This window comes from Balearica regulorum, chromosome 16 (genome assembly GCF_011004875.1).
Source record: "Balearica regulorum gibbericeps isolate bBalReg1 chromosome 16, bBalReg1.pri, whole genome shotgun sequence".
Taxonomy (NCBI): Eukaryota; Metazoa; Chordata; class Aves; order Gruiformes; family Gruidae; genus Balearica; species Balearica regulorum.
In genome coordinates this window covers 10,968,170-11,189,847 of record NC_046199.1, presented here as the reverse complement: position 1 = coordinate 11,189,847, position 221,678 = coordinate 10,968,170, and the positions used below count along the sequence as shown (strand labels likewise).

Here is a 221,678-nt window from a genome sequence, read left to right as displayed (position 1 = left end):
CGGTGTTTGAACACTCTGCTGAGCTTGTCTTTTTTGTAAAGTGCATGAGACCTTCCTTCGGTGACTGCGTTCATAGAGGGGAAAACTAAATGGAAAAGTCAGTGAGGAGGGTTAGCAGGACACATGCTATAAACATGATGATAGCAGGACCTTTGCATTTATAGCATCAAACATTTAGTGAAGTAAAAAACAAGGTGTGCTGGTGGTGCAGACAGCTCGTGTTGCAGGTTTGAACCCATCATCTGTGCAGCTGCCATCGCCACCTGCCCTCGGGGAGGGACAGACGTCCACACGGCATGAGAGCGCCGGAGCTTTCCTGTGCAACGCCTTGAGTGTTAGTCTGGTATCTTCCTGGTTGTGTTGTTTGGTAGCTGTTTAAACAAAGCTGTATCTGCTAGAGCTCTGTCTGGTTCTTAACATTACAGCTCAACAGGTTCTTCTGTTTTCAGTCTGGATTTGTTTAGTAGGAAAACAGAAATTGCTAATCCAAAATTTCATGGTGCTGTGTCCTGGCTTTGTGATCAAGAGTCCTTCCCCAGCTGTGCCACCTGATAGTCCTGCACATATTGTATTTATGGCAAATATTTTTTTAAAGTGCACCTTTTTTTTTTTTCTGAAATACAAAATGTTGATGTGCTTTATTTTCTGTGGCCTATTGCGCAATGGAAAAAAAATGAATGTTAAAAGTGTGTCAACGTCTCCTTTGTAATATTTTGTGTGACAAAGGGAAGGAAGAGGGTGTGAAATCCTTTTGTGTAGCAATGGAAAACACTCTTTCAATGTAACATGCTGTTATTGATACTGTATTTACTGATCAAACTGTAATGAAATGGTTACTTCCTGATATAGCCTTTGTACCATATGGTATTTTATTTTATTTTGTCATTTATTGATCCTAAGAAATAAATATCCAAATTTAAGGCTTGGGCTGGTTACACTTGAAATGGCAGCTCTGCCTTCACCATACAGCCTGCTTACCAGCACAGGCTGCCTGGCTGTGGTCCACACCCGTGCAATCCCATCGACTGTGAACTGACCTTTGCATCTCCTCTGCAGAAGGTCCCCAAGTGCTCCTCTCCCGAAGTCCACAAGCTCTGGCTATGCAACACAAATGCAGTGTTGAAATGCCTCCTGCTTGTGTCTGCAAGTCAGCAAACGTCCGTGAAGTTTGCCCTGAGAAATCCCTCCTGAGACCTGACAAAACCAGCTGGTTTACAGTCCAACCCGCTGGGCTGTTAGGAGCAGCAATGGAGAGCATCCATCTCCCCTTGGCTGAACCCCTGGGCTTGGAGTGTAACATGCACAAGCCTGAAGTACGGGAGTGGAGATCTTCTGGGCTTCAGGAAAGACTTTGGCTGCACAGAGGGCAGCTGCTGTGTTGAGATCCAGGTGGCAATACCGGAGTCTGGCTGTTTTCTGAACTCCTGTCTTGCTTGTCTTGCCTGCTTGCTTTCCCCTGTTGTAGGGTGAACGTGAAAGACATCGTATCTTGGCCATTATTTCTCCAGCAGCTTTGCCCAGAAAACTGAGCAGATCGGGGCTTTATTGCGCTAGGACCTGTAGGTGCACAGTGAAGGTGACACCCTGCAGAATTTGTTGCTCTAAACCAAAGGGGGTTTACTGTGCCTTAACGGTGAGATTTCCCTTCCTACCTTGCCCTCTTTTACATGACCCACGTCCTCCCTGGCATTGATTTTTCTAACACAGATGTGATTTTGTGGGAACAGAATACTTGGGTATCGCCCACTGTATTAAAGTGTCTTTACATTTAATGAGCAAAAATCAGTCACCTCCATTCTCCCAGTTAAAGTTCTGTTGTGAAATAGCTCAGCTGAGCACCAGGAAAATCCATAACATCTTCATAGTTTTTAGCCATTCAACCCAACTGTTTTGATTTCCGGCAGAGGGACATGTTGCTTGGAAAGCAGCAACAAAATAACATTTAAATATTTGGAATTATTCATGCCTGGAAAATTCATCTTCTAAAACCTAGCTGAAATGCACCGCCTCTCCGAAAGCATTTTGGTGCTGCTTGAAGATGAGAAGAGCAGGAGCCTCTATTGTCCGTACAGCATCAATTATTAAAGAATCAAATCTTTTATTTTATGGATCCTATTATTTGGCATTCAGCCCTGCTCTGTTAAAAGGTGGGGTTTTTTTCAGTTTACTGCCTAAGGAGCTGCAGTTAATGTCTTCAGCAGTGAAAATCCACACTATGTGGCTATGTCCTTGTTCTGGCTGCAGGAGATCTTTGTGCAGGGCAGGATGCTCCCAGTGGAGCCTCCATTGCTTATGCAGAAATCCAGACCATGTTCAAACTGGAATGAAAAATGTAACCCTCTGCTCTTGACTTCTCTAGCTCAGGGCTGACTCTTCAAAAAGCAAAACTCCCAGGAAACAGGGCTGCTCACTCCTCCCATGCAACCCTCCCACCCAGCATCACGCAACCGGGCATCACGTCATGCCCCACCAATGCGAAGGAAAACAACAGGCTCTGGAGAGTCAATGAATTTCTTTTTTCTTTTAGAAAGGCACAAGGGCTGTGCCTCAAGCAATGAGGAATGCTTTCAATTTGGCCCGTTTTTCTCATTGCAGTTATAAAAGTAATTTCCATAGTTCACAAGAGGAAAATTTCAGGCGCCTTTTGAAACAAATGTTACGTTTTAGTAAATGGCTTCATAAAACTTAATAAACGTGCATCCAGAAGTTAATTTATTTAAAATGGCTTTAAAGCCTCCTCTGCCTTATTGAATTTGTTTGAAGTGTAGATCAGGTTGGAGTATATTCATGAGGGTATTTAAGCAATAAGGCAGCGCATCCTGGTTATTATTACAGGTCTCTTGTGGGCTGTGCACTATGAAACAGAGCGTGAAACGACTTTGGGCACTCAAGTGCAAAACCCCTCCAGAAGTACAGGAGCACAGACACGGCCCTGAGCACTGCGGGGTGGCCGAACCAGAGTGCTGGGGTTGTTTCCCGGGGAAAAACCCACACAGGGCAAGCACACAGCGGCCAGCCCAGCCTCTGCCAGCGCCCAGCCCAGCACCGGGCTCACTCAGCCAAATCCCGGGGGAAAGGACGGTGATGGAAAGTTTAGGACAGGTCAGCTGAGCCCACCAGGGACCTTAGCTACTAAAGAGAGACAAAACACAGTTGTTTCATTCTTGAAGATAGACTTACTGAAAGCAAAGTAAGTGGGAGGAGTCCAAAAAACTTAAATGAAACTTCAACATCTCAGAGATGGCCAGAATATCATCAGAGGTGTGAATACAACAGCCACACGCTCACCCGTGCATACACTCACTATAAATTTTTGGTCTTTCCAGTGGACACTTCTTCCTCTTGCTTGAAAGTTACTGGCAGACTCGGCTGGTTTGTGTCACAGTGACATGACATTTAATTACACTTGGCTGTTTCTCTATGAAATCCTGAAGAAATAGGAAGTAATATCCTTCACTCTTTTAATGCAAAAAATGTAAAACCGTCTTATAAAGCAGGAACAGTGCACTCTGCTTTCACACTGCTGCTGCTCCGCTGTGCACTGCTGAGATGTCTTAGCTTTGTTGTAAACTGAAGTTACATAAAGGAACAATTATAAACACATAGCCTGGAAGATCTGCTTCAAGATCTGCAAAGGTACAGAAAGAATAAAGAACTCTTGCAAGTAACATTAGTGTCTTGGATGGATTGTTTCATCCTCCCTCATCCTGACGAAATGCAACATGAAGATGAAAGGACAGACACACCATATATTTGCCATTGCATTAACTTCAGTCGCATTAAGGGCTGAACTAGTTAGCCTGGGATTTCTGTGTTCCTTTCTTCTGCTTCTCCTTTCTCCTGTCTTTGGAACCGACTCAGTGGAAAGAGTATGTCCAACAATTCTGCAATGCAGCTTTCAGCCTCAGGCACCACTAAAACACATCATAATTAATCAGGATATCTGATTGCTCTGTATCTCATCACTAGTCCTTCCTTAACTATGTAATCTCCAACGAAAATATTCACATACGATTTTTTCTTTATAAATATCTCAGGGACGAGCAGGTATCAACATTAGGTCACGCAGGTCTATGGTTCATCTCCTTGCCGAAAACAAACATGCAAGGGGAGAGTCCCAGGGCCAGAGCTACAAGGATGGTTTGTAAAACTCCTGTTTTTCCAGAAATGCGTGAAGGGAAAGCTGCTGCATGGCCAAGCTGGCATTAACATAATAGGTACTCTGAATACCTGGAGTATGGGTTCCCCAATGTGATGCTCGCTCCTCTGAAATCACATTGGTTGTGGAATAGCCCTCCTGGGCTTAGCTAACAGCCATTTCTGCCATCCTGCCACAGTCGCTTGTGGACTCACAAGCACCCCAACATTTCATGAACATAATTGAGATGAAATAGCCATCATTACTGAGATTTAATAGTGTTAGCGCACTACTAACAACCCAGCACACTCCATACCTTTGTCGCTGCAAGGGTGCTCTTGTTCTATGATACGGATTTCAGGCACAGAGAACTTAAAGGACTCACTCAAGAACTGTAAGGAAATCTTCTTGTAGACCAGAGATTCAAACCCCAGTGTTTCCGGCAGAGTCGACTCTGATTCATCCTTCTCTTCATTCAGTATAAGCAGGCAGTCCGTGAGCTATTTTAAGCCTCCATTCCAAGACATCTATTAGCAAAACATGCCAATATTCAACCATTTAAAAGCAACTTCTCGCTTGGTTGTCAGCAACAGCAACAACCTTGGCATAGCACTTGGCATCTTTCAAAGTCTTCTTGACGGTGCTGTTATCCTTGGTGTCCGCTTCACACAGACTGCAGGAGAAGGTGAAGCATTGCGTTCAGAATTTAAAAAATACCCAAACAGGTACAAACTCCATTAAATGGGAATGACCTTAGCGGTGCCATGGAGAACTGTAATGAAATCTGTGACACCTGACATTTTCAATGTTCTATTTCTTCTGTCCACTTGAAAAGCAGCTACGACTGTCAACAGCACTTTTAGTACAGCTCCCACACAGAGTACGCATTCTTACAAAGTTCCACGTTACTGCAATACATCATTTTTGCCTTCCTTCAGACCAGCAACCGGGATAAGATTAATTTCTCTTTACCGTCATCACAAGCATGAAATTAGATTTTTCATTACCTTCCCAGAAAAACACCTCATGTAGCCCATGGTGTTTCCTGACTCAAAGCTTGAGATTTACCTCTCTCCTTCCTCTGCGCCTGATGATCTGGATTAGGACAAGCAAAAGGTACGGGGGATTTCAAACCTGGTCACTGATGGCACCACAGCAAGGCAGCCAGACTGGTTAATTTTCTTGGCTAGAGAGGTGAGCATCCTTCCCGGGGAGGGCTGATCTAGAAAGACATGTAAACACAATCTTATAGGCTTTTGAAATGAAAGAAAATACAAATTTGTGGAGCATTTGTGAGCCTAGATGAAGGTCCACATGCACAGCTGGTGTAAATCAGTTTGCATCTGCAAAGAAACCCAGTTTGTGTTTTTAAGTGACCCAGGCCAGCTTTGTTTGTTTCTCTTTTCTGAGGCTTTTTTTTTTTTTTTTCCAAATATCATTTAGCAGGGAAAAAATGAAGCAGTTCATTATGTTAGCAGCTCCACAGCCAATCTTAAATGCCAGAGGCGCTGATCAGATTAAAACAGAAATCACACTTCTTAGCTTGTGTCTGGAAGGAACAAAGACTCCAGTCCTGATTTTGATTGAATACAGGACAATATCTCTTGCTTATTGTATATACTACAACAGCAAGGAGGGAGAGCGTTTATCACAGCATGCCTCAGTGCTTTTTAATATACCGTTTATCATATGGAGCTCACTGGCATGCACAAAACACCCTTGCAGAGTTCACTTTGTATCTTGATAAGTTTTCATGGACTTTGGGAGACAGAGAAAAAAACACGCTGCCATGCTGCCAGCCTCACTCCACCTATACACCATTAAAACCAGCTCCTCATCAAAGAGCAATGTCCTTGGCTTAGCATAGCTAACTGGTAGAAATCCCTCTCCCCCTGGCCCTAGGGTGATACGATCTCTGTGGGATCAGCCACATTGTTATAATCTCATTCCTGGGGAAGAAGCGCTGTCTTCTGCTGGGAAAACATTTCATCAGTAAGCTTGAGAAAGAATAGGAGTAAGTGCGAGCGGGAAAAGAGGAGTAAGTGTCGTGAGCAGGAAAGCCAAAGCTACCCATAGATGAACACTAACACAGAAATTGTGGAGGGCTATCTCTGCTTCACTCATCAGTCTGGAAGGCAAATGCAAAATTAATGAATCTCTGTACAGGGAGACAGAGGTTGAAAAGGTTTCTGCAGGGAGAGGATCTCGCTCTGTTTGGCTCCCCGTTGAAATGCATGTCGACCCAAAAGCTACTGACTTCTCAATGTTCAGCTTTAAGGAAGATTGTGCCATATCAGCTTAAGATGTAGGACAAAAGGTAGAAAGGACTCCAAATTTCTCCCACGCTTTCTGAAGACATAAGTGCACAATGATAATTCTATTTGCGTTCTGTGTTTCTATATATATCATATCATCAAAAGGATTTGCAGACTTTTTCCAGAGAGAAGACAGTTTTGTTTGCAACATCAGCATGAAACAAAAAACACTGGAAAAAGGAAAAGGGAAAAAAAAAGAGAAAACGTTCTGCTCCTGTCTGATTTTCGCATCTTCACAAATCAGTCAGGAGCTTTTCTCTTCAGCCAAAATCTCACTTCCACTTATTTACAACAATTCATCCCCCTGTGCTATTCATTTTTCTAGCAGATTGCCTCCAGGGATCAGGGTCTGCCTATTTTTGCTATCCATCTCTCCAGGAGGCACCGTAGGGTTTGGAGATTGGTTGTCTTGATCAACATGAAAAGGATGTTTTATGTAAGAAGGGGCTGTGAGTCACAGCAAGACTTTGATGAGCCCAGTAGACTTCCTTAGTGCTTGGCACTAGAGTAATGAAGAATTAGGAGCTATAGGACTGAAATGAAATACTGAATTCGATGGTAGGATGGGAAAGATGTTTTGCTGGGGCGACAACTGATAAAGCTGAAGATATTGCATATTTATTTGAAATTGAGCCTACTTCTTGTGAGGCACAAAATGGAATTTCTCAGGAAGCTGTTTAATTGTGCACAGAGAGAAATACAGAATAGGACAATGAACAGAATGAACTGGAGGGGGAAGAGGGCTGATCAGTCAATGCACCCCATGCAGTGGGATGAAGGAAGGGCATGGGTACCACCCCACTAACCTGCTCAGTAAAGCATCCCCTCACAGAGCATCACAGTAAAGCAAGCAAGCAAAGAGTTAAATTTGCTCACATCTCCTAGCAAATGCCTGTTCCCACAATCGCTGTCTCTTTTTGGCCAGAATTCTGTATTTTTTAACTGTTCTCAACTGTCTGTTAGCGCAATTATTCCAAAGCGCAACTGAGGACATTTTCCCTCTTCTCAGATGAAATTCACTGCTGTTCAGTTTGGTAGTAGCTCCTTGGACTACCTAAAAGCATCTTCTTTCTTTAGTTTCTAATCTGTAGATACCCACCTGCAAGGAGAGCTGCTAAGACACTTCGAAAGTCAGTGGGAGAAGAGAGCAGAAGAGGAGAATGAGGATCTGAGCTGATGCTGCAGAGGCTGAGGAATGGGATGCTCACCTGGCTTACAGGAGAAAGAGAGAAGGGGGACAGCAAGGAAGGAGTTAAACATTCACATTCGGGGAGGTTTGCTGGATTATCTGCTGCCAAATAGAGCTTCAGAGCAGGTCAAGCTGCATCTTTACCAGTACACCCCTTCCCACGTCCATCTTTTCAATCACAGATATTTTCACAGTTATCCCTATTCTCCAAATGTTAAATTTGGGAAAAAAATGGTAAGCCCCAGACCCATAAAACAACTGTGTGTTTGATTTGATTTATTTCATCTCCATTTTAAATATTCACATCTTTCCAACCAGGTCCTTTTATTTAGGACTAGCAAGTAGAAATTTCACTTGAGTAGCTGTGGTTACACACCATGAATTTTTAAATTGAGGATAATTCGTGTTTCTGTTCATATCAAAGTATCTGCTCTATAAAATGGAGTGAATCAATTCTACGTTTTTACTGTTTGTGAGCAGAAATATTTCTGGCTTATTGGCATTGTGGACAAATTTATTCCTAGCTTTGTTTTCTTTAATAAGACTGTAACTTTAATAAGTTTTACATACTGAGACTTACAGTATACAGATTTCAGATAAATTTGTTCAGTGGTCAAGGCACAAAAGGGAAAATATTGCAATCAAATTGAATGGTAGCGTCTATCTACTATTCTACCAGTAATAATGAATTGCAATCTAAAATACAATTCAACTCTAACCATAAATATTCATAGCTAAGTCCTTATTTTCCCTTAAACTGTTCTGTGCTGCTAGAAAATCTAATGTTTCAGAAGTCAAACACTGAGACCTCATCATAAGCAGATGTATCCAGAAAAACTGTGATGCAGGAAAGTGGATTTCATCTCAAATAAATCATGAACTGTGGTGGGTGCAATGCTATGTACTGAGAGTCAACGCACGAAATTTGCACAGATACATAGAAAGCAAATCCGAGACAGGCAAAACCAAAACATGGTTTCCAGTGGTGGAGATCTGATTCAGCCTTGGGTACACTGGCCAAAAACCTGGCTGTTTGCAGCTTAGTCCTCTTTTCTGCAAAGCAGCTGATGGTAAATGCAATGTTTGCAAGGTTGGCCCTTGAGGAGATACAAGTTTATCGACAGTGCTGAAACTCTTTTGACAGAGGCACATTAGGTTATTTGCTCAGAGTGTTCGTGCGCACAACTGCACGGGGAGGGGAGAAAGGAAGAAAGGGTGTCTTATAAACCCCACGACAAATGGCAAGACAAAGGTAATTGGATTACTCTGCACAATGATGTTACCAAAAAGGATGAAGAACTTAAGTAGATAATTGTTTATCCTTTGTTTTCATTGTTGATTCAAAAGTAATACAATTATTTGTGCAGGTGATGTCTCGGTTCTGATTCACATGGGGGAACAGTACTTCTTGTGCCTTATGAACTGTTAATTCAACATGACAGGTTTGACCTGAGAACACTAATACTGCTGTCATCTCAGTTGTCTGTTGGCACAAAGCTGGACTGATATATTCTGTCTCACTAGTTCAGGCAATTTTGTGGAAGCAGAGACCCCTCGGGTGACACCATGCACAAGAGGAACGTTTTTTTTTTATTATTACAAAATCACTTTCCCCATAACTTGAAGTTGAGGTCGTCTTTACTTTGGTTTCACCACCTAAGTCTTTCCTATATGATAGCTCCGTGAAGGGAAGGGAAATGAGTGGGGAAGTCACCTGCAGGATGGACTTTGGTGTATAGCCACAACATGGCTGCGGTTGGACTCTGGCTTCTACCATCAGCAGAATAGAATTGTTTCCTTTCTCTCCTAATTATTTCTGACACTCAGCTGGCAAAATCCCCACTCACATGTGTTTTCCATTTGCCCCTTCCTATGGGAAGAAGCAGAGCTTGTGCCAGGGACTCTCCTCTCTGAGCAATCCCAGTTTAAGTTTCCAAATACTCCCACACAGCCCCTGCCAGGTGGTCCCCACGTACATAAGCTGCAGTCCAACTACAGCCACCTGTGTTCCATGCTTTTGTAGTCCAGATAGTACACGAAGAACTTTCCAGGAACCTGAGCAAGTCTCCAAGCCTGCATAACCTTGAAGGCATGATCCCTCAGGGGAGAGGGAGGCTTGGCTCTTCCTTTCCTGTCTCCTCCTGAGATTTGATTTGCTTTTACCCTGCCATGAAAAGTTTCCCCACTTGTTTGCTTCCTTCAGAGAGAGACCTGCACTGAAAAGAGATGATTGCTAACAGCTGCTGCAGGTTGCAGTGCTGAACTCGCTGAGATTCACATGGTGCCATCTTCAACCTCCTCCAGAAACGCAGCTTTGCTGTGGGGCCACGTTGAAACACTTGGAGCTGCCAAGATGGATCTCAGAGAAGGATGGAGGTAACAAATGCTGGATGTTGTCGGTTGCTGGGTGTCTTCAGAAAACAACTCCTTTGCCTTATTCATCTCTATGGATCCATCTCAGTACCTTCTTTTTCTTCTTCAGCTGAATAGCTCTGTTTAGCACTAGGAGCCTTCATTTAAATGTATATTCCTTTGAACAAAGGAAAACAGACAGGGAAGAGAGAAACCTCTCTACTTTCAGACCTCTGTCTTGAAACCTTTGCTTATTAATCCTACTCACCAGTAGAGATGAACACATGCCTGCCTATGGAGTACCGAGAAGAGGAGAAAAGCTGTGTGCTACAGCTGCTGCCTCATGATCTTCACAGCTGGGAACAGCTTCAGTTATTACATCAGATTTCCCCTTGTTGCCCCTAGCTGAAGTCATTGGATGAAATGGATAAAAAGCAAAAAAATATATACACATGCAGTGGGTATTCATTATTGTGGTAAGCACCTTGGCTGGTTCTCTTGTCTAGCTGATGACTCGCTCTCACAGACCAATATTGTGGTACCTGGGACTTTCTGAAGATGGACAGATCATCCCGATCATCTCACTCTACCTGTGCAGACCTGCAAAGCTGTTGTTTAAGCACTAGCGCATCTCAGAAGGTACTTGAGCCTAAAGGCTAGGGCATGGATCACAACAGATTCTCCACAGCATCCAGAGGAAATGATTTCCAAACACAGATCAGACACAAAATATCCGCTAGGAACCAGAGCTGTGGGATGCCTCTTTTCACAAACTCCTCCACTCCTGCTGCCAGCGGATGCTGAAATAAACTTGCTCAGATGTCACATTGGAGCCTGGAGACAGGCCAGTGGGAAGGGAGGAGGTGTGGGGGCGGATGAGGGGGAAGGATTTTTTTCTCTTTGCAAACATCCAGTTTCACCACTGACAAGTCTGACAGGTGGAAACCAATTAAAAAAAATCCTTCTCTGGAGAACTTCCTCAGTTCTCCCCACTCTTTTGTAGTAACTCCTTTGCTGACACAGGACAGCCTTGCCTCCCCAGTGTCACCGCCTTCTTGCTTAAACAGGGACCGCGCTGAGGTCTTTGTCAGCTAATGGGGTAATGTGGCCACAGTCCCTCTGAGTGCACACTTTGTGGGACCGCACATCAACCACTTTGCTGCCCACACTCTTTGGAACAATGCTGCAGAAAGGTCGGTTGCAGTCTTTTGCTCCCATTTTCCCATGAGATGGTAACAAAGCATCTCAGAAAGACATAAGCTATTTCAGTTTTATGCTTAGCAAAGCAAGGACAAGGACCAGCCTATTAAGATGTGTCATTTGGCTTCAAGATTTCATTTGCTATCACATACTAAAAAAAAATCTAAGTGAAAATATCTATGTCAGAAAGACAGGTCCTGCCAATTCATAATCAGACAGGCTTGACACAAGAGCAGAAGATGGGTTCTTCCCCTTTCAGGGTCAAGTTTGAATTTAAACACACATATTCCAGGAAATCCACATCAAAGATCCTAAACAGCTCATAACAGTAAGAGAATGATGGGCAAACAATGTTAATATTCAGCTACATTTACAAAATTCCCATGCAAAACAAATGTGCATTAAATTACTTCTGCAGCGTCTATGAATCACAGACACCTTAATGATTTAAAATTCCCTGATGAGCTTTGCTCTGCAAGCTACTAAGCAAGTTTCCCCCTGCACCCTGAAGTCAGTAAGGCTGAAGAGCTGCCAATGCTTTGTAGGATAAAGCTTTTTCTGAGACAGGAAAGCTTTTCCAGAAAAGCAACTTGTTTTTTGTCTCTTACACTTCAAAAAAAACCCCCACGAGATCTAAACCCTGCAAACCCATCTGGAAGCAGTCTGGGTTTAATGTTCCACATACAGATCAGACACCAAGAGTATCAGCTCCTCTTCAGCCCTGCAGCTTTGGGAAACGTATCAGCACTGGCTCTCTGGTTATGCTGTATTTCTAAGCCGCTCCCAAGAGAAGCTGCACACTGAAATGCAACAACCATTCACCCCTTCCCCAGGAACTCTTCTCACAAACAGAGTAAAGCTTGATAACGAACAACTGGGTAACTTCAGCAAACGTGGTCAGCTAGCCACACAGGTGTCAAAGCGTTTGGTTTCTCAGTACTCAAAATGATGGACTCAAATCCTTTGATGTCAGGAAAAATCAAGTCACCATTTTAATTTCTCCTAACTTTAGGACATGGAGGACAATACTACTTACAGGTGTGACAGCAGCAACACCACTGCGAGTTGCTCCTTCTTAGGAAAGTATTAATATTAGCTGTGGAAATCCTGCTAGTAGCAACAACAGAAAGAAGCCAGTGGCTTTCCTTGGCCCACAATAGAGATCTCACCTCAGTGAAGTAGTCGCTACTCAAGCCAAGGAGGCCATTCCTCTCCATCCAATGGCCTCCTCAGAAGCTCCTTTTTACTTAGTGTTTGTTCAGGGATGCTCACAACTGAGGATGCTGCCCACTCATCCTTGTTCACATGTGAATCCATGAGAGATCTTATGCCACGAAGACCTTCAGAAGGTTTCCCCCTTAATGAGAGCCACTTCTTCTCTGGAAGGAGCCACCATGGCCTGGTGATCAAAGTCAACATCCACCATCAGCCAGAGCTGCATTGTTGTTATAACCCAACTTGCTGCAGTGCAAAGCTCATTAATACAGCTTGCATTCATCACTGGTCTTTACATGTAGGGTCGACATTTTGAAATGCTTGGCAAATTACACAGCAACGTCCCCTAATCCCGGCTCACTCATTCCTTCCCTAAAAAAAAAAGGATCTGAGGAATAATGACTGACAGAAGGTCTTATTCACCGATGTCTCTTAGTCTGCACTCATGAATTTTCATCCTGATGCCTTCCTCACAGGACTTTCAGAAAGCCAAACTGATTTGATTGAATGTGACAGGAGATAACAGTGCCTTATAATAATTGCGCTTTTTTTCCATCATGAAAACTATATAACGTAGCAACCTCAAGCTCGCTGATGAGCGAAGGGATACCTTCCTAAGTCACAGGCTATAATGTAAGCAGCTAGAGCTCTACTTACCCTCATTACATCCCACGTAAAGAAGATGACCCAGGAGGTTAGCACTGACGTCCAAAGCATCATATGATTCAATTAGTCCCCTTATGGACAACAAAGAAGAAATTAGGATAGGAGCAGAAACACACTGGAGTGCATCTCGTTTCTGAGGGATGTCATCCTGCTAAGATGGGGAACAAACAAAATGGCTCGCTCTACCTTGTTATTCTACTTTATTCCTGGAGATGGGTAGTTAACTACTGGATAATGCCAACAAGGGAATCTTCTCACATGGCTAAGAAAAAGCTTGCCTTCATTTGTGAGACTCAAAGGAATCAGTTGCTGTAAAGTTACCAAAGCCAAAGGGAAGACTTCTGCCTACAATATCTGCCTCTTTGAGATGGGCATCACTCACCGTGTATCAAATGGTCAGGAGATGGAGAAGGTTGGAACATGGAAGGCTTGAGAACAGAGGAATTGGATCCATGTGTGCTTGAGTTGTGTGTCCAGTTGCATGTGTTGGCCAGGCATTTGGCTGCACAGGAGCTCCCAGGAGTGTCTGCAATGCGTGCTACAGCACAGAAAAGAATGGCTGCCTGTTTTATTAGAAGAAAATCAGGCAGTTTGGTGAAGATTAGAACCAGAGCAGGAACCAATATCACTCCCAAGTTCTGCTTTTTGCACAAAACCACTGGTGTGGAGATATCAGTATCCTAAAAGAAAGCTCACTTACTTTGTTTCTTCCTTTCAGGCCCGTCATTCTCCAGTGACTCTCAGTTTGCTCCACTTGTAATATTTTTCCTCCAACAATAATGAAATTTATGCTGTTTTCATTATCCTTCAGTTTGCTGCACATTCTAAATAGCACTCTTGGAAACTGATACAGGGAATGTGCTGCTGTCATTTGAAAGCAAGAAATGATTAAGGGGCCTACAGCCAGCCCTCAGATCTACTCCTTGGCTTAAAATGCAACAACGGAAGGATTACATTTGGAAAAGAACACAGAAATCACTCCTACAACCTATAGTGCTAAGCTCCAAAAAGACCATCAGACACTTCCATATGTGCACACACTGGAACATGCCCCATGTTGCCCATGTAAACGCATGCATCTTGTGAGATCATGGTAAGGGTTACACGCATACTTCAAAAACCATGCATGGATTCTTGCAAATGCACGTGGTAGATTGGCTTTCTGACACACCGCAGCTGTGGTCTCTTTGGGCTGCCCAGTTTACCATTCTTTGCTTGAGTTGATAGAATTTCACCTTGATCTCAGAAAGGTCTGGTGAGCTATGATGCTTTTTCTTCATGACAGGTCTCTGCATCAGCTTGACAACAATAAGCCAGAGCAAAAGAGATGTAAAAAGTTCCTGAAAGCGCAGCTGATTCTAGGTCCACTCATTCAGCAAAACATTTTATGATGCCATATGTGAAGGACGTTGTGTGAAATTAATTGTACTACATTTAATTAGCTCTCTGTCTCTTTTTCAGGTCTGCTACATGCATATTTCCTTTCTTCCTGTTCAATTATTCCACATTACTCGCTTTCAACTCCTTTTTTCATTTAGCACTGTAGCTAATTCTGTAGCTGGTTGTTTACTTAGGAAAGTGGAACTGAGGCAATTTGTACAGGAAAAAAAAAACCATTTCTGTGCTACTAATATGCATTTCTATTGGCAGTCATCAGACACAGACTCTTTCTGCCTCCCCCTGTAGACCCCAAACAACTAAAATTACCCCAACTGCACTATATGAAGCAGAGCTGCAGCCTAGCTTATATCTATGCAAATCCTACCTCCCTGGCAGCATTTTAAAATCAGGAGGAGCTGATGTCAATGGCCTTCTATCAAAGTAAAGGAAGGACATCTATCCACCTTTGGAGAGAGAATATGTCTGATTAATTTTCAGCTAAATACCATATGCAGTGGAGCTGTGTTAATCCGACTGTTTGAGCACCATATGTTTGTTTGGATGAGCAGAAGTTCATATTCCTGTGCTGGAGCAATTACTATTCTCAATACTTATTTTTCAGCTGTACTGTGGTGTCTTTCACCAGACAGAAAGATACACTGGCATAAACAGAAGCACAAGCAGAAGAACCGATAGCATTAACACAAGATATATCACATCCACAAACTGATGGAGAAACTATTGGCAGCAGAAGGACCAGAGGTGGAATAATTCAATGAGCAGGAAATAACAGAAAATGACATAACTTCTAGTATGTTAGAGTAATTACCTGGTGAAGGAAGAGATGCTCCAAAGCAAGCTTAGGTAGGTGGGAACAGATCACCCCAGCATGAAATTAGCCCCTGTTTTATTTACAGAAGTGTCTTGTCAGAGATTTGCTTGTTCAATTGAAACCCAATTTCTGCTCAATCCTTGGAAAAGTGACCAAGCGTGATTGCCATAGATGAGATGTTCACCTTGGTTGTGCAAGAGAAGGTCATCAACTGTGCTGCAATATATGTGGTCTTGGCTGACTTGATAATCAGACTCCTACATGTTGAGAGAATCTTGACAAGACCCTCCTGACACTGTTCTTCCATCATGCTCTGCCAGCTTCAGGGGCTGGTTATTTCAGTTCTTCTACATATTGGACATTCAAACAGTTCCTCAGCTGCTGATGTTTTATTAGGAGCAAAATGGCACAGCTTTGGTACAGGAGAGATCAAGCCCTCTACTGTCAAGAGCCTCTCATCTCAGTTTACGTGTCACTAATCTGCACTTAGCATTTTTCATGCTGGGAAAGAAATGTATGCATAAAACCCCTGGCACTCACTATCTAGAGGATCTGGTTTTGGCCAAGGATATTGTGCGAGGAATTTCATGTGCTAAATTCTCTGGATCCTCGTTAGAAAAGACAGTCACTAATATTTACTCTGTTTCATGTATATCTTTGGCTTTCACAGCCTCTTCATTCTCAATGACCCAAATAGTTTCTGTCATGTCTTGTTGATAATCTGACTGTGATAAAACCTCTCTTAGTGTTATTAATCTCTCATGTGGAATCACATGAGCAGAGCCCTCAGACTTACCAATGCCTGTTTCAAGAGCCTTTGAAAGCAATTCTCCTATTGCATCTGTCCCATAGACCAGGCTTCAAACACAAGAGCAAAATGTCAAGTTCATGTTAATATGCATAGGGATTTACTGCAAATTATATATACTAATGTTAGGTATGTGATTACCAACTATTATTATATCAAAGGCACCTGTAACTACTTCAGCTTTAATTATATTGATTAAACAACACAGGCGCAAAGCAAAAGGAGTTAATTGCTGAGCACAGTAAAAGGCTCTTCCTTCATCTCAGGAAGATCCCTAGATGTAATTATAAAGATGCGGGTTGGCCCATAGTGCCCAGGCTGTGTCAGGGCAACGGGCTGCCCCTTGCAATTTCTATCATCTATCAGGCTTGTCTCCCCGTGTTCTTGCTCTCCCAGATTTGTAGTGACATCCACAGCAGGAGCTGCTGAACCCTCGAGCTTTCTGCCATTCACTTGCTTCTCCTGATGTGAATTGGAAGCACTGGGCAGTCCCGGGGGAGGGTGGAGGGCAGGGAAGCAATTAGCAATCCCACCGCTGCAAGGATGAAACCATTTAATCCTAAGCAGCTGTGTGGAGGCAGCTGGAAGGGTGATTTCTTGAATGAGGCTTCTTCTTACTGCTCCCTTTTAGAAGGGGGACTGCAGGGTGAATGGGGATGTTTTGGGTCGTCGTCCTTGTTGTTGTTGTTGTAGTTCTGTCTCCCCAGCCTCTCTTTTCAACAATGGCAGGATGTATGATATACAGCAAGGGCAGGAATGTGTGCTATGATATAAATGGGAAAAGACGTCAAGCTAAAGCATGCTTTGGCAGAAATGAAATTTTTGAGTTGTATCTTTTCACAGCATCTTTCTTTCTTGAATCTTTTGGCTAAATGATCGGGTTTCCTGGCACTGTTTCTCCTTCCCCACTTCTGGAGAGGTTTTGCTTTTTTTCTAGCAGTGGGCTGTTTTGTGGGTTTTGTATTGGCTCTGTTCAGTGTGAAACTAGTATCTGTCCAGAGGTGGAGGCACTACTGGTGCCTTTGGGAAGCAGAGACATGATATGTGTATGAGCCATGGACATATGATGTCTCTACCCTGGCATGCCTAGTTAATAAGAAAAACTGAAAAAATGTTGATGCTATGGGCATTTACCTGTTGAGAGAAGCTATTCCTCACCAGTATTATTTAGTTTATTCTAGCACCTAGAGACAACAGCAAAGCCAGAGTGCCTCTGGATTTGATGTTAACTTGCACAGTCCCTTGCCTACATTCAGGTTGCACTGTTCCCAAGATCTAGAGGTCCAGGAGCATCAGATCAAAAGTTTCATTTTGGGTTCATCACTGTGACAGGTGGGTGACTTTTCTCTTTCCATGGTCTGAAGTAATTTTTTTGTCTCAAGTGTCAGCATAACTCTTATTGAGTCTTCACAATAAAGATTCTATTGTTTAGTCAGTGTTGTTCTTTCTAGAAAAGGAATGATTGTCAGTGCTGCTGTGGACTGGTATTTTCTCTGGACTTGAATTGAATGAAAAGTCTAAATTAACAGTCTGCTATAAAAATGAAGAGTTGGCAGCAGCTGTCATAAATCTGTCTGTGGAAAGAAAAGTGGAGTTTGCTGCTGATTTGCAGGTGGTAGGTCTGGGTCTCAGACCAGCATACAGTATGTCAAACAGAGTTACACTGAGCTCCAGCAAATTACACAGCTGTAACTGCATTGGTGAGAGGATACAAACCCTCTATTACAACTGAAAAACAACTAGACAAATTATTTCCACCTTGCTGTTTCTTCTGGCTCATGGTATGGCCTTATTCTTAGGAAAAAGACCAGGATGAAAGATAACTGTCTGTATGGCTCTAGGAGAATTCTTGGACCAATTTCCCAGACATAGTGCATCATTTTGCATTGGTTTCTCTGTCAGCAGATCCAAGGCAGATGAGGGAAGTTCCCCCATTGTAGAGGGATGTAATGGTGCTATAGCAGTAATGACTTGCAGTGATCTGCAAGATAGGGAGCAGAAAGTTGCCAAAACCTAAGGATCTTTTACTGTGAGCACCCTGGGGAGACAGGGGAAATGCAGAGCCTGTCCCAGACAGAGATATGCTATAGGGACTGTGCGTTGATGAGCAATCCAGACTCTGTAATTCTAAATTCAGTGGGACGTGCAGTGATGGAAGACAGAGGCAAGGACAAGGCACTCAAATTTTCCAGATACAGTAGTCTTTCCACCTGAATGTTATCCCTAGAGGAAAAGGGAATATGGGATTGAAAGAGCTATTGACAGAGCCTGGGATCTGGAAGAGCCATGTGATGCATCAGTGGTTTTTACCACGACTGCAACATAAAAAGTTCATCTTCCTCTCCTTGCCTGCAATGTGAGTTTGTTGTTTGCTCTGCTTAGGAAAGAAAAAAGAACAAAAAGACAGAAAGATCAAAACGCTGTTCTGCTGTTGTAGCCCATCTCATAAAACATCACATCTGATGTGATAGCTGGGAGTGAAAGTGGGTCACTCTGCTACAGCAAGTGACTTTAATTAAACTTCTTGGCAGGATCCATGAAGGCACTGTGGTCACACCTCTAATTTAATCTTTTTTGGGTGGTTGCATACGGCCACAGGATCTCCCTTGTTCCATATCCTCTGTGCCTTCTACTCCCTCTGACCCAGCCAGCCCATTTTCATATAAAAGCTGCAAAGAACAAAGGTTATTGACCTCACGGGCTGGGGGCTGGATGGGTGGCATCTTGGGGACTCCCCTTCTTCCCTTGCTGCTTTTCTCACAGATGGTCAAGAGAGGACAAGGTGGCACAGAAGCAAGCAGCCACCCAGCTGATACCAGCAGGTGCCTATATCAGACCTGCAGGCAACAGACATGTTCTATACATTGGCTTGGGAGATTTTGGTGGAGAATGAGAGCTTTTAAATAAGCCTTCAGCAAAATTTTACAAGATAACGCATCCTGGTATAAAATACTGAGTTGTGTCATGGTGCCTCCTACATCACATTCTATTAGATTAAACTCAGCAGCAGGACAGTGTATTACACAGCATCATGGTGTATTAACTTGAATTTGTACTCAGTGTATCTGCATCATATGATAATGGTTTGCTGTCAGCAAAGGTTGTTTGAAAAAGGAAGACTATTAATACAGACATAATGAAAACAGAGAGAGTGGGAATAATTACATTTCCTAGTTCTTGTTAGAGGTCTATTGGGGCTCGGGGAGTGGCACGCACAGCCTGAACACGGGAAGAAAGGAGCAATTAAGGGAATTCAGAAGGGGGAAAGAATTTTGCAACAGAAGTTGAGACTGGATGGACAACTTTTCTTCTTTGTAAATTATGAAGCATCTTATTTTTTTTTGTTTTGAAAGTATATGCTACCAAGTAAATAACTAGTCGTGGAGATGGTCTTTGGAAATACCCTTGTTTAGAAGCTCTGTCCCTGATAACAGACAAGCATTTATTTAGTTTATAGGAAGAACAAGGTGTTTCTTGGCTGAAACTTTAGATCTTTCCCCCCTTATTTTTGTCTTCCAGGCTTCTCATCAAAGGAATAAAACTCTATTTAGCACTGTATCACTCCCCGTGAGTGAGTCACACTAATTTAGCCATCACTGATTTGAGAGACATCAAGCATAAATGGACATGGAGTAAAAGCCAATGTACAACTGATATTTTTCTGTCAGAGAGAATAATTTATAATACTGAAAACAGGACACAGCTGATTTTAAAGTGATCTCACTCTTGGAGAAGCAGTGAAAAACTTGTTAAACTATATCTCCTGCAGATATATTTTCATCATGTACATATTCAGAAGACCCTGGAGGAACAAGAAAATAGAACAGGTTTTCAGGATGCCACCTGACAAGTCAGTCTTGTGGTCAAGACTGCGAGTTAGAAGAATATGCTTTAGTTCGTGGCTCTGCAAGAAATGGTCCCTGTGACCTTTAACATCTCATTTATTCTCCTGCTGTCTCCAAGATAAATAAAATAAGAAAAATCTTAATATTGTTGCCCAACCTCCAAAGGGTACTACAGTGACAAATGCATTCATGCCTCTAAGGCACCCAAGTGATGCCATGACTACAGCCTTATTAGAACCAAGACAGATGCTTCATGCTTTGACCCATCACTCACCTATGGGTCACCAAGTCAATCCATACCTTATAAATGGAAGTGACAGTTACCTGCCAAATTGCAGGGCTGTGGGAGAAATGAATCTGTCCTGTGCTTCTGACCCCATCACCTGCCCTCTGCCCACAAATGCATTTATTCCATCCTTCCCTGTCTTTGCCAGCTCCAACCTGCCAGCATTTGGCAACTGAATCTCAGCTTTGATGAGAAATACCTAGAGAACTGCTTTGTGACAGCTGCAAGATGAGCACTATTCTAATGCAACAGCGCTCAGATATCAGTGTAGCAGGGTGGGAAATGTCTCCCATCTTCTCTTTAACTCTAAATTATTGCTTTGCATCTAAAGAATATTCAAATGAAAACCCTGCAGTCACCAACAACCAATTTCATTTCCAGTGTCATGGAATAAGTTACCATATATTATCAATAAATAGAGAGAGAATGTAATAATTCTACAGAGAAATGTTGTTCAAAAGGAACTCAAGTGGACTCAAATGGAATAATACAGCACAAAAAGATCACTGCGTTTACCCTCATCACCAGCTATTTGTAGCAAGCACAGCATCAGCCATATTACCCTAAGGCACTCCTGTCAGGATCAATGACATCGTTAATTAATCTAGCCAAGACAAACAGAAAGGAAAGAAATGTCTGTATTCAGTGTTTTCTTTGCACTTTGTATATCCCACAAAAATGAACTTTGAGGAAGGCAGTGTAATAAGGCATTTTGGTACCCAGTCATCCATCTCCACTCCCCACACTTCCCTTCCAACGGCCTTGCAAGCCGCGCTGAGATGGGAAGCAGTTGTCTGCACCAAAGAGGTTGTGTTCGTGCCCTTTCACGGACCTCACACTTTCAGGTTCTAGTCTTTTAAGAGCCTGATTAGTCACAAAGATTTTATCAGCCCTTTGGTAAGGGCTGACCTCCATCAAATTCGGGGGGTCACACCCTTCTTCTGAGTATATTTGCTGTGTGCATTCAGTACCCAGTCTCTGCTTGAGTTTCTCTGAAGCAATCTAATCAAATATATTAATCTCTCAGTCTCTAGTCCCTAACTTTTGTTTTTAATTATCTCCTTTGCTTTGCACGTGGAAGGCTTGAGAAATGAAGCCGCCAGGGGCCAAAATTTAATTTGGGTGGATCACGCACCTAAGCAGACTTGATAAGCCAGGGTATTGGCAACACTACCAGCCTGGAGACAATGCTGCAGATGGCTGCGTGACCTCAGGTAGACCAGATTGTTATTAAACATGATCTCAGAGCAGCTAATGCTCTAGAAACTAGAAGTTTATTAGGCTCTATATTGACATTCCAATCTCCAGCAGTTGACAGAACAAGCACAAATTCATCTTCTGGCTGACTGGGCAACCCTCTGCTCCTCTCATGTTGACAGATCTCAGCTGAAGCACATTTCCAGTTTTCTTGGCAGACAAGTAAAGGATTTTTGCCATCTGAGCTGTCTCAGGCCAAATTAATTCACTGCCACATACATGCATGCCCAGCTCAGGACACTGGGCACGTTATCTCGGTGCCAGGAAGCACATGCTAACTGGCAGGTAAAAGAGGACATCTCAGAACCCGGGTGACCCTATTACACACCTCCAAAGTGAAAGTGTGCTTCCAGACCTGTCCAGTCATGGGCACTGAAAAATTAAAGAATTTTACTCAATTTTGTTTATGCACACACATATGTATGTAAATTTACACACAAACACACACATGCACAGATGCAGGGGGGTGGGGGGGGTGTTGGAGTACATCCACCCAAACAACCTAAGCAGAAAACAGAGCACTACATTAAAGCTAATTAAAGACTATAAGAAAATACTTTACAGTATGTACATTTGAAAGAAAAAGAGTAATAGAAAGCATTCACCCAACAGATCCCACCGCCTTTCCCTTTACCCAAGAGATTTTTTTATACTGTATTTGGAATTTTGGGTGATTTTTGATGTTTTTCTGCATGACCATGAAAGCCAGGGGTGGACTCTGTGCTCCTGTACCATGGCGCTTCATGAATAGTGCAATCAAGACCTTTCAGATAGTTCAGACGGCTGCAGGTAACAAAACCAATCACCCAGGGTACATGGCATTTCAGAGACTCTGAGGGGCTTAAGGAGTTTCTCTGCTTTTAAACATGATAATGTTTTCCCAGAAGTAGCACCCTGTGCTTGTTATAAAGCACAGTTTAACAAATTGTATCTCCAAAAACCTCTTGCTGCTGCCACTTGACACCTTTTTTTTTTCCATATTGTACAGGGTCACTGTATGAAGCAGGGCTCTCAGACTCCGTGGGTTTCTGTGATTTCTCAGTAGTAGGCAGAAAGGCAGATCTCACCGGAGAGAGCGCACACAGGAGGTCCAGACAAGGATTTTCTCATCAAGGGAACTGCCTGCTGTGTTTCTGTGATGTTCACTGGAAATTTGTGTATATTCTTCATAAATTAGTGTCAAAGAAGATACAAGTCAGACATCAACCACTTCTCATCCTAATGGAAAGAACTCTAAAAAGCTGTGAATATTGGGTAATCACACAAGTGAAAAGGGCAGCAACTCAATCAGCCAGCCCATTAATTATTAATGCAGTATTTGTTTCTTCACTTTTCTGAGGGAATGCAGCAAAACACTAAGATAAAAATCGAAACGCATGATAAAGGCAATCCCTAAGTGTGTATTTGTTGGCACTCACTTTTTAATTTGCATAGAGCTGCCACCTATAAGAAATAAAGTCCTTGTTTGAATCTCACTTCAATAAAACCCACACGACGTGCAGAGGGATACCCATCCTGCTGAATGTGGGTGTCTGGCAGCCATTCGAGCTCGTTCCACTTCTAAACATCTGCTGGTGGTTGCAACAGCTTCATCTGCAGGATTCTTGGCTGGCTGCTTGACTGGGTTTTTGTAACTTGTCATCCCTGTGAGATGAGGATGGTCCCATCCTGCCATCCCCATCTGTCCAAGGCTCCAAGACATGGTTGTCCATTCTTCTGCTTCTCAAAGCACAAATTTGTGCAACTCAGTCAATTTGCATCTTTCCTGCATTCCCCAGACAAGTCCCATAGCAATAGCCACTGCACAAACTTTTGCTGAGAGGCAGGACCTGCTGAAAACACATTGCAAGCTAAAGGAAAAGGGTAGAAAAGAAGAGTCATTATTTTAATTTTGTGATTAGACAACTGAGATATAGGGAAACAGGGTCTACAATCTCACTCAAGTTTAAGAATTAAGCTTAAGGCTAACACATTTCTTGAATCCCAGCCCAGGGTCTTACCTGAAACCCACTTTCTGAGCTGTGGTTGTGAAGGGATAACTGAAAAACTACCTTTTTGCTAACTTCATCATTTTGGATCCCATTCTGTTACCTTTCTCTAGATGGGACAACATTTTGCTCTGCAACTCATCGCACTCAAACCCCGGGAACTATGGAAAAAGCAAGTCACTAATCAACTTGAAAGCAGACAGAATCTGACCTTTAGTAGGGGATGGAATGAAAATGGGAAAGCAGAGGATCTCCAGGGAGTTTAAAGTGTCTGTCAAACACACACCAAAGCTCCAGTTAAGTGGGCTGTGGAAAGTTTAATCGGATGGCATTATCCCAAACTGAATTCATTTGCTAGTGTATAATGTTAATGAACCTCGGCTGCTCTTGCTGAAAATAGAGTATGAATGTGCATTATTTTGAGAGCATGCATTAGCCACTGCTAGTTCCTTAATTAGTTTTTCAAAGACTATGTCTGAATGGAAAGGTTATGGAATAATAAGTGATAATGGACTCTTATTTTATTTGGTGCTCTTTCCTAATTTATGGGACATTAAAAGAACTGTAAAGAGAAATAATTTCTTTTCATCAGAGGTATCCATGTTGTGGGCAAAATGAAGCATGTATGTTTTCCACAAATGATCTGAAACTCTCAGATCCACACAAGTTCAGCTTTGACGGAACTCCCTTTACAAGGGACAATTTGCCTGCCAAAAAGGAGTCTATTTTTCATAAAGCCTTTGGAACCTGCCAGCTTCACTGTAATCCACTTGACTGATGCTCCAGTTCTCTTTAAAGAGCAGATCTGCATCTAAACTGCTTCAGATGTAAGGACAAAGGAGACAGTGAAATTCCAAGAACTGAAAGCCATCAAGGCACTGGCAAATGCATTGACGTCCATGAAAAGAAATGGATCTGGAGCTACAGGGCAGGCTTTCATGGAGAAAGAGGGCTGATTGATGGAAACACAAAAAAGGCCAGGGTCTTAGACAAAGACAGTGTCAGATTTCCTGTAGAAAATTGGAACAGTTCTTGAAAGAGGTTTTTTTTTATTAGCAAGGACCTTGGCTTTTTTTTAAGGCAGATTATGTGGAAGTGCACACAAAAGTGGAGACAATGATCTGCGCATAACAGGAGACCCAAACTCTTACCACAGAGCAACCTCCTGACAAAGGGACTGAAAGATGCCACTCTTCTTTCCTGTCTCCTAATAGGGAACCTCATTACCTCCTTTATATCCACAGGTGAGGGAGAGACCACCCTTACCCTGACATGGGTGAGCAGTCAGTTCCCCCCATCTTTCTCCTGTCCCTTGCTGAAGGCTCTCTGTTGCTTTAGGGTTTGCTGAGGAGGGAGCAAGGAGCACTGAGCAAGCGCTGTTTTCTGTACCAAAGAGCCATCCATGCTCTGCAGCCAACGTTTGAGGGTAGAAGCCAAGACAGAAATCTGAATACAGGCTGTGATGGCATGGCCCGGGGACCGTATGTGCAATGGGACCCGTCCATGCACAGACACAGAGCTGGACTTATCTCAGTCTCTTTCAAAAATAGTTTCACTACAAGAGTTCAGAATGCAGATGCACATGTACTGGCTTTAATCTAGTTTGTACTGGGTTTTGCTCTCCCCAGAACATTAGAGGCACAAACTACACCCACAGAAAAGTTTGTATGGATGTTCATGCATGCCCCCCTTCCACTGAGCCCTTTAAATCACAGTTAGGTAAATAAGCCCAGCTCTGTGCATCAGGCGGGCATTAATCAGATCACAGGGCTCTGCTGAGATCTGGCAGGAGGGCTGTGCTTCAGCCCATCCATGTGGCATGGAAAAATTTGCTTAAAACTCTGCCAAGAAATCATCCATTCCCTGTGCTCCCTCTCTGAGGATCTCACAGAGGTGGGGTGGGGTTGTCTCCATTGGCTATTGATTGCTCTGATGGAAAAGTTCAGATTAAAATTTTTGAAAATATTTTTTGACATTTAAAAAAGACACCAAACAATTCCCAGGCTGTGTCTCAGACTCATGAAAAGTTGGATGGTACCTTATCAAATAACACAATGATCACCAACTTGCACTGACATGGTTTAGGGCTTGATAATAAATTACTTAATAAAATAGTAGTAACCATGTCTGTTTGTATGAACCTCTCTTCTGCATGAGAGATCCTTGAGGACATTCTCATGCTTGAAACATGTGAAATTCAGGCCCATTCCTCTGGTATGTTACAGCTGTTCTGTTCACATCCATTTCCTTCACCCTCATATACAGCCTCTTTCACCTTCACTCCTTTTGCTATCGCTTCCTTATTATGAATTCTTGATGAAGGAAACTGTGTTTTGACTGAACACATACAAAAAAATGTAAATTTCTATGTTTACTCCACATAATTGTGCCTCAACATAATTGGGCAAGGCTTGATTTTGCTTGTAAGGGATCCATTTGCACACCAAGACTCTCTATGCCTTAGCTATTTTTTTTGCTTTATTGCTTAGAATGAAATGCAAACACCACAGTCCCCGCGTGGTTGTGCATTCCATTGTATCTCATTTCCATACTTCGGGTTTGCTAGCAAGTCATACTCTGTGATTTATAGCAAAAGAAAAATATGAGACTGTCAGCCCTGTCATTGAAAAACTGACACATTGTAATATCTAGAGAACTGCCCCTAATCAAACAATTAGTTAAATTGCAGTGTGTTTAATTATTGGTAAACTTACCAGCTACTGTAGCACAGAGCAGTCAAAACCCCTTCAGAAATAATTTTTCCTTGGAGAGCTGTTTTCTTGTGTCAGGATAATATTTGCCATGTTCAAACTTCTCAGCCTGGATTAACAGAGTCTTTAATGTAGGCAAGGATTACTGCATTATTTGCAAACTTATTCAACAAATGCTGATGCCATCCTGAATAGAAGCAGTATTTTCCTGAAAGTCTGGGATATAAATCAAACCCTGAGGGAGACTAATATCATCCCAGGCTGTTCTGAAGATCATGAAGGGACAGTGAGGCTTACTTAGATACTCTTTCATTTCAACCAGAAATTTAATTTTTCGGAACGCCAGAACCAATCTCTGACAAAAGCTTTATACAAACTGGGTTTTTTTTCTGCTCCTGTGAAGGATTCCTTTCCAAAGAACAAGCTTTTTCCACCAAACGTGCTTCTGATCAGCTCCTGCTCGCAATCATGTTCCAAACATATTTAAAGGAAGGGGATGCACAGTATCGGCCACAAAAGAAAAAAAAATCTACAGCTGTATCTGTCAGCCAGATGCAGAGCACCCTGAAATGCCCCGGCTATTCCAGAGTGTAAAGATGAATCATGGCCACCTGGAACTGGCAAAGACGGAGAGTGAAACTACCAGATTTAAGCACGAAGAGCCCTGCCGCAGGCTTGTATCCTTGCTCTGTGGTTAGAAAAGAAGCCTTTTATCAGCTGACACAAGGCATCCTGATTACTCCAGACAGAAGCTCATGAACCTTTCACTCCTAATTCAGGACTTTAATAGAAAAGAGGAAAAGAAAGGTTGGAAACGGGAGATAAAATGAAAATACCTTCTTAAATTCAAGTGATTAATAGATAACATTTTATCAAGGTTTTTCCTGCTTCCACCTGTCAAGTAAAATGCCAATGGGTAGTATCAGATGCTTCTCCCAGAGTCTAAGGACTGAGAACTGGGAGACAGATTTAGTACCTGTTCATACCCAGCTACAGACCCGCCTGTGCTGCACTTTTGTTGCCTTCTTTTGCCACACAACAGGGAATTACTGGCAGAGGAAGAGTGGAATTACCCAAAACCCTCTTTGAGGGTGAGCGTGGTGGGCTGTCCTCTGCCATCTCTGATACCTGACGCATTCTTGATTCTGGGTTGCTGTCCCAGAGGCACAACACCCAGCGCCTACAAGCCAGACATTGCAGTAAATAAGATCTTGTTATCTTCAGATCAATACTGGGTGTCTTTCTAGCCACGTATCAGTCAAACATAAAAAGGCCACAAGCAAGGGAAATGGGTGATTTTCATGACTGTGATGATGTACCTGGAAGTAAAAGTATGTGATTTAATGTCCCTTCTGGCTGTAAGCTCAGTAGGGTTGTACTGCAGTACTATGATTATAAAGTCCTTGGTCAGAGCTTTTGTATTATTTCATGTAATCCCATTGAGATAGGACATGGGGAATTTGTCTTGACAGAGGAATTCAGTCCCTCAGGATCCTGTCTCTTAGTCCCTTCTCAGTAATATTTCTTTTCTAAATTTCATTTTCTAAAAGCTAGCTGCTGTACCTTTGTGGTGTGCAATGCTGAGAAGGAAGAAAACATCTGGAAATTTCATTTAACAAACTTAAGAAGTAAGACTGTTTTTTGGGGCTGCATGTTCTCACTGGAACACCTCCAACTCCTTACTCAAAGTTCTTTTTGTCTCCTCAGGGGAAACATTATAGCAGTACTGATGTCCTGATGGATTAGACAATTTCTTAATAATTAATGACAGTTTCCCTGTGCAGCTTGGTCAGCATCCCACTAAACAGCACAAAACAAATGAGGTAACAACAAAATAGTTAACTGCTAGGTAATGCAGGGCAACAGCTCTGAGTCTTCTTTAATTTTACCATGCACCTTCAAATTCCTAGTCTGGGAAGCCTGTTTAGGGCTGCATTTTTTTAAATAGGTCATTAAAGACCATCAGGAAAATAAGCTCAAAATTTTGCCCTCGATAATATCTCCTGCAGTACTGTAATTTATGTTCCTTGAGTGCAATATACTGTACCAACTCTGTGGAGACTCCATCACTGCAGTGTACCACCCGCCAGCAGACAGGTACATGGAGCAGGGCCGACTGCCTGCGAGGGAAGAGCCAAGTCAGAGGAGAAGCCTGACCTAAGTCACCCTATGGAAAAACTTCTCCATTTCTCTCAGCTGAGTATATGGGCTTTAAGTTTCGCCTTCTCCCCGAAGCCCTGTTTGCCATGGCGTGAAGTGAACGTATCCCCAAGTCTGCCCAGCCCGTAAAAGGCAGAACGCTGTCACCCTGCCCATGCCATGCTCGGGCCACATCTCCACCGTTTCTGATCTCCTTCAGCAGCATCAGGGACCAACATGCAGATGAAGAGACATAATGTTGCCATTAGAGAGGCAACTAAATTATTAATGCACTGCTGTTTTCCTGAATGTTACTGAGAAATTATTATTTGGAGAAATAATATATATACTTTATATATAAGGATGAAGTATTAGGAAAAAAATTCAGAAGCATCCGGTGTTGGTTCCCATAGACGTTGGTTATATGTTTCCACTCTTGCATTTAATTATTTGAAAATATTCCATTATGCACCGCGAACAACACTATCCATATGGGATAACCAAGCACAGAGAAGTGGGGATCTGTTACTCACTGCAAAAGAAGAGCAAATTACAGATGAAATGGGAAAAGGCTGAAATATTTCATAGCTGCTTTGCTATACCTTTGCCAAAAATAAATAAATAAGTGAAAACCAGGTAGATGGTGTCCACTATTTCCACACAGAGTAAGAAGTGCAGGTCACATACAGATTAAATACTATGTAAGTAAGATGGATAATTGAGTTTGACAGGACCTGCAGAAAACTCTCGTATAGTATTTAAGGAAATGCTCCGATTTAAATATGTGACCATAGGTTATATTTTCCTACAGTCCTTCCTGGGTATTTGCTATAATAATGGAAGCAGAAGAAAATTACAACTATTGAAGTCATCATATCCATTTACCTACTGTGCCAGGTAAACACATTTTTAAAAAGTTGGATTTGAAAATATTTTTATTCTGTTGGAGCTTACAGCCTCATTCTTTACTTGTATAAAAAAAAAAAAAATCAGTACTGGGATCTGTTTCAGCAGAAATCCAGAGTCTTCTCAACCTGAGAATAAATTCTGTGCTGAGTGAAAATTTCTGTTAGCCCAGAGAAGCACGTGGCTGGAAACCAGTGCAGATTTGAGGCAGATCTCAAATCAGAGTGCATATAAACTTCTTATGTTGTGATCAAGTCCGGCCCCAGTTTAGGATTAAGGTTATGAAATGCTAAAATTATATAATCAGAAATGATGGCAGCAGATAGTTTATCAAGCTGTTAGAGAAAGAGGGCTGTTCCAGCTAAATCAGATTTATTTATTTATTTTAAATATTCTCCAAGCAGAACTAAAGGATCTCTGAATGGGAGAGGAGAGCAACAACCAGAAATTGAAGCTGCTAATAAAAAAATAATAGGCTGAATCCTCAAGTATGGCTCAGCAAACTGCTGTTCTGAAGAGAGTCAAACACCAGCAAATGTAACTCATCTTCTGTGTGCAAGAATATTCACCCAGAGCCAGGGCAGACTCCGTGACACCCAGCGACACCCAGTGCCAGAACATCTGTAAGGGCATGGGCAAAGCAACCTCTGGAAACACAGTCTAGTTGCATTAGGCTACCTACCCTTCTCCAGCCCTGGATCCTGTGCTGGTGGCACCTCCGCCAGACCAGCAGACGTCCCAAAGAGCCTTCAGTACATTTTATTGTCCATATGGATTGCAATTCTAGCTAGAAACTCACCTCACCCTCTCTCTGTCCATGAGTAACCTACTAATAGGACACGCTGGGTGACGTACAGTCCCAGGCTTAGGCTCTGCAATGGGTGCTGCCAGGCCACCCAAATCTGCAGGCTGTAGGAGGATGTCCATCAGCAACACAGTCAACACAACCAACCAACCTTGTCACTGAAGGGAATGGGGGCCCTTCAGAGCTGTGATCACCCTGTGACTGCAAACCGGGATGGGTGCTCTCAGTTCTCAGAGCCATGTCATATCGGTCTTGTGATTCTCAGCCCCTTGCACCTTTTGCTGTGTGACCACCAGAGCAGGAGGTCCAGCCACCCTTTACTAGTTTCTCAGTGAGTGGGGGATTTCCAATGAAAAGAGCCACCTTGTCTTGCCTCTGAAGATATTTATTAAATTCTTTTGTATCACAGGTGCCTACATTGCCATCTCATGAATAAGTAAATATGGTCACTGATTAGACACTAATAAGAATTTCATGCCGTCATTCTGGCAAAACTTGATGCCACCAACTTTCTGAAACCACTGTGATGTTCTAAGATTGGTAGGAATTTGATTAAACTGTCAGTGAAGCTGAGCACTGCCACCAAAAATCTCCCTAGAGCTGTAGCCCCAAGTAGAACTTAGTCACCTGTGCTTATTCTAATTAATCAAAATCACAGAATTTCTCAATCAGAATTCCTTGTTCCCTAAGCAATACTCTAACTGACAGTCTTCAAACACAAGAGATAGAGAAAAGGTAGATCCATCTGCAGATAGATAGATGGATGGATGGATGGATGGATGTGAGCTGTTGCACTTACCACTGAGGGTAGGTCCTATTCGTCGTTGTGAATAGGCTTGAGCTGGCTTAAAACCACTCAAGTACCACGAGCACTACGGAAATCAATGGGTGCTGGGAAATCCCCAGTGGAAATTAAGTACACATTGCAGCTGTCAAGTAAATTATATATTGGGGCAATGCCTCCAATTACTCCTGATTTAGCTAGTTAAAAGGTAATCTAGGTAGAACTGTATGACCTTACAATTTTCACAGTCTAAATATAATTAGGCATAATTAGGAAAAGATGCCAGCTGTTAGGTATGATTTAAACTCAGGTATCAGTTAAATCCATTCTGAATAAGAAGAGGTCAGTGGGCAGCTCATGTCAGCCAGTTCTTTGATCTCTCCTTCACACTTGCCGTTTGCTCTCTGTTGTACATTCATTCTACAGTGCGCTGAAATGTCATACACCAGTTTATCCAGCATTTACCTTGCCAGTTTTACCATAGCTAACTAAATTAATGAGTTCTTGGGGCTGTTCTTAGCATATTGCTGTTCTGGAGATGAATCCTAGTTGGTAGGTGCTGTCTCAGGATAGAAAAGATGAAGCACTGAACTAAACAGCACTGCCCCAACCTTTGCAAGTTGCTGTAGCCTTCTGGTAATTGCTGTGCACTGCCCTCGGAGAGGTGCCAGCATTGCTCTGCGAGTGGCTTTGCCTTGATTCATGGTTCTTGTGCTCTGCTTTCTGGGGCAGGAGATTTGGGGACAGATGCCCAGCACTAACCAAAGGGGCTAAAGGGGTTAATTCACATCATTTAACGGCCTTCCCCTTGGCTGACTCAGGAGTGATGCTGCAAGGTTCATCATATGGCTGTGTTAGCCGTCCAAGCCTGAAAGATGTCAGTTCCGGGAAAAGGTTTGAAACCAGGGCCACGGATTACAGCTGCAGGGACGTTCCCAGGTTAGCGAGCCCTGCGGCAGATCCTGGAGGAGCAGGGTGGAATGGAAAGTTTCTTTTGCCGTTCATCAGGCAGAATAATCACAGCCAGCAAGATGCCGATGACAAAGATGTGCCGTGTTCCCATGTTCAGGAAGATACCTGCTTCATAATTAAAGACTTTCACCGCAAGAAATATTGCATAGTGGATTTTACAGCAGTCTATATAAAGAAGCAGAAGGGTACAGTTTGCCTTCAAAGGTCAGCTGGGAAGCCTGTACTTTGACAGAAAACTTGTCTAACTGCGCCTGCTTTCTGCTTCCCCCATCTAATGTCTCTGCCCTGAGGAGCTCCCTTGCAAATCAAAGCACTTACGGGACAAGGCATGGGATAACAGCGGGGGAGAAGAAAACGGGATGCTCCCAGGATACTCATAACACGTTTGTTCTGTGAGCAATGAAGCCTGGTAGCTTACAAACTGGTGTTTCATGGCTGGATTCTCTAGCATTTATTAAGGCATACTTTTTTTTGTCTGAAGTCTCTCCCAAAGATTGCAATATTCATAATCACTCCTACTTGTGTGTTTTCTCTGATGTCTACTTAGGGCTGTGATCATATTGCAATATGAACACGAATAAATTCCATCCCCCTTGCCAGGCTACCTTCTGCTAAGAGGTTTGTCAGACATCAATTTTTTCAGGAATTCTTCCTATCATATGAAATGAAATAAAACCAAAACTGACCATTTGAGACACAAACACAGAGTTTGTTTACACAAGAATTCCTATGGAAAATGAGTTAAAAGGTGAAAGATGTGAAATATCTCTGATCCACTGAAAATCAGCCTTTCTTTCTTACTTTTCAGGACACCTAAGGAATTCAAGTCTCGTAGGCAGCCGTGGTTTGCTGTAATACCTGACTTTAACCACCCTTTTTCTTTCAGTAGTTACAGACTACAAACACTTGGGAACAGAGTCTGGTTTTGTAAGACACATCCACAAACGCCTGATGCAAAGGGATTCTTACTGGATTTTCTGGCTCGTATCACAGTCACATGAAGAAGAAAAACACCTGGACAAAAACATTGAACAAAAATCCACGTCCTTTCAGTCACAGGAGAAGGCAAAAGATCATTCTGAGTGTAGTTGGGGCAGAACAAAATTAGTAATTATGACCCTTTTATTTTTAAATTACTAAAAACTTTCTTTGCTTCTCTCCTCCTCCTTTAAAAAATAAAATCACTTAAAGATTTTGGTAACTTTCTCTTTTTCTGCTTGTTTGAGAATTGCCTGGTATTGCCTCAGGCTAACAATAATCAGAATAAAGCATTCCACAAATGAGCTCAGGCAACTTTCCCCAGGACATCTCTCAATCCATCCTTTGCAGACCAGTGTTTTCAGCTTCCCTGTCTGTGGCTCTGCATCAACAAGATTTATGTGGCTTTCACTTGCCTTGGACAGGTGAACCGCCTTGGATCATCCATCACTGCTTTTCACTGAGTAACGTGAGCAGCAGCAGCGTGTGTCCTTGTGCTGTGAGAAAGAATGTAATTTCTAGTCCTTCGTGGTGTTAATTCACCAGATAAACTCAATGAATTCCCATGAGGACTCAAGGGTAGTCAACAGCAGTCTAGAGAAAGGGCAATGGTATGAAGAAGGACATTTCTTGAGTTGAATCCATGGCTGTTCTCCGTAGATAACATAAGTATTGCTTATTTAGCTGTCAACAGTAATGAAGATTTTCTTTTCTGCAGGCCAGTATCAGTAAGTGTTAGCACATCACTGCAGCAACTCTGGTTTGTGTTGGGGTTTTTTTCCCTGGTTTGGGGTTTTTGGGGGGTTTGTTGTCGGTTGGGTTTGTTTGTTGGTTTGGGGTTTTTCCCAGAAAAGCCTAACAGTGGGTACATGGAATTAATACTGGCAGAAGCCAATACGGAATGCAGTTTAGGACAAGTAAAGGAAAGGACAAAGGAACATCCATCCTGAGGACACTCCTGCTCCCATTTTCATTGGTAACGTAACAATTTTGGGCTCAGATGCACATGGAATAGGCTTGCTAACTACCCGTGCTGGTATACAGTTTCCAGAAATTGTATAATAATATGAGTTAGCCTAGCCCCAGAAAAGGCAAGATAAATGTATTCAAATTTGTCCAAAACGTACTACATAATGAGATCGGTATATCATTAATTCAGGAAGAAACTTAAGAACTGTTTTGATTTCAGAAGAGTTGCTCTTGACACACACACCAGTGAAAGCTGCGTGTGGTGTTAAAACAGTTGAAGATCTCTTTTTAAAGCTTCTGGAGGAATCCCTTGTGTTTTGTAACATAAAAATTACACCTTAAGTGAACTTCTGAAATCCCTGACAGAACCAAAAGACCTTATTCTCCTTTCATTTTTACTAGTCCAGTTACTCACAGTCTATACTGATAAAAGAGATGAGAATAAATAAAGCCAGGTTGTGCACTGACACTCTCCAAAGACTCATTAAGCTAATTGCGGCTTGTTCACAGGGGCCTGACCCCAGTCTCACCTCCCTGCCTCTACCCCAGCATAGCCAGGGTCAGCAGAGCTTGTTTGATATGCCCAAAGCCGACATTAAGATAAGCCCTAAGGAAAAGTACAGGCTAACTGACCTGCAGCACAGCAGTAGTTTTAATACTACCACACTTCAGTTTGTTCCCCATGGATATGCAAGAATTGTAATGTATGCAAAGCACTCAGTGGGACCGTATTTCCTCCAAAAATGTTTCTCACAGGAAGCCAAATTATGGTTCTTTATTCAACCCTGACTAGTTAAATTTGCATTTGTTAAATGAGTACCAATTTCTTCATGATTTTTTGCTCCTCACAGAGAGATTTCTTACGATACGTCACATTTCCGTCACATGCACAAATTCCCCACCCAGAATTGTGGCTGTTTAGTTACCACAACCTTGTGCACACAGGCCAGTTAGTTACTCATCTAATGGAGAAACAGTATATGTGTGTATATATATATATTCTAAATATTAACCATGCAAACCTGGCATGCAAATATGAATGTTAGTCTGAAATTCAGGATCTGTCTCTACCAGCAATTTTAATGCAAATAAACAAAGATGACCTACTTTAGTACATCAGCTCTTCCCTGACATAGACGATTCTGCCAAGATTTTCTTTTTGCTCTAGGTTAGAGTTTAATCTTCATTACACAAGTGTGACTATGGATCTACTTAAGCGACTTCAGCGGCTATCGCATTGATCCCAATAAGAAGATTTGGACTGTACTGACTTGCCCAATGTGTCATAGTGGATTTGTGACAGAAAAGAAAAGAAAATCCATGAGTCCTGATGCACTCCCTGCTGTTCTCCTCCTTACACAACATTTTGTTACATAAAACTTTTTCTGGAAAAAAAAAAAGCGGGGAGGGGGGAGAGGGATAGAAAAAAATAACATCTTTTTGGTTGTAAGCCAGTTTTCTGTATCAACATGCAGTAGCGTGTGAAGTGAAGCAAGATTTCCTTATAGCACCATGTGACAAGGCTAATCAAAATAAACATCCAAAAAATAAAGAAATTAAGGATGAGGTAGCAGACTGTGGGGAGAGCAGATGGTTATTTAAAATAACAGCAAATTTTCCATGCTGACTGCAACTATAGCTCTTGTCACAAAACGTAGCTGTTAACGGCAAAAGAGAAGGCAGAAACATCATCAGGGTATTTTGTGGGGTTGGTGAAAGCAGAAGGATGAAAACTATATGGGGAAGAGGGTATTCTCCTCTCTCTGCAAAATCTGCCCCAAATATCATGGCACTAGAGCAGAGGCAGGGGAAACAGAAATGCAGTAGGTGGAAAGAAAATCATATTGAGAAAATTTGTCACACAGTATAAAAGGTCTCTCACAAGGCCAGGGATCAGACACTGAGCTAAAGGAGAATCTTTTGTCTCTCCAGGAAAAGAAAACCACAGAATCTGTAGTTTACAGTAGTTTGAAACTCAGAAAAGAGGGTCCAGATCCTGAGAAAGGAGCTGGGAAACCAGGAGTGCACTGACAGTTTAGCTGAAGTCGTGATTCAGCTCCCGCCACTAGCAGAGTTCCCAGCCCCATGCACAAATCCACGACTTCAGTCCAAAGTCAGGGATTTAGCCATGGGTTCTGCTAATCCTGTCATTTTACAGGCTCTTACTGTGAGAAGGGGTTGTTGCCATGGGTCAGCCCCCATACAGGGCCGTGCAGGTGTGCCAGCTTATTTTATCTTAACCTGAGCTCTCAAGGGATGGGGCAGCAACCATACCTGCCCTCCCACGTACCTCCATCCCCTCGTGACGGCCACTCCAGGCAGGTGAGCATCAGCCACGCAGCTCAGCGGTACTCCGAGTTACTGCTGCGTGGGGACTGCCCCTTGGTTTTGCTAGGAGACGTAGCAAACAGAGGGGTAGATTATTGCCAGGCTGCAAATCACACTAAACAACAAAATAAAAGCCAAAGATGGGTCCGTTTAGAGACACGGGGGCATGAGCCGGTTCAAACACACTTTGTAGCGCCTAAATTTGTATCCAATGTTCAGGTGGCTCGTAGACTCTGATTAGGAGCAAACCACTCACTCAAGGAGGCTCCCACCACCTCAGAAGGGCTCCCAGCCATCTGAACATCCTCCATTCATTTTGCAGATGTCATTCCCTGGGCTGACTCCCTGAAAAGTACCCTTGAAATGTGCCTGGTTTAAGAAAAAGGAAAAAAAAAAATCAAACAATCTCCTCCTTACATGACTGTTGTGACAAATGGAACTGCAGGAACAAAAACTTCTCTCTGTACAAACTAAGCGCTTGACAACTGTGTGGGAAGGTGGGCGGGAGCAGGAGGGGAAGGTGGCTTAAAGCACCCGAAAAAATCTGTCTTTCGGTACTCCAGCCTGCAGCAGCTGCTGTGGGAAGTGCTCGGGAATAGCAACCTCCCTCTGCACATCCCAAATGATGCTACAGCACCAATCCGTCTGCTCTTGGAGACCAGATCTTCAAATGTTCTGCAGTCAAGAGGAACTCCAGGTCTGAATAACAAGGCAAAGAAGAGTTTAGCTACACGGTCATCTCCGACCAGGCCACAGTTCACCCCAGACTAGGGAGGACAAGACCATACCCGGATTACCCCATCCCCCCAGACCCATGCTCCCTATGCCTAAGCCTTCCACACTGATCTCCGAGTCTTTCCTAGTGAACTGTAAAATAATGTGTCTTTCTAGTCTACAGGAGGGACTGTGGGACGGAGGGGTGGCAGGTGCTTCAACCCGCATCACCGTAGCTAAATGGGCAGATACCAATCTGAAAAAAAATCCTCAGATTTAATCTCACACTTGTTTCACGCTCACTGGCCACTGCCACGTGCATTCCCCACGCAGACAGCACCATGCGTGCTGGCCGCTTTCAAGGGCAGTATATCCACCAGCATGTTCGTTTTCACAAATTCAAATGTAAACGTGTTGCTGAAATCCCAGGTAAAACGGAGAGATGCAGCTTCCGCGAAAGAGAGGATGCTGCCAACCAGCTGCCAAGCAGCATCTTGGGTGTCTCAGATTCAACGGGGCAGACCTGGGAGCCTCTGCCTGCAATTTCTGCCCTGGCACGTGCTGTTTGCAATTTGCCCAGTGTTCTCTCTGCTAACTGTGAATTCACTGCTGACCCTCTGGCAAGGAGCGCCAGCAGATTGCTAGCGTACCACCACCCTGTCCCCTGGGACCAGCCATCCAAGCGGGGTCAGCCGAGCAACGGTATCAACTCAACAAAAGGCATCTATGCTTTTAGAAGTTCACAGAAAATACCTGTTTCCTCCTGAGCTGCTAAATCTAAACCACTTTTACTGTGAATTCCCCTTTAAGCCTGAATAATAAAAATAATAATCAGAAATTGCAGACAAATTGCTTCCTCTCTACAGTTCAAACTTTCAGAAGTGAGCTGTCAGCACATTAGAAGAATGGAAAGCAGCCGGCTCTGCTCTGCGCTATTAAGTGTTTTTAGCACACCAGACACTTCAGGATCTTGGCACAGGGAGCAATAAACGCAGAAGAAGCATCTTTTCTGTCTCCTGCGGAGGAGGGGGAAGTAGAGGGACAAAGCCTCAAAAGCTGGAGATGATGGTGACACAGACGATGCAGCTGTACGCTTTTTCCAAGGATGACGGCTTTCCACTGAGTTCACCCCGCACATCATCTGCCGTTTCGTTGGCCATGAGTGGTACCCACGCCAGTCTGGCCTTCTGGATGCGGGGAAACCCCGCCAAGTGTGTGTACATTTTACAGACATAGATACAGCAACACAGCCCTTTCCCTGACACCTGAGCACCGACTTTGTAATAGTATCTATCAGAAAGGTGGAAATCACCAGTTTGGATCACTCCCAAGGTCCATTTACTCCACTCGCCTTCTCTGACAGTGGCAGTACCAGCTGCTTTGGAAGAACCTGCCTTAATATCTGCATTTTCCTATCCTTCCAACTGGTTTTCTGCCCTGTCTAATGTAAATGTTTGTGTTTTCCATGACTGTGAGAAAGGTTTTCTAGGAGCTATTTCACTCCTTCAGCAAAAAAAAATAGAGTTTTACATTGAGTGGCAGCTTCGGATCTGTTGCATCAGGCTTCCCCTCACTCACTACATCTGAGTTCTTGTCTCACAAAACTTCCTACTTAAAAATACATTTAGCAGCTATCTCAGCAACAGAAAGGACAAAGGTGAAGGCTTATTGCCTGCCTAGAAACACAAATATGTTCATCTGTCTATCCTGATAAACTACTCCAGCTGAATAGCAAATGAAATTATTTTTCTAATTCTCTTCCTCCTGAGTGATCATCCTTGCAAAAATTAATGGTGTGGATGCTCACAGTATTTAAGATCACGATCTGCTCAAAGGTGCTTTCTGAAGAGAAAGAAAAGTTTTGCTGAGTCTCAATTCCTGGTGACTGGACTTTATACAAGATCCTTCTGCAGCAGTATCTAGACGAATTATAACTCAAAACTTCCTCAGAATCCATGCATCTTTGTACTGGCTTTGTACACCCTTTTATTTAAACTCTCTGATATCATACAACCATTTTATACCACCCCTCATCAGCACTGAACACTGAAGTATCTGAACACTTCCCACATAAAAACTGAGAATGAATAAAAACTTAATTCTTTGTATTTCTTGTACATTGGAGTAAAACCTTAGCTTTGATGGAGGTGTTATTTTTTTTTTATTTCAGATGTTACTATTTATTCTTCATTTAATATTGCTTGATTAAAAAGGATTTATTGAAAAGCAATGTTGTTTCCTAAAGCTGATCGTATTTGCTGGGACTCAGGGTAGGATAAATCTCACCACTAGCAGAGAGAACAAGGATATTTCCAGGGTTATGATACACAGGTGGGAAAAAGATACTGGTAATCCAGAGCAGAATCCCAGAACCACAGCTTGTAAGGTAATGGAGCATGGTTAGAAGGACAAATAGCAATAAGGAAAGCTTTAGGAGAGCTGACAGGGGAGGAAGCCCTGTCCCCTGTGTGTCACAGGCAGATGTGGTGAGTCACCAGACTGCTGTGGGGGAAGCAGAGCTATAGATATGTATATATGTATCCTAATACCCAATTTTCTAGTTCCTGGCAGAGCATTTGACTAGAGCTTTTTAGTCTGCTTAATTCAGTTTTGCAAATATATCCTACCTCAGTGGTCTAATGAAACAAAAGATTATAGCTTGCTTTATTGCCGAAGGCCTTGAAATTCAGCACGGCAACTTCATTACAGAATCAACTTATCAGATTACATTAAAGTCCTTCAGATTTAAAAAATGGATACCTGGTGAGCTTCTATATTACATTTCCAAAACTTCTTGCATTTAGCAGCATTTTCAATAAGTTTATTTGCAAATTAATTGGCAGTGTGATTAAATTCTTATTCAAGCACTCTATACAATGGTTCAAGCACCCATGTGAATGTGTAATGAAACATAAGATTAGACTCACTATAGAAGCAGAACATGAACAGTGACTGGCAATGTCTGCTTGGATTTTTTTCTTTTGAAATTAAAGTTCTTGCCAAGCTTTACTACCCCCAAAAATTACACACCTATGTCTCTAATACCCTAAGAAACATTTGCTTTGCAAAACATCCAGACTTGAAGGTTGTATTATTAAGTACAACCCCAGAAGATATAATGGAGGCTATTGCCATGTTTACAAGCTCTGATTTTATTTTTAAAAATAGAAAGTCTTTCCATCCAAGGTTTTCTATCTGCAGGCCCCTGGCTTGCTCAGTGAGGTACCAGCCAGGTAACGGGTTTATTTTCAAAGCATCTGGCCTCAAGCGAGCCCCGTACTTAAAATATCTATAAAACAGTGTTTTTCCCCTCCACCTACAGGGTCCGAAAGAAAAGAAGGAATTCACCAAGAAACGATTTCCCCTGCTCACTGTCTGGATTTGTTTGGGTTCCTCCTGCTCAGCGCCACCTCTCCCCCCATCACAGGAACCATTAGGACCAGAACTGGCAGGATTTTCACAAGGGAAGCACCCAAGTCACACATGGGACAGAGCAGAGGTCTATCCTTTTTGCTCAGGTGGGAAGCTCTAAAGCTCAAATCCCCCCTCTCCTTTTGCTTTGCCACTTAACAAGCAATGCCCCTGTTATTTGTGGGTTGATAGCATAGCAGGTATCATTCTGTGCCTGCTTACAGAAAGATATGCAAAAATACCTAATGCCCTCTGGCCGTAAATGAAATCCATCTGCAGACACCTTCCTTGTAAACGGCCTGATCAACAGCCCACAGAGGTCTGTGGAAAGTCTTCACCAATTTCACTAAATCCCACGCTTGGATGTGGCTCCTTCTTCCGGAATTTGGCACGTTTTGCTCATACCCACGGCAGCTAATGCCACAGAGCATCACCAGCACCTCTGTCCCAGCCCTGATGGCAGCGTAAATGCAGATAACAATCAGCAGCCTCAGACTACACAATAAAACAAATGATGCTAACTGCCCATTAAGCCTGATGAGCAGCACTTATCTTCCCGATTAGGAGAATAATAAAGTAGATTTGGATTCGATGACTTCAACTGTTGTTGCTGTCAGAACTCAGGTGCCTCCTCCTTGCTTTTATCCCCAGGCACCTGAACTGGGTGATGCCACCAGTAGCACCCAGTGCAGCCACAGCACAGAACTGCTCCTGCCCCTCCAGGGCTGCAGCTTTGCCTGGGGAGCTGATTCCGCTGCTCTCGTTAAAGCCTGTTGTTTTCCCAGCAGAGCCACATCCAGCACTTTGTCATCTCCCCCTGCATACCAAAGTGCTGTTATCTCAGTGCTGTGTCTGATTAACGTGAATGCTGGTGCGTGTTTGTTACAGGAACAGAGAATGCAAAATCAGTGTCTAGGAGGGCTTTATAGCTGCAACAGAAACACCAGGTTCTCAGCCGGGGAATGGAGGAGGGGTAAGGATGAAAATGGAGCTGTGGGAATACCCGAATCCTGCTCCGCTTGGATATTTAGTGTGGTATTAAAAAAGGCAGTTACGGGCTTTCTCCTGTTGGTTCATTTGTGAAAGACGGTGGGGGTTCTTATCGGTGAAGCCTTTGAAGCATCTCTATGGGTATGTTATTATTAAATTTTAATTATTACCGATTATTTTAAAATCCTGTAAGGCTTTGCTCTCTACATCTTGTTTGTGGTAACAACTGGAGAAGGTGCTTTAGAACGAGCTTCCTACCAGTACCAGTCCAGCAGGACCAGGAACACAACCCATTGCCATGGGACAAGTTGTACCAAATCAGAATTCAGACCCCGCTCTTCCCAGCACATTGGCTCCTAAAACAAGTCTCCTCCAAGCAGGTTTGTCACCTCTTGTGGCCATTCATTTGGAAACCCCTTGCAGCTCTCAGATAAACCAGTTACAAGAAGCTCTGATGCCCCTGTTGATAAGGTATCACACAGCCACGGTGGGAACGCAGCACCTGCTGTCCATCGCACAGCGTGCAGGAGAAGGAGGGGGAAGCAGTCGCCTCCAAATTCCCGAGGCCCAGCTGTACCCATCAGCCAGGGCGAGGCGTGAGGAGCGGTCCGGAGACAGGGAGCGCTGAGAACCGCACAGCCTGCCGCTACAGAAACAAAGGCACTTCCAGGGGCTCTTTCCAAATGACTGCTAATGCAACAAAGGGGACTAAAAATAAGTGTTTTGCATGGAAACCAGCAATCATAGGCAGTTGCACTTAGATGCTGTGAAACCAAGTATTTTCCGCTTATGATTACAGCCCATAATGGCATTCCCTAAAGGATCTTACTGTGCTGCTGACACAGACTAGAAGTGAATAGGATAGTCCCAGTAAAGCTTGATGTCCAGTGGGCTCCTGAAAATTATTCACGCTAAATGGTTCCCTGAATAGCCTGTTCTCCTTCTGTGCAGGAACTAGCCACCTCCTTGCCTGCTTCTCTTCGTCTTGCCCCTCCACATGCAACTCAGAGAAACACAAGAGTATTCTGACAAACTTACTCACAGACTCACATTTAAGGATATGTAGGATTAATTATATAAGAAAAGTTATACATCAGGAGTCAGAGGCCTGGGGTATTATGGTGAGAAGAAAATCACAGAAAATCAGAAAATTTGTTTTCATTAGAGTGGGAAAGCATAGCATGTAATCATCACTCTTACTGCACTTCATCAATGCCAGGAAGGTTGACACTAGCATCTCTCTTGCAGCTTCTGTTTCCAGACGTAACCCTGCACGTATCGTGTAGTTCTTGGACAAACTGATCCCTGCCATCTTAAACTAACGCAGCACCATTACTGCTGCTCCTTCTAAACCTCCAACAAAATTGCTTCTTTTATGCCAAAGCTGCTCTTATGCTTTACGAGAAGTTTAAGAAAACTCCATACAGAGACTAAAATCCCAGTCCAAGCTCCCTTTTCAAACTGTTTATTTCTATAGATCAGACATTTTAAACATGTTTGTTGCTTAAAACAGTTTTACTCCAAACACTTCCAGCTCTATAAGTTTTCTCTCTGTGCCAGTATTTCTTCCTAGAGGTAGATTTAAGCATGAGGACTAACGTCAGATCTTTTCTGATGTCAGAGAAATTTGAGTCCAAACCCAAACTGCCTGACTAAAATCTATTCCAGCAGGAATACCAACCAGGGTGAAACGCGGTATGAGTTGTACTGCCACATAGACCCAGCATCTCTTTCTGTTTGCACTACGGTGACTCGGGAGCAATCCCAGTGACTCAGGAGCAATCCCAGTGACTCACCTTAGCAGATTCAGTCCAGTGTCACGAAACAAGCAATCATCATCATGTTTAATTGTCTGTTGTTAAAGTACTGTCTGTTTGTAACTAAAGAGTACAGGGAGCAGCACATATTGCGTATTCGTTGTTCCAGTAAGTCTGTGATTTTCATTTTCTGGAAATATGTTTGTTGACAAATTTCCTAATATGAACCTCAATATTACCTGTATTAGAATCAGGAGCTTTAAACAGCTGTTGTCAGGATTCGTTTTATAAATTAGTCTGGAAGATAAGTATAAAGACACCTAATCAGCAATCCTATCTAGTAAAACTGATTAGAGTTTTGCATGAGCTCTCCTTGATCATGGTGAGAGCAAATAGAAATTGCTCTGAATTTGAACAAATTAGAAACCATTCCATCAGGGCACAGAGATAAGACAATATACAGATATGAATGGCAGGAATAAAGGCTAAATTGGAAAATGAGATAAGATTATTTTTCTCAACAACTCAACTGAGTTGATCCAAGAAGAATAATTTAAAAAAATCAAAGTAGTGAATGCAGCTTATTATGTTCTTGGGTTCCTCTTCCACAACAGATTGTAGACATAGAGGAAAATTCATCACCTCTCCCTAACATCCCTACCTGTGCTGAACATAAATTATACCTCTGTACGTTGGTATGTAAACCTTATACGTGAAGCTATTTTCTAAGGGTCAAAAGGTTCCCGTTTCATCCCACCTTTGATCATGGAGAATATTCAGACGGAATCAGACTCCCCTTCGATGGAGAGAAATTAAATGACTGTAGTATCAAGACTCTTTAAAACAGCTTGAGAAACTGCTGTACACAAAATGGGGAGAAAGTGCCACTTTCCATGTTGTGCCCATGTTTGAAAGCCACCACAGATCATTGCAGCTGGACGCCGTCAGAAAGGCAGTAGCAGATTAAACGTTGTCCTGTGCAAGTGCAGAGCTTCTGAAATGAGACCACCATCCAAATCACCTCTGAGTGATGAAAGTTTGGAAGCTGTATAAGGACAGCAGTCATGTTAGAGCCAGGGCTAAATCTACATCCCCGTTTCTATCACTTTCACCGATGAAAAATCCTTCCCATAAAAAAAACAATTATGAGAGTAGTTTAAAGGGGATCATTAAACAAAGGCAGTGAATGATCCAGCATTTTACATTTGCCACAAACATTATTTTTTCCAACTCTCATTTTAGATCTCTCGCTTCTTTGGCTATTGAGCATTTGGTCTTCAGGCTAAGAAATAAAAGGGAGAACAGCAGAACCAGATATAGGGAAAAAATGACAGCATGAGAAAGGTCAGCATAAAAGGGAATTTCTGAGAAACTCGGCTGATGAGTAGATTTGGAAGGTCTTTGCACTCAACAGAGCTGGATGATTTGGTCCTCTGACTGAGGTCAGGTGGTTCTTCTAAGGTCACACAACTCTTCCTTTAAAAGCATCAAACAAAACCTTGGTATATGCAGGTTCTCTTCTAAACTTACCACAATTGTAAATATTTTCTAGTGGAGACTTAGTCAAAAGAAAAATTGTGGTGATTATGTTTAACATCACCAAAAGTAGAGAGCACTTCAGGTAATAGCTTCCAGGGAGGGGAAATAAAACACTGGGAATAAAGCCATCCTTTTAATCTTGTATATATTTATTATCATCGCATGAGCAATTCAAGATTCTGGTGTGCAATGTTATTAGGACCCATTATAGTTCACCTGAGCCCCAAATTTCCTACTGTTAAAGCAAAATGGATTATTTTTTATTCTTATTATTTTCTTAAAGTACATTGTACTCTATTATATAGGAAGATGTGTATGGATTCCAAATGAATTTTCATCTGCTTCTAATGGTGCATAAAAAAAGAAAAACTTTTGGAAGCCAGAAATACAATGTGATTGAATAATTCTTATTTCAGGACTGCTAGTGAACCTAGGGCCTAATTTAGTATCTCTGAAGTTGCTGCAAAAAGAATTTTTTATCGGTTTTTTTAGGCTTTGATATCTCATAGCAGTGATGAGAGCTGGGAAAAAAGCTGTGCTCTGAAATACTTGGTATCTGATGTATAGTAATTTTGGCAAATATAAATTAAAGACATCAAATTTTCCTTCATAGGTATACAGTCACTAAAATACAAAGAGCACAGATATCTGATTTGAGGCATGTGAGTTAACAAATCATCCCTCAACCCGGATGACAGTAGTAGTTAAATGCACAGATCCGTGTGAACAAAGGGTCAGCTTTGCCTCTGTTCCAGCCAGCCAGATCAAGACACCCTGGCAAATTTGAAAACCAGCCAGTGAAGGAAGATTAGAAAAAAAGGATGATTTTTGTCATCCCTAATTCTTTTGACCATGCAGTAGCATCTCTAGTGTGCTAAAGGATCTCCAGGGCCTAAGAGTCACAGACAGGTATAAAGTGGTTGGGGAATCGCAGAGCTCTGACATTCCCTAGGATATTCTTAAATTACTTCTCCAAGATAACAAGATGTAGCAAATGCTACTTCTCTACCCCCCACTCCTAATGGCTTCCTAAGGACTGATCTAAAGTCCTCTGAGGCCAGGAGAAAGATCCCCACAGACGTCGGTACATTCTGTATCAGCACTTCCTTTGGACAGTGGAAGTCCTTTTCTAATGGGAGTGTAAGAAAAGTGTGAGTAATTCCGCTCATCAGCAGAGACATTTAAGAATGAGATAAGAGCAAGAGATACTTGGTTACTCTGACATGGACTGGAGGATGAGTCAGTAGCATCAGGATGTGTCGGTGGGATCCAAAGCCAGCCAAAGCATTCTGTGCATCTGAGTATCAGTCTCTCATGCCTCACCTTCCCGTTCCAACCTATAAAGAAATAGTGAGATTTTAAAAGTATGTCCCCCAACACACATGATAAAACCAAATAGATATTTTCTTTATATGTTTCTCACATAGTTAAATAATGAAGTTAACTATTATGAAAGAAAGTGAGGCCTTCCTACCATGTAGAAAATTGCTTAAATTTGATACTTTACCTCTGATAGTGTGTCAAGGAGCATAAAACCAGCATGAATGGCTGAGGCAATTGAGAAATCCTGAATAGGAGGAGAAGCCCTGTCTCTTTCCAAAAAGCTTACAGTCACAGCTTGCTGGGAAAAGCTTGAAATGTGCTAACCGGCTTTGTCGCTAACGTGATTATGCAAAGTAGATGATAGTAATAGCACTGCCCTGCCATCACTTACAATGGCATCTGCTCTCTTTCAATTTTATGTAATTTTCATTGAATTTAGGTCCGTCAGGTTGCCTTGCCATAGGATTCATGTCAAAATGAGATCCTTATTCTAAGCAACTGATGTGGTTGAAGAAACAGGAAGTGTTAAGGCTGCTATCCATTATGTAAAGGGAGGAAGATTATTCAAAAAATGCCAAGAGATAAAATCAATTTAAATGTGCAAGTTTTCAGTTACTTCCATTCCAGAAAAAATTAAGGCCATTCTAAGTAAGAGGTCTGTATATCACAGCTGGCCTCAGAATACTCTAACATATGTGCTCAGATGGGAATTACGATATACATGTAAAATTGCTTACAGACCTGGCCCAGCAAAGAATGCATTCTGATAGGAATCAGAGTTGGAGTTTGGAGTGAACGCTCACTTCTGCTAGCTTGGAATAGCAGCTTGGGGATAGAGGCTACTGAGCGAAATAAAGAAGGGGTAATGCAGGATCAGTAATTTAAAGATGGACAGTGATCTCAGCAAAGTAATTGGCCACGTCAGCCTGTATCAATCCACTATAAATTCCTCCAACACCAGACATGAATTATGTAGTGCTCCTAGTAGGAAACAGTGCAAGAGGCAGTACTTAGAATTTTGGAGTGCTGCAAAGAATTGCTGATCCAGTGGGCAGGTTTATGCAATTAAGTCTCTCATGAAGGTAGCATACATAATTTGCCAAACTTCTTCAACTTCTTCAATAGCTCATTGGCATCATTGATTTTTACATCAATTTATATCAACTCAGTACAGTTTAAAAAATTGCTGAGTTACGGTAGCCAAGCAGCAACGCACTGAAATGAAGTTCTGCCTGCTGAATCAGAAAACAAAAAGTGGCTAAGTGTATCAGCTGGCCAGAACAGAAAGAATTGCACATATTACCTTGGTGATATTGTTAGCTATATCTGTTCCTTTTTACAGGAACAGATTTTTATATACCTATTTTTATTTTATTTTATTTTTAATATAGGGATGTCAGTCACGACAGTGTTGTCTGCAGCCTTTCTTTAAACCTGTTTATTTATTTGAGAGGTTTTTTTCCTCCTGAGAGGCCCTAGGCATGCATATGGTGAAAACTGACATTTCGTTGGCTATGAAGATGGAAACACTTCCATGTTTCAGATCGAATCCAAATGCTTTAAATTACTGATATAGTTACTTTGGCATTTCTGTGCTGTTTTAGAAGGAGTAACTGGCTTTGAAATATGTGCTGTAAATTACAAAACCAACAACAACAAAAAAAGAGTCACAGGCCTGAAATATAGTAACAATTGTCTCCTGTCTCCTCTTACAGGTGTCTCCTAAACTGCCAAATAAATAGAAACAAGAATATGGTCTACATGAACATTCACCTTCACTGGAATCAATGGATTTTTCCCTTGATTAACACTTAAGCATAAGACAACTTTTTTTTTTCTTCTTCAGTTAGTCTGTTTTAGGATTATTAAAGATAGTGGTGGATCCACTGGAAACGGTGAAGGAACTCAGAGACTTTAGGCAACACCAGTTGCAGTTACTCCTGATCCAGGACAGTAGCATCTGTCTGGTTGAAGACAAACTCTGCCCCATGTTAAGAGCATCTCCTACCAATAGAACCACTGCAAATATACTGATGATTTCTGAGAATCCAATTTCTTCTCCATGTGATGGACTTCACCTCATACCCAGTGAGGAATTTGGCTCATCAGATAAAGCTCCATCACCAGGTATGTTGCTTCATCAAGCATTTCCTACTGTGAGTAATTATATTCTTTGCACTTGAGGATAAACCCAGAATTATACAGCTCTGGTTTGGTTCTATAATTCAAATGCAGACTTGAAATTCTGGAATCAAGCCAGAAGTGTTTGTAAAAACAAAACAGGCCTGTTCTCCACGACTAATGAGGAAAAAAAGATCCTGTTACTAGCACTTTGTGGACTCTTGTTTCAGAGACATGCTGAATCCAGAGCCATATTTCTACAAATCAGACAAGTTCAGACCTTTGACAAGTTACTTGGCTTAGGCCTGGATGGTGCTATTGACTTACCAGCACTGCGAGCCAGATTTCAAACTAACCTGCTGTTTTCACAGCTTTCTCTAACAGCAGCATTGCCCGGGCGGCTCCAGCTGCAGTTTGTTCCTAACACCTCATCGTTTGCCAACGCGTAGGCTCCATCCCAGGAAGCAATCTTGAGCGTCACCCAGATGATGTGGCCTAATGGATGATGCTGAAGGGCACTTGTGAATACTCTCAGGTAGTCAAAGAATGTCCCAAACCCCTGACTTGCATACTTCTGTCAAGGTTTGTATGTGCTTAAAGGAGTACACGTGCTTTATGAAAATCTGCTGCCACCCTCCGCCACAGTGAAAGGCTGAGTGTGGTTTCATTTTAATGTCAGCTAGTTGGGTTTAGCGCTTGCCCACTTTCCTTCTGAAGATCCTTTGTGTTTATGCTGGCTTTTTTTTTATTTTAAAGAGTAGTACTTTTGTTTTGAAAAAAGAGAGGAGAAACAATCCCGATCACAACATTGAAGCTGTCAAAGAAGGGGATCCCCTGTAGATTTCTGCTGCCCAGCTGGGACAGCGTGAGTTTAGTTTGGCAGGCAGGTTAGGCACTGTCAGTGAAAATCCCCTTCAGTAAGACACGCTGTGGTCTTCTGATGCTGGCTGGGGGTAGCACATCATTCTTGTGCTCACCTTGAACTGGTTCATTCTAAATCCACTGGTTCTTCTTTACACTTCTCTGTAAGCCTGGGATATGAAGGATTTATTAAACTGAAAAATCAGTAAGATGGGTTTTCCTTTTGCAATCTCCACTCTGCACTGGGATATTTTGAAGTGTAACAGCAGCAGTAATGAACGCCTCTGTGCGTGCTTAGAGATGATTATTTGCACTGTTTTCAATCTATTTTTCTAAGGCTTGCCATCTGATGCCCATCTAATATGTAGCCTCTCTCCGCTGGGAGAACGAGCACAACCGATCACAAGGGAAAGGTTCAGTTCAAGAACATATGTCTGAGCAAACAGAATGTATCCTCTGTCTGACAGCTGCTTCCCTCTTCTTTGCTGCTTCGCACACACCCCCCTTATTTTGAATTAAATTCCGTATTTTTAGCCCTATAAGAAGCCACGCAGGTCTGATCTGACAGTGAACTCCCCATTCAATGTTCTTGTTTAAAATAATCAAACACACCTTTTTGCTAAGAACTAGGGAATTGGGAGAAAGCTGGGAAGAGGTAACGCTGCTCTAAAGGGCTCTGTGATAAGACTCCAACAACAAATAGGTTTATCTCTGTGGTTCTTCCTCCTTGGCAGGTTTAATGGGGAGAAAAGCAGGTCTGTATCAAACCATCTTCATTAATTTAGTAAAAGATGTGCAAAATGATCAAGCTCTAACTTTTGGACAATTCCCTATGCAGCCCTGTTAAGCAAAACTTCCTACAGATTTCATGCTGAAAGAATGGATTTTGGAAGTCCAGGTAAAGCTTACGAATCTGATCAGAGCTCCTCTTTTCAGGAGTTTCCTCATCAGTCAGAAAGGATATTATATTTGGAAATACTGAAATATGCCAAGGCAATGAGATTACGTATCTTGTAGGAAAGTTTATGGACCTGAGAGGAATTTGGTGCAGGACTAGGCCTCAAATATATGTACTTCTGCATGTAAAAACTATGCGTGCAATGAAAATGGCCTAATACAGTAGCTAATAACCCAGTTTGTCAAAAATTAAACCCAGCTATGGCTGGCAACACAGATGTCACTGACCACTGAGCACATCCATCAGTTTTAGCAGGGATCCGTGCTCATGGTCTCCAGCAAACTGCAGCACTTCTCTTTCTCCGTCTCTGTAGAATGAAGCTGGTAACGCGCTCTGGGCATCTCAGGAGGTTCCATTCACCCATGTAGGAACAATTCTGTTAGGTGCTATATCAAAGATGTACTAACCCACCCCCCCAGCAAAGGTTAAGTGACTGGTTTCAAAGCAAAAATATGCAGGTTATATTCTTTTACAAACATCCACGTGGCACATCAAAAATTATCCAGGATTCGGAATGAAGTTTTTACTTTAAGGGCACTAACACATGGTGTTCTGAAATGATGACAGAAATAGTTGTAGCCATATTGCTTATCCCAGAAATCCAGCGCTTCTAGAGAGAATGCCAAATGCTAGGAGTGTTTCTCGGTTGTTGCAACGTCTTAGGAAATATCAGCTCGTCTCTCCGGGGCGACACGACCTGATCCAGCAAAGGGCTGAGCACCCTTAGTTGATATAACAGGCAGTCAGGATTCTGAGGCCGAAAGCAGCCTAAAGGGTGGAAAGAAAAAGAGAGGAACTAAATTGTGCATGTCTTACGTGGCTGATACTTGCTTAAAACCAAAAGTAAGATTTAAACTTGAACAAGAGGAGGGTAAATTTTTCAGAATCTGAAAAATCTGTTTGGTGAGGGGGGAAAAAACCCTCTAAAATTTAAAGAGAGAAAAATCTAACTCTGGTCCAAATCCAGGTAGAGGCTGTATGTGGCATTAGGATAGGCTCCCATATCTGTCCTAGAGGCACAAAAAGAGACAAGGACATTTAGGCACAGGGAAATGTAACTACTTGTGATTGAAACAACATAGCGGACAGTTTATGCTTATAGTCTCCCTTTTGATTTAACATTATTCTACTGAATTAAATTATTTTCATACGCCATTGTACTTTCAGAGGTAGCCATATGTTTTTTCACATTCTGTTTCACATGCTACTTTTTTTAGTCATCAGAACTTAATGACATAAAAATTGCTATCTGAGTTGACACGGTTATTCCCTCTTGATGATAGTCTTTAAGTAGATGCATAATGTGACAGATGAGCGTTGAAGCTCAGTGTTTCACACAGACTTAAAAATAATTAAAAAAAAATTATTCTTGCAAAACTTTGAAAACTATTCTACGGGGGAACAATTTTTCCACTCTGTAATTTATTTGCTTTTCTTTCTTCCTTCATTTTTCTACGCCTAGAAACATGTGTATGAAAACAGGAATTTAAGTCGTTCAGGAACTCATTTACTCCTGCTGTGCAGTCATCACAGGAAATCATAACCCTCTCTTTTGGTAGCAGCTGAAGACTAGGTAGCAGCATAGATCAAATAAACATTGGAAGATTAAACAGGTCTGAGAGCCATACTGGATTTAGGACTGGATTTAACTGGAAAAGCATGCAGACTTGCATTCAAGATCAGCAAAATCTTGTTGATGTTACATTCTGGCTCAAAATGAGGGAAGTAGTGGGAAGGCTGAGCTGTGTAAAGGCAGGTTCAGCGTCAGCAGGACGTAGGTAGAGGGGTGACAGTAGGCAGAAGAAATATTTCAGGAGATTCCTGTAGCCTTGAGGTGGAAAAAAGTCATTCCTGCAAGATCTCTGTCACTGCGAATGGAGCTCTCTCAGAAACTGTTATTCCTGGAAAGTTTCAACAGCATCTAAAACAGACCGGAGACTCTTTTCCATTTCGAGAGGTGAGCCTGAACCCTGCTGCAAAGGAGGATTTGTATTCAGGCGTCCATTCCACAGATCCGCACCACCAAACTTCCCAAGGCTTCACATGTGAAGTTGTGGGTTTAACTCATTTCAAATATTTACTTAATGTTAAATTAATCCAGTTTGGGTATAAGCATTACCTCAAGCCCCAAAGGATGATACGAGTCAAGTTAATTCCTTGGGCGTCAAAGGTACAGAAAGTTTTCCATTTCAGAAAATTGCACCTTTCCCTTCCTACTTTTTATTATTTGGATAATTTGCATAAAAATAATGTCTCTCTGCTTCTGAGTTTTTGCCCCCGCTGCTTTATTATTCACTCAGAACAGTCGTTCTTTGCATATGATGTCATTGTTATTTGCTATTGAAATAATTTAATGTCACAAAAAGGATTAAGATTTCAAGTGAGGAGTGAGCCATAGGAAAACCTGATCACCTAAGCAACAGAAGGCCTGTTTCATGCCTCTGTGTCTAATAATACCTAACAAGGCAAAAAACCTTGTCACTGAGAGAATGACACATTCTCTTTCTTCCCAAACAAAATGGTTTTTTACGCCTTTAATGATGGGCAAAGCTGGTGGGTTCTGCATTTTTCAAGCATGCCAGGCATAGTTATTTGTAATCAATGCCAGGTTGATACAGAACCACCCCGTTGTGACGAGTGGTTTGGGGGGTTTTGCAGCGCTCGGGACCCCTCCCCAGCACAATCTCCCACCTCGGCAGCTCCTTGTGCGAGAGCAGGACGGGCCGGGAGGGCGAGCGCAGGGGCGGCGGAGGCTTCCCTGGCAGCAGGGCCAAGCCTCGGGCCCTGCTCTGACCTAGTGCCACCTTCCCAACCCTCTGATTATCTCAGATGAAACAGAACAGGCCTATGGAGGCCGTTTGGGACGGCGGCGTTGTGCTGCCTCCGTGATCGGCCCAAGAAACTCTGAAGCCTGACAAGGGTCGATGAGAAACTCCTCGGAGGCACCTGGCGGCCTCGTCCCCCCGTCCCTGAGGGGACGAGCTCCGTGCCCAGCTCACGCCTCTGGCGCTACGAGCGCGATGCAGCCCAACCCTGAGGTAAATTCCAACCACACACCCCCCCCCCCCCCGCGAACCTTCCCCCGCTCCGGGACAGAGGCTACAAAGCGCCGTTCCGCCGCCTCGCCCCGCCCGAGCAGCGGCCCGCCACCCCCTCCTCCCGGCCGGCAGGAGCCGCTGCGGGCGGCGGCGCGGGGGAGGGCGGCAGGCGGTGCGGCGATGGGCGAGGCGGAGGGCGGCTCGGCGGGCGCTGTGGAGAAGCCGTCGCTGCCCGCGGCTGGGCCGGGGGCCGCCGCGGCTGTCGCTGCCGCCGCTGCTGCCGTTGCAGCCGCCGCGGCGGCAGCGGCCGCTGCCCCGGAGCCCGGCGTGCCGGCGGAAGAGGCGGTGGTGGTGTGGAGCCCTGAAGTGGAGGTTTGCCTCTTCCACGCCATGCTGGGCCACAAGCCCGTAGGTGAGAGCAGGCCGCGGCCGAGCCGCGTCCTCGAGTAGCGACGCTGGCTGGGGAAGAGAGCGAGGCGCTGGGCCCGGAGCGACAAGGTCCGGGCGGGCGGCGTGTGGGGGTCCCACGCGGCGGAGGTGGCGGCCCGGCCGCGGTGCTGCCCCTAGCGGCCTCCTGGACCGCTGCCGCCGCGGCAGCCGGCCGAGGGCCCCGGGGCCTGCGGGGAAGGAGGCGCCGTGCCCTGCCGGCCTCCTCAGCCGCCCCTCCTGGGGGCACAGAGCCAGCCCTTCTCGCTCGCCCGTGCCATCGCCTTTCTTGACTTGCTGCCTTATACTTTCCTTCGGTTGTTTTTCACGCAGCCTCTGTAAAAGCTCTGGCTGCGGCCACATGTCAACATTGACCCAGTGGGGCACCTTCAGCCCCTCTCCAGAACAGCACCTGTAATGTGGGGTGAAATGCCAGCCAGGCAGGGTTGCCATGGGTCTCTCCCATACTGTATGATTTCCCTGTAACGACAGGATTTTTTTTTTTAATTGTGTGGTGTAAATAAAACTGTTAGTAATGTTAATTGCACTGAGTTCTTCCCCTAGGTGTGAATCGCCATTTCCACATGATTTGTATCCGAGATAAATTCAGTCAGAATATTGGACGGCAGATTTCATCCAAAGTGATTTGGGACCATCTGAGCACCATGTATGATATGCAAGCTCTTGTGAGTATAAAGGGTTGATGCAGACACATTCTTATTTCTTACAGTTCTGGAGTTTTGATAGGCCAAAATCACTGAGTCTGTCATACCTTTCATGTTACTAAGAATTTTGTGTCATTCCAGTGAGTTGATTAGGTTTTCCCTGTATAAAACTACATTAGGTAGGAGACAATAAAACCTGCAGTGGTTTGGGGTTTTTTTCCCATACTGTGTTCTGACTGTTTATTCAAGTTGCCTAAATGCTAATCCAGCAAACGTTTACATAGGTACTTAAGTGTCAGCAAGGAGGTTATAGTGTGCTTGTATAAGAATTTGCCGTGGTTGAGTTCCAGAAATGATCTCAAATGATCATGAGATGATCTCAGGTATCTTGACCTTAGTAATCAGTCTGACATCAGGAGCCTCCTGATTCTCTAATGTCTGAAGCACCTTGTTAAGAATTACGTAGCCACTAATTGCATGTAAAATAAAACTTGAGATTGCACTTCTAAATTCAAATTAAAGCTTTTTACCAAATTCATTCATAGAGATCTTTCTTTTCCTTCTAAGCACGAATCTGAGATTCTTCCGTTCCCTAATATAGAGAAGAATTTTGCTCTTCCTGACGAAATGATTCAAGAAGTGAGAGAAGGTAAGATGTGATAGCAGTCTCTTATTGTTGGGTGCCCTAATCTCATCTCAGAATGGGTAGTTTAGCAAAACTACCCCATAAAAAGAACATAACATGCCAATGTTTCGTTCTGAAAGAACAGGCTGTTCTTTCAGACTGGTGCATTAGGTGTATCAGGAAAAGGAAGCGTTAAACAGATGTAAGTTTATCTCATAGATTTTTAATCAACTGACTGAAGGAAACGGGGGGAGAGGGTCACACTGCTTGTGCTGTTCATATTCTCACTATCAGCCTGTGTAGGGGACAGGCTGGCAGGAGAGATAGACATTTGGTCAGATTCCACACACTGCTTCTCATATCCTTAAATGTATTGTAGATGGGATGCTAATACAGCACAAACAGGTTCTATTTACTCCATTTAGAGTCATCTTCTCCTGGGTATATGCAAAAGATCTGAGTGCTTCACTGATACTAGTTTGCAGAGTGAGTGGCAAAATGTGATTCTTTGCAAGGTGATTAGTAGTTTATTGTGGGTTTCTTGCAATTCATTGAGATGGCTGTAATATTACATCGGACCGTAATTTTTGCTAAAATAGATGATCTGTATACTATAATGTGGTTCATTTTGTAGCAAGATCATTTTTTAAAGAATAAGAGCTGTGGAGTTGATGAAAATAACATTTTCTGCATATAATTTGTATATAATAATATTTCTGTGATAAATTTTTCTGTACGAATGATGATACAAGGCAGTTAAATAGCAATTCAGCTAATGTTTAAAAATGTACACCAGGAATACTGAAATTTACTGAATAGCTGCAGTTTCAGTAGCTGGAGAAACTTGCTTTTTGGCTAGGGACTTATACCAAGTACCTGTTGCACTGGTATAACCATCTCATTTCTAGGATATTACTATTTTTAATATGGTTCATATATCTCATTTTTAAAGGCATTACTGGGTTTTAATGTCTGATAATAGATTTTTTCATGAGGGTTTTTTTCTGTAGTTGCCTTAAAATTGATGAAAAAAAAAAATGAAATGTCTAGAGGTGTTTGTATAGATTCGCAGTGGTTTTGTTGCACTGTGAAATCATCTCTGTTTTCACCTTCTTGGGATTCAACTATCTAGTTCTTCCAAATCTCTCTCACTCATGATAAGCCTATCTGTATTGTATAATGTAATAGAAATATGCAGCAGTTTGACAGAAATCTTAGGTTGAGCAGTGAGAGCTGGATTTTCAAAGTTTAGCTGCATGTCTGTGACTTAGTACTGTTACCCAGGGCAGGAGCTAGGAAGTTCAAGCATCTGCTAAAGGAGTCCTTCAGATAGTTTAAACTACAGTGGAATGCTTCTCAATTACTAGGCATGCTAAACTTTACACTAAAAATTCAGTATAAAATCAATAGCTAAGACAGTGTGATATGTTTTGGCTATTTAGCATTTCCCTTTCTTCCTGTTAATAATTTCAGTGGGACTTTTTGACATGTGACATCACCTTATTCAGTGCTTTACGTCATTCTGGTAGCATGCCTGGACTGTTAGCTATCTTTCTTTGTCACAGTGCTGAGGAGCCTTTCTAAATTACTGCTGAATGTTGCACTGAATATTTGTTAACGTTATGCACATATGCTGATGCTAATAATCCAGAAAAAATACATACGGTTGTTTCAAACCATCTAAGCATTGCCTAACAATCTTTTCTGTAGGAAAAGTAATGATAGAAGAAGAAGTGAAAGAAGAAATAAAAGAAGAAATGGAAACACATGCAGGTCCAGAAGAAGGTAAATTTGTAACTCTCTACTGTGTAATACGAGATTAAAAACCAACTGTAACTCTGCAAAATTAATGTTAAAATGTAAATCCCAAATACGGTGTACGTTGTGATTTGTATTCAGACTTCGCATGTGCTCATGCCAAGAACTAGAAAAATTTAAGACTGCACAGAGTAAGCAGTTGCCAATATCTGATATTTCAAAAGATTTCTTCTTTGCTCCTAATTCATATGTGCAAAGTTGTATAGCTTGGAGTTTTTGGTTTTAATATGTACCTGAGAAAACCCTGAGAGTCTGAAGTAATCTGAGAGTCGCTGAAAGAAAGTTGAGCCCAGTTTTAGTGAACATAAATACTCTGTGTTAGGATCTGCATAGTCATGGGGAATAATAGGGCCTATAAATCAGAAAAGTTTGTAAGATTGTATGCTTAAATGGGAAGGCGGGCAGAGTGGTTTTTTTATTTTATTATATTTGCATTATTTTGCTTCTTTTAAATGTAAGGCTTTACACTTTGCTGTAGAACAAAGTCAAATGTGAACAGTAAGGGTTCTGCAATTTACGTTAACAGACCAAGCCAACTGTTAACTAGATAATTTTAGAATATTTATATCACAGAATAAGTGGTGGTTTAAGATTGAGTGTAACAAAAGATCTAAAATTGTATTTTAAAAATATATTAAATTTCACATGTTCAGTTTTAATCTATCTATAATACCAAATGTAATGACCGTTACTGATTATAAATTTCATAGATTGGTCCTATGTTCTGTAAGTGTTCCTATTAAGTATTTAATTTTAAGTGCTGTTTAATTCCACTTAATGAATTTCACTTCTAGCCTGTCAAAATACATGCCTGTCTTCAAAGCAAATAATAAAAGCAGTATGTGCCTTTCTTACAGAAGATTTTTCCTTTAAAAGTGAAAGTAATATATAATGGTGGTTAAATACGCTGAGAATTGACCGGTTTGAAAAGTTTTATGTAATATAAAAAAAATTTGATATCACTTCTTGTTTGCCTATGTGTATGACTCTGATCTGGAATCATTACTTTGATCCTATTTCAGTTTTTGCACCCTCTGGAAGTTTAGGAAAAACAACTGAAAAGCCAAGCAGCAAAGAGAAAGAGAAAACTTCATCAGATTCTGGGTCCAAAGAAGGATCTGATAAGAGGAAGCGCAACAGAGTCACTGAAAAGGTCTTAAACGCAAACAGTAATCCTTCCAGTCCAAGTGCTGCAAAACGACGCAGAACATAAAGCAAGCTGTGAAAGAGAGAAGTAATAAACTATGGAACGTGAGGAGTAAAAACGAGTAGCAGGATAGTCGCTACATAAACGTTTTGAGAAAGGAAAAGATATCTGAGCCAGGTATTTGAAGAATCTGCACATTGGCTTTATACATGCAAGACTTGTCTGTCTTTCCTAATGTTTTCTAGTCAGCACCAAGTAGCTGCACGACGGCTACCTTCTCAGGGCGGCGGGGGAGAAAGCTGGCAGCGTTAAGAGTTTATGTGTATGCAACAGTTCTGGTGGTTGCGTTTCAAACAAGTAGCACGCTCTGTGTCAGCATAGTTAGGAAACAAGTGCTCAGTGAAACACGGAGCCTCGGTTCATGAAAAGCATAGGTTATGTAAAGTTTGGATCCTTTTTTCTGCCTGTGTTTTGTTGCTGTCTTTGACTATTACAGACCCTCAGCGGGTGATGTTGTTTGGCCGTTTTAGTTACTGCAAACGTAGCGTTTGTATCAAATGTCTGAATTCATTGGTTCACTAAAACTAAAATTCTTTTAAATGCAGATAACTACTGAGTTGAAGTATTCTCTCTGCTGGAGGAGCCTTTACTTCTTTCACCCTTAGTGACATAACATTTTTCAATCTTTGTAAGTTTATATACCATAAGTGAAGTGCAAATTATAATGCCCCTAGACAGAATAATTAATAAGTGTCCTAAATAAAATATCCAGCGATGTCACATGGTTTTGTAAAGGATCAGCTGAGCTGTGCATGAACCTGGAGACGTTCATCCATTTGTAATATAGCAGTATATAACAGTGGGTTTTGTACTTCATTATTTATTTTTTAAAGCAGTTTTAGTAGATGTTAATGGAATTGATACTCCAAAATGTTAATTTTGTTCTACAACTTAAGAATCTTACTGATGTTGTAATGCTTATCTTTTATATGCTAGAACATTAAGAGTTGATGAAGTTACTATTTTGTGTTGTGAAAAGATGGACCGCAGTTAACAAACACGTGTTAAATGGGGAATGAAGTAGGCTGAAATGTTGCTGAATTTGTTTCACCAGAGTTATTTAATCTGTCAGTATTGCCTTTGAGGCAAGGAACTAGGAATTTACTAGGTTTTGCTTTTATTTTAGGTACGTAGCCAAGTTCTTGTCTGCTTTATTTGCTTCACTTGTTTTATAACAAGAATAAATTTGACTTGTTTTTATTTTACTAAATGGTAGTTGTTGTGTAACTTGATTAAAATTTGGCCCAACTTATTTTGAAAGTTATTTAGGTATCTTGTGCCTTTAGTGAAATTGGTCAGAAGTGTCTTACCTGTTTTTTGGGGTTTTTTTTTCCTAACTTTACCTGGATCTTATGAACTACTACCCTCTTATTTCAGTAAAATATTTGATGAGAAATCCCAGCCTGCTGAACTCAATAGACAGGTTGCTGTAAGCTTCCAAACTAGAGGATTTTGTCTGTTCAGTTGTGACGTACTGGGTTGAGAAGATGAAGTTTTTGTGTCAGTCTTTCAGAAGCTCGCCTGTTTACACTGTCGTAAGCTCTAGAAGGCCGGAACTCTGCCGGGATGGCCACTAAAACCACTTCTACAGCGCGGTGCAAGCTCACTGATTTAGGGTTTGAAATAGCAAGGCATAAACCAATTCCAAACCAGAAGGTATGAAATGCCTTGAATTTCGTGCTGTGCTCCAGTAAGCCGTGCAAAACGTCCAGTGAGATACCTAGCAGCTGGATGGAGAGATACGTGGAGCTCTGGTTCGTGGGAGAGATGCTACGGGTGGCTCGGAAGTTTTCCGGGTGGGTAAAAATCAAACTTCTGTAACCTTACATGAGGAAGCTCCTGGTTTTGATGTTTAAGAAAAAACACTCAATTTATTTGGTATGATCAAGTTCCTAGAAGTTGTGATCATCTGTCACTTACAGATCTGCAGGATAAGTGAGTGCTGAAAGATTAATGCCTTTGTTAAGTTTTGCTGTTTCCTTAAGAATTAAAGCGCTAGTTAGTTTGTCGTGATCTCCATAGCTCTTGGCCATAAAGTGCAGATTTTGTAACTTTCAAGTCTCATGGCCTTGTGGGTAAATTCTTTTCATCCAAGGGATTCTAGTCAACATTTTTTTGTGATACTAATGAAATGGGTTTTATACCTTAAAGTAGAAATGTGTCAACATTAACAGGTACTGGTACAATCTCTCAACACCACCCTTGGGGAGCAGGGAAAGTCCCCTTGGGGTTCATGGTCAATCTAGCAACACAGATTTTTTTTAGGAACGCGTTGGTTGCAAAGTTGGATATTTGGAAAACGTAAATGCTGTAAATTACCCGAGTGCTGCAGCTCGCTTTTCCTCCCTTCCCTTTCACCGAGTCCTGGCTTCTTGGGAAAATTGCTGTTTTATTGATTTTCCTGTAAGAGGAATATTGCCTCTTTCTATGGCAGGGGTATGGTTTTGGCGTGAGAAGTTAAAACACACGAGTCCCGCTGAATTCTTCCCTGAAGGGAAGAGGAAAGCTCCCACTGCTCGGCATCTCCTCTCCAGCAGCGATCAATTTGGGCGGCCGAGGGGGATTCATAGCCGGTCCGGGACCCCTTACTGCTGCCCAGCGCCGGGGTGGATGGAAAAGAGCCGAGCTCTGCCTCCTCCTCCTCCTCCCTCGGGCGGACGGGCAGGAGCCCCGCGGGGCCCCGGGCACAGACGGCCCCGCCGCCCGGCTGCGCGAGTGAGGGGCGGAGGGAAGGGAGCGGGCGGGCGCAGGGACCGCGCGGCGAGCCGGGCGGCGGCCAATGGGGGGCGGTGCCGCAGGAAGGGGGCGGGGCGTGCCCGCGCTTCCTTCCCCCCACGTGCTCGGGCTTTGTGCCGGGCGGGCGGCCCCGCCGCCCCTTTCGCTTTCCCTTTCCCTTTCCTTTCCCTTTCCTTTCCCTTTCCCCTCGCGCTCCCATGGCGGCCCCCTTAGTTTTCTGGGGGGAGGAGGACGAGGCGGAGGACGAGGCGAGCTTGTGGAGGTACGACTCCACCTGGGAGGAGGAGGAGGGCGACGAGGAGGAGGAGGATGGCGGCGGCGAGCCGGAGGCAGCGGAGGCGGCAGCCGGGGAGGAGCCGGAGGCAGCAGAAGAGCTGCCGGTGTCGAGCCAGGTGCGGGGCTCCCGGCAGGCCCAGGTGGGTGTGCGGGGGTCCCCCGGGGCACGGAGCAGCCCCTCCGAGGCGGCCCGGGGTGTGTGTGTGTGGGGGGGGAGCCCCTTGCCCTGCCCGCCCCCAGCCCCTCGGGCTCCGCGCCGGGGGTGGCCGGGTGCAGGTTCTCTCGGCTGGCAGAGGCGGCCCTGGAGGTGTGTAACAGCAGACGGGCACCGCGGCACTTTCCGTGGCCCTGGGGGTTGTGCGGCCGGTGTGCACGCGTGGGTGTCCCCAGGCCGCGCACTCCCCGTGCGGTCGGTGTCTTTGGGCACCTTCTCTCTGGTACCCTCGTCTGCTGTCGGGAACTGGAGCAGCTTAAAATACTTCCAGGGATTCAAAGGCTGCTTTGCCCTGGCAGCGATCGCTAGCGTGCAGCGTTGTCCTCCCCCCGCAGCCAGTCACAGTCTTCACAGAGAAGAGACGACGCGGGGCCCGCTCCGAAATGAGCTCTGCAGGTGGCGAAGGCAGAGGTGTGCTCCGACTTTATGACCCCTTAAGTTTTATTACACTGCCATGAGCTGGGTTTTCACGTTATTTTTTTCCCCGCCGTTCCCTGTGAGCAGGCACCTGCCTGTTCGCCACGTTCTGATGGCCATTATGACGTCAATGTTCTTCAGCAACTCCTCGCTTTTAAGTTTTTTGCCAGTAGCCTCATCTCTGTGTGCTGGCCTTTTGTACTCTTTCATGCCATCAATAGAAAGTCATCACATAACGTCCGCTCGCTTTCGAAAATGAGCTGTAACTTTTTATTTCTCTTAGGCATTTATTTTCTAGGGAGCATGTTACAAAGCAACTCTGAAAACAAAGAAATATCCGCTGATGTTCTAAAAACCGCAGGTGTGCGTGCGGTTATTTGAAGGAGGTAGCGCTGCGAAATGTCAACGCTTGTCTCCGGTGCCTTAAAATAATGTCGATTTGAAATAAAAGGAACTTGTTGGTCTTATCTGAGGTTCCTGTCTTTAGCATCTATGGCTTTGAGTTTGACATTGAGCATCAGTAATTTCTTCTACAGCATTGCTTTGGCAAATGCAAAACTGTGTCTCTGTTTTTCAGGATTTCCTGGGTCAGTCAAAACACGCTACAGTCCTTTAGCTCCTCCCCTTTTGGGGAAAAGAAAACTAATCCTTCACTGTAGTTTCATTTGACTCATCTGTATTCTTAGAATATAAATAGGCAGATAAAATGTTCTAATTAATATACCTTTAAAGGAGTTTAATATTAAACTTTAATTTTTTTACAAGCATTAAGTTATTAAAATAACCTCCCTTTAAAAAAAATATATAATTCCATGCAATGTAGTATTCCAAACACTCATGACTTCCTACAAAAATACACACTCCATACTCTGCAAACAAAATCAAGGTTTTAAATACAGCAGATGGACATGCTCGTGCATGTCTCTGCATCTTCATGGAGTTTACTGCAGGAAACAGATGTGTGAAAGGTCTCTGGTATTTTAGGTGGAATAGTTGGAATACTTAGAGGAAGAGGCAGGGAAATTATTATCCAAATTATCCTTTGAAATTATTTGCATTGTTTGAGGGTACACTTGACAATTTTCTTCTGTGCGTGGCTGGAGTTCTGGTTTTGTTCACAAGTTTTAATGCCTCCAGAACATTCAGATTATTCCTTTGAATGTGTTTGTTCTTCAGATTTTTTTTTTTTTTCTTAGAGCAACAACTGGATTGTGACAACTGTAAAAGCAAGGACCATTTCCTCACTCCAGTGAGCGGACTTTTTGAGCTTTGTCTTACAGGGGAGGATGTTCCTGAGACTTACGGCCCCTGGAATATCGTTCTGCATCTTTAAAGAGGAGTTCTTCCTTCAGTGATGAATGTGTAGTCACCTCTGACAGTGCCTGAAAAATTTTTAAGGGCAGTGAGCATGAATACAAAAAGAAACAGTAAATCTTCTGCTATCCGTCTATGCCTTTACAACCTGCCAAAGGCACGAATTGGTTTCCAAAACCAGTTCCTACTTCTGCTTATATTACGCTAATTCTTATTCTTCTCCCCTCAGCCTAGATGGTATACTTTCTGGCTGAAGCGGCTAATGTGTTTATTCATTTCTGAGGTTAGAGGTTTTTTTATTATTATTTTCACTATGCACTTTCAAAACTAACATAAATTTTTACTTTTGTCTTTGCACCTCACTTGTGTCTCTACAAATGCTCCATATGTTCACAGTCTGAAATTCCTGCAGGTGCATCTCTTCAGCTCTTCTCCATTTCAGTGCTTTTAGCTTCTAGGAGCGAGCCTTCAAAATCTTGGGGTTTGTGCTCGTTTTAATAAGGTTACCTCTCGGTCTGCTGTAGCGCATGGAGTTCATGTTGTGCTGCTCAGCGCTGTGTTTTAATAACAAGCCCTGTAGTCCTGCCTTCTCCTAATTCTCCATCATCAAAAGGCTTCGATCGCTCTCCTAGGATTCTGCCATCTTTCCCATTCCTGTGTCTTGCTCGCGATCCGCGCGTTCTTCCATCCCTTTCGGTTGCAGCTGGTTTCCCATTTTCAGCCAAACGTTGTCTGTGTTACCCTCTGCTGGCTTTGTTCTCTGCTTCCCTCACGCTCCTTGCACAGCGCCGCGCGTTCGGGCTGATGCGTTGCAGGTTTGGAGGGAGAAACCTGCTTAGATCGCTTATCGGTGTTGTGAAAAACGGGGAGGTTTGACCTAAGTCTTCAGTTTGTCCTTCTAACCTGGAAGGAAAGTTGTATTTGTGTGGCTTGAACAGAAACTTTTAGAGACCCAGGAACACACCTGTGTGGAGGGAGGGCTGAGTTTTGCCCTCTTTGCTCCCCTGTTTGTTCTCTAACGGCACGCTCCGGAATGCCTTTCTCCTGGATCTAGCTGCTTCCTGGGCAGGCTTCTCAGCGCCTTGCACCGTGGCGTTGCAGCTGGCTACACCTACACCTACCCTGCAGCAAGCCGGTTCTTTTTCAAAACTGGAGCCTGTCTGCTGTTAGCCTGTCCCTCCTGCCTGTGTCAAAGGATGTTATTTTAGAACCTGAAGAATATCTGGAAATTGATTCTTCTGTAACTGAGAGCAGAACTTTCATGAATTCCACATGTATCAGAATTTCATCCTTGGAGTTCAAAAATTACAGTCAAAAGCATCAATGAATTCCAAAGTGCTGAATCCCAGTCTCTGCTTACATCTTGAACAAAAGAATCATATTTATCTGTTCTGGGCGAAACATATTTCTTAGTCTTGTGTTTGCAGCCACTTCCCCCCCCCCCAAATGTTAGCTTTTTAGAGTTGTGTGTAGATTCTGGGGATGGACACCAACACTTGGATTTCTAATCCCGTACGGGCCATGTGGCTGTGGGAAGTTCTGCCGCCTGTTTTGGTCTATGTTGTCATATATAGACTGAAAATGTGTTGCAATGTAGACAGGCATTAGTTTAGGTCATCACAAGGTACTACATTAAAAAAAAAACCACAAATTGAGCTTTATTTAATTCCTGTCACCAAAGTATGGGGGAATCATAATGTGTAAATGTATATTTCAAACAGAATTTTAAAAAGTTCTGTTGTCCTCCCTCAGGTTAAAGCTTTGATCTACCAAACACTGTGCCCAATTGATAAATTTAAGTATTAACAATCAACAGGGCTGCTGAGTGGATGAGTTTTTACAATGAGGTGTTAAAAAATCTAATCCAGTTCCTGCCTTAATAATTAATGAACCAGTGATCTGTGTTCACTGTTCACTAGAAAGTGATTTTGTTTATTTTTTCTCTGGGCAAATGAAGTTAGAAAATAACTTGGGAGAGCACTTGATGCTTCTTTGTTCTAAGTTCCTTAAGATGCTTCTTCTGCAAGAGTCTGCACATCTCATCCCTGTTTCCCAAAGACCTGGCTCTTGCTGTGAGCTGGCGTTGAACGCTCCGAGTGCGCTGTGCTCCACGTTGGGTGGGTCCTTTAATTCATGAGCAGTCTGGTTCCTTTTGGTGGTTCTGCCTTGACAGAAAAATTTTAAGCACTTTCATGGTTTGGGACAAGATGGTTCAGCACTCAGCAAGATTAAACCTGTCTGTATTGCTTGTGAAGTGTAACAAAATCTCTTCTCATTGAAGTAATCCACTGTAAAAAAAAAAAAAAGTATATAATTCAGTTAAAATGCATTTTGAATTAAGTCATGCTTGGAACTTTGCTTCCTCTGAACTTCATGGAAATAAATGAAGCTGTTCTTTGATTTGTGTCTAAGTGCTATGTTTGGAATGAATCTAGCCCATCTGTGTAGCAAGGAGAACCAGACACCTAATTGTCAGGTGGAGGTGGCATGACAGGTTTTTCTCTGTAGCAATTTGATGAATAAAATCAAGTGAATTCAGCTGTAACTAGGTAAATCTGTCTCTTGGCAACTAATCGGGATGATGTGATTCACTGCTGTGGGTATTCTCATTTCATATATATCTCTATTTTATTAGTGAAGTTTGGTTTCAAAATCTTTCCAACTAAATGCCTTTTATTTCTAGGAGCAAAGATCAAATTCGTCACCATTGTCTCAGAGGGGTTTTCAGGTATGCTTCACGTAACGTTTGGTTACTTGGAGAGATGAGCAATAACAATGATGATGATTGGAACAGAAGTCCAGTAAAATAAATATCTAATGTGACCAGGTGGCTCCATTATTGTCCATTGACTAGATCAGCGTGATGCTACATCAGCAAGACTGCTCTCAAGCATAAAACAGAGACAAAGAAAACTTTCCTTCAGTAATGTCTACTGGGCACGAGAATCTTGAATTTATGGGATATTTCTGCATCTTGAATTCTACAATTTTAAAGTCTGATCTCTCTCTTGACTAGGGTATGTAGTGACTCAGAGAGAGAGATGGAGAGATAGGCAGGGCTTAGTTTGTGTTGTTTTAAAACCTTTGAGTTAAAGAAGAAAATGACATTCTACTGTGTGGGATTTCCAGCTAGTTCTGACCATTTGTGTAGGAAAACTCAACTGGAATAAAAGATATGCATAAAACATGAAGACCTTGATTAATAAGACTAGAAAGAAAAAGAAATGTTTTGGATAAAGGAGATGGTGTGAACTTCTCTTAGTCCAAAGTTGTCTTCAGGGATGCAGAGAAACAACTGCAGTAATAAACTGGCTGTTTTTGGGGGTGCTGGGAGTGCAGGGCACAGGGGAGCGATAGGCAGCAGAACGTGTGTGAGAGGTGCTAAATTCAGGCAGTGGATTTTTTTTTTTTTTTTTTTCTTCTTTCAGAAGACAGCTTTATTCTGGATCTCCAACCTGTCTCTTTTCTCTAGTTCTCAGGCCGGCGCAACTGGAATGCAGCAAGAGACTTGCAGAGATACAGACATCAGTACCCGGTATGGACTAAATGATGATGCACGTGGCTCTTCCTCATCGTCTGCTAAGTTTAGGAACACTTTCTAGATTTGAGGGCACCCTTTTGTCTTTGTGTTGACAGGCTCAGAGCCTTTAAGGGATTTGTTTGTGAGGGGGAAGGGATGATGTGCATGTGGGTGCATCAGAAACAAGCTGTTACTTCCCAAACCCCATTTCAAGGGTTTAGCTTGTAATGTTTAGGAAATGTGAGGGAAAGCAAGAAGTGTTGAAGTGAATACTGCCTCTGAAAAGATTGCTGCTTGTTGATTTCTTGTTCTTATCTCCAGGGTTTGAGAGAATCAGAAAATGAGGAGGAAGAGGAGATGTGGAACTTAAGCTTTTATAAAAATGAGATTTGTTTTTTGCCCCAGGGTGAGTCCCTTATGTGATGACTGTTTGATGCGACTCTGCTGCAGCTGGTCGAATTGGTGAAAGAGTAGCTTGAGCCATGTGGGACAATTGTAAAAAAACCACACAAAAAACCCCCAAACAAACAAACAAAAAACCCAAAACAAACAAAACCCCCAAACCCACCAAGAATTTCCATTTTAAAAAGTCCTTGTTCCTGCTGTATGTTCCTTAATTTTCTGTTTGGTGGTAGAAAACTTAACTTTTCTTTTTCTGGCTTACCAGGATGATTGTCTCGTTAGAGAAGCTAATGCCTATATGTGAACAGCTGGCTCTGGATAATGAGCCACCTTGGGTGACTAGCGAACTTTCATCTTCATTTGGTGTTATTTCTTCTTGCCTGACTTTGTCCTTTTCTTTTCAGGTTTGCATATTGAAACTCTGCTTGAATCTTGGTGGGACAACTATGAAGTTCTGGAAGAAAACCATTCTTACATACAGTGGTAAACTGTCTGCATGAATATGGTGCCTGTCTTTAGTTGTGCCTCTTTTTAAGACTCAGTTGTGTCTGTGTTCCTGAATTCAGCTTCCCAAAAGGGCCAGAATTACTCTTGAGTGAAACCTGTGTCCACTTTATTTTTAATGAGTTATATTCTTCTGGAAACAATGCAATGGAAATCCTGAAGGTGCAGGTTTTCAGTGCAGCTGTGGCAGTAGATATCTGTCATGCTTGGTCTTACAGCGTCCTGCAGAACAAAGCATTAGGGCAACGACAGCTCCAGATAAGCAAAGTATGTTATCGCTGGTGTAGACAATGCTTTTATGGGAGGGATTTATTTGTCATATAGTAAACTATTTCTGCGTCCATAAGGATGTGAGCTCTCCAGGAGATGCCTGTGATACCCAAATTGTTGGAGTCTTTTTGGGTTTTTTAATTGTAACAAAATGGATGTCGTCTTTGCTCATCGGGACTGAAAATTTTTTTCCCTTCAGGCTATTCCCTTTACGTGAACATGGGATGAACTGGCGTGCCAGACCACTCACATGTCAAGAAATCCAGGTATTTAGAGCTTTTGTCTTTTTTTTTTGAGATCTGAAGGATGTTAGGATTTTCTCTAAACACCTTATATTTGAAATCTAGGGTTTTTTACATTGTTTCCTTGGGGCCCTAGTGTGAACGGAGCTCACTCAAGACCTGTTAAGCATTTGTCTGTCTTGTGCCTGCCAGTAGCTACACCAGTGAATAAAATGCTTGGTGATATAATCAAACCTTGTTTGTAATGGAGGTGCCCCTTAAACTGGTGCAGGTAATTGGGGAGTTGCACCTTGTACTCATTGTTCTGTCTTGTTTTCAGGCCTTTAAGAAGTCCAAGGAAGTTATGCAAAGGTTTATACGTGCTTATCAGCTCATGCTGAGATTTTATGGAATTGTTCTGATCAACGAGGAAACTGGAGAACTTGAGAGAGCAGAGAACTGGGCTGAACGATTTCAAAACTTGAACCGGTGAGTCTCTGTTTATACTTCTGGCCATTTACTACAGCCAGGCACTTCTTTGAGAAGACAAAAAGTCAGTCAAGAAAATCCTGAGCCCTTGAGGAATGGAGGCTGTTGTTGATAAAAAAAGTTAGCTAGTTGAAGTATTTTTAACTTGGCTCAGCCTCTGACTGTAGCTCATCACACTCTCTGTGACTTTAATAAGTGACAAGTATGATGAGTAAACCAGCTGAGACTGTTTTGTGTCCGGTGCAGCTGGTGACAGCAGGCATTTTTCGTGTTGGTCTCCTGAAGTACAAAATACAGACGTGGAGACATTAATATTTGCTCTAGCAGAGCTTGTGTTTAAAGCCACATTTTAAGCAGGAATCACTGAAACATTTTCACAGGTAGCCAAATTGCCTTTGTAGTATTCTGTTAAACTACGAAACAGGAGTGTCTCCGTATACTTCCCTGATTGTTTATAAAGCTGCCTTAATGGGTGTGAAATGGAATCCTTGGTTGAAAAGTCCTCTGCAAATTGACAGTAATGTTTCTATATTATTGCAGGTCTTATAGAGATAGTAATGACCCTTCATATTCGAGTACCCCTAATGCTATTAATAAGGGCTCTAAAAGGACTAGACATACAAAAGAAAAATCAACTTGAAGACTGTCAAGTATAAAAAACCAAAAGCTGTGTCTAGCTTAAGGACTTAAGTCATGAATTTCTGGCAGCATCCTTACGCGCCTGTATTCTTACACTTCTCTGCAGGCTTCCCCTGCAGGGTCACTGTCGGGGACAGTGCATGGACTGCGTGCCCGACCCAGTGTGGTGGCTGTTACCTACTGGTGGGTGATGCAGAGAGGCAGAACCTTTCCAAGCAGCTGAGATGATTAATCCAAGCAGTCCAAGAAGGGTTAGGAAGGTGCTGCTAAAGGTAGGCAGCAGCAGTAGGTGCTTTAAAAGTAAGCCTGCCTTTACTCCCATCTGCATTGTCAAATAGTCTTGAATAGATCACAGTCAGTAAAGGGCAAAACGTTTTGCAGGTACCCTGGGGGTTCGTTGTGACTTCAAGCTTCACTTACCAACTTTGCTCATCTGTTTGTTTCAGGTTTGGCCACAACAATTTGCGTATTACGCGCATCCTGAAGTGCCTGGGGGAGATGGGGTATGAACACTATCAAGTGCACTTGGTAAAGTTTTTCTTAACAGAAACTCTTGTTAAGGAGATGTTACCAAATGTCAAGAGAAGTGCCTTGGATTACTTTCTGTTCACCATCAGAAGCAAACAGAAGCGAAGAGAGCTAGTCTACTATGCTTGGCAACACTTCAGACCTCGAGACAGCTTTGTATGGGGACCACATGACAAACTCTTGAAGTACAGAGCGCGCTCTACCAAGTCGCAGCTGCACCAAAAGGCTGAAGATAAACAGAAAAGTCCTGGTAAAAAATGTGATGATTCTGTGGAAAAGAATCAGAACCAGTCTCTAGAGGAAGAACAGAAGGCTGGAGATGCTGCAGACTTGCAGCCTAAAGTGAATGATGAAGGTGTAAAAGAGAAGTTAAGTGAATGCGTTTCGAAGGGAGAGAATGGTGAAGAGGAGAAAGAGGCTTCATTCACCCAGCAGGAGGAGAAGGATTTAAAGAGTGAGACTGAGGAAGGGCAGGGTACGGCAGAGAACGATTGCACAAAGGAGAGCAAGAAGAGGAAACTAGATGCAAATATGGCAGGCACTGAAAAGAGTGGACTGTTGAGAAGTCCTACTGATATTGAAAACATTTCCCGTAATCTGGGAGAATGTGCAATTGATGCAGAAATCCCCTCCCTGGTTCCACTCTTACAAGCAGAGGAGAACCAGGAAACACTGAAAGAAGACGATGCAAGCACCAAAGACTCAACGGTGCCAGAGACAGCTGATGCAACGGTAAAACGGAGGAAAGTTGATAAAAGAACGCTGAGAAGCAAAACATTCAACTTGGCCATAAACCTGAACATGGGGACCTCTGCCTCTAGTGCCAAGTTAAATCCATCTGTTGCAAACACTGAGGCTGAAAAAGAAAACGTCAGTGAGGAAAACGCAACTGTGGAAGCAACAAGTGAGAAGGGTGGTGGTGATGCAAATGGTGGGGCTGTGAGACCCCCAGTTGGTTCCAGGCTCCCCAAGACTGGCCGGACTTCTCTAATAAGTGATGGCTTGGAGTTGCGTGGAGATCAAGTCACAGCAAGCAGTGATCAGCACCACTGCAACAGCACACTCCTGGGAGGCAAATGTGAGGTAGATGGGTTGGAACAGCATAACCAGGCAGAAAATACAAGTGAAAAAGGGCAAGCAGAAGTCACAAGCAAGAACCAAGCTCCAGAGAGCCTTGAGCAGAGCATGGCATCCGCCTGTCCTGAAGAAGACAGGGCTGAGATTGCAGCAGAAAAACCTGGAAGCTCTGAGCGTGCAGCAGAACCTGATGAAGAGCAGGTAGCAGCAGAGTGAGACCAGGACGGCAAGTGCTCCAGCAAGCGGAGGTGACACTCCCGAACTCCTAGGAGCCAGCTTTGGATTTGGGTAGCAGAAGTACACAGAAGAATAAACTTCTTTCGGGCTGATCCAGGGGAGCTGACTTTCACTTTTCCACACTTTTTTTAATCATCTGTAGTACCCCCACTGAGATCCCAGCCCTTGGTTACCCTAAAGAGGAAAATTCTAACTTAATCATCTTCACAGACAGGCTGTGTCCTGTTCCTGTGTTTTATCTGATGTTCAGGACTATCTTGCAGCGACAGGGATTTTTGCACTTTGTTTTGATTCTGGTATTTCCCTTCTTAAAGAGAAGAGGAAAACTGATCTGTCGTCTTGTTTGAACTAGTCAAGTATTTATTAAATACATGATTTTTAATGTAAACAGCATGACCTAATATGCCAGGCCTTTCTATTACCACGTAACTTCTATTTGTTATTTTGAAAAGCTGTACCTTCCCAGGTGATTTATTGCTGGCAAAGGTGCTGTTTGAAAGAGATGAGTATATACATTTCACATCATGTAAGAGTATAGTTGCCTCTCCTCCTATAAAGAAAGTAGGTTTGACTTTGGGCTGGGATAAAATGCATAGTCAACATGTATCCCTGACCAGTATTAACCTTTGTGTACAGACACTGTTCTCCAGGGTGCAAAGTGCCGAGTAATTTGTTCCCTTTATCCCCTGCAGAAGTTACTTTGTAGTGTTTGTTAGAGTTGTTAAGAACATGAATTGTGTACTGGTTTTGAAGAGAAAAACCTTCAGACCTTGCATAAAGCTGTCTAGAGCTCTTCTTCCCCAGGTTTTTCCCCCACTTTCAGACCCTTGATAGTCTTCCACAGATATTTACGTCCACCACTGGTTCAAAGCCCTGCCTTCCTCCGTTGCCAAAACAGAACAATGATTTGTCGTCGGATTTTTTCAGACTTTGCTGTTAATTTGCAGCGGCCTGTGGAGCTCTCCTTTCCGCAGCCCCATCGCATGCAGTTCCATGTGTCAGATTTAACTCACCTCCTAGTTAGGGCAGGATTGTTTTACCATTAATGATCAGCGTGTCAGACAGCGAGGGCGCGTTCGAGTGCAGCATGTCTGGAAACCACTGGGATTTGTGGGGCATTTAATTGAAACTTTAATTGGAGGGGGTATGCTTGTCTGGTTCATTTATTTACAGCCCTCAAGAATTTACTTTCAGACCTTGCCAGCTATTTGCCTGCCTTAATGTTCCTGACCTCCCCGTTAGCTCTTCTGCCTGACTTGTGCAGTATTCAGCCGAGTCTGAAGCAGCATTAAACAATTCAGCACTTTCGCTCCTAGAGGTTTACAACAGAGGACCCGTTTCATGAAGCAGAGGAAACCGTTTCCAACAGCCAGAAGGTCTGGACTTGCTGTTTGCTCAGATTGTTTGGTTTAGTTTTGGGGTGGTTTTTGGTTTTTTTTTTAGGTGCTGTTTGTTTGGTCTGGGAGATGGTTAGAGGCTTGCCCGCCTTGCCAGAGAGCGGATGCAGTAGCCTGTGCGATGTTAAATGTGTTTCCTCTCTCTGCTACGGCTCTGAAGAGGCTTCATCTTTCAAGGAATTTGATCAGTGATTTGCCTTCCCAGACTGCCCCATACACGTGCGTGGGAATAAAAGTCTGCAAGCTTAACATCTAGTATTCATGGTCACACACGTGCTGGAAAAAGGCTTTAATGTTTTTAAAATAGTTCTTTTTTCTTTTTCTTTTCCCTTTCTTAAGAACAAATGGAGTTAAATAGCCAATAAGAATACTCTTAAATACAGATATAAATACTTGAAGATGCTGAGTGAAAATTCTTTCGTAAAAGATTCATAAGAAATTGTTAATCGTGGCTTTTGTACAGATTTATAGAAATTTTCTTATTTAATGAAGTTTTCATTGTGAATATGTGCTCAGTTGGGGCATAGATCATACCTTGTCGCAGTGATGTGTGGTTTGGTTTTGTGTTAATGGGATTTCGCTGTGAGCCCCAGTCTGGAGTGCTCAAACCAACCAGTTCCCTGCCATGACCAGGTTTAGAATTTTGGCTGTAGGTGTTTGCAGCGAGTTCACAGGACGTTTTCCAGCACTCAGAGCTATATCATGGAGTCTGTTATATTAATGGCACCTATTAAAGCATGACTTCAACGCATACCAGTTTCCATTTATGTTGGGTTTTTTTTTTTAACGGCAGGATGTGACCAAAATCTGCCCCAACACACACCCTCCCTGTACCACCACCCAACGAGTGGGTGCCTGGGGCCGCCCAGCGTTCCCAAGCAGAGGGCTGGTGGGCTCACTGTGAGATAAATCTCTGCTCGTTCCATGTGGAGATGATGCTCAGCCTTCCTCCACCGCTGTAAAACACGGCCAGTGAATGTTTGTGGGGAAAGGACACGCCACCCATGCTTCTTGTATAACGATGTGCTTTGAAACGTTTCAGTGCGCCCCAGCTTTGTGCTGCCTCCTTCCCACGTGTGCGTCGTGATGCCCTGTAGAGCAAACAAGGACTTTGCTCTTGAGCAGCTCTCGGGGCGAGCAGGCAGGAGAACAGCTGCCCGGCCTGCACAGGAGGGCTTTAGTCTGGTGGGCCTTTTCCTTCAGGACACAGGGTAGTGATTTCTGTAAGTCACTGTGTCCCTTCAGCTGCGCTCCCTCCGTGTGGGCATGGGGAAGGAGAGGAGGACCGGTCCTCCTCTTGTTCTGTGGGGTGGGCTTGAAGGGGGATGCTCCCAGGGCTCTTCCCGTGCTTGCAGCAGCCCTACAATCCCTTGTTGCCATAAGCAGTGTGTGGCCGAGGTGTTTGGATCTGCTTTGCCGTCCCTTGCCATCGGTTGGACTCAGAGCGAAGGAGGAGGTGCAAGCTCTGTGCAAAGCAGTTGTGCAACTGCTCTCCCACTGCGGGGTTTGTGGTGTCTAATAAAGCATTCCATTTAAGTAGAAGCCATCAGATGACATACAGACACACGCTCCCTTTCTGTCCCCAGCTGCCTGTTCCACAAACTCCTGTAGGAACTTGGAAAATCTTTGAGCCCTTTATGCCTCTGTCAAGGTTGGTGGAACACGGGCTGCTGGGGAGCTGGACAGGCACACACTGTGCGTTCATAGAAACCTCCTGGCGTAAGGATGCCAAACTGAAACCTGGTATTTCATTTCTGAAGCTTTGCTTTTCCACTTCTCTCCTCTTGCTACCCAGTTGAACTATGTCATTTCAGTCCTGATGAATCTTGCCGCTGTTCCTGTCCACTTCTAAGTCCTGCTTTCGATGAAATTGTCTTTAATCGACAAAGGGAAGCATGAAGCTACTCGCAGGAGATGTGTCCTTGTGAATATATTGCCATTGGGGATCACCTAGCTGGGAACTGTTGTCCTGTTCCTTCCTTACAAATATTTCAAAGGCGATTCTTCCTTATGGTTTGGTTTGGGGTTTTTTTGCAGCTCTGAGAATGTTTCTCCTTTTTTTCTTTTTCCTTGTATCTGCAATCATCTGTTCTCTGGTCAGGATTCATCACTTTCTCAAGAAATCAGTTGGCATTCTTTAGATCTCCCTGGGAAAAAAAAAAAAACAAAACAAAAAAAAACCAAAAAACTCAACCAAAACCCAGATGTGAGTACACCTCCAGAGCTAATAAACCATCTTGCAAAGCAGTAAGTGCATTTCTCTGTAGTGCCTCTTGTGCTCGTTACAGATAACATTCATTTCTCTAGTGAAGTTAGGTAGCCTCAGGCACTGAGTAACTCTCGCTCTGTGTTGCTTTTTATCTGTCCAGCATGGAGGTGGTGATGGGCTTTGAGACATGCCCTGGGTGAGACCTAAGGAACATCTTTGTATCTCCAGCTGGAGCAGCTGAATTTTGCTCCTGCAGCGCATCTGCAAGTCCGACCCTGCCGTCCGCTCCCTCCCTGTTTGCTCAAGGCTGGGGCTGCCCAGCGGGGCATGAATGAGAGCTTCTCTTCGAGGAGAGCTGCTCTTCCCGACCCCGCTGCTGCTCCCCCTCCTTCTCCCACCTCCTTCCGAAACCTCTCTCCTCCCAGCTCGGCCCCTCTTGCTTGTGCTCCTGAGCTCTGCCCCTCGGCTGGAGCCACAGGTTTATCTGGAGGCCAGGAGTCTCTCCTTTGTAAGCTGAGACCCAGGAGGAGGAGGAGGGATCTGCTGGACCCCGGAGGAGAAACGCTTTAGCTGCCCAGGAGGAACGAAGAGAGGCAGAGCCTGGGCACCATGGCTGGATTCTCCACTCTTGGGCTTCTCTTCCTATGTCAGCTATTAGCCACAACACCAGCTCAGGTAAGAAGCCTCAATTTATGTCTTATGCTCAAAAAAAAAATAAAAATCCATAAAAGAAAAAGACAGTGATCTGTGTATATACCTGCAGGATGGAATGTGGCAATAAGCAGGTTATTGGAGTCTAAAGTTTATGAAAAATGTGTGCGTTGCTTGTGCTGTTGTACAGAGAGCGCCTGGCACTGGCACATCTGGCTTTGTACCCACGTAGGTAGGCTTTTGGATCGTATCCTCGTGCGCAGAAACTGCTGCTTTATTCTTTCTGTAAAAGTATCGTCTTCCCATTCAGGACTGTAGTTACGAGAGATAAAGCCTTGGGAAAGGGGAGACCTGTTGATGTAAGAGAAACAGTTTTCTTTTACAGTGAAGTGATAGGTTGCCAATGAGACTGATCTCTGGATCTGGGTCCGCATCTGAATCAGAATTTCTTATTCCTTCCCTCAATCAATTTTCAAATTTTACACTTATGAAACAGCATATTTAACCCTTGTTCACTTCAGAGGTGAATTTACATTAAACTTCCCCGTATGGTGTTAATATTACTGCCTGGGGAAGTAACTAACTCCTCAGTGAGGTTTTTCATTGTGTTAGTGAGGAATTTTTGCAGTTTGGCTTGGGAGTTCAGAGCTGCCCTCATCTGCTGCGAGCAGAGCTGCTTCTACAATGAAACCTTTGTTCACTGAAGCTAGAGCAAGTTGCTCTCTGGAGCCCTCTCCATATAGAAGTCATTTATTGGACCTTTCTTTCTTTCCCCCCACCTCAGACCTCCTAAAAAAATCCCAGATTTTCAAATTGCATCCTGCTCAGAGAGGAGACTTTCCTTCTCCTTCTGTCTTCAATGGTTCCGCCTGGCTCTTCCATCAGACTGGGACTATGAATTAATTTTTAATGCCAAGCACTTGGCCCCTATTTTCCGTGAGCTTTGTATTTCCTCCTCTGCCCAAAGTGGGACGTGCCTGCAGGCACTGAGAACCCTTTCCTATACCCAAACCCATTTGCTGCCAGTGACCAGCTTTGATTCCCAGCATAAGCCACCAGTGAAACCCGCTGGGAGCCCTGAGGATGTGCTCAGTCAAAAGGGCTTTCCAAAGAGCCTTGCATCGGTCCTGAGCTCCTCTGAGCCCTCCCCGGGGTGGGGGGTGCCCTGAGGGATGGAGGGTTAGTGCAGATTTGGGGTTAAGCTGTAGGACTCGGCCATGGCTTTCTGATTTAGCCCTTATGTTTCTTCCGATGCAAAAATAAACTTTTCTCTCTCTCTTCCCCCCAATCCTTTCAGAGAGTAGGACCACAAGGCCCTCCTGGACCACGAGGACCCCCTGGACCATCTGGCAAGGACGGCATAGATGTGAGTGACGCAGGGCAGAGGGCAGGCTCGGCCGAGGGAGGGCGAGGGGTGGAGCAGAGGCAGAGCCAACTGAGCAGAGAAGCTGCTCTTGTTCTCTGGAGCCCCCCCTTTGGGCCATCCTTCAGAGGTGGCTGGACCCGGAGAACCAGCCTACTCGTAAGAGACCTCCTTCTGCAAGAGTCAGAACGGGCAGTGGAGGTGCTGAGTGGCCTCAGGTCCTTTGCAGGATCAATCCCTTGTCTCAAGAGACAGTTCAGGACAGAGCTGGGGATTCGTGACCCTGCTTGGAAAGCAGAATGTTTCTCTCTTGGTGTCCAGGGAGGAGGGGGGACGTGATACGGTTGAGTGCATGGGTACGATGTGCATCGGAGTCATTGCACGCTCTGTGTTCAGAGAGAGGTTTATGTGACGCTTCAGAGCATCGATGTTTCTAGAGAGGCCCCAAGAAACTCAAAACGCGCAGCACTGGACACTGCTTTTACTTTTACTGGTTTTATTTCAACATTGTTAGTATACGGCTATCCCTAACTTACACTGGCAGGTGAGAGGTCAGTATCTGGCTCGTGTGTTTCCAGACACGAGTTGCATTTAGTGGCACAAAAGGCAAATGAAATGGGGACCCTTTATGTCAGCAGGCGGTTCCTTTTATGTGCACCTCCTGCAGAGGCAGAGGACTGTGTACCGCAGGGCTTCTTGGAGGAGAAAAACTTCTCCTGTTACTTGTAATTGATGGTTCCATAGAAATGAAAAATTTTGCTTCTGTGCATCTGGATAAGGACTGAACTGTGTCCTGTAGCTGGCAGTGAATAAAAAGAGCATCAGATGGACCTTCAACAAGACCACATCAAATGCAAAAGGCCGGATTCCCGCGTCGATATTCAGTTTGAGTAGCGCTTGTCTCTCTAAGCTGCTTATGGAATAGGGCAGGGTTTTTTAAAGCTTGGCTGAAGTAAGTTTATTGGAATTGGGCCTTTAAGCAACCTTGAAAAAATCTATTCATTACATGCAGGTAATTTTCTTTTGGATAAGAAGGTAAAAAAAAAATATATGAGTTCCCTGGTATATGGTGAACAAGGAGCTTTTTTGTCTGCAGTGGTGAGCTTTCCTAGTGGCTCTGTGAGCAAGGCTGGTCTGAAGAGAGAACCTCATTGATTTGCAGCCAGTCCCTTTCCAGTGTCTTTTCGACTAATGCAGGCTGTTTCACTGAAAATCTCACTCTGGTTTTGTAGCCTGAAAAGTTCAGAGCTGGTACCTTGACGGTTTCTCTCCCCTGTTTTTCACGATACAATAAAAGGCTTAAGGGGACACCCTGGAAGAGGGCAAGGGGCATATGTTCACGTCCGCAGCAGTGAGCCCGTGGAGTCACTGCAACAGGACATCCGTGTGGCCAGTGGGCTTCAGAAAAGGGTGGCTGTGTTTCTGTATGGAGTGAGAAAAAGAATTTGGGAGGGATGAAGCCCTTCAGACTTCAAGTCGTAACCAACTTCTGCGTATAAGCAATCAGAAAGAAACAAGTCCCTGTGTGTTGCTCAGTTCCTGCTTTCTACAGGATATTTACACCTCAATTCTGGAGCAGCACCAGCATCACTTCTGATCGTTCTTGGAAACAGGAGCCTGAGGAGATACTGGTCACTTGGACCTACACCCTTCTATCCACTGCTAAAAGCTTCAGAAGGCTCCCTGTGGGACAGGACCAAATAACATCATCTAATTAATATGAAGAATTAGTGCTAAAAATATAAAAAAATCAAACAGCTGAGTAAAGTATTTAAGGTGCTAGGTCTTGCAGTCCCAGCTTGAATCTGGAGCTTTGGCTACACAGGCATAGTCTCTCATTGGAACAGACTTGATCTACATCCCTCCTCTGGATAGAGGTTGTCAGGTGCCCTGTTCATGTGAGATGGTCCAGCTGTCCAGGGACAGGCTCCGGGATGGATTCTGCAATTCAACAGGACATTTAGTCCTTTAAGGAATTGCACAGGAGAAGAGATGTGCAGCTGTGGCTAGTGTTGAATGTGGTCATGAAGCCTCCCAGTTTAAGGGCTACTGTTTTTCTGTCAGCACTCTCCAAAAAATTATGGCATATAAAATCCAGCAGTGCTCTGCATTTTCACAGTGCTGCATGGAGAAAATTGTGTGGAGCCCGAGTGGTAGTGTCAATTCTACCACTGCAAAGAATTAAACCATTATTTTATTTCCTTAGTGATGAGACCTTTTTTTTAAAGCACAATCAGAACTTTTCTGGACCCGTGCAGGTTTCCTGAACTCTATAAGCCACTCCAGCTGGGTTGTCTTCACAGATGGCTTTGGATGAATGCTGTGTGGGAAGAGTCGCTGAACGGTCTTTGAGCTGGATGAGCACTGCCGAGGTGTTCAGCAGTCCCTTACCGTCGGCCGTGAGCAGTGAGCGATGCATAACGTACAGCTGAATTATTCAGGATATCTCTGAACAAACCTTGGATGAACCCCATAAGCACGATTTCTAGAAGCTCCTGCTTTCGTTCCTGCCTTTCAGTGGGAGCTGCAATATTAAGTTCCTCCGAAATATTTTATAATTATAGCCTTTAACATGCTTCACATTTCAGACTCAGTAACAAGCAAAAGCTTTCCCTCCCAAGAACAGAAACAGCATGTTATGATCGAAAGAATTAGCGACAAGTTCCTGTGAATTATTTCTGGGGATGTGATTCCCCAAATTGCTAATAAGCAATTGTCAGTTTTCAAAAATCAAGCCTTTTTTTTTTTTTTTTTTTCCCCCTCCACTTTTCATCTTCTGGCTTGACTTGCTAAGAAAGAGTAAACTTCCTTCCCTCTCGTGTAGCACCAGGAGAGCATTTCCTTTTGCTGACAGCCTTTGCCTCTAATTCCCAGTGATCTGGAATTAGGGGTATAAACACTGATTAAGCTTTTGATTCAGCTGACTGAAGTTCTGGTGCTCCTGCAGGGTCCCGCAGGGGTCCACAACAGCAGGATCAAGGTTTAAGATGGTCCCAAACAGCCTTTGCTGATGCTGTGACCTTGCTGTAATGATTGCCATCGCACAAGCAAGAAAAAAAAAACGCAAGGAGCTGGCAATCTCAGGTGATGGAGGAGGCAGTAAACCACCGCTACTGCCATTTCTAGCTGCCTTTTCAAACCATTCATTGCAAAAGAACTGCTCCTTTCATTTCCTTGGCAGGGGACCTTCTCCACCTATGATAATGATAACTATTTATGGAAAATCTGTGGGCAAAGGAGCTGCTTCAGCAGGCCGGAGCATAAAGATCCCTCTGTGCAATGACCCTCTGGTCTGTGCGTTGATCGATCACCAGCGCAGTACGTAAATCCTCGCCTGAGCGAATCAAGGCAGCCAGTCTTGAGACATTTGCCCACAGACTTCACAGTTGCCGACACGGTAAATATAGAAACATGCTATAAATTCCACGCCTTTGCTTTCTAACTCCTAATTACCCAGACCCACAGTGGGGATGGTGTTATTTCTAGCCTTGCTCTGTTAACAACCACCCTTTTTCCATAGAGATTTTCTTGTTCCAAGGGTATCAACATGCCCCTTCCCCTCTGCTCGCCCACAGTACCCGGGGGTCTCACAATGTTCAGTGCCAGGAGGGCAGGGCACCACTCAGACATCTGGAACTGGGACGCAAAGCGATTTTCCGTGGGATGAGATGAGAAACCGAGCTCCGCCATTCACAGTGATTATTGCCTCTTTTGGGGGCTAACAATAAACCACAAATATGTCTGTCTGGGGTCCACGCAAGCTTCTGTATGATGTTACAGCTGGCTGAGCTAAGAGTGATTCAAAGGGTTTTTTAAATATTGTCTCCCAAGAACCTTTAATGCTGTTTTTAAAAGTTGCTTTCCATTAGGATAGGAAAAAACGAGCGGTTTTGAAATATTTTATGAAAATTGGGTTTAATCCAGATTGTGCAATTGAATTAGGTGGAAATCAGTTGGGGGCTTTGTTCACTTGCTTTTCCTGTGAAAGTTTAGTCATATGAAGAAAATCATTGTAGACAGTTTGCTCGTTCTTCACTTTCTGATAGTCCCCAGCTCCTGGTAGTACCACAGATACATGCTGTGCCCTGGGTTCCTGGAGTTTATCGTCACATCCCTCTGTTTCATCAGGAAGGTGTTGGAAAGCCTTGGTAGCCATCCAGCTTCCTCTCTTGCAGACAAGCCCAAGCGCAAAGAATTTCTAAGCATGTCTGGAAAATGTTGCAAGTGTTGGGCACCATTCAGAAGCACTGTCACTCTCTTGGGAGGCTGAGGATGTGGGTTTCAACCAAATCTGCTACTGTAGATGTGGAAAAGGCTATCCAGGTTCATCCTTGATCCAGAGCATCAGCTTCATTAGAATGAAGGTGGTAAATCTTGGAGTGGGCGTGAAGGAAGACTTGAGCTCTGTGACAGTTGGGAACACCACTGTTGCAAACAGTCAACAGAAAGGAGAGGTTCAGCTCTAACACTGATGTCTTTTCTCTTTTGTTTAGGGAGAACCAGGCCCTCCTGGTTTGCCAGGCCCACCAGTAAGTATTTTCTGGTTGACGTTGACTTGCTTATCCTTTTGAGAAGGACACAGTACACAAGAGCTAAGTCTTAGTGGCTTGGCTCTTCTCTGTATCTGCAGCAGAATTTCTGTAAGAAGGGGTACACAGGAGTGGAGATGCTCAGCACTGGTCCTGGGGACAAGCACGTTCTCCTGCTTCATTGCTAGGGGAGGATATGCCTGAAATAAAGCTTGGCCATCACCAGTATAACAAAAAGTGGCACCAAGCCACGTAAGTGTGGTTATTTCTGTCATTGGTCTGACTCTGCTTCAACTCCGTGGTCTGCCAAAGGGTGCTGAAAATTGTACCAGGTGGCACAGCACTTACCCCATCCCTTTCTACCCCTTTACTAGCAACAGCTTATGAGTAACTGTATGTGGAACTGAGCCAAAGAACTGAAATAAATTTAAGGTTTGGATATGGATTCATGGCAAGTTTCGTCTCTCTGCAGGAATTCTTCCATGTTGCATGGTTAAGATGAACACATCAGGAAATGAACTTCCATCTTGTAGCCCGTAACAACATAAGCCACATTTCTCCTGTTATTATGTTAAAAATAATTGCCTCTTTGTCTGATCTAGGGACCAAAAGGTGCACCAGGGAAACCTGGAGCAGCTGGTGAAGCTGGATTGCCTGGTCTTCCTGGAGTGGATGTGAGTATTTTGTCATTTTCTCTTAGATCTTTTGAATATTTCACATAGGCGTGAGTGTTTTCCCAAAGCATCTCCAACTTTCTCTGTATCTACTGGAGAAGCAAAATGGGTCCTGGATCTACATATATGTCTTGCGTATGAGGAGAAAATTTAAGACTTGAAAGCATGTCTTGATTGAATTAAGGAGTATGAGAACAATTTTGAGATGTGTAACTGACAGGACCGCACTCTTGCAATGAAACATTGCAGTTCTTCAGAGGTGCGCTGGGCAGGTCTGCAGAAATACAGGTATCAGTTGACGTTTCTGGAGCAAATCCATTGAGCCTCAATTCAGAAGTCTAGTCACACTTATTAGCTGAGGCTTGCTGGTCACCGACCTGGGATTTTCCCTACAGCTCTGGGCAGGTGACCGCACACAGTCCATGTCCATCTTACCACCATGGTAAGATTTTAGGTAGCACATTTTCTTCTGCGTCAGACAAGAGGAAGCATTCAGTCAGCTTCCACAGCTAAGCTGGAACTCAATAAACACCAGGAACAAGACTACTTGGTGTTGTTCATCCACACTTACAATGCCCAGGGAACAGTACTGATAATTTGCTTCTGGTCCTTTCCTTTGTGATTAATTACAGAGAGAAATAAAACGGTTAGGCTTTCCTGAGAGCTTGGCATCCAGATGATTTTTGTTGGTGACAGTGACTTCCTATAGCTCTTATTACTGTATTTCTCTATTTTCACACTTTTTTTTTTTTTTTACAGGGTTTAACAGGAACTGATGGCCCACCTGGCCCAAATGGGCCTCCAGGAGACCGTGTGAGTACCACATTAGATCCTACGTCCCTTTAAATGAACACTGATTGTATTGATGATTTCTCATTCCTTTGTAAATTGGTGACATTCGAGTGTTGGTTACGATGACTTCTTTATCCATAAACCCTTACAGAATACTTGGACCCTTGAAATAAAGCCCTAGATGGCTTTTCATTAGGCAGGGCATGAGATCCATCTTCTTTCACATGGCTGTGGATGGGCTTGGAGAGCCTCAGGGGTGGGAGTACCAGCGCAGAACAGCTCTGCTGATATTTCGAGTATCTAAAAAGTTCCCTGAAGCAGTCAATAGACTTAATTACAAAGTTTATCAAAGTGAAGCTGTTTTGGCCTTTATTCGCAGTCTGAGTACGCAGCTCTGTTATAATTACTGCTACTATGTGTTAGCTGTTTAAACTTTTGCCTTTTGTTAATTCTGGGGTTGTCCATATGGTTAACGTTATTAGTTGCTTTGGCATAGACTTCCCCAGCCAGTGTAGCAAGACAGAAGAGTTTTTTCTTGCTTCCTGCATATTACTGCTCTGCTAAGGGGCACCAGAGGGATAGAGAAATGACAGCCTGAGATGTTACGGATGTCCTTCAGATCATCTACAAAGGGTCCGGAAAGGCACTTAGTTCTCCTTATGACATCAAGAACTAAACATAAACAAGCCATTCAGCACAAGTTTTTATCCAGCGTAGCTATTTTCCTGTCTCCCAGCGTGGGGAGATAAGGGTTCTATCCACAGCTGGTGTTTACTGGCCTCTTGAATGCAGGGCTGCAGTGATGAGCTCAGCACACATCGCAGTGTGCAGGGGTTAAGAAAGGTGGACTTTTCCAACATGTTCAGGATATCTCAACAATCCATTTGTTGCCCCAAGGAGGTACCCAAAGCTCAAAACTCTGTGAGTTGTCTCATTTAGCTAAAGGGATGAGTGAGAGAGCCATGTATCTTCGATACGATCTTCTTCCTTTCCCATGTGCAAGGCGAAGTTTGCTTGGCCACTGGGAAAGTTGAGTGGCAGGACCCAAGCGTCTTGGTCACAGCTTCAAGCCTCCGTGTGTTGGCACTGCACTAAAAACCATCTCCTTTGCTTTTCCTCATGCCCATCTTTCTCCCCAGGGCTGCAAAACCCTGACCACTCTCGGACAGTCTGTGGCAAGAGTCCAGCACCTTCTGGGAACTGATCCCTGATTTTTAAAATAGAAAAGTTCAGGACCACACACAAGACCGAGCAGTTTTGTGCCCATTTTATGCTCAGTGGTAGCACTTGCCCATGCCCACCTTAGCGCACAAGCTCCTAGTTTGCAGAGTAATTGAGCAGATCATTGCTGGGTACAAGAACTTCCTCTTCAGCCGTTTAGTAGAAGAACACAAACACAGCTGCCGTAACTACATGCTCTGATTTGACGTGCTTTCCCATGTCTCCTAACTCAATCTGTCAGCATGGGGCAAACTTGGGGCCTGTTGTCACTTATGGGAGCTTTTCAGGGTCAGTGGTCCATCTGGAAAATTGTTTTAATTGGTCTAATAAAAGCCTAGAAAAAGGACAAAACCTCTAAAAGCTTTAGCACTCTAAAAGGACAGCATTGTTATCCCGACTTTCTTTCTTCTCCCCAACTTTAAGAACATATTTCAGTTTCCCCGGAATCGCTGAAATCAGCAGGTGTCCACTTGCTGTTGTGGGACTGGATTCGTGCTTAACACTCTGACTTCTGAACAAACATGTATTGCTGAGCCGCAGCGTCTGAGAGCGAAGGTGTTTAGCATATGGAAGTGGGCTCACGAAAGACAATTTTTAGTAATACGTTATTGCTAAACATTTCTTTTCCTCTGTATGCCACACTTCATCAGTCCAACAGTGACTCATGTCCGACCAGGGACAAATCACCGTGAAGGCAGCATACCAAAATGTTTTTTTGTCTTAAATACCCCTGTTGCTATCAGCATGTGTTAGCTTTGCTCGTGGTTCTGCTTACAAACGGATTAGATCAAGCCTACTTGGTTTTCCAATTTAGAAAATCCTTTGTTTTTAGCGAGGAGCGAGCTGGGTTCTGACCTCAGTGGTAGGTACTGGTGTCCTTCACTGGAAAGTTTTCAAAGGCCATTTTGAAGTTTGATACTTCACACTATGAGCAATGAGGAAAACATAATTATTCATATTTATTTATGAGTGTCATATTAATGAAGTATTTCCTATGCTCCATAAATGTATATTCATAAAGTATATTACTTTGAAGTGAAAAATTATGGTGAGATTGTTTTCTAATCAAAAGAGAAAGAACATTGTTACATGGAGAATGAGTCGAGTCAGACAATGTTATTAAAATCGAGGTTTAAATTAGAGTCTCTCCTTTGAACTTAATGGAGTCACATCAGCTTGCTCAGGGACTCGATGGTCTTTTACCACACCAGGAACGTTCACTGCTGCGTGCTGCACCTTACACCCTCAAAGATATCAAAATTAAGGACAATAAAGTGCCAGCACTGGGCACTTCAGGTGCTCTACCAACCTTTTGGCATGTCGGCCAAAGCAGAGAGGGGCTGTGCACCTGGTTTCCGTGGGGGCAGGATTTAGGTGCCGGGAATTCAATGGTTTCTTTACAGGAGATCCCAGCTTGTCCCTCACAACCATCAGTAGCTGTAAAACTTCAGCCTAAAGATAAAAGTGACTGGAAAAAACCAAAGGAACCTGCAGCAAGAGAAGCGAATGAGCTGATGCTTGCCACTGAGCTGATTTTTATTGGATTACGGTCCTCTCCTCACAAGACAGCTCTTAATGAGGCCTTGGGTTCTCGGTATCTTTCTCTTTAAGCTTAACGAAAGAAAATATTTCTAATCTCATTTGGTATGTAGAACGTTAGGAAAGGGCTGGCAGCATCCCTGGGATCACAATAAGCAGCAGTGTGTTGGGATATTTTCCAGGTCTGCCCATCTGCCTCGTTCTCCTGGTCCTAGGGGTAGATACCATTTAGTTCCAGCTCAGGACATCATTCTTGGGGTGTTTTCTGTGCCGTGTTTTGAGAACATTTGGAAAGCAGGTTTGGGCTGGCAAGAGACGGAGGAAGCCTTGTGCTGTAATCGCTCTTTGTCCCCTGTGCGAGGCGATGAGGATTTTGCTGGCACTGGTTTAATGCAGCGTATAAATAACAACGTGGTTTGTTCTGTGTTCAAGTCTGTCACCTTCTCACTATTTTAAATTCTGCCTTTCTCGGCTGATGTTGCTCTCTGATAACAATGCAAATGCAAAGAGCTGTCTGCAGGGAAACTCACTGGCATTTCTGCACCCCCACCACTTTTTTTTTTTTTTTTTCCCTTTATAAAAGGAATGACAAAATCAGTCTGCTCTCATCAGCTGCTGCCTCTGCTTTTCTTTTCCCTGTCGCAGCAACAGCTGTTTTCTGAGAAGGCTCTTGGACCCGAGAGCATCAGTCAGCAATGCACACCCAGTATCTCTTGGAGATACCTGAACAGCCATTGGCCAAGGTCAACCCACCACACTGGGGTTTTTGTTCTGTTTTATATTTCCATTCATTTTCTGTGTCAGAATTACTAGCTATAATTAATTTCACGGTCTGCTGGCCAGCGTAGGCATCTTTGTAATGCAACAAAGGGATGAAGAAGGTCGGTCTCTCTGTCTTTGGTTAAGCAGGAATGTAACAACTTCAAGAATGACTTAATTCTAGTGTAAGACATAAGATCACCAAACTCTAGTCAAGCTTAAGAGTCAGAGTGCAGATTGGGAAAAGGAGACTGGGGATTTGCCAAGGAAGCTAGTGAAGATGCAGAAGCTGCCAAATATTTGTCTTTGCTTGAAGGGAAATGTATGAATTAATAAAATTCACTAGAATGCGCCCAAATCTTGTAAATAGTTACAGATAATCTAGTCATTGGATCTACAAATATGAATGTATTATGAATGAGAATATTTCAAATGGATGAAATTCAGTTTATGAATATTTAGATGTTCATGGAGACTAATCTGAGGCCAGTGTGACTTTCAGAAGTGTCTATTTAGTCTTTTAGCAGCAGCTCATGTTTTAGTCTCTACTCTCTCTTGACCACCAAATGGTGAAGAAAGTTGCTGGGGCCAGTTCTAAACATCCATCCCTACTATCTTAAAATGTTCTTCAATCAGATAATTAACCAGGAATGACAGAGAATTATCCATGAATTTCTGTCCTTATATTTGTGAATTCAACTGCGCATCTCCAGTTGCGTGCTGTTTCTGTAAGGCGCTGCTGGAGTTTTCAAGCAAAGATTGGTGTTGAGGAGAGCAGGCATTGGTGTTTACCCATGTGGAGGTTTCTGGTTTACCCCTGCTAATTTGCACTCTGTTTTATTCCTGTAGGGTGCGTTAGGACCTGCCGGGCCACCTGGACCAGCCGTAAGTAACTCCTAGAACTGCTTATGTAAAGATGGCGTGTAATATTATGCTAAAGCCATCACTGAGAGGAGGTGGGAAGCCTTGTGTCCCAAAACAAAGGGATCAAAGCCTGAATGAGTGAAAATATTGTTTCAAGTGTTTAAACACGTATGTATGACCTGTTCTGGTAACACAGGGCCTGTTTTTAGTCTCTGAGATGTTATAAAGCAAGGCAGCTTGGGATAAAGACTAGCATGTCACATGCTATCAAAATTATTAGACAAAAAGAAAAAAAAAAAGGAAAAGTAGATAAACTAGAATGTTGTCTTCGTAACTCTGTCCCCCACTATCACATCACCATACGTGGCTTCACTTGGACATGTCTCGTAGGTAACAGTGATGTAAAGGGAATACAAATTATCAGAGGCAACAAAAGGATTCATCAAGACTCCAGCTCTGCTCTGATTGCAATTCACAATAATTGGGGACAGGGGAGTGCTAAGGAAATTTAAAAGAAAAAAAATCAAGCAGCATTTTCTGAGGTTTGCTTTTCTTCTGTATGTTCAATTTCTAAGTGATCTTTTACTGTTTTAAATGTTGTTTCCAGGGCAAAGGACTACCAGGACCTCCAGTAAGTAACAAGGCTTTTTCAAAAAAGAGTTTTAAATTATTATACTAGCTTTATTGGATACCCTGAGCATTACAAACCCACCCCAGGCCTTGGGTCCCTCTCCTGTGCCGGGCAGAGGGATGTGGAGTCCTGCAGGTCGGCAGCCTTGTGGGTTTTTTATTCTTACCCTAACCCCAGGGCTGCTGGCACTGATGTAAATTCGAGGCACAGCAGCTTTGTAATCGCTGGAAGTGACCAACTCTGGGGCAGCTTTTGTTCGATGGGTTCCTGGGGCATCTCAGAGCTGCCCTGCGTCAGAGGGGATGCAGATATTGGCAATACGCGACGAGGACAAGAGCGTGCTCCCTGGGAAGGTGGAGCAAAAAGAAAGATGTGCGTTGGTAAACTGCTTGTCTGGGTGCAGGACTGAGCTTTTCAGTACAAATGTACAAATGTACAAATGAGTACAGCCAGGCTGTTTGTTTGCCCAGGGCTTTGGCAGCTATGTGAGGTCGCCATGGGTGTAAAGGCTCTTCTCTCTGTTCAACAGGGGCCTCCAGGACCCAGTGGGCTCCCAGGTGGAAATGGATTTCGAGGTCCTCCTGTGAGTTTCTCCTACCATTTGATCTTCACTTACTGAACATACCACAGAAGAATGAGGTTCATTTCTGGTCTCTTACCCCATTCTGGAAGCATGATGCACAAGACACTACAAGTTCTGCCCACGAGCAATGCTTACTCCTTGTATCAGCTTATGTAGGGTCACCAGTGCAACCAGTGCAATGCCAAAGATGTGCAACTGCTTGCAGCCATATCTTCCTTTACCAGCCATGAGTAAGGACAGAAGAGCAGCCAATGTCACGAGAACAGAGGTCAGTTACCAACTGGCATGTACTTTCAGCATCCTCAAAAGAAGCTACTGCACAGAATGGGTCTGATCTGAGGGTGCCCGTTCTGAAGAACCATACTGTCATTTTTGGGTGCCCACAGCTCCACTGGAGAGGTACAGAGCCAGTGGAAGCAGGGATGTAGGTGCAGGGATCTGTTCTTCTGTCCTAATCCCTATACTTCCATATGAATCTGCTGTTCTCCTTGCAGTCATAGAAGCTTCTGCAGAAAGAAAGGTTCAGTTTAGTCCCATTAGAGATGTCTTGCACCACATGCACAAATATGCAATGGTATTTGGTAGCTACCCTTCCTCTCCCTTTGCATTTTCATTGAAATGGTTAAGAAGGGGAATTCTTACTATTTTTCACTCTTTTTAGGGACCTTTTGGTCTGCCAGGATTCCCAGGGCCTCCTGGACCACCCGGACCTCCCGTAAGTTGAGACTTGCAAGTAAATTTGAGAAAATTCCCATGGAGGGGTCTAGAATTTTCATCTTGCTGCCAGAACGTGCACTTTTTATTTGCTGTGATTGCCATGAGCACTCCCTTTCCAGGCTAGGTTTCAGCAGACCATAAACACTGTGCCCCAAGAAGAGCAGTGACCTTTCACTGGCTGCTCTTCGGTGTGTTGATGATCTCCTGTGTATTATCTGTGTTCTGTTGGTGGAGGAACTCAATGATGGCCAGGCTTTATGGCACAGACAGGTCACAGGCACAGAGGGCTTTCTGCTCTCTCAAGTAAGGTTTATGTGGTTGCTTGGGTCATGATGTGTTCTTGTAGGGCCAGCAAGGGAGGCTTGAAACCAGTAAGTGTCTGTTTTGGGTTGGCTGTGGTCTCTCTGGAGGGTTGAATAGTGGGATAGGGAGGTCTTTCCCAAGTCAGGAGGAGGCCAGGCACAGCTGCTCTTCTCAAATTGCTGCCTTCATCACCTAAGGCTCGAGGCTCTTCCCCAGCTCAGCTGTGCATCTCCAGAGGATGATTACACCCCTGACATATCTGTTTTGAGGGCTGGTGCAGCTCATAATGCTCCAGGTTCAGGGGCTGCATTTCACGCGGTGGGGCTGGGTATCTGCCTCGTGCGGATCCAGCTGAGCTGGATCTGTAAGTGCATTTCCTAGAAACTGTATTTGCTCCTGGCGTTTGTCTTGCTATATTTAAAAGACCACGTTTCATGAATTGCAGGGTCTTCCAGGCACCCTTCCCGATGGCGGTGGGGACCTTCAGGTAGGTTTTTCTTTATGTAGCATGAAAATATTTTTTTTGGTTTAATCCTTGATGTGACTTTTCATTGGCACACCTCAGTGACCGTCAGACCATTTCCATGCACCATTCAGGCCTGCAGACACGGGTCTAAACTGCCATATTGCAGAATGCGTAACTGTTGTGTGCGTATTTACAAGACTGAAATGTTCTTTCAAGGAGGTAGATATGCTAGTGCTGATCTTTTCCTTGATCTTTGCTTTCCAGTTTGCTTTCCAAAATGCAGGTTTTGCATACATTCTTTATTTCCAAAACAACTTTAGCATTTGGTAAATGACAACGGCTTTTCATGCATCTGTTTCCAATCCTGCTTTGCAGGAGAAAAGGTCGTGTATGTTGCACTGTTTATTTCCATGGATGGTGGCACCAGGTTCCTATGGGCATATGCTTTGTTTAGACTTTCTTTCTTATGAGAAAGTCATGATTCCTTTCTTTCAAGGGAATGAAAGGAGTGTTAAATCCGTGAACGATGGAAGTGACATTTCCAGATTTCGCAGCTGTTGTTGTGACAGCATCTTTGGTTTTCTAATTGGCGTGCCTCAAAAAAGCTCAGAGTCGGTTTAGTCTGCCTTATGGCAAGTCACGTAGAAGTTAATAGAAAACGATACTATTTCTGCAACTTTAATTTAATTTACCCTGTGGAATATACTAGAAAATTAAACTCCTGCTACAGAGGTGTAGCCTGAGTTTTTATTAAAAGAAAAAGCAAACAAATGAAAGGAAAGCTGCAGAAGAAAATCTTGTTCCTTATTTGTAGTTTTTAGAGTATGGCCTTTTAAGTCCCCATTAAGTTTCCATGCATCTTCTGATTTGTTCCCAGCCAAACTAGAGTTCCCGCCAGGGGCTCACCCACCCCTAGACATCTGCAGATACCAGCTTCTTGGTATTTAGGTTAATTTTTTTATAGGTCTCCTTCTGATAAACTCTAATGCTTGTCCTTGTTTCAGTTAGGTGAGTTGTCTAATGGAAATCAGTAGGGGCCAATGAATACATAGATTTAAATATGGTCCTAATGATTTACAAGATACCCATCTGGTTTCACTAGGGAATCATGATTCTCCAGTATTTTGGACTGTGGACAACTCTCAGCCTTCAGAATTTCTCACAGTCCATGCTCAGAGTGAAGCAGACCATTCATAAATCATTATTTTGTGGGTTCCCGGGGGCCTGTTTGGGACCCTCTGCCAAAGGGAAATGCCAGTGAATACACGATGCTATGGATGAATTGGATTTAGTGGGTTTAGACCCAAAACCTACACGACTTTTTCTCCTCTCCCTAGTAATGGAACCAGCTTCCCTGTGTGCGCTGTGTGTACTTGATAAACCAACGAGTGTTTCTGTTCCTTGTAGTGCCCAGCTCTGTGCCCACCAGGTCCTCCAGGTCCCCCAGGAATGCCAGGGTTCAAGGTAAGAAAAATACCACCTGACCATACAAAGATCTGTCTCCCAAAATAAATACCTCTCTGACCCCCTGGGATTAAACTGTTTTATATACAGTACACATCTCCTGCAGGCTCCACACCTCTCCAAACCAGCCATGCGTTTGTCTGGGTTTATGCTGTCGAAACAGAAAACCCCTAATACAGCCGAATATGAGACAAGAGGGGAATGAAGGGCCTGATCCTGCCCTGCACTGTTCCCGCGCTGGCAGCAATAGCTGCTCAGCCACTGAACTCAGTCCTGCCTGCGCGCTGCCTTCACCTTCAGCAAGAGGCTCTGCGTCCTTCAGGCGCGTTGCTTTGTGGCTCCATCCCTTGCAGGGTTGCAACCTTTGTCAGATGGAAGGTTTAACTACTGATTTTTGACTATGGCCATTTATTCCCACAAATGATATTTAACCCTTTGCATAGGGCGAGCACAAAGATTAAAACGCTATGCTGGCTTTGCAAGGCGCAACTGATGAACAGGAGCAACCAGAGAGCAGCGGTTCCGGGCTGGCTCAAGAACAACGTGCTGCCTCTTCAGACTTCAGAGAGCTGTAAAAATCTCACCAGTTCTCAAATTGTCCTCACAGACCCTGTACACAAAGATACACGTTTTACTGTTGCAAGACATAACTCACATGATTAAACACAATTTAATTGTAATTTTATACCCGGTGTAGCACCAGGCAGCTTTCTCTCTATGTTGTTTGATTCTGGAACATAAATTCTGGGTTGCAACCCTCAGGAAACCTCACTCAGCAGTTAAACATCTCCTTCTCTGTCCCCTCTACGATTCGTATGAATTCTGCGCAGTAGGTTACACTCCAGCAGTGAGCTGAAGTAATAAGTTACTCAAGTTTTTTGGGGTTTTTTTTTAGCAGGACGTAGCAGAAGTTGGCAATGGGTGGAACATCTCCTGGGAAATGTTCTCAGTTCCTCATGAACTGACCTTTTGCAGATCTGGTCTCTCAGCTGAGTCATAAATATCATTTAGAAATACACAATGCTTAGGGTATAACTATTCAAAATTCATAACTTATGAAATGTAAAAACCTGTGAAGGTCTCCAATTATGATGCAAATGATGCACAGGACCCTTTGCGTGGTGAGGGGTAACAGCTGCCGTGGCTGAAATTAGTTTGGGTGTCTCCTACAATAATAGGAAGGAAGCCAAGAAGCAAATTGAATCTGAGTTTATATAAAAGATTTCAGTAGGATATTAATTTCTTTGCAAGCTGGATGCTGCAGACATTAAGGATGACTTAAAAAGGGAGGTTAATGATACAAAATAGGGTTTTTGGAAGTGTCTCAGCCCCATTTTCAAAAGTGATGGGAACTGAGTTCTGGTCCCTGACCTGTAATTCAGAATTGCATCCAGAGACCTGTAGCCTCATCTCACCCCAAGTCACTCTTGAAAACCAAATCCGGGCGTTTTCTGAAACTAGATCAGTTCTGACACGGTGATACCTAGCACAGGAGCGGTGCATGGCTAATTAACCCCGGAAATGACCTCCATTCACACATTCACAATACATATATAGATTAATTTCCCAGTAAGTTGTTTGTGTTGTGTGGGTTTAGGTCTTGCAGCTATCTCACAAAATTTAAATTTTGAAACAAGGCTGTACATGGGTAATTCGAGCTCTTATTTCTAGGGACACACCGGTCACAAAGGAGAACCTGGCGAAATAGGAAAAGAAGGAGAGAAGGTAAACTTCAATTTAAGGGAGGGTTGGGGGAGGATTTTTCTCTTTAAAAGCCCCATAACAAATGGTTTCTTCAGGAAGACAGGGAGAAATGAGGCAATTGGGTGAACAACAATGAGAGGTTACTATGACAGAAGTGCATTTGCTTCCATTGCTCTGCATGTATGACCGTGTGCTCATACTTCAAGAAAATTCATCTTCCCAATGTTCATAATGTTAACAACAGTTTGATAAGTTAATTCCTATTGTTTCACATGCAGGGATGTCAGCTCAGGAAAAAGCCCTGCATTAATCACTGGGGTAAATTCCCGACTGATCAAGTGTTCTTGCACATAGAAGAAATTGCCTGTAACATAGAAGCAAATTCTGAAGCAGAAATCTGGGTGGGAAAGAGCTCAAGGAGAAATAAGATGGGAAGGTCCCTGGATTTGTGTTGGCAGGCTCATGCTGTCTCGCCTCTTGTCTAATTAATTTTTCTCTCCCAGGGTAACCCTGGTCCTCCTGGTCCTCCAGGCGTTCCCGGCAGCGTTGGCCTGCAGGTAACACCTACTCTTCAGACCGGTTCCCGTGACCTTTTTACTGTGGAATTCAGTGGTGCCATCAATCGCTTTGCGTTACACAAACAGCTCTTGCCTCTGCATAACAACAGATGTGAAAGTTGATGCTGGTGAAAAAACAAATTGTGCTGGTTTCACTGAGCTTTAATTCAGGTCCTGCTTTTGGTACCTCACCTTGCACAAAACATCCAAGTGGTAGCTGCTGTCTTGCTGGTGCTCCGGGAGAGCCCTGAACACCTTTAGGTGGATCTGAGGCTGAGCTCTGGGCTGGCTGAGCAGGCACTCTGCATGTCTGCACGGGGTCTCGCCAGTGTTGCTGGCTCAGAGGTTGTCACCAAAGGGCAAAATGTCTCGTTTGTGCATCAGAAGTCTGAGCTTTATGCTGCTCTTCGCTGTTTCTTAATGTTTTCTGTGTTGATGAGTTGCTACATGATGCTGTTCTGCCATTTTACCATTTTATGTTTCACAGTGATTGGGTTTTAACTGATTTGTTTTCTTAATTAGGGCCCAAGAGGACTAAGAGGCCTCCCTGGTCCAATGGGTCCAGCTGGTGACAGAGTAAGAAAAAACTTCTTCTGATTTTTTTTTTTTTCCCCCCCTCCATCACCATTTTTTCTCATGCAAGGTCCAAGTGGCATTTGTCCTTACTGAAGACCACTGGGGAACTTGCACAGATGCAAGCAAGGCCATGAATGACATCAGTGTATCACAGAGATAACAGTGGGGAAATCCAGAGTAAAAACCTGCTTGTTCAGAGGGGGGATCTTTTGCAAGGCCGCACTGCAAGCTAGCAAGAAGGATGGGGTATCTTTCCAGGGCTTTGTGTGTTTTCTTAGGTTGCAGTATAAGGGGGTGGGGGGGGGGATACTGCTACTTCACCCTCTGCCAACCAATGCATTACAATGATGTATTTTTCTTTGCAGGGTGACATCGGTTTCAGAGGGCCACCTGGAATCCCAGGACCTCCAGGAAAAGCTGTATGTATCTGCTTCTCAGCATCTCTGTGGCCCTGCCTTCCCCAGCCAAAGCCTGAAGTTTATCCCTCCTGCACTAAACTCTTTGCTGGCAGTGAATGGAGGGGGGCGATGACCATCTCCCTCAGATGGAGATGCCTTTTTCCCTCCAGTTAGAGCAATGTTATTTCACCTGACTCAGATCTCATGGTCATGCCCCATGCCAGAATAAGTTCACCACATTTCCATTGCTCTCTGTTCTTCACTTCCCTGAGCATCAGCAGCTGTGGGCAAGCACTTGAGGGACATCTGTGTTGTTCTTGGGAAGGAGAGTTTTGAGGAAGAATTGGTAAGCGCTATCCTGAGCTTACATCCTTTGAGCCTGGTCTGTTCCGAAGTGCTCACAGCTTGCAAGGACTTGTGCTACAAACAGAAATAGTTGTGTATTAAAGATGCAGTCCTCATCCTTTTGCAGAGCTCTGGGGTGAAGTGTAGGAGAACACTGAACCTGCACCCTTACCTGTGGGCAGACCCCTGTACCCTCCTTACTGTGCCCAAATATGAGACCAGAGCTGCATCTGCAGCGTTATGGCCTCTCTAGGAGCATTTTCCACTGGCCTGCCACTCAGACTTTCCTTAGCATGGATAATACAGCATCCACCTTCTCCTGCCTACACACCACAGTCTGCATTGACCCCGAGGCAGTATCACCCTCTGGGGACACCTCCCTAGTCTTTGCAATTATAGAAGAAATTAATCTGAACTAAAATAAAATGAGGGGCTTTACTCTCCGCCAAACGTTTAATTACGTCAAGGAGGATCTAGAGAGTAAATATTAAAGTTTTTCTCCCACTCTTTCTGGTTAAAGAAAATGCTTAATTAAATGAAGGGGAAGATGGTCTCTGCCCCAAGGGATTGTTGGCAAAGTCCCTGCTGCAATTCGTCTGTGTGTCAGGAATTACAGAGTGTAACTGAGAAAGTACAGCCGAGCTCTAGGGGAATGTGTACGCTCACGCCTCTGCCAACGCCAGCAAACAGCACAAAAAAGCCTTCATCATTTACACCCTTGCAACATTAGTCTGTGTCGCTGTGTGATGAAGATGCTTAATGGCTTTTCCTCCTCTGTCGTAGGGAGACCAAGGAAACAAAGGACCTCAAGGATTCAGGGGGCCCAAAGGTGATACTGTAAGTGCGGTAAAACACCCATCTGCTCAAATGTTGGACGTGACATTCAAAGGAGTCTGTCTGACAGGTTTATTATGCCTTGTCCCCTACTTGGTTTATTTGAATGGGAGGTGAAAGGGATGAAAGTATTCCTCTCAAAAATGAGATGTTTAAGTCTTATTAAAGATGCCTAAGTACTAAGATGCCGAAGTGCTTCTTACAGTCCAGAGCACAGGGATCAGATCTTGCATCTCCATCCCTTGAAATGATCCAGACTTCTCCCAGATGCTGCAGCCAGCATTGGGCCAGTTTTCTGGTGTGTCCTAAAAGACCCACCGTACCTGTATGAACAGGACAGGAGCCAGCACAAACTGAATGAAATGTCCCTACAGAGTTTGAGTATTATCTTTGTTGACTGATTGTTCTTAAGGGTTGTGTTCTGGATAACACAGGATTTATTGCTGATTTCTAGGGTAGACCTGGACCAAAAGGAAACCCAGGGGCTCGTGGACTCATAGGAGAACCTGTAAGTCAATTAAGTAAGATGCATGTCTCACGGTTTTTCAGATGATGAGATAAAGCACGATAGGAGAAATCTTGCATCTTACAGTCTTTGCCTTCAAACTTCTGCTCTGTGGGTCTGTGTAACCTTCAGTGTAATTCTGGTTGGACCAAGCCCTAGTTGTACTGCTGTTCGTGAAAAATCTCCCTGTCTCCTGGTCAACTAGAGTTGGACCCATTGCCAAAATGTTCTTTGCAAACCACAGAGCCTCCTCATAACCTTAACCTGCATTGTGCATGGTTGCAGGGCATGCCTGGCAAGGATGGACGGGATGGAGCTCCTGGACTCGATGGTGAGAAGGTTTGTAAAGTCCTACTTAAACACTGCAGGAAAGATTTCTGTTACTGTCCCGTGTGTGCTGCAAAGCCCCTGATGCTCCTTACGAAAGAGCACGGCTTGAAAGCTTTTACTTCTAAAGTTTTCCAATAGCATAACTAGTGAAGAAGAGTGAAGTTGCTTATATTAATTAATCCCAAGGAAATTCCCTAAAGAAAGAAGATGCACATGTGGGCCATGCACATATGATCTAAACTCAACTGTGTCCCTATACTTAGTGGTTCTTATTGGCTGGCTCTAGGCCTTCAGAGATGCCTTTTCAGAGCTGTTGACAGACACATCTGTTTATTTTAATCGCCTGTAGACAAAGTGCTGTCAGGTTCTAGTTGTCTGGTTTTTGAACGGCGATCCCACAGGAGCACGGACCTTGTGCTGCCAAGGAAGGCTGGGAGCTGGAAGAGGTCTAGGGAAAGACCTGGGAGCTCTGGGCACCCGGTGTCCAGTGGGTGCCCATCTCCTGTAGACACAACAGGTTCTTCGTCCTGCACATATGGGGAGGGAGAAGATTACAAATGCCTCTTTGGGAATGTGTCCCCTGCCTGTGTCAGACCATTTTCTAGTAGCAGAGGGTCCCTCCTAACCTCTCGATATCCACAGGGTGATGCAGCTCGCATGGGTGTTCCTGGAGAGAAGGGGCCAAACGGACTGCCTGTGAGTACGGCAGCAGGACCCGTCGCCTTCGGGGCCGTACGGCAGCTTGGCCTGCGTACGGTGATCCTTCCTGGGGGGGGAAGGGGGTTGTTTTGTGCATTGTCTCACATGAGGAAATGCACTTCTGCCACCATACAGACAGGGGAGCAGTGTACAAAGCGGAACGGAAAACATCTGGAGTAGCAACCATATACTAAGGGTAGTAATACCCTGACTTTTGGCCACTCTGACTGCTTAAAGTTTAAATTTGAGCAGAATTTTCTCTTTCACATCCCAGTGACATGCATCCCTCATGCAGGGAGGTAAGATCTGGGATACACGTAACTGTAATTGAACAATATCCTGAGCCCTGTCACTGCCTTACTAGTGTTCATTGGCAAAATGTTTCATCTCTCCAGTCGTCCAGCTATTTAAATAGAGGTAAATTATTCCTTTCTTCCTGTCTTACAGAATATTTTGAACACCTCTGGAGAGAGGTTTCTGCTGTGCAAAATATTGCTGCTGTTGCTCTATTTGTATATTCCTCCTCTTTGCTCTAATTGTCGAGGATTAGTGTACGTAGAGCTGCTAGGGCAGCGAACAAGAGAGAAATTGAAGCCGTAATTTTCACGGTGAAAGCCTCAGAAATGTAAATCCTCCATTGCTTCAAGCAAATGTTGCTCCTTGTGCATCAAATGAGACCAGAATAACAAATCTAATAGCTCTTCTTCTTCTGACATTGCTTTAATATTGGTTTGTGTTTTGTTTTGTTGGTTTTTTCCAGGGACTGCCTGGAAGAGCAGGTATTAAAGGCTCAAAGGGCGAACCAGTAAGTGAATCTCTCTAATGATGGTTTCTGGTGGGGAAGCTACTACCTTGTCATGGCAAGGCTTTTCAGGTTTTTGGGGGTTAGTGCCCACCAGTAGCCCCTGGGAGGATTTACCCGGAGGTGATGGTGTCAGCGTTCCTGCCAGGGCTGGGTTCCCCCGGCAGCGAGGAGCAGGCGTTAGGTATAGCGACCGAGATGGCCCTGCTCTTGCTGAGATAGCTCTGGCACCTGGTTCAGTTAAGACAGATCGGATACACAGGAAGAGTCATCAGCGGTTTAGTAAACCTCAGAAGGAAGCATTCCCCCTTTTGTCAAAGTCCCAAGAGCAGGCTTCATCTTTGGGGAGCAAAAGGCTGAGCACCTGCAAGCAGGAGCAGGATTATTCCATCTGGAGACTTTTCCCCCATCTCAGGAGAAGAGCTTCCATAGAGGTTTAGGTTGGCACCTACCTATGAGATCAAAGAAAATCTCAGACAGACCAAAGCAGTCCAGCACAAAGAGTCTTTTTTTTTTTTTTTTTTTGTCCCTCTCCTTCCTTTCTGAATTTCCCCATCTGCTCCTGCATCATTATTCTTGCTAATCCTCATGCACGAGACAGCACTGCAGGAAGACGCTTCTTGCATAAAGGTGATGCAGAAATGAGTGAAATGGAGCGCCGGAGTGTGCCTCTGAAAGAGCATCCCTGTCTCGCCCAGTCGAGATGGGTTATGGCAGCACTGCCCTGGGGCTGGCCCCAGGACAGGACGTATAGCTCATCTGTTCTTTAAACGTCCATTGGTTAGAGTTTTCTCTTCTTGGTCTTAAATCTGTAAAAGTTTAAAGCTGTTTTTATTCCCTGATCCAGGTTTTAACTCCCTATTCCTTTTGTGGCTCTACGTAGGTGAGAGATGACTCTGAAGTGATGCCCTAACCCAGCGTTTGCTTTCTCCTCCGCAGGGCAGTCCTGGAGAGATGGGAGAGGCAGGTCCCTCTGGAGAGCCAGGCATCCCCGTACGTATCCCCATCTCTGACACTTACCACGAGCTCTGCTGAGCTTGTTTTAAACCAGGCTGCAGAGCCGAGGCTCGCATGCTGCTTCACCGCACAAACAAAGCTGTTAGTAACGCGATAGATGCTGTGCTGCCTGCTACACGGCGATGAGCACCCCCAGGCAGCCCCACGCTTCCGTGGAGCTGTGCGGTGAGTGGGGTGTGAGCCGGCCGGGTGGGCACCTCCGTGCACCGATGTTGTAGTGCAGCAGAGGTCAAAGCCCACCAAGGCGGGCGGTGTGGCGTAATGGATGGGGCAGGGAGTTTGGGATTGAAATAGCCTGGGATCCAGGAATAGGTTCCAGCTCTGCAGTGGATTGGGAAGGGTGGATTCGTGGTTCCTAAATGGCACTTTGGTGTTATTGCCAGGGCGATGTCGGTATTCCTGGTGAGAGAGGTCTGCCGGGACCCAGAGGAGCAACTGTAAGTACCACGCTGCTTGTAAAGCACATAGACACCAAAATCGAGTTCAGTACCTGGGATTACTCTCTGGATATACAAGGCCACGTTCTCTCTCGGTATTGTCTCTGGGGAGTTTTGGCAGCAGAGGAATGACTGCCTCATAAGTGGGTCAGGTCCTGCTCTCACAGCTCCGTGCAGATACAAAGTGATTCCTTCCATTTCGTTCGGCAAAGAAAGCCGCAGTTGTCCGAGAGGTTTGTGGAGCTGCTGCAGTCACACAGGAGAGACTGGATGGACAGTCAGCCATTCCCTGGTTAGGCACTAATAACAAGGTTCAGCTTGCGCTAAATGTGAGTAATTAATGAAGCAAAACTCCTGCTAAGCTATTGCAACGTACATTGCCACCAGCACATGAAACATGAAATCATTCCCATTCTGGTATTGCTTTCCTTGGAGCAGTAGAAGGTCACTGTCAAACTTGAAGCCGTGCAAGCAGCAAAACTGGGAAGCGTGCACATTGTCACGGTGAACGACAGGCGCTTGAAAGCGTTAAAAAGCTTGCAGACCCCTTGGGAGTCTCTTGTGTGTCTTGTACATAGGTGCAAGCTTTTCCCAGCTGCTCCTCAATGGAGCATCTTGTTCCTGCTTCTGCGGCGTTCCCTGCATCATCTCAGAGCCCGAGAAATAAAAAGCTACAGGAGTTGCAAAGCAAACCTGAAAATAACTGCATGGCTTCTTGTTGTGTCCCTGCTGAACAGCAGAGATGATGATAAATGATCTCAGGATGATAAAAACCTGATTTTGTTCACACTACTAAAAATGCTGGGATACCTTTTATTTTGTCACTCCCCAACTAGTGCTGCCTTTGTGGTTGGACCTGATCTTCCAGTGGTTTTGTTGGGCTTTTTTTTTTTTTTTTTTTTCTTTCTTAATCTCATTTTGAAATCCAGAAGCCTACAGCAAGTCTAATGTGATTTCTGGTATATGCCACTTGGAAGAAATTGAACTCTATGATGATTTATTGTCTGTGAGTAACTTCCAAGGAGAGGGAAATCAGCCTTAGAAATAAACTAAATTAATAATGTTTGCTTTTATGTCTGCAATTTTTCATCAAAATAGCTGTCCCCACAAAAAGTATCATATTATTATAGCCAAAAATCAAATGCAGTAGAGCTAATTGCATTGGTGCAGACTTCTGCCGTGGATGCAATAGCAGATGAACCCCCGTTTATTTCTAACCTGGGTTTCTGATTTCTGATTTGTGTTATTAGAGTCCTAATTTATATGAAATGTAGTTAAGCCTGGGCTATTCTAAGAGAGTTACAGGATTCATCTAGTGTTGAGACTGGCTCAAAACAATCTGCCATTACTTGTCCTAGCACACTGGGGTTTCTGCCCCTTCAGAGGCTGTCGGTATTTATCAGGTCCCATCGCTGGGAAGGCACCAGCACAGCAGAGTCATTTTTGGTGCAATTTAATGTAACTTTCCTAGAGCTCTGTATTTATAACTCTCAAAGTTCCTGACTGAATTACAAGCAGAAAACAGAAGTGGAAACAGTAACCCCCAAAATACCTGAGCAGTTCTCTAACTTTTTGAAGACGGTGCTGCTTTATTTCAGCAGATTGGCTCCGTCTTCGGGGCAGACCCTGGTTTCTGCACAAGGTTACGGCCGTGCTGACCTTGAGAGCCAGGCAGGGATAAAGGCGACTGGTTTAGGTCGTACATCGAGTCATGCATCACACGAGGATTTCCTCTTCGTGACGACCAGAAAAAATTATAAGAAACAGCAGATGTTCAGGTACCAGGGAGGATTTGTAGAGCTAACAATTAGGGAAAGATACAGATGCCATTTTATCGCAGGGCACACCTGCACCACAATCCAGTACACAACTGCTTCCCTGGGTCCACTGGACAGTCCGTGCTGACTGATCTTCTGCCTGCGGCGCCCGGTTTGAAGTTTATTTGTGTCCCTTAGTGCTGCACCCAGCAGAGACGGCTGTGAAAGGAGACAAAGCTGGAGTTCCACCTTCCAGTATAAGTTTCCCTAAGGCATCTATTTCCAGAAGACACTTTACAAAATGGGATTTAGATGCCTAAATCACTAAATTACTGTGGTTTTTCTCAGTAGGAAGCAATAGACACTCCTAATGGTAAAGTTTCTGTTCTGTCTAGTGAGCTGGGCTCTTAAAAGCACCTGCACTAACAGCGTAAGACGTTGCCTTTTTCTATATTGCAGGTACAAAGTATGTCCAAGCAAGTGGACGCCGTTGCCAGTTTTCATGGCCAAGTGCATGCAGCACATGTTGTACAGTAGTTTCTTGCAGAACTGGATTGAGTAAAAGCCTAATATTGGAATAGCAGATCCCCTTTAATGTATATTGTCTCTGCCCTATCATGCTACCATTTTTTGCTGTCATTGATCTTTACTACTCATGAGTGTGGTATGTCATTAAGCATTAATATATACAAATAAGCATTTTTGCTAATAACAATATTAATAAAGCTCATTAAACACTAAGCACTGCTTTACAGCGGTCCATCAGCGGTGCTGCTGGGCAAAGTGCGCGGCGGTGCAGAACTGCGTGCTCGCTCTGTTAGAAGTGAGCCAATTTAATTACACCAGTGACGTACCCGGCCCTGAAATTTCTCCTTATCAAAGCTTTTCTTCTTCTTTTCAGGGCCCACTTGGTCTTCAAGGCCCGATGGGAGCCCCCGGTGTCAGAGGTTTCCAGGTCTGTATGCTGACAAGGGTAATTTAACGCGCATTGTGTTTTGGCAGGCCACTTTTCTGCAAACGTCTGGCAGGACAAGTGCGTGGCGGCAACACGGGATAGGAGGAAATGTCTTTCCGCTTGCCAGAACCAGAGTGACGCCTTTATTACCGCAGTATAGTAGAAAAAGCAAAAGGCCAGATAAGCTGCCTGCCGGAACAATTTATATTTAGTATTTGATTGCAACAGAAGGGTTTGAGTTTGACCTACATAAAGACACCGTAATTTCTCCTCGATCTGGATGGTCCCAGCGCGTCTGTCTTCAGTGAACTCCTCCTCCCTTCTGCTGCGCTGCGGGCACTCAGATTTCTTCCTCCCCTCTCCACGGGAGTGTTCACAACCACTGTGCGTTCCCCGGTGAAACTGGCTGAAAGCCAGCGTAGGGTGCTCCCTTCTGGGAGCATCACTTGGTCGGGAGTCAGAGATGTGATTGTATTCGAGAAGACCTGGGCCAGCCAAAGGCTGGAGCACTTCGGCAGGGTGGCTGAAACGCGGTGGGGCAGAAGTCAGTGAGCTGTACCGACCGATGCAAGTGGTACCAGCAGTCAGCAAGCGGTGCCTGGGTCCTTGGGGGAAAAGGAGAGGGGAGATCTAAGACAAATCACCTTTTTGAACATGTTATGGAGAGCGGTGAACTTGGGGGATGTCAGGATATGCAGGGTTTCCTGGAACTTTAAGCTGTAGCTCTTTCTTTCTTTTTTGTTTTCCTAACAGGGTCCCAAAGGTGCCAGTGGTGAACCTGGCCTTCCTGGTCCAACTGGAATTCGCGGAGAGATAGGTGACAGGGTAAGGAGAAGACATCTGTAACCAATTCCTGTTCGGGAGATGTGAAATTAGAGCGTAACGGGGCCCCCAAACAGGGTGTAGCTGACATCACCCCAGCAAAGGTGGGTGCGTCGGGTGTCCCAGCCCATCTCTGAGGCTGCTGCGTGCCCAAGACGGCCCCGCAGCAGGTAGCGGGGTTCTGTGCATCGCGCCTCTTCTGCTCCTGTCCTCGTTTCTATTTCAGTTCAGGAACTCACACTATTTTTAGTCTCTTGTTTAAAAGAGACTTTGGGATCCTATCTTAGCCAGAATAGATGATTGTTTTGAGTTTTTCCCCCGCTCTGTACGCTGGTTTACCAAAGCCTTGCTCCCCATGAGCACAGGAGAGCTGATTCATGCATTTTTGTTATTCAGATGCTCGATTAGGATTTCTGGATTTTTTTTAAAATTACAGTTTACTCAGTGATTTTCTTTCTGAACAGCAACACACCTGGGCCCCACACCTCAGAATAAATGCAACTTTTTATTTAAATGAATTCATTCTCATTTAAAAGAAGCCAGCAGGGTAAAGTGAACGACATTTGTTTGGGGCTTGCAGGAGAACAGTAGCCGTGTGTTTGCCGGCTCCCTCGACTCCAGCTTTAAGGTGAAGTTTCTGTGTAAGCAATCGCAGCGGCACCACAGGGGTCTCACAATGGCTCCTCTGTGCCAGCTCCAGCCAGGTTTAAAAAAGCCTCTTGGAGGGACTGAGGCTGGAAGCGAGAAACAGGAGGGTTATTGTGGGGCTGCAGGGTCCTGGCTGTGCTCAGGGCTTTGCTGCGGTGAAAAAATGTATGTTCGGAGGGGAAGAGGCCCCTGCACAGAGCAGCCTGCTATCCAGAGACCTGCTCTGAGCAGAGGGAGAGAAAATTTTGTACTACTTCAAGAAAAAAAAAAAAATCTAGGTTTTATTTCTGGCTCTGAAGTTAAGTGTAGTAACTCTAAGATGGAATTGTTGGTTGTTTCTTAACACCCCAGCTCACTAAGAGCTTTCCCCAGGAAAGCATGCTGTAGCAGGTTTGGATAACGCTGGAGACTTTCCTCTTCCACGTATGCAAGGGGTACTCAGAGTAACTTCCCTCTGCCCCCCCAGTCCCACCGGTGACAGTCCCACCTGCAGCCACACGTGCCCACAGTCGTCCTCTGTGCGGGCAGCACCGGGGGCTGTGCCAGCAATTAGCACGGCGAATTTCCACACTTATTACTGGGCGCAAGATTTGGACTGGGAAGACCCTAAAACCTCAGACAGCGTCTTTATATTTAAACAAGGAGCCTTCGCTTGCTGGGGGTGATGGCGTCTGCGGGGGGGTGGACAAAGCGCAGCAGATACCGCCCTGGCTTTGCTGTATGGACAATCCAGCCTGCTGGTCCTGGTGTGTACAAAGAAGAGAAATGCAAACACAGGATCAGTACAATTACACCGTCCCAGGTGCAGCTAACCCATCACGCTTTCCTGAAATCAACTGTGGCTTTTTTTTTTCTTTGGGGAAAAAAAAAAACCCCACCCAAAAAACAACAACAACAAAAAAAACCAACAAAAAAACCCAACTTCCTGCAAGCCTGAGTTAACAGGTACTGATGTGCTTTTTCACGGTCCTCGGACTGACTGTGGCCAGGAATATAAACCAGCATATCAGTAAGTGAATTTCCTGCGTGAAAAATAGAAGCAGTTTAGTGCATTTGACTGTAAGATATAAAATAGCATTGAGACAATATTTAAATGTCGTTGGAGTGCAATATTGGGGAGGGGAAGGATTTGACTGTTATTTCTGACAGAGGTAGCAATAGGCAAATATTTTTCCTAAGGATTTTTATAGTGATTGAATTCCCAGGGATTCTGGATGCTGACACTGGGGCAGTGTCTCTCTCGGCTCTGTACTGGCATCACTAGGTGCTTCGCCAAAACCATTGCTGGTGGTTAACAGACAGGGTGACACAAACATGAGGATGGCCAGTGGTCCTGAAGTCCTGTCACTCATTCCTGCTGCTAGGAATTACTACTGCTGTAAATCACAGTTTTGAATCAAAATCTTTTGGGCTAAGCTTTTCTTTAAGGGAGCGTCCCTCACAGACATGGTCTTTGGTGACTAAGCTGTGTTTTATTGCCATAAACTTTCATGGAGCCTTGGGACTCTGTGAGGTCGGAGATATAAATCTAGATGATAATGTTCAGAAAAGAATCTATCGTCTTTGCCATCAGCAAACCTAAATAGGAGTTGTAAATAGCCACAGCCGTTCTTGCATCTCCACATTCTGTTGTCTGCTTTGCTGAGAATTATTTTTTCTTTAATAGAAATCTCCCCCTTTTTTAACTTATTCAGTGCTTGACTTGAGCAAAACGACATGCCCTTGCTATGTGTGTTTGTCCTCCTCGAAGATTCTGTTCTGCTGAGCCATGTCCAGATGTAGTTATTAAAAAAAAACCAGTTTGCAGATGCCAGATTGATGAATGTGCTGTAAAAATCCTGTTTGAAGGGTAAAATGGTTAAATTTCCCATGTAGATTTTGCAGTAGAGGAAAAAAAAATCAGGGCTTGTCCTGAACTCCTTGTTTTCTCTGCTGTAGGGACCCAAAGTCACAAACAGGGCTGAAAATGTCTCATGTCCTCTCTGTGAATGCCCGGTAGATAAAGTTGGAAGGATTTTTCAAATTGCATGAATTATTCCTAGGGCGATAACCAGTTCATCATTTCATCATCTAAGTGTATTTTATTCCTGTGGCTGTGTTGTTCTGTGAATCTCAAAGTCAGGAGCACCTACCTCTAAACCCCCAGGAAATCTGACAGTCTAATAAAGCCTTGAAAAACCATCCAGACTTTTTGCCCTTGCAGTACAAAAATGTTCTTGTCCATTTTAAATCATGAGTAAATCCAATCTTCTCACATCTTCAGGTGTGAAAGGCAGAGATCAATCGCCCACCAGTCTCATCCTGAACCTCGTCCTTTAATTTGTAAATTTGGAAAATTGCTGTTTCGGTCATGATAGTGAGATGACGATAATGAAAAGCAGAGGGGCAGAAACAAAAGAGTTCCCGCCCCTGAGAACTCTTGAAGATGACTTTTGTGAAACAGGTTTTAAAGACTAGGATTAAAAGCACAGAATTCATCTTAGTTTTATTTAGGAAATTGAGGAGGACGGTATGAAAAAGGCTGGTGTAGATAACCTGTGCCAGGCAGGTGAAGAGCAGTGCATCGCCGAGGCATGTCAAGAAAGTCTCTCTGGTCTGGTTGGATGAGGACTTGGTGGGCAGAAGACCACCAGGCCTGAGTTGGGAGGTCCTGCTTGGTCTGGCAGCTGCTCTGCGCTGTAGGCAAGAGGCCTGAGAAACTGTCCTACAACGCAAACCGCTACAAAGCTAGCAAGGATGCTTGAAATCTCTTCTTGTTTCTAAGATGTATGAATGAGATTTGGTCCCTCCTACTTGGCAGTTGGAAGACCAATTCCCAACCCCCTGCTGCGTGAGTGACTGACCGCACCGGGAATTCACGGGAAAATAAGAGTTTGAGCTCATTTGCCTTCTTTCTTTTACTTCTTCCCAGGGCCCCACTGGTGTTCCTGGTCCCAAAGGTAACCAGGTAAGCGAAGCTGATCTTCCTCCTGGGATAACTTTAATGTTGTAGTCAGCAGAGGCATTTAAACCGTACCTTAGGCGCAGCCTTTGACAGCACAGCCTGGTTTTCCTTCTTTCAAATGAAAATATTCTGGAGCAGGCACCAACAAAACCCTCTTTGGTCTCGTTTTTCCTGCATTGGGGAAAGAGGTGTAGTCTGTTCTAATGGAGACACGTGGAAACGCTGTGATAAAATGCTAGACCTTCTGTGTATTTTGTACCCATGAGGCATGCTGCATATGAGCTCCTCGCATCATATTCCTCCCGAGTTCAGTTTAGAAGCTCAGCTTTTTGCTGAACATCATGTGTCTGATGAAGAGGATTGGTCCTAGCCTCAAAGCCTGGCAAACTAATAGAGGAGTTTAATCTTTTACTTTTTGCTGCTTAACTTCCATAGTTTGATTAATCTCAGTGATGATCTTTTGAGCCAGTTTTCATCAAATATATGACTTTCATTAATACATGACTGTGCTTTTGCAGAAAATGAGTGCTTTTCCAGCAAGCATTGCTTATTTTGTTTATCAGTGTCAGTGTGGTCCCTGTTTTGTTGCTAAGGGAAAGAACAACCTAACCTGCATTTCTCTTGAAATAACTTCTTCTCTAAAGCCGTATTGTCACCATAACTGTGTTCATTACCTGCTCTAATTGCTGTGTAAGAAGCCAGCTTGACTGCAGAGCGTTCGGCACGGGAAGCGCTGCCCGTGCGGCTGGCGGTGGCAGATTGCAGTGATTCGTGTTGCCCCCAGCGATGCTCGAATTGCACACGCTGCTCTTGGCTTAACGGAGGCCATCAGCAAATGGGCGCTCCTTGTCACGGCTAGTAAAATTAACGTCACCAGAGCCACCTTTACGTTAGGGTCCCCAGACAGAGTGGAAAGGGATGGTCCTCACCAAGTGCTGGATCACTTCTGTTTAAGGGTGGGATGAAGCTGTTCTGCAGATGACTCTTTCCCCTGCAGAAACCTGGAGGACACAGTTACACCGGACACTGAACATTTCGCTGTCATTGCAAACACACGTTTTCTGTGAGACCCAGAGCTGGGGAACCTGAAATTTAGATTCCCTGTATGAGGAATGCCAGTGCCAGCCTGTGGATGTCTTTCATGGCCACCCCATCGGGGCTCTCACCTGTATAAATTCAGCCTTTCATCCAAGTACCAGCTTGCTGCAAAGGGCACCTAAGTCCTCGTGCAAGCTGCCCTGCACCACGAGTGCCATTCTCAGCAGCGGAACAGCTACTGTTGGGTTCAGCTTTGGAGGAGCTGTATAAGCTGCGAAGTGCCCCATCTCCCATGGGAGCTGAGGTTATCCAAGTCTCAGAGTGAGATGATAACCTTTGTGCAGCAATAGGTGCAGTGTTAATTCTGGTATCTTACTTTCAGGGCATTGCTGGAGCAGATGGCCTCCCAGGTGACAAAGGAGAACTGGTAGGTGGCCTTAAATTCAGTAGAATTGACTCAGATGGGTCTAGAGAACCCTGTATCAAGAATAGGGTCAGTAAGAACTAACTGTCAGAGTCCTCCCCGAGTTGTGCCAGGGCTGGATCAGGTCTCAGCATCCTGTTCTCATTCCTGGCCCCTTTGCAAGAAAAGCCCATCAGATGCTGTGTACATGTCATTCCTGGAGCTTGGGAGATTAAACTTTAGACGGGCAGTTTCTGAATGGATCATTCTTTGATTTCCCTTTTCTTTCTAACAGGGTCCCTTTGGTCCCCCCGGCCAGAAAGGAGAGGTATGTGTCAGACATGGCGGGCTCATGCCCCGAAAGGTTTGGGAATCGACATGCTTATCCCATCTTTTAATGATGTATCTCCATAAACTGTGTTCTGGTGTCATTTCCTAGAAGCATGTTTTCTTCATGGTCGTGCTATAAAATCTATGACAATGACAATTTTTTGTGGCATTCAGAACATTCAAACGCGATAGTTTTGCTGCAGCAAGGACTCCTATTATCATGACCTATTATGTAAAACCACCCATACAATGTAAGAATGCATGCGGGCAGCCAGGTCAGGGAAACCTGAAGAAAGTCTTAACTAATCCCCATGAGAAAAGAATGGACCATGTCTTCCATTTTAATTGTCTTTTTCTTTCTTTCCTCATTACAGCCAGGAAAAAGAGGAGAACTTGGTCCAAAAGGTGTCCAAGGACCAAATGGGACAGCTGGAGTACCAGGGATCCCAGGACATCCAGGGCCCATGGGCCATCAGGGGGAGCAAGGCGTTCCCGGCATCACGGGGAAGCCTGGGCCTCCTGTAAGTAGTATCTGTTTCTGGGAGTCTCTGGAGTGAATAAACGCATCGTGGGTTTTGGATGCGTATTCAAAAAATAAGGTCCTGCATTTGGGCAGGCAGCAGGAGGTTACTGTGCGTGCAAGCTAATGGTCTTGCATCAAGAGTTTACCAGTGAAAAAAGATGAACAGTTTGCAAGTTTCAGAATTAAAGTCCCCCAGAGCGCATGCCTTGGAGAATTAATCGTCTCTCACAGTGATATACGAACAGATTATCTGCATCCGTTGTACGGGCTGTAAGTCACTGTTCTCATTACAAAAGCAAGTTAGAAATTTAAAAATACAACTCCTATTCACTGCTTCAAATGTCAGACCTCTGCCTTAGTCCAGAGCTCATGTTTCATCATTCAGGAAAGGCCGAATAAGCCCCAGATTAAATATCTGGCCTAATGTTAAAATTAATCTCTGCCATTAATATGACAGAGCTTCTAAATTGAAGCTGTCACCTTTTGAAGAGGGGGAAAAAACCCACTCCTCTTCATGTGGGATCCTATGCTTCTTACTGAGCTGCTGGAACTGAGTTTTGTGTCCTGAAGCCTCTGTCAGGGATGATTATCTGTAACGTGGTTTGTATAAAGCCGGATTCTTCTGTTAATTGCAGGGCAAAGAGGCCAGTGAACAACATATAAGAGAACTCTGTGGGGAAATGATAAATGGTGAGTATTACTGAGAGAAAACTGATTTTAATTACCATATTTAGCTGAAGATTAATAGATCCTGAACATAAGATGGCTCCTGAGAATTGTTATTTTTCTATCTTAATAAGAAAAAATATGTTGACCTTTAATGTTAGGAAATTATTCAGGAGGTCACCTTGTTGTCTGATATGTCTTTCATTTTTCTAATATTAGTATTTTTAAATGATTCATCATGGCAAGATACAAAGTATGCCAAAAGCAGCTTTGACATAAGCATCGTACACGTATGCTGGCGAGCGTGTCTGCCCTGACCTGTGTCATTCTGCACCCCAGCTCCCTGGAGCAGGGCTCCGGGCAGGGGCTGGCTCCCAAGGAGTCATCTTCTTTCTGTGAGGTTACTGTTCTGCCTCTCCATTTGGGATGAAGTTAAACTCTGAAATACTGTTTCAGAAAACTTGTTTTAATTATGTAAATATCATTTTCTAGAATACTTAACATTTTTTAAAGTGGTTTAGGGAATATCAATGGCTTAAAAACCTGCAGATTTCTGACCAAAATCTCCCCTTAAAAAAAGACAAAAAGCCACAGGTGAGCTGAGAGCACAGAGGCAATGTCTCTCTTCCTTCTGCCAGAAGCAGTAAGTGTAGGAGTGGCAGGGAGCAGGCTCTGCCCAGGCATGGAGCTCTGCTTTACTGTCAGACACTCGGTTTTCAGCTGCTCACTCAATTAAGTACACTTGGTGGCAGGTAACAGCCAAGCAAAGAGTGGAAATGTTGGACACGCAGTTCTTAATTGTTCTTTTCAGATCAAATTGCCCAGCTCGCTGCTAACCTGCGAAAGCCCTTGTCTCCTGGGATGACCGGTCGTCCTGGGCCAGCTGGTCCCCCAGGTCCTCCTGGAGTGATGGGAAGTGTTGGGCATCCTGGTCCTCGCGGTCCCCCTGGATACAGAGGGCCAACAGGAGAACTTGGTGATCCTGGTCCTAGAGGTGAGTGAGGCTAAACCAACCTGCTTCTCTTCTGCGCCTACTGAAATAAACGGCAAACTTGTGCTAATTTCAGCGGTGGAGGAGAAAAGATCAAGCCTTGGGCAGCTGATAGGAGTTCTAGAGAGCAGTTTCCATCTTTAGGGATGCAGTGTAAGCAGAGATCCTTGCAGTGTCCTGAGGATTTTGACCTTCTCTTGGTCTTTCCCATTCCTGTCCTTGGATCCAGCTGCAGTACACAACTCACTGCTGAAATTGTCTGTTTATGATTAAAGGTGACACTGGCGAAAAGGGAGATAAAGGACCTGTTGGTCAAGGTGTCGATGGGCCTGATGGCGATCAAGGACTTCAAGGTAAGGCTGTGCAAATAATTTAATAAACCGTGACTAAAGTAAAGGCTTAAGAGGACCAGCTCTGCATATTGCTGGCAGTGTATTAGAATCACCTTGTCCCTGTAATTGTTACAGTAGGGTTGTTTTCCTGTGGGTACAGCAAGTGCAGACAATTTGAACAGCAGAACTTAATTAGCACATCCCCTCTTCACACCACTCCTGTCTAGTCCTAAATGTTTTGGAGAATGTTTTTGAAAAGGCCACTGGGGCAGCCGGACTCTTCATTTGTTCTTGGTTTCTTCCACTAATGGCTGTGAAAGGTCAGGAGCTTTTATAGATTGGGAAGTTAGAACCCTTCTTAACTACTCCCACGTGGCTGCCAGTGTCAGAAGGTTGTTCTTTTCAGTGGTACTTCATATGCAGCAACTAATTAGTTAAATTAACAAGTAACAGTGTATCAGTTCATTTAAAGGTGTTTAACAACCGTAAGGCTCTGGCTCCAGATTAAGGCAAAAGGACCGTGCCTGCTGCCCGTTTCCTGATGGACATGAGCCTTTTTGATATGCTGCTGAAAGAATGCTACAGCCTGGACTACCAGCTGTAGTCCTCCAAAATTCAGTTTGTGTTTCTCGATCAAACAAGAGAAATTGGGGACAATATTTAATTTTACCATTACCTAGTATAATGATTTTGAGAGAGATAGTAGTGGTATTGCTCTGTACCTGGTTATAATCCCAGTTCCTGAAGTCACAAATCCTTTATCAGAGGATTCAAAGATTAATTTATGCAAAGTAATGAATATCTATTAGAAACTTGGAAGAATATTCTTTATTTTGCTTGCCTATTAAAGCAGCTTTGCTAATTGTGATTACATCTCCACAGTGATTAAGTTACAGGCACCAAACCCGGGCTCTGCATCCATATAACTTCATAAACCCAGAATATTTACACCCAGTTGTCTTAGCTTCTTCCAAAAAATAATTGTATTAATCCATAAATGTTTTCTTTTCCAAAGCGTGTGAAAAGAAGCTATGTTTAATATATTAGATAGCGAGCGTATTTGTTGTCCTACTCATGAAATGTAAGGAGATCAACACTAGATGCAATTACATGATAGGAAGAATCAAGCACCATCTCTACCATAATTAAGACAGGAATGCAGGTTTATAGACCACCTGCTATAGCTGTCCCTCAAGGAGACAGAATCATATTTTTCAGTATTTAAGAAAGCTGCAGTAGCTTGCTGTTACAGAAATTAGTGGTTTTTTTCCTTCAGATGCCAAACATAATTCACAAAAGAAATAAAAATATAATAGCAGAAATTATTTTTGCCAATAAGTAAAATATGTATTTCATTGTGAGGAATTTTTTTTAAAGTTAGATACAGGTATAAAGGGAACTCCTTATCTGTACTGTCAGGGAGATGTTCTGTATCATCATTCTCTCTACTCTCTTTCCCTTATTCAGAATCTTAATTACAACTAGACTTCGGATGAATGAATTGAAGCAGCTGAAGGCTTCCCACTATCCAGGACATCCCTTGAGCAAACTATTCAGGGATGATGTAAAATAATTTTGGTTACAAATTTCTTATTACTCATGGAGTCATACGCTAGTTGAGGCAGTACTGAGACAGAATCTAGTATTACATGCAGTAACAAAAGCGCAATACTAACGATCTGCCTTCAGCTGTGCCAAAGTAATTCCAATAAATCCAAAGGTACTCCAAAAAATCCAACGCACATGCTCCAGATTCAGGCTACATTTATTCAACACCTTCTACTCAACAGGCCATAACAAGTCTGATGTACAGACACTCAAAGTATTATAAGAACTCTAAAAGTAACACACATATATATATTAAATAAATAAAAAAGGAAGGTAATAATTAATGTAATCTTTTTTCCCCTTCTTGTTTAGGGCCACCTGGTGTACCTGGAATTAGTAAAAATGGTCGTGATGGTGCTCAGGGTGAACCCGGCCTCCCAGGGGATCCTGGTACTCCTGGTGCTATTGGGGCTCAGGGAACTCCAGGAATATGCGACACGTCGGCTTGCATGGGAGCTGTAGGAGCATCAACTTCCAAAAAATCATAAAACAACAGTACAAGAAGTGGAGAAGTGACTGAATATTTAAATAAACAGTGCATTGTAAGAAAACAGACAGAATCCTCCTAGTGATAAATGGACAGATGTTCCTTCTATTGTAATAAGTGGAGACTTTGACACAGTTCTATGAAAAAGAAAGCATCAGATGAAAACTTTAATTAAAAGATGCTTTATGAGTATTTTCTCCTCCCCCTTCAATTATTTTCCAGAATTTTTACTGCTAAACAACCTCACCTTCCCTTTCTCCCTTTGTTCAAGAGAACTGCAAGAGAAAGCGTTGTTCCTTTTTACCATCACACCCTTAACTGTACTTAAGATCATGACTTGTCCATACAAGCATTTCAGCCTTGTCAATTGACTTCCTCTCTGACTCCCACTGACTTCAGTTACACAGGTTTGTGTGCTAAGATACATGTTATTAAGGGATTTGGGCACCTAACTGCCACTTACATCAGTGGAAATGAGGCATTTAAATGTCCCATATTTTACTAACTTAAGATTCTGGCCTAAGCGAAGACAATAGCTTAGGTATATGCTGTCAATTTTCAGCTTGCACCTCAAATACTTGCCAAGACTGGTAAACAGTAATCCTCTTGCAATCAAATTCTGCAAAAGGTATAATGTATATATTTTAATTTACAGGGGAGAATTTTTGTATATTTCCATATGAAAATAAAGGAAATGAAATAACAGCATTTTCACAACCTCTACTTAAGCTATTTGCACAGTAATTGTGAATGAAAACCCAAATAAGAAAGGATGCTCTTTTAAAGTCCAGCCAAAAAAGCCTGTATGAACTGTTGTAAAAATAAAAGGAGATTTTTTTTTTTAATCTTTCTTTGTGATGTTCTAAGTGTCATTATACATATAAAATTAACTCAGCTGAACTCCATTTTCCAGAACTGGTTTTACTAGGATTATTTGGAAATAAATTGCTGCAAAATTGTCCATATCCGTGATTTAAAACAGTATTTATTTTGGGAGACCTTTTTGTACTTTAAAACTTGCTAGCATCATCTATTTTAAAAAAATTAATAAAACCACTCTCAGCTCACACACTATTTCTGCCCTATATGCTAAAACTTATGAACAAAGGACTCAATCTTTAAATATGAGAATAGTTTCTACATTTAAATAATCTACTGTTTACAATACACCACTCAGACTAAAGTAACAATACAAGAACCTGTTGGACAGTTGTGTGACAGACATTAAAAATAGTACTCTATTTAAAAAAAAAAGCTAACACCATTGTACTACTCTTCAGGGCCAAGTATGTTAAAATACATATGTCAAATACGAACTTTGTAATATCAGCACAGTTTAGAAACTATGCACTTACTGAATTAACCAATATAGCCTTTACATTTTTAATGGAAAAAAAAATGGGCATTATAATATGGTAACTTTAATTTCTTTTTACACTTGAAGAGTACATTTGCATCTAGTCATTAAAATAACAGGACAGATTCATGTTCTACAACTATTCCTAACTGTAGTGGATCATCTTAAAAAAAAAAACCAAAAAAAAAAAAAAAACAAGCCCCCAAAGCAGAACCATGAACAGAAAAAGAACATATTTTTCATCACTAAAGGGGAAAAATACTTAGCTGTCATGGCATTTTCTTGTAGCTTCTGGTCCCAAAGCCCTTCTTTAAGAGAGCACTGATTGCTATTGCTAGTAGTTAAACTTTCATTTCCATTTTGAATAAAGAAATGCTTTCTGTAAAGCTCTGTTTATGTATTTCTACAAGGTATAGTTTGCAATTCATATTCAGCATGTAAATGGAGAAAATAAAATACAGTTTGGGCCATTGTCAGCCACTCTTGTCATATAGTTCAAGGCGGTCAAGTTCAGACTACTTGGTCTCCATAGCCATGTGTGTTTTCCTGGACTGGACACATTGCAAATGAGTCTGATCTTGCTATTTTTAGTCTCCTGCCTGTTTTACCACAGAACACAGTCTCAAATTCCTAAAAAATCAAAATACAAAAAATAAATAACAATTATGTTTAATGTAGGCATTTACTTGAGATGTATGTTTTTGTTTCACTAGTGTCTTGAAAAAAAAACAAGTACACCTTTAATAGGAAGTGCTGAGGAACCCTACCAGTATCCTGACAAGCAGGTTTTCCTATACATACTCCCTCTACACTCTTGAGATACTTAGCAGAGCCAGAATTACTCTGGGGCTGCAACTACTGGTTGTAGTTGCAGGGGAACTGCTTATAGGGCATATAAGCCTTTAACTACTCTCACTCACTATTAGATAGCATGGGCATGTAGCTATAAATCCCATCACTTCTTAACTACCAGTTCATGAAAGCTATCTAGAAGACAACTCTGTGAAACAAGCAGAAAATAGAGTATATTAAGGGGGGGGGGAGGGGGAGCAGGGAGGAATGACTGAAGAGGACCTCAGTTCTACATTGTTGTCCAGATAGTATCATGCTCAGGAACTGGGCTAACTAAAAAAAAAAAAAAATTTACAATCTGATTGGAAACCCCTGACTGAGGACAGCCTATGATGTCACACTACTGAACTGAAACTGTTGTGAGGACAGCTATTTAAATAGCATTTTTAAAAGGAAGTTTCAATGATATTGAGGTCCTTCGGAAACAGCATCAAGTAGAAGCATTCCATGTACTTTTAGCTATGATAGCTTTAAAACATTTCACATTTTTATCAAGAACAAAAATGAAATTAGATTTAAAACCTGTTTCAGAGAATCACCATGCCTTTCCTGAATGTACTTCAGAAACGCAGTTGTCCATTGTAAAGTTGTTGCCTTATCAGTATCAACAGTACAGAACGGAACCAGAAGATTCAGCTCATCACAACAAATTCGGATTCTGCGCCTACAGGCAAATACAAAAGTTTATCAACCGATGGGCAAGAAGGAAGGAAAAAAAATCAAAAAAGGAAGACTACTCATATGTGCCTCAAGCCATGGACTTTGAGGACTTCTTTTTGTTTGCTGCAAGCTTTGTATTTGTGTATTAGTCATGTGATTGTTTCTAGAATTGGTTAAATGTTTTGAAATCTGTTTGTTTATAGAGTAAAAAAACCAACAGACAACCATAATGAAACATACATTTTTTTTCCTCTAACAAACACCAAACTCCACCACCTGCATTGCTGTTTCTTCTAGGTAAAACAAAATACGTCCAATTTACATTTTACTCTGGATAATGACAGGAGTGTTACAGTATCAGTATTTTAGGCTTCAAAAACTTTTATCTTGCCACTCCCTCCTCATAGAAATTACCTTCGGTCTCTCTCCATGCGGTTGTGTCTTTCTCTTCGCTGAGCGATTCCATCACTTTGCACCTGCACACTTGAATTTGACTGTGCTGCCTGCCAAGGACCCTGGGCAGATGCAGTACTCTGGCTATCCTCACGCATATTTTGAATTTCACTAAGAGGTTTGCGATCTATGTTTGTATCCAATGGGCTTATTTGGCTGCAACTTCTTCTGTTTATTGCTTGCTTGCATAAAGCGTCATCTTGGAAAAAGAGAGGAAAAGAAGAACCTATTTATAACCCTCCCACTAATCACTAAAAATTAAGATCATGGAAAATTTTTTTTGTCACTTTATTTATGTGGAATAATATTTGAAGCTTTACTGCCAATCTAGATTGACTTTTATAGCAGCACATGTCCTTCCGAAGCCCTACGCCACTCCTTGCTGTTTCAAAATCCACCTAGCTTCTATTTTCTCAGAGAACTCGTTGAGATCATGCCTGCCTTGATGAAATTTGAGCCAGTCCTTTAAACATCCTTCAGTTTCATACTGTCTGGGTTTGCGGTATCAATTTTGGGGTCAAAAAGTATAGAAAGAAACCAGTTGCTTACTCTAGGCTCAGATTTTCAAAGGTACTTTGCAATCTTGGGTTTTCTCATTTCAAGCTACAAGTGCCAAATAATTTTGAAAGTCCAGCTAAAAATCATAGGTGTTGAATTTTTTTTGAGAAATCTAGTCCCATATTGCCTATAGCACATCATCTCAGACATAAACCCCACACCTTGTAAGATTCACTAAAATCATATTCATTCTAAAAATCACACAAATTCAGAAAAAAATTCTAGACCTGAAGGGCAAGACAAAGCTAAGTGAAAAGAAGATAAATGGTTTACCTCCAACTTTAATCCAAACTTCCTCAGGCAAAGCTTTATTCATAGCACCTACTGTCTGTTTTGTGGATTCAACTTCCTGATAGCAGAAAGAGAATGTCTTGGGTATCCCAAGGTCTTGATGTTTGGCAGCTTCCAGAATAGTGCAAGATGTTCCAGAGGTCTGTGAAAACCAAAAAGGAAATACCTTGAGGACTATACACATAAAAAAAAGATACTATTTTGATATCTTTATGTTAACTTCTTATGTTTTAGCCCCATGATTCAATGTGTTGTATCAGAATAAATCCCAATTACTTCTGCACACCACAACCATAGGATTTTAACAGACTGCTGAATTTTTTGGGGATACCTCTGACATTTCTGAGTGCCATGCTATCACTCTTGCTTCAGAGGTTACTGTGAGGTGTGGGAAAACGAAATCTTTTTCATCAAAATTAATTAGGGGAAAAAAAAAAAGGAAGCATAGAAAATGCTACTGTCTCCTCATCTTGTGTAGATGAAGCAGACACACCGAAAAACTCAAAACCAAAAAGTCCTTCCAGTAAGAAATCTAGTGGCCTATTGATCGTTATTACCTGGATGCACATTATTACAAATGACGTGACTGCCACACAATTGGTTTGTGTCACAAATTACTTTTGATGGTCTTAAATATTAACATAAAAATAAATAAACTGCATTTTGCATTACAGATCATTCTGATCACTCCTATGCCAACCAAGTCACACTTTAACACAAACCTTTAGAATTATACTACACCTAAGAGGTTAACATTATTAGCATTTGAAATTAGCAGAGTACAACTAGCAGTGACTATGTTATCTACCTGTGCTTGTGAAGGATTAGCACTTCCAGCAGTAGAACATGCATTCATAGTAAATAATGGGTAAGAAGTGAACTGTAAAGAAGGTGTGGCAGATGCAGTCTTATTTTTCCCTAATGCAGCATACTTGTTTTCTTGCTGATGAAGAGGAACACCTATCAGTTCTGACGGCTGTCGAATCAATGTTACTAAACTTAAAAAAAAAAACAAAACAACAACAACAAAAAAAAAACAACACAGAAAACATACCACACTGACTACTTGAAAATGAGTGAAGAATTTACAGCTACACGTGCTTCTAGTAACTATCACTAAGAAACCACTTTCATTTACCATAAACAGAAATCATTGTTATTGCCATATTGCCTACTTCTGGGACCAAAAAAAAAAAAAAAAAAAAAAAAATCAGCTGAGAAGGTATTTTATTCTGTGCAGTAACAATTCAGCTTTATGCCTCAATAAAATGTTTTATCAGCACACTAATATAGTTACAGAGCCAGACTGTAAAACAGTATTTTTGTCTGAAGTTTTCCCCATAGTCAGGCCTCCACATTTTAACACTAATCAACTGCTCTTAATATTTTATTATGATCAAAAGTCTACTTTGCTCTTAGCAAGTTGCATGTTAAAACTCGGTAATGTTCTTCTCTCACCTTTACATTACATGTTGCTATCAAGAAAAAAGTAACTAATTTTGGAACTACACGCTGTACCATTTATGCACTTTACAGAGGGGGCTAGTCCGATGTCCGTGGAGTTGCAGCCACATTTGACTGGCAGTTTAAAAGCCCAACCCACAATCTCATGTATTAAAAAAAGTACTGTTCTTAGGTTTTGTGTAGAAAATCAGTTTTGAACTATATGATGATACATAGTTTAACAATGTAAACTAAAATTAATTGCAACACACTTGTTAAGAGTTACTCCAGATTCTTGGGGTTCTTGACATCTGGGGTTTTCTGTCTGGATGCTGTTGAATCTGTCTTCCAACCGAACTCTGACTGCAGATTTAGATCTAGACTCTGGTGCCAGTGCTGAATTTTCAACAAGTATGTTTTCTTTATTCTCCCCAACAAAATTTTCACCATGTTTAACTTTTACTAAACTGTGTCCTGGGACTTCTACAGAGCTACTGTTAGGCGTTTTATCCGTGTGGTTCAAAGGGAGGTTAGACTCGCTAAGTAACATCATTCTGAGCTCCTGAAAGTCAGCATAGCCCAAACGTGGGTTTGAGCTTAGCAAATTGCTGTCGGAAGGTAATCCTGACTGACAGATAACTGGGTAAACCGACTGGTTCCCAGTGCTGTTTGATGAACAACCCTCCTGACTGGTGTTCAGTGAGGTCTGGTGCAGAGGGGGGTCTGCAGAATTACCAGGCGAGGAGAAAGAATTGAGCCTAGCTTCCACTCCACCTTCACTAGCTTGTGCCTCCGTATGTGAGTAAAGTATGTGCTGCAGCTGGGTATACTCAATTTCCATCATCTCCACCAGGCTGACATCTGTGGTGGTGAAGCTAAGATTTTGCTCACCAAAGGAAATGTCACTTGAGCCTCCAGGTCCAACAGCAATCGGAGCAGGATCAGGAACACTAGCTGTGCTTTGAGGAATGGAGGTCTGAGGCTCCTCTGGGGCTGATCCTGACATGACTACACTGAACCTAATCAGTTACCAATGTCTTTTTCAAGAGTAAACCATAACACCTGCAAGAATTATCAGTAACAGCCATTAAAAAAAAAGGGGGGGGGGGCAAAAAAAAAAAAAAAGCACTTAATATTGATTCTGTAGCAGCGGGAGGTACCAGGGCAAGGCAGGAGGTGCGGTACCACAGAGTGTAACCACGTCTCCCCCCGCCAGCAGCCCCCTCAGAGCCCAGGTGAGACTCTCCCTCCCGTTCCCACACAGCTGCTCACGAGAACCGGATTTCACCTGCCAACACCCGGCTCCGGGGGGGGAGGCTCTAGGTACTCCGCTGCCTAAGGCTCCCTCAGAGGAGCCCCCGTGTGCCCCAACGCAGTCCCCGCGAGAGCGGAGGGACAAGCCCCGGCTGACAGGAGCTGGGGGGAGCGGCTCGCCTGGCTCTCCGCCGAGGACGGCCAGCCCCCCGCAAGGCCCCGCGGAGGCAGGGTGCCCTGGTTCCGGAGGGGAACCCGCCGCCCCCTCAGCCCACCCCAACGCTCCGGCAGCGGCCAAACCCCCACACCGACCCGCGGGGCGCGCGTCGCTGCCAACCGCCGCGCGCAACCGCCGCCCCCCGTGACCGCCGCGCGCTTGTGCTCCTCGCAGCCCCGCCCCTGAGGCGGAGCCAGCCCCGCCCCGCGCCTCAGGCCCGGAGCCCCGCGGGGTGTGGCTGTGGGTGTCAGCGGGTCTGTGTCTGTCGGTCTGGCAGTGCGTGCGTGCCCGCCCCTCCTGTGCAGCCGGGTCCGGCCCTGGCGTCCTGTGCTTTGTGCGGGAAACCCGCCAGGCCGGGTGGTGCAGCCCGGTCCGTGAGGGAACGGGCAGGGGAAGCTGCCGGGAGGAGCGGGAGGAGCCTCCCCGCTGAGTGTGACGGCAGCGAGCGTCTTGTCATGCCAAGCACTCGGCGGGAACGCGGCGTTGCTTTACCACGTAAGGCCTCCCCGTCAAACGTGGACACGACAGGAATCTTTTCCACCAGCACAAGGCTTAGGAATTCATAAGCCCGCGGTAGAAAGCTGTTTTCACTTCTCGTTATGTGGAGGGCAGGGCGGGGGAGCTCGGCCGCTCCGGAGCACAGGGCCTGCTGAATGTCACTCCTAGTGCTTTAAAAATCCTCCCCAAACCCAGTTGGGCCGGGAGCTCCTCTCGCATCATTGATTGTGTCATGTCCATCACCTTTCTCTTGATTCTGGTACTGTCTGGTACTCGCTTGGCTATTAGCTGTTAGCAGCCACTGATAGCACAGATAGTATGAAGGAAAATTGTAAGAGGAAAAAAAAAAGCCATGATGGTTTGAAATAAACACCTATGTTTTGTTTCAGAATAAAGGCTTTCCTCTTTTTCCTTTTTTCCCCCCAAGAATGCTGCTGTGAAGCTCTGGAGGCAGGAGGCTCCTTCCCACACCCAATACACAGCAGCAGTGGGGTCCGCAGCCCTGGATTTCCTATTGTAAGATTAATTTACTAAATTATAAACGCTGTAGTAGTTTGCCAGTGTTTAAAACCGGTTATTTGGTAGAAAGTTAATCCAAAGCCCCTTAAGAAAGTTCCATTTTTCTGGACTTGTAAAGTGGTATTATCACATGATTTCATGAAAATGAGCTTGGATGCTGCCTTCCATTCAGAGACCATCTGAATGCATCCACACAATCGCTCTCTCCACAACAGGCATCTCACAATTGTGAGCAGTTTGTTTGTACATTCACTGTCTATTATGTATCTGCTCCTGGTTATGTATTTTAGTATTAAAAGCAGATGCCTACTACAGAAGACACATTCTAGAAACAAGCCAGAGCGCAAAAGGCACAAAAATGCTACTCTAGCTCATAAACAGAATAAAGCAATACTTTATGAAATCTTTATTCCCTTCAGGAGGTTAAAAAAATAAAATCTGTTTACGGTATTCTTTGATGACATGCATATTCACTCAAGGAAGCATGCACAGGTATTTTCCACGGGGAAGTGTACCTATTATATGAGGTGTAGCCAAAGCCTGAAAGTTACGCTGGTGACTTTCCTCTAGAAACAAAAGCAGGAATTTTAAAAGCAGTTTTGTGCACATTGGACTCAATACACACTTTCCTTCCCTAATCCTTCTGCATGTTTCCATTAGAATGCATAAAGTTGGAATATTACAGTCTTCTATAGATGTAATAATATTTCTGCTTATATTGTTCTAGACCTTTCAGAGGCTTTTACATAAAAAATTAGCAAAATACTCTTTGGAAAGTTAATTTTGGTTAGTATAAACATAGACAAAAGCTCAAAATAGTAAGTTGTTTCGTGTGAATCAAAAGTTTGAACAAAGCCAGTGAATTTTATTTTTCTCTTTCTTGCAATGCATAATAATCCAGTACCATTTTTAGTGTCTAAATTGAGTTAAATTGTTGCGTTCTTTTCAACCTAGCTTTTACTGCCTGCTGCAGGTAGGACACAGGAACCTCACTGCAAAATCCAAGTCCAGGTCATTATAAACTATATAAAGCTGTGGTTTAAAAAAATAAGTCATCAGTGTCTGTATGCTGTTGGATTTTTTTGCCACTACATCTGTGGGAGGACACATTTACTGTTCCTAAATTGTGAAGAGATTCCCCCCACATGATAAAGGAGTGTTTCCTAGAAGATTAAAAGCCACACACTGATTTCATAACAATGTAAAGTCAAGGAATTCATAAATGGTGTGAACTGAGTTTTTCTTAATTTCAGAGCTGACCTGAATCAATTAATATTTTTTCTGTTTGTTAGATCTTTCGGTGTAAAGTCTACAAATGACAAACTTCCTAATTCAAATTAAAAAAAAAATCAGATTAAATTAGGGAATGTTTTAGAACTGAGAGAAAATTTACATGCACAGATTTTCATATGATTTTTAGAATGCCTAAAGTTACGCCTCAGTTGGTAGTGATGTCCTGCAAAACATCTTCTTTCGTTAAACAATGAGGAAATGAAACCTATGCACCATAAGTCTCCTGCAGTGACTCCCATGGCTTGTTGAGAAGTAGCAATATTTAGAAAATAATATACAAATACAGATTTAAGAAATGGACAACAGTTCTCTGTAGATGTTTATTCTACTTACAGTAACAAAAACCTGTGAAGTCCCATATTTTAATGTACATTGATATATTTTGCCATATAAAATACAATTTACAGAAATTTCTATCAAGTAAACCTAAACAAACACACTTAACTTTTTGCATACTTTTATGTATGTCATTAAATTAGAAACATCTCATTAAGAAAAAAATCTTACACCATAGTAGATGTTTGCATTTAATACCACCTCTCTGCATTTTGACATTTTTGTCTACAGGTTCAGAATACAGATGATCAACCAGCAAATCCTTGATGTTAAAGGACTTCAAAGATGCACCAATATGAACTGTAAAATCTGTAGTGAGATACATGGTGTACATGCTACTTGTAATGTAGTCTTCAAGATGCAAACATTTATAGGAATCTAATTTTACATTTCCAAAACTATTTTATAAAAATATCAAAATATTTACCCAACTGTTCATCTAAATGGTCAAATAAATTAGCAGGGTTTTATTTCATACTTTAGAATTACATACTTGAAGAATACATGGAAAAGTAGCAAGGTAATGTATTTCACAGTGAAAACCTTCCATCTTGAATGACAACATGAAGTACCACCACTCTTCTTTTCAAGCTTAATGCAGTTATACCTTTTTCAGTGGAGAGTTCTATATACACTACCAGCCTAAATAGGATCTAACAAAAGAACAGTGACACTTTTTTCAGGAGCAAAACACTTTTAGAATGAAAAGTAAAATTAAATGGGGATATTTCTTAAGTCTATGGCAAAATTCTGCAAAACCAAACCAAACCAAAAAAAGTATGCTCCACTAAATCAGTTCAATTAACGTAACAGATTTAGTGGCCTATTTAACCAACTTATTCGTCTTTCCTTTGGTATACCAATTTGTTTGTGGTCTTAGCCTTTTTCAAATAAACGTCTGATGTTTTAAAAAGTTTTTGCTGGTTATAAAGGTGCTACTCTTGCATGTTCTTTAATTACAGATTTGTAAAAATGCAACATTTAAAACCGCTCAGCCTCATGAAAAAACTAAATATGACTTGTTTCTTTGCTGTACGCTTAACAGATGGATTCCAAAACACAAAATACCTGTATATAAAAAGGAAGATAGTGCACTTTAAGCTTATAACATTCTGTTTTCAAATCCTCCATCCGTCACAAGTAATTATTAACACTGTTCTTTTCACTGCAGCCTTTTCCTAAATACACACGACCCTTCCGTTGTAAAATGAACAAGACAGCAACATTGGGCTCCTTTTTTTAAAGCGTGTGCTGCAGGAACAACTTTGACACCAAATTACATAAATGAGATGTAAAGGTATGGCTCCTAAGGTCTGGATTAAATTCTCTTATAAAATTACAATTCAAGTTACTGGAAAACATAACTTTATAATCTTAAAAAGCAATATGCTCTTCTTAGACTTTTTCCATTTCTGTACTGTAAATGGAAATTTTAAGATAAAGATGCAAGTAGAAAAACAAAATTTCAGTACAGGTAACGCTGTGAATTTTCATAAGAAAAACATTATGCACAAAATGCAGCAAGTGAAAGTCCAGTATGTTCTTGCCTTTTACCTATTTGAGTATTTTCATTCACAGTTGTTCAAAAATTGCTAATTTGTCAGTACATTTTGTAAGGCGAGTTTTACAACAGCATTTTTGTAAAGGTGAGAATATACAGTATATACAGAAGATGCTGACTCAGTCTTTGCTGTGTTTTAAAAGTATATTATTTATGGGAAATACCAGTCATATTTCTATGACTGATTAGTGGAAGATGAAGCTTCTGTTTCTGTTGGTTTCTGAGTTTCCTTCGGTGTTTCTGGCTTCACCTCTTTACCAATTTCCCTACTCTTGCTCCGATCTTTGCGATCTTTTCCTCTTTCTCTTTCACGATCTCGATCTCTCTCTCGCTCTCTTTCTTTTTCCCTGCTTCGATCCCGGTCCCTGTCTTTCTCTCTGTCACGATCTCTGTCTCTGCTTCTTGATCGCTCTCTGTCACGTCTTCTGTAGGATTCTCTCTCTCTGGTTCTTGCTCTCTCTCGGTCTCTGTTTCTTTCCCATTCTTTAGCTCGCTCTGAATCCTTCTCTCTATCTTTGTTTTGGTTTCTGTCTCTATTTTTATCCCATTCCTTGTCTCTGTGTCTCTCCCAGTCCCTGTCTCTATTCCAGTTTCTGCCACGGTCTCTTTCCCAAGGTCTGCCATGTTCTCGATCCCTTCGTCTTTCCTCAAAGGGTCTACCTTGTCGATTGTCTGCTTGCTGAGGCTCTGGCTGATCTAAAACCTTGTCTTTATTTCCTCCCTCATATCTCTCTCTCTGTCTCCCTTCAAATGTTTGGCCTCTAAATTCAGGATTTTTGCCTTCTCGGAAGTCAGATGCTGACCACTGTCCTTCCGCCTCAGACCCCTGTCCAGAAATACTGGAAAGAGATGCAGATGGTCCAGCTTCCTCCCACATGTCTTTTCTGTGGGATGGTGGATGACTTGGAAGGTCCAGGAGAGGTCTTGGGCTTGGCTTCATACCTTGTGGTGACTGACCTTGGAAGTGAAACCTGGAAGAGGGAGGTTCATTTTCTTCTGGAAACAGTCCAGGTGTGGCTCCTCTTGGTCCTCCAAACTGCAGAGGTGCTGGACCTCTCTGGTTGGCAAACCTGGGTGGTGGACTCCCTCTCCGTTCTTCAAATGGCTGTGGCAAAAGTCCTCTTGGACCAGGTACATGATTTGGAGCTGGACCTCTCTGCCCTTCGAATTGATTTGGGTGAGGCCCTCTTGGTCCCCCAAAATGACTTGGGGCTGGACCTCTTGGCCCTCCAAACTGAGGGCCTCCTCTCTGTCCTTTAAACTGAGCTGGTGGGGGTCGTCTTTGACCTCCGAAAGGAAAAGGCGAAGGTCCTCTGTTTCCCATAAACTGAGGTGGATCTGGTCCTTCAAACTGTCCTGGAGGCCTAATCATTTCATTATACTGGGAATCTGAGAATTCCCTTTGTTCCATGTGAGGTTCCCTACGATCTTCAAACTGAGACGGTGACATTCCTCTTGGAACACCATGATAAGAAGGGGCAGAGCCCCTATTATCACCAAAAAGAGATGGTGGTCCATGCTGTGTAGAAAATAAGGAAGGAATGGGCCCCTTTTGACCTCCAAATCTTCCAGATGGAGGGCCTCTTTGCCCATCGTTATTTGGAGAACCATGCTCTTCAGAGAACTGTGGTGCCGGTCCTCTGAAATTAGGTCCATGAGGTCCTCCAGGTGGATTGAGCATCAGTGGTTGTGGAGGCCCTCCCTTCTGCCCAGACAAAGAAAATGGAGGTCCAGCTCGGTTTTCTTCAAAGTGCTGTGGGGAAGGTCCACCCTCACTCTGAACTGATGGAGACTCACTTTGTTCTACAAATTGATGAGACTGAGCATTCCTTTGTTCATCATATTGCACTGATGAAAGACCCCTCTCTGGTTCCTGAGAAGTAAACATTGTATTTGGGAAAGAATCCCTTCCCATTACTTCCTTTGACTCATTTGACCACGATACTTTGTGCATATCTTGCAAAGACTGACTGTCATTTGATGTGGAGAAATTAGGCTGGAAAGACGTACTGGGAGGTGTTGGAAGCAGCACTTTCCGTAAAGGTTTGGATGCAGAAGGTTCTCCAGAAGCTGTTTGACTCACGTTTTCCAAATTAACTTGAACAGTGTTTTCAAATTTGCTATTAGATGCCTCTTTCTGGGACACTACAGAAGCCTTTTCACTTGAAACCCAATTATCACCACTAAAACCGGGCTGAGTAGCAGAAACCAAAGTTTTATCTTCCTTACCAAATGATGTCTGCAAAGCATTTGGAAAACTTGCTGGAGCAATTTCTCTTGTGGCTATCTCATTCTGTACCACCTGTGGCCTTAGTCGAGAATCAGCATTGTCATTTGTCTCTGTTGCCATTCTTCTAGCTTGTCGAGGATCTCTGTTCTGCCTTGGGTCACAGCCCTGGTTTAACACTTGTGCTTGCTGATTTAAAGATGACGGTAAATCTACTTTTTGTGTAGCTTGCTGGTCCTGATGGAATAATTCAGTCTTTACTAGGGAAGATTTTGGTGGTGGTGACATTAAAGCGTCAGACACTGAAAAATGAGCCATTGAAACACCAACAGCTGCTCTTTGTTGTCTGAGGGCTTCTTCTTGTTCCTCTAGTTGTCTTTTCTGTTCTTCTATTTGTTTGTTTAATTCTTCCAACATTTTTTGCTGTTCTACCAAGGATGAGGATGCAGATAAATCAGGCACATACGAAGCAGATGTTTCCAAAGAATTGCTTTTAGTGTCAGTATACATTTTGTTAGGTAAATCATCCACGGTAACTTTTGCTTCTTCCAAGATAGTCTCATCTTCTGGATCATAGGCCTCATCCTCCAGTTCTGCTGTGTTAGATGGCTTTTCCACATTGTATCGTTTTTCACTTTCACCAGGCTGCATTTCAAAAGCTTTCTCCGGGCCGTATTCTTCTTCAGGATCATATGGCCTGTCATCCTCCTCCTCTTCTATAGCTCTGTCTTTTGACATCTGTCCAAACTGTTGCACAATGGGATCTAACAAAGGAACAGCTGACATCCCTCCATCAGCAGCAGCCTGACCTTCCTGATTTGAAGACTGGACAGTTTCAGAATCCTTAGCAAGGGGCTCAAAAGTTTTCTTTTTTCCAAAAAGTGTCTGCAGGATGTGTTCCAGAGGTGTGGCCGTTTTTGAAGATGAAGAATGCGTAGCAGTGACGCTTGCAGAAGCAGCAGTTGAAATTGGTGGTGTTACAGTACTGGTGGTTCCACTTTTAATCGAGGACAGTATTTTTAACACTGAAGGTGTGACTGCCGAGGTGTCTGGAATGGGAAGTGGGGGTGGAGGTGGAGGAGATCCAGGTGGTGTTGTACTTACGGCTGAATCTCCTGAATACAGTGTGTATTTTGGAGTCTTCTTCTCTTGCGAAGCAGCTGGTGGCCCTTTAGAGAACAGTGATGTTTCTGCTTCCTCATGTGCTTGAATCCTGCTTCGCTTTTCCTCTATCTTTTCTGTTTCAATGCCGGTGGCGAGACGTTTCCCTTTCTGACAGATAACCAATCCAAGAATTAAATTTGGCCGAGATGACTCAAGACCTGAAAGGGAACACAAAGATTGTATATGTAAAAAACTGGGTTTTAATCATACTTTCAGTAGAAACTTATTATTTTATACAGCAGCAGCTACAAAAGTCATAAAGGTAACAGCTTTTCTAAATTCCATTAGATGACCTATTGGCAATTTTCATTAGTCCACAAGTGTATGCATCTATATTTCTTTACTTTTTATATGTATTTGTATACAATAAGTTATTTTTTTAATTCCTTCCTTGATATTTTCAATAAAAGATTCCAACAACAGCCATGATTATTAAACAGTGTCTCTGCAAATGTTCAAAACCAAAGAAAGTTTTCAAATTTTTTGTACTGTTACACTGTTTTTGTTGTTGCTCAACCACCCCTACCTCTTCCCCTGAAAAATCATATATTTACTTTTACAGAGTTTGCAAATCTGTTGTATACAGATAGATATTACAAAGTGAGAAAACCTGGGCTAAATTTCCTAACTAGATTTCTGTTATAATCTGTGCTAAAAGCTTACATTGACATTGACACCAGTCTATAAATATTTTGTCTATCTCTAAGTTAAACAAATACCAGCAATTGCTAAAACTACCATCTCAAACAAACTGTGTTTAGAAACAGTACTAAAGCTTGTAACCCACTCCCTGTCTGTTTGGGTTGGTCCAGCTAGACATTACTTTGAAAGGTGGCAGAAGCAGGGAAATGGGTAACTAACGTGCCAAACAAGCTCAGGAGAGCTTAAGCGGACACGAGTTTGGCACAAGGGAGAAAGGGACGCTGGGCGCGTTTGCTTTCTCTGCAAGAACACGGCTGGTTGGGTAGGAACCCAGGAGGCAGAGGGCAAGGGGACTTCAAACTCTGTTGCAGGATCCAGTTTGATGCTGGAGGCCTTTCTGTAAGTAAAAACCCACTGTAAGCAGAATTACTCCTTTGTGAAAGCTTCAGACTTGAATCCTTGGAGAAGCATATGAAAAATGATGGGGAAATGATTGATAAAGAGGAAAAATGCAAAGGTCTGTAGGTCTTGTTTCATGTTATTGTATTTCTTCCTTTTACATACAGAGTTCTCACTGGCACAAGATAAACTTGTCCAGAATGAAGGGCAGGGAATTAATCCTTTAACATACCGTTGGTGGCAAATGTTAAAAATCTGTATAAAGAGAGGGGTTTTTAACTTCTGGATTTAATGCCTTTTAAAAGGCCCTCATTTGAGGACCACTCTCTTTCCCCCATACGTGCCATTAGGTATTATTTGCATCCAGCTAGGAAGCAGTAATATAGAAACAAAACAATCTGTAAAGTAACAGACTGTTTCCATTGTGGTTAAATGCTAAGGTGAGGACTCTGACCTCCATTGCTCCTTTTATTCATGACCCTGTGTTTTTTATATGGACACATATATATACATATATATGTTTCTTGTTCTTATTAGCTTAATAATGTCCTTAGCTGCTCATTAAGGAACCATTTTTAAGTATCTCATTATTAGCACTGAAAACGTTTTGATACCAACAAAAACCCCCAAGCCCCACAGCTGCAGATATATTCCATTAGCAAACCATGTTCACAGAGACATTACTTTGCTGAAACAACTGAATTTGAAGAAGTTTTAAGGGGACTCTCAAATTTACCATCTAATGAGAAAATTCCATCAGCTGTTTTCCTAAATTTATGTTCATGTTTCATAAACATCACCTTTTCTAAGTTCTTTGATTGCTAACTTCACCCTGAGTAAGAGTTTAGTATACTTTTAGGTTAGATGTGAAGTTTTGGCAGTGAGAAGATGCCATCCCTGTTACAGCTTAAGCTAAATTCAGTTAGAACCTACAGAAGTACAAGATGAAAAACTTGGCTGAATTGATGCCAAGGGAAAGCCCAAGTGTTAGAACCAATTAAGTCAAGATTTCTTCTCCAATGAAAGCCTACACTGCAGGAATTATTTGCAGTTTGCTAAATTACACACCAAAACCATAGCTGCTTTATGTTTTAAACCTATGTATTTCCCTTCAATACTTGCTATATATTAAGCAATAACTTTTGTTCACAGAATGTCCCCCCAAATCACCGATGCTCAAATCTTATCCCATATAAACCTTATTTTCCAAATAATGAACTACAGATATGACAAAGATGGTAATTTTTCAAATAAAGTAAATTAACTGTAAAGTTTTATGAGATCTCTTGACAACTGAGGGAAAACAAATGCTCCTTTAAAAATCTGTGTTCTTCTGATTATAAGTGGTAATAGTACAGCAAAACTGTTTTAATCACTTAAAGTCAGGTTACTCCCTAGAAATAGTCTATTTAAAAGACCAGACAAAATTATAATGAAAATTTGAGGCCAATCTAAAATATTTGCTTGAGATTTCCTATCAGGAATAGCTCTCATTATAATTATGTTGAGAAACAAGAATAATTAAATTTGAGTGAATATTTTTGGACCGCAGTATTCTGTTGAATGCATTCTGGATCCAAAATAGAATTTATATTATTTCACAGTTCAGTGGTCAAGTTTTACATAGTTCTGTGGTTAAGAGGGTATTGAATATGCTGGTTTAAATAATATTTTATTTTTCATTTTATAGTGCAGATTATTTCCTATTTGTACATCTAAAATTGAGTGCCAAAAAGGTTTTTTTCCTCCAGGTACAAGGATTTCAGCCTTTGTAAGTATTGCCAATTTTCACCTTCTTTCATGTTTACAAAAAAAAAAAAAAAAAAATTATAAATATATGAAGAAAATTAACCAGCTATACTACCAGAACTAAGACTTGCTAATAATTCAGTACATGCACAAATTTGCCCCCTAAAAGGGGTAAGGATGCCGAGGTGTACAATGAAAGCAAGCAGGATAGGAACTAAACAAGTAATTATTTTCAGTGAATCTAAGATTATTCAAAAAGAACCACGTAAATACTTTACTTATCCAAATACTCCTTTGCACCCACAGCCTAAAGGCAATTCTAGCAACTCTGTCCACTCTAATTTACTACCTTAACCGAAATGATATTAATATATAACATAAGGCAGAGATCAAAAGTAAGACAAAAGGGGGAAAATCATTCACAATTTACAGTCAGAATAGACTCATCAGTTCAAAATGGTTCACTGTGTATGAATTTACTTTGTATTTTTTTTCTTTATCAGTATATAATGACTCCACGTTTGGTCAGTGTTGACCTGTGCAGAGTATCTCACAGACTGGTGTTCATCCAAAAACTCCTGGGAGGCATTTGCTGTTTTTCTGGTGTTAATGTTTTAGTTATCTACTTATACACAGAGACTTGCGATTTACGGAATTAGTCACAACATGAATCTCAAACAATGAATAATTGAAATGAACAGGTTTCAAAAACCCATCAGTCAGGATATCTAATAAACAGCAATTACTGAAAAATCAGTTTTGAATCTCTGTAAGAAACAGAGATCAAGTCACTAATTAAAACAGGGTAAAATTTAATACACTTCAAGACAAATTCCAGTAGTAAATTAATAACAGTAGTTATAATTTAATCTGTTTAGTCATCATAAAATAAATCCATTAAAATTTTACATTTTGATACTGTAATTTTACACAAATACTAGATGTTATGCCTACATTCATTCATTTCAAAGTGATCAAACTCTAAATGCTTCTTTGGCATGGAAACACACAGCCAGACCAGCATTTCAAAGGTCAGCCCTATTCTATTTCAATATCCATAAATAGGTTAAGTGCCTAATTTTAGGTAATAACGAAAACGTTGGCTGCAGTCTCCAACTATTGCTCAATGACTGTCTTTCACAAGCAAGCATTTTACAAGTGCTGCAAGCTGTGTTGGCAGAGTTAGTATCTTTCGGTGCTAAATTATTTATAAAATAATTATCCTATTATGTCATTGAAGTCCACATGCTGGTTTTATTGAGTTACATCCTATAACTAAAAGATTATACTAAGTATTAGTATTGGATGAATATTTGTTTTTCTTGCCCTTAAATACATTTTTTCATTAAATCAGTTTTACCATATTTATGCATATAATGGCCACATCTTTCCCTATCATCATCGGCTCGTAAGAAGTTACCTGTACTGTTACAAATGCATGCCTAACTTCTTTACATCGATGACAAAACCACGGGAACGGACTAAGCATACCCCAGTGTACATTTCTAAACTGCAGAGACCAATACAAGATAATTCTTTAAACTGTATCAACACTGTTTAAATATCTGTCCCAATTAATCCTGAGACAACTATAATCAAATCTGTGCGCCCTTAATTCAGGGATGCAGAGCCCTTCCAGCATTGCAACACTGCTGCACACGACAGTACACTCGCTGAATGGAACGGGCTGGGCCTAGAACAGAAGGTTCGTTCTTCTACTACTGCTACTTTGCATCATGCCATCTGCTGAGGTGAAGACACCTAACTCCATTCAGAGTACAGTTAAAATTTTCTTCCATTTGTTGCAATTTTTAAGAGCATTCTAAATGGCATGAGGAGACTTCATGCCTTTGTATTTAAAGAAAAAATACACTTCCTGTTGTAAACTACCAAAAGAGATTATCAACATTTGTGGAATCCTTAGCTGATATATGGCTGTGTTATTAAAATTCATTTAGTTCAACTACGTAAGATACTTGTTACATGCCCTCAATAAATCACTTTCTATTGGTAATTAAGCCTGATTATACTATTTTGTACAAAGTGCTTTGAGATCTACAGATGACAGTGCTAAGCAACATTAAGTGTGTATGTGAAACAAGTAAATTCACATACAGTAAACCACTGCAAAAAGACAATGCAGAAAAGCCCAATGATACATAAAAGCTGAGTTAAGAATAAATACGGATAACCTTCCATTTTCCTCTGGTTTTAAATCACCCATGTCAAAGCTTTTTGTGGATCTTCTAGGTACTAGCGCAGTTCAGAAGTCCTCAGTTGTGTTCCAAATCCAGTCCATCAGAAAACAGGAGAAATTCATAATCCATATGTGCCTGATGGAACTGGTTGATACAGCTGGAATATCTTCTAACTAGGATTTCTGGAGTGGCAGGGTTTTATTGCCCTCTCCCTCCTCCCCCCCTCCAGTCATATTTATCAAAGCATCTTAAGCTATCTAAAGCATAATGCTTTTCGAGTCCTTGCTAAACTCTATTTGAAGGTACACAATTAAATTTAAGGAGACAATGACCACTTTCCAGAAAATATTTTTATTGATTGTGAAAGAAAGAAAAAGCAGTAAATTCCATCAGATGTCATTAAAAAGTATGGATTACAGGTCTTTTATGCTGTGGTTTTAATACATACACGAAAACAGAAAAACAGCTTACCTGATTTTTTTTGCCCCCCATACTGGATCTGGTTGTAAAATATGAACACAGCTTAGCACAACTATGAGGTAAGGCTGCTACAAAAGTTTCCAAGAAGTGTGAACTGATGGCAGAAGTCTACGTGGGTCTTCTATGAAACTGCTACATCATGTGGACTCTCTGCCTTTGGAACCTTGCTTCTACTGCTATCCTTTAATCTTAAACTTTGCCTACAAATATGTATTTCAATTTGAAAACCTGACTCATAAAATTTGCCTCCATGAACAAACCCTGCAAATGATACCTCATTTCTTCTGAGCAATTCCCTCCAGCTTTGAGAAACTTTTGCACTTGAAACTCAGCAAAACCAGGCTGACATTAAAACTTTCTATACTAATGCTTAGTAGAGTTTGTCTACATTGGCCGACCTCCAGTCTAAGGTAAGAGTTTCATTTGAAATGAAACCTATAATGGAAAAGTAAAAGCATAAAAAGGAAAGCTGCTATTTCCACAGGAACGCAAGTAGGCAACAATTAGATAAGTGCCTCCTGAAAGCAGGTTGTTTACCAGCCCAGCAACAGACTGCAGACACAGCTGATGCAATGGCCAGTCCCATTCTTGAGCTACTGTCCAGAAAGAAGGGTATTTCTTTTGTTCTGGCTGGAAAAAGAGCATTTAACTAAAGATGTGTCATTTGTTGTTGTTGAAGTCATATGCCATTAACACATTAAAACCCGTCCCAGACACTTGCTCCTGCATATAAGCTCTGAGAATGCTTTATTGAATTTAGTCCTAAACTTGCATTTGAGGAGTAGAAAACAGCTTCTCAGAAAGGGCAGCTCCTCACGTCTGTGCTGTTTCATACCTACCGTTAAATATTTTGCAAACCATTGCTATGACAATCAAGTATTACCTTCATTGTAACCTGTAGTTCTTCAGCTTCTCAATCCGTTATCTTATACGAAACCCTAGATACTTATTTGGAAACTAAGCACATGCACCTCCTCCATCCTCAGATGAAGACGACTTCAGCTTTTATAATAGAAGGGTGTTTTGTGGCTGAATTCATTCTCAGTTCTTCCGTCACCATGTTCAACCCACAAACACGGAGCAAACTCAAGTCAAACATTACTACTCATAATTTTATCTAAAAATAGAAGATTATAATATAACCTGTCTATACGAACTATACTCTGCCACCTACTAACCCTGGGGAACATGGATCCCTTTCCCTCTCAACAAACCAATTTTCAGAAGTCAGTGACTTGACTAGAGTTTGTTCCAACTAGAACAAAACATTTCAAACACCTTGTGCACCATATTGCACATACAGCATGATAATTAGCATGAGACAATGACAGTGTAGTGAAACCACTATAAATATTACCTTTGTCTTCACAGATTTCTTAAGTCCTCTGTGGGCTAAGCGTCCTGCTTAATTTAAGTGACAGTGAATGGCTTGTAAGGACCTAGATTTTGTGGAGTTATGGGTTGCTGAAGATAGGCTGGGGGGTTTTGTTGGTTGTTTTTTTTTTTTCAATACAGTGGCTGTTCCACATACTTGATTTCACAGGTAAACTCATCCTCCTAGTAGCATATAAGCATCTTGTTGGAAAGGCTATGTAAATTTCAGACAATTTTATCTTGAACAGAGTTGGATTTCCAATTTTTCCCTATTTACATACTTTAAAATTGGTTTTATGTAAAAAAATTTAATAATGCTTACATTAAACATTCAACAACTTGTTTCAGATTGACTTTTGTTTTGTGATTTTTACCTAGCATTTAACCTCCCCTGTTTTGTGCTTACCTGGTCCCTCAAAGGGCAAGAGTTTGGAAGGAATTGGGTCCTTAGTACTCAGGGGGATCAGGTAGAGATCCTTGACATGTCTGTTGTTATTAGCTACAACACCAAAACGACCACGACTGCTAAAATAGGAGTAGAGAGAGATATAGGCGACTTCTTCTTCTTCTGTTGCAGGATGGAAACGAATCAAACACAATTCCTGTAATACAAAAGCAGAGTGGGAAAAATTCAACCTGCAACATACCATCAAATAAAATGGTAAAGGGAAAATTCCAGGGGTAAAGAGAAAATTGTACATTTATCACTCCAAGTTTTCAAGGCAATATTCTAGCTTTAAGAGTACTGTTGTTCAATTTGTAATATTAAAACAGGATTAGGTTTGTAATTTTCAGAAATACAAATTACTTGTGCATCTTACATCAAACTAAACATTTTGAGGCTCAAATTAATACGAAACAAATGGAAAATTCTTAGTTTTGTGATTATATCTGTATACTGTGCGTCATTTTTCCACTTCCGAAGTGTTTTAATAGTAAAATCTATTACATACATTAAATGATAAATTCCTTTTCTTTAAAATTTGAATTTCAATCTTCAGTACTGAATAAATAGATTATTTATGTTCAATCATTAAAAATAAATAAATAGTATGAAAATTTAACTACTATGCAGGAGAGAGAGATCAAGAGGATCTGCGGCTCAATTAACACGTTTCTTCAAGAAATCAAAATTTTAAATGAGTAAGTGGTGTCGGTAGTTTTCCAGGTGTGATCTACTTCAGTATTTGCTGTTTACTAATTTATATTATTAAAAAGTTTTCATTTTATATTGCTGCATTTTTCTTCTGGGTTTTGCAAAGGATTTTAAGTGAATACCTTAGAAAGCGAAGATTTGAGTTTGCCAACATAATCCCAGACTGTCTTCGGTGAGATCCTCCCACCAATATGAATTGTATCTGGTAAATCCTAAACAAGAAGTATTACATGGTAGTATGAGAAAAAACAAGAGAGACCAATGTTTAAAAGCAGTGCAGGTTGCCCCATCCCAGTTGCCTAGTGGATAATGCACTAAAATATTTTAGTAAACTTTCATAAATACTTTTCTAATTTCAGACAGGCTATTTCTAGATTTTAAGGTGTTTAATTATGGCATATTACCAAAAGGCTAACAGTATACATGAAATGGAAAAAACATTCCCAAACAAGGAAGCAAACTGTCTAATAGTTCTGTATGCTCGTTATTGGCTTTCTTTTCCTAGGGAAGCTGCTATTTGAAATACAGATTTTCTCCACACTTTCAGTTTCTCACGAAATGCTGCTCTTGTGACTACAAGTCACAGGAATTCTAGTGAGCTACTTGTCACGAGGGCGCTGAAACTCATTTTACGAAAAGCAATGCCAACAAGAATGACCAACTCTACTAATAAAAGTCTTAAAACACACCATTTGTGTTTGAAACTTCCTAACAGTCACATAAAATTCATTTCAGAGAAAAAAGAAAAAGAAAAGCTTATTTGTTTTACTGTAAACCTTTATACTGTCTCAGTATTTGAATGTATACCCTCCCAGCATATCATCTTTTTTTCTTTTTTTTTCTTTTTTTTTTTTTGAAAATTAGTAAAAAGGATGATACTTTTCATAAATGGCCAAACACAATTTTGTGATAGATCACATCAGTGACTCATCTAGTTTGAGAACAGAACAAAACATCTACAGTAAAATACTGACTCTAAAACTTTTCTCCCAAAAATGATGCTGAAATAAAGCTATCATTCCAGGTTAGATCCTAACATAAGAATAAATATGTTTAAAGGCATGAGAATTCTTCACAAATTTGTGAGGAATTTTTAAAAGGTTTTTTTTTTCCTTGAACTACTTTTCCTATTACTAAAGGGATGCCATTTACCACTACTACAGTTCTAATATTTCATATATGTGTGTGTATATATATATATAGTTTTATATATATATATAGTGACCCCAGCCTTTCTAGCAACAGGAACTGCAGCACAGATTTATTCTAAACACATAAACATGTCAGTGCTAACCTCGCTAAGATAATCAAAACACCCGGAGACAGGATATGCTTTAGTGACAAATTTGGCCACACTTTGCATGTTAATAAATCCTTTCCAAATGGTGTTGAGACGAGAGAGAAAGAGGGAAGTATCGCTGTCCTGAGGAGAGCGTGGCTCTGCAACACTGCAAAACAAATCCAAAACAGAAAGGTTACAGAATACAAATGAGAATGGTCCCTTCCTGCTTTCTTTTCCTCCCTCCTCCTATTGATCAAATACTTTCTTTTAAACACATACCATAATTTTTACTAACTGCTTTGTTAATGTTTGGTAGCGGTATTAGTGAAAAAGGGAAGGAGTAACAGATAATAAACTTGAAGCTGCAGACAGGCAAAAAAGATGCCGAAAGATAGGACTTTTATAAAATTAGGTTAGCACTGTAACTGTTGTGATCCTGACTCTGTAACAAACTAATCTGAATTATGTATTTCCCTCTAACTGAGTCAACAATATGCATCTGAAAGAGATTCTCAAGTAAAAGAATTTGATGTGAACAAACCACAGTTGCATAAGGACATACCTTGTAATATTTATTTTTACTGTTGTATATACCCAGAATATGAAAGAAATCCACTTTCTTTCAAGCTGATCGATTGGTTAATTTAAATTAATATTCATAAATTCAGATGTAACAGTATTTTAATATAGGATGAAAATCTGGAAATGCCTTTAAACCATCTCTCATACTCTCTTTCTATATATTAATGTACATGCAGACTTCGAAGTCTGCATATCATCTTCAAGTTTTATTTATCTGCTGAAACACATTGTAGAATCTTTGCTGTCAACATACACTGATGCTCCGAAAATTTTACCAACTAGAGAAGGTAAATGAGGAGATAGTAAATTAAAAATCTCAATCAGGCTATATGAACTTTAAAGTTGAACATGCCTTGTGACTGGGGGTACTTTGAAGATAACCACATTAAAGATATGGGAGCTTGGCTTAATAGCAAGTATACGCACTTGATATTGGGTGAATGATGAACTGCTAAGAATCTTGGATCTGGTGAGGATGATGGTTTTGTTAATATTGATTTGGGAACAGTCATAACTGGTTTTGAAGTTTCCTGTTTTGTTTCCCCTGTTGAAACTTTGTCAGATGCAGGACCAGAACGCAGGGCTGGTGTCGCAGTACCAGAGGAGCTGCTCATTGCTGTCCTAGGATCTCTGCCAGAAACTGTTACGGTTGTGACAACCCCACCAGCACTAGAGGCAGGAAAAGCAGAAGCCTCTTCAGGTACAGAAGAATCTGTATTGTTATGGCCCTGGGTTGCAGGAACGCAAGTTCTTTCTGCGCTGGCCTGAGAAACTGTTTCTGCTACTGGTCCAACTTCAGTTTCCATTGCAGTTTCAGAGACCGCCTCTTTGGCAGGCTCTGCTGTTGGGGTTGGTGCAGCACTTTCATACTTGGGCTGAACTTCTGGTTTTGATTTCGACTCCACCTTTTTAACAGGAGCCACTGACTTTATCTTCTTAGGTGGCAGTTCATCTTCGGATGCGGAAATCTGACCTATAAATTTATTTCGAAAGTTTTTGATTACTACTTAACAATGAAATAGTTTGGATAAAAACAAACAAACACCACCCTTAACACAACAATTCTTTTACTTTGCACAAAGTCATCACTGTAGATACCTGTACAGATTTTGCAGTTCAGGTCAAAAAGATGGGCTCGATGTTGACTTGTTGTATCCTTCAACATACTGCTAAAAACATCTAGAGAAGGAGCACTGTTTAAATTTGATGCAGTTCGGGCTGACTCTTGCTGCTCCTAAAAGTGAATAAACACAAAAAATATTCCAGTTGACCGTGAATTTCAACCATAAAAAATACTTTGGAAACCATTAACTTACTTCAGTTCTTTAAAAAAAAAAGAAGATTAAAGGCCTTGGCCAAAGTATATCACATCAGATAGAGTTCTCAAATAATATTTGGCCTCATTTCATTCCACAGTGTTTTGAACTAGATAGCTGATGTTCAGAAATAAAAGATTTCTCTGTAAATTGACAGCAAGGGCCGAAAAATACACAGCATTTTAGAAGTGCATGCAAAATATGCCTGTCATTTGGTGGTTGGGCTCCTTCAAACTAACAGGAAAAATGCTCATTACATACCTAATAGGTAATAATATCCTTACAGTTCATTGAAAAAATCTGCACTTCTGATATAAAAATTTGAGGCTGTAGTTACCACTTATCTCCCTTACTGTCTTCATGCTGAAGCAATAGCCAATACTTACATCAGAATCAGACACTGGTGGAGAATCTTCCATATTTACAACTGGCACATGTTCCCGTTTTACAGCTGTTTTCTTGACTTCATGAGATTTGCTTCTGGACTCTATCATCTGAAAGAAGCAAAACCATTTTAGTAAAAAGTCTACGTATTCATTTTTTCATTTTGTTCCCTACTTTGTTATTGTTCGACTGGTGATAGAGAAAAAGTATATTGAAACTGAACTTTATTAGTATTTCATTAGGAAGAAAGTGGCGCATTAAAATAACATGAGTGGTAACAGTTGGTGAACTCTTAATTCGTACCTAAGGACATAAGGGAAAATGATGTTACTTACTGCTTTAGTTGGTTTCTCCTTCCATACAGACAGTTCTTTAGATAAAAGTTCTTCTGGTTTCATTCTCACTAGTTTTGACAGTGAGATTTCCTCACGAAGGACACGATGAAAAAGTCCCTGAAAACAAAACAGACTTTGTTGCCATGCTGAAGAGACCCTGCTTGGGTAACTAACAAGATTTGCAGTGCTGAACAGGCAACACCTGCTCCAGTTTCTCAATTCTCTATTAAAAATACCAGGTACTTATAAGCAAATTTGGAAAGGTGCGGAAACCAGAAAATAAGGATGAAACAAACACAAAGTATGAATTTTCCTCATTAACATCAATATCTAGCAATAAAACTGAATAGGAGTGTCAGAAGTTGAGCAGCCATTCTCCTGTTTCAGATCTATTGTAGAAATTTTAAAAAAAAAGTTTCAAGTGTTCTCTAGTGGAATTTTTCATCTGCACCAGCATCCATTTTTTTCTTTTAAAGCATAACTATGATCATGTACACAGGCAGTATCCAACACACTACAGAATGTCACAAGAGGAGAAATCAATAAAGTCTATATTTAAGAAAGCCATTCTGTAAATAAATATTCCCCACCAAATGCCCAAACTTAATAAATACATGTGACCGACTAGACTTTGAATTCCTACTGGATATATTTTTTTAAAAAAGTTTTGAATGGCTTTATAATAATCTTCTATAGAATAATTCATGTGTCTGTCTTGAAACTCTGTTGAAGGTTGAGTTTGACATACCATTAAAAAACAAAAGTATATTTCAGTATACGTTTACTGTTTAAGGAAATTCCAAACCTGGTTTTTGGGGTCCTTGAGATTGAACATGATGCTACGGTATTTACTCTTGTATCTGTTGTCCGTAACTTGAAACAAATTAAACATCTCCTTTTCAATATTGAGTGCTACTTTCCCTACTTCACTCTCTGTCATGACCAGATCATCGCTATCATTGACTCTGTTAAAAACAAAACAGGGTATGTGCATTTATGTTAGGCATGAATCTTCAGGTAGCATTCATAAATAACTAACTTTTCAGAGCTAGCCTAGGCTCCTCCTTACTTCACGGGGGGGGCCAGACTCCTCTAAAAGCCATCTCAATGCCAAAGTCTATCACAGGACCTTGAGCTGCGAAGCATGGCAAGCCTTTCACTGCTGAGCGCAGGTGGCCATAGAAGACAGCCTTTGTGAGCTGGCATCAGCCTTTACAGCTCCTCCTGCTCATGGCACTGAAGCGAGGAGTTTCTCTGCCATGAACAACACAGGGAGCCCAAGCACTTCAGTTTTAGTCCTGGATTTTTCACTATGAACAGCATTTCCATTTCAGAGACAATACAAGAGAGCAGTGGTCTATAATAAGTATTGATGGCTGACCCTGGCTTTAACAGTCGTGGGACAATTTGCTTTTTGTTTGTTTGGGATTTTTCCTTTCCTAAGTAAAAGTTTTTCACTGACCAGGGTTTGTTATTGTTGAATTTTATGTTGGAAAGGGAAAGGATCTTTTCTTCAGTAAGTCTTTAACCTTTCACTATGCTATTTCCCATACTGTGTTCCCTACAACCTCTACATCTCCAAACACTGCCATCGCTAGATTTTAATCCTTCAGAGCATCGGCATTGTAAAAGCTTCTGCGCTGTAACTTAATTCTTCAACTGTAATTGCCTCAATGTAAATGGAATAGTGAGGTTTATTTTTTTAAGGCTTTTTCACATGCACATTTATATCAGGATTTTTTAACTTTTTAAATACAAACCCGAAATGCCAATTCTACTTGTAATTTGTAGTATGAATTCAATCCCTCAATATCCCTCATCAAGAAGTACAAAAAACTCTGCAGGCTAAACATTTACATCTAGTTGTAGCTTCCCATATAAAAGAAGTGTTTTGAATTCCCACCTCTTCCATAAAATTTCTTTTAGGGATCGTCGAATATTTTGTCGAATCTGAGAATTAGGTTGAGACTGGATAGGGCTAGCTGATGCTTTTGCTTGACTACTTCCAGATGCAGTAGAAATGGAAGAGAGTGAAGGTTTTTTGAGTCCTCCACCCAAACTGGAAGCTGTAGCTGGTTTTTTGGAAACTGATGAGCCATGAGATAGAGATGAATGTTTTGAAGGAACACTGCCTGATGAAGGCACACTGCCTGATGAAGGCCAAGGTTTCTTGGGAATTACACCTTTGAAACTTCCAGTAGAAGGTTTAAGTGGTTGCTTAGTTACTGATGTGTTAGACAGGGATGGAGACTTCTTTGAAGGAAGATTTTTAGTGAGAGAAGATGTCTGTTTCTCCATTATAGATGCAACATTTTTCTTCGATGCTGATGGAGGCTCTCCTCTATCTTCATGCTTTTTCTCTTCCCTTTGAGCTGTTAAAACAAAGAAAATACAATATTAAAGGCTTAACTTTGTAATTTCCTATTCATGAATTGGAAGTTACCAATCTATAAAGAAAAGTCTGTGAAATGACATCTCCAGTGAATAACTATCAAGTAGGCAATTTAAGCTATTTGCTTTCACTAGCCTTTTTAAAAACCGTGCAGAGGTTGACATAATTGTTTTGATGAAACTTGTCTTTGATCCTTCAGAGTACTTCATCTCAGAGGCCAAATGAAGAGTTGAAGAGAGTTCCACTTTGGCTCTAAAGGTTGAAAAATTTATTTTACAATCTATACAAGAAAACTGAAATTGGGGGGGGGGGGGGGGGGGGGGGGGGGGGGGGGGGGGGGAAGGCACCACCTTCAAAGATTCCTGAGTGGGATAAGCTTCAAAAACACCATGAACTTTCACACACACACAAAAAAGGCAACAATACAACCTATATCTTACATTTAAACAGAAAAATTCTCATAGCACCTTACAGAACCTATTACAGAGGCTGACCCAGTGATAGAGTCCATGACTCTGAAACTGCATTACTACCTTAAGTTTAGCATTATTGAAGTTTAATAAACCCTTTCCCCCAGACCTTTTCTTTTAAAGAGCAAAGACAGGTAAGTTACTAAGCACAGAAGTTGCTTAAAAAACTTAAAACACATACTCAATCTACTTGGTTGCTAGCATTAATATCATACTGATGACATTGCCATGAACTATTATTATATCTTCCTATTCAGTTCCTGGCTAAATTCTAATTTATAGAATAATTAAACATTAACATTGCTGCTCAGGCTGTGGCCATCTAATTCCCACCATTCACAAACTATTTCATTCACACTATTCAAATTTTCCATTTAACACCCCCCCCCCCCCCAATGTTAGTAAAGTAATTGATACACATCATATACAAGAAAATTTACAAAGTATAAGTAACAGTTCCCGTTTTCACCCATGTTGAAGTTATACTTGCACAAGACCTTAAAAGCAAGCATTTCTTTAAATTGCATTTCGTCTGTCCACCTCTGGCACTGACAGGAACCATTCAACACAGCAAAAAAAGCCAAAACAAAAACACCCACATCACGCCCCCCCCCCCCCCCAGCAAAACCCTCATTATTTACCAGACATTAAAGTTACAGTGGGCTGACACTAGCACATTTATCCTGACAGCTCAAACAAGGGTGGGCTCAGATGGAAACTACAAAAAACAACTCCTGAAATACAATTGTTTCAATTAGAAAAGCCAAGTTTTCTCCCCAAAAAAGTTTTTTTTTTTTTTCCCCCCTCACAAATCCACAGATAACCACTGGCCAGTTAACCTGTTAATTTTTAATCTGATGTTTTTAGCTAGTGAAGGTTTGCAGATGAATTAGCCCAGAAGCCCTAATGGAAAAATGCAGGACACTTCCTGGGAAAGATCCAGGAACTGAACTTGTGTAACTTTACCAAGGACCAAACAGTCCCTGTCTTCTCCTTCCAGATCTGCTCTGAGAGCAGAAATTACTAAGAAGGGTCCAAATTGTCCAACCTTTCTATCTGTTCTGAGATGGACTTGAGGGGACAAAGCACTCCCACGAAGTCTGGTTCACGAAACCCCACAAATCAGCCCAGACTTTCAATGGAAACATCCCTCAAATTGGGGAAGATTTGGAATGCTTGAGAGACAGAACGTGATAGTCCTTCATTTCAGGAGGAAATAGCCTTGCATCCTCTCTCCATAAAGTTCAGGTACCCCTGAATGTTAGCTTACGCTTCCAGCAAAGACGCTTCTAACCCCGGTTTCTCTAAATGGGCTCGTACTGCCGGCAGTTTCACCACAAACACAGAACCCGATGGTTAAGATGAACTAAGAAACGACACTGTACTTGAACTTTGGTAAGGCTGAGTAGAAGGGGGTGTGCTGAACTTCTGCTGGAACACAAGGAGAAGCCAGAAGATAAATATTTGTCCTTATATTTTTTCCTAGAAGCATTTTACAAGTAGACACCTTGAGGAATTTTTCTGAGTGAAATTTAACTATTTGAAGTGTAAAATGAACCAGCTGCCATAAGAATTAAATAATTTCAAAGAACGTGAAGATTTTGCTATTAAGTAGATTAAAACTATTACTCTTACACTATTCCTGTAGTTTCCCCAAGAGACAGGACTTGGTTACTGTCAGGGACTGAACTGGGGAGACCTTCCATGTGACCCAAAACATCTCTCCTCCTGTCCCTCCCCTACCCCACCAACGCTGTACAAACTGTAAGGAGGGCTCTGGCAATCCTGGGACAGAGTGGGAACTATTGCTCATGTTTTTGGTTTCGTCAAATTATGCACCTGGAATGTAATGGAGGTAAAAAGCCAAACAAACTATTTTGAGTTAATAGTCTTCAATAGAGAGACGGTGAATATCCAAAACGTAGACATTGCAGCAATTACTCTACTTCCCTTCTCTTTTTCCTGGTTTATTGTGTCTTCTGCACAGATTTGTACCTTTTCAGGCAGGTAGGACAGAGGCACGTTTCTGTGACTCCTCACGGAAAGGCAGGACAGCACAGCTCGGGTTTCAAAATGATGACAGTACAAGTCAGCCCTCAGTGACACGACGTCTAGTTCTTTGGGTTTACAGCAGAAGTACAAAATGTGAAATTCTAAATGTATATTTAATCCTCTATGCGCTTTTTAACAATTAATTCCAATTAGTAAACAAGAATTACATTGATAAAATTACAAATAGCACAGCCAAGATGATGTGTGTCAATCAGATGTTGCATATATGAGAATTATATCCCCACCACAAACCTTTCTATGTTAGACAGCTATTTCATAGTAGGAATATGTACTTATGTACAATAAATATGTACTTATGTGCATTAAATAAAAGGTACTAGTCCAAAGGTAGACTGAAGTTCCCAGGGCTGAAGGGCTGCAGAATCAGTAAGTGTCCAGGAAGAAAGGTGCAGAAGCATCCTTTATTCTGCAAGTTGACATCATGGCTATTTAGACAGGTTTCCAAAGTAAGGCATGTAATTCTGTGCTTCTTAAGCCAACAGAAAATGTGCAAATAGTTCATAAGCTTCATGAAAGTTTAAGTTTCAAACTACAATACCAATTAAAACTCTCTACCTAGAAGTACTTGTTGATTAGAGAAATTGATGGTAGAGATTTTGTGTATACTAATTCAGTCACATGTAAGATATTTAGTCCTTCAGAACCTCTACCAACTACTCTTTCAAATTTACAGGACACTTCACTGTATTTGAGGAACATATGCATATGCAAATCATATGCATATTTTGACAAAGAATCAAGACTACTTAAACCCTACATATGCGAATAACCTGTGATGCCTGTAGATGAACCTAGTCTAAAAAAATCACCTTATCCTATTTTGACTATGAGAAACCAGAATTTCTGTCCTATCAAGTTTTGGTTTTTACAGTGTTCTGCCACATGATCCAGCTGAACCAACTCAGTGTCATTACTTGGGTCTTGGATCCCGTGCACAGGAGCAGCCCGCTGTATGCGAGGAAGGGGCAGGACTGCCTCTTCTGGTGGCAGCTTGCTTTTCCATTGACTTGGCTGCAATGTGAGCACACCCCAAGGCTTACACTATCGTCTGATAGGTATGAAACCATAGCAAGTTTATGTTTGGAAGAGTTAACAGAAATAGGTACTCTCTCCAGGGAGCAGTATGCAGACCTATGTGGAATTTAACTTCTGAACAGATGCCAGAGTTGCTCAGCAAATTGATGGGACATAGAATGAACAGGTATTCTCTGCCCACAAGTTTCAAACTGCCTGGCCTTGCAGTCCATGAACAACTTGAAGAGCAGACGCAGCCAATGCCTGCTATACGTGCTGGCCACTGTGTTTTATACCGTGATGTTTCTGGTCCTTCTCATCAGTAGCTCCAGCATATCTACAATAAATGCTCTTAAATTTAAAATAAAAGGATAGACACAACTACTGAACATTAGCCTATCTAGCCTAACAGAATAGGGAGCTTCACCACGGACAGAACGTTAGTGCCAGAATAAGGCATTTAGTGGCTTTTCTATTCGGCACTTTTGAACACAGGGGTGTACCTCCTTGGCCCAATGTTAGAAAAGCTGTTTAAAACAAGACTAATTCCTATTTTCCTCATTTTGTCCTGTGAGCCACATATTAGGACAGCAGCAGGACTCTTATTGCCTGAAGAGAGGCAGGGGCTAAAATGACTGTGATGTACACACGGAGCCAACGAGTCAGCTCATTTCCATAGTGAAATCCAACGAATCCTCTGGCAGAAAGAAGTGCATTCCTTGCGAGGCTTAAGAAATAGCATTACTATGGTATGTTCACTACAGCCGCAACAATAATCTCTCCCGCTACATGCCAACAGATACAGAACCCCTCCGCTAAGAAAATTCCATGTGAAGCTAAATCAAATATTACAAGCAACTGAGAACGTAACTTCTTTAAGTGGCGGAGGACGTAACTACCACGTTATCTGCTGTTACAGACGAGCCTGTTGAAAGCCTGATGGTTACATATACTTCCCTTTTGTACATCTCAACACTCATGTTTCAACATTGTAATGTGGTTGTTGAGGCCCAATCTAAGAACAGTTTCAACTATGTAGCCTTGTTTAATTTTGCGTGAAGTATTTGCAGGATGCTTTCATACCATAATCCCTCATCTGCACTGGGAGGCCGTGTTTTACACCACCGGCATGGATATTATCCAAAGGAAACTTTCCTCTTCCTCTGATCTCTTCAAACTGTTCCTGTATAGCATTCAAGCCTATGTATGCTAGCTCTTCCCCCAATCTTTCTTTGGACTAGTAGCTTTAGACAGCCACTTCAAAAACACACCACCACGCCAGATTTCTATTTAAATTATCTCATTTGTGACAGGTTATTTTGCTGGATAACTTTTCCAGCTTTTAAATACCTGAAGAAATGTGCTATTTCTTTCCTGTGTACAGTTTTAAAATTATTCAAATCACACTTTAAAGATCTTCAATTTCTTGCTCTAGTTGATGCTAAGTTCTAAACGATGCCGTAGATAGGCGGTTTCAGTTGAAAAGCCTGTTTTGTAAAGAATCTGTAAGACTAGGATTTTTTTCTTGTAAAAACCTTTTTTAAAAAAAGCATCACAGCTACTACTGCAGAACACTAGAAAGACACTTGTGAAAAATGTCTTGCAGCCATGCACAAGCTGTTTGTTACATAGTACTAATTATGAGACATTTCCCTACAGAATTAAAAATTTGGCATAAGGCTGTTCCTACACCAGAACTATTGCCTCTGGTGTCCAATATTGTCTTAACATTTCCCTGTGTTCTCCTCCATCTACACTAATCCACTTCCCCCCCCGCCCCCTCACTGGATAAAACTCCTCCAGGCAGCACGCGGGAAGCGCAGGCTGATGGCTGCGTCGTCTTGTCCAGCTTGCACAGAACTTTCCGCAGAGGGAGCGCTGGCCCATGGGAGCAGGACGTCGGCAACCCAACGCTTCGGAAGACGCCGCCTTGCACATCGGTGAGCCTTCGCAAGCCCACACCACGGAGGCTGCTGAAGCATGTGTGGGTTCTATCGATACTTTTTGTGCTCCCGTCACTAAAATAGAGACTTTTTTAAAAGAAAAAAAAAACCCAAACCCCACAACTTTCAAACGTATGCACAGCATACAAATTTATGTGGCACCAACAGTAAGAAAGCTGGTAGTTAATATTCAGTAATTTTCTGTTAAAAATACACACCTGTAAAATTCCACAATAATAAAATCTAAGCAGCAGAGTACAGCTACTTGCAATCCAACTTTTAAAGTGGATCATTCACTACACTTAGGTTATGTCCTTTTAAAACAAAACATGTCAAATTGATGAAAATTCACACTAGCATATTTGTTTAAAAAGCCAAAATATCTGTTGGAATGTATTCTCCAACAGCCTGTGTAAAGGCTGGCCAGAGCTGAGTAATTATGTATTTTGCAAGGAGCTAATCTCTAAACATAGGCAATAGCACCAGCCTTTACAAGTCCGACAGGAATGCAGGTGTGAAAAGACCAACCAGAAGCAATAATCTTTTTAGGAAATCACAAAAACCCAGCCAGCATTTTGAGTGTCACTCAAAAATTGGCCCATGAAGTTCTGTACGGTCCCACAGCTCCTTCTTGCTCAGATGCAGGCAGCTGCACTATCCGTTTCTCTGGGCAGTTGTTCCAACGTACTGCGGCTGTCCAGTCTGAACGTTACAAAAGGTGCGGGCAGCCCGCGTTTTGGCATGTATCACAGTAGAAAAGGACAATCTCTTGGCTCAGAGATGAAATATCTCGCCCCTATCTAATCTAATCTAAGAATTTAGGAACTGCATTTCGCCCTTTGTAAAACCGTTGAAACAGAGGAGGGGCAGGACTTCTCCAATTTAAAACTGCTGGTGTTCCAACGGCTTCCCTTCGCCACACATCCCATGGCCTAAATGGACTTGTCCGGTGCGGCTGTGGTATGGCCCCTTTCTGCATGACTCCGGAGCGAAATAGCTTACAGAGCAGAATGTAAACCAACCCCTCCACCCCAACGTGGTGGCCGATACCGAACTTTAATCCATGAGTTCTTCCAAAGTGAAACCTTTCGATGCGTTATTCAACTTTAAAAAAATTGAACCAAATACATGGATGAGCAGGTGCTTTTGATGTCAGCTATAAAGCACTCTACAATGGGAAGTTACTTACCAGTTGCGAGAGGTTCCTCAAGAGCAGCCAGTCACCCTGCTGGGATGCATGCCTGACATCTCAGAGCCTCAGAAACTTGTCGAAGTCACTCCTGTTAGGTGCCCTTGAAGCACCCTCTTGTGGCACTGAGCATTCAGTGCCCAAGGCTGTGAAGGTGAGGTGTAGTTTGTAACCGCTTCAGTTCCATGGCCGTTCAACTGTTGCTTTCCTGAAACCTGTTTTTGCTAGACTTTTTGTCATTTCACTCAAAGATAGCTTAGCATTAGTTCTAAATCATTCAGAAGTGTGGAACTATTCTTAAATAGGTTTCAGTGTTAGTTTTCACTGTTAATTGCCTACAGAATGTGTCTGCTTCCACTTTCAAAACCAAATCAAACTTTATTATCAAACACTAGTGTTTCAGAAGTGTGCCTCCTGCCCTGCTGGTTTTCTTCAAAAGCCTCTATCAGTTCTGATCTGCACCACAATGAGAAGCTCGTAATTAAGCTGCCTGTGTGCCAAGCCTTTATATTCAGGCACACAAAGAAGTAAATCTGGCTTTAAAATTAATTAATTTAGGAAACTCTGAGAGGAGGGCCTTTTCTGTGGTGGTGATTTGTTTGCATTCAAGCCAACACTGTAGCTACGCTCATGCAAATCGGTAGCTTAGACACGCAAGGCTTTGTTTGTTTGAATCTACATGAAATTATAGTGATTTATCTGATCTACATTAGATGACTATATCTTCACAACTACACCACTCCCAAGTGAAAGAGGCACTATCTGCTGCAAAAGAAGGGCTCCTTATTTTCCAGACCGTTTATGGATTGGTAGCATCATTCCTTGCAGGGACAGGCCATCTTCAGGTTCCAAGTTCAGCACAGATCAGACACAGCGAATCATCAGCACCAAGATCAGCAGCAAAACTTGACTCCAAAGTGCAAGAGATCACACCTCAGAAAAACCCTTTTATTTAGGGGCCTAGCTGAGGAAGCCTTTTTTCACTGGCTATGCAGTCAAGTGAGCAAGTTCAAAGAACTAAAGTAGTATTAGTAAAAGAAAGCAAAACAGCAAGAGGGTGGTGAGGTTTTTTTTTTAATCAAACTTTCATCACTTTCAGTGTTGATGACAAGAGATAAACCACCCTAATATTCATAGCGCATCTGTAAGTTGTACCATGTTTCTGCACCCCCAACCCTTCCCCTCAGCAATGGTTCCTTACGCTGAGGCCAAGCACCCATTACGGCAGGAGCACTGGCTCGCTGTTGTCCAAGCACCTTGGGTACTAGGGGCTTGCAAGGCCAAATAGGAAACACGCCAACAGCAGGGACCAACCTTCCTAACTTAAGAGACACGGCAAAAATCTTCATATGGCTGACAGCCACAGGACAGATGTGACATACCTTGTAGAGCAGAGAAGGGGAGCTCCAGCAGTTCACAGGCAGGAGATGATAATTACTCCCCAAGGATCCCACTGCTCCCTTTAACTGGCTGAGTCTCAGGGGATGTTGATGATGGAGTCAGCAGCCACTACTGGTCTGCCATGCTCCTCAGCCAGGGTTCAGATCACGCGCCAGCCCCTGTGCCAGCACAGCACCTGCCGATCTCATGATGCAAGTTCCGCACCGGAGCTGCATTACACCAGCCACCACTCCTGTACTATAATCCTCCCAAAGCCAGAGTTCCAACGTTAATTTCTCAGAAGTTCTGGCAGACTCATTTTGGGTATTCTGATCAACATTTGGTCCAACAGCAACCCTTCTGAAAAATCCTCTAGTTACAACGGGGTAAGGCTAGACCTGCATATACAGCAGCCACGTGTCCCAGAAAATGGCAATATAAAATCAGTAATTCTTTTTATTCCCTTGGTACTACTCAATACTAACTGTCTCTCAGTGTGGGCCTACTTTGCAGAATATACCATTAAGCAAAGATACCTTAGCTTTCAACGAGTTAATTCAGATGCCAGAAGTAGCTTAGTTCTAACAGTATGGAACTTGGCACAGGCTAATTTTTCCTATGGGGAAGCACTCACGCCAAACAAAGGTGTCAAGTTTAACTACAGTCAGTCCTTGCAGACATACTCATGACTTAAGAACAGCTCCTCAGTTTAGGTATTTTTTAATAGTTAAGCTAAGCCAACAGCAGTATATCCACATCCACTGCACTCAACTGAAGAGTCACAACTTAAGCTGGTACAATCTTGCCTGAAGCATTAAACTGGCACCAGTCTGTGTGCAGACAAGGCCTTATTTTTGTCTTTTCACAACGGTACTTACAGCTTCCTACCTCACTTCTACTTCCTGAGCCATAACTCCTCTGTCTGCTCTCTTTATAGTGGAATATTTTTCTTTTCTGCCTCCTTACTGTTATTACAGAAAAAAAATACACAAGAAAAAAATGTATAAATTATGTATGCTATAATCTAAGCATTTTGGTAAGCGCATCACATTTTATGATGATGACCTCCCAGTATCACTGTATTCCCTTTACAACATCTCCATATTTTGTTAGAGGTGTGTAGGAACAAAGCAGTCCAACTGCCCTTCCTATCTGGGATCTTTAATTATGCAAGCAAACACTATTCACTTTGTGAACAGCTCTTGGGTGTAGAAAAGTTTAGCTGCAGAAGAAATAATAATAAAAGGATATTAAAGGGCTAATAAAAGGAAATTTCTATCACCAGAGCCAGGGCTCTACAAACCTGGCATCCCACTTCCAGGAGGTGGCAGCATTAAGTTACCTCTCTCTGATTCACTGCTGCAAAGCAGGAGAGGTACCACAATCACTGTGCTTTTCTGTAACAAAACACTTCCCCTTTGAAGTCTCACTCATTAACAATTTCTATGAAATACTAGTTCCAAAGAAGATATTATATAGCTAGCTATAAACTCATACTATTTATCTGTCTACAGCTAAGTAAACAGAAGTTTAGTGCCTTAGAGTGACAAAGAAGTGCTTTTCACTCAGGAAGTTCTACCACAGGAACAATAATAATAAACACATTTAATGTTTATTTTTTATCTAATAAACCCTCTTCACTCTCATGTGCGCTTAGCTACTTTTATCAATAAATACAGTTAAGATGTTTAAGTAGCTTTAGCACCTGAGTTGAGTAAACTATTAGTTCATGCATTTCTTTTAAGTCTAATAAGTCAGCTGACCTTCAACAGATTTGAAGCACTAATGAGTATTTAGTATACTTCTGATCAGAGATACTGCAAATGTCTATCTTCTTCCCCTGCTGATACATTTGCCACTGACTTCTGTTTGACAATTAACAACAAAAATACTGAAAAAAGTCTCTTCCAAGTGTTGCTCTATCAAACAGAAAACATGAATTCAGGTACTTCAGACATATGCACTGATACTGCTGATAAACTTTTGCATCAGCAAACTCCACGTTTGAAGTGTTCCTTTACCCCCTTTAGACAGGGCAGCAGGGAATATAATGGACAAATGTGGTTACAAATGCAGTACGTGATATTAGTGTAAAATTAAAAAGCACTCAGCAGAGTCAAATAAGCAGTGAATGCAAACTACTTCTGCCATTCCTTCTGGAAAAAACATGTATATGTATTACACTGTTTAAAGTTTGTCCTCCTCCAGTATAATTAAAAATAATGCTTCCTATTATTGCAAGGTGTGTGTTAGTCTGCTAACAAAACTGAAACATTTCAGAAATAATTTTGGGTGGTGCTTCCCCACAAACACCTAGATGATCTTACTAGATAAATGATAGTCTGTTTTGCTTTTGTTATGAATTTTACATCTTCTTTGATACGACTTAAACATTAACACTAGCTCACATGACAAATTCAGGATTTCTGTCACAACTTGAATCTCTGAACAACAATATTCCTAAATCTCAACAATCTATATACTTGTCTGAATTTGGAAGCTAGGATGACTTTTGAAATTCAATATAAAAGTTGAGCACTGCATATTAAATTAATACCAATTTTCCGAACGAAATTAAAAGCAATGCTTCTGAAAGGGAATGTGTTGCATACCTATCTTATATGTGTAGTTCAAATACTGCCTGCAACTTTAAAACTTAATATTCACTTATCAGAGCAAGTTCAAGGCATTTCCCACTCTAGTTACTAAATGAATAAATAGGATTATTTTCACTGGGAACATCAAGATGTTAGAGAGTATAATTAATCAGGCTCCAGATTTTGGTGTACAAAGTCACTTCCAACAGCCCTAACACATCCCCAAAAAAGCTACAGAAAAAAATTAGGAAGTGAAGAAACACTAACTAATGGGCTAACAGAAGCGACGGGGTTGGGGAAATCATTGCACTATGTAACTGCATACTACTAGCACCAAATATCCTTTGGGGTTTTTTTAAATGCAAAACAGGTTGGGAGGAGAAAAGAGGGGCTTGATGGCCAGGTTTAGATGCAAATATACTGTATCGCCCTATCACCCAGTACATCTGTAAGAGTGGCTTGATTTTCTTCTTGCTACAACTTAGTAACATCACTGTGATATTTAACAACAAAATCTTGTATCTGACAAATACAGAATAAACATATAAAGTAAATCTATGTCTGAAATATGATAAACTGACTGATGGAAAGAATATTAGAAAGAGTAATTCTGCTCATCACGTTAAGTTTCCTTAATTTCTAAAGGGCTTTGTGCACTGAAGTTACAAGTAAGGATTTGCAGAATATGGCCTGAAGCTCTGGGAGAACGCAGTCTGTGTTTGGAAATACTGACCATCGAAGAATCTTGTCCTTAGCCTCCTCTAGGTGATCTTAAGTCCAAACATTAGACACTTAGATGTCTGAATAGTCACCTTAAATGTCTTTCATAATCAATGTTCAGAAATAAGCATTTCTAAACAATGAGTTACTTTGTCCTAAGATTAGTGTCTAAACCTTCGTATGTCTTGTCTACTGAAGGTGTTTTTTCTTGCCAGACTAGCTCAGACTTAAGAGTTCTAAATTTTAGATACCCACAAACTTCCATGATGCTATAACTTCTATGTTTTGAATAGAATATAACGATTTGTTAAATAAAATTTTGTAGAATGCTCTTAAAGATGATGCAATAGCAGCTTCTCAGGAAGATTACAGATCAAACCCATCCAATCAAAAAGCAGGACAATTTTTTCACAAATACACAATTTACCTGGGAATTTAGTAATGGCACAGAGTCCCCATATATTAGTATAACTTACCTTAATAACAGCAATCTGAGGATCTTCCTTGCATTTGATATGACAGTTCTTCATCACACGAACTAGGTTGTTTTTCTATTAATTATTGAAGTCTGATATATACACATATTTTTGAACCAATTTAACAATTTAGCTACAGAAATCCAATTTTCTACTGCAATTGGTTAAATCTGTATAACCTCCAGTGTGGCAAAACTTAAGAGCAACCCCCCCTTAAAAAAAACCCCCAAAGTCGCTGCCTCAAAACCTGTGTTCCTGTCTCCTAGAAATAAAAAAAACCTATAGCAATAAGAACATTTTAAGTGATATGGTTATATGGTTGAGATAGAAAGTGTCATAAAATTTTGACATGTAAAATAAACCCTTACAGTTTCATGTATGTCTTTCTTTCCTAATTTGTTAGGTTTACAACACTACTGTTTCTGAGAAAAAAGCTATAGTTTCTTTAGAAAAAGCTTAAAAAATGCAAGTTTATCAACGTATGTCTCTTAAGACTTCACTATAAAAAAAGGCACAGAGCCCAAGTAACAAAACATTCAACAAAAATATGCAGGGAAAAATTACAACCATTTAAACATTTGATGTGGGTAAATTCAATTAAAATATACCTAATAACTCTACTATATGCTATAATAATAAAGAACAATTTAGGGTAGCTGGTGTTCCCTCAGTGTTTAAAAATTACATCTAAAAAATCTCATCTTAAAGATAATCTATAAACTTGTCAGTTACTTTACATATAATGTGTTTAATAACTAGGTTTATTTCTGAAAATAAAAATGTAAAACTGACTAAAGTGAGGTTAAGAAAGCGGTGAGAACTGAATTTCTGCATTCATTAATCTTCAAGTGAGTAAACATCAGACACCAGGTCATGTGTTTCATAAATGTGAAATGTAAGATTTCATCCAAAGTTCCACCACTGTATTATAAAACTACGTAGCTGCAGTCAATCAAAAGTGTCATTAGCAGAAAGACTTGTTCAGGCTACAAAGTAGTATTTACTTACCTTTATATGAGTTACAAGGATGCTATTCAAAACCTGAAAAAATATGCAAGGCAATATCTCTGCCCAATATCCACTTAAGATGTGTTCTTGTGTGTGGATAATGTGTGAAATATGAACATATAAATAGAAAGGAAAAAAATAAGAGAGTACTGCCTCCCCCCAAACTTAAGAGTAAAGAATGGTCCTTAAATTATTTCATGTAAGAAAGAAAAGCAGCAGGAACAACTCGGATATATGTGACAGTTAAAAGCTGTTTGCAGAAGTGTAAAGTATCGTTGGATATCACGTTGAAGATTTCATTCTCGGCACTAGCACTGAAAATGCAAAACCTGAGAGACAGGTGCCAAATCTAAATTACAAAAATACAACTCAAATTAGTACAGTCAATAGCTGATTCATGGTGCACACTGTGCATCCTTTTTGTAAAACTTAACACAAATGTATCAATACTTACCTTTTCTAGCTTAGAAACAGTTATTGTCTTATGGGAAAAATTTAAAGCTTAATCATGTAGTTTTCATCCAGGAATCAGCTGGGTAGATTGATAGGCTCTTAATCATACAACCGTCATATGATACAAATGAAACTTTTAAAAGGGTCTCCCATTTGTGTGTTTTTCTGTGTGTGAATCTTTGAAGGTGGAGAAAAGTAGTTTGGTGCCATATTAAAAAAAATAAAAACAAAAAAACCCAAAAAACCAACCACAAATCCTAAACTCCCTAGTCTTGCAGAGCCAAGAATGGATGGGTATTCAAAGAAAATGTAAATGATTATTCAGGAATATCCCTATGCGATACATACATTTGAACAACAGTGAAGATGAAATGGCAGCAGTCCTTTCAGGCTTTACAGCATTGTAATTATGATCGCTTGCCCAGGACGGTGTGCTGTTTTCTGCTGCTGGCTCTTTAGCAATAGGTTGAGTGTTTGCCTCAGTCTTGGCAGTTGTCAAAACAGTCTTCTTCATATTCATCTCTCTCTTCTCAGGAAATTGTCTCTTTTGGTTTGAAAGAGGCTTAATACCTGCCTGTATGATTAAAAGAAGCTTAATCACTAATATTCATCAAAAATGTTATATTTTACAAACAAACAGAGATATAGTAACATACATGTAAACAAATTTCTTTTATAGTAAGCTCCTGTACACACACTCGCAATGATGTAATTTCACATTCAAGTCTCTAAAGCAAAGGTAATGTACACTGTAACTTCAAGAAAAGGAATGGTAAAGAAATGACCTCAAAACAACTGCATTTATCATCAAGTTGTGGGGTTATTTGTTTGTTTGAAAAACTACTGCCCATTTTATAGTGGTTTCAAAAGGGAAAGGAGGCGGCTTCGATTTCACCTTTTTGCTTCCCACAGCACACATACAACACAGTCATGTTAGTTCACAATTCACAGTAATTCCAAATTACTGCCAAATAATTCAGCATTTAAAAAGATAAAATTCATTTGGAATGAAATTAAAGTAAAATGGTGTATTGCTTATACTTTTATTTTTTAAAGGTAAGCTAATTAATTTTTATGTCACTTGAAAAGGAGAGCACAGAAATAAGCCACTGTGCTTCAGGACAACTGTTTTGGACTATGAACATAAGCTTACCTGCAGTTGAGATTTTGGCATGCCAGGTTTATCAGATTTTGGTTTGATCTTCTCTTTAGGTTTTGGTTTTGCATCTTTGCCAGCACTCAAAAACTTCATAGTGGCTGCAGCATGTTTGAGAATGCAGTCATTGCTGCAATACACAGAATCGGGCTGGGCCAAATTAAAACAGCCAGGACCAATGCACTTTGATGCACCAGGAGCTTCAATTACCTATAGATTGAAACAGAGCAAGTTCAAACTTCAAAGAGGAAACAAAAATATCTTTACAACGTGAAGAAATGCTTACATGGCGTATGCGCAAACTGCGGCTATGACTGTGACTTGCACAATTGCCAGTCTGAAAACAACTTACTTTCATCACATAACAGAAACAATCTATACGAATCTAAGAATTTCAATCTAACTCACTGGTTTCAGAACGTGGTGTATTTTCAAGTGGTTGATCTGCTAGCAGTGAACAAGGGAGGCTGTTTTCCTAAATTTTCAGATCCCCTAAGCCCACAAATGCTTTTGTCTGATCCTCTACATCGTGTGAGAAATTTTAATGCAGAACTAGTTTCTCAAGAGCAAGGTTTCTAAAATACATTTTACTTATATATCACCATCCGCAGCTGTCCTCAACCATGCACACATGCAAAAGGAAGCACTCAGTTGTTCAGGTGTACAGATAATTCTTGCTCTAGAGGTTTACCAATTTTAATTTTAGAAGTCTCCAACTTACATAAACACACAATTCTCCTGGACAATGTTGTCATAGCCTAATACTTCTTACACACCAAGAAGTTTGCATATGCAAACTGTATTTTGCTCTACTTCACTGTTACTCTCCATTTATATCAAAGTGTTATATACTAACCACTTCTTCTTCAAATGTTAAGATTCAAAAAATAGCACATTCCTTGAAAACAGAGTACATTAGGCCAAAGTCTAGAAATATTGGAAAGCTCTTTAGGCTCCAACATATAATCTCCAGGTATTATGCATTTAGTCTCACTCTTCTAGATTACTCCTAAAAACATTATTACAACTGACTTAACACTTGAAACTACCGTAGTTCCAGACAGCCTCTCCCCATCAGTAAAATTTAATTTGTACTTACGAAAATTAAGTTTTTAGGAATAAATACTTCCAGTAAAAAACCAAAAAAGTTATTTGTATACTGTAGCTTGTTTTTCCCCAATCAAAAGTCAGTAAGACAGCATTATCTGCCGCAGTCTGATAAAACCTGAGTTTGGGAATTTTCCTAAGAAAATTCAGTTTAGGCAATGCTTTAGAATACTTTTCCATCATGTACACACTTAGCTGTGAAGTATAAGAAAGAAGTGTCAAGTCATGTTCCCTATTACGAAGTTTGAGGTGTTCTTAACCAAGCTGCCATTTCTAATTAAGGGCATTTACTCAGATGATGACAAAACTTTCAGTGTTAATGTCTGTGCTTTCACAATTTCTAGGAGTTTTAATCACAAACCAAAACTCTACAGCTATAGGTGCTTATGGACAGCAACAACAGGAGTCTTTCTCAAAGTGCTCTGAACACTGGTGTAAGAGAACAGAAAAACTGAATAATGAGACTGTTCATTCACTGTAATACAGAGCAATTTCAGCATGTCAATACATGAAATAGCAATGACCTTTTTTGCCTAGAATGGGCAGGGAATTCTGCAGCAAGAGTGGTGCTCGTTTCCACAAGCCATAGAGGGATCTGAACTGAGGTATGAGAGGCAGTGTGGGCTGAAATACAGATTTTAAAGTTCAGTTCTCTCAAAACATAGTACCACCTGACAAATGCAAATAGAGCATTTCCATTCCATTTCCAAATGCCAAAAGAATACCTAAAATATAAGCAGTTCTTCCATAAGAGGCAGTAAGTTAATGATTAGGCTTTCACTAAAGAAGAGATGCTTAACATGTTCAAGTAACTTGTTAGCACGCTAATATCAGAGTAATTGGTGATACTCGGAAGCAGAAGTTAAAATTAATACTAATGTTGCCAATGAAATGCAGAACACCACCAACAGAACTGGACTCTCGAACACATTTTTGTGTACAGAAACGTACAAATGTATTTGAAACGGTATTTCAAGACATTTTTGAGAAAAATACTGTTTTCTACACACTTATCTTAAAATATGTTAAGCTTAGCCTGTTCTGATTTAGACAATAAGCTCACTATGCTTATATGGATAGCCCTGCTAATTTAAATTGACTAGAAGTCAGGGGATTTGGGGGTTGTTCCATAAATGTTCTGCAGAAAATGTATTAGAACAGAAAGATTCCTCCAGAGAGACACTTAAACTTGTAATGCTTATTCTAGGGATGATTTCAAACTTTAAAGATTAGGTGTCAAAGAACAAATTCATACAGAAAAAATGAGAACAGCTGTACCATTCTAACAGCAAATACACTAAACACACTCTTCAAGGCACAGTAAGAAGAAAAGGAAAGTGTGCAAGATGTTGGCACTACTACAGTAGCTTAAGCAGTATGAAGACAACCACTGTAGCATGAAGGTTTTACATTTGTGTACATTTCAAGCTGTGGAAGCTTCTTTGCCTGTATTTTGAATTGGGCATGGAACTTGCTTTACAAAATTTAAACTTTTATATTTTATGCCAGTGTTTGCAATAATTCAAAATACACATTTTTATGTTAAACAAGGCCGTATGAAACGATTTTCTATGTACTAATAACTTGAAGAAACATGAGGGCGAAAATCAGAACTTCAAAGACTAACTGGACGTACAGGAGAAGCACAGCTGGAATTAACTGCAACAGACATTTGTCCATGTTAAAGTAAAAAGTTTCACTATCATTGAAAATGTCCAAAATTTTTTGAGATTTCAGAACTCGTACAACCCCGTCCAGAATTCTAATATTTTTATTAAACAAACACCTTATTAGTTGACTTCCAAAACAGTATTTATAAAAGGGCAGGATAGCACAAAGCACGTAGTGTGGTATTTCCTTACACCTACATGAAACTTTTAAATTCCCCACTTCAAAATAACACTGTTTTAGTTTCTCTACTGACAGAACCATGGAAAAATTTCCACTAAACAGTAATATTTAGTGGATTGTTCAGCTTCGTATTTAGCTTTTAAAAAACAAGTCAGATTTACAGTCCTACAAGCAAGCCATTGTCTCAATGTACCCAGTGAAACAGGAAAAATAAGAAACAACTAAAATACTTACAGGTTGAAATATCTTTAGTTTTTTCTTCCCACTTGGATTTGCAGCTTTTTCAATCCTACCCTTGATTCCTTGGTCCTCAACAGATTTTTGTTCAATTGTTCCTATGCTTGTGAATTCTGTGCCATCCACATTTACTTGCCCCGCTTTAGCTTCCTGCTGGTCTATTTCTGAAACTGGCTCATCCTGTCCCTGTAGAATGGTGCAGTTTGGACAGATATAGTCCTCACCATTCCTTTCCAACAATCGCCCTCGAGCCTCAGAAATACCCACGCAGTCACCGTGAAACCATTCCTCACATCTATCACAGCAAATCATAAACCTGAAAAAAAACCAAAACAACCAAGGAACAGTAAGACATCGTGAAATGCAGAAAATTAACCTTCAACAGATATTTCAAGCAGCAGATCTAGAAGTACACCGCTAAAGTATACTGTTCTGCCTCACTGTTCATTTCTGTGTTCGTTTATCCCCTCTTTTAAATATGTTATAAACTCACTGCCCCAAACTTCAACAAACCCAACAACAGCTCATTTACATATACTACAAAAGCAAGCATTAGCATTTGGTTTAATTTTTCATCACAGAAGAATTCCAACTACTTGCACTGCATTTTTAGTTGAAGCCTTTGCATACCTGTTGTTATGAGGCTGACGACAAATACAATACAGTGCATTTGGGTCATAAATCTCGGACTCGGGTTTGCTTTTGGGTAGTTCTTCAGGTTCTTCATCTGTGATCTCTTTTGTGCCAAGGGCAGGCTTTACCTCCGTCTGAACCTGAAGATCTCCAGTGCTTTCCTCGGACACAACCACTTGACTTGCAATCTCAGTGCTGTCTGCAGTCTCAGGCTCTTGTTTGACAGGCAACTCAGACTCAACTTGTTTTTCAGACTGGACATCGCCTGTTTCTGTAGGACCTTGTTCTGAATTTCTTTTCCCCAGGCGGTTCTGTATATCCTTCAGTGTCAGCTGCACAGGTTTCTGTTCAACACGTTTCTTTCTTAGTCGATTCTGCAGTTCCTTTAGTGTTAACCCATCACTATCACTATCAGAAGTATCATCTTCCTCTTCCTCCTCCTCATCTTCCTCCTCCTCTTCTTCTTCTTCCTCTTTTGTGCGTCTGCTTTTAGAGCCTTTCAGATCCTTACTACTCCTAGTGCTAATCCTCCGAGTTGTACGTTTTATATCTGGAGTGCTCTCAACACTATCTTCTGAAGCAGTTTCAGCATCTGTAGCTGGACAGGATGCTGGTTCGTTTGAATCTTCCAGAGCAGTAGGAACACTCCTCCTTCCTCTGCGTCTTACTGTTGTAAGAAATTCTTCCACTCTTTCCGTCCGCTTTGGTTGCCGTCCGCTACGCCTGAGGTTTAAGCTTTGTTGCTGCTGTTGTGGCTGTTGTTCAGAGTCCACATCAACATCTCCTGCGCCTTCTCGCTTAGCGATTGTAGTCCTTCGAAACCCCCATGTTTTTCTGAACTCTTTACTTGTAGGCTTGACAGTTTTTTGTTCCTCCTCATTGCTTTGCTCACCTTTCTCATCCAAAACTGATGCTGAAAACAAGAGAATAGTTATTAAACTGGTGGCAAACGAAGAAGTTTTTTCAACATAGCATTATTTTCTTTGTGACAACATATATATATCTATCTCCACTTCATTTTATGACCCTGAAAACAGGTAAAATGCTTTATTATGAATGTAATAGCCCAGCAGAAGCAATTAAGTATGTCACTGAACGCTGTGTCTACACAATCCAACTGTTATAAACTCTTGTTATTTAAAAATGTATGTATATACACATACACACACACACAAAATGGACAAATAAGCGTATTTTCTGCTCAGTTGAAAAGGAAGAAATCTTACCAGGTGAATTATTTTCCATGTTGTCAGTATTAGATTCAGATTCTAGTGGCACTGATTGTGAACTTACAGCTTGTTCCATAGTATGGACACCACTGTCCCCACCCTGAAACACTGAAGAGAAACATGAGGTTCAGAACTCAGATTAAAAAACATTCATAGCCTAAGTAATTACTAAATATTCTAATGGAATTTCATTATGTTATTGTAATAAATACTTAACTTTAATTTCAAGCCAGTAATAGTCACTGAATACCAACAAAAGTTGACTGAATTCATTCAGAGACAAAGTATTAAGCCAAATGCATGGGTGTGGACACTATATTGACATTTTGTTAAATAGCCTTAGGATTTCTGATATTTCTCAAAAAAATCCTTTCATGGTATGAACCTATTCCCTGAAGGTTGTCTGGGGAAAAAACTACAGTATTTCCACTCCTTAGGTGGACACAGGAATCATGCACACACCAGTGTGTGGAAGACCACGGAGCAGAACAGACAATACAGACACAGTTACTGTTTTAAAGGTGAGGATGGTATTTGGTATCAACATTTTCTGGTAGAAAGGACTGCTGATTACCTGCAGCAGGGTAAGAAACAAGGTAGAAACAAAAGCCAGTTTAAAGAAATTAAAACCTACTGCTGTTTAGACAATACAGGGTTAGTCAAAGAATAATGAAGTTTGGGATTTTCAACAAAACGTAAAACCAGAGAAATATCCCAGTCTTATTAAAATAAACCAGGTCTATATCTTGCCTATTGAACAGTTTAGCAGCTATTTTTAAGTTGTTTCACAAACACTGGTAGGTATTCAGGATAAAGCAACACACTTTCCCTTCATTATTTCTCTGACAAGGTCTATTGGATAGAAGAAATTATACAGAAAAGAACAAAATAATCGTCTCAAACATCTCTCTGGAAAAAAATAATCTATGTTGAATGAAACTTGAGAAAGGCTACTCCTTGATATGGTTATTTACAAAGAGGTTTTCGGCCTATATGATTCACCAGAATAAATTCAGCAAAGAACCTCCAACTATCAGAGATGGAGCCATGTGGGGGGGGAACACAAGCCCACAATCCATCTCCTGCCTCCGATCTGTGCTGACAACCAGGATCCCTTTTTTCTCAGAAGTCTTTTCCAGCATACTAGGAGACACACTTATTTGAGGAGACAGAAGCAAATGACAGAAATGAATATAAAATCTGAGACTGCATTTTGAGTACTTCAGGAATAACCTGGTTTGAACAAGTATTAAAGTTAGTACTACATCACGGTGCGATATTTTAAATGAGTTACATGCCATGTAAATGCTCTCCTAAACAAATGCAGAAACTATGTTTTGCAGTCATTGCAAATACATTGCTCAAGTGAAACTATAGCATGCAGTAGTACGTATACCTCAATGAATTGGGTAAACAGAAATGGTATTTTAAAAACAACAAGAAACCCCTTAACTCCCCCTCAAGTGTGTTTTTGGAGTAGTTATACATGTGTGTATTCCTGGCTCATGAATTGCACAAGTAAGCCAAAAGGAAACATTAACAGAACTCCTAAATAACAGTACTTGCAAAGATATTTCTAACAGCTGTACATATTACAGTTACAAGTTTTCAGAGGCATCCCTTAGCAAGCTTTTCCCAATCCTGCAGTGTACACTGGTAATAAATGCCTCCTTATTTCATATACTGCATCAGTTGCCTTATTGTTCTGCCGTATCACACACGATCGCTCTATAGTGCGACTCCTCTGCTTTCTAGTATAATATTTAGCAATGTTAAAACAGAAATATAACTGTCAATGCTATGGAAACATAAACATCCATGCAGATATATTAAAGAAATTAACACATAAGTTCTAACTTCAGTCATTTCAGTGAGATACTATAAACATAGCTGTAAAAGTAGCAGACTCCAGAACATCAATTTAAATAGCAACTGATTACTTCTAACATTACAGCCAGAATAAAAAGTGTATTTTAAGGCTGTACTACACAGGTAAAAAGCTTTAAACTGCTTCAATCCAATATGAAATTACCTTAAGTTCCCCTGCAAAAAACCCACTAACTGTATTTTTTTATTATTTTTAAAAACAACTCTAAAATTACAGTCACACCAGCAAAAGGGTGCAATGGAAGCAAAGGAACCAGTTAAAACAGTTAAAGTTTACATCTTTGTTTACCTTGGAAGATGAAGAAATGTTAAAAGCTACAGGAAGAGGTAATCCAAATGCTGAGGTTTAAATTCCAGATAAAATGTAAAGAAATAAAAAGTCTCTTCAGTGTCCTCTATATGCTTTACCTGACAGAACATTAGAGGTTCGAATGGTTTCTCCCTGCAGAGCTGATTGAAAAGGAGAGCCAGAGGAGGGCAGCAAAGGATCAGAGTCATTCAGCATTATCCTTCCAGCACATGCTGAATTTCCTGATTCAGAAGTGCTGGACCAAGTCTCTGAGCTGTCAGCAGGATCAAATACAATCAATTCTCCTTTTCCTGCTGGCTCCTGGGAAAAACAAAACAAAAAGGAGACCAAATAAGGCACCAATATATATATGAACTTATCTTACCATTGTATATATAAATTTGGAATTGTTTTGCCTCTATTACATTATAAAGCAACTTCTGTTATTCTGCCTTTTTGACAGTTTTCTACTTTCAGAAAGACAACCGGAATGAAAAGTCAAAGTAAATACCACCTCCACCACTTACCAACAGCTGAGACCTTTGAAATAAACACAAAATATGATTGTACTCTCATCAATTCATTTAGATCCCATTAAGATTTCCAGAACAGTAACAAACTGTAATCAACAAGTCTATTCCATTTACAGTATTTAAAAGCATTTTGAGAGTGAAATTTAAAAGTGTATACTGTGCACTGACAATGTAGAAATGCTTTAAACTCCATCAGCATGCCCAACATTACAGTAGGGAAGATTTACCAGTTTGTATGAAATTTCGTCACAGAAGACATCTGCACCTTTGAGGATTTAAATCCAAGTGGCTACTCAGTGGTTTTGCAAGGTGGGATAATAAAAAAATTATAGTTGAGCTTCAGAATTAAGGAATATACCTTATCACTGTCCCTTTCACTAATAAGGATTGCAATACAGAAAATTTCAGAAGCTTTATTTCAAGGACAGTAGATAATATCAATAATAACACATTTTCCCCAAAATTAACCCTTGGAAAACATTTCAAAAATCACAAGATACCCATTTAAAGCATCTGAACAACTGTTTAATTCAGGGGTCCCAATTCACATGCAGAATAGCAATGGAACATCAACACTGACTGCTTGCTTCCGAGGAGGTGAGCTTGAAAATCAGTAGGAAATACCTGCATTTAACCCAAAATAGTCTACCAAACTACAAGAACACTGGAAAACAACTCCAGAGTAAAAGGAGGACCAGATGGACAGGATAGAAAAAGTCACTTTTAAACCAGGCTATAAAATAAATTAGTGAAGACAAAAGAACAATACTGGACACACGATAATGCATTTCAGCATTCTGCAATTACAGATGGAGGGGGACTGCCACAGTAGGTGTAGGAAATAACTAAACCAATAATTATTTCAAAGGAGTAACTGATAGTTAACATTCCACGTGGGGAGACATACAAATTTAAGAACAGATTAGATTATAGTTCACAGACATGCCAATACACAGTCTGACTTTTCTTTTTAAAGAATGTCATTTTTTTCAACTCTCTCAAGCCCCGAACTCTTAAAGCATCCCTGCTGTTCAGAAACACTTTTTACCTCCTAAGCAATGATCACCTCTAAGTGTTCTCCAGTGCCATGTCACTGTCCCAGAAATAAAGAGAGTGGAAAAGTGAAACACTTCCCCAAATCTGATTTTCATTAATGGATCACTTTATTATTTCATGAAGAATAAATCTCAAAATGTGCTTGTCAGTGACAAAGCAAAATTAATGAAAAAACCATTAGCGTATAGCCAGACTGACATCAGTAGTTCCTTCCCCTGTACCCTTCTCTATAGGGGATTACATGCATTATCTACATTCTTTCCCTCACTCCAAGAAGAGGAGGAAAAAATAAAATAATAAAAAGACAACAGAATAATTTTAAAGACCCTAATGCTATATCTCATGGCATTGAATACCTGCTCTAATATGTATTTTGCTCCATTGTCTGAATCAGTGATTATATCCCGGGAGTCAGTCACTGATGGCTGAAGACAGTCTGAGTTTAAAGTGCCTTCTTCCACGCTGCTGTTCTGTAATAACCTTTCAATCTCCCTGTTCAGAATCTCCAACTGATCACACATCATGCAATTTTTAAGTGATATGCCTAAAGGAAGAGGGAAAGTCAGCTAATCACTTCTTGTTCAGCTCTAATATTAAACTATGAAAACAAACTATGTCACTAGAACATGCAAAAAGTGCATATCATTTGAATAATTTGTCCAGTAACATACTAAAAGAATTGTCTAAAGGATTGTCTTCACTGTGCACAATTAAGTATCTCTGCATTCAAGGCCCTGCGTGCAACACACTCTTTACAATTACATTTGAGCCACAGAGCCGGTATCACTAAAGCATTCCAAAACTAGAATCGGCATCCTCTGGCTCGTTGAACATAATACATTTTACAACGTCAGTCATACCCCACCCAGTGGCAACGCTGCACAGTACACTGTCTATAGCTCTGATTTAACGTTAAGACAGCATTTTTAACACAAATAATAATTGAAAACTAAGAGATTCTATGCAAGAATCATGCTTCTTTTTGCATTAGTAGATGTTATCTCATTATTACCTGTATTATTACCTCTATTACCTACAGGAAAAAACTTAAACAGAACTACAATTTTAAAATAGTTTCAAATTTGAGAGGTATAAAGTTGCAGTACACTTAAAACAGTAAAATTGCAGACCCCCTATATTTTCTATAAAATGCTTGGTTTCTTATTCTTTATATCTCCATTTTTTCTTTCCCCATTTGGTCCAAATTATTTTTCATGAAATATAGAGTAAGTTTCAAACTTATTTTTCATTAATCTGCTCTTGTAGAACTGCATCTTAATAGAGGTTAAACTTAAATGCCTAAAAGAAGCTGAAAAATCAAGTATTATCAAAACATAAAAGCACAAAGTCTTAGCTCACAATTACACTTTTAAACCTAGCAAGTCTGCTGGCACTTCTAAGCAAACTTTCTACTAACTGCCTACAAAAATATTTACTACAACATAAGGCAACTTTGGATGTGTTCAAATATCTGTTTCTCTTCCCAATTTAGCATGATTTTTTTGTTCATTCTGTTGTTTGTTCTCAAGTTAACTATTTGACTGCAGTTGAGATACTGACCAAAATGTAAGATGAAGCAGCAAACTGGTTATCTTGTTTTAAAGGAACTGAACATCCGTGATCAACTTTATCTCATTCCTCCTAATACTGTAATCACATTTCTGAAACTGGAAGTTCTATCTGGAAACTGGAAATTGTTGTACCTCCCCTAACAGACAATTCCCATCATCATCATCCTCCCTTTCTGCCGCATCTCCTTTAAAAAGGATATTCCTTCAGAAAGGATATTATGGACCTCTGAAAAATCTGAGGCAAGAATCTTATAAATGATGGAACAGACAAGCAAAATAACGTTAATAATAAACATCTATAGTGTTTCTTATTCAAAAAGTCCTCTGGTTTTGCTTAGGTTAACAACTTCCATGATAAGCAATCTCCACTGTGAAAATGCATAAGCTTTTAAGACTGATATAAAGTTAGAAACACAAATCAAGTCTTTCTTAAAGGAAAAAACTCTTCTCCCTTCAGAGATGAGAGTAAGCTTTGCCAATACAACCCCTAGGTTGATTTAAATGGTTACATAAAGGTCTTCATTAAACAACGGATTCACAGTGCTTATTAAAACCATGTTTATGGACTACAAAGAACAAGGTACAACTCTAACACTACTTGGGCTGCTACTGTCCCGCTCCCTTCTCCCGTGCTCTGTTACATGGTCTACGCCACATGCACCCACATACCTCTGCACAGAAACAGTCACCTGATGCCTTAAACACTCAAATTCTGAATCCAACAGAAAATTAATCCACCAAAGAGTGATCCAAAAGGATAAAAAAAACCAAACAACCAAACATCAGAACTAAAGACATGCAAAAACAGGGATGCAGACCAAGATCCCCTTAAGCAGGCTGAGCTCGTGCAGCACCCTGCTGTTATCTCATTCAACACATGCACACCATCACCCACGCAGCAAGCCCTCGTCAGATCCGAGTCAGCAGGATTTCATTAACTGTCCCCAGTCAAGACTGTTTTAAGCTTGCAAACTGTAATAACGTGAGCATTCCAGTGAAACAGGTCACTTATCTAATAGTGGAGCATCAACCTGATGCACAATATCTTAAGAATATTCAGCCAAGAAAATACTTATTCAGGTTTTTCCTCCCCCATTAGTTTGCAGGTAAAATGTTTCAGTTTCCCCAAAACACATTAGACACTTGAATTCATCCTGGACCTAAATTCCAAGAGCAACTGAAGCACAAAAGTATCCTACACTAGAAAAATCGCAAAACTGTTACAAGCTTTTAATTTCAATTTGGTCAACTATTCTCAAGCAGTGACAATCCCAAAAACACGGGGCTGCCCATTCTGTAAGACCACAGAAGCCATCACTCACATTCAGCATCCCTGCAGATTCTAACTACTGTGAACCTGCGTGTTTTTCAGTATACCTGGCTTGAAGAAATTCCAGAGCCGTATCAGCAGCCAATCTAACGAGACAGAAAAGATATTCCCAAATTCCAAATCCTGCTACAATACCACTTGTTCACAAACACGCAATACACATTAAAAAAATCCACCCTCCAACATGTCTTTATAAAAAAAAAAGGGAAATCTCACTCCACTTTTCTGTAAATATATTATCATTTTCACATTCTGACAAAACCTCAAGAAAAGCATACTGCTATCTACTGCCATCTTTGTCACCCAACAGTTTACAAGTCTCAGGCAGAAGGAAGGGAGATTATCTATGCCAGTAACACAGGGCTGAAAGGTGTTAATTGCAGGACAGGCAGCCTGAAGACACCTGGAGCTGCTGATGCTGACTTCATTAAGCCCTTTTTAAGATGTCTCAATATAACATCTTAATCTGATGATGACAGAGCAAAGCTTTTAAGGAACACCAACACTTCCCCATCTTTTTGTATTTTTAGACAAAGGCCAATTAAAAAAATTTCCAACAAATATACATTCACATCAGTATCTCAATTTTTATTTTTTCTCTCATTTCCCTGAAAAGGTAATAAAACGTTCAATGGGTCCACTGACTGCACAAAGATTTTGTCTTTTCTAGAACTTACCATTTTAACTGCATTAAGAATTCCCTGCCTCAGTTAACTGGGAAGACTTGGCTCTAAAAAAGGATCTTGAGAGACAGCTCAGTAATAAAACCTTTAATATGAACTAAAAACCACCAAAAGAAATAATTTCTCCTTTATCTGAGGACTTGTGTACAAAAAAAAAAAAAAAAAAATCTATGTCAAAATTCAGGATAAATTTTTCACTTTCAGCTTACTATTTGTTTAGGTTTTTGAAGAATCTATATGAAAGACTAGCGATCTTTTTCCTCTCATTAATGTTAATCTTCATTGTCAAGAGCTTGATGACAAAACATGCTGCACCTCATTCCATGTTCAGCACTCTTCAATACTCGGCCAGTGTGCTATAATCTGCACAAATTCTGGTATCTCATTATTTGGAGGTTATACAACCACCTTGAATGAATACTTTAGTCCAAGTGATTAATATCTGGCACCTAGTAGTTCTCTTATTCCCTACTCACTCTAATAACTCTACAGAAGGATGTTTGATTTTGGAAGATCTCACACATACTCACCGCTGCACAAGCATCCAAGAAAGCAATGTTCACCTTGTATTTAAGAAGTGGGAGAGAACCCCAGTACCTGCAGGAGTTGTTTCAGCGTGACCCGTTACCTAACAAACGTTTACTTCTACTGCGACAGAGAAGCAAAGGAGGTTTTGTAGGGTTTTTTTTTTTTTAAGTCTTCATACTGAAGCTCCAGTTAATGTTTTAGATACATAATGGAAATTCAATGGCCAGGGCCCAAGGACAGGACATAAATGTCAAACAAATACAATAGCCAATACAAGGTTCAGCAACTTTCTGAAAACTAGGATTAGAGAGAAGACAGAAAACTGTTTGCAATGCAAAGAAATTCAAAGCAGAAGAGTTTTACACCTTCTAGCTTTTAAAAGCAGGTATCATTCATCAGTGACCAGTTTCATTGCCACATCCTGACACAAATCCAGCCTATGCCAGTATTTAAGATCCTAGATTCAATTAGAATGACTTGTAACTGGCCTTTAGTTATATTTTTCTATGAGTTTCTTCAGAATTAGAATGCTTGACATGCAAGGTATTTGGCTAGAACCAAAATACTCAGGACAAATTTCCTAAATATCAAAGAAACTGCAGGATGTTACAAACAGGACAGAAAGCATTCTTTCCAGAATGATCTAACGGTGATTCCAATCAAATTGACCATTTGCTCATTTTATTCTCTGTAAAACAGGCACTGGGCTTGGCCTATGTCTCCTTTAAGTGTTAAAATATTCCTAATAAGCATATATATTATTATCACATGATGAAAAAATACTGAGAACTCATATAAGGACATAATTTCTGATGCAAATAGAAGAATGTTGGCATGGTTTAGTTGATGCCACTCCTACTCAGGAGACTGATCCCATTGAAAATTACTTTGCATCCCTATTTGCCAAAAATGACATCTGGGAAACCTGAACTCTTTCTACTGAGCAGCAGCAAAACTAATCCCTTGCATCAACAAGCATTACAAAAGCAGCCAAAGGAAGTCAGTAGGGCAAAACCTACTTTGTACATAAATGAGCAGTTCCATTCAGACCATGGACAAAAGGGACAATCCACTGATCCCTAAGAACAGCAGGAAATGGGTTCTGCACTAGCACTGGAAAAAGCCATGTACACACAGGACTGCAGTGCAGTTCCCTCCATCTGCTCATCCACAGAAGATGTCACAGCAGACTACTTCCATGAGAAGCAACAGAAAATCAGGCGACCAAGTACAACTAACAGATTGTTTTTTATTTTCATATAAAATGTATCCACTGCTAATGTATTTAAGTATCTTCCTTCTGAAAGAAGGAAAACCTCTTTCAAAAAGCTGTGAAATGGGAATGTTGTGACAAAAGAGAAGCAATGTAAATTGAAGAGAGAGGCAGCAGTTGTAAGGCTCAAGTCTGGATATGGGGAGACATAAGAAAACTGATGTGATCCTGAACTCTCCCCCCGTCTCCAAAATAACTTCCTATCTCACTACTTGACTGCCATATACAAGCTGCAGTTCAAGGTTGGAAGTTTAGACATCCCTGGTAAATACAAAGATTTTATGCCAGGAAGAAGATTACATTTGAAAGATCACGTTAAAAAAAAAATGCATAAAATTGAAGCATTTCACTGCTCATAGTTAGACCTAGAAGAAGAAATAATGCTACAAAAACTGTAACACTTATCTGTAAACACTTTGCTGGCTATAAACACACTAAATTAATTCTAAGATTAAAAACAAACCTACCACCTCATTTACCCACAATACTAACAACTTGAAAGTAGCAGTTAATTCCTTCCTATTCTGGATTCAATATATTATTCCCATTTAAAAAGTTAACACATTAACAAGCTTTGAAATGTGCATGGTGTAGATTCAGTAATACGTTAATTCATCAATACAGCTACATTGCTCAGAAACATCCCACTCGAATTTAAGAAATGTGTATTCTTCTTAAATACTGCATGAAGCAGCAATAATTCTAGGCAAATATGAACAGTGCTATATAGCCAAATTAGGACAAAGTATCACCACAATCTATTTTTAAGGTAGATTTTAGTGTCACGACAGTATTTCAAGCCCAGATGCAGAGAACCCGATACTGACATCCACAAGACAGTCTCACATCACACCCTTCCACTCAGCCCTGTTTCTTTCCTCACCTCCCCATCTCCCTTCACAAAGGCAAGTTCCAGTACTTGTAAAGTCTCATTTTTTTCAGTAACTGGGAAGTGTTGGGTAGTACCCCATCTAAGTTCCTACCAAAAGTAATGGAAGAGAACTGACTTGACTAGCATGGAAGATCAGGCTGCCCCAGGATAGAAACAGTTGCACCAGAGGATAGACTCTGCACCCTTTGAAAATGGTGCAAAGAAAGTGTGATGGTACCCATACCGCAGTAGTCTGCGCCGCAAGATGAAAGCTCCTCAGGGACACCTTAGCACACCAATGGGATTAGAACTCCTGGGGGGAGAATTAATTCAGAGGCTTCTGCATCTCTCATCGTCTCTGTGTTGAAAAATTATTTCAAGTGTGCAGGGTATGGTGCAAACCCCTTGTCCCCTTGGTACATCAGAGCCCATTAAGTGCACATTTACATGATACCAAGTATTACAATATGCAGTGCTGATGCCAATCACCTAATGAGATCTAAAATGTAAACATTAACTACTTTTTTTTAATTTCCAAAGATGCATTCCATTTTCTTAGATTTTTCTCTCATGAAAAATGAGACTCAATACATTTATATATTTCACAAGATCACTTTTTTCCACTCGAGAAAGGTACTGAAGAAATATTCTAAATTGACAGTAAACTTTATAGCAAACCAACTTGACTGCTTACTTTTTAAAATAATTAAGCAAATGTATTAATTCCAAGAAGAAATAGCTTCCCTTAAAAACAATAAATACATTCACTTGGTCTCTGTGCTTGTAGTAATAAAGAAGTTAACCTTTCCAAATTAAAATGTTTTTAGTCACCCATTATTATAAAACCTTCTCTACTGTATGTCTGAACCGAACATGTACACTGTCATCCCTTCCTTGATTTCTGTCAGGCTACTCACTTACCTTACATAAGCCTCATAAGAAGGCCACTGCCTCACACGACGGATAACTGCGCACACAGAGGGCAGCAATCCTGCGCGTTTGCAGTGAACGTGGGACCTCCTGGAAGTGTTCGATTTAATGTGTACGCACAGAATCACCTTACCATACACACACAGCAGACTCTAGTGCACAGGAGCAGTTAGACAGAAAAGACAATGAGCAACTCCACAGTATGACATAACTACTCCAAGCAAAAACATATCAAGTAGCTCCCTGGTTTATGCAACACAAAATACATGCACACACACTGAAGTTTATTTTAGTATCTTTCAGACTAGAAAATCATCTTCCCAGGTAAAACATTTTATAAATGTTCTTATTTCAGCCTGCATCATAGAGGATCAGAACAGTCAGGGGAAAAAAAATAAAGAAGGGATGGACCACTCAGTAAGTAGTGCAGCACAACGAGAACAGCACCAGGTATTACAAGTGTATTTTATTCTGGATAAGTAGCAAAGTGCTTCTTTGAACCGGAGCGAAGTTCCCACAGCTAAATTCAGCTAAATAGCAATTTCTCACAGAAACACTCAAGGCACTTCAGCAGCAGGCCCACCAGAAATTTGGCAAACATGAAAATTTTACTTAATAACAGACAAGATTGTGATCATTATCTGCACTACAGATGTTCACTGTCACAATTGCACAAGTCAGGAATGTTAAGGGGTACAATCCCTAATCAACAGAGCCGTGCTGGCTAAGTGCCTCATATTGGTGTAATTACACCTGCAAAACTGTACTTTTACCTGTATGAGTTGTTCTGTTGGCAGGGTGGAGTAGCAGGTATGCACCATCCTGGTGCAGTGGAGTTTTATTAGTGTGGCTGCACACATAGTAAGAAAGCTCTATCAACACACTAGTACAGGCCCTTCCATCTCAGTTTATCTCAGGAGGAAGCAAGACTTTGGAAGTTCACTCAAATTCCTTGAATGTAAAAAGCTACATTAGCAAACAGATTCTAAGATATTTGTGTACACATTAGAGTTTTTGCCAGCACAGCTCTGTTTGTTAGTAGCTGGGGAAAGAACTGTAACTGACAACAGTGCTGATGGAACTTAGTAAAGGTCAAACTTTAACATAAGGCACATAGACTGTGCACATCCTCCAACCTGTAGGCCCATAATCGTGTTTGATAAACAAAATTCATATTCAGTTTAGTGTTTTCTACATTTGAGGAAAGAAAGTAATTTTAAGAAGGAAGAAAAGTATTATATACATGCCATTGGTATTTTCTAGTCCAGAGCTTCAGGGGAAGCTAAAAGACTAGGCAGATACACTCCATTGGCTTATTAATGGACTGACATTTGGCTTTTTTTACTACTCCTCTAACACCTTCTGAAGCCTTTACTCACATTCTTCTGAGTAAGCTAATCCCATATCTGCCCTAACAATGAAAATTTACCCAAAGACAAGAAAATAAAATGGAATTTTTGGTCAGGTTTACTTTTGCTGTCAGAGTCTGAACAGTATCAGCAAAAATGAGATAACACGTAGATTTTTCTCATTAAGAAAAGTTGTGAGAAGAATCACAAGCAGTGTCGATGGCTCTGCTTTTTTCTTTTTCCCTTTTATACAAATTAAGGAAAAAAGCTGATTTCTGTGTCAAAAGCTTAATTTAAAAAAACAAACATAACCCTCTTTGTACAAGAAACCTTCTAAAGACCCCAGTACAAGCCAATTTTACAAGCCAACGTCCTAAGCTTAGGCAACAGAAATTTCAGTTACAAACTTTGACCTGTTATTGGGTATTACTCAATATACAATATCTTTATCATTCTTTTTCCATCACCTTGAATGAAAATATTTTACAAAAACACACTACTCATTTGCCTAATGTTAAATTTCTGCTACTGAACTTGACTTCTTCAGCAGCACTGAAAATAAGTTTTCAGCAACTGTACAGGAAACAATGGCTTTGGAAAGGTGATTCACACAATCTGGCATTCCTCTGCTGAAGTACCAAAGAAATTAGTTATCATGGCTGTTAGGAACACTCAGCTGTTAACTGAACAGCAACAGTTACTGGCCTACACTGTACTTAAAAATCCTTCCTCTTACACAGTTTTACACAAACTAGTAAAGCCGTAGGGGCTTTTTGTCAAGTTGGCATTATAACATTACATAAACTAGTTACTCATCCTAAACTATTATACGTAAAAAATGTTAGTTTTACCTTATAATTAAACCATCTGTATCTTCTGGCATGTCTAGTTACTGTTGTCAGTCAACTGTGTATACAGAAATGGATTCAAAACAACTGCAGAATTATAATTTCTGACCCTATCAGTACAGCTGTTGAAAAACACAGGATTTTTTTTTTTACACTTTTTCCCCTTATTTCATTTGTAAAAAGTGAACTAAAACATAACATCTGAACCCAGCTATCATTTTCATTCTTATTCCATCAAAAAGGCTTCATTAAATGAAGTAAAACAGACATGAATTTCTCCTTCAGAATTTAGTGAAACAATAATTACAGCATACTGATTAAGTTATTAAAAATGCAGTAAACACAGTTCCCAATTTTCATTAGGGTTTACCATGAGAACACACAAAATGCACATTTAATCTTTATGTCTTGGCTCCGTAACTGGAAATTTAAGACTTTTCTTAACCTCTAAGTGTATCAATGCTCTTGAGACTACCACCGTAACTGTGAAGTACTCACTTATTTCAGAAGCTGTATTAGATAAAAACTTAATAGCAGTACAACCCTCAAAGCATTAACTGAAGACTCTCCTAGTGAGGAGAGAGGCTTGACAGCACACAAAAAAGCAACCAGTTCTTGCATAAACTAGATAAATCTTACATTAAAATCCTCTCCTTAAGTCTCCTACCACTCCCCTACTACCACAGACACTAGGCAGAAAAAGCGCACCAGAGAATAAAACTAGTGCAGATAGACACTACCCCTTCTGTCACCTAAACCCCATCTAATCTTACTCTTGCTCAGTACAGGCCCTTCTTCCATTTTTATCAGTTATATTTTATAAAGTCTCAGCTTAACCCCTATATTCCTTGTCCTTCCTCTCCCCACTTCATATTTCTAGCTTCAGTTTCAGGCTGTACAGAATTAAAGTCCCACAGCTGTAAGTTACAACTATAAAGATAATTACTATCTTAAACTGGAAACAAATAACATAATCTATTGCCAGAAAATCTAGTAGTAGTGAAGCAGGATTAAGTAGAACAAACACTGTCTTTTGATGAGTCCACTAGACAATGAAAAATATTTATTCAATTTTATTTACTATTCTGGACTCACACAATTCTATTAGCATTGTTTTTGGGACATTTGGGGTGGTTTGCTAGTTTTTGTTTGTTTTTTTGTTTTTTAAACTCAAAAGACATCTCAATTATATGAAAAGCACCCTCTGAAGCACTGTGGTGAATTATATGTATTTTATATTTTAACAGTTTTAAAATCTATAAATATTTTGTAGTGCACATACATTCGCAGCAGAGCAAAAACTTCATTTGCACACCAAGAGAACTCAACTAAAATATCCCTTAAAAAAAACAAACAACATGGAAACTTTGTAAAAAAATATTTAAATGCTAGTCTTGAAATCAATTATTCAATTTGCAAATCACTGGAGTCCTGCAGTCTCAAAGTAGGCTGAAGGCTAACGTGAGCTTTTATTCTTCCACCAAAGTGCAATAAAAAAAACCTTTATGTGCAATATGTTTCTGGAACCATCAAGGGAAAAAAAATTTAAGGCCTAACTGAACAGCTATTTTGAGCTTACTTCCATATTTATTCCTATAAAAAGTTCCAAATGTCAAAGAATGACAATAAGCAGCTGGCATACATAAAAGTGGAGCACATCCCAAAATATCTATGACAATTAACATGGTATATGCTACACTTGTACAGGAACTACACGTTATCATTTTTCATTGACCAGCAATTAAATTGCTTGAACAGCTAGTAAATTTTGTTTGTAGAAGTAGCAACAAGACAGTTGAAGCTAAACCAATTCAAATTACCACTTACAAGAAAACTGTGTAAAATAGACAAAAAAAAGCAGACAGTGAAAAAGTTCTCAAAAAATAAAGCACAATATAGTTGAGTATCAGCTGCCAAATAATTTACTTAAACAAGGCTGTGATGATTAAGTATTCAAAAGAGCTGTTTCTACAAAAAAATCTCAAGGAGATTATCCGGGAGAAAAAAAATAAAATTAACCAGGGAAATTAGGAATGCTATATACATCCTTTAAAAGGAATCAGCATTTTTTGTCTCCCTGAAGTTCCTAGAAGGAAAATATGAAAGCCCATGCAAGAAAACCAGCACATTACACTGTTTTGAATTACCGAACACAGAAATAGCAGGGAGAGTGTAACACACATACATTTTGTAACACGTTAAAGAGATTGCAATGTTTTTTCCCAGTTAAAAATTACAAGCTAAACTGGTAAGATTTTCTTAACCCACTACTAAAATATAGCTATCACTTGGAGGTATAAACTGCAAACTTCTTCACTGTATGAAAAAAAAAATTTAGTCACCAAAGAATATCTTTGTGCAAGCCAAATAAGCAGCTCCAAACTACCATTACCTCCAAGAGACAGTATTTAAGTACAGTAGTGCAAGGGGCGGGGAACAGTTATTGACAGGGAGTTTAAAGCCAGCCAACAATTACTACTGTCTAAAAATCCAACCCTCCTCTCTCCCTCTACAAGAAAGCCACCAGAACATGATAAAGTTCAACTTTTCTTGTTTAACTCACCAAGGAGATCACCTCCATCGCCCAGAGCAAATAAGCGTCATCTCAAGGCAGATTAAGGTTTAGTCCCACCCTCCCACGACCCCCAGCCCCGGAGCGGAGGGTTCGGTTGGGTTTCTGGAGTCCCCAGCGGCGAGGAGCACCGGCCCGACGCGGGGCGCTACCCCCGCACCCAGCCACCCCTCGGGGCCGCGGCGGAGAACCCCTCGTCCGGTACTAGGGCAACGGAGAAACTGAACGAGAAAGGCGGTTAAAGTCGGTCGTGACGTCACGGAGAAGCTTGCCGGCGTCAGCTTGATTATGACGTCGATCGCCTCAGAGCATAACCGTCCTCTCCTTTCCCCCCAACATGGAGAAGCCCGCCTTCTAGCCCGCTCCGCCCGGGGAGGGCGTCCTCTGCGCTCCGGCCCAACCACGTTATGAGCTTATGGGGCGGCGGCTTTTAGCTTCCTCCGGGGCCCCCGCATCGAGTCGCCGACCTCCTCTGGAACCGGGCCAGGCCTCCGGCGTGCCCGCGCCCTGCAGCCGCACCGACGGTGCCCTGAAAACAGGCCCCGCCGCTCCCCCCCCGGGGTCCCTCCGGCCGCCCTGACCCGCACCACCCGCCCGCCTCCATTTTCTAGTCGAGCCTAAAGGCGTCCAGGCCGGAGGAGGCGGCCGCCCCTTTTTCCGCGATCCCTCCGCCGCAGCGGCGGCCCCGCTCCCTTTCTCCTCCCGTCCCGGTGCTTCTCCGGCTGCCTCCCTCACTCACCGCGGGGAGGGGGTGGGGGATCTCGCCGCCGCCGAGGGTCTCAGCCGAGCCGAGCCGCCATTTCCTCCTCGCAACCGCTCCAGAGCGCTGGGCGGGGGCGCTCCTCCCCCGCTACCATAGAAACCGACATGGCGGCCAACGGCTGCCTAGAACGGCCACCGCGTTCCTTTTTGCGCACGGCCCGTGGAGGACTTCGGCTGCCGTTGGCTCCGCCTCCCGGCTGGGCGGCGCGCGCTCCCTCACTGCAGGGCGCTGGGCGGGAAAACGGCGGCGCCGGTCTGTCAGCGCTGCCCGCAGGCCGGGCCGCTCGGCTCCGGCTGCCTCCACTCCGAGGGGAGGCTCAGCCCTTCCCCGGGGAGTCCCCCCCCCGTCCCGACGGCTCTAGGCCGCCGCACGCTGCGGTCCTGCGGCCACTGGAGAAAACAGGGGGCAGGCCGCCCCGGTCACTGCAGGGCTCTCTCTGCGAACGAGGTCTGTGGGATCAGCAACGCTGTTCCCGGTTTTCTTATGAAAATACGGGGTGATCTTACCTCACAGGAACTGCGGCTTTATTCGTGAGGTTGCAAGTGCCAAAGCAAAACTGCACTGCAGCAGTGCTAAATACTGTTTTGTTTACAGTGACCTCTCACAGGAGAAATACAGCTTTGTCACAGGATTAACGTGGCAGAAGAGCTCATCTGCTGCTTGCAGAGCCAACTGCTCACATCAGCTATGCTCCCTACCTGTGCTTATTCCATTGCAGGTCTGTTTTGTTTTTCCTATCCTACTCTGTTTTAGAAAAATCAAACAGCAGTTGCTGGAATAATGCTTTCGCCCTGGGTCCAAGTTATGGAGTGCTGTGGAAAGGAAACGTTCACTGGATCAGCTCATCCACTGCATGGAGGCTTCCCAGTAAACAACCTTTAAAATGGTTAGGCTACTCAAAAAACTCTCAGGGATCCAATCTGCTACATATAATTACAGAGAGTTTTGTTCCTACTGTCAGCATTTGTGATACCAGCAACCAGAAACATTCACAATCCCTGAGGGGTCCCAAGGCTGACAGGAGGACCCATGAGGCCAGGCAAACACGTCTGACCCGCACAGCTGAACAGCCGTGTAGGCAGTTGGAGGTGTGAGGTTTGGATCTGATCCACCCTGATCCTGCACATTTTTCCTCATGGGCTGATAACATCAATTCCACACAGGTGCCGTGTTTACTAAGATGGATTAAGGAATGAAAACATGAGGTAAACTTATTTAGCATTAATTCTATAGAATTACAGTATTCTATTGAGTAATTTGATTACACCTTTTAGAAGTCTACATTCATATATAGAGACTTTTGGTGGTAAAAGCTCAGGACAATGTTTGAAAAGCTATTAGCTTTTTGCCTGATAGCAGTCAGCCTCTTTCTCCACCTGTAGAACTGGGTAGTATTAATACTTACTTCACATAGGAACACCAAGAGGTAAAAAAAAAAACCAACAGATTCCTGTGCAAAAGTACAGGACACCATTATTAAAGGCAAGCAGAAGTTTAATTTTTGTTCTGCAGCTACAGAGCTACAATAAATGAAAAACACATGGAGAGGAAATACCTTATGATTTGGTAGATGAAGCTGCAGTGTGATTTATGCCCTGGGAAAAGCTAATAACATATTGTTAATGGACAAATTTACCATCTAGGCAGTGCTCAAACCCAGGAATTACACACCAAGGGAGGGAACATGCAAAAACAAGGAACTGCACACCAACAGTGAAAAGGGGATGCCTGCAACAGGGGATCCAGCAGTGAAACAGGTATTAAATTCCTCTTACATGCATTTGCTAGGATGCTTACACCATCTTAACATAATACTGATTCACTTCACACACCCAGTGAATACCATCCAAAGCACATTGCACTTTCAGCCCACAAAACCCTACATCTTTGTGTTAAAGCCCAAGTTAGTGTATCTACCTTGCCTGACTAAACACCTGTGTCACTGTCACTTAAATGGTACCATTAGCACCTCAGTTCTTTCCCTGCCTCATTCCCTTCCTGATTATTTTCCTCTTAGAGCCTAATTTCCCTTAATTTGGGAAATTTACACCTGGGTTACTGGTCTGAGTCTGACAGCACACAGAAGGACCTTTTTTGTGATCTATATAATGTGAGTTTTGCATCAGTTTAGGACTCTTTTCATAACATGATGATAGTTTTTAACTGGTTTGAACTGCAAACACTGCTGGGAAATCATAGTGGAGATTAACGACTATCAATCAGCTTCTAAGACTATTTATCTCTCCTTCTTAAACACCGGAGAAGCTTAAGCTGAGGTAGTTACAAATCCCTCAGCACTAACTCCCCTTAAAACTTTTTTCCACTGCTTTCCAAAACTTTTTCCACTATTGGGCAGTAAGTACACTGAGACTTCCCTTGGCAGCCGATACATCTTTGTTTATCCCTTGGATTTCCCTAATTATTATTTTTTAATCTTTGGTGTCTACAAACTGGCCTTACTTACATTTGTAGTGTCTCAGAGGGCCTTTAGATGCAACCCATAAAACTCCTCTTTGTGACAGGCACTACGGCATCACCTTTGTGTTGTGCAGAGATGGGGTGATATTTCTCTCACTCATCTCTCCCCTCACCACACCAGCGACCTTTCCCAGTGGTTGAAGGTGCACAGCCCTTCCATAGAATACTTACTTCACATTCACTTCCCTCAGTTCCTCCCCACTGAATGTGCTGGTGAGCCAATTTCAGCAGCCAGGTGAAAACTGGAGACATAGTTAGCCCATGAGAGTTGGAATGAAACAAGTAAGTTCTCTTCCCTCCTCCATCTCTGGCTTTTGTTGTTGGGGTTTTGTTTGGTTTTGTTTTTTTTTTTTTTAACAGACAATTAATCATCTTAAATCAGAGGAGTCTAATTTCTATTGGCTGTGCTCCAGCTTTACCTTTTTTGTGGAAAATGGCCTCTGTCCTCAGAGTTCAGCACATCATTCAAAATAGGAAAGTCAGGTGTCAAGGCAATGTATCTTCTGGGGCCTTGATTCTCCAAGGCTCCTGATACTTCATTTTTCATAAAGACTAGGCAAACACAAAGAAATGCTTTACTGAGGGTTAATCACATTCACAGAAATAAAGCAATCCTCTTCCCTACCAGCTGACAGGAACTTGCTGATTTCCCCCCCCCCCCCCCTCCAATTCTATGTAAACTCTCCTCCCTTTCTTTTCATCTCAATTTTGTAGTCTTGCCCAAAATTCCAACTTTCCATGTCACTACTGCCCTCATTACTCTAAGATTTATAGAATCATTAAGGTTGGAAAGGACCTCCAAGATCATCAAGTCCAACTGCCAAGGACTTGTAGGACTGTGGCATGTTGAAGCCACGGGATAGTTTCCCAAGGGCAAAGTATTTTGTTTCCATGCCTTTTCATCCAACTTCGGACTCACAGAAGTATCCTGCAAGGTTTTTACTGAGTAATAACAGAAAGGTTTGGTTCCAACTTTGGGGAGAATGTGATGTTTTTTAACAGAAGTTAGGCTTCAGTGCTAGCAAGAGGACAGATGATGTAGGAAGCTTTTGCCCTAAATTGCTGCACAGCTCTCTATCTTCCAACTCCCTTCTGAATTTTGTGAGGTTTAACAAAGAAAAGCCATGCAAGGTTGCCATTTCCAAATCCTTGAGTATTCCAGACTATGAAGTGCAGGGAACATACATGTTCTCTTCGCTAAAGACAGCAGCAGGTATTATACATGGGATGATCAAAACATTTATTTAGTGAGATACAATTTAAAAAGAGGGAAATACAGAAGATGACTAGGCAGCTTTCTATCAGGAAAGAGTTGGTATAAAAATAGGTGTCATTTATTAGTTGAGATACTGCTCAGTCCCCCAAACATGCCGAGCTTTCACTGCACCCAGAAGGGGGGGGGGAAGGCCTGTGTCAAGATAAAGGAATAATAGCTTTATAAGTTTTTATATACTTCGGATTTTATCACATTGGGCTAGTGCTGCCATCAAAAAAAGTCTCACTACAAGTAGTACTATTTAGTGTTATTTAACTAAAAAACAAAGTTACTTTGTTTTCAGAATCGGTAAGAAAATGCTTCAATAGTAACATTTAAAGTGTGTTTGTTGCAACTAAAGGGGTTACAAAGCCTCTTCTCTCCAATGAAAGCTCAGTTTCAAAAAAGGTTTGACCTCACCAGAAATATCAAAAAGCTAGGGAAAGTATACGAAAGGGAAAAAGACAAGAATGCAGCTGGCCACAATATTCTGCACAGAAATATTACAAACTTCTTTTTGTTAACACTATGGTCAGAAAAAACACCAGCTCCTAAAAATATTAAGAACCACAGCAACAAACCAAACATTTTTCATGACACACAAACTCACTACTCAGGGGCGGCTTTTAGCTCATTTTTACTTTCCTTTAGCTCAAGGACAACAAAGGGCTAAAGTGGAATTTCTGCTGTGGTTGGTTGAACATCCCAACCCGTGACAGAACGGGTGTCAGCACCACACAATCAGCTGGTGCCAAACAGCACCTCACACACGTTTCACCTTACTCGTTTAATACATCATTCTACTTATTAGAAAGCAACAACACCTATCCTTTACCTGCCAACAGTAGTGGTGGTGGTGTGAATTATGCTCTGTTGCCTCCTCTCTGCTCGGGGTGCGTTTCCCTCTATAGAAAAGTCAGGAAACCCTCCTAGAGAGGGGCTTTTCCCTGCTCCCTCCCTCTTTATGGAAATGCCTCCCGAGAAACTCCACCTTTTAGGGAGGAGCTGGCAAGAACCCCACAGGACAGCTAAGCCAAAGAGAGGTTCGCAAGCCACTTCGAAAACAGAGTCTGAACGTTTGTGTTTCCCAATGACTCAAAATGATTCGGATTAGTTTTTAGATTAAAGCCTGAGGAAGAGCCCTCCCCAGTCAATAGGTATACTTGTCACGCTGTAGCTTTCTTTGTCATATGGCTAACAACTAAGGGCGTGTATTACTAAGTATTTGTCCAAAATTCTGCATTGTTTATAAACTTGGAGGTTTGTTTGGGAAAATAAGTTAAAATAATAAATTGTTGGTTACATCATATATTTTCTCCATTCCAATGTAGGGAAAAATGTAATGAGAGTTTTGGAGGCTGTGCTTTACGACTCAGTTATGAAACCAAGAGTGGAAAATGAGTAATTGCACCCACAGTACCACTCTGTGGAAGCGAAACAACATTTTTCTGAGGAGTATCATTTGCAGTAATTCACGCATAAAAGTTGTGCCTCTTAAGCCTGCTCTGCATTTAAGTATACAAATCGAGGTGTTGGCTCTTTCAGGGAGTGCTGTACGCATCCCCACTGGATCCAGCCGCAGCGAGTTACTGACCCTCCTCAGCAGCCCATACAGACTCTGGCAGGTGCTGCCCAGCCCTCAGCCGGGGCAGCTGGCAGCGCAGGGCGGTACAGAGGCGCCTGCAGCTACTCCCACTCCCTTGCCATTACCCTGGCAGGGCCAGCGCTGCCGGCAGCAGGCCAAGCTGCCACGGCCGGCCCACGCCAAGCAAGGTTCTACAGCAACACTGCGACCGCAGACCCCGCTACACCCGTGTAGGCACCGTTACACCCTCACACGGCGGTGCCTGTGCACGCCCCACTGGGGCAGGGACCGGACCAGCCCATCAGCCAATTCCTGCCTTGGTTGTTGCCGCCAGGGCCGGTGTCCCTCTCCCAAGCAGGTCCATGCTGTCACCTCAGACGTTATGACACGACAGGGAGGGACGTGAGCCACAGAGCAGCTGCGGCAGCTCCCGGCGGAGGTGGCCCGACCGCTGAGGGAGGCAGCATGGCGGAGCAGCACAGGCCCTCCCCCGACACCTGCCCCGCGGCCCTGAGCGCAGACAGGGAAGGGACGAGACCTGGCGCTCAACCCTGCTCGGCGCAGCGGCCCCGCTGCCGGCGGTGACCCCATCCCCGCGGGCTGGCCTGAGGCGGCAGAGCAGCCATCTTGCAGCGCGGCTCGCCCCGCGCCTCAGCCGTGGCCGCGCCACGGCGGCCCTGACGGGATCGCGGCCAACCTCTGTGGTAGAGGCGCCACCACCCCGAGCCGTCTCTATGGTGCCAACTGCCCGCTGTTGGGTGTACCTGCACGAACAGACGTACACTCTGTCCCGAAGGCTGACTCTATGGTCACGTTTTCTCGTCCCTCTCCGGGCGCTGATTGGCCGAGAGGACGGTTCTCGCGAGATCCGCGCGCGAGCGGCCTGGCGGAGGCGGCGGAGGGTCCCGCGTTCGTGCGTCGCAGCCGGCACCGCGGCGCGCTCGGTAAGATGGCGCCGGCGGACCCGCGGCTTCCCTCGGGGGACGGGGGCTGGCGGGGCCCTTCTCCTGGCCCGGCGGGTCGGCCTGTTGTCGACCGCTGCGGGCGGCGGGGAGGCCCCGGGCCTGTGGCGAGCAGGGCCGAGCGCTTCGGTGGCCCGGGCCCCGGGCAGGGCCAGGTCGGGAGTAGCGCCTCGGCGGGCCGGTGGCGGGCGGGGGCCGCGGCGCTGCGGCGGGGGGGGAAGGTCGGGGTGTTCCGGCGGGCGGGGGACCGCGCGGGGTTCGGGCCGGCGCAGCCCGTTGCGGCGGGAGCCCTGTTCCCCCGCCGCGGGTTTGGGAGCGGGGTGAACGCGGGGCCGGGGACCGATCGGCCCCTCGGCCGGCCCCGGGCTGGTCCTGCGTCCCGCTGCCCCACTTTCCCGGGGTCGGTGTGGCTTTGGCGATAGTCGAGAGGAAGAAAAACCTGTTGGAAACGGACCGGTGACGGGCAGGCCCACTCCCGCTCGTGTTTGTGCGGGAGGGGCGGCGGTGCCTGTTGCTGTCGTTGTTGCCGCCTCTCCTCCCCCTTCGGCTGCCCCTGTGGTCGTGACTGGAAGGTAGAGGTCATTAAATGCCGGCTTGAGCAAAGCACTTTGCTTACAAATCTGAAAAAAATATTGTCGAGAAAAATACTAGGAGATAATATTTTAGCAGTGTTGATAGGAGCACTTTTGGGGACAGTCGGGCTAAGCTAGTCTAAGTTGTTGAGTTGTACGTTGGATACCGTGCCATGTACAGTTTTGTGGCTATATGTATTGCTGCGTTAAGTTTTGGTGAAAACTTTAAAGCAAATATTGTTTACCTAAGCTTTGCTTTAAATGTTTGTTACAGTTTTTCTGGCTAGCTGTCAAACTCTCTGATTCACTTGTGTCACTTTGTAATGCTGTGTGTCCTGTATAACTTGTAAACAAGATTTGTTTGGAGTGGTTTTTAAGAATAAGTACAAGAAGGTGGTATTTGAATTTTTTTATTCTGATGATTGATGAAAGCAGCTTTAGAGACTGGCTAGTAGATGTGAAAGAGTGCAGGAACAAGGAGGAGAAAAATGTAAAATTGTGATTTGAGAGAAAAGGGTCTCTCTTGGATTATTAATTTAAAAGATCCCATAAAAAAGGTATAAAGGTGGTAGTAACACAGTGCTCATACACATTAAATTTACTTCTTCTTGAATCGTGCTAAATGAGATGCTTTGCTTTTCTTGTAGTAAGAGTCCAGGATGAGTTATGCAGAAAAACCTGATGAAATCACGAAAGATGAATGGATGGAAAAACTTAATAACTTGCATATCCAGAGAGCAGACATGAACCGCCTTATCATGAACTACCTTGTTACAGGTAAAAATGAGCGGTAACGCTAGGAGGCTCTTAAATGCATGTTGCGTATTTTATCAAGACAGACAGTTTTGGCTAGAACATGCTACTAGATGGAGTGAAATTAAGGGCTTTGACTACTTAGTGATTGCTGTTGGCTTCTCTTAGCAACGTACAACTGCTCTTGTGTTCTTTTACATGGAAACTAAGATTCAGAGACCGAGTAGTCCTCATGTGATAGAAGTGACATTTATTAATCTTACTCTTTTGCTAAAACATACAGAAAAGAAAGTATTTTCTGGAATTCTGCTAACAAACATGATCCACTTCTGTATGGTGTCCTTTTTTGTGGCATTAAAACAGTTCAAGATACGTTGCAGTTGTTAAATAGCACTCTGAAAGCTGCACAGAACAGCTATCAGAAGCAAGTTTTAACTGTCTGGAAAGATAAACTCTAAAAGGGCACTGTTGTCAAAATAGTTTGAGACCAAAAATATTAACACCTTCAGCATGTAGCCTAACTTTATACTTAGAGCAATCAGAAACCCTCGGAAATTGTCCCTAGCAATTATGATGCATACCATCACAGTAAGCTATGCTAGGGCGGAGGCATCCGTATCCGATCTACACCCCTGTTTACATTGGTGAAGCCTCTGTGATGAAGGAAGAGCATCTTAGTGGTGTAAATAGTTTTTGTGTGTATATGACTTGGGATTTAAAATAGCTGTTGCAACTTTAAAAAAAAAAATAGTGTTAGTATGTGAAAGCAAAATTAATTTTCGATTTCTTCTCAGTAAAACTGCTAGGTCTGTGTAAACAGGTTTGAGGGCTGGAGGGAGAAGCAAAGCCACCCAAATTTTGAAAATCCCATTTGGAATAAGTGCACTGCTCTATTTAAGTATAAAACAAGCTTTCAGGTTAAGAGGTATTGGACTACAAGTTGCACACATCCTTAGAGAATGAGGGCACTTGAGTTAAGAATGAATTAAGCATGTACTGTTAGATGCCTATTGGAGAAATGCCTGTTTAAATAGATAAGAGTTTTTCAGAAGTTCAGACTTAATCTTTAAACCCCCAAATGCACAAGCAATACTCAAATCAAGCTGATTTTTTTAAGTGTTTCATAAAATGTATTTTATAGGTGAAATGTTTCTATTTCAGAGGGCTTTAAAGAAGCAGCAGAGAAATTTCGTATGGAGTCTGGAATTGAACCCAGTGTTGATTTAGAGACTCTCGATGAAAGAATAAAAATTCGAGAAATGATATTGAAAGGACAGATTCAAGAAGCCATTGCGTTAATAAACAGCCTCCATCCAGAATTGTTAGATACAAACAGATATCTTTACTTTCATTTGCAGGTAAGGACAGATTGCAAACTTTATCTTTGTTTTAGAGGTGGCTGAGAGACTGGTAAAAGTAGTGCAGGTTTTAAGAGTTTGTGACTGAACATGGATGTTTGTTTTTGGCATAGTTTTGTAGCAACGGGAAACCTTGTGGCATGGCGTAGGAAGCATCATATAACATTAGTAACATGAAAGCTTAGAACGGGGGCAGTGCCCTGCGACTTGCCAACTTCCAATTACTGTTAGTCTGAATTTCTAGTAGTTCCATTAATAACACATCTTTTCAAAACCTGTTATTCAGAAGCGTCAGGTTACCTTTTTTAGTAGATTGTGTAGACAAGTCCACTGCTCCACGTCTCACACATTGAGAAGAATTGACCTCAAACTGTCAAATTATGGATTAGTGTTTGTACTTGCTAATGTCTGAAGATTACAGTCTTGAAACACTGAAGATTTGTTAATTTGTTTCACTAATATTGCTGTGTCTTTCGTGTGTAGCAGCAGCATTTGATTGAACTGATTCGGCAGCGTGAGACAGAAGCAGCTCTGGAATTTGCTCAGACCCAATTAGCAGAACAAGGCGAGGAGAGCAGGGAATGCCTGACAGAAATGGAGCGTACGCTGGCTTTGCTTGCCTTTGATAATCCCGAAGAATCACCATTTGGAGACTTGCTTAACATGATGCAGCGACAGAAGGTAGTCCTTTCTCAAAAGGAAATTGATGTCTTTTATTTATATGTGCTGAAAATGATGTCCAAATATTTCTGAAATGTTTAGAAAAAACTGTATATAGCGGTATGCAAAAGAACACCAGTATTTCTTAAGCAAGATTTAAGAAAAAAGTGGTGTTAATGTATTCAACTACTTGGCTCTCTTGTTTTCTCCAGGCTTATAGTCTGTGGAGGTTTGTCCTGACCGTGTTTGGAGGAATTAGCACCCATTAGCAGTGTTAATCATAGGAAGACTGTTACTGAACTCCAGTATTTCTTTTCCAGGTATGGAGTGAGGTTAATCAAGCTGTTCTAGACTATGAAAATCGTGAATCAACACCCAAGTTGGCGAAATTACTGAAACTACTACTGTGGGCTCAGAATGAGCTGGACCAGAAGAAAGTGAAATACCCCAAAATGACAGACCTCAGCAAGGGGACGATTGAAGAACCCAAGTAAAATGTGTGCAGATGGACATCAAACAATCTTACTACTGCACAGTATACATTTATATCAGTCTGTGACTGAAATATTTTTACTACAGTACAGCACTCAATTCAGATTTTTCAATGAACATCTAATTTGAAGGGAGAAAAGTCCCTCTTAAATGCTGCAAAAACTGCATTGAAAGGCGCTGTATCTCTTTGAAAGTCTGACTTAGGCTATGCACTATAATACATTTTTAAAAAACAATTAAACAGGACAGGAAAAATAGCATTTTTAAAAGTACAGAACTCAAGCTTTCTAATTGGCTACTGATGCCTAGTTTAGTGGCCAGTGAGTTAATATGGAGTTATATTGGCAACTATTCAGTTAAGTTTAACTGTCTCCTGTTTGAAATGTGTATATAGAACAGTGAATATTTTCTACCTTTAAGTTATAGCCAGATATACATTCCCCTTAAAAGTAACTCGTCAAGTTTTCATCTATAAACTTTACAGTAAGGTCAACCTTTTGCTTAGGAAATAGTGTACAAACTTGTAAATCATAATTTAAGGACTTTTTTTTTTTTTCCTGGTTTCTGACTTTTTGGTGCTTTATATGGTGAGAGCTATGTTCATAATGGATCAGTGACCCATCTTTTCAGGAGGAGTATTTTTGGAAATAAGGGTTTTTTTCTTAATTTTCATGGATGACCAAAATGGCCCCCAGAGGCATTTGAGGGTTTTTGTTAACAGGGGCCTTCCCCCCCCATATTAAATTTGCAGCTGTAGCACTGCAGTGATTCTACTAAAGCTTGGAAGGCCACTGGATGTTTTTACGCTGAAAGACATGCTTGTGTTAGGAAATTAAGTGTGGGGGAGAAATGCTCGTTGAAGCCTCTGATGCATCATCTTGTGCAGGATCTGCCTTTATGCTTGCTGAATAAGAATCGTAGTTTTAGAGCTACTTGGGCTGTTTTAATGCCTTGAGCTGAGCAGGGCAGGGCTGTCTAAAACCAGAAATTTCCATTTTTTCAATTCTTCCATACCTTTCTGAAGAGATGCAGTTCATCTTCACCTGTATTTGTTTACTGACTGTCCTCACTCCAGTTAGGATTATAGTTTTAATGTTCTACATGTGAAGTCCAGACTTTCAAGTCAACAAATTGTAATCTTCTGGGTATGGGATGTTCTGGTCGACTCAGTTTTGCAGCACTGTACACTGGTATATATCCAGTGGTAGTAAGCACTAATCTTGCCAAATTGATCTCTAGATTTTTAGGTCCATATATCAAGTTATTACTGATATATCAAGTTATTTGCTGAACAAAGACCGAGCTGATGGGTGAAATAGCTTAACATCATGAGACACTGGCAGTTGTCACACCAGTCCCATACTGTACATAATCTAGTCTTGTATGGTAGATATTACCCTGTAGAATGAAACTTAGTTTTCACTTAATTTTACTGGAATACTTACGCATTAAACTGTATAAAGCTTTGCAGATACACCTGACTTACGGAAACTAACAAAACCTGTTACTGATTGCATTACTGTGAACACTGTTTACTTGTGTAGCTATTTTTTGTGGGGGGAAACCATTGTTAAGCAGCTATTAGAGATGCAGAGCACCAAGGTTAAGCTAGATGATGGATATTACAAAATTATTTGTTCCCATTTATTATTGATTGTTCTGTTCTCCACTTTGAGGCATTTGTGGTACGGAGGTCTTAAAGTTTATACATAACAAACAAGCTATTAGTAGCCCCCCAACTACAACAGGGCTCTGTCTTTCCTTCGCCTAGGCTGGTTATTCTAACACCAAACTTTTAACAGTTGTGGGTTATTTTTTTATTTTTTTTATTTTTTTTTTCTTTTTCCAGTCGGTTGATGTCTGAAAACCATGTGTAACTTTTAGTTTGTGAGAAACTGTATGGTTAATGTAACTTTGTTTAATAACAAACTGCAGAAACAAAACTGGAATAGCTCTAATTTCTTCATATATAACTGATCAGCTTTTCCTCTGTTCTGACACTTGTGTTGTTAAATCTCACCTAAAGCTTCTCCCGGATGAAGTGGAAAGTGTTGCATTTTTGTGGCATGACTAGCATTTTTCTCCATGAGAAATGCAGTATTACAGTCCTGGTTGAGAAGTTCACTGTACTTCTAGAACGCTACATTAATTTCATATAGTATTTGGGCAAAGATTGAGCATAGATTACTTGAATTTTCACTAGCTTGTTTGTTGGTTTTTTTCCATTAAAAATAAACATGTTTTTTAAAGGGTTTAATATAAAATTAGTATAGAACTATTTCACTTTGTTTTTATGAACATGCCACATTGATAAGCAGCTTTAATCTGTAAAGTTTTTGGTAACTGCAAGAAAATATTCGAAAGCTATGCATTTTAGAGAAAGCATAAAGGTAGTGATAATGGTACTTCTAAGGATCTTTATATTAGTGTATATAAAATAGTTTGCATATACAAATATAATATATAATCTGTTTGAAATATTCTTGAATGGTAGGGGCTGTGAAACATATTATAATTTATGGAAATATTGTACACAGTAAACAGACCTCTCAGTACACGAATGAACTTTTGTCATATGCATGAGAAATGTCTTATTTGGTGACTACTAATGAATGGGATTTTGTTAACCCATTTTTGTTAGATAACCACTTTAACAGATATTATTAAATGCCACTTTGATCAGTTTGCTTTAGTGTAAAAATACATATTTTGTTCCACTTAATTTAGAAGAATATGAAAATAACTTTTGTAAGAAGATTTGTTCCAAACTCAATGGTGGCAAACAAATCTGGTAATTAAACGTCGTACACTACACTCATTCCTCCCCCAACCTCTCCTTTGTTGAAAGCAAATACGATTTTTTTCGTGAATGCTATGGGCATGAAGAAATTGGGTTGTAAAGTAACCTGTCTCGTCTGCTTCTGCAGAAAGGCTGTATATCAAGTGTGGTTTTGATGAGGCTACAAACCTCTCTCCTTTTCCAAAACCTATCACCTCCGTAATAATTGTTGTCTTTGCTGTTGCCATGTTTCTTTTCTGCCTGTCAAGTCTAAGCTAAGCTGTGGTTGCTTCTGTTGTACAATGGAGTTGTTTGTGAAGGGTGGGGGGTGGCAGGTTTCCATGAAGATGAAGTACTGGTGGTGCTTTCTGAGAAATACTTACTGACCTGTTTAATTTTATATAGCTGGAAAAACAGAGGCCACTGCACGGAAACTAACAGAATTTTAAGTAAAGCATTTCCTCTCGAGACTTTTGAAGAGGCAAACATATACAGCTTGAAATCAGGTGAAGTACCTCTCTTTCTTTAAGATGATTTCATTGAAACACTTTCAGCTCCTTCCACCCACATTAGGAGAAAAATTGAAATGAAAGTGGAGTGAATGCTACATGCTTATGTAGCATTGAAGGTATGTGAGACTACCTGGAAAGAATTCTGTCTCCTTTCCACTCCTTGTACATATAGGGGAAGCCATTACATTATTCTAGGATGATTTTATTGTTTTTAATTTGTAAAATTTATGCTTTGTATGCTTGAGTATAAGCTTAAAAGCATTACTTAAAAAAAAAAAATCCTTGACTAGTAGATGAGTGTTGCTCAACTTATTTCAAACCACTTTCTGTCCAAGTTTGTTACGAAGCTTATTAAATTGAGTTGGAGCGTGATCCCTGTGTGTCTTATCTTCACGGGTAATGGGGCCTCCTGCTGTCACAGCAGCTGAACGCATCCTTGAGCTGCTCACCTCAAAGAATGCAAAAGGAAATGGAGTCATATTTTGCCCTAACTCTGCCTTTAGGCTCCAGCGAGTTGAGGCGGGTTCTGACCCGTGCCGTAGCTCTCTCCCATCCAGAAGCAATGTCACCAGCCAGTATTTGTTTCTGCTGTAATGTTCTTCACGAAAGGGGACGAGGAGGCTTTCCAGCTGTTGCACGAGCAGCGGTGGCCGCAGCCCTGCTCGTCACCTTGTTCGCTGTACGTGACAAAACACAAAGTTTACAATAGCACCCTTGAAAGGATTTGTATTTCTCGGTGGACACGTCAAGGTGCTAGAAACTATTTTTACTCCTTTCCTCTCCCCTCCTGCCTTCGTATCATGACGTCAAAGACAAGGTGGGCCAAAGTAGCAGTGGACTGTGGGTTGGTACGATCAGTCACTGCAGAACCAGAGCGCCTTGTGCGTTCTCTGTCCTCTGCGTGTTAAAGGGGGATTCCAACAACATGCTGCTATCCCATACCCCTGGATGAGATTCTGCTTGGGAGGAGTGGCTGCTCACTGAAGAGCAGTCTCCATTTGATCAGAGAAGTTGACATTTGCTTATTTTTCAGCATACTGCTGTCTGCAGCAGTTGTGCAAAGTTGCATTATTTAGCACTAGAAACCGTATTTCTCCTTTCACGCCCTTTTGGTCTTGATCTGTAGTCAGACTTCAATGGTAGTAAACGTCAGCTCAAATATTAACCCAATAATCTTTGGTTTGCTTTAATCTTTTGACAGATTAAGCTGAACAGGAAAAACTAGAGGAGATTGCGTTCTTGCATGAGATTATTTTCTTTAGCCAGCACCTGTCTCCTGAACTGATTCCATTTGCCGTTTCATCAGGTTGGTGGGAGGTTTGCTTCTAGAAAATGATGCAGCAGTAGAAGGAATGGTGGCTGTGTTTTTACTTTTTAAACTTATTTATGTGCATGTGATGGATGTTACGCTCAAGCACTTTTTTTAACCGTAGCTATTTTTGACAGTGAAACTAGCTTCTTATGTGAGAAGTAAATTAGTCAAAGCAGCTATTCATTGAGGTGATGCTGAGCAGTACAAGGAGAGGAACTGAAGAGTACAACAAATAAAGAAAACTTTGTGCGACGTGCTTAACTTCCAAATTGAATCATAACTTTAGTAAGTTAGTAGCCAGTGTTGCAGTGTATGTGTGAGGTGCTTGCATTCTACAGTAGTGAAACTTAACATAGTACTAAGTCATACACGGGTGTGAGTTCACAAGTATTCTATATATGTGATTACTATAGCACGCCTAAAACCTCTTCAGTTCTTCTCTGAGCTCATTACATGCATTTCACTTCTTCAGTTACATCAGCACTCCTCTCCCTTCCTGCCTCGAATTAACTCAACTCCAAACATATGCACTATTTAAAAAAAAAAAACCGAAACAAAAAACTAAACATATTGAACAATGGGTTTGATTTTTGGCTGCATCTTACCAGGACTTGGCTCCCTCTTCTGGAAACGAGCACAGTAGCAGGGTGAATAAAAATTACTTTATAATTTCCAGTTTCCTGTCCAAATAAAGGGAGGAAGGCCTACAACTGGATGAACGCTGAGCACTGTAGTTACTACACATGGTTCCGCTCAGTTTCCACTTGCACCAAAGCCTGTTGTATTTGTTTTCTTGGTTGGTAGCAGGTCTATGTGACTCTGAGTGACTATCCCACAGGCCTTTTGGGGGAGATTGCTTTCCTCTGAGGAAGAAATGCTGAAGCAAAGGACAAAGTACAATTTTATGATTTTTTTTTTCTTTCTTTTGTCAGCCCTGGTGACCTCCTCCTTCTGGAGTTGTCTCTGTAGTGTGTGAGGAATGTTTTGCTATTTCACTCTCTAAGGTTTAGCTCAATAATGCTGTTACCACTCGTGATTTAGGTAGCTAACTGCTCTTCAGGGACCTGCACAGTATTCCTGTTAGGAGAAGAATGGGTGAGTTAGCTAAATACTAGTCTGATAAAGGCTAAATTTTAATGAGCATTTACAGGCTGCTGGCTGCAGGAGTAGCAGACGGGAGGTGCCTGCCCTGTACCTGCTCCCCGTACTTTTTGGTGCAGCCCAGAAGCTCCGGTACCTTCCCAGGGGCCGTGTGCCACCTTGGTCAGGCCGTGCGGGAGCTCCTCATCCTTTGCTGACCTGAGGCTGTGCTGTGCCGGCACCCAAGCCGCAATCACTCACGGAATCCGGTCACAGAATCACCTGAACAACATCTTAAGAAAGCTCCTCTGCCTTGCTCGTTCATATTCCTAAAGTGACTCCTCTTGTTTTGAACTAAACGATAACCATCGTTTTAGCTATTTCCATAAAGGAGTCTGATTATCTCTCCAAGATACTTAAGGCAACAGCTCTATCCAACAGAGTTAAAACAAGCTGTAACAATACTGATTCCTATTTATTTTTTCCTTAAATTCTTTGGATGGCAATATCATATTTGGTTCTAAACCTTAAAAAAGTCTCTTTTAAAAGAGACTTTTCTGCCAGAAAGCTAGAGGAGCAGGGGGCCACCTCACCAGCAGTGTGCTTTCATGTTGTGCTCTCCAGCTATTGAGGGAGAGGCGAGCCCACGCTCAGTCCCCTCCCTGACCCCTGCTCGGTTTTGTGGACGGGGCTGTAAGTATTTACCGGAGCAGGAGAAAAAAATAGAAAAAGAGAAGAAAAAAAAACAAACCCAAACACCCCACGTTTGTGGGTGGAGAAAACGACCCTCCCCGCCCGGGCACCCTCCGGTCACCGCAGGTTCGAGGCTGCCCCGGGACCGGGTACCGGGACCCGCCCGCCCCCGGCCGCTTTGCGGGACTTCCCGGAACGGGGCGGCGGGAGGCGCTGACACGTGGCCGCGGCTCGGCGGGGGGAGGGAGCCGGCGGCCGCCGCGATGTGAGCCGGCGGAGGAGGAAGGCGCTGCCCGCATGGCCGCGGGTGGCGGCGGCAGGAATGTGCCGGTGTGCAGCGCCGAGCACGGTCCCCGGGCCGCGCAGCTCGACGGCATGAGGAGGGATGGCGGCGGGGACCCGTACTGGTCCAGGTAAGGCTGGACCCGTCTCCCGGGAAAGCCGCTCCCTTGCTTTGCAGCGCTCGCCCGGGACAACCCCCCCCCCCCCCCGCCCCCTGCATCCCCCGGCCGGTCCCCTCCCGGCCCCGGGACTCCCCGTAGCCTCGGGCAAGCTCAGCCGGAGACCCCCTCCGCCACGTCCTGAGGCAGCTCCTGGAAAAGATGCAGCTTCGGGATGGAGGCGGTCAGGCAGCCCGGACCGCTCTCCGAAGAGGCGGTTTCGGGAGCTGCTGGGTGCTCCCCGCCGGGACAGCGGCCGGGATGCCGCCGGCCCGGGACCCTCCTCCGCTCCCCGGCCCCGCCGCCGCCCACCGGGGGTGCAGGAGGCCGGTACCGGGGACACGCTCCCGGGCAGCCCCCGCGGTCTGACTCCGCCGCGCTCCAGGAGAGACGGTAGTGGAAAGGGGGGAAGATACGGAATTACTGTGAAACGCGGGGGGGGGGGGGAAATCTATTGAGCTTATTTCTGGCCTGTAGTCAGCTATTTAAACATCGGCTGAAACCACTGCGAGGTTCTTATCGAAGTGTTCCAGCAGGGATGTTTGTATCGGTGATAGTAATTAATTAAGATAAAGTCTGGAGCAGTAGCTGGGCAGCAGTTAGACAGCACAAACTGTTCTTCAAGTTAAGTAATCAAAATACTTAAAAATACTATTAAGCCCAAACTGACCGCTTGTACCAGTAGAGGCATACGCAAACACAGGGTGCTACGCACCAGGGACCGAGCTGGGATACCTGGGGCAGCGCTGCTCCTCTCCCACCCTGGGAAAGTCACCCAGCACCTCGACCTCAGGACCTGCCGCTTGTCGCAGCCAAGGCAGGGTGAGATGATGCTTCAGGAGTGTCGTGTGGCAGCTGGAAGTGACGGTCAGAGGCTTTTCCAAACCGGGAGCCCCTGGACTCCACCATTTTGCCTCTGTGCTTTTGAAATTCGGGTTGGTTTAAGTCTGCCACGAAGAGGAACTAACGGCTGGCTGCCGCGGCGGCCGGTGTGACCCTGCGGTGAGCTCGCCCCGGCGGGAGAGCGGAGAGGCAGCCACGGGGCACAGGTGACATCGGTGCCAATGCACAGGAACGTGTGGCCAAGGGGAGGAATTGCCCCGTCCAGCAGCAATTAGCTGCTGGATAAGTTGAGGTTTATCGTCAATCCGTTCCTGCACCAGCAGCAGGCAGATAGCCGGCCGTAAACTGCTGTCCCCAGAAGGGACACTTCTGCAGTCAGAGATGTGGAAGTCTAATCAAATCCACACTCATCTCAAGAGTAGGGGTCTCACAAGCAGACCTTTGGCACTAGGGTTGCTTAAAATTTGAAGATTCTTTCCCCTAAAAGCAGTTAGGAAAATTCCTTCCCTCTGTCTCTCCCTTTCTAACTTTTCCCTAAGTCTTTGTGAAATGAGAGTGGGGGGAGAGGAAGAACCTCACTCCAAATTTTCATGAAGCAAAGTTCCCATTTAGATGTTCTTCCTCTAGAAAAAAATTTAATATATTTGGCCAGAATGAGCTCTCCAGTTTCCCAAATCTCTTTGAAAAATGCAAACCACCGGTAACACTTTCCAAAACAAAAGAGGCAGTTGATGAAGACAGTCTGTCGGTCAAGATAGATGTATTTTGAAGGGATTCTGACCATCTTAAGTGCTGCTAGTAATTGAAAGAATCCAGTTAATGTGAAGGAGCAGCAGGATAACCGTAACTCCCATCAGATCGTTATCTATATTGCAGTAATTCACGGAAGCTGAGATCCTGTCCCTGTTGTTTGGTGTAGACACACACGCGTGGTCGCAGCCCTTGTGTGGGGAGGCTTTACGGAGGCTTTATGGTTTAAAGTAAACAGGGCAGGTGGAGGGTGGGAACGGGAAGGGGGGAGCAGAAAGGGGGAGCGATCCGCCAGATGACACAAGTAGGTTGGTCCAGTTGTGTAAAATACCTCCCTGGATGGTTTAAAGTCAATTTGGTGGACAGTTTTTGAACAGCATAGGCAAATAAATAGCTCTCACCGTTTCCAAGTAATGAGTTCTTGCCACAGAGGCAAGGTTTTATCACATGGGGGAAGTGGCATGGGTTCTCCTTTCATACCCCAACAAAAGACATGCCAGGCAGCCTTCCAAGATCTGTCTGCACCGTCAGTGCAAGGAGAGATAAACAGTTATCTCGGCAGGGTTATTTTTCCACCTTTGTTCATGCTGCTTCTTCTTTTGTCCTCCCTTTTTTCAGCTGGCTTTTCCTTCCTTTTCCACTGTTCTTGCCCTGTGTTTTATCCCGCCTCTCCGGCTGCCTTTCCCAAACTTTTCTGCAGGTTTCCAATGGCTCCGTTATCGCACATCTCCTATTCCTCTTCCAAGAACAACACTCGAGGATTTCTGTTTGGGGCTTGAAAAAGCCCTTGCGTTTATGTAGCTTGTCTGGACATTCAGATAGCACTTTTTTAGGGAGACCTTAACATGCCAAAGCAGGACTCCTCAGGCAGTAGATGTGTTCTAGCATCTCTGGTTTAAGTGGAGGAAGAACAAAGTGCTGCAAAGAGAAATCTTCTACTACTGAAGGTTGCGCACAAAGCCACAGGCAGATCCGGCAGTAGACATGGGGATCACATTTTGGATGGTGCCTCCAGGAGAGAAATACAACATGGAGAAGTCAGTGTGTCCTGGGAAGCAAATGGCTCCTGAACAGACTCTGCATCTCCCAGCCTCTGGCTACACCTGAGGACAAAGGATTATTATAGCAGTTTCTTTAAGCTCCAGAGATAAAAGGAGTTGTACCACCAGCCACAAGCTGGTCTCCAGTCGCCTGACCGCGCTCTTTGCCTGGAGCCAGCAGTCACGTTGTTTTTCTGAGTTCTGTGCCCTGATCTTTTGTCAACACAATGTTGCAGCTTTAGTTGCCTTTTTTTTTTTTTTTTGGTGTTTGGCATTTTTTTATTGTACAAGTTCCTCACCCTGGTTTTAATCACGTCCTTGCCGAGAACTTTTTTCACGTGGAAAATGTAATTCATCCCTGGCTGATCCGGGTATGCTCTTAGATCAGCGTGCAGAGCACGCGTGCGCTTCATTATTACGTTTTCCCACCGCCTCCACCTGGACTTAACAACTATTTCCAGCTCATAAGAGCTGCTGAAATCTAATTTCATCTTCGCTTTTGCCGAAAGCAAGAAATGAAGAGGGGGAATAAACCCAGAGCCGTGCTTGCTGAACACCACTTTGTTGCCATCTGCGGCTCTGCGGAAGGAGTTTGTGCACAGGAGGCGGACAGGAAACCAGCAGCTTTCCCAGGAAAAAAAAGCCCTGTGTCCTCTGTGCTGCTCTCGTTGGCTGTTAGCTGGTGGATTGGAAAAAAAATCCCTCTTCTAAACCCCAAAGCTACTTTTGACAGCAACAAATCATTAGCTTGGAGCCAGTCTGCAGCACGATAAAATCAACTCGAGGAGGGATAAAAAAAAATAAAAATATCTTTCTCTTGACAAGCACGTTAGATTTTCAAGGGAAGGAGAAATTGTTGTTGAGAAAAACAAAGAGAGAAAAGTGAGAGGACTGTCAAACTGGATTAAAAATAACTACCTGGGTATTATCTCCTCGCACAGGAGTGTCTGCACGACTGCTGTGTTTACGCCGTCAGGCCGCGGTTGTGTTGGAGATTACTGTAAATTAAAGCCATAGGCGGGTAAGCTGGAACAGAGGTTTTTGAAGGGGGATGCTCCCAGGAGGCTGGGAACGGGTCACGGGGAGAACAACGTCCCCAGGCTGCGGTGCAGCGGGCAGCCAGGCACGGGGGGGACCGCAGGCACCGGCTGCCCGTGCTGGGGATGTTCACCTGGGAGGTGGCCCCATGCGTGAGCTGCTGGGTGCCCTTAGTTTGGAGCTGGTGGCCCTCCAGCATGGCTGGGACCTTGGTACCACCACGGGGGCTCATGTCCATCCTGCTCGTCCGGGGGTTCTTGCTGGGACAGGCGAGTGTCCACTACTGGTGGCTGGGATGAGTGAGTGGGCTGGGGGCACTGGAGGTGGCTTCAGGTGATGAACCCTCCGTGCATCACCCACAGAGCTATTTTCAGTCTCTTTGCAGAGAAGGGACCTGAGGTAGAGATGCCCTGGGGGTGGGTGGTATGGCCGGCTGCCGATACCTGCGCCCACCTCGGCCATGGCGCAGCTCCGATGCAAATCAGGAGCTGCAGCTCCCAGTTCTCCCACTCCCAATTCCAGTTATGGAAAACACCCACAAACCTCGGAGATGGCTTCTGGCCAAGAGCTGTTGCTGGGACAGACTGTTCGTAGTCTTGCTGTCTAACACAGCTCTCTCACCACCTGAAAATACCTGATGGTCCAGACTTGTGCCTTGAAGGGGGTGCTAAACTGTAATCTGATTGACAGCTTAAACTCCAGCGAGTCCATTTTAACAGTGATCTGCAGTATCTGCAAACAGACAGACCTGGGGGAAAGGAGGGAGGCAAGTCAAGAGAAATAAAGTTGAATAAATATTTGCTCTGTGGCATCTACCGGAGAAATTCCTCCAGCAGGAAAACACACTGCAAATAAGGATACTCAATGCTTCTGGCTCTCCTTCCACTGTGGGATGGCTCGGCTTGATTTTGCCACTTTGGGCCTCTCACGCCTCCTTAAAAATCAGTCTTAACCACCGTGCCCTAAGCAGGGGACCCGTTGGGTTGGTGGGAGCTGGGTCCCAGGGGAATCGCTAGATGCTTCGAAGCCAAGCTGTGACCACCACAGCTCAGGGCTGTGTGGGGAGGAGGAGAACCAAGGGACATCAGGCAGGGCTGCTCAAATATGGGCCTGCTGCCACCCAGGAAGAGTCATTAGGGCTCGAGCTAATTATAGTCCGTCTGGGTGGTGGTTGGAGGTTTGTGAAATAGGAAGTGTTTTCTAGCTGCATGGCTGCTTTGCTCGGTAAAGAGGGTCTCGGTGACATGCAGAAGGGGATGCACCTGCAGTGCCTGTTTCTCGTAGGCAGAAAGGCATGACAGGTCAGGAGAGCACGGGCTGGGCAGCGAGGACCTGCCGCCGTCACGCAGCACCCAGTTAAGTCAATTAGGTGGCTCCAGACACGCTCTGGTGATTCACCTGCTGATGGTTGGGAGGTGGCTGCCCCCTCTCACGGAGGTTTCTGCCCCGTGTCGCCGGGGGTCATCCAGCACCGGCACAGGGTCGTGGGGAAATGCTCGGTCTGTTCACGTGGCCGGTGAGATGGGCACCGTGACACCGATGACACCAGCGGCTGTGACTTCCTTAGTTTTAGATGTGCTTTACTGTGACTCAGTTTGGTTATCTCCAGCTCAAATTATCTGTACCTCCCTCATCAGGGAAGCCATTAGATTTAATTTGTTAACGCTGATACAGCTCTGGCTTCTTGGGTGGCTGGTGTTACCTACAAAGCCTATTGTTTGATTTGTCATTATTCCTTAGTTTTAGAAGGAGAGTTTTAATTTTTCCTCTTTGTGCTGCTCGAGGTTTCTCCTCTGACCTTTGCTGTTGTTGTTTTGCACAGAGCAGAGTATTGACTCATCGGCGGCCTCTGTGATAACTATAATTAGGAGAAAATGCATTTACAAAGCTCTTTCCTCTGATGCAAGCACATCATTGTCCTTGCAGGGAAATAATTCTTGCCATGCTTTCAGGTGGGTGTGGGCAGCTAGTGATTACATTTGACACTCATTATTTGAATGGATTTTCCTAGTTGGATATGCTACCTACGAAGCAAGCGGTAGTCTGAAGCCACCTTTATATTCCCCGCTTTTTTTGAGCACAAGTCTACCGATGCATTTAAACATATAGGAAAATAATACAAATGTATAGATTGCAGTTCAATCCATTAGCACCAAACTGTGCTCCCCTCGCCTGCACCTTCCTCGGACACCGGCATTGCTCCGCGTGGGTTTTGCTTTTCCTGGTTGTGAACACCCACAGGAGGGAACAGACCCTGGCAATATTATAAAGAGAAGCAAAGACTAGTAGAGCTGCACAGGTCTTTCTCTCTCCATCGTACACCTTGCACAGTTGCGTAGGGTTTAGGGCCGAGGAAGAACAGTCAATCTAATACCCCGTTAAAACGCTGCTGCCTCATCAGAATAACTGCTGGGAGAAGAGCAGAGCTCAGCCCCGCTCCAGCCAGTGAGAAAGCGCAGAAGGGTCTCCCTTTGCTTTGGGGGGAAAAGCACAATTTAGAAAACTGTCTCGGTGGCTAAATAATAGGAAATACCTATGCAGCTCCTATGCAGCTGCTGTGTTTTACTCGGTCACCTCAATTGTTGCAGGTTCAGTAGCTCAAATTAGTCGGCGCTGTGCCGCTGCAGATAACAGGAGAGATTGTGGCCCCGGACTGGCAGCAGCCCATTTCTGCGGGTGCAGAAGCCCTGGGCAGGCAGGCGCGGGTTGGTCGCTTACACCTGCGTGCATCTCATCCTGAATCGTCTTGAGGCACCCCTCTGAGGGCTCTCCATAACATTTTCCATCACCGGTTACCCCGCACCTGCCCTCTGCCTCCGATGGGGGACTTATACCCAAAAACGCCTGCCCGTATCATCCCACTGGGGTTGGTCTGACCCGGACGAGCCTCTGGTTTCACTGTGCTTTGCCGTAGCAAGCTGAAGTCGGTGGAGCCGCCATGCCAGGAGCTGGCCGGGGCAGGTGATTAAATAAACCCAAACAAATCACCTTTGGCTTTGCAGCAAATTAAGATACGATTGCTGCGTATCTTCCTCTCGGCATAAGACCAGGAGGGACTCTGAGAGCATTTACCAGCCAGTTCAAACGGCTGAGGCGGGTCAACCCTTGGTAAGTTATTTTTCCAGCAAAGATACATGAGCCGTTCTAGTTCCTGTGTTATTTTGTACGTTTGTACGTGTGCACCGTAAAGATGGTTCCAACCTTCAAACCACCAACTGAAACACTTCCAGTTCCTCCTGCCAGAGCTTGGCACTGAGCTGCTTATCTGCCCCGTCAGGAAACAGCAATAAATTCACCTCCAGCGGGCACAGCTGCCCGGCGTGTTTTACTTTTCATTGTTCCTCCTTCTCCCTCCGTGACGGGCCGTTTGACACGTTTATAAATGGTCTTGTGTTGCGTGGGATTAACCTACATTTATCATCATTCCGGTACGGAGAAATAAATGCTCGTTTCAATAGAAAAAGTGACCCAGGTTGTTTCCTGCGCAGAAGGCGGGTATGTTCAGCAGGGTGGAAAGCACAGAGGTTAATGCCCCGGTACGCTGAATTCCTCAGTCATCTCTGGAGCAGAGAGAGTCTGTTTGCTCAGTGCTTTGTGCTCTGGCCTCTGAGCATAAAAATAACCAAATGCAAATAATACAAATAGTGGGCGTTCTCACTAAGCTTTTAACTCCGTAATTCACGGGCAAAGGGGGACCCGGACTGATGTTGCGGGGCTGTGGGAAGGCAGAGGAGTTCACCAGCAGCTGGGGTCTGAAGTTTGCAGCAAAATCTGGGTCCCTGCTCCAGAAGCACATCGCTGACTTGGAGCAGGAGAAAATTCCCTTCCCACCTATTTCCAGCCTGTATCTTCTGCAGGAGCACTTTTCCTGGGGCTGAGTACTCATGTACCAAAAACCGTATTCAGTTAACATATTATTACTCGTATTAAATTTCTGATCAGGCCAGGCTGGATTATCTTGCTCCTCTCTCTGGGCTATTGAGCTCCATCATCTCTTGTCTCACACTAAAGCATTCCTCCATCTCCCTCCTGTTTAGGAAGGATAACACACACACACACCACCTCCCTTGGGAACAGGTAGGAATGCCAAATAACAAGTGTTTGCTGCGTTTACATACGGTGTGTCTCATGCAAATACTCCCAACCTCATGCACTGACCTTTCCTTTGTTATACTTATTTTTTAAAGAACAGTTTCTAAAGCTTTTGTTTGGGTAAAAAAAGCAACCAAACCAGGTTCCCCCCCCTGCAGTCAATGAGCAGCCTGTTCCACCTTGCAGCCTACGGACAGACACTATCGTTTTGCTGCTGGGGTCAAATGCTGTTTGGGGTGAAAGTTAGCATCATTCCTGAATGTCACCAGATGCGATACGCTCTGTGTCAGAAACACTGTGCTGCAGGGGGATTGCACTGACCTTTATTTTATCAAGACAGACTCGTTACAGCTTGCAAGCAAACCAGTCTGACCTGTAAGCGCTGGGTGCGCGTGGATCTACCAGGCAGACCATCCCATCTGCCCTTTCCCCATCTTCCTCTCCATCCTCGCAGGCCCGAGTCCCGTGTCTGGACGGTGATGTTGCTGCTGGGGACGTGCCTGCTGTACTGCGTCCGTGTCACCGTGCCCATCTGCGCCGTCGCCCTGAGCACCCACTTCGACTGGGACAAGAAGCAGTCCGGCATAGTGCTCAGCAGCTTCTTCTGGGGCTACTGCTTGACACAGATTATCGGAGGACATATCAGTGATCAGTACTGGAAATTATTCTCATGTTTTCCTCTGCCCAGGCTTTTTCAATGACACTTAGCTTGGTTTTGACTTCTCAGTTCAAGTCTCGACAGTGGCTGTGCCAGGTTTCACCCTGGGACAGTGACGGGGTGGGAGGGTGAAGCGTGTCTGTGGGTAGAAGTTTTACGGGGCGCTGCAGGTTGCTCTGAAAGCGGTTGAGGTCTCTCCATCAGCCTCCCTCAGGGTCTATAGCTCAGATTCAGGAAGGATATGTGTAGTTTTGGCTGTCTGATTAGATTCCTGGGTCTTGAAATTGCTGCTGTGCTTACAGGGCAGTATGCACGGAAGGACTTTGCACAGGCAAAGCCCCCGGCAAACCCAGGGAGTGTCTGCACCTGCATTCCTCCCCCCACAGCTCCTGCATAGCCGCTGCCGGGAGAGACCTACAGTCGTGTTAATGGACACTGAGACCAACATAGGGGGTTTTTTTCACCTGGAAACAGTGAAGAGCACTTTTATACCAGCATAATTTTTCTGATGGAGGTTGTTTTTAGCACTGGTTCAGTAATTGGGATAAAAAAAAGCAAACCCACAAGCTTACATGTTAAGCTGATGAAAGAAATAGTGGGTGTAAAGCAGACTTTATTTTAGAAAAGTGATAAATGCTGATGCTCATGCATAGTTCCTAGCTGCTGCTCACCGGGAGTGTTATTTGTCCATTAACAGCTTAATCCCAGTGGTGCCGGACAGCCATTTGGAAGGGTTTATAGCTGCAATCACTAACCACAGGAAGAAAATATTTCCTTTTTGCAGCGAATACAGCTTTTTTCTATTTGATCTGCAGAGTCCAACTTCATTTTCAGTGCAGCACCTCCAATTTTTCCACCCTATATTCTCATTCTCACAATCTTTTCACAGGCCAGCTCCCATCACAATTTCCATCATGTACGGGATGTCTCCATTTTCTCATATCAATTAAAAAACAACTTCCCCAGTTAGCTGTAAGGAAAGATCTAAGTAATTACCTGCTCCAGTTCCTTTCCCCAGCCACCCTCTCCTTAGTGAGGAAGGCTTTCCTGTGAAATCTTTTGTGAGGAACACATGCCTGGAAGGAGTGCATCATCCACGCAGGGCACTATGCTATTTAATTACCTTCCTTGATCGTTTGCAAGCCAATGCCTGCAAAGCCCCCAAATATTAACAGGCAGAGCCGATGCAGAAGAGCAGACAGAAGAGAAAACACCGTCACCGGTTAAGAAAAGCAGAACAGTGACAGCAGCTTGGGCTTCCCCTCCGTCAGAGACTTGAGTGTGTCAGCACAGTGGTGTCTCTGGGGTTGGTGTGTGCTGGAGCTGGACGGGAGCGCTGGCAGCCAGCGTCCTGGTGAGAGCAATGCCGGCGGGCAGCTGCTTGCTGCCTGCTCCAGGGGAGCAGGAGGTGGGAAGGGAGGAGGTCAGAGCTACTCCCCAGAAGGCTAAAGGCATTTGTAAGAGAAGAACAGGTTTGACTGAAAGTTGCTCTTAAAAACAGGCTAAATGGGGAAGAACATTTGAGTCTTGAGTGGGGGGCTTTGCCCTTTCACCCTCCCCTCGTTTTTGATAATGTGTTTTCTGTCTTCCAGAATAGGAGGGGAGAAAGTCCTCCTCCTCTCGGCATCAGCCTGGGGGTTCCTCACGGTCCTCACCCCGCTGCTCACCCACGTCACTTCTGCCCATCTCGTTTTTATGACCTCCTCCAGGTTCCTCATGGGGTTGCTGCAAGGTGAGACCCCTGTCCTGAGCGTGTCTGTGTGTCTGTCTGCCCACAGGCTTCCTTGCGTGGGGGCTCATGTGCAGTAAATTCAGATGCAAGTCATCTGGTTTGCAGAGCATGAACCCTTCTGCGTGTTCGAGCAATCCTCTGCCTCAAAACTGCCTCCGCATCCAGAACTTCTGCAAAAGAAAAAGTGACAAATCATTCCCCTGTAGAAATCTCTCTGCCGGACAAAGGCTGCTGACTTCTGAAATCATCACTGTTCCTGTTCAATTTTCCACATTTTAAAACTCCTTCAAAGCACTTGGGGAAAATTGGACCTTGCCAAAACTTTTGGATAATTTGGGATGATTTTCCTCCCCTCTTGCCGAGCTGCAGTGCTGGGGAACCGATGGATTTACGGTAGCAGCAGTGATGAGGAAACAGGGGATTACAGAGAAGGCACAAACAAACTTTTCACGGCGACGGATTCACTTATTTTATGTTATATCCCTGTTTTGAATCACCAAAGGTTTCATTGCTTTGTCTTGGTGTTTATAGCTTTTTAATTTGCTTTTGATTTGCTCACAAGGGCACAGGAGCCTGACTGCTCCCTGCCTTGCTCCCGTTGCTCGCAGGGGTGTATTTCCCGTCCCTGGCCAGCCTGCTGTCCCAGAAGGTCCGGGAGAGCGAGCGAGCCTTCACCTACAGCACAGTGGGGACTGGCTCGCAGTTTGGGTAAGTTCGAAAGGCTTTGAGCAGCCAGCGACAGTCTCTGGACATCGTATGTAATGAAATGCCATTAAATAGTTGGAGGCAAAACTTGCAGTACATGTGGATTCCTGGGTCCTTGAGGATACCGGCTGCAGCTGAGGAAGCCTCAGGCAGTTGCTGTCATGCATGTCAAGGATTTATGTATATTTTTTTTTGTTTCTTTCTTTTCAAGACAGACTTTGAAGAGTGTTTGCAACATGTAATTACTATGGGAATCAGCCTGGTTCAGTAGGAAGAGCAAGGGTCAGCCTGAGACTGGTCACCTGTCCTCTCTGATAGACGGGGATAATATAACTTCCCCATCTTTGCTAATCTCCATGAGAATTTCCTTTCTAAATGGAAGAATTGTTTAAAAGCCAAATAGAAATATTACTGCATTTAATCACTTAGTTTCCAGTGTACTCCTGTCTTTTGCTGATTTATACATTCTCTGAGATACTTTCTGCACACCAGCAACCTCATTTTCTTTCCCCGCTGGGCATGTGTCAGTGTGGGGCAGGCGAGCGTGAGGTCCCGTTGTGGTTTCTGCTGCCCAGCTGAGGATCTGGCCCGAGATGCCACGTGGGGAACAGGGCAGGTTGCAGAGTCACGGGGTGACCGGGCAGGCGGGCAGCGACTGATGGCTCCTTTAAGTACATTTAGTGATCCGCAGCATCCCCCAAGGGAGCATCTCCCATTGCTGCGTGCAGCCCAAAGGCTTTTAGCCAGACCTGTAAATCCGAGTGTGGCTTCCCTTGCAGGACGCTGGTGATCGGCGGTGCGGGATCTCTCCTCCTGGACTGGTACGGCTGGGAGAGCGTTTTCTACTTCTCTGGGTTTCTCACTTTGCTCTGGGTTTACTGCACCTGCAAGTACCTCCTGAGTGAGAAAGGTAAGTGCAGCCGCCTGCATCCCTCGGGCTGCCAGCGCTCCTGAGGCTGCGGGACCCAAGTGGCACCTCCCGGTTATTTTCTGCAAATCCCCTCTGGTTGCAAGATCATACCTGGTTTTGCACAAAGACCTTTTGTTCAGATGTCTTTTCGGGCTCTTGCATTGCTGATTTCCTATTTCAAGTCCCACGCTGGATTATATTGCTGTTGAGAGCCTGATCTGACTCCTCAGTACTCTTAAGCATCAGTGAAAACACCAAACAGAGCATGATCTTCAAAGTGGATTAAGCTAAAGCAGGGCAAGATACTTATTCCAAACTAAAAGCATCTACACAGAGCTTTTAAAAACCAGTTAATCCGGAATATCTCTTCCCAAATAACTGTCTGGGAGTAATTCCACACATGGGGAAACCATTATACCTTGCTACCGCATTATTAGTGTGAGTGTGGTATGTAGGTTCTCAGCCCATCAGGAGCCTGGTGTGTGTCTGGTGCTGCACAAAATCCAAACCTGGTCCCTGCACAAGGGATTTTTGTTTAATTTTAACAAGAGATATATCGAATGGGTGAAGGTGGCTGGATGGGGAAGTGTGTGGGTGCAGTGGAAAGATTTTGGTCAACATAACAAGGTGTTTTCATGAGCATTCAATGCTGGTATATCCAAAAAAATGAGTTAGAAAGAGATTAAAGGTAGTTACATAGCGGTCTCCCAGGGCTTCCTCCAGCTGCACAGAAAATTACTGATCAGAGCTTGCCTTTGTATATTTTCTTCTCTGCAGAACTCATCATTCCTATAGATTATTTAATGCGAGGCCTCTCGATATCCAAGCAGACCAAAGTTCCCTGGAAGCAGCTGTTTAAGAAGGCACCGATATGGTAGGCAGCTGCAGTGGCCTCGAGGGTCGGCAGGGCTGGGAGAGCACCCTCCTTCCACAGGCTTTTTCTCCTCTTTGTTCTTATTTCTTCTGCCTATGAGCGTTTTGTCCACTTATTTATATATTTGGGAAATATGATCAGGTTTTCCAATACCTTCTGTATAAATAAATAACTAAAAAGGTAAGCCTGATAAATGGCGGTTTCTGTTCTGTGTGGAGGAATGTCAGGTTTGAATATTACTGACAAATCTTCCTCCTTTGCAGTGTGCTCCCTGTGCGGGTTGTGTGCTCCTCCGGCGGGATATTCTCCACAGCTCTGGTTAGAAATGCTGCTTGTAATGGGCTCCTAAGCAGTGCTGCTCGGGGGCACTGGGTGGCACAGGCTGTGTTCTCATTGCTGGCAAAACATCTTGTTAATAGCCATTTTTCCTTTGCGATGCTACATTAGGTACTGAAGTTTATCCCAAGTGCTGTTTAAAGACAGGGAGGAGGGCGATGCAGTGCAGCAAGCCCATTCCTGCCTTGAATAACATGGAGCACCTGCTGATAATAAATCCCTAGAAAACCCCAGACAGTGCCTCTTGGAGCAGGACAGCTCTTGCAGCGCTGGAAGGGACTGGTGGGAAACGCACTCGCACAATCGCCGCTGCAGTTAACCTGGCCTGAACCCAGGGGCTGACATCAGGTCCTGAGCGGTGATGGCAGCAAAGAACAAGTGGCAAGCCAAAAGGAGAAGTTATCTATGAAAAAACCTCAGGAAGCAATTGTAGTGCTGTGAGGGATTTATTTATAGACCAGGAACTGAAATACTGGGCTGCTTGAGTGCTTCTTTCCTACCCAGTGTGACCTGTCACTCCTGATTTTTTCCTCCCTGCTGTGTATTTTCAGGGCTGTCATCATCGCTCAGCTTTGTACGGCCAGCACGTTTTTCACTCTCCTTTCCTGGCTGCCAACTTTCTTTAAGGAAACTTTCCCCGAGTCAAAGGTAAGCCGGCTCTGACGCGCCGGCATTGCCGGTCTCTGTGCAAATGAGGTCGTGCTGGGTGCTGGCTGAAAGGGGTTGGTTAGGGAGGAAGACGATGGCAGAGGGACTTGGTGAGAGCAGGCTGGGAGGCAGGAGGAGGTGGGAGGCTTCCCTGCGGGGTCAGGAGCTGTTACCCCCCTGCTCCTTACAAATGCCTTTTCATATTACCTGTGCAAGGCACTTTATGGCATACTTGATATTTATATTAAAATCATGTATTAAAACAGCAAACATAGTCTGTGCACCTCGAGTAATATGCTTGTGCAGCAGTAATTTACTCTCTGTTAAGCGTTACATCACGGTGCCCTTATGTCAGATGCTCTATATAGCGTTCCCGCATCTGATAATTGCTTCATACATTTTAATAAAACTGTGCTTGAGGATGCTTGATCTTAAAGGATGGATGATAATCCTTAATGTGGGAAACCTATGTCACCTACTGGTCAAACGCCCTTTCTGCAGGTGAGCTGCCTTCACCGCTGCCTAGGCAGCTGCCTGCAGTCCGCCTGGATGGAGGTGATGGAGGATTTTGGCTCATGCTGCTCAGGGCAATGGGCCGTAGGGATGAGACAAGGGTGGTTTGATGTGTTGGGATTGGCTTGCTGAGCAGCTCCAGCTGGTGTTAACAGACACCAGAGGTACTGCCCCACAAGCCCTGCGGGGTAATATTTTCAAAAGTGACCAAGACCCAAAGTTTCAAAGGCACTGAAAGACTCAGATGGACCCCGGTACGATTTCCAGGAGCAGCTGAAACAGGATTATTCAGACCCAAGGTTATTCAGCCCTCCCGAGCATCCTGAAGCTGGGCGAGGAAGGGAGGGGTGCCTCCATGGGGTGACGGGCTCTGAGTGAAGCGGGAGGTGCAGGGGATGGTGGATGGATGGGTAGATTCAACCAGCTGAGATGAAGCCCAGCCCAACCTGCTTTCAGGTCCTTGTGGGATGTGGGCGCAAAAACGCCTCAGCAGCTGTAATCCAGATGACCAGTAATCATCTGTGATTACAACTGTGCAAGCTTGCTTAATTGAAAATAGACAAAGTATGTTGCTACCCATAATATTACCTAATCCTGGCATTAGAAAATCCAGCTACGTTCCCTCAGCTTCACAGTAACGCTGCTAATGAGGTTGAAGCTGATGCCGGAGATTTTGCCGACAGCTTTACTGACGACCCACAGGGCAGAGTAAAACCTGCAGCTTGCTTTCCAGGGCTCTGTGGCTCTCTGCCACATCACCTTGCTGAACAGTAAACTTTGCGATGTTTAATCCCTTGTTCCCAGAGCAGACGGAGCTTTCTGCCTCTCCCTTGGAGGCAGGGCCACTGGGGCAGGAGGAGAGACAGCAAACCTACAAATGCTACAGCCCCGTAACGCGCCTGCTGCCTTAGAGACTTTGGAGTGGTGCAAGGTGTAGCTGAGAGCTTGCTGTGCAAAGTGGGTAGAGATCCTGCGAGAAGTCCCGATCGCTTCATTTTTTTTTTGCCTTTCTACAGATATCACAGACTGTCAAATAAAATTTGAAAACAAACTCAGCTCTGACAGCAAACCTCTCTTGATCTTTGCTCACTTTCAGGGTTGGGTGTTTAATGTAGTCCCCTGGCTGGTTGCAATTCCAACAAGCTTGTTCAGTGGATTTCTGTCCGATCATTTAATCAACCAGGGTAAGAGCTCTTTTGGCTTTTCCTTAGCTCTTATTTTATGTGATGTGGAAAGAGGACCTGGGTGGGAGGAGGTGGACTTGTTTGTAGGGAGAAGAAGACCCAGCAAATAGACAATGTGAGGTTCTGATATGAAAGAGGATAAATACTCCATGGCCTGAATCCCACCCATGTATTTGAAGCTCCCTTTGATCTCAGCCACAATGTGCACCTGGAGATGAAATCTGGCCATCTGACATCCACTCACTCTGTGGTCTCCCAGCTGCAGAAAAAGGAAACTCGGTGAGTTGGGCTTAACTGCAACTCTCCCTTTCTCTTCCAGGGTACAAAACCATCACCATTCGTAAGTTCATGCAGGTAAGAGAGCTGAAGCCGCAGGAGTGACACTGGAGCTACCTCCTGACCTCTGCTTGCATGGCAGATTAGACCTTTTACGGAGCTGGGTTGGTGATTATAGGTGGGAGGAGGAAAGGGTTTGTAGCTTTGCAGATAGACCGGTGGTCAGTGCGTGTGGGCAATGAAACCCAGAGGAAAATCCTGACTGAGGAACAGAGCACAGTGATGGTAACTGAGCACAGAGATTTGTGAGTGCTCCAAAGAGGTTTTCTTTCACAGGGAAAGGCCAGCCATATGCTGTCACTCCACATGACCCCTTAGATACTAGGAAACAGCAATACAAGGGTGAGCAGAAATAGAAATGCCGGGTGAGAGCACAGCATATCCTCCCTGCTCTGCAGCATCGCTTCCCTCCGGACAGACCTCTGACACAGATAGGCAGGACAGTGGGGAAAAAAGAGGCTTGAGAAGCGCCTGGTGCTTACGAGCTCTTGCCACTGTAAAAGGGAATAGTTTGTCTGTGAAAGGAGTTGCTTTCTTCCTTACAGAAAATGTGCCGTGGTATTAATTTTCCCTTTCTTCCAGGTCATTGGCTCCGGTGTCTCAAGCATTTTTGCTTTGTGCCTGGGCCAGACATCCAGTTTTTGCAAAGCGATAGTGTTCGCCTCTGCCTCTGTTGGACTTCAGACCTTTAACCACAGGTAAGGAGAGTGATAATGACAGTAGCTGTGTCCCTGCGCTCTTATCCCACGCTCGGCATTTCGGGGTCTCGGAGGAGGCTGCCTCCGCCACGACTGTCAGAGCAAGAGCTGTCGCTTGTCTGAGCATCGTGTGTTGGTCCCCGTGAGGCCGGTGGAGTTTTGTGCCTGCTGGGTTGGAAATGATCCAGCAAACCTCTAGTGTGGGGAAAGGGTTCGTGCACTGGAGGGCACGTGGACCAGGCAGGTTTGGGGAGGTGAAGCAGGAGGGGAACTGCATTTTGGTCCCTCTGAGTGCTTTGAGTTGAATCCTTTTCCTGCTGGTACTCTGCTGTGCTGCTTCACTCTCAGCCTTTCCTCCTTTCTCCTGACAGTGCCATTTATTGCCTGGGATCCCTTCCTTTTTTTGCCAAACTGTGTAAATGATGAAAAAGCAGTCGCATTCCATTAAAACAGCCGTTTTCCCCTCTCTTTCTCACTAGTGGCATTTCGGTAAACGTACAGGATCTGGCCCCCTCGTGTGCTGGCTTACTGTTCGGTAAGGGTTCCGGCGGGGTTTCGGTTGTGCTGGAGAGGCGGTGTGCGTGGGGGACGCGCGGTCGTCAGCGGTGAGGTTTGAGCAGGAGTAGCTCTGTCCAAAGTCTACTCCGTATTTGCAGCTTCAGCTTCCTTCTGCAATATACCTGCCATTGCGGGGGGCAGGTAACTGCACGAACCTGCCTTTCAAATGCTCACCTGCACCAAGGGACGGGGATGAGGCCGAGGGGTGGTTGTCCCCGCCGTCAGCAAGGCATGCCGCTGGGCACGCAGACCGGGCGTCGGATGAAGCCACTCACGTCCGCGGGTTTTGAATACGCAATTTATTTCTTTTCATTACAGGTGTTGGGAATACAGGTGGAGCCCTCCTAGGTAAGGTACCTCCTGCAGCTCATCCCTTCCTGGGGAGTCCTCTCCTCGCAGGTGGGCAGGATCAGGCCCCAGAGCCTTTGCATTTCTTTCTCTTCCCTCCTGTCCCAGGTGTCATTTGCGTGTACTTGGCTGGCCACCTGATCGAAACCACTGGCTCCTGGATTTCTGTTTTCAACCTGGTGGCTGCCGTTAACAGCATTGGCCTCTGTGCATTCCTCATGTTTGGAGAGGCCCAGAGGGTGGACACAGACTCTGCATATATGGACCTGTAGAGATGAGTCCAGCAAGCAGCCGAAGGACAGGAGAGTGTCACATCTATGTGTCATTGTCGCACAAGTGCCAAAGAACATTTTCTTTTTTTTTAGGTGTTTAACAGGAAAAAAATATACTGAGACCAAGCAGGTAATGGGTCCAAATGAAACCCATGGGTGAAAAGAAACCTAGAGTTCATTTTTTGCTCAGGGCATAGCTGATGGCCTGTAGAGCCACCCAGCTCAACACCTCCGGTGGGGATACGGCCCGTGTGACTGGTTTGCCCCAGTCTGTGTCCAGTGGACAAATATCCATGTGGCCAAAGTGGCTTGCCTCCGAAGGAGCCGCGGTTTGCACGCTCTGCCCTGGAGCAGTCGCTGGCTGAGGGGAGCTGCTTCGCCCTGCCGGGAGCGGGCCCCTCCATGCTCTGCCGTCCCGTGACTGCAGCGAGGGTGGCCGGCTCCTGGCTGCCATGTGACACGTGCGTTCTGAATCCTTTCTGATGAAAGGAATCATCCAAACGAATGTACCTCTGACCTTAACCCTCCCTCGCGTGCCTTCATTTTGCAGTCTGCTCGACAGGTACAAGCCGGGTGTACAAGAGAACGGGTTGTGAGATGGATTCAAGGCTTCCCATCAGGGGATGTCTTCTGGCTGGATGTCTGCTGTGGACCCAGGGGCATGAGGTTGCATCAACACTGCCTTCACCGCGCTTGAGCTGAGCCAGGAGGTTGTGGAGCGGACTGCCCAAACCACCATCTCTGCTCCAGGGCAGAGCTCAAGGGCTCCCTCCTCTCCTGGGTCGCTTTACTCCAGCCCTGAGCCAAGGTAGACTACCTCCAACATGAGAGCAGAGGAAAGCTGCAGTCACCCGTGGTCAGGCTTAGCTGACCTCGCGGTGTAGGTGCAGCCGAGGAATCCCCCGGGAGCTGTTTTGCCATGTGCTATGAATGTATAGGAAGAAGAGGGCACCTCCTGTGCTATGGATCCATACCCCCAAATGCTGCTTTCTGCTTGTTTAGAGGTGTCCTCCACACGCTCTCAAAGGCGTGCAAGAGACTTTCCAAAGAGCTTGCAACAAGCAGGTTTTGTTTCGACTTTAAGCATAAAGCAAATTTCTGCATTGGGGATCCCTAGTACTGGGTGTGGATCCTTGCTGTTCCCCGTGTCAGAGGGAAATACTCAGCTGTACACGCCTCTGAGCCTGAATGTCTTAAGTTATTTCTAAATATTTTTAAATTTAAGTACCAAATTCTATATTTTATGTACTTGAGGCCTGATTCTGCATGCTTGTTTTGAGTGGTACTCCCACCAAACCCCAAACCCCACAGTATTTCTAGAAGGAAAGGATTTACCAGCCTACAGTTTCTGGTTTTGTAGGAGCTATTTTAAATGTGACATTTCATATTAAAGCAATTCATTGCTTTTCCTCCCACCCCTTGCTTGCAGCCTGAAAGGATCTCTTTGATTTCTCTAGTGCTTACCAGAAAACTTCAGCTGAGACTTGGGAGCAGATTTCCCAAGGGACCTCACTGTGCAGGAAAGCTATAGGTTCTCATTCATTGCCCTTGGAAAAAAAAAATATATATATCCCTTGCTTCTCCTTTTATTTTGGCCAAATTTCTTCTCTGAAGCTATGTGGGAACCGTGTTAAATTTGTGACTGACTGGGTCTGCAGTGAAAATACTGACAGCCTTTTAATTGCAGAGACACTAATGGGTGCCACTCAGCTAAGCTGAGCTAGTTATCGGGGGTATTAAGAGATAAAGATGCATTGCCTGATGTCTTCGCAAGGCAATATAGGATCAGTGTGGCCTGATTGGGGGCCAAGGAGATGAGAAAGTAATTTTTTTTCTCCTTTTGTGCTTTTGTCTCTAAAAGGCTGGCTGCTACCAACCCTGTATCTGGGGTGCTGCCATGCCACAGAGCCGGGACACAGGAGCGCTGCTGGGCAGTGTTTTAATCCCAGCGAGTAAAACTGTAAACCGGGGAGGGCACACACAGCAAACACAAACCAGGCTTGCCAGAGAGGCCCGAGGCCGTGCAGCCATCTCTGCCATCTCTCTTGTCCCTCATCCCGTCTGAGCAGATTGTTTGCACATCCTTTCCTATAGTGACGTAGGGAAATGGTGGGGTTGGGGTTTTTTTTTTTCCCCCTGGCTGTTCAGCGTTGCAGGTCAGGAGTGAATTCTGGTTCTCTTTGCTGGTCGCACCATTTCTTAAACCGCGAGTTTAAATCCCTCGCATTGAAACCAGGCGGTTCGGCCACCCCTTGGCTCTGCAAGCCGGGAAATTTGGAACTAAGATCTTCACAGGAAAGTCAGCGTTGCTGGCTGTGCCTTCTTTGTAAATCCAGCTAACGCTTCGGTGGGCTGTCCGGATTATATGTCTCAGTAAACTGTCTAATGAGTTAAATATTTGAAGTCCTTTTGAGGCTTAGGTTTCATTATGTTCATACCTCTTTGGTGAAGTATTGAAACCACCTTACATAGCTGTATTACTATTTGTTTAAGCAACCTTGCCAAAGCTTGCTGTCTGAGAGTTTTTGTTAGGGAAGGACCTAAAAAAATAAAGGCAGCGAATCATTTGCACATTGTCTGATTTTCCTTTGAATGCAGAGGTGCTAATTTGCGTGATCAGACAGAGCTGAAGTATATTTAGTGTGATAAACTGCTTAGGGCTGGTGCGAGAGGACAGGGGGGCTGTGCTGGGGGAATATCTGGGCTGGCAGATTTTCCCAGCAACCTTGTGTGTACTCGTACGTCGGACCTCAGAGTACATCCAGCTACATCTTCCCACTTATTTTGGAAAAATGACTGAAAAGCTGTCTTCAGCAGAGCTGTGGTCCGTGCAGCACCAGGGGACACGGTCCGGTATCAGTCGTTAGAGCAATAACACAAACGAAACAAGCCCTCAGTGAGGTGGGACAGATTCCCTTCCACCTGGAGATTGTGCTAAAAAAATTAAATAAACACATTGCCCACTTTTTTTGCGTCCTGGCTGATAGGTTCGAGCAGATGCCAACAGAGGGAGCTGTTAGATTTGGGATGTGGCAGCTCCTGGCCGGCCGAGAGCTGCTGAGCCCGGCCCTGGCACAGCTGGCACAGCTGGCACGGATGGTATGGCTGATTGTGGCTGGCGTGGGTGGTTTGGCTGGCACGGCTGGCACAGCTGGAACAGCTGGGCAGTGAGTGGAGCCTGGTCCCACCGCGGAGCAGCCCTGGGTGGTGGCTGTCAGCGCCAGCGCCTGTGTCGGGGTGTCCCAGGACCTGCTGTCCCAGGGTTTGCTTTCCCTCCTCGTGTGCCCTTTGGGCACCTGTACCCTTACTGGGGGGAGGGTGGTAAGCAAAAGTTTGGGAGTACATTTTAAAAGGAGAAATAGCCGCAAAAGGAATTTCAAAGCCTCATCTGTAGAGTCGTGTAATCAAGAAAATATCTTTAAGGACTGCAGAGTCCACTAATTTTCTCCTCAATGTGCTCAGAAAAAAACAACATGAAACTTTCTGGTATGAAATCGATGCTGAAGATAATTGAGCAGAATGCAAGTTATCCTCAACTTTTCCTGTCTTTTTGCTCCCCTTATAAAGGTATAGACAACCTCTGACACACACGCTTGAGCTATTTTGACCTGAAAAGCTTTAAGAAGCCACAGACCCACCTTAAACCCTGCCCTGTTCTTCTTCATGGTATCCTGCAACTGTGTAAAGCCTGAGAGAAAAGAATGAGCTCTGCTACATTCCTTAAATTGTCCGTATCCCAGGGCTACCCTGCCTGGCAGGCTGGATCCCAGCTTTCCAGCCTGCCCTGAGCAAGCAGGGATGGGTACGGTGCAAAAGGGACTGGGAACTTGGGGCTGGGCTTAAAGGCCGATTAATCACAAGTACGTTGTATTGCTGCTGTGGGCTGGAATTGATGGGTCGGTTTGTATTTAAATTGTTTGGGGCATATTCAATAGCTGGCTCTAGAGCATTGGAAGGATACTGTTTTATTGCAGTTTGCCTAACACTAAATCAATAAACGCATTCAAGCAGATGGAAAGCAAAACACAGGAGAAAAATAGCACTCTTTGGAGGAGAAAAGAAATAGCAAAGAGCACTTCTTGCTGATACTTTCGCTTTGAAAACACAAGCAGATGCTCTCACAGCAGAGACCTGATCTAACATCCACCTGCCAGCTCCCCGGGGCTGGGACATGCCCCAAAGACACCACCGTTCTGCAAAGGGCACCCGGCACTGTAACAAGCAAAATATCACCGTTTATTGCAGCCGTGACCTACTGCACGGCACGTAATGAGGAATTTTCCATTTCAAACTTTAATGCAATAATTAAGATGTCCATTAAGGTCTTTACTGTTTGACTGCTTGTAATTAAAAATGAGGGGTTGGGGGGGTAATGGCAGAGAGTTGCAGTCCAGGGCATCAAGCTCCTGACAATTTTTCATCTCTGCTTTGTTTCTTTCTTCAAAATAATTTTCCTGGGTTTGTTTGTAACTGTCCTCAGGGCAGGTAGCCTGAAGAACACACGAAAACCAATCTAAGTTCCCACAAGTACAACTTGATTTTAAAAAAGACCTTTTCTCCTCTACCAAAGTATCTCCGAAATACCAGTGCTCTTGGCTTGCAGTTTTTGGGGGTGTCTCTGAGTATGGAGACCCTCAGGGCATTGCCTTGAGCCAGGCTGCCCCATCCGACAGCCCCGCAGCAGCGCTGGGGACACGGCGTGAGCCAGGACAGCCGAGCTCCATCAGCAAAGAGTCACGGGAATAATCCAAAATCACAGCATGACCGTCAGCCGCAGGAACGGTAGCTGGGGTTTTATGCTCCAGTTGGTTTCCAGACCGGTATAGCTCCCTGCTTACACAGTTCCCGATGCAGGATTAAGGGTGGGGTAGGTCTTAATCCAATAATGAAAAGAGGAGAAACCCCCATATAAATCCATATCTTCCAAAGTGTCTCTGCTCCTGCGAGGCCGAAGTCCCATTATCCAGTAACAGGATTTGGCCTCCTAGAGCCAATACTGAAATACTTGTAAAATTTTGTTCCCAAATCACCAGATTTTTGCAAAGGATTAACAAAAATTAATGATTTGACTGAGGAAGTAGCTGCCAGAAAAGCTTTGGCTGATCTCTTGAATCCTTTCCCAAATTGCTTTCCCCTGCTCTGTACAACTACCAATTTACCGGTGACTTGCTCTTGTTCTTCCAAGTACAGCGCTGGGCACAATCCCCTGGCACTTTGGCATTAATTATTCTCTAATAAATTGTTTTTAATTTCAGCTCCAAAGGAAAAAAAAAAAAAAATCCCACTTCCATGGGAGACAATGGAAAGGTACACGTGTAGCAATTATCGGTAGGATTTTACACAAAGAATTAGCAACCTACTCACGCATGTCCTGCATTCTCATTAAAGGCAAACCATTTGTGGTTGACAGGGGATTTTCCTGTGCAACCATTTAGGCTCATTGCAGCTGTTAAATTCTTTTCATATTGTTTTTTCCCCTCTCCTACCAAGTCTCATACAACCCCACTCATTTACAATCTCTCCTGTGCACCCCCATGAGTTACGAGTGAGGTGAGCTCTTTCATGAGACTCATCCTCATCCCTTCAGGTGCCCAGAGCTGGTGCAAACCTTGGCTGGTCACACGTGCCTTTTCTATGTTTTGCTCTTGTTTTGCCCCAAACGAGCCGAGTGATGGCTCGTGCCCGTAAACCCGGCATCACCAGTCTCCCAGCTGCAGTCACCTTCGTGTGGTTTTGCTGCTCCAGCCAAGCTGCTCCTCCGTGCTTGCAGCTCCGCTCCACCTCTTCCAGCATCCTCCCTCCTGCTCCTCCATCCTGTGGTCCGTCCCTCGCCCAGCCCTTCTCCGTGAGCCCCCTGAGCCAGTTTGGGGGAGCAGACGAGGCCCCCACACATCCCAGGCTGAGGGGAGGATGTGCCCTCCTCTTCCGCACCCCAGACCTGGGTTATTTACTGGTTGTTTAGCAAAATAACCCCTCAAACAAATAGTATTATCAGCAAGAGCATAATCAGATCTCAGAGACGAGGTATCAGATGAGTAATTTATTGTGATCTGGTTTGTTTTGTTTTATTTCAGCCCATCTGGTGCCCAGTTGTGCCTTGACAAGGGCTGGAGGCTGCCATTCCCACTGCAGGGGCCACCTGGACCAGCAAGAGCTGAGCGTAAAACCTCCGCCCTTGCAATTTCATCGTACAGAAACCTCTAAGTAGGACATGCATTGCAACAAAGTGGGTGACCTGAGAAATGTTTGCACAGCCCTGGGCTGTCCTTCCAGGAGAGCCAGCGCCGGTGGGAGATGGACCGTTCTGCACCTGGACGAAAAGGTTCGGATCCAGGGACCATGACAAACCTTTTCAAGGGGGAACCTATTTTCCGGGGATTTTGTGCTGGGAGTACAAAATTCAAATTTAACTCATTGCTTAGTTAAGTGATGCACTTTTGGGGGATTAAAAACTACGGGGAAATTTTGATTCACCTTCAAATCAGGTTTTTTTCCTGGCTCATGGCTCTGTGATGAGCTGAGGGAAAACCTTTAGCCTTTATGTCGCCAAACCCTGGATGCAGCTTTTCATCCTTTGAGCTCTATCAAATACCAAGTGATCTCTCTCAGCATCCTCAGGTCATTTCAATATTTTCAGAAATACACCGTATATTTTTGATTCGAGTTAGGATAAAATTACTGAAATCCAGGAACAGAGACAGAGCCTTGAGATGGACAAACTCTTCCTGGCAGGTTTTGGAAATCCTTCGTAATAGCTTGGGGTTGAAAAATGGGAACTGCTTGGGAGAGCTAAAAGATAAACATGCCTGGAACCAGCTGTATTTTAAAGGGTTTAGGATAGAAACCATGCCTGAAAAAGCATCATTAAGATGTATTACCCACAGGTTTAAAAGATATGGATAAAGCTGTTCAGGATGGAAACAACCAGATTCACTGGTGTTTCAAACCCAGATATGCTAATACACACGCAATTATATGCCGAATTTGCCGTGGTAGTTAGCCTGGCTGAGACCTGCCTGTGTGGGTTGTGTCTGCGTGCACTGTCGCAGATAAAACACACACGGAGTAGACACATGAAAATCTCGCTTGTAAATGTAACACCAAGGTAATGCAGTTTGGGGTATTACTAGTTGGTTTTGCCGTTCAGATTGAGAGGGGGGTAAGGCTGACAGCTCAAACAAGGCATCTGCCTCCGGGAGTGTCCCAGACCACTAGAAACACGCTTTGCTTTAGCACCTACGCTTTTCTGTAGAGCCCAAAACTGCAGCATGAGTTAGAAATGCGTATTTTGGCATTGCTCAGGGCTTCAGAGTTTGTAGGAGAATCTTTACCACTGGGCTGGTAAGAACATGTCACCACTCTCAGTAACGACACTGTTTTCTCTCTTTTTCTTAAATGCAGTGCCAATTTTTATCCTCTTCTGATGGTGTCTGTTCATCCTCTCCCTCCTCCTCCTCCTCCTCCTCCTCCTTGGAGATTTCTGGATTAAAGAATAAAGCACCAAATTGATTTCCTGAGCGTGCATTAGAGAGGATTATTCCAGGAGATTCATCCGTGTTTGGTGGATTAATATTTCCAGGGAAGGGCAGCTCCGATCTCAGCCGATACTTCTCTCAACATATCCCGAAACATTTTTTGCTTTTGCAGGCAAGGAGGAGCATCTGTAACGGCAAGAGGCAGACCGCAGAAGTTCACAGCACTGGCGTCTGAGCTTCTGAATCTTGTGTAACAAACACCAGCATTTCCCATGTAAATATATGAAAGGTGTTTTATGTGAATTCTGCCTTTTCTTTACTCTGCTAATAATAAAGAATAAAGCCAAACACATATCAGACTGACACAGAAAACACAACCAGCACCAGGGAGGTCAGACACAAATCCCTGTAGCGTCACTTGCCACCAACAGCACCCTCTGAGAGAGGGGCACAACATTCAAACGAAATAGGGGTCTGTCCAATTAATTAATTTGACCTCCATATCCTGCACAAAGGTGGCAGATCAAGGGCCTATTACGTTATAAGAGCAATCTGTGAAGCCTTTATAGCAATGTGTGGCTCTGAATTATGCTTCAGAGGTTAACAACTAAAGTAGAGCTAAAGCTCCCTCCCTCCTGGACTGTCTTGCACGTGGAGGAGACACAGTGTATAATTGAGCAGAAGAGGCAAAGCCTCTTCCCAGGAGAGGTGGAGGCGAGTCAGCCCTGAATCCTAATTGAGACCTCGGAGACCAGCCTTTAAATGTCACCCAGCCGGACAAAAAGTGATTAGTCCTCAGTCATGCTTGGACAGATCAGCTGGGCTCCCCTTGAGCTCGCCTTCAGCAGGGCTTGGTCTGGTAATGGCCGTAAGGAATGAAAAAAAAAAATCAGATTATAGCAAGGAGGGCAAAAGAAAGCACTCAGAAGGACTGCCTATCCATCCCTGGAAATTTTATTCTAGGTATCGACTGTGTCATCTGCTTGTATTCTTGCATGGTCCAAGGTTTGCAATCAACGCTGCTGTAAGGCAGAGTAAGTGTTAGAAAGCAAACTGGGGACTAGCACCCGCAGTCAAGTTGTCCTGCCCTAACGTCAGCACATCTGGCAGCTCCTTCAGAGAAGGAGAGGGTCTTTGCTTTTATACTGCCCTCCAAACTGAGGAAGGCCCTGGGTGTTGTAGCTACACTTTTCTGAGAGTCTGAAATGCTTGGTTTCAAGAGATGGTTTGGTGTTTGCTTCCGGCCTCAGTCTAGGACCGGAGCAGGAAATCCTGAAGTGTCAAAGAAAATCATCTAGATGTCTGTAAGGATGGGGAAGGAAAGAGGGTCATTGCCTGGCTCTGTAATGGGGTGGGAAAACCTGGCAGCAGCTGAAGGGTCATGCTAGAAGGAAGGATGGAGCTTCACTCACCCGAGATGGATACTGGCATTCGGAGCAGGAGATGTGAATGGGGGATTTCAACTCCTGACCCACTCTGAAGAAGCAAAGAGCTGGTCCAGAGGCTGGGATTGCAGCATGTGTGGGAAGTGGTTGGGGTGGGAAGGTCACAGTGGAGAGGGATGTACGTGGAGAGAGGGAAAAATTTTCGGGGGAGTTTCTGTAGGTGAGGCTATCTAGCCAACTTTGGGGGTATTCCTAAATACTGAATTTTGTGTCCTTCTGCTTTCACATTGTTTCTTGCATGAATGTGACTCATTTTACTGTTGAGGAATTTTTCCTGATGTAGATCACCACTTCTGAGAAGATAGCCTGTCCCTGAGCCTTACAACACCAGATTACCCCTCCTCGCAACGCGTTTATCTCCCTGCTTTCATCTGCCTCTCAGGGATGATGTTTATGAAGCAGAGGTTTCTACCCAGGGCCTTTAGGCACATTTGTGCAGATGACACCAGCCCTGTTAGATAATCCGGAGAGAGCAAAGCAAGAATTTGAAGTGCAAGGGCAAAATACTTGGTTGACGTTTTGCCCATCTCCTCAGCAGCATCGTCCCAGCGGCTGCATCCGCAGCTCCACTGAGGGATGGCCCTTAGCACACACAAAATTTCCTCAGCAAAAGCTTGATTCCCTCCAACCAGGGCTGATAAACCATTTTATTCCATTACCAAACTACAAGCATAGCAAATGGATTTGCATTTTCTTAGAGCCACCAGGAATTTGGAGGAATAATTTTTCCAGCTGATGTTCAGCTCTGGGCAGTAAGGGTATTACCCTGTGTGCCACAGCTCTACTCGGGACGTTGAAATGCAGAAACATGACCTGACACAAAGAATAAACAGAAAACACATGATTTATTTATTAGTCCCATCACATGATGTGCTGTTAGCTAATGCCTCAGCAATGCATTACCAACAAGCACTGTAATGAGTATTGTCTTGCTTGGCTTCAGATAGAAACTTCAAGTTGGGACATGGATTAAAACATCTCCTTGCAGTCCCTCTTGCTTTCCTCCTTTTTTCCACAGGAATCACAGGAATCTCCATCTCCCTTCCCCATCCCCAGAGCAGAAGTATCCCA

At 42.8% G+C, this 221,678-nt stretch overlaps 7 protein-coding genes across 15 annotated transcripts; 5 read left to right on the top strand and 2 right to left on the bottom strand.

Moving 5' to 3' along the window:
* The first annotated feature begins 52,906 nt into the window (after positions 1-52,906).
* MRGBP (MRG domain binding protein) lies at positions 52,907-58,780 on the top strand. Its single transcript, XM_075768997.1, has 5 exons — positions 52,907-53,187; positions 53,766-53,887; positions 54,434-54,515; positions 56,202-56,276; positions 57,332-58,780. Exons 1-5 carry the CDS (start codon positions 52,956-52,958, stop codon positions 57,520-57,522), a joined length of 702 nt encoding a protein of 233 aa, XP_075625112.1. The 5' UTR covers positions 52,907-52,955; the 3' UTR covers positions 57,523-58,780.
* A 1,479-nt stretch (positions 58,781-60,259) lies between these two features.
* Positions 60,260-72,508, top strand: OGFR (opioid growth factor receptor). Of its 6 annotated transcripts, XM_075768991.1 has the most exons (10): positions 60,428-60,668; positions 61,014-61,153; positions 62,356-62,408; positions 65,157-65,201; positions 65,946-66,008; positions 66,315-66,399; positions 66,800-66,878; positions 67,369-67,435; positions 67,731-67,879; positions 68,965-72,508. In XM_075768991.1, exons 1-10 carry the CDS (start codon positions 60,562-60,564, stop codon positions 70,337-70,339), a joined length of 2,163 nt encoding a protein of 720 aa, XP_075625106.1. In that variant the 5' UTR covers positions 60,428-60,561; the 3' UTR covers positions 70,340-72,508. The 6 variants fall into 6 exon arrangements, with proteins under 6 accessions (XP_075625105.1, XP_075625108.1, XP_075625107.1 ...); XM_075768990.1 differs by lacking the exon at positions 61,014-61,153 and having other exon boundaries at positions 60,260-60,668; XM_075768994.1 differs by lacking the exon at positions 62,356-62,408 and having other exon boundaries at positions 60,366-60,668.
* Positions 72,509-73,950: 1,442 nt separating this feature from the next.
* COL9A3 (collagen type IX alpha 3 chain) lies at positions 73,951-112,231 on the top strand. The gene is made up of 32 exons (XM_075768613.1): positions 73,951-74,641; positions 75,915-75,983; positions 80,474-80,509; positions 81,112-81,183; positions 81,943-81,996; positions 86,344-86,379; positions 86,966-86,989; positions 87,519-87,572; positions 88,234-88,287; positions 89,038-89,079; positions 90,466-90,522; positions 92,194-92,247; positions 92,730-92,783; positions 93,306-93,359; positions 93,725-93,778; positions 94,886-94,939; positions 95,391-95,444; positions 95,727-95,780; positions 96,414-96,467; positions 97,231-97,275; positions 98,212-98,265; positions 98,673-98,726; positions 101,385-101,438; positions 102,192-102,263; positions 105,820-105,855; positions 107,273-107,317; positions 107,589-107,621; positions 107,998-108,144; positions 108,782-108,836; positions 109,624-109,806; positions 110,079-110,156; positions 112,056-112,231. The coding sequence occupies exons 1-32, from the start codon at positions 74,576-74,578 to the stop codon at positions 112,229-112,231; spliced, it is 2,028 nt and encodes a 675-aa protein (XP_075624728.1). The 5' UTR covers positions 73,951-74,575.
* On the bottom strand, positions 111,883-119,421 carry TCFL5 (transcription factor like 5). The gene is made up of 7 exons (XM_075768614.1): positions 119,133-119,421; positions 118,117-118,906; positions 117,210-117,399; positions 116,384-116,543; positions 115,514-115,751; positions 114,962-115,103; positions 111,883-114,217 (listed from the first exon to the last, which is right to left on the bottom strand). The coding sequence occupies exons 2-7, from the start codon at positions 118,848-118,850 to the stop codon at positions 114,098-114,100; spliced, it is 1,584 nt and encodes a 527-aa protein (XP_075624729.1). The 5' UTR covers positions 118,851-118,906; positions 119,133-119,421; the 3' UTR covers positions 111,883-114,097.
* Positions 119,422-121,931: 2,510 nt separating this feature from the next.
* On the bottom strand, positions 121,932-177,332 carry DIDO1 (death inducer-obliterator 1). 3 transcript variants are annotated; one of them, XM_075768273.1, is made up of 17 exons: positions 177,198-177,332; positions 163,034-163,235; positions 160,736-160,846; positions 159,507-160,422; positions 158,874-159,192; positions 155,679-155,891; positions 154,874-155,099; positions 140,714-141,182; positions 139,616-139,775; positions 138,811-138,927; positions 138,478-138,585; positions 137,874-138,009; positions 137,202-137,748; positions 136,206-136,359; positions 135,034-135,123; positions 134,162-134,357; positions 121,932-127,071 (listed from the first exon to the last, which is right to left on the bottom strand). In XM_075768273.1, exons 2-17 carry the CDS (start codon positions 163,128-163,130, stop codon positions 123,698-123,700), a joined length of 7,233 nt encoding a protein of 2,410 aa, XP_075624388.1. In that variant the 5' UTR covers positions 163,131-163,235; positions 177,198-177,332; the 3' UTR covers positions 121,932-123,697. The 3 variants fall into 3 exon arrangements, with proteins under 3 accessions (XP_075624388.1, XP_075624389.1, XP_075624387.1); XM_075768274.1 differs by having other exon boundaries at positions 162,915-163,235; positions 177,198-177,300; XM_075768272.1 differs by lacking the exon at positions 177,198-177,332 and adding an exon at positions 176,450-176,992.
* Positions 177,333-180,167: 2,835 nt separating this feature from the next.
* Positions 180,168-190,999, top strand: GID8 (GID complex subunit 8 homolog). Its single transcript, XM_075768287.1, has 5 exons — positions 180,168-183,483; positions 184,721-184,850; positions 185,988-186,184; positions 186,668-186,865; positions 187,165-190,999. Exons 2-5 carry the CDS (start codon positions 184,733-184,735, stop codon positions 187,336-187,338), a joined length of 687 nt encoding a protein of 228 aa, XP_075624402.1. The 5' UTR covers positions 180,168-183,483; positions 184,721-184,732; the 3' UTR covers positions 187,339-190,999.
* A 2,850-nt stretch (positions 191,000-193,849) lies between these two features.
* On the top strand, positions 193,850-213,249 carry SLC17A9 (solute carrier family 17 member 9). Of its 2 annotated transcripts, XM_075768492.1 has the most exons (13): positions 193,850-194,125; positions 202,370-202,567; positions 204,166-204,305; positions 204,914-205,013; positions 205,790-205,920; positions 206,698-206,794; positions 207,682-207,778; positions 209,388-209,475; positions 209,795-209,829; positions 210,394-210,509; positions 210,989-211,044; positions 211,386-211,415; positions 211,524-213,249. In XM_075768492.1, the coding sequence occupies exons 1-13, from the start codon at positions 194,010-194,012 to the stop codon at positions 211,685-211,687; spliced, it is 1,368 nt and encodes a 455-aa protein (XP_075624607.1). In that variant the 5' UTR covers positions 193,850-194,009; the 3' UTR covers positions 211,688-213,249. The 2 variants fall into 2 exon arrangements, with proteins under 2 accessions (XP_075624607.1, XP_075624606.1); XM_075768491.1 differs by lacking the exon at positions 202,370-202,567 and having other exon boundaries at positions 193,918-194,125; positions 211,524-211,822.
* The last annotated feature ends 8,429 nt before the right edge of the window (positions 213,250-221,678 follow it).

Bases quoted from the DNA above. Each gene is read 5' to 3' on its own strand.
- MRGBP (XM_075768997.1), top strand. From the start codon at position 52,956: ATGGGCGAGGCGGAGGGCGGCTCGGCGGGCGCTGTGGAGAAGCCGTCG. The intron at 54,516-56,201 runs GTAAGATGTGAT...TCTTTTCTGTAG, and splicing joins GATTCAAGAAGTGAGAGAAG to GAAAAGTAATGATAGAAGAA. The intron at 56,277-57,331 runs GTAAATTTGTAA...ATCCTATTTCAG, and splicing joins ACATGCAGGTCCAGAAGAAG to TTTTTGCACCCTCTGGAAGT.
- COL9A3 (XM_075768613.1), top strand. From the start codon at position 74,576: ATGGCTGGATTCTCCACTCTTGGGCTTCTCTTCCTATGTCAGCTATTA. The intron at 90,523-92,193 runs GTAAGAAAAATA...TCTTATTTCTAG, and splicing joins CAGGAATGCCAGGGTTCAAG to GGACACACCGGTCACAAAGG. The intron at 108,145-108,781 runs GTAAGTAGTATC...TGTTAATTGCAG, and splicing joins CGGGGAAGCCTGGGCCTCCT to GGCAAAGAGGCCAGTGAACA.
- SLC17A9 (XM_075768492.1), top strand. From the start codon at position 194,010: ATGGCCGCGGGTGGCGGCGGCAGGAATGTGCCGGTGTGCAGCGCCGAG. The intron at 205,014-205,789 runs GTAAGTTCGAAA...CTTCCCTTGCAG, and splicing joins GGGACTGGCTCGCAGTTTGG to GACGCTGGTGATCGGCGGTG. The intron at 209,476-209,794 runs GTAAGAGCTCTT...TTTCTCTTCCAG, and splicing joins CGATCATTTAATCAACCAGG to GGTACAAAACCATCACCATT.
- OGFR (XM_075768990.1), top strand. From the start codon at position 60,296: ATGGGGGGCGGTGCCGCAGGAAGGGGGCGGGGCGTGCCCGCGCTTCCT. The intron at 62,409-65,156 runs GTGAGCGGACTT...TTTTATTTCTAG, and splicing joins AGGACCATTTCCTCACTCCA to GAGCAAAGATCAAATTCGTC. The intron at 66,879-67,368 runs GTAAACTGTCTG...TTTTCCCTTCAG, and splicing joins AACCATTCTTACATACAGTG to GCTATTCCCTTTACGTGAAC.
- DIDO1 (XM_075768272.1), bottom strand. The intron at 155,100-155,678 runs GTAAGCTTATGT...TTAATCATACAG, and splicing joins TGCCAAAATCTCAACTGCAG to GCAGGTATTAAGCCTCTTTC. The intron at 134,358-135,033 runs GTATTCACTTAA...TTTGTATTACAG, and splicing joins TCAAATCTTCGCTTTCTAAG to GAATTGTGTTTGATTCGTTT.
- GID8 (XM_075768287.1), top strand. From the start codon at position 184,733: ATGAGTTATGCAGAAAAACCTGATGAAATCACGAAAGATGAATGGATG. The intron at 186,185-186,667 runs GTAAGGACAGAT...TTTCGTGTGTAG, and splicing joins ATCTTTACTTTCATTTGCAG to CAGCAGCATTTGATTGAACT. The intron at 186,866-187,164 runs GTAGTCCTTTCT...TTTCTTTTCCAG, and splicing joins ACATGATGCAGCGACAGAAG to GTATGGAGTGAGGTTAATCA.
- TCFL5 (XM_075768614.1), bottom strand. From the start codon at position 118,850: ATGTCAGGATCAGCCCCAGAGGAGCCTCAGACCTCCATTCCTCAAAGC. The intron at 117,400-118,116 runs GTGTGTTGCAAT...TTTTTTTTTAAG, and splicing joins TCTGGAGTAACTCTTAACAA to TTTAGTAACATTGATTCGAC. The intron at 116,544-117,209 runs GTAGATAACATA...TGGTTTTCACAG, and splicing joins CTAATCCTTCACAAGCACAG to ACCTCTGGAACATCTTGCAC.